The 277,500-nt window shown below is 40.5% G+C and overlaps 11 protein-coding genes and 4 pseudogenes across 17 annotated transcripts in view; 6 read left to right on the top strand and 9 right to left on the bottom strand.

Moving 5' to 3' along the window:
• Window positions 1-21,448, top strand: part of epb41l2 (erythrocyte membrane protein band 4.1 like 2) — a 41,740-nt gene extending 20,292 nt beyond the window's left edge. The window contains 12 exon segments of the mRNA XM_053231701.1: window positions 2,631-2,705; window positions 2,855-2,890; window positions 4,151-4,210; window positions 7,059-7,220; window positions 10,946-11,062; window positions 11,652-11,705; window positions 12,031-12,594; window positions 14,825-14,953; window positions 15,271-15,369; window positions 15,475-15,555; window positions 17,121-17,227; window positions 20,299-21,448. Coding sequence (XP_053087676.1) covers window positions 2,631-2,705; window positions 2,855-2,890; window positions 4,151-4,210; window positions 7,059-7,220; window positions 10,946-11,062; window positions 11,652-11,705; window positions 12,031-12,594; window positions 14,825-14,953; window positions 15,271-15,369; window positions 15,475-15,555; window positions 17,121-17,225 — 1,482 coding nt within the window. The 3' untranslated portion in view covers window positions 17,226-17,227; window positions 20,299-21,448.
• A 50,968-nt stretch (window positions 21,449-72,416) lies between these two features.
• On the bottom strand, window positions 72,417-81,927 carry tmem200a (transmembrane protein 200A). 3 transcript variants are annotated; one of them, XM_026931179.3, is made up of 2 exons: window positions 81,280-81,927; window positions 72,417-74,432 (listed from the first exon to the last, which is right to left on the bottom strand). In XM_026931179.3, the coding sequence occupies exon 2, from the start codon at window positions 74,410-74,412 to the stop codon at window positions 72,907-72,909; it is 1,506 nt and encodes a 501-aa protein (XP_026786980.1). In that variant the 5' UTR covers window positions 74,413-74,432; window positions 81,280-81,927; the 3' UTR covers window positions 72,417-72,906. The 3 variants fall into 3 exon arrangements, with proteins under 3 accessions (XP_026786980.1, XP_053087686.1, XP_034157876.1); XM_053231711.1 differs by having other exon boundaries at window positions 81,008-81,926; XM_034301985.2 differs by lacking the exon at window positions 81,280-81,927 and adding an exon at window positions 74,550-80,594.
• A 15,612-nt stretch (window positions 81,928-97,539) lies between these two features.
• Window positions 97,540-126,449, bottom strand: l3mbtl3 (L3MBTL histone methyl-lysine binding protein 3). 5 transcript variants are annotated; one of them, XM_034301950.2, is made up of 22 exons: window positions 126,373-126,449; window positions 123,854-123,959; window positions 123,525-123,636; window positions 123,241-123,364; window positions 122,346-122,487; window positions 121,842-121,926; window positions 121,328-121,422; window positions 120,676-120,780; window positions 119,929-120,064; window positions 118,760-118,851; window positions 117,232-117,383; window positions 115,010-115,086; window positions 114,650-114,735; window positions 114,391-114,501; window positions 113,807-113,921; window positions 113,480-113,579; window positions 110,511-110,654; window positions 108,245-108,337; window positions 105,057-105,148; window positions 99,712-99,866; window positions 98,798-98,860; window positions 97,540-97,972 (listed from the first exon to the last, which is right to left on the bottom strand). In XM_034301950.2, the coding sequence occupies exons 2-22, from the start codon at window positions 123,938-123,940 to the stop codon at window positions 97,829-97,831; spliced, it is 2,310 nt and encodes a 769-aa protein (XP_034157841.1). In that variant the 5' UTR covers window positions 123,941-123,959; window positions 126,373-126,449; the 3' UTR covers window positions 97,540-97,828. The 5 variants fall into 5 exon arrangements, 3 of the variants coding, with proteins under 3 accessions (XP_034157841.1, XP_034157842.1, XP_034157843.1); XM_034301951.2 differs by having other exon boundaries at window positions 126,096-126,423; XM_034301952.2 differs by lacking the exons at window positions 97,540-97,972; window positions 98,798-98,860 and adding an exon at window positions 103,875-103,981 and having other exon boundaries at window positions 99,741-99,866.
• A 2,123-nt stretch (window positions 126,450-128,572) lies between these two features.
• tmem244 (transmembrane protein 244) lies at window positions 128,573-133,319 on the top strand. The gene is made up of 6 exons (XM_026931319.3): window positions 128,573-128,839; window positions 129,676-129,761; window positions 131,070-131,146; window positions 131,769-131,894; window positions 132,877-132,921; window positions 133,043-133,319. Exons 1-6 carry the CDS (start codon window positions 128,747-128,749, stop codon window positions 133,138-133,140), a joined length of 525 nt encoding a protein of 174 aa, XP_026787120.1. The 5' UTR covers window positions 128,573-128,746; the 3' UTR covers window positions 133,141-133,319.
• A 5,554-nt stretch (window positions 133,320-138,873) lies between these two features.
• Window positions 138,874-140,167, bottom strand: LOC113537095 (tripartite motif-containing protein 16-like; annotated as a pseudogene).
• A 965-nt stretch (window positions 140,168-141,132) lies between these two features.
• On the bottom strand, window positions 141,133-158,747 carry LOC113536917 (tripartite motif-containing protein 16-like; annotated as a pseudogene).
• LOC113536973 (uncharacterized) lies at window positions 142,603-146,529 on the bottom strand. The gene is made up of 2 exons (XM_034302007.2): window positions 145,594-146,529; window positions 142,603-142,765 (listed from the first exon to the last, which is right to left on the bottom strand). The coding sequence occupies exons 1-2, from the start codon at window positions 146,165-146,167 to the stop codon at window positions 142,731-142,733; spliced, it is 609 nt and encodes a 202-aa protein (XP_034157898.2). The 5' UTR covers window positions 146,168-146,529; the 3' UTR covers window positions 142,603-142,730.
• LOC117596562 (uncharacterized) lies at window positions 151,397-153,476 on the top strand. The gene is made up of 2 exons (XM_034302008.2): window positions 151,397-151,929; window positions 152,027-153,476. Exons 1-2 carry the CDS (start codon window positions 151,497-151,499, stop codon window positions 152,224-152,226), a joined length of 633 nt encoding a protein of 210 aa, XP_034157899.1. The 5' UTR covers window positions 151,397-151,496; the 3' UTR covers window positions 152,227-153,476.
• Window positions 158,748-160,864: 2,117 nt separating the features above from the next.
• Window positions 160,865-169,402, bottom strand: LOC117596560 (E3 ubiquitin/ISG15 ligase TRIM25-like; annotated as a pseudogene).
• A 2,497-nt stretch (window positions 169,403-171,899) lies between these two features.
• arhgap18 (Rho GTPase activating protein 18) lies at window positions 171,900-196,606 on the top strand. The gene is made up of 15 exons (XM_034301959.2): window positions 171,900-172,189; window positions 180,073-180,266; window positions 182,243-182,460; window positions 182,760-182,823; window positions 184,359-184,507; window positions 185,784-185,949; window positions 186,186-186,277; window positions 186,699-186,776; window positions 187,788-187,947; window positions 188,547-188,629; window positions 188,758-188,961; window positions 189,081-189,221; window positions 190,175-190,293; window positions 190,485-190,540; window positions 191,885-196,606. Exons 1-15 carry the CDS (start codon window positions 172,065-172,067, stop codon window positions 191,974-191,976), a joined length of 1,941 nt encoding a protein of 646 aa, XP_034157850.2. The 5' UTR covers window positions 171,900-172,064; the 3' UTR covers window positions 191,977-196,606.
• Window positions 196,607-198,721: 2,115 nt separating this feature from the next.
• On the top strand, window positions 198,722-217,839 carry LOC113536849 (uncharacterized). The gene is made up of 16 exons (XM_053231616.1): window positions 198,722-199,447; window positions 202,361-202,456; window positions 202,613-202,846; window positions 202,945-203,116; window positions 203,448-203,504; window positions 204,010-204,102; window positions 204,245-204,308; window positions 205,918-206,081; window positions 206,292-206,384; window positions 206,501-207,036; window positions 210,539-211,210; window positions 212,190-212,285; window positions 212,412-212,645; window positions 215,384-215,555; window positions 215,857-215,919; window positions 216,129-217,839. The coding sequence occupies exons 1-16, from the start codon at window positions 198,857-198,859 to the stop codon at window positions 216,656-216,658; spliced, it is 3,867 nt and encodes a 1,288-aa protein (XP_053087591.1). The 5' UTR covers window positions 198,722-198,856; the 3' UTR covers window positions 216,659-217,839.
• A 428-nt stretch (window positions 217,840-218,267) lies between these two features.
• Window positions 218,268-222,488, bottom strand: LOC113536952 (tripartite motif-containing protein 16-like; annotated as a pseudogene).
• Window positions 222,489-227,921: 5,433 nt separating this feature from the next.
• On the bottom strand, window positions 227,922-233,236 carry LOC113536978 (tripartite motif-containing protein 29). The gene is made up of 8 exons (XM_053231712.1): window positions 232,647-233,236; window positions 232,255-232,350; window positions 231,895-232,128; window positions 231,457-231,616; window positions 231,069-231,125; window positions 230,539-230,631; window positions 230,278-230,341; window positions 227,922-229,993 (listed from the first exon to the last, which is right to left on the bottom strand). The coding sequence occupies exons 1-8, from the start codon at window positions 233,190-233,192 to the stop codon at window positions 229,852-229,854; spliced, it is 1,392 nt and encodes a 463-aa protein (XP_053087687.1). The 5' UTR covers window positions 233,193-233,236; the 3' UTR covers window positions 227,922-229,851.
• Window positions 233,237-242,893: 9,657 nt separating this feature from the next.
• Window positions 242,894-249,421, top strand: LOC117596559 (tripartite motif-containing protein 16). Its single transcript, XM_034301977.2, has 6 exons — window positions 242,894-243,610; window positions 243,906-244,001; window positions 244,132-244,365; window positions 244,757-244,928; window positions 245,262-245,318; window positions 246,012-249,421. The coding sequence occupies exons 1-6, from the start codon at window positions 243,020-243,022 to the stop codon at window positions 246,539-246,541; spliced, it is 1,680 nt and encodes a 559-aa protein (XP_034157868.2). The 5' UTR covers window positions 242,894-243,019; the 3' UTR covers window positions 246,542-249,421.
• Window positions 249,422-249,811: 390 nt separating this feature from the next.
• The window catches only part of lama2 (laminin, alpha 2), a 139,339-nt gene continuing 111,650 nt past the window's right edge, over window positions 249,812-277,500 (bottom strand). Inside the window, 26 exon segments of the mRNA XM_053231698.1 lie at window positions 249,812-250,537; window positions 251,392-251,605; window positions 252,630-252,760; window positions 252,874-253,027; window positions 253,296-253,454; window positions 254,408-254,597; window positions 255,087-255,199; window positions 255,577-255,639; window positions 258,088-258,271; window positions 260,167-260,343; window positions 260,705-260,856; window positions 263,293-263,523; window positions 263,607-263,727; window positions 265,024-265,162; window positions 265,651-265,795; window positions 265,881-266,043; window positions 266,138-266,262; window positions 267,330-267,489; window positions 267,740-267,873; window positions 268,913-269,056; window positions 270,361-270,515; window positions 272,666-272,848; window positions 274,111-274,227; window positions 275,179-275,281; window positions 276,486-276,624; window positions 277,285-277,448. Of these exon segments, the coding sequence (XP_053087673.1) occupies window positions 250,383-250,537; window positions 251,392-251,605; window positions 252,630-252,760; window positions 252,874-253,027; window positions 253,296-253,454; window positions 254,408-254,597; window positions 255,087-255,199; window positions 255,577-255,639; window positions 258,088-258,271; window positions 260,167-260,343; window positions 260,705-260,856; window positions 263,293-263,523; window positions 263,607-263,727; window positions 265,024-265,162; window positions 265,651-265,795; window positions 265,881-266,043; window positions 266,138-266,262; window positions 267,330-267,489; window positions 267,740-267,873; window positions 268,913-269,056; window positions 270,361-270,515; window positions 272,666-272,848; window positions 274,111-274,227; window positions 275,179-275,281; window positions 276,486-276,624; window positions 277,285-277,448 (3,915 nt within the window). The 3' untranslated portion in view covers window positions 249,812-250,382.

Here is a 277,500-nt window from a genome sequence, read left to right as displayed (position 1 = left end):
ATGAATAAAAAATAAGAAAGGAAGAAGGGAAGTTAAACTGAGGAAGAAGGGGAGAGAGAAAGGAAGGAAGAAGGGAAGAGAATGGAAAGAGGACAAGAAAGGAATAAAAAAGAAAGGAAGAAGGGAAGAGAAAGAGAAATGTAGAAAGGAAGAAGGGAAGAGAGAGAATGGAAGGAAGAAGGGAAGAGAAAGAGAAATGTAGAAAGGGAGAAGGGAAGAGAGAAAGGAAGGAAGAAGGGATAAGAATGGAAAGAGGAAAAGAAATGAATAAAAAAATAAGAATGGAAGAAGGGAATAGAAAGAGAACTGTAGAAAGGAAGAAGGGAAAAGACAGGCAAAGAAACAAAGAAGGGGAAAGAAAAGAAGAAGGGGTGAGAAAGGAAGGAAGGAAGAAGGGATGTGAGAGAAGCAACATGAGAAAGGAAGAAGGGAATAGAGACAAAGAAGACCGGAGAAAAAGAAAAAACAAGAAAAGATGGAGGGGGAGAATGAAAGAAAGATAGAAAGGAAGAAGGGAAGTGAAATTTAGAGAGAAAATAGAAAAAGAAAGAGAGATGGGTAGAGAAGAGAAAGAGAGGAAGAAAGAAAAGTGAAAGAAGGAAAGAAACACTCGGCATGAACACTGGAAGTTTGGTGCTCATGTTGCTGGTTGTAGATGTAAACTACACACACACACACACACACACACACACACACACACACACACCCCTGTTCTCCGTCCTTATTCCCTTCCCACCTCCCCAATCCCTTTACAGTCCTCTTCCGCACTGTGACCTTTGACCTCCGACAGTCTGTGTGACTAACGCTGTGTTTCTCTCCTCTCCCTCCTGTAACGTCGTTTCCACTTTTCTTTTCATCATACACACTTTTTCTTTTGATCCTTCTTTGTTCTGTCGTTATTTCTCACCTCGCTCTTATTTTATTTCCCTCACCCCTCGTTCACCCAGTCGCTCTTCATGTTCCCGTTCTTTCCGTCCTCCTCGTCCCTGTCGTCCCTCCCCCCGAGCTTGGACACCATCTCCGAGCTCGATGTCCTGTCCGACGTCTCGGAGGATGAACCCGAGCTTGATCGCGACCCTGTCCCTGACCCTGACCTCGAACCCGACCTTCCCGTTGAACCCGATTCCAACCCTGACGACACTGACCCCGCCCACTGTGCTGAAGAGGGCGTGTCTGCTTTTGCCCCACCCCCTTCCAGTGTTCTCCCCGAGCACCGCCCACGTCCAGGCTCCTCCCTCCTGGCCTTGTTTAAGGGTGCGCACTTGCTGGACGAGGACGGCTCCATCGCCCTGCCGTGTCCTTCCTTCTTCCTCATTTTCGCTGTCTTTCTCTCAGCCTGCCACTCGGTGGCGCTGTCCCTGGCACTCGCGCTGCCTCTCGCAGTGTCGCTGTGCTACCTCGAGCCCAAAGCTCACATCCGCTTCTGGGCTGCCGAGGTCGGCGCGGACGCGGCGTCTCAAGAGGAGACGTGTGACCCGGCCGCCTAAACCGCCCCTCGACCCCTTTCCCGCATTAGCCCACAACCTCATCGCTTCCTCATGCTATGCACTGTGGTAGATTTATAAAAATAGCTCTCATCCCTCCATCTCCTCCTCCTCCTCCTCCTCCTCCTCCTCCTGCTTGTAAATCGATTTTCCCAGCATTCCTGAGAGGGTCTATTTATAGCTGCCAGCCTCGTTGACCCCATTAGCGAGCGTATAACTCGATCTGCTCTCACTGTGGACGCAGAAAGTCTTTTAATAGACTCGTCCTCTGATACGACGTTTATTAAGCTTTACTTTCACTCAGAGATTAAAAACCTGCAGTTCAGCCCCAAGTGAAACCTACACAAGGTCCCCTTTACGCCGAATGACAGTTAGTTAGTTAGTTAGTTAGTTAGCTGGTTAGTTAGTTAGTTAGCTTCATCAGGACGTGCTTGTTGTCTGAACGTTGCTTTCCAAGCAGCGGAGGTCTGTCTCTTCCCAAACCTCTTCCAGTAACGTTCCTAAATTTTTATACACTTCCATCAAATGAAATATCACCTGAAAGATAAAAGCAGCCGTCTTCTATATCACGTCAAACTTCAGTCATTAAGAGGTGGAGCCTAGGGGGCGGAGCTTAAAAAAATAAATAAATAAACGAGTGATTCTCTAAGATGGCCGCCCGCGTTAACTACACGGTGAAGTGTGTTAGTAGTTTTATAACCGTTTTAAATCCCACAGTATCGTACGTTTACCGGGAAAAAGATTTTCGGTAGACGTTTAATACTTGCTACGTAAACACCACCAAACGTCAAATACCTCGGACTGCATACGCTTCGTTTTCATCTCTTAAGCTGCTTGTAACCGCTTTAACGTATAATCTTTAGCGTCTTTGCTATACTTTGTCTATACATTGTCTACATGAGTAGTATTTCTGTGCCGTTAGTCCCAGTAAACAACCTACGCACAGAAAAGTCCGGAAAACAACCACCGCTGTTGCGTTACGTTCCCTTGCCCCGCCCCTTAACACTGATTAGCCAATCCCTGAGCTCGAGTCTTTCTCCTCATGACCTCACGCACCTCATTTTATGGAAATGTCAGGCCTTCCCATCATCCATTTCACCTTTTCTTTTCCTTCTGATTGAATCGTCCATCATTTCCACCAATCAGATTCCGCAGGTGGAAGAAGGGGCGGAGCCTGGGGAGGCCACGGATGCAGAAGTCACTGCCGAACACGTAGCTGAGGTCTGCTGCTCACCTTCCCAGCATGCATCTCTCTCTCTCTCTCTCTCTCTCTCTCTCTCTCTCTCTCTCTGTGTGTTTATAATTTATTCGCAAATCGAAGGTGAAATGAGTGACTAACTCTTCCTTTTTTCCTCCAATCGTGCTCCCAGACTGAAACAGAGCGAGCTGATTCCTCTCAGACCAAGGTTCATTTAATCACCACGCTGATTTAAGATGCTCCTTCAATTCCGTTCGCTTTCTTTTTATCCGTCTGGGCTTCTTGGTTCTTGTTTTTATCATCTTGATGTGATTTATTTATTTTTTTTCCTTCATTTTTTCTTATTTTGGTTTGTGGATGATGTTGATGTTGTGATGGTGTTTGTTCGCCACTTTATTGTGAAATGAAACAGAAACCCGTCCAAACTCTCATTTAGCGAAACCTTCAAGCCCCTGACAACGCGGTTAACGTTAATTACAATTAACTACAAACGTCACGTTTTACGAAAAAAAAACAAACAACAAACTAAGTGTAGATTCAATTAAAAAACATCCTTTATAGCAGTTTGTCATTAAATCTCTCAGTTTTTCTTATAAAACTTTTATTATAATATTACTCATCTTTCTTCTTCTCTTTTTTATTTTTATTTATTCATTTTATTTTTATTTTCTGTTGCGTTACACCCATGTAGAGAGATCTTGGGTGTTAGGAAAGACGCTGTATAAATCAACTCCCTAAAAAGTCTACAAATTCTTCATTAAAACCTGCATGGGCGTGTCCTTAAGTGATTGGCGTTGCCGTTACCCTGGCAACGTAAACGATGTGACAATTGTATGACTTAACTTTTTCTAAGTTGCAAGTTATGATGATGTTTATCGTTTTTAATTTTAGAACAATTATGCATTATTTTTTAACATTTTTTTCTCTATTTTTTTCATGTTATTTATTTAGTGTTTTTATTTATTTAAAAAATCTCTCAATATATATTTATATACTATATATTTATTGACTTATTTTAAAAAGAAAGCCAAATCAAAAATAAGAAACAAAAAAATAAAGCATCTGTTTGTTTGTTTTTTTGTAGTTTTAAAAAAAAAAATTGAAAAAAAAAACAAACTTCATGTTAGTTTGCAAAGCTACTGAAATATTTCCGTAAATAATTTAATTGAGAAGCTTAAGTGTGTTTTAATCTTTAACATTTACAGGATGATTGTTTTTTTAAAGTTGTCATGGGCTTTAACATTGAAACTCTAATCACTCAGTACAGTTGAAACACACACACACACACACACACACACACACACACACGCTGTTCCCGGAGGCGGTTTGGACGGGTTTTTTAACTGCATTTGGGTTTGGACTGTTCACTCACTCACTGTTTCATTTTATTTCTTTTTCTTTCTTTTTTTTTTTCCCCATTTATGCCAACCTTTTTTGTTTTGTCTGGTTTCTGTTTTTGACTCTGCAGAGCAAGCTGAGAGTGCAGGGAGAGAATATTTATGTCAGACATAGCAATCTAATGCTGGAGGTTCGTATCACTGCGATCAGACGGGGGATTAATATTTACCCTAAAATTCATTTCAAATATGACCAAAAATCAGAATCTCGAGTTTGTGCTGTGCTCTCGCTCTTCTGAGCTGCCCTTCACTCTCATTCTGTGTGTGTGTGTGTGTGTGTGTGTGTGTGTGTGTGTGTGTGTGTGTACACTCTTGTGCATGGTGTAATGGATGCATGTGTGTGAAATGTGTGAAGTGTAATGCTTTAATAATTTTGTGTGTTTTTATTTCTTAACCACTAATCCTTTTACTTTCTGCTTTGGGTTGATCGTGTGTGTGCGTGCGTGTGCGTGCGTGTGCGTGCGTGTGCGTGCGTGTGTGTGCGTGTGTGTGTGTGTGTTTATGTACTTAACATTACTGATTACTGATTGAGTTCATCCAGAGTGAAACACACACACTAAATAATCCTCTACACTAAAAAGCTACTATTCTGAGAAACGTAAATATTAATAAAATCATGTCGATGCTATTTGCACAAATGTGCTGAGAGAAAGAAAAACAAAACGGATGGAAAGTTTTCCAAATGAAATCGGAAAAAAAAATTAGGAAAATATGAGTTAAAAGAAAGAAAAAGCGCGTTCAAGAGAGTTTGAATGCAGGAAAGTAATGAAGCATTGAATGCACTGATAACAGGTAAGCATGAAGAAAAAAAAACCCAAAAAGAACAAGAATGAAATTGAAAATTAAAGAAAATGGGAAAGGGTAAAAAAAAAAAAACCCGAGGTAATGAAGAGATAGAGTAAGAAAGTAATAAAAAAATAAAAGGGAAAAAACATTAAGAAATAAATAAAAATGAGGAAGAACAGACTTTTTTAATGTGATTGAAAGAAACGGAGAAAAGATTTAGGGAAAAAGTAAAGAAAAAAGAGCTTAAGAAAGAGTAAGAGAGCAGAAAGTAATGATGTACTTTTTTGTCCTGAAAGGAGGAAAAAACTAACAGAAATGAGTAAAAATGAAGAATGAAAAAGAGGGAAAAAAATTATGAAGTGTGAATGAAGTACAAAAAATATTATAAATTAGAAAAAGTAAGGAAAAGGGGCGATATTTAGACAGAGTAAGAGAGTGGAAAAGTATTGAAGAAAAAGAAAAGGAAAAAATAAAATAAAGTAAAAATTAGAAGAAAGGAAATAGAGAAAACAATTCAATATTTAAGAGGAAAAAATGACAGAAGGAAAATAGAAAAAATAAGGAAAAAAGAACGAGATTAAGAAAGTAAGGATGTAATTAAAAGAAATGTAAAAACGAGAAATAAAAAAGATGACAGGATAGAAAGAAATGACTGGAATGAAAGGAAAAAATAGAACAAAGAGAAAACACTAAATAAAGAAAAATGTAAAATATAAATAAAATCAAAGAAAAAGAAGATGTAAAAAAAAAAAAAAAAAAAAAAAAAAAAAGAAAAAATATCAGGTCACTAGTTGATGTGCACTTCTGAGGGGAAGTCGAGAGAAGAAGTGGATTGGGACACAGCCTTTAACCGTGTAGCTGCTGTGTGTGTTTCACTCTCGAGTGTTTCAGCAACTACGCTGTGGGGGGAAACCTGTAAAGCCTCGGCTCACTGCTGCCCACACACACACACACACACACACACACACACACACACACATGGTGACGGACATCGCCAGGGTTAAAAGGGGTGCGGCTTAAGTTACATTTGATCAGCCAATCATAAAATATTTGTGTTATGACATTACCCCTACATTTATGTTTCACTACTTGATAAAACTTAAGAATTAGTATAAAATATATTCGCTAAGATCGTTACCTAAACAGAGTGGTTTAGCTAACATGATCGTATCGTCGCGTTGTAGTAGCTACGTTACAGTGTAGTAATGTGAGATCAATCATTTTACTGCACAAAAAAATTGTAGTCTGAATTTCGTACGTTAGCTAACGTTAAGTAAACTGTTATTGTGTAACTGAACCCAGTAACCGAGTTAAACTATTTAACTGTCTAATGAAAACTACTAACCAGTTTTTGCTAGCAAAGTAGCTAGTGTTAAAAAAGAAGAAAAAAAGAGGGGAAAGAATGAAAGAATCAAGAAATCGAGATGCAAGAATGAACGATTTGAGAAAGAATCAAGATTTATGAATGAATGAAGAAAGATAACAAAAATGAAAGAATCAAGCAATCAATATTTAAGAATGGAAGAACGAAAGAAAGAAAGTCAAAGAACGAAAGAGAAAATCAGGAAAAAATTAAAGAGAATCAAAAATGGAAGAGTAAAAAAATAAAGAATGAATGAATCAAGATGTCAAGATTCAAGCGTGAATAGAAGAATCAGCGATGGAAGAAAAAATCAAGAATGAAAGACAGAAAGAAAGAATTGAGAAAAGAAATATGAGTGAAAGAAACAAAGGGAATGTGTGAAGAAAGAAAAAAGTTAAAAGAGAAGAGAGCAAAGAAGGTAAAGGAAAAAAAACAGATAAAGGAAAAGTGAAGGACTCAGGAAATGGAAGAAGAAGCAGAAAAGAAGAGGAAAAAAACATAGCTAGCTAATTTTACGTAAGATTAGTGACCAGGTGCAGAAGCATGTCAGCTGATGTTAGGCTACTTATTTATTTATGAAATTAAACTTGGTTTGTAAAGCTAGTCAGTACAGGTGATGATGTAATGACTGGATTGGTTCTGATTGGCTGATTAAAGCTAAGCCCCGCCCCTCATTGGCCCCTGGTCGGATGCCATTAGGCAGAATCTGGCCGTTCCTGATGTTCCAGCAGTGAGGCTTGGCACACACTCTGCTCCATGACTGTGTATTCTCACATTAATGACGTGGATGTTGATTCCCCTTCCCTGTCCACCGGTTGCCGTGGCAATAGGATCTGGATAAGACTCAGGAGGATGTTTTGAGGCATCAGGCTAGCATTAGCGAGCTAAAGCGCAGTTTTATGGAGGCGGCTCCAGAGCCCCGGCCCAGTCAGTGGGAAAAGCGTCTGACGGGCAGCCCCGCCGCCACCAGCCTGCGCCCGCCCGTCCCAGGGGTACGTGTGCTTCTGCGCCGGGATTCACGCCACAGACCCTGCGAGCCGACACGCCTGCATGCAGCGCTCACTCTGCTGTCTCTCTCTTTAAATTTTGGTTTTTCTACATGGCAGCCGGACTTGTTTATCTCTTCTCTCTAGTGCCTCAGATTTTATTTTGTCAGATTTAAAATCATAAAATCAGTGTAAGACCAAAACGCTGGCTTGTGTCTGTAACCCAGAGTCACCCTGAGAGGTTTCTTAAACAATCCCGGCTGCCTCATGACTACTTCCTGTTCTCCCAAAGCCCACTGTCTTCCACTTTTAATCAACGGTGGACGGCTTTGCGACTCTGACATTAGGGGCTTTAAGCATGGACGTCTGCAGGGACTTGCTTCTTCCTGACATGTTTACTTTTTGGAGTACTATGGCATAAATGGATTGGCATAGTAGGCAGAATTTTTTATGATGCTGTCCTGTCAATTCAGGGCGTGAGTTGTCGAAGGCTTTGTCCTGCCACTGTAGCAGCTTAGAGTTACCTGAACACAGGAGTGTTAACACAGATTTATTTCCAAATGCCAAATCCATCCCCCGACAGTCACCCTGCTCCAACACAGTCGTCCCTTCCAGCAGTGTCCATCACAACAGCTGTGCCCCTCAACTGTCATTTTCACACCTTTCATAGTCATTCCCTCCAACAGATGTCCCTCAGTCGCCGTCCCTCCCAACAGTTAATGTCCCGCCGACAGTCGTTCCATCCAACTGTCTTCCCCACAGCAATTATCATTCGTCATCCTCCAACAGTCGTCCCCCAAACCCTGAACTCTCTCCCCCACCACGGTTGTCGTCAGCAGTCATCTATCCACCCAAAAGACCTTGTCAACCTTTCAACGGTCATTGTCCTCCCAACGTCATCCCTCCAGCAATCGTCCGCTCCAGCAATCGCCGTCCCTCCAACATTCAATTCAGTTCAATTCAATTTTATTTGTATAGCGCTTTTAACAGTGTCACAAAGCAGCTTTACAGAAATAAATGGATTCACAAAAATATATTGTAAATATTTGAATTTATCACTGTGAATTTATCCCTGATGAGCGAGTCAGAGGTGACGGTGGCAAGGAAAAACTCCCCGAGATGATATGAGGAAGAAACCTTGAGAGGAACCAGACTCAAAAGGAAACCCATCCTCATCTGGGTGCAACGGATAGTGCAATTATAAATAAATCCCTTCTATTGTGTACTATATGGACAAATAGTGCAATTGTGCAACCAATAAATTCATCACAGTTTTTGCAAGAAGTCCGGCTGGTTAAAATCTATCCACCACCCCCCCCCCAACTGCTGTTCCCTCTGTAGTCACCGTCCCCTCAACAGTTGTTGTTTCTTCAACAATTGTCATCCCTCATCTGTCATATTCCCCAAACAGTCACTGTCACCCCCCAACTGTCATCCCCTCAACAGCCAACTCAACAGCAGCCATCTCCTCAACAGTCGCAGTTCCCTCAACAGTCACCCTCCCAACAGTCGCAGTTCCCTCAAGTCACCCTCCCAACAGTCGCAGTTCCCTCAAGTCACCCTCCCAACAGTCGCAGTTCCCTCAACAGTCATCCTCCCAACAGTCGCGGTCCCCTCAACAGTCACCCTGCCGACAGTCGCGGTCCCCTCAACAGTCACCCTGCCAACAGTCGCAGTTCCCTCAACAGTCACCCTGCCAACAGTTGTCGTTCCTCCAACAGTTTTCATCCTCAAACTGTAGTCTCCTTAACAGTCGTCTCTTTAACAGTCATTGTCCAACAGTGGTCCATGCTTAAAGTCTCTAGTGGTCGCCCAAGTGGATGTTCTTTCATGCTCACTCTGATCTGGGCTCAGCAAAAAGGGCAGTTTTCTCCAAAACTGTGTTCTGCACTTGATGCTCTGCATCTTATTCGCCCCTGATGGGAGAATCATGCAATCTGATTGGTGCTTGGCTTTGGATTTGAATTTCCTGCTGTTTTCTGTGCAAGATTTAAAATAGATGTCTTTCTTTTATTCTGCTTTATTTGCTTGATCTTTCCACTGTTGCTTTTTGTACCACATTGTATTATTATTTACTGCTATCGTGTTTCTTTCTGGGTGATTTTCGGTGCCTGTGTTTGCAATGTCGTACATGTGAAAAGCTTTTTTTTTTTTTTTTCTGGGACAGAGTGGTATCACCCTCTCCATCTTCACTCCATCACTTGGTTGTTTATGTGCGCTACTTTTCACCTGGTTGTTCCGCTCCTTCCTTTCCTCTTCTCTTGAGGGCCACATGACTCTCAGTTGGTTCTCTGGGTTTACGATCAGGTCTCTCGCTGTTCTTCCAGGTTCTATATCCAGCTGCTTTCTATGGGTTTAAAATGAAGCGATTTCCTCTCACAGTCATGACGTCCCAGGGAACCTCCAACTGTTTCTTAATGCACTTGGTCACAATCTCCAAATTCCGACTAACTGGTGATATTTCTCCTCTTTCTATGCAGAGTGGGTGGGGCTAATCTTGGGTAAGCTAGCTTAAGCTTCAGCGAGTGTAATTAGCATATAACGTGCGTGGTTGCTACATGGAGGTTGAGCAGTCTTGACTCATGTCATTGTGTTTGGTTGCTCGTGGGCTGAGAGTCACAGAGGGCTGTCAATCAAGCTACTCGTTAGAATATTAGACCACACCCACCTCAGCATCTTATCACACTTCCTTCTTCATTTAAGGCAATGTTTAATATTTCACACATTGTTCCCTGGGATTTTATTGGCTATGTTGCTACAGTTCTCTGTAGTAGCAAGACGATATAAACAGGCATGTCTTCTAATTTTTTTTCTCTCCACATCAAGAACATTACTGTTTACGAATGCATTATTCAGAATAAACAGATAATGTGTTCTGTACAAACACAGATATGAATAACAGAAAAAAAAAAAATGTTCCTTTTTTTTTTTTGTTCTGGTCAGGGTTGCGGTGGTTTAAATTAAGCTACTAATTTGTTTATATTTTTCAGAAATTTAACCAACTAAATTTGTTAAAATATCTTTTTATCTGGAAATAAAAATAGCCGTGAGCATGGGATTTAAAATGATCCATATCAGAGGGTTTGGATTTAATTTAAAGAAAAAAAAGTCCCAGTTTTGGATGTGTTTTCAGGTTTAAGTACAGGTACAGATATTTGGAGCACTAAACATGTACCAATAGTGGCATTGCGTGACCCTCTACTCCACACGCATGAAGAAATAAAGCTTGTTAATGCTCACATGAAGGGTCCTCATCAAACTCTGTAGCTGTGAATTAGTGCATAAATTTGCCACCGCAACTACATAACTAACCATATGTCGGAAATGACACCCTTTCCTCTGACTAAGTGCGCCATTTTGTGGGGATTTTAGTCATGTGAAATGAAACCCAAAACCCTTAGTTGTTTATAGTGTATAGAGCATCACTTTAGACCCAGCTTGGGTGCTGTATCAGGACAGCATTAGCTCCTCTCTCGCTTCTTCAGGAACGATGTGGATAAAACAGGTTTAATCCCGGAGGTCGAGGCTCAGCTGGACACTCCTTTGAAGAAAACAGTGTTTATTTTTGAACAAACGATGGTTGAAAACATGTTCAAGTTTGACTCACTACTACGAGACAATTTATTGACCCGAATAATTGGGTCTTTCTCTCTCTTTGTCCCTCTTTGTCCCTCTTTTCCTGCCCTCTGCCTGTCCCACTTTCCCTCGTGTTTGTCTGTGTCTGTGTGTAGAGTTTAGAAGAGGAGCTCACTTCTCTGTTTCTGCGTAAAGTGTGTTTCTCTGGCTCCCCCGAGTCCCGCAGTGGCACGGTCTCTCCAGCAGAGGGCGCTGTCGCTGCACGGTCCGAGGTGCTCTCTGCCTTCTGACGCTAAACTTCCTCCTCGCTCATCCCCGTTTTCTCTCATTTTCTATTCTCTCTCTCTCTCTCTCTCTCTCTCTCTCTCTCTATCTGTCTTTCTCGCTCATTATGTGCGATGGCTAACTCTGCTCATTTACATTGTCATTTTTTAGAAGTTTGTGTCCAGATTTGGTTTCGTTTTGCAAAACTGGATGTTTTTAAACCTCATCTTAATTGGCTAACTAATTGGGAGTCGCCAATTAGTTACCTTTTATTCAGAGGCTTTTATTCTCTGACAAAGTGTCTTTGTACTGGAACTGTTTAAATTGAGACTAATTAGTTTTAAAGATAATTAGCTGCACTTATTATTATGTGCTATTAGCATCTTTTTAAATATTTAATACCGATAACCGAGAGACCAGACCGGACAAAACCTTTAAAGAATGTGTTTGAAAATCATCCACATTAATTCTTTTTCTTTTTTTTTTTTTTTTTGCTTGTATGTTTGTGGATACGGTGGTTCTCGTCATCGTAAAAACATGCTGGATGTAACATGCTTTGAGTGACAGTTGCCTATGGTTACCGTTTATGTTCCACAGATAAACCCCGCCCACCTCGAGAGCGCCCTGTCTGACAGCGGTGACATCAGCAAGGTGGTGTCTAAATGCAACTTAACACCAAGCTAACTCTCACCTCACCTCAGACCTAACACACTGCTTCAGCCATCTATCCATCCATCCATCCATCTATCCATCCATCCATCCATATATCTATTCATATATATGTTGATTCATCTGTTTTATGTTCCTGCTTGTTAATTGTTTTTTCAATGTGATTTAGTTCATTGTTTTTGTCCATTCCGTTTTGTTTTGTTTTGTTTATCTGTGTTGGTCATTGTTTCTGTTTTTTCTCTCCATCCCTTGTCTGTCTGTTGTTTCGTTTTTTTTTTTGTTGTTGTTTGTTTGTCATCTGTTATAGAACGAACAGAATTCAGGGCTTAACGGTGAGCCCGAGGTTATAGAAGTCGTGGAGGAGATCATCGTTATCGAAGAGGCCAAAACAGACAAGCCCAAAAGCCCCGCCCCGGAGGCGTCTACTGTGGTAACCGTGGTTACCGAGAAAGCCCCGGAAGCAAAAGAAGAGGAGGTGGAGCCGGAGAAGAGCGGCTCGTCAGAGAGCGAGAGTGAGGAGGAGGCGGAGTATCAAGCTCAGCTTCCCGCCTCCAGAGACTCCACCCATCTTATAAAAGAGGAGCCTGAAGAGGAACAGGAGCAAGAGGCGGAGCTTCAACAGGAAGCCACACCCACAGAGGCAGAGCCACAGCCGGTCAGCGAGTCCGTGAAAGAGGAGGAGCCACCAGCACTGGCAGAAGAGGAAGTATCCGGAGAAGAAGTCTTGGTGACTCCTGATGAAGCACCCAATGGTCACGCTGATGACGCCGAAGCTCCGCCCTCTCCCTGCGCTGTGGCTGAGGAGCAAGAGGAGGAGCCTTGTGTCGTCAACGGTGACGCGTCGCACATGGAAACGGAGCGCGTCCCGCAGGTGATCTGTTGCTCGGAGGTAATTGGCTGAAAACCCATGAAATCGCAAAGATGGCTGACTACGCCATCCTCCTCTTCTCCTTCATCATCCCTTCATCCCTGTCCTGCTGCCTTTCCTCTCCACCGGAGAACACCGCTATCACTTTCTCTGTTGTTTTTACACTCACAAAATGGCCGCCTCATTCGATTCTGGCTATTAGTACGCATGAAAGAAGCAAGAGAATAGCGACACGCCGTGACGCGTCTGTCCAAAATTCACTCTTTACTCATATCTCATTGTTTTGTTTTTGGTTTAAAATTGTTCATCATCTTAATTTTCCATACACACTCAAAACACACTCTCAAACACAGCACACACACACACACACAGCAAGTCGTTTACATACTGTGTGTTGTCACTGTGGTGAAAGGCGCTAGCGGTTCACGAGAACGTTAAGGTGTCCGTCAGAAATGCATTTACGCCAAGGTTCCAGAACCTTCTAAGAAACAGAAGAGTTGAGGAACTTTCCTGAGTGAGAACTTTCCCAGATGTGTTCCTGCACAACCATGTTGTTTGTTTAGCAAACGGTTAAAATTACAGAAAATATGGAGGAGGTAAACGTTGTGTTTTTGTTTAAATTATTTTCTTTGTTTAATCATCGATTTTTGATTAAACACCAGAGTTTTAAATGGCAGGTAAGAGGCAAGCATTGGTCAGGTTGTGAGCAAGCTCCGCCCCCAATTGTACCTGGTTTACAAAAGAGTACTGACTCTGTAGCAAAAGTTCCAGCAAATAAAATTCATGGGATCTTTGGTGGAACCCAATTTAAGTTCCTAAATCCCTAAAAAGGTTCCTGCTGTGAAATTGTACCTGCTGTTGTCAAAGAACGGTGCGGAGATGAACAGAACAAAGACTTTTTTGGGAACCCAGAAACTTTTTTTTTGTTTTTGAAGCTTAGGAACTTTAAGCTTGGGGCGGAGCTTCCTGTACTGAATACTGCTGATTGGTTAAATAAAAAAACCTCATAGAAACAATGACCAGCCATTTGCATTTAGCTAACAAGTGTTCTTACACTTTATTCTGCTTGGAGCGTGAAAAGCTACGTTAATATTAATGTCATTAAAAAAAAACAAAAAACAAAACTTCAACCTCAGTTTCTTCTGATGTCAAGATTCTGGGGAAAAAAGCAAAGTGTAGTTTTCATTCAGGAAAGTTCTTCATTCGTCCTCAAGCCAATAGGAGATGATTTGGGGCGGAGCATCTTCGCTTGAATGAATAAAAAAAAGTTGATCTCCGCCCACACGCACTTCTCTAACAAACCTGTAACGCAATGACGGATGCTGAAATGTCCTCGTACCTTAGTTTGGGCTGTTTTTTCCTTTGCTGTGTGTGTGATTGCGCTTCGTGTTGTTTCCTGCATGTTGTGTTTCTCAGTGTGTGTGTTTGTGTGTATGAGCTCCTGGGGGATGAGTGTGTGCTACCCGTTACCGGTGAAGACGGGTCTGGATGACTCATCCGCCGTCCCACTCATCCTCCAAATGCACACTGCTTTACCTGCAGGGAGGCGCTTCTGTGTGTGTGTGTGTGTGTGTGTGTGTGTGTGTGTGTGTGTGTGTGTGTGAAATTTATCCGCAGAAACCAACCAAACCTGCAGTAAAGCAGCATCACTTTGCAAACTGTACCAAAGATCAGCATGTGATCTGTTTGCTTCCCTTTGTGTGAAGTTTATTTTTGTTCCAGCTTGCTGTGATTGTTTGCATGCACCGATTTGAGTTTGAGTTCATTTACGTGTCTTTGAGATGGAGCTCATTTGAGTTAGAGATCATTTGCGTTTATGTTCATTTAAATAAGTTTTCCATTTGAGTTTGAATTTATTTCATTTGAGTTCAAGATGATTTGAGTGAATTCATTTGAGTTGATTTGAGTTTGAGTTCATTTTAGTTCGAGATTGAGTTTGTTTGAGCTTTTCATTTGAGTTGATTTGAGTTTGAGTTCATTTGGATTGAATTTATTTGAGTTGAGTTTCCTCATTTGAGTTGATTTGAGTTAGTTCCTTTGACTTGATTTGAGTTGCATGATCACACCAAAGACCTCTAGTTTGCAGCTTTGGGCCTTTCTTTCTTTCAGTTTGTTAAAGCATGAGAATCCTCCCGCTGATCTGTAGTGTGTGCGTGTGTGCGCGTGCCGTGAGTGGTGGTGGTGGTGCTGGTGTGTTAGCAAAATGCTAACTTTTCTACCCCTGAACTCGTAGCCCCCGGTGGTGAAAACAGAAATGGTGACCATCTCGGACACGTTCGCGGCTCAGAAGACGGAGATCACCACCAAAGAGGTTCCCATCGTCCACACGGAAACCAAAACCATCACGTACGAAGCTGCACAGGTAACAGCACCTGATGCACGATCTCCACCTGTCCATCACACACTCCGAGTCTGGGTTCAGGCTGCGTCCACTTTCATAATACAGTCACAGAACGAATGAAACTGAGCGTGCGATAAACCCCGCCCCCTTTCTCTTTCCTTTGGTTGGCAAATTGTCATTGTTTCCGCCTCCAGCCTTGTTCTGATTGGCTGCCGGAAGACAGTGAGATAAATAATGTTTAAAAAAATAACAATATGTAGTGTTTTGAGTGTTCAGTTCTCATTTTAGCACGTGTGTGTGTGTGTGTGTGTGTGTGTGTGTGTGTGTGTGATGGGCAGTTGGACGGCTCCGGAGACGGTGAGCCCGGCGTGCTCATGACGGCTCAGACCATCACCTCGGAGTCTCTGTGTACAACTACAACTACACACATCACCAAGGTAACACACACACACACACACACACACACACACACACACGCAATGGAATAAAGAAAATGGCTCCTTCTATTTAACTTATTTAACAAATTTGTTTTTGATTGACAGACACTAAAAGGCGGGCTGTCAGAAACACGGATTGAGAAGCGCATCGTCATTACAGGCGACTCGGACATCGATCACGACCAGGTGAACACACACACAAACACACACACACACACTTTAACACACACACTTTAACACAGCCATGTAACCCAACCCACTACATAAATCACGACCTGTGTTTTCGGAACCGAGGGAGTTGGAAAAGTGGGCGTCATTCATAGGGTTTGTTTCCATGGTTACAGCGACGTCTTTGGGATTGTGACTAGCAGGGTTTTCAGCAGTTAAAATCAGCAGGACACGAAACCCAAAATGGCCTCCGCATTACACACATCTTTATTTCGCTGAGTGACTGATGTCGCCGCTTCATCTACCTATGCGTACCTAGTGTGAGATCCGAAATTATTGGCACCCTCGGTAAAGCGTAATTAGCATAACCTCACAACCTGAAAATACGAGCGAAATCTAGAAAGCTACTTTTGGTGAAAACGCGACGCTTCTCATCACGCTTTAGAGCAGCATCCACACTGTGAAGCATGGTGGTGGTAGCATCATGTGGAGATTTTATTTTTTTTTCCTTTTTTTAAGAGAATTAACCACAAATTAGAATACCAGTAATATCCCTGTCTTATTGTTGTCCCAGCTAAAGTGAGAATTATTTCTCTAGCAGCAGTTGTGTGATTGGCTGATGGAATATATCCGAAGCTCCGCCTCCTTGATGGATTTTTTTTTTTTTTTTCTCCAGCACACTGATCTGTGCACTTATTTTGAGATTTCTTGAGTTCAGTGTTGCTAGAGATGGCATCAGCTTTAGACTATAACACACACACACACACACACACACGCTCAGCGGCGTGTCTGTGTGCTGGTTATAAAGCAGATTGTCGAGATTGTTCTGATTAGCCTCAGCAGTCATGTTCCTCTCTCTCTCTCTCTCTCTCTCTCTCTCTTTCTCTCTCATTAAGGATGTACAGTGAGAGCGTGGGAGAGAAAGAGCACCGTAATAAACACCACTGTTTCCGTAGAAACTGACTCTTACCATTAACACCAGTACAAACCTGTTTCCATCCTGCAGATCCTGAAAGATGTTTTATTAAAATGAAAACCTCTTACCGAAGGACCTCACTAAACAATCACCATCGTAAACGGAGTTTAGATAACAGGCTCCAGTCGGAAAAATAACAACGACGAAAGGCACGTGAGCGAGTTTAACTTCCTCCGTTCCTCAGCTTTGAGATGCGACGTGCATTAATCCACTCGTTCTAATCGCAACAGCTCGTGCACAGAGACTTTCCTTCTCCGCTTTCTCGGTAACATGACAAGCTGCGGTTTTTTTTTTGGTTTTTTTTTTTTGGCTTAAAGAGAGGCTGGTGAGGGAACGATGTAAGGGACATCACGAGCTAAATGTTATCACATCAAACGTAACTATAAACGGATAAAAAGCATGACGTCGTTCTTTAAGAAATTAAAGATTGTAATGTTTGTCAGGTTGTCGTGGTGTAAGAGGAATAAAACACTTGGGGACATCACATCACTTCCTCACTCGCTATATATACTCACTACAGTGTTTATGACGTATATGACATTTTCTGTTATATTCTGCGTGTGTGTGTGTGTGTGTGTGTGTGTGTGTGTGTGTGTGTGTGTATCAGGCCTTAGCCCAGGCCATAAAGGAAGCCAAAGAGCAGCACCCGGACATGTCAGTGACCCGTGTGGTGGTGCACAAGGAGACGGAGCTGGCCGAGGATGATGAGTAAAGGTAGGTGTGTGTGTGTGCGTGTGTGTGTGTGAGAAGGGTTTCCATGGCAACTCGACTTTAACCAGAGCTTCTTTAGTTCAGGTCTCATACAGTGTGTCCTAAACAGTAGTGTTACTCTTACACGTAGCTCGCTAACCTATTGACTGAAGACAAGTTAGCGTGCACGTTACTCGCTAAGCCGAAATTAAACTTGCACTTTGATTTATTACAAACACACACACACACACACACACTATTGTTTTAATGTAAACTGGCTCACTACTCCAACCTGTTGTACACTCGCAGTGCATCATGGGTAATACGCACGTAAGTGTCCATGGATGTAGTAGTATTTAAAAAGAGAGAGAAGTTAGACGAGTTACTGATGTTAGCTTGTGCACTTGTTTTCATGTTTCTGAAAGAATTATTAGCTAATCAGGAGCCATGTTAGCGTGCCGTCCGTCCTCGTATCACTGATTTATCATTAGCGTAGCTCGAGCGTGCGTGTGTGTGTGTGTGTGTGTGTGTGTGTGTGTGTGTGTGTGATCAGCTCACACTGAAACTGAAACTGCATTAATGAGTGTAGAGATTTAATGAGAGGGATTTCTCCTCCATGCTTTTGGCCGTCTCGGAGGCTGCGTGTGTGTGTGTGTGTGTGTGTTGGGGGGTGTGGTATTTTTGGAGATGGTTTTGGAGAGAATAATAAGAGTACAGAGTTTCCACACACACACACACACACACACACACACACACCTCCTCATGCTTACTCATCGCTGAAAGATAAACCAGACCTGTCCCTGAGACACGACCCTGAGCTCACTGTCTTGAGTTTGGCTAGCACTCCATGACACGCGTGCTGTTTTTAGTAAATCTGGGTGTGAATTTATAAATCACTTTGTTTCCCAGCACTGATGTGAAAGGGGGCGTGGTCAGAGTGATGTCATGACGGTCTGATCGCAGCTCTTGGTTTAAAGGGTAAAGTTCACTCGCTGAGCTGATGGAGGTTCGTGATTTGGGGAGTTTTGCTGGTGTTGCTGAAGATGGGGTCAGGACCGACACCTGTCTGATCTCTCTGTCTGTCTGATCTCTCTGTCTGATCTCTGTCTGTCTGATCTCTGTCTGTCTGATCTCTCTGTCTGATCTGTCTGTCTGATCTCTGTCTGATCTCTGTCTGTTATTAGAGAGTAGGAAGAGAAAGATAGACTGGAAGAGAGAAAGCTAGACAGAGACAGAAGCACAAGAAGACAGTGAGAGAGAAACACAGACATAAAGAGAGACAGAAACAGGAATTGGAAAAGATAGACAGAAGGAGAGAGAGAGAGAGAAAAACACAGGCAGAGAGAGAGAGAGAAAGAGACACACACACAGACAAAGAAATATACATCGAGAGAGAAAGAGATAGACAGAGAAATCAGAAAGAAAGAGACTGATAAACACAGAAAGATAGAAAGAAAGACAGTGTGAGTCTGATAGACAGACAGCTACAGAGACAGATGCAGTGAGAGAGAGAGAAAAACAGAGAGAGTGAGAGAGACACAGAGACAAGAGAGAAAAGTCCCATACACTGAGAGAGAGAGAGAGAGAGAGAGAGGAACAGATGAAGAGAGAGATACAGGGGGTGATAGATACAGAGGGAGAGAGAGACAGAAACACAGGTGAACAGAGAGAGAAACAGAAAGATTGACAGATCGAGAGACAGATGGACAGAGAAGAAACAAACAGGCAGAGAGTCCGATAGATAGAGACAGATGAGAGAGAGACAGAAGAAACAAACAGGCAGAGAGAGAGACAGATGGACAAAGAGAGAGAGAGAGAGACAGATGGACAAAGAGAGAGAGAGAGACAGATGGACAAAGAGAGAGAGAGAGACAGATGGACAAAGAGAGAGAGAGAGAGACAGATGGACAAAGAGAGAGAGAGAGACAGATGGACAAAGAGAGAGAGAGAGATGGACAAAGAGAGAGAGAGAGAGAGACAGATGGACAAAGAGAGAGAGAGACAGATGGACAAAGAGAGAGAGAGACAGATGGACAAAGAGAGAGAGAGACAGATGGACAGAGAGAGAGAGAGAGACAGATGGACAAAGAGAGAGAGAGAGACAGATGGACAAAGAGAGAGAGAGAGAGAGACAGATGGACAAAGAGAGAGAGAGAGACAGATGGACAAAGAGAGAGAGAGAGACAGATGGACAAAGAGAGAGAGAGAGAGAGACAGATGGACAAAGAGAGAGAGAGAGACAGATAGACAAAGAGAGAGAGAGAGATGGACAAAGAGAGAGAGACAGAGACAGATGGACAAAGAGAGAGAGAGACAGATGGACAGAGAGAGAGAGAGACAGATGGACAAAGAGAGAGAGAGAGACAGATGGACAAAGAGAGAGTGAGAGACAGATGGACAAAGAGAGAGAGAGAGATGGACAAAGAGAGAGAGAGAGAGACAGATGGACAAAGAGAGAGAGAGACAGATGGACAGAGAGAGAGAGAGAGACAGATGGACAAAGAGAGAGAGAGAGACAGATGGACAAAGAGAGAGAGAGAGAGAGAGACAGATGGACAAAGAGAGAGAGAGAGAGAGACAGATGGACAAAGAGAGAGAGAGAGAGAGACAGATGGACAAAGAGAGAGAGAGAGACAGATGGACAAAGAGAGAGAGAGACAGATGGACAAAGAGAGAGAGAGAGAGATAGACAAAGAGAGAGAGAGAGAGACAGATGGACAAAGAGAGTCCGATAGATAGAGACAGAGACAGATGTGAAAAGGCACAGACGGACAGACAGACAGACAGACAGACAGAAGAGTGTGACAGGTGTTCAGTGAAGTGTAAAGGAGAGCTCTGTCCTCATCGCAGTCGTGCTGGAAAACGCTGTTTCTGATCTCATGATGAGAGAAAAGTGAAAGAGAAGAAAACAGGACGTGTGTTATATAAACATCATCATCACTAATTCATCAGAACATCACTTCTAATAATAAACTCATCTCTGTTTATCTTTTCATTTAGGATCATGAGCACTGTTGGTCCACTGAACACTCTCTCTCTCTCTCTCTCTCTCTCTCTCTCTCTCTCTCTCTCTCTCTCTCTCTCTCTCGTTTCAGAGCTGAAGCCTGCGTTTCATCTTTCATTCCTTTTCGGCCTGAGATCTTTCCCTGCGTTCTCCGAGCGAGTGATCGTGTCTCTCAGAGAGGACGAGAGCGAGGACGACGCCGATACTCCATTTATTATTGTTCAAAAAAAAAAAAACAAACAAAAAAATCCAGAACCACTTCAGCTAACGTTTTTGTAGTGTTTATTACTATTTTTATTTTTAATTTTTTTTCCCCCCTAAAATGTTGTCCAATGTTTATTAAGTCCAGATCGGATTTTTTTTCCTGAATTCAGCATTCCGATGATTTTTACAGAGTTGCTATTGAGAGTCCACTTGGGTGGATAAATCTCTTCTATTCTCTCTCTCTCTCTCTCTCTCTCTTTCTCTACAAAATATATATATATACACACAATTTATGATCCTGAACCTTTTTTAAGTGGGAGGGGTTTAATGTTGTTTAGGAGAAGTGGGCGGGGCTTCAGATGAACCTCAGTCTCATTTAAGGGACCAGTGTGAGTCGGTTTACTTGCACATCAGTGCCAATCTTTCCTCTATGCAGACACACACACACACACACACACACACACACACACACACACACACATTCCACCACAGGGAGGCGCACTTCGTCTACCTCTATTAGCAAAAATAAATAAATAAATAATAATAAAAATTTTAAACCAATACAAAATGACCAAAAAGAGATTTCCTGAAAACTCTGGGCAGCTCAACGTGTTTCACTTTTCCTACACGGATTTTATTCCTCCTAGAAGAAATTTCCCGTCGTGTTTGTACGGATGAAACGGATCGCATCGTCCCCTTTGTTAAACATTTTATTAAACACTTTCTTTCCTTTAGTTCATTTTTCACTACATCAGTTTTACACCAGGATAAAAAAAAACAAACAAACAACTCTCTTTCTCTCTCTCTCTCCCTCTCCCTCTCCCTCTCTCTCTCTCCCTCTCTCTCTCCCTCTCCCTCTCTCTCTCTCTCTCTCTTCCCCCTCCACCCCTGTACATCGAGGCGCTCGTCTTTCCGCCTCTTCGTCGTTTTATCAGCTTGTTTTTATCAGTTTTGTGTTTGTGGCTCCACTCGCTCACCACTTCCTGTGTCCTCTCTTTGTGTAACACTGTTCAAATAAAAGTTTGTTTATTCTCTAATCATCGCCTCCTGACTCGTTTCAACTTGTTCCAGCCTGCAAAGCTCCGAAATCAACATTCAGCATCATCTCTCTTACACCCTCCTCTTCCTCTCCCGCTAAAGCTCAGAAATTGTGCTGTTACGTCGAACGGGTAGTGGAGGTCTCTCCTGAATGTTTTCCTTTTCACGTCACACCCAAACCTTCAAACTTCGTTAAGCTCCAGAAGGTCGTTGCTAAATTTAAGTACAACTTCTGTACACTGAAGAAAAAAAAAAAACTTACATATTCAGGTTTGTCTACATCACTTCCGGCTGAAAACTTCAGGGGCGTGGCTGAGGAGGTGGAGTTTTACAAACGGTTAAATCAGTGACCCCCCACATTTTATCATCATTTCCTTTACTAAGTGAGCAGTAGTGTGACGGAAGCCGAGTCCTTACTAACACACGGATAATTCTGAAAAACGCTTTTCATGTAACTTTTCATGGTATTTCCTAAAAGTTTCCCCTCCGCAAGGAAACGCAAACACGCCAAAAAATGTCACACACTGACCCGTCACTGTTACATCATTTCCACCATTTTTGTTTGGCTACGAGAACATAAAACACACTTTCTTTTCTAAATACCTGCTATAGAAAACTTCATCTTTTTGTTAATGCATGTCATGTCATTCTTTTTATCCGTTTATAGTTACATTTACCGTTCGTGAAACAGGTGCGTTCCTGTTCTCACTTGCGTTATAGCAGCTATAAACAGTCGTTCCTTCATCAGCCTCTTTTTCCTCTCTCTTACACGCAGCTTGTCGTGTTACCGAGAAACCGCAACGAAGCGTAAACTCCTCTGTCCTGAAGACGTCAGAAAGCTTACGGCTTTATCTCTGACACTGGAGACTCCTTCCATAAATGTTTTCTTCACAAGATATCGACGATTACACACTTTTGTTTATCTGTTTATTATTAGCAGAGCATCTGCTGTACAAGTCCTTGTGAATGAGGAGTAACTATAGAAACGATAATGTGGCTAGAATAAGTGCATTAATATAAACATGTGATTTGTGGCCGCAATACTTTATAGAAAATTAATCAACACCTTCTGACCAATCAGAATCCAGAATTCAACAGTATAAACGAGTTCATTACTGAACTGAGTCCTGGGTGTGTCTGTGTAGAATAAACAAACAGATCATGTCTCGCTGATGCTGTGGTTGAACGTGTGTGTGAGAGAGAGAGACTCCCAGAGCTCGTTGTTTTTCTCATTGAGGTCCTCGTGTTGTGTCCTACTTTCCAGAAGCCTCGTTCCTGTGAATCCCCAGCTTCTTTTCCTCAGCTCTCTCTCTCTCTCTCTCTCTCTCTCTCTCTCTCTCTCTCTCTCTCTCTCTCTCTCTCTCTCTCTCTCTGTGTCTGTGTGTGTGTGTGTGTGAGAGAGAGAGAGAGAGAGAGAGAGAGAGAGCTGTCATGTCAGCATCTGTATCGGTGGTGCTGATTGGAGCAGAGTCGATATGCCGTCTCCCGCGGGTCCCGGACCTTAGACAACTCCGCCTCCACTGAGACACAAAGAGAGATGAGTGGAGAACATTACTGAGACAAATGGACTTGTTTTTGTCTCACACACACACACACCTCTGTTCATTTAGTTTCTTAAAGCTCCTTCAGGATCTGGACTTCAGTAAATATTTTACTGCACAGCACTCCACACTGCTACCCTTATTGAAAAATGGCAGAATTCATGAATATACATGAATATGCAAATCAGGAAACGCCCCCAAATCCTCCTGCCATCCCTAATCACCAAATATCGCTAACTTACCAGCTAGCTAGTAAACTTTTAGCCTCAAAGATCAACACAAGTGAGTGTTTGGTATCAGAATTACAATTTACATTGTCATCTTCTCACTGATTCTTTTCAACGTGAACCAAATATATTTCAATGTTACCATGACAACTGCAATTCTGTTCATCACTAGTTAGCTAAATTAACTGACTAGCCATCTTGGTGTACAGGTTCTGTGGAAGAAAGTTTCCAGGTACCACCATGCCATCCTCTAATCGCAAATGTGATTGGTCCAAAATTATGAAGTTTATTTTGTGACATCATAAACTTGTGTAGCCCCGCCCCCTGCGTGAGACATCAGTCTGTCACAGGCCTAGGGGTAATTTTTACGTAGCCACTCTACTACTGATTTTTTTTAATTTATTTTGGGAGGTGTGAAGGAAAACAGAATACCCTGAAGAAACCCACACAGACACGAGCAGAACGTGACAGGAACCCAAGCTCAGGATGGAACCTTCAACAATATGATGGAAAAACCTACTGGAAACCATTAACTGGAGTTTTCTAATGGGATGTAGGGAACCAGAGCAAGACTGGAGCATCACTCATCACTCATTAAGAAGAAAGGTTTCTTGTATAGTTGAGGGTCCTTGGCTTTTTAAATCTTTGTGTGGTCCTAGGAACTAGTTATATTTTTAAGCAGGTTCTTCTTTTAAAAAGGTATTTAAAAAGTTTCTTTAATTAGTTTGAGTCCTTAAGAATCCTTAGTTTCCTCAAAGGGTTCTTGCTTGGTTTCCTTTCTGTAAGGTTCTCCATAGAACCTGTAAGGGTTCCCTAGAGGGACGACCAAAGAACCCTGAAGGTTACACAAACAAACTCTTAAATCCTAATAGTGTGGCCTTCAGACTGGTTTTACTTCTGTTACCTAGCAACTGAGATGGAGGTGTTTTTTTTCTTTCTGTTGGTTTCTTTCTTTCTTTCTCTCTCTCTCTCTGTGTCTGTCATCATTATTAAGTCGGTTGCAGTGAAGGAGGTGTGGCCTGTGTGGTGATGAAATCATTTGTTGCTTTAAATGTGTTGTTGGATCACACACACGAAAGAAACACACCTCTGTTATTGTACGATATTTTACGTTGTATAGTTCTATGTTATTTAATTGCCCATTTATGGTGTGTTACAAGAGGAAAGTCTTTAGTCATTGTTTGATTACAGCCAGTTTTTTTTACTCAGCTGTTTTTCCTATTTTTGATAGACGTGCGTCTCTGTAAGACGAATTTTACGATCACATCCATTAACGCAACAACAGAAGCCATTTTGGATTTCTATTTTGACGGGTATCAAATGTTTTTAATACTCCTCCTACAGGCTTCATCAGATTCAAACCAAATTTGCAAAGATGTACTAAAGTATGAAGGAAATCTTTAACACAAGCTCAGCAAAAAGACACTGCTGGACCCCTGGTGCTTGGGCCCGCCAATCGCTGCTATGTTTTATTACTAATCTCAAGATGATGGACTCTGATTGGTTTGTTCAGAGCCACATGGTCAGGAAAACAAAGGTACATACGTGTGTGTGTGTGTGTGTGTGTGTGTGTGTGTGTGTGTGTGTGTGTGTGTGGTTTGTTTGAGCATGTACACGCACGTAATGAATTTTATATTAACATAATAATATAATATAATTAAGCATTTATTTATTATATATTAGCCTATATTTATTATTAGATAGTACACCATTATTTAATGATTTTTATTTTAAGTATGGTATTTTACTTCCATTTTTTTATTCATTGCTTTAACATAAAACAGTTTAATATAATTAATATTTATATTACATCATTTATTTAATTTATCTGTATAATTTTAATATTTTCATTATTATATTATTCTATTAAATCTCTATTTATTGATTTAATCTGAGTACTAACTGCTAAAGATTATTAATGTGCTGATATAATAACACCATTAAACTATTTATAGTTTACAGTATTTATAGATTTTCTTTTTTAATTTATTATTATTACTGGTTATTAATTCTAAGTAATTAATAATACTATTTAAGAATAATAATAATAACAATAATAATACTTTAGTTTTTATACTGTAATGTTTCACTTAGAATTTATTTTCTTTTTCTTCTAACGCACTTTTTTTTTGTTTTGTTTTGTTTTTTTATTTCCCCTCAGGGTCCTGCGATGGTGATTGAGGCGTATCCACAGTAGACCTTCACAATATGCTGCAGCACACACACACACACACACAAACACACACACATATACACACGTCCAAAATGAATGGCAGATTTGTGTAAATATGGGAGAATTAAACGTGCACCACAAGGCCTTGAAGAAAGAAAGAAAGAAAGAAAGAAAGACAGAAATGAAAGCACTTGTGAACGTTATGGATGTGTAAAGCAGCTGAGGAGAATCCTAACACGCTAAGAACATGGGTTCAGCTGGGTTTATTGTAAACTAGCATGTTCATCATCACTCTTTCTACACTCACTCTGTGTGTTATAACCAGAGAGATCCAGCGTCCACCCTACTGACTCGCCTTTCTCACAGTTCTGTAGATAGTTCCTACTGAAGCTGATCCGTTTCCCTCTTAATGAAAAGGTGTGAGAATGTAATCCAGCTTCACACATTCATCCAGAAACTCATCTGCGCATGAATAATGTTTCCGTTGTGTCTTTGTTTGTAATGATATTGTCAAATAAATCAATCTAACTTACAACCATGTGTATGTTGTCTGTTAGTATCTTGCCTTTAAGATCACTGCTGATAAAAAGAAAGATACTAACAAGGAAACATTTAATAAAATATTAATCATTTTAAATTGTATTTCCAAATGAATAGTGACAGATGTGTGTTTGTCTTATTTCGTCTTAATCCTTTTTAAACATGTTTAAGTTTGTGCGTCTCAAACCTGTATATGTTACTGAGTGTAATATATTGGAAATGAGAGGCTCAGATCTCAGCTGTGGAGCATCACAGGATGAAACTAAGTGCACTGCTGTCTCAGTCTTGACCTCTCTAATACACGGTATGAATTTGGTGAAAATCGGAGAACGCTGAATTTTTCACCCCAAAAAACACAAAGGCTAACCCCTTACCATTTTTTGGGGTGAAAAAATTGACGTTCTCAGATCTTCTCCAAATTCACATTGTGCATTAGGGAGATCAAAACCAACACAGGAGTGCAATTAGTTTCACTCTATCACGCTCCAGATCTGAGATATAGTACACTATAGTATAGCAGAGTGTAGTATAGTACACAGTACTGTATAGTATAGTCTAGAATCTTATAGTAGATGAAATAGTAATAGTATATTGTAGTATATTTTAGTATAGTGAGGTTTAGTAAATTAAATTCGTGTAGTCAATTAAAATTTGTTTCATTTAGTGTAGTAAAATATAGTACAGCACAGTATAGTATGGTATAGCAGTTAAAATAGATATGCTATAGTAGATAAAATAGGCATAGTGTAGTATAGTATAGTATAGTATAGTATAGTATAGTATAGTATAATCTATTAAACAATTCTATACTACACCATACTATAACTATTTTATTTTATTTTTTTCTATTGTACTATACTAGTACAGTGCGCTTCTATGCTACACTATAGTATACTATATCTCAGGTCTGGAGCGTGATCGAGTGAAACTAATTGCACTCCTGTGTTGGTTTTGACCTCCCTAATGCACAATGTGAATTTGGAGAAGATCTGAGAATGTCAATTTTTTCACCCACAAAAATGGTAAGGGGTTAGCCTTTGTGTTTTTTGGGGTGAAAAATTCACCGTTCTCCGATTTTCACCAAATTCATACCGTGCGTTAGGGAGGTCAAGACTGAGACAGCAGTGCACTTAGTTTCATCCTGTGATGCTCCACAGCTGAGATCTGAGCCTTTTATTAGCATTGTATTGCTGCAAAAAAATATACAGGTATGGGTTTGTTTAAAAACTTAAACATTTAAACGCTCAATATCAGTTAAGGGACACATGCAGTGCAGGAGTTTAGATGGAAAATGACTATCGTACCTGCTATATTGTAGTAAAGTATATTATATCTATTCTATCTAGTAGATGATACTATACACTCTCTATTTAACTGCTATACCACTATATAACACTATACTGTGCTGTACTATATTTCACTACACTAAATAATACAAATTTTACTGACTACACTACACAATACAATTACTATTTTATATTATTTATTTATATTGTACTATACCTGTACAGAGCTATTCTATACTACACTGTGTTACACTATAGTATACTATATCTCAGGTCTGGAGCGTGATAGAGTGAAACTAATTGCACTCCTGTGTTGGTCTTGACCTCCCTAATGCACAATGTGAATTTGGTGAAGATCTGAGAACGTACATTTTTTCACCCCAAAAAATGGTAAGCATCACAGGATGAAACTAAGTGCACTGCTGTCTTAGTCTTGACCTCCCTAACGCACGGTATGAATTTGGTGAAAATTCTCTATACTATACTATACTATACTATAGCATGCTATATTTCTATATTTCTATATTTTTATTATTAACTATTTTAATTATATTTTAATAAATTATGTCAATTTTATCAACTATACTAGTTTAATCTATTAAATAATTCTATACTACACCATACTATTACTATTTTATATTTTTTTTTATATTGTACTATACTAGTACAGTGCGCTTCTATGCTACACTATAGTATACTATATCTCAGATCTGGAGCGTGATAGAGTGAAACTAATTGCACTCCTGTGTTGGTTTTGATCTCCCTAATGCACAATGTGAATTTGGAGAAGATCTGAGAATGTCAATTGTTTCACCCACAAAAATGGTAAGGGGTTAGCCTTTGTGTTTTTTGGGGCGAAAAATTCAGCGTTCTCTGATTTTCACCAAATTCACATTGTGTATTAGAGAGGTCAAGACTGAGACAGCAGTGCACTTAGTTTCACTCGATCATGCTCCAAAACTGAGATATAATCTAGGACAGTGTAGTATTGCGTAGCACTGTATAGTACTGGACAGTATAGTATAGTATAGTATAGTATAGTATAGTATAGTGTAGCGTAGCGTAGCGTAGCGTGGTGTAGTAGGAGAAATAGTAATAGTATATTACTACAATAGTATATGGAGAAAAAAAAGATATTTAATCGACCATATCGACCATTTAAATGTATAAATTTGTGTGTCCCTTCCCCGTATTCTGGCTACTAGTTATATTTTTAAGCGTGTTCCTCTTTAAAATGGGTTCTTCAAAAGCTTCTTTAATTAGTTTGAATTCTTAAGAATCCTTAGTTTCCTTAAAGAGTTCTTGCTTGGTTCCCTTTCTGTAAGGGTTCCCTAGAGGGACAAGTCGTTCACTCTGAAGGAGGTGTGGCCTGTAAATATAATTAATGTTTATATTGCATCATTTATATAATTTATAATAATAGTTGCATGGATAATGTTTCCATTGTGTCTTTGTTTGTAATGATATTGTCAAATAAATCAATCTAACTTACAACCATGTGTATGTTGTCTGTTTGTATCTTGCCTTTAAGATCACTGTTGATAAAAAGAAAGAGACTAACAAGTAAACATTTAATAACATATTAATAACATCAAACTGCATTACCAAATTAAAAGTGTCAGATATATTTTTGCCTTATTTCGTCTTAAACCTTTTTAAACATGTTTAAATTTGTGCGTCTCAAACCTGTGTATTTTATTGAGTGTAATATTTTGGAAATGAGAGGCTCAGATCTCAGCTGTGGAGCATCACAGGATGAAACTAAGTGCACTGCTGTCTCAGTCTTGACCTCCCTAACGCACGGTATGAATTTGGTGAAAATCAGAGAACGCTGAATTTTTCACCCCAAAAAACACAAAGGCTAACCCCTTACCATTTTTGTGGGTGAAAAAATTGACGTTCTCAGATCTTCTCCAAATTCACATTGTGCATTAGGGAGGTTAAAACCAACACAGGAGTGCAATTAGTTTCACTCTATCACGCTCCAGACCTGAGATATAGTATACTATAGTGTAGTAGTACACTGTGTTATTATAGTACAATATAAAATAGTAATAGTATTGTGTAGTATAGTATCATTTAGTAGATTAAACTAGAATAGTTGATAAAATTGGTATAGTTAGTAAAATATAATTAAAATAATTAATAATTAATATATAGAACAGCGTGCTATAGTATAGTACAGTATAGTATAGTATAGTATAGTATAAAAGATCAAACACAAAGGCTAAAGCCAATTACCATATTTTGGGGGTGAAGAAATAGTTTTTTATACTATATTATACTATACTATACTATACTCTGCTATACCATGTTGTACTATATTTTACTACACTAAATGATACAAATTTTTTTCGATTATATGAATTTAATCTACTAAACCTCACTATATTAAAATATACTATATACTACAATGTAGTATTACTATTTCATCTACTGTATTATACTAGACTATGCTATACAGTACTACACTATAGTATACTATAACTTAAATTAAATTAAATTTGTGTAGTCAATAAAATTTCATTTAGTGTAGTAAAATATAGTACAGCACAGTATAGTATGGTATAGCAGTTAAAATAGGTATTCTATAGTAGATACAATAGGCATAGTATAGAATAGTATAGTATAGTAACTATAACAGTTTAATCTATTAAACAATTCTATACTACACAATACTATAACTATTTTATATTATTTATTTATATTGTACTATACCAGTACAGTGCGCTTCTATGCTACACTATAGTATACTATATCTCAGGTCTGGAGCGTGATCGAGTGAAACTAATTGCACTCCTGTGTTGGTTTTGACCTCCCTAATGCACAATGTGAATTTGGAGAAGATCTGAGAACGTCAATTTTTTCACCCCAAAAATGGTAAGGGGTTAGCCTTTGTGTTTTTTGGGGCGAAAAATTCACCGTTCTCTGATTTTCACCAAATTCATACCATGCATTAGGGAGGTCAAGACTGAGACAGCAGTGCACTTAGTTTCATCCTGTGATGCTCCAGAGCTGAGATCTGAGTCTCTCATTTCCAATATATTACACTCAGTCCAGGTTTGGGTGTGCTAGAGAATTTTACCTCCTGAAGACAGATAGAAGTTATATTTTACATATTTTCTCTACTACGCTATATGTTACGACCCAGTTAGTGCTGTGTCTGTGTTTTCTTTTTTCTCTTTTAGGTGCGGTTGATGTGACTGGGGCGTGGTGGTTTGTGTGCACCTGAGCCTTGTTGCGGTGGCTGATTTAACCGCACTTCTTCCACTAGTCAGAGCTGCTGCTGCTTAGGCAGTTTGCCATCGCCTCGCTTTAGTTATTGTTTATTTTAACTTTGTGCATTCACACACTTGCTTGTACAATACTTCATGTTTATACGTTTGCATTCGTGACTGACTGAGATCACTGATTACTGACGTTATGATCCTGTTGTCCCCTTTTTCTGTGTAAATAAATGTCTGCTTTAATTTACCCAGTTGTGTCACTTTCAGTTTATGTTGTATCTTAGAGCTCTGTGTAACATATACAATAAACGATGTATTTTAACTACTCTACTATATCATACTATACTGTGCTGCAACATGCTGTAGTATATTTACTAAATGATACCACTTTTATCAACTATAGCCATTTTAATCCACTAAACCTTGCTATATATACCTTACTGTATATACACCAGATATACCATTTATAAATATACTATATACTACAATATACTATTACTATTTCATCTACTATACTATACAGTACTTCGCTATACTACACTATGCTATACTACTAGTTCTGGAGCATGATAGAATGAAACTAAATGCACTCCTGTGCTGGTTTTGACCTCCCCAATGCAATAGTACTATACTATTACTATTTTATATATTTTTTTATATTGTACTATACTAGTACAGTGCGCTTCTATGCTACACTATAGTGTACTATATCTCAGGTCTGGAGCGTGACAGAGTGAAACTAAGTGCACTCCTGTGTTGGTTTTGATCTCCCTAATGCACAATGTGAATTTGGAGAAGATCTGAGAACGTCATTTTTTTCACCCACAAAAATGGTAAGGGGTTAGCCTTTGTGTTTTTTGGGGTGAAAAATTCAGCGTTCTCTGATTTTCACCAAATTCATACCGTGCGTTAGGGAGGTCAAGACTGAGACAGCAGTGCACTTAGTTTCATCCTGTGATGCTCCACAGCTGAGATCTGAGTCTCTCATTTCCAATATATTACACTCAGTAACAGTATACAGGTTTGAGACACACAAACTTAAACATGTTAATGGTCAATTTGAGTGAAAGTACATGTGCAGTGTATGAGATTTGATTGAAACAAACCTAATTTATCTGCTATACTGTACTGTACTGTACTATTCTACACTATAACAATTTTATCTACTGTACTGTGGTATTTGACCTGTTTATATCTCAGCTGTGGAGCATCACAGGATGAAACTAAGTGCACTGCTGTCTCAGTCTTGACCTCCCTAACGCACGGTATGAATTTGGTGAAAATCGGAGAACGCTGAATTTTTCACCCCAAAAAACACAAAGGCTAACCCCTTACCATTTTTGTGGGTGAAAAAATTGATGTTCTCAGATCTTCTCCAAATTCACATTGTGCATTAGGGAGGTCAAGACCAACACAGGAGTGCACTTAGTTTCACTCTATCACGCTCCAGACCTGAGATATAGTACACTATAGTGTAGCATAGAAGCGCACTGTACTAGTATAGTACAATAGAAAAATATATATAAAATAGTTATAGTATTGTGTAGTATAGAATTGTTTAATAGATTAAACTAGTATAGTTGATAAAATTGACATAATTTATTAAAATATAATTAAAATAATTAATAATAAAAATATAGAAATATAGAAATATAGCATGCTATAGTATAGTATAGTAGAGAGTAGTATAAGAGATCAAACACAAAGGCTAAAGCCAATTGCCATATTTTGGGGGGTGAAGAAATTGAAAAAGTTATACTATACTATACTATACTATACTGTACTGTACTATACTATACTATTCTATACCTATTTTATCTACTATAGCATATCTATTTTAACTGCTATACCACAATATACTGTGCTGTACTATATTTTACTACACTAAATGAAATTTTAATTGACTACACGAATTTAATTTACTAAACCTCACTATACTAAAATATACTACAATATACTATCGCTATTTCATCTACTATAAGATTCTAGACTATACTATACAGTACTACACTATACTACACTCTGCTATACTATAGTGTACTATATCTCAGATCTGGAGCGTGATAGAGTGAAACTAATTGCACTCCTGTGTTGGTCTTGATCTCCCTAATGCACAATGTGAATTTGGAGAAGATCTGAGAACGTCAATTTTTTCACCCCAAAAATGGTAAGGGGTTAGCCTTTGTGTTTTTTGGGGCGAAAAATTCAGCGTTCTCTGATCTTCTCCAAATTCACATTGTGCATTAGGGAGGTCAAGACTGAGACAGCAGTGCACTTAGTTTCACTCGATCATGCTCCAAAACTGAGATATAATCTAGGACAGTGTAGTAATGCGTAGCACTGTGTAGTACTGGACAGTATAGTATAGTATAGTATAGTATAGTATAGTATAGTATAGCGTAGCATAGCGTAGCGTAGCATGGTGTAGTAGGAGAAATAGTAATAGTATATTACTACAATAGTATATGGAGAAAAAAAAGATATTTAATCGACCATATTGACCATTTAAATGTATAAATTTGTGTGTCTCTTCCCCGTATTCTGGCTACTAGTTATATTTTTAAGCGTGTTCCTCTTTAAAATGGGTTCTTCAAAAGCTTCTTTAATTAGTTTGAATTCTTAAGAATCCTTAGTTTCCTTAAAGGGTTCTTGCTTGGTTCCCTTTCTGTAAGGGTTCCTAGAGGGACAAGTCGTTCACTCTGAAGGAGGTGTGGCCTGTAAATATAATTAATGTTTATATTGCATCATTTATATAATTTATAATAATAGTTGCATGGATAATGTTTCCATTGTGTCTTTGTTTGTAATGATATTGTCAAATAAATCAATCTAACTTACAACCATGTGTATGTTGTCTGTTAGTATCTTGCCTTTAAGATCACTGCTGATAAAAAGAAAGATACTAACAAGTAAACATTTAATAACATATTAATAACGTCAAACTGCATTACCAAATTAAAAGTGTCAGATATATTTTTGCCTTATTTTGTCTTAAACCTTTTTAAACATGTTTAAGTTTGTGCGTCTCAAACCTGTATGTGTTACTGAGTGTAATATATTGGAAATGAGAGACTCAGATCTCAGCTGTGGAGCATCACAGGATGAAACTAAGTGCACTGCTGTCTCAGTCTTGACCTCCCTAACGCACGGTATGAATTTGGTGAAAATCGGAGAACGCTGAATTTTTCGCCCCAAAAAACACAAAGGCTAACCCCTTACCATTTTTGTGGGTGAAAAAAATGACGTTCTCAGATCTTCTCCAAATTCACATTGTGCATTAGGGAGATCAAAACCAACACAGGAGTGCACTTAGTTTCACTCTATCATGCTCCAGACCTGAGATATAGTACAGTATATCATATAGCATAGCATGGCATAGCACTGTACAAGTATATCTAAATAAATCTAAATAAATAATTTAAAATAGAAATAGTATTGTATAGTTAACATAGCCACTGGGATTGTATAGTATAGTACAGTACAGTATAGCAGATAAATTAGGTTTGTTTCAATCAAATCTCATACACTGCACATGTACTTTCACTGAAATTGACCATTAACATGTTTAAGTTTGTGCGTCTCAAACCTGTATATGTTACTGAGTGTAATATATTGGAAATAAAAGGCCTTTAAATAGATACTGCACTCTGTTTAACTGCTATATCGTACTATACGGTGTAAATTCTCAGATCCTCACTGTATTCACACTGTGCATTAGGGAGGATAAGACAGCATGAGCATTTATAATATAGTACAGTGTAAGTACAATGTAAGCATAGTAGAGTATAACAGAGTATTGCATAGTATAGTGTAGCATAGTAATTATCAAGCCATCAAACACACACACACACACACACACATACACACATACAGGTCATAAAGCAAAATACTAATGTACTTTGTTCTAATGAGGTAAAAGTTTTGGCACCTTGGTGTAGGTTCATGCTCAGGTAACGCATCAGCAGCAGGAGCAGAAGACTCACAGGTATGAAGACACCAACACACAGGAACCAACCAGGAACATGGCTCAGGAACACAGCCAGCAACGACATGACTCTCACACACACTCTCCAACACACACACACAGACACACACACAAACTCACACCAAAATACTCAGTGTGTGTGTGGTGGACTTTGAGCAACCTTTAATGACTCGAGTGGATTTAGTGGATTTGGTTAATCACTCACTCAGTGTGTGTGTGTGTGTGTGTGTGTGTGTGTGTGAGAGAGAGAGAGAGAGAGAGAGAGAGATCAGATTAACAGCTCAAGCAATGCATTTAAGCATTAAAGTAAAGAAAAAAGATCAGCGCTTTCCTGATTAATTCTTTTTATTTTTGAATCTGTGTGTAATTAGTGTTTAGTGGTTAGTGTTGATCAGACTCAGAGTGAAACTGATTTCAGTCCGTGTCTCGGTGTGCTTGTGCATGACAAAATGACAAAAATCATAAAGTTTCACTTTTTCAGTCTAAATAAAAATAAAATCAATTCTTTCTCATATATTATTTGTTTCTTTCTTTCTAATTTCCTTACTTTCTCTCTCACTTTGTATTTTACTTCATTTCACTCTCAGCTTTTGCTTTTTCTCTCACTTTCTTTCTTTCTAAATAAAGTCTGTAAAATAAAAACAACTATTCCTGATTAAGTTAAATGTGAAACTTTTGTTCCAGCTTTTTGCTAAAATTCCACCTTTATACTTTGGTGGGCGGAGCCTAGGGGGCGGAGTTATACGGTGGCTGCCCCTTTAACCTTACAGCATTCAGTGTGTGTGTGTGTGTGTGTGTGTGTGTGTGTACAGGAAGTGTGTTAGGTTCTGAATAGTCTTCCACATCAGATGTCTGCTTTCCCTCAGGAGCTCATTACAGACCCTCGTTTTACTCTCGTCTTTGTGCTCTTGTCTTTTCTCTTCTTCTTGTTTTTAGTGAGCACACACTCGCTTTTGTTGGGATTAGCGCTTTACTCAGACGGGATTAGTTTTCCATGCTGAGGTGTGGAACGGAATTATTCCCGAAGTATCTGTGGGATTGTACTTCATTTTACACACTGTGTGTAAAGATTGTGTTGTATTTTCTCTTCTGTAAAATCAGCAGTCGGAATAACTTCAGGTAATATATATATATTTATACTCCAGGTACTCCAGGTAATGTATATCCTGTGTGAACTGACACGTGAGATTGTCTTATATCCTGTGGGGAAAAGAGCTTTCATGCTTTTTCTTCAATTTAATCACACTCCAGGAAGCGCTCTCTCTTCTCTATCAAAAACAAATCCACATTTAAAACAATAAAACATTAAGACATGAAAAATAAGACATTGTTTAAAACAGCGTGTCAGAGAAACAACTTAATTCAGCTTCAATCTCCAAAATAATAGCTAGAATTACACTCAGGAGCGACAGAGAGAGAGAGAGAGAGAGAGAGAGATGGAAAAGAAAAAAACAAAAATGAGGCAATTGTTATAAAAAGCGAAAAGAAGAAAAAGGAGAGACAGAAAGAGAGGGAGAGGGAAAAGCTTTTCAGTAAGATATGCAGTGTTTCTCAGGATCGAGTACACACAGGACACACAACACAAAACACACACACTTGGTAAGAATGACCTCACAGGGACACGAGAACAGAGAACACGTTTATACACACCTGAGATCGAAGTTCATTAGAAATATTTCTATTTCTGAATATAACTTCTGATCCACAACTGTGGTTTTATTACAGTAAAAGATTACAGTAAAAGCCTCTATACAAAATATCTGTGTTGCTTGTGCACTTTGTTCATGATGTAACAGCGAAGGAAAGGAGACGTTTTTCTGTAAATGTGTGTAACTGCAAAGTACAAACTTGTGTAAGAGTAAATAAGAGAAATGGAGAGGGAAAGGTGCTGGAGCAGCCGTGATGAAACTCACACTGTAGCTGAGGGCTGAGGAGCAGAGAGCCGAGCTGCTGCATCTGATCTACACCAGGAGCAGGAACACTACTTCATCAGGAAGCTCTACACGTTACTCCTAAAATAACCCTGTAATAATTATATCACTTTCAGAATTATTTTACTTCGATTACAGAGACACACTACACGTACAATACTAAACACTTAAAATGATTTATTACATACGGTTACACAACACATTAAATTACAGAAGCTCATGCACAACTTCAGCAACACACCAAAGTGAGCTTTCAAGTTCCATGATTATTATTAGCATTAGTATGAGTATTATTAGCATTAGTATGAGTATTATTAGCATTAGTATGAGTATTATTAGCATTAGTGTGATTATTATTAGCATTAGTATGAGTATTATTAGCATTAGTGTGATTATTATTAGCATTAGTGTGATTATTATTAGCATTAGTATGAGTATTATTAGCATTAGTATGAGTATTATTAACATTATTTTGATTATTATTAGCATTAGTGTGAGTATTATTAGCATTAGTATGAGTATTATTAGCATTAGTGTGATTATTATTAGCATTAGTATGGGTATTATTAGCATTAGTATGAGTATTATTAGCATTAGTATGATTATTATTAGCATTAGTGTGATTATTATTAGCATTAGTGTGAGTATTATTAGCATTAGTATGAGTATTATTAGCATTAGTATGAGTATTATTAGCATTAGTATGATTATTATTAGCATTAGTATGAGTATTATTAGCATTAGTGTGATTATTATTAGCATTAGTATGAGTATTATTAGCATTAGTGTCAGTATTATTAGCATTAGTATGAGTATTATTAGCATTAGTGTGAGTATTATTAGCATTAGTATGAGTATTATTAGCATTAGTGTCAGTATTATTAGCATTAGTATGAGTATTATTAGCATTAGTGTGAGTATTATTAGCATTAGTGTGATTATTATTAGCATTAGTGTGATTATTATTAGCATTAGTATGAGTATTATTAGCATTAGTGTGATTATTATTAGCATTAGTATGAGTATTATTAGCATTAGTGTGATTATTATTAGCATTAGTGTGATTATTATTAGCATTAGTATGAGTATTATTAGCATTAGTATGAGTATTATTAACATTATTTTGATTATTATTAGCATTAGTGTGAGTATTATTAGCATTAGTATGAGTATTATTAGCATTAGTGTGATTATTATTAGCATTAGTATGGGTATTATTAGCATTAGTATGAGTATTATTAGCATTAGTATGATTATTATTAGCATTAGTGTGATTATTATTAGCATTAGTGTGAGTATTATTAGCATTAGTATGAGTATTATTAGCATTAGTATGAGTATTATTAGCATTAGTATGATTATTATTAGCATTAGTATGAGTATTATTAGCATTAGTGTGATTATTATTAGCATTAGTATGAGTATTATTAGCATTAGTGTCAGTATTATTAGCATTAGTATGAGTATTATTAGCATTAGTGTGAGTATTATTAGCATTAGTATGAGTATTATTAGCATTAGTGTCAGTATTATTAGCATTAGTATGAGTATTATTAGCATTAGTGTGAGTATTATTAGCATTAGTGTGATTATTATTAGCATTAGTGTGATTATTATTAGCATTAGTATGAGTATTATTAGCATTAGTGTGATTATTATTAGCATTAGTATGAGTATTATTAGCATTAGTGGCCGAGCAGGACGCTAAGGTTTAGCCCAGCACGTCTGTAGGATGTGTGCTCTCTTCTGCATTTCTTGCGCTGTGTGTTGTCCCAGTAGATCCTGCAGGTCCTTGTCGAATCCTTTCTTGATGGCTCTAAGAGCCCTGATCACCACAGCTCCCCACAACTCTGGTCTTGGCTCCCCACATCCTGCTGAGCTCCATCTCCAGAGCTTTATATTTGCTCAGGTTTTCAGCTTCTTTGAACATGATGATGATGATGATGATGATGATGATGTCATCTGGGATCACTACATCGATCAGCAGGCATTGCTTCACCTTCTTGCAGTCGACTACTAGATTATTATTAATATTATTATTGCTTTAAAACACACACACACACACACACACACACACAGTTATAACTTCTGTCTGATCAGTTGTAGCAGAGATGGAGTGAAAACCTTCAAGACAGGGGAGCTCAGGTCACGGTTTCAGAATTATTTACATAAACCTGTTACACACAATAATGCATTTTTAACATGATTGTTATTGTTTTTGTGATTGTTATTTCTCATGCTCAGGACCCTCTCGCTGTTCCTGCAGCCTCTGGAGGTCTGGCTGCTACTTTTTTTCCATCGTGAAGAACCTCGGTCTCTTCACAGGTGGAGGAAGACGATCATCTACAGCGTGAAAAGGAGAAAGAGGAGGATGATATATCACTCTGCAAGGAAGAACAGGAGATGCAACAACATCTGTCCACCCCTGTGGAACTTCCTGTGTGTCTGCAGGAGCGTGACTATTGCTTAAAGGAGCTTTAACTGATTCAGTAATAAACAGCTGGAAGATGACCTTGTACTTTGCTTTGAGGTTGTTCCACTTTATTCGCAGGCTTCAATGGACGTTCCAGAAAATTCACAAAGTTACTATCCAGAGCGAAACCATTTCAGACCGACGCAAACTCCAAACACCCGTATGTTTTAAATGATTAATGATTAAACAAAGACATCTATTATTTGAATAGTGTCTATTTATTTATTTATTTATTTATTTACACCCCAGAAAAGCAATACTTTGGGGTTGAATCCTTTGGTCCTTTGGTCGTTCTTCTTTTCACTTTTCTTCTGCCGATGACTGGAATCATCTGCAGCAGACCTTAAAGCTTACTTCATTCATTTCGCTTACTTCCTTTAAAAATTTAATTCAGTCAATAGTACAGGATCATTGTACTTGTTTTTAGTTATTTGTTTGTTTTTATGTCACTGTTTATAATTGTGTTATTTGTAATTGTATAATGTCTTTATTGTTGTACCTGCTTTTTATGCTGCCTCTTGGCCAGGTCGTCATTGTAAATGAGAACTGCTTCTCAATTGACTTACCTGGTTAAATAACGGTTATATATATAATACATTCCCTATGTGCATCATTTCCCCTGAATTAAATCTAAATTACATCAACACAAGTTTGTTTTTTTTGCAGAAATTTATGTACTATTTTATTTTTGTGGAAAAATATTTGCATCAGGTCAATTCACCGCATTACGTTTCTCACTGAACGTTAAGTAAGCTGTTTAAAAGTGAAGGATTTGTGTGAAATCAAATTTAACTCTAAATGAACTACTTCCTGTCTCTGCATAAAACATTCCAGCGTTTGATGGTACAGTTGCTTACTTCCACCCGCTGCGCACATCCTCTTCTCTGTGATCACTTCCTCCACCTCCTCCGCTCACTAAGGGCTCTGCTCTCTTCTGCACTCTCTAAACAGCACATTCTCAACAAGATCCCAGGCAAAAAAATAGCATGTTTAAGCCTATAGCTTCGTTATAATGGTTAATAAATCATTTAAAGAAAAACTCTCTTACAAGACAGCAATACAAATCTTTGTTTCAGTGTATGTTCACTGTTAGTGAATGATAACTTAGCTAACAGTATCATATAGGGTTAGAAGGACGCAATCAGCATTCTGTTAATTATACATCGAATGCAATTGCACGCTTTGAACACCAGAGGTGCCAATCAGTGCACTCCATAGCGTTAAAACATACAGAGAGCACGCAGGTCACATGATCACATTCCCCTACAACAGTTCAAACGAGCTGCACCTTCATGCTAACAGATAGACGATACATGATATTCATGGTGTAGTGTTTATGTGTTCGAATAAGAATGCAGCTCGGTAACTAATCCAAAGCCAGAACCATCGGCACCCTGATCGAGTACCTGTTCCCGTCACCCATTACATACACACAAAAACACAATAAAGTGTAGCTTTTGCCTATATGGTGCACCCAGATAAAGTGTGTGTGTGTGTGTGTGTGTGTGAAAAACATTCCTCACTGATGCAGCAGAAAAGCACAAGTGAGAACATGGTGTCAGATTAACTGCTTTTAACTCACAAGATTTTACAGCTCACACAGCTCTGATATCAACTTTATATCTGTGTGCTCTGCTGTCTTACATCACACACACATACACACACACACACACACACACACACACACTCAGCTTCATATCTGTGAATTCTGCTGTCTTACAACACACACACACACGTACACACACACACACGCGCACACAGAATCTAAGCTTTATATCTGTGCATTCTTCTGTCTTACATCACACACAAGCACACGCACACACACACACACACACACGTACACACACACACACACACACACACACACATACTCAGCTTCATATCTGTGCATTCTGCTGTCTTACAACACACACACATACACACATACACACACACACACACACACAGAATCTAAGCTTTATATCTGTGAATTCTGCTGTCTTACAACACACACACACACACACACACACACACATACACACACACACACACACACACACACACACACTCAGCTTCATATCTGTGCATTCTGCTGTCTTACATCACACACACACACACACATACACACACACACATACACACATACACACACACACATACACACACACACACACACACATACACACACACACAGAATCTAAGCTTTATATCTGTGAATTCTGCTGTCGTACAACACACACACACACACACACACACACAATGGATCTCGACTTTATAAGATGACGAACCTGTTTTTTCACTATGACGGACGGACACAGAGGCCACGCCTCCTTCACTATGATTGACACACAGAGGCCACGCCTCCTTCACTATGATTGACACACAGAGGCCACACCTTCTGACAGGTTCTAGGTATTAAGAAGAAAAATAATGAGCAATAATTTGGAGCTTGTACTGCAAAATTATCCCAAAGGTTCCTCATGGTTTCACTGAATAATTAAGGGTTCTTAGCTTCTACAAAAAAGGGTTCCATGTGGAACTTTCTGATAGAAAGTATGGTTCCACTTAGAACAGAGTTCCAAATGAAGAAGAACTTTATTCTTCTACATTTTTAAAAGTGCACACTCCTAGACAAAAAACCAGGTTCTTCAGGGCTTTATGAAATATTCATTAGATAAATAAGGGTTCTCAGCTTTCGGATCCGGATCATAAGCCCGTGTTCTCCCTGATCTCCCTGATCTCCCTGTTCTCCCTGTTCTCCCTGTTCTCCCTGATCTCCCTGTTCTCCCTGATCTCCCTGTTCTCCCTGATCTCCCTGTTCTCCCTGATCTCCCTGATCTCCCTGTTCTCCCTGATCTCCCTGTTCTCCCTGTTCTCCCTGATCTCCCTGTTCTCCCTGATCTCCCTGATCTCCCTGATCTCCCTGTTCTCCCTGATCTCCCTGTTCTCCCTGATCTCCCTGATCTCCCTGTTCTCCCTGATCTCCCTGTTCTCCCTGATCTCCCTGATCTCCCTGTTCTCCCTGATCTCCCTGATCTCCCTGTTCTCCCTGATCTCCCTGTTCTCCCTGTTCTCCCTGATCTCCCTGTTCTCCCTGATCTCCCTGATCTCCCTGTTCTCCCTGATCTCCCTGATCTCCCTGTTCTCCCTGATCTCCCTGATCTCCCTGTTCTCCCTGATCTCCCTGATCTCCCTGTTCTCCCTGTTCTCCCTGATCTCCCTGTTCTCCCTGATCTCCCTGTTCTCCCTGATCTCCCTGTTCTCCCTGATCTCCCTGATCTCCCTGATCTCCCTGTTCTCCCTGATCTCCCTGCGCAGAACCTCGTTCTGATTCTGATCGAAAGCAGCGACTGCACACGTCTCCAGACCCAACATCTCTGCTGAAACGTCTGCCTGTCCCCGCAGTGTGCACTGCCGAGCTCACTCAGACACAACCCAGACAAGACGACTCGTCTGTGTGCGTCAGCTACACACTCACAACACACACGACACACACGTGAATTCTGCCTTGTGTGTGTGTGTGTGTGTGTGTACATTACTCCATATGATGTCTACACTCTGATCACTGAGAACCGAGAGTAAAGTGTGAAGAGACTGAAGTGTGAAGAGAGTGAAGAGAGAAGGGTGAAGATGTGAATAACTTTGAAGACTCTCCCTCTCCTTCTCTCTCTGTCTGTCTTTCTGTCTCCCTTTTCCTCTCTGTGTCTCCCTCTCTCTCCCTGTCTCTTTCTGTCTCCCTCTTTTTCTCTGTCTCTTTCTCTTTCTCTCTCCCTCTCCATCTTTATGTCTCCCTCTCCCTCTCTCTGTCTCCCTCTCTCTCTCTCTGTCTCTCTCTCTCTCTCTCTCTCTCTCTCTCTGTCTCCCTCTTTCTCTGTCTCTTTCTCTCTCCCTCTCTGTCTTTATCTCTCCTTCTCCCTCTCTCTGTACCTTTCTATCTATTGTTCTGTCTCCCCCTCTCTCTCTTTCTCTGTCTATCTTATTCCCTCTTTGTCTCCCTCTCTCTGTCTTTCTGTCTCCTTCATGGGCTATCTTTCTATCTCTTTCTCTCTCCCTCTTTATCTCTGTATTTCTGTCTCCCTCTATGTCTGCCTTTCTTTCTGTGTCACCTTTTCTCCCTCTGTCTCTGGTTCCCTCCCTCTCTTTCTCTCTCTCTCTCTCTCTCTCTCTCTCTCTCTCTGTGTTTCTCCCCCTCTCCCTGAGACAGGTTTAAATGTTCATTTTCTAATTATAATCAACATTTACTGATTCAAAAGAAAGTGCTTTATAGCCTACTGGCCCGAAGGTTATACATGATGAACACACACACGCTGTCTCACCCTTCCTTACACACACACACACACACACACACACACACACACACACACACACCTTCTCTCGCTCTTCTTCCCCATGGAAACTTGTTTTCTCGGCGTTGACATGGCAACAGCTGCCGTGTATGTAAATGTAGTGTATAGAATATGTGTGTGTGTGTGTGTGTGTGTTACTCCTCTCCAGCACTGTAAATAAATATGAATAAAGGTTGCATGATACCTCACAGTTCCACATCATATGACTAATTATGGATTTGAAGAGTGAAATAAAACCCTGTGTGTTGTGTCATTGTAGTAAAATAATCAGTGATGAAGCAGAGTTCCTGTTTCCACCCTGACGTTATTATTTTCCAATAACAGCACATCCGCAAGTGTTTTATTCCTCTCACACCACAGCAATGTACCCATGATTCAATTCTTTGCTTAATAAAAGAACATATCTGTTTGTAGTTTTATCCGTTTGTAGTTACATTAAATGTTACATAAAACAAGTCAGTTCCTGTTCTCACGTACGTTATAGCAGCTATAGACAGTCGTTCCCTCACCAGCCTCACTTTTGTCTCTCTCTTTAAGTTAAGAAGACAAAATAAACACAGCTTGTTACCAAGAAACTGTGAAAAACAAACCAAAAAAGTAAACGCCTCTTTCCTGAAGATGTCAGAAATCTTAAAATTACATTTTTATCTCTGTTACAAAGTGCTGACGCTGGAGACTCCTTCCGTAAACGCGAAATAAACATCTCCTTACTGAAAACTTCACCACATCAGTGGCAATGCCTTGTCACAACAGACTTCTGTTCATAACATCCAACACTATCACATTCACAGCAAAGCAGAAAACACACACACACACACACACACACACACACACACACTGCACTGTTTTGCTCAAAGCTGTGAAGAAATCACATCGATGTTCACTGATCACTGACACAGCAGCCATCAGCAAAGAAAACCAGCTTATTTACTCGTTTAATCTCGAACTCTGGCTCAAGGAAGAGTTTAAACTATCCACAACATTCATCTTTCCTCAACTTCTTCATTAGTTTCAGTTTCTGAAAATGAACATTTTACTGTTAGAACCGACTAAGCAAAGCACCACTAAGTCACGTGATCAAATTCGACACGTCCTATTGGCTACAATCAGAAAAACAGTTGAAAGGGTTGAATGTAAAACAGAAAAGTAAATGTATCTGGCTTTCATTAGTCTACTTCTAAAAGGAGGAAGTGAGCGAGTTACAGCGGTTAAATAGAGTAACTGAACTGTAGGATAGTGCACTTATCCACGCTTGCACACGTCCGGGGAATTACTGACTCCAGCTCTAATTAGAGTCGTGTGCACAGGTGCGAGTTTCCTGCGGCTCTTCCACTTCTGACTTCCTCCCGAGCTTCCTGAAATAAAGAATAAAGAATAAAAATGTAAAAAGTTGTCTGAAATCAGCCTCATTTTAAATAAACAATTGAAAAGCATGTTTTTATTTTTCTTCAGTTATTAGTGAATAGCATTCAGCAGAAAACATTTTTTTTTTCTCTTCCATTTAGAAACTTAGTAAATGTCAGCTGGTCTGGTGACATTTCTGATGAGTTGAGTAAAAAAATACAAAATGACAGGAGTGTAAAAGTTTGCACTCCCCTTTCTGGATGTGATTTAAATATTCTCTAATAACATTTACAGTATGTCCACACAGTTAGAAAAGCAGGTATATGTGCCTTTTTTTTATCCAGAAATAATAGGGGACACAAACTTTCACACTCATCCTGATTGTTATATGATGCTCTAATGGAATTGTGGTTATTTTTCCTGGTATAAACTCCTGTTTCTGATATTTTTAATACAATCTGTTTTTGCTAGCAGGACACAGTGATCTTAAATGATGTTAGTGTGCGAGTTCAGCTTGAGATCTGATTAATGGGATTTCACATACAGTATTTAAAAAAAGACCTGGTGATTAACCAACAAATCAGCAGCAGCAGCAGCAGCAGCAGCAGCAGAGCTCACAGTAGCGTTCATTAACGGCATGAACTCAACACTGGAGTAAAATGCAATTAGGCTAATGAGCTCCTTTACTCACACTCAAAGCGTAAAGCTGATTAAAGTCACTCAAAACTGGGTTTGAAAACCATAAAACTTTTAATATATTAAATAAATAAATAAATTGCATGAAAAATGCCAAGAAGATTAAAGGTAAATGTTAAAGGAAACATGTTTACGTGTGCTGTTCTCCTGGCACAAAGCCTTCATTTGCATACTGGAATGTGATTGGGTCTCACATTTTATGATGTAATAATGTTAATCAGATTTTCCCATGAGATTTATGATGACTTACAAAAACACTAGCAATTTTATCACTTTGATTAATTTCCCCCAAAATGATTATAAAAAAACGTTTTTATAACATTTATTATGATTTGAAACTCATCAGAGAGCAGAGACGAAGAAATGGAGCAGAAAGGGAAAGAAACATGATTCCTGTAGATTAGAGCTCCTGTCAGTGTGAACACGGGTAATTACAGAGCACTTCTCCTGAACGAAATAGAGAGAGAGAGAGAGAGAGAGAGAGAGAGAGAGAGAGTCAGCAAAGGAAAAATAACTCATAGGTGAGATCTTGGGCTTCCTGTGAAAATCTAAAAAAGAATCCAGGTGCTGAAAGCTCAAGATCCCATCTGTGCAGTTACATGTGCACCCGTTATTTTCTCACGCAACTAGCATCTGGTAAGTACTTAAATGACACCAGATTTAAATACTTACCGTTTTGCTCCACCTAGTAATTATCTGTGTAAACGCTCAATCATTTCACCGTGCTTCTCTCTGGGATAACAATTCTGAATTTTTAATTTTAAAACCAAGAACTTAACAGAATAAAAGGTTTTACCATACTGCTCCCAGGTTCATTAGCGCTAGGCTAGCCTTCTCACAGTCCTTATTAAATACTGTCACTTGGCTGTCAGAGGAAGGTTTGCTAATCACTTACCAACCAATTAAACCAATATTTCAAACTCAATTCACTGCTGACACAGCAAACGCTCACACTGAACCCCCTCGAACAGAGGAGCCCGAATCCCAAACATCACTTAACATCCAATTCTCCAGGATGGAACTTGAAGCTAAGCTGAACAGGGGGGTAGATCTCCAGGAATACACACAGGATCTGTCTGAAAGACTAAGAAAGGAAAAGGTCTACCACGCGCAGATCTTTGTAATGTGACGGCACAATGAGACCATCACTTCCCTCCCATAGGAACAGCATGACATTTTCAGAAGAGTGGTATTGCTCTCGTGGTATTTTCCATGACCCAAAGTGCAGCGATGGAGTGTGAGATGATTATTGACTGCCTGGCTTTGTTTCCCCCCCCAGAGCTGCACCAACTCGAATCCACAGGAAAGTCTAAAAACAAATGTATGACTGCACACAACAATATGTGACTCACGTTTTGGTAGAGTCAGAACAGGACCAGGTTCATTTCTGTTTTGGAAAGTTTTTTTTTTTTTAAATTGCAGTATGATGACGTCAGTAAACCTGTATCTGTATTTATCTGAGGAAGAATTCAACTGTCAAGAATCAACAGGAAGCATGACATTCATGCTCCATCTCCTACTCCAACCTCGCCCCTACTTCATCCTTAAATCCATCCTCTAGCCCTTACCTTAGTCCATCATCTAGTCTACCCCTTAGTTCATCCTCTGGTCTATCCTCTGCTATTTAGACCATCCACTACATTATACTTTAGTCCACTCCTTAATCCATCATCTAATCCAGGCTTTATTCTATCCTCTAGTCCCTCCCTTAGTTCATCCCTTAGTCCATCCCTTAGTCTCTCTTCTAGTCTGTCCCCTAGTCAATCCATTAGTCCCTCCTAAAGTCCATTCCCTTGTCCCTAAAAAGGTCCATTCCCTTGTCCCTAATAAAGTCCACTCTCCAGTCCTGTCTCTAGTCCATTCCATAATCCTTCCTAAAGTCCATCCCTTCGTCCCTCCTCCAGTCCATTCCCTAGTCTCTAGTGGTTACTGACTGCAGCTAGTGACATGTCGGTTCTGTATATGTTTGTTAAATTCTTCCTTGCTTTGATTGCACTCTTAAACAGTGTAAGTCACCATATTTACTGACTCACAGTAAAGACTCTTGTTAATATCGAGACCATGGCTGTACAGTGCAGACTTAGGCACACCCTCCATCCCAGAAACCATACAAGGGAAGTCTGGGAGATGATGTAAATAAAGCATTGTAAAGTCTAAAATGAATATCTCTACAACAATACTGCAAAATGTCAGGTCCTTCTGCTGAACATTTATTTAATGAACTACGAAGCACATCTCATTAAAAACATAAAGTGATGTAAGGAATGGATTTCAAGAAATTGCTTCTTGAAATGTCACATGTGAAATGTCAAACCCTGTGTGTCTTTCACCATGAAAGTGTGGTCTAACAATATTGGCCTTTAGGCTCCTTCCTAAGAAAAAAAATAAACATAAAAGCAATTGTTCTTGCGTTTCCTCGTCCCCTCCTGAGCTGCCAGCTCCCAAATGACACACCATCATAAATAATTCATCAGGGAAATATCAGCTGCAATTATTTCATGCATCAAGTAGGGCAACATGGAGGATGTATTAGCTGCTTAATTCTGCATCTATCAACAACACCATGGAAAGAGCAGAAGAACTGTCAGTCAGCAATGAGCTCTCAGTGTGTTTCAACTTCTTAAAAAAAATAATAAAATGATCTCATCTGTGCTTTAGTGCCTACTGAGCCTGTGACCTTGGAGTGAAAATATGGAAGATCTTTGAATGTTTCACTTTCAGAAAACACCAAAAATATCAACATTTTAAAGCTGAAAAAATAAAATATATGTAAAATGTATACTTTAGTACATGTTCAAAGTGTACTACGAGTGCCTTAAATATGTGTATCATAGTATACTGATTTAAGTGTGCTACGTTTCTATACACATTCTACACTTGCCTCAAAGGAAGATAAAAAAAAAATAAGATGAAAAAGTATACTTGAAAAGATAAGATGAAAAAGTAAACTACTAAGTAAAGATACGATAAAATACTATTGCTACACTAGACAAAGTTTTTTATGAGTGTTAGTACTAATACATATAACTATTACTAGTAAAAGTATACCAGGTTTCATAAGAGTATTAGTACTAGTACATTAAGTGCAGTGAGAGTAAGCTAATAGTATGTGTAGTATAGCATACTTAAAGTTTGCTACTTTTAATGTTTAGTACTCAGAAAAATATACCTGCAGATACATTTATTATAGTGAAAATTACACCTGCTACATTATACACTACATAAATACTCATTCTATAAAAGATACGTGTAAAGTGTAAATTAACCATATTACATGTTCTAAGTTTACTCTGAAGATACTTTAAAGATACCTTTAGCACACTAGACTTGTTTTTGTTCTCAGAAATACATTTCATAAGAGTATTATTACTGGTCCATGTACGAGCATAACAATTACTAGTACATATAAGAGTAAACTAATAGAACGTAAATCATAAACATAAGTACGTATAGTATAGTATACTGAAAATCTACTTTAAGCAACTTTATATTCTACGCAAGATCTCATCCTATACTTGGTTCAGACTAAACTGAAATTTATATATATAGGTTTGATAAGTTTAATAGTATTACTAATACATGTAAGAGTACATATAACTATTTCTGGTGCCTATAAGAGTAAACTAACAGTATGCATGTTATACACATATCATAATATACTACTATGCTACTGTAATGTACTCATTCTATATTTAAAGACACTATTGCTATACTAGACAAAGTTATCACTAATAGTATGTATATTATATATATAAGCTACTTTATATACTATGTAAGTACTCATTCTATGCTGTTTGCTACACTGAGATAAACACAAACACTTGTAAGTTAGCATCTTTTGCTTTATTAGCATCTTTGCCTCAGTATTAGCGTATCGATACACTAGACAATGTGTTTGAACTCATTACTAGTTCATATTACAAGTAATATTGCGAGTAATATTATATTACTACTACTAGTAATAGTACACTAAATTTCATAACAGCATTATTACTAGTATATATTAGAGTAAACTAATAATATGTTTAAGTATGTAGCTTATTTCATAGTTTACTGAAAGTATATAGACTACATAAAGTACTAAAATTTGCCACTATATATGTTACGTACTACTGATGTACTCCACCTACTGATTCTATAATTGCTTAAAAAAATACATTTGCAAGTAAAAGCGCACATTTTATGTATTACATATTTTATATATGTTATATAAGATACTTTAAAGATACTCGATACACTAGACAAAGTTTTTAATACTCAGAAATAAGGTTTATAAGAGTATTATTACTGGTACATTACTGTATTAGAGTAGGCTAATAATCTTAAAGATAAAATGTGTCCCATCCCAGTCTTTTTTTCATCAACTTTCAGTGATTATGGCATGCAGCACATAATTCTGTTGATTCCTGATGAACGATAGTTTCATTAAAGTTTAAAAACATGGCAGACAGATCCATCTTTCCAGTATAATATGATGATAAGATAGCAAACTGTGATGAAAGCCCAGGCCAGGATATGAAAATTTAATATCATGCTGAAAGATTGGGCCGTTAGTGTGGTATGAATCTTTAATGTCATATCTGTTCTGTTTACAGGTGAACTCAAATTCTCTGTGCTGTCACTAGCGGGGCTGAAGTTGAAAGGAACGATGCTGCAAAGTGACTCTACAAAATGGCTCTTGGAAGAGCTTTTCCTTTAAAGGTTTTCTATAAGCCATGTGGAGTGCACTGTCCAAGGTAATGAATGCTGCACATGGACGACTGTAACCTCTTACATAACATGACCTCTCTGGATCAATCCCTCATTTTCACGCCTGTCACTCACCCGAGAGAGAAGATGGTCTTGGCAGGCTTGCATCTTCACACTGATGGAATCCATTATGAGTTTAATATATATAGATATATACAAAAAAAATCAGTATCAGTTTAATATGAAAAAAAAAAGTCTGAAAATAGTGCATGGGGCTCCTTCGCGTTGTGATTCGTTAATGCAAATTACACCACAGCGCTGTTAAATTCTGCACTCTGATTGGTCAGAAGCTGTTGATTATTTATATTTTTCTATAACAGCAGCTCTGACAGTATCGCAGGTTTATGTTAATGCGCTCGTTCTAACACGTTATCGTTTCTATAGCAACAGCTCGTTCACAGACACGTGCACGGCGGACGTAAACAGACTGAAAAAACGTGTGTAATCTGTGTGTTTATTTAACATCTATGGAAGGAGTCTCCAGTGTCAGTGCTTTGTAACTTCAAGCTTTCTGTTTAAAGCCTGATTTAGTTTTTTTTTGGGGCTAAAATCCATCTGAACCTCAAACTGAACCTCTCAGTATTTACATTATACTTGTGTGTATAGTTTATGTGTTTATGTGTTACTACATCAGTATTAGAGACACAATCTAATTCATTAAAATGCAGCGTGTCTGAGAGCAAGTGGAAGCCTGGAGCTTGTTAGACACGACTCTAAAGATGATGAAATATTAATGATAATAAAAAAGGACACCGCTGCTTGGTGTGCTTGGGAAGATAAACACCCGTCCTTCAGGATAATTGGAATGTTTTACTTGGCGTTCCCTCTTTAATTTGGAGAGGAGGATGGAGACGGGAAGACGCCGCCATGCTGCAGGCTTGTGCTGGACATCACTCTGTTTTAAATGTGTTTATGTCCTGAAAATGCCACAGTGTCATGGTAATGCTACTAATCCTCTCTCTCTCTCTCTCTCTCGCTCTCTCTCTCTCTCCTTCTGCTACTCTGCTCATCGGCTCCCTGCTGTTTCTGATTTTTTGGTGACGCCGAATGACGCCGTTCTCCGCCAGGTTGCCATGGGTTACGTCGTCTTGTTCCTGTACGGCCAATTACTGTAAGAAAGCCAGGGATTTTTGAGCCTTATTAAAAGCACCTCCAGCTTCTTGGAGTAAATCAATAGTTCCACAAAGTGAGTGTGTAACATGCAACAAATGGATTTCTGGTTGCAACAAGAAATCCTCCAGCTTCTCCACATGTTGTCAATTAAATGGTGGGATGTCCAGTGTGTGATATGTATTTTATTTTATTTTTTAAATGGTAAAAGAAGGTTCAGTGAATGAGTGAATGTTCGAAGCATCTGCAATGTCACTTGGGCGAATGAGCCCCAAACGTATGACAGAGAAAGATTTCATGAAACAAATTCAGCCACGGTTAGACAAAGAAAAACAATCCCTGGTTAAAATATTAACAAGAACGCTAACGAGCTGCTTGGGATTCAAAAGACTGGGATTCAAATCTGACTCACTGAAAATTCCCATCATCATTCAATCATTCCATATTTCTGATGTGACATAAACGCATCATAAGTCCACCCACATCACACACACACTGTTTCCTGATGTGTGTGTGTGTGTGTGAGACATCTCTGAAGATCTGGGTGTGGTTTGAGGAACTGGAGATATTTATGGAGAAATTATGGGTGTGGAATTTTAAAATGTTAAAATTGTTACGAAAATGTTTTTTTTTTTATTTATTTCTTTACAGTTAAACAGCATTGCGATCAATACAATCCAACACACTGGCTAATCGAAATCTTCTGAAAAACACTGATTAGCTTCAGGAAGGAAGATCTCCAGGACTTCCAGGAGCAGGACTACCATCGTCTCGCTAACGTTGTGCTGTTTCTAGCTGTTCAGGGTGTACATACGCTCGGCAGCGTTGATGCCTTAACCTTTGCCTTATTAGGAGGTGAATGAAGGCTATAATTACCGTGTGTTATGAGAACGCGACGTGGGAAAGCGTTTAAAGCGAAGTGAAGAAGCGATGACGAGGTCGTGGCCTGGTTATGAGCACAACACATCACACTGGCAGCGTTTGTGTTTATTCTGTGAGACGCCATTAGGGGTTGGTTATGATGCGTGTGTGTGGATGGTGGGTCTGGATGATGAGAAAGCACACACACACACACACACACACACACACACAGAGACGGTGTGTGTGTGTGCACATAGTTTGTGAGTGAGCAGTGGGACAGCTCATCTGTCAGTAACACCCTGGTAAATTTAATCCCCCTGAAATTCCAACAGAGCGCAGCGTGGCCTAAAAAGGAGCGCGTTGTTCAGAGGCATGAAGACAAAACCCACACATCTTCCAGCAGTCTGGATCAAATCATTCGCTTTTACATCCTAATGAGCTTTTGTTTGTTTTTTTCCCATCCTACAATAATGTGTGACTGATACCAGCAGCTCTAATGGACTTTTAAAGTCTTTTTCAGAAGTTTCATACAGTTTGTTGTATTTTCATGTAGTTTGTTGTTTTCTCTCTCTCTCTCTCTTTTTATTCATGTTCTTTCCCTCTTTCTGTATGTCATGCTGTGAATTAGCTTTGATTACCTTCATCACTTTGAGGAAGCCACAGCTATATCATCGTCAGGAAATCACAGTGTGTACATAATGTGTGCTCATTTACTAACGCGCTATTTTTCAAATTACTAATATTTTGTCCACTTTTTTAAAATTATTTAAGCTTCCACTTCCAATTTCATTTTAAAAGACTTGGGTTGAGCATTTTTAACAATCTCCTATTTCTTTCTCTTCTCTCCTGTTAAACAACTTCCTGCAAAAAGAGCAAAGCCGGTTAGGATTTCATAAAAACTTAAACTGATGAATTTGCAGAACAAACGGAAACCCAGACGCAAATATTAACATATAGTAAAAAAATAGCTAGGTAATTATCTTTCTCTCTCTCTCTCTCTCTTCTCTCTCTCTCTCTCTCTCTATCTATCTAGTGAAAATACTTTATTGTAATTGTAACTGTAATTCATTATGGTACCTAAGTATTTTTGGAAGTTTTATTGAAATTAAATACTTCAAGATAGATAGATAGATAGAGTGAGAGAGGGAGAGATTTCATAATGTTTTTGTTAGGCATATGCTAGCTAGCTAATTTCTTTCTTCATATCTTTATCTATCTAGCTATTTTGCTAGCTAGCTACCTATCACGTTGCCCACTTAGCTAGCGAAACGGATAGAATGATTTGGTAAAGTTTTTGTGATGAATATGCTAGCTCTGTGCTATGTCTTTCTCTGTCTCTATATACCTTTATCCAGCTACCTCGTTATATTAGCAGAAGATGAAACACCCTTCTTATAGATCAATTATGTGCGTGTACTTGTCTTTTAGAAGAGAGTGATGAAGTGATAAAGAGATAAAGTGAGAGAGAGAGAAGGAGAGGGAGAGGATTATTAGCACTTGATCATTAAGCCGCTGTGGACAGAAGCAGGACACTAAACCCGTCTCATTTATTCAACCCACGTATCTCCGACCCGATCTCACGCAAACTTCCTCTGAGTTTAAACAAGCGCAGATGGATTTGGCGAGAGTGTTCGCAGTGTTTATGAGAAGATCCCACATGAACGGCTCACTCCGCTGTTATCCACTACTGCAGAAGTCTAAATGTTTTGGCAGCTCGGAGTTCAGCGCTGATGGAAACGGCAGAACCCGATCAACCCGTGCTTGGTTTGTGTGTGAGGTGTGAAGCGTATCTACAGTCTACCTGAATCTTTCCTGAGCCATTTGCCAAAACTCTGATAACGCATACACATTTGTGTTGTTTCTGTTCTACACTGTGCATTCTACATTGTCCATAGAAGACTTAAAACGCAGAGCTAAAGTGAAATCCAAATTGGTGTTTCACAGCTTTTTGTATTTGTATTTTTTTATTTTCATTTGAAAGTTTATCAGTTTTGGGAAAACGTTGATGACCTATCCTGATGGCAAACTCAGGGACAGCTACAAAATGTGCTAGCGGCCATGCCGGTAAACCAAACATGCTAACGGATAGAAAAAATATATCGTTATTATCTCAAGAGTGTTCTTGCGAGCCTGTTTTCTGCACTGGCTGATTTCCGGATCACGCTGATTGATGACGTAAGCACGTATCGTAATCATTTTCTTTAATCGCAGGTCTCTCGTTAGAGGATCTTCATCGTATAGTCCGACACGGAGACACGCACTATCACGCAGTCTGTTACAGAGTTCGCTGAGATCTTCTTGGGATCATTTCATAGAGTATTAATCTCAAAAGAATAATCTTAAAACTGGCTGTAAGGAAAGTATACGTGTGCAGAGCACTGTATATATTCAGCTGTATTCCTTCTTAACAATGCAATCAGCTATGTAAACAAATGCATGGTTTAAGCTATAGACATAACTTTAATTACAACTGGAGTAAAATCCAACATGTCTCTCTTACTCATTACAACCACTACGAATCTTTCATGATGTCTGGGTAAAACCGGAGCACAGCCAGGTCTGAAACCTGTTCCACCAGTCAGAATAGTTGATTTCTGCAGCTTTAATAAATATTAATAACAGAACTTTCCTTTAGTGGTACAGATTTCTTCCTGTGTGCGTGTGGAATGCATAATCCCCTGCGCTGAGCTTGAAACGCTTTCTCAAACGACTTTTTTATGTAAATGTCAGTTCAGTTCTCTGTGCAATAAGTGATTCAAAGAGAGTGAAAATGCTAAGGCTCTTCTTAATAAATTTTGCATAACCCTCTCAGCATTTCCAGGGTAAGACGCTCACGCTGCACACGCTGGAGTGTTGAGTCATTTTCACAGAATATTAAACTTAATATGTCTGAATCGCAAAAACAGGGCAGACTGCATCATAATACCGCTTTCAGAAAATTCAGCTCACATACAAACCACGTCGTTTTTTTCATTTGAAATCTGTTCAGAAAACTATTAAACTGCATCATTTTGATATAATATCTTTCCTCACAAATGTTCCATATGCAAATTAGCAATGTCTCATTTATCAACCGGACACGAATGAGTTTATTCGTAAATCGTTTGCAGGAGCTTTTACACAATGCGGTGGTCATGAAAATGAAGCTAATTCGGAAAGATGTTGGTATCCTACGTTTCACTCCTGAGTCTGTGTAAATTTTACATATAAGGAGACTCACTAAAGTCAGCCTCGACCTACTGGCTTTAAATCGTTTACTTGTTGATTTTATATACGGATTACATCTGTCATGTTTAAATAGTTTCTTTATTTCAATCACACACCAATTTAAGGAACATTTTATCATTCCATATAAATAACTAATAAACAAATACAAACATTAAGATGATTATGCCTAGCCGTTCAATTAGGAAAAAAGTAATGGCGCCCTGTAAGAGAAGGAGAAGTTAGTGAGTGTCTATAGTAGCTGATGCTCTGCATTGGCTGAGCTGCATTACTGGAAGATATAACACACGCCTCGCTTAGGAGGCGCTCTTTCACCATTTACTCATCATCTTGTTGTTTTCAGCTCTCTGAGATTTTACCTTTTGAGGAATTTCGTGTCCATGGCTTAATGTAAATGTGCCATGAACACGTTTAGTAATTTAGTTTGATTTATTGAAAACATTGACACACAATTTCAGCACATGATTGATAACCAGACGCTAGTTAGCAAGCTACCTAGCCAAATAGCTAAAAAGCTTTGTTGTTAACTACCTAGATATTAGCATCGATCTGACAGGAATTCCCATGTATGATCCGCTCTTCATACTCGAGGCCAAATTTGGACATCTTATTTTGGAAACTTCAGCTTTCTCATTTAGGGATAAATTTAAATCTGTATGCGGATTACTGTAAAGCTGCTTTGTGACAACATTCATTGTTAAAAGTGCCATATAAATAAAACTGATTGAATTGAGTTGAATTAATTTGCTACTATAAGAAGTTTTTATACACTCCTGTAATTTGCATGTGCTTCATTTGCATATTGGAAGATGATAGGCTCTTGTATTGTATGATGTAATAACACCTGCCTGCCATGCGTTAAATATATTTTCAATCAATTACAAATCAATTCCTTTAAAAAAACCCACACATACATTTTATAAAGTTTTATGTGGTTTGAAATGTAAGAATATAATTACAGTTGAGGTCAAAAGTTTGCATCCCCCTTTCAGAATCTGCAAAATTTTTATTATTTTACCAAAATAAGAGGATCATACAAAATGCATGTTATTGTTTATTTAGTGCTGACCTGAATAAGATATTTCACATAAAAGATGTTTACATAAAGTCCACAAGAGAAAATAATAGTTGAATTTATAAAAATGACCCTGTTCAAAAGTTTACATCCCCTTGATGCTTAATACTGTGTTGTTACCTGAATGATCCACAGCTGTGTTTTTTTGTTTACTGATAGTTGTTCCTGAGTCCCTTGTTTGTCCTGAACAGTTAAACTGCCTGCTGTTCTTCAGAAAAATCCTTCAGGTCCCACAAATTCTTTGGTTTTCCAGCATTTTTTGTGTATTTGAACCCTTTCCAACAATGACTTGATCCATCTTTTCACACTGAGGACAACTGAGGGACTCATATGCAACTATTACAGAAGGTTCAAACGCTCACTGATGCTCCAGAAGGAAAAACCATGCATTAAGAGCCGGGGGGTGAAAACTTTTTGAATTTGAAGATCAGGGTAAATTTAACTTATTTTGTCTTCTGGGAAACATGTAACTATCTTCTGTAGCCTCTGAAGGGCAGTACTTAACGAAAAAATACGATATTTAGGCAAAATAAGAAAATTGTACACATCTCCATTCTGTTCAAAGGTTTTCACCCCCCGTGTATCTTTTATGTGAAATATCTTATTCAGGTCAGCACTAAATAAACAATAACATGCATTTTGTATGATCCTCTTATTTTGGTAAAATAATGAACATTTTGCAGATTCTGAAAGGGGGATGTAAACTTTTGATCTCAACTGTACATCTATGTTTTTTCTTGCAAATATTCTTTTGCTGTGTAGTCCACAGGTCGTGAGCCGTTAGCTGACATCTCTCAGCAATTGTGCGTGTCTTAAATTGGCCGTTTGGAGCTTTTCAGCTTGAAGAATAATGGCTGGCCCACCGCTGAGCTCTTTGCCAGTCTCAGATCCACTCGAGAGAAATAAATGATGGTGATCAAAAGAACAAGCAGGGAACGGAGCACTTACGTCACTCTCCTTCTTCACAAGAAAAATGCATGGCTTGACAAATTTTTCACTTCTCTTCCCGTACCATTGTCTACAGCTCCCCACCGGCACATCAGCCTGAGAGGAGATTGGTTTATGAAAAGGGAACTATTATGAGGTTAAAATGATTGGTTCCTGAACAATTTGTACCTTCTCCTCTCACTCTAACCTGTACAAAGCATCACATGCATAATGAAAAACCATTTATACTCTGAAGCACATCATAGCAAGAATGACTCAGCTTAATTCTAGGTACCTGGATTGTTATTATGTGCTATAAAGTGGTAAAAAGTTCTGGAGCTGGTTGTTCCGCAAAATAAGAAACAAACAGCTCTAATTGGTTCTCCTACCTGCTGCTGGGGTTCTCCGCTGTCTGGTGATGATTGGCTAAAGCATCAGCTAAAGGTGATATGCAGAAAGAACCAGCCATGGTGACCAGTGGAGACCAGATGAGTGGGGTTATTTCTGTCCATGTAGAAGATGTAGGGAGAAACCGTTCTCTTGGAGGTGTTGAGATTCTACAACCACGTTTAGGACCACAGCTGTAAGTGGACACAGTACACAGAACTACAAACATTTTTGGAGCATTTTTTAGAGCAATCACTGAAGATAGATGTTGTTCCACTAGAGGCATCAATGTTCTAGACGAAGTTTCAAAACAGTTACCAGGCATTGATATGCTCGAATCATTTTTAGGCCTAAAACTGTGGTTACTGTTCTTCTGGAGAGATTGATGTTCTAGAAGCAGTTTTAGGACTACACCTGAGGAAACATTGATGTTCTAGAGCTACTTTTAGGACTACACCTGTAGTTACTGTTCCTCTGGAGGCATTGATGTTCTAGAGCTGCCTTTAGGACTACACCTGTAGTTACTGTTCTTCTGGAAACATTGATGTTCTTGAAGCAGTTTTAGGACCACAGCTGTAGTTACTCTTTCTCTGGAGACATTGATGTTCTAGAAGCAGTTTTAGGACCACAGCTGTAGTTACTCTTTCTCTGGAGACATTGATGTTCTTGAAGCAGTTTTTGGACTACAGCTGTAGTTACTGTTCCTATGGAGACATTGATGTTCTAGCGCTACTTTTAGGACTACAGCTGTAGTTACTGTTCCTATGGAGACATTGATGTTCTAGCGCTACTTTTAGGAAAACACCTGTAGTTACCATTCTTCTGGAAACATTGATGTTCTTGAAGCAGTTTTAGGACTACAGCTGTAGTTACTGTTCCCCTGGAAACATTGTTGTTCTAGAGCTACTTTTAGGACTATGAATATAATTACTGTTTTTATGGAGGTATCAACATTCTAGAAACAATTTAAGACTATGACTCTAGGCAGACACTGTTCCACTGGACTGGTTACAACACTGTGGTTCAGGACAATAACTGGATGTGTTCTAGACACTGGCAGCCTAGAACTGATTTCAGAATGCACGTAGATAATGTTGTCTTGGATGCTTCTTTCAATACAATGCTTCTAACTACTGTTCCTCTGGAGCTGATGACATTCTAGAACCATTTTTATGACAATGGCCAATACCATTTCTCAGCAGACATCATATAGCATCAAATTCAGGGCAAGGAGTGTTCATATGGTTCCTCTCACCAGCCTCACCATTTTAGGACCAGTTTTAGTACTATAGTGGACTATACAGTAATTAGTGGTAGTGGTATAGACATTGTAGAACCGCTTTTAGAACAATAACATCAGGTAGATGCTGTTACTCTTGAGGCAACGACGTTCTATAAACCTTTTTATGACCATGGCTGTTAAATCGGTGTCTTTGTAGAGATCAAAATAGAACCATTTTCGAGACAACACCTCATATTATGGTTCCTCCAAAATCGTGACCATCCTCTGAATGCTGTAGGGAGGTTTCATTGGAGGTACTGATATTACAGACTCATTTTCAGATGCCTCTAGATGTGGTTACTCTGGAGATGGCGGCATTCAGGAACAGTTTTCAGATATTAAAATATTTCTGTGAAACCTGAGCTGCCTTAGAACATGCGATATATCACACTTGGCTAATTCTAATGGCATGCTCGGTTCCATGCCGCCTGCCAACACACAGCTCTTTCAGATTGGCAGGAGCTGCCCGGGATTCTGAAATTCCGGCTGAGCCGAGGCTAATGAGCCTAGCACAGCGGAGGTCTAGGCGACAGTAATGACAAGTTCAGCAGGAAGTGCTTCATTAGTGAGGGAAGTGGTGTCACAGGGGTGTTCACAGCAATGCCGAGTGTGTCTGCTGATCTGTAGTTCTAATAACATTAATGTTGAGCGGGGATTAGACAGCAGAGCCTGGCAGGGGATTAGACTCGGACCTAACGACAGAACTGGATTGGACTCAAACTGTAGATCTGAGAGCAGTATGTGTTTATTGGAACATGTTTCAGAAAGAGAGTTAGGACTGTGTTACTGATCACTGATACGCAGGTGTTGCAGAGTAAATACTTTTTTTTTTTTTTGGTAACTTTTTCCATTTGCTTCAGTTCTCTGAACTCATCTCCATTCTAGAACCACATTTAGGACTATGGCTGTAAAGAGGTTTTGCCTGGAAACATCTAGAACCACATTCTAGAACCATATTACAGCTGTAAATAGTGTTTCACTTAAGGCATCACCATTCTAGAACCCTGAATCCACAACCACTTTCTAGAACCACTTTTCAGATTATGACTGTAAATACAGTTTCCTTGGAAGCATCACAATTCTAGATCCCCATTCGAGAACCACACTCCAGACTGGAAACCATAGGCATCCCCATTCTAGAACCACACTCCAGACTGGAAACCATAGGCATCCCCATTCTAGAACCACACTCCAGACTGGAAACCATAGGCATCCCCATTCGAGAACCACACTCCAGACTGTAAATACTGTTTCCAGAGGCACCACCATTCTAGAACCTAGCACTTACAACCGGTTTCTAGAACCCCTTTCCAGACTATGACTGTTCCACACTTCGGACTAATCCTGGTGGTGTCATCATTCGAGAACCACAATCCAAACTACGACTGTAAAGAGTGTCTCCGTGGAGGCATCACTATGCCATAACCACATTCCAGACTCTAAACACTGTTTCCAAAGGCATCACCAAACACCTAGAACCTACAACCACAGAACCAGGTACGATGATGTGATCTTTGGCTCTGGACTGAGGATGGGGTTAATGGGTGGAGGAGACATTTCTGGATAAGGTCTTTGTCCCCATTGCAATTATCTTGGTGCTTGCTAGCTTGCTAATATTTGTAATCTGTTACCGTTTAAACCTACAAGAACGGAAAGGACGTGATGTTTGCTGAAATAGTTTTTTTCCTAGTGACGCCTTCTAAATGAAATGGTTACATTTTTCACCTTATTAATACACATGGTGGCTCGGAGCTGAAGTCGGCTTTACGCTGTAAAACAATCCTGAAACAATCGCATGCTGTAAATGAATTGTTTGTGAATTGAGATCCGCAGTCTTACAACGCATAATGTTTCGTTCACCGCTAGTGCTTTTGCGAGAGTTCTATAAGTAGTCATGTTTACATGGACACTTTTTGTTTCAATCGGAATGAAATCAATCAGATTGATTAATCCGATCGCAGTGTTTACAAGAATGCTGAATAAAGTAATCGGGTTGATATGCGTGTTTACATGACAGAATCGGATTTGATCTTCTGACATTGCTTCTTTTTTTCGTTTTAAAAAGCAGACTTAACATTTGCCTATTTCAGCTGCTAATTAGAAGACGACGAGCGCGTGATGTTTTGTGCGGTACTGCGTGTATTTATCAAGCAATTAAAATGCCCCTTCCCGAGCCCAGAACAAGGCGTCTGTGGATGAGGGTCCGAAGCAAGGACCGGCGGGACGACGTCGTCTTGCACCACTTCACAGACGAGGAGCATCATACGTCATTACGTGATTTGTACGTCATTGCACATGCGCAGAACCATCTGGTTTCATTTTCAATCTGATGAAGTGTTTACACGTCCTCTCCATTGGATTAGAAAAGGTTTAAACCACCCCTTACGATCCGAATGAAATTTTAATTGGTCAATTCATTCCGATTGACGTGTTGATTATTAGTGTCCATGTAAACGCAGCTAGTGTGAGAATTTAAAATCTCAGTGTGTCAGCGCTGTTACGATGCTCGTCTAAAATCCACCAATAGGAGGACGGCAGACTCACGGAACAGCTACAAACATGTTAGAGGCGATAGCGATAAAAATAAATAAAAAAATGCTCATGGACAAAAATAAATAAAAAATGACCTTAAGCTCACTTTGAAGGACGTTTCTCTCCACAAGTTGATTTCTGGATTTTCTTTAATCACAGGTCTATCGTTAGAGGATCTTCATCATATAATCTGACATGGAGAACACATGCTATAACACGTTATAGAATTCGGACGAAAGTTTTGTGAGATCTCGTACGAGGAATAATCCTCTCACGCAGAGTAAAACCAGATTAAGGTGTAGACTGCGGTGATTTCTTTTTAATAACCTTGCTACTGCGATTGCTAGTGCGATATTTAGGTTAATGTAACTGTTCTCAACCTACAAACTCCTTGTGTTTGCACTGATTGTGTGTATTTTTAGAGATGTCGCTGGTTTTGGGGTAGAAACTTGTCACGTGGACGTGTCACGGTAGAAACGTGTCAGAGGATCACGTTATTAAATTCTTGCCCAAGGCCCCACAGAGCCACAGGCTGGTTCTGAGCAGTGTGATTTATCTTTTAGGACTGGAGCTGTTGTTAGCTGCTTGTTGGCTTCCAGTCACGTCTAAATGAGCTGTCACACTCTGCTTTAATGGCGTCCTGAGTGAGGCAACGATGAACAGGTTTCTGTGTGTGTGTGTGTGTGCGTGTGTGTGTGCGCGAGCGTGTGTGTGTGATTCAAAAATCACCAGTTATAAATGAACACCCACAGAAACCATTTCTACAGGTCTCGATGAACATAGTGCATTAATTTACTTTGCTGATGGTGTGCGTGTGTGTGTGTGTGTGTGTGTGTGTGTCACACATCCCAATAAGGACACGAGGAAAGCTTTTACTGTCACTTCTCAATAAACATGTGGGCTTTTTGTGCCTGGCAGAGCATGATGAGATCCTTCCTGTTGACTAAACTGCAGTTATTATGAGCATCAGTCTTAATGATATGACACACACACACACACACACACAGCTTCACTTGATGAATATGATATGGAGAAAACATCAGTGGGATGTCATTTTGTCATTCTGTAATATGAAATAAGACGGCAGCGTTTTGCCTGTTAACACAATCATTCTTCTGTTCTTCCTCCAAGGAGATCATGAATTTAACCTGACGACAAAGTTAAACCAACGCACTGACACTGGAGACTCCTTCTATAAATGTGAAATAAATGCCTCCTCACAGAAAACGCCACCATAGTTTTTTTCCTTGTTAACTAACAAATCTGTTTATATGGAGACAAAAACAACCTTTATCCGTGTTTGTATCAGCTCACGCAATCTGTTCATTTTAAATAATATCTTCGTCCTCACTTACGTCCCTCGTCAGAATGCATGAGTTTGTTGCGTTGTCACGTTAAATCAATGATAACTGAGAGCGACCTGAATGTTCTGACGAATTCCTATTGACCTCTAGTCAAACGGCAGCTAATTTCCCAAGAGGCTTTGTGTCTGTCAGCTTTGCTCTGGACTACTTTATCAGCGAGAGGCTGATTGAGCAGCTCAGAGTCTCTGTTTTTTGTTCTTATGCACTTTAAGAAAGTTGGGAATATTTTATTGCTGTTTTTGGTCCAATTCCATCTTCTTAATTGTTTATACTCTGACACTCTGACGCTTATTCGAGACGTAGCAACTCCGAAGGTGCTTTTAAGCCCCGCCCACTTCACCATCACGCCATGTCATACGGATATCCCTGAAAAGCTTGTTTCTTGATATACTGTATATGTCAATTTAAGTGGTATTATGATACACACATCAATTTCCTCTATACTTTATGAACCACACTTCATGTGGAAATGCATTAAAGCACGTTGTATTTTTAAAACTGTTTTCCTTTTTTCTATATTCAGAAAACAAAATCTTTAAAAAGGTTTGTAGACGATCTGCATTCATGGATTTTTATGGAAATTTAACAAAAAATTTGTTGGAAATTCATTTCTCTGTTATTGTTTAATTAAAAGCATATTTTCCCAAAAATCTAAATTCCCAAAATGTTGATTATTGTTGGACTTTCATTAGATTTTATTTGGAAAAATAGCATTAAATATATTTTTCATTCCTCTTAATTAACTAATAAAATAAATGATTTCCCAACAACCTTTTCTGTAATAACAATATTAAAGGATTAGATTTTCTTTTTGTTGTTTTATTAAGCATGCAAACTGAATTAGACAAGATGCCACTTGCATAATAAAAATACATTTTTTTGGAAAAAGTTCCAATACAAAAAAATAATTAAATAATTGTAAGAATATCAGCAATCAGCTGGAGAAGATTAATTGGGATATTTATCTTTTATAAACAGTTCATCCATAGTGTCTCACCTGAAAGTTCATCAAACGAACCATCAAACTGATCAGATCTTACATGCTGTTTCTGAAATTTCTCTTCTTTGCGACAGACTCTCTCTCTCTCTCTCTCTCTCTCTCTCTCGCTCTCTCTCTCTCTCTCTCTCTCTCTCTCTGTGATCTCACTAAAAGCAAAAAAAGCAGATATTTTTAGCTGGAACACGCAGAAGCCGCCGTTGTGAATTGATCCTGTTCCGACACCCAGCAGCTCTTCTGATGAACTCGACTTGTGCTGACATCTCGTCAAAGCCTAAAGTGCTCCACACTGGGAATTTTACACACACACACACACACACACACACACACACACACACACACACACACAAGTCAGTGAAAGATGAAGTGTTAGCTGGTGGTCAGTCACTTCAACACCTGAAAGAAGCTTTTCCAGCAGTTTCGCAAAGAGCAATCCCAATAACATCTGATCCAGGAACATCGTAGCCTTCAGGTCCAGTCCAAACATATACTAGGGTCCAAGAACCGTACTTTCCGATCTGTTTCAAAAATAAGCTTAATACCTTCCTTTTACTCAGGCCTTTGGCTAGCTAACTCTATATATCATGTAATATGCTGAATGCTGGGTAAAGAACCCAACAGAGGTCACATGGTAATGGTGGGATTTTAACTCATAAGCTTCTGATCAGTAATTCAGAGGACAGCCACCTTGCATCGTCCTTTAGTCCTTTATCCAGAGGAATAAAACTGCAGAGGGAACATTATTAGGATTTATAATTAGCCCCTCAGGAGCACTATCGTACCTTTGAGGGTCATTAATTACACCTTTGGGAACAGCTCAGTAAAAAACAAGGGTTTTCTTACTGACACAGAGAGAATAGGAATGCTAACTCTGTACTCAGAGAGATTAAACATGACATAAAAATAAAAAAAATAATCAAACTGATGTACTGTTCCACCCCAACGTTCATTATTTTCACGTTGCAAAGTGTGTTGTTCCTGTGACACCACAGCAATTTGCTAACAATTACAGTTTTCTTTACTTATTAAAGAACATCGTCATAACTTTCATCCATTTATAGTTACATTTATTGCTGTAGAACATCCATGTTTGAGTTACGGTATAGCAGAGCAGCTATAAACAGTCATTTCCTCACTTTCTCTTAAAGATAATAGTTTAAAAAACGCAGCTTGTCGTGTTACTGAGAAACCGTGATGCGTAAACTCCTCCATCCTGAAGGTGTCGGAAAACTTAAAGCTACAGCTTTACCTCTGACACTGGAGACTCCTTCCATAAACGATAAATAAACATCTCCTTACAGAAAACTTCACCATATCAACGATCACACATTTTTAATCCGTTTGTTATTAGCGTCTGACGTACACGTCCCTGTGAATGAGCCGTTACCATAGAAACAATAACGTAGTAGAACGAGCGCATTAACATAAAGCCGTGTTTTGCAGCTGCACTACTTTTATAGAAAATTAATCAACACCTTCTGACCAATCAAAATCCAGACTTATAAGTGACAATCAACACTGTGTGTTAACTATTTTATAAAAAATAATGATGTGATGCCAGTTTAAAAATAAGATGCAGTATTCTTAAATAATAACTCTTTTCATACATTCAGCGTTTGTATTTACATTATGAGTGACACGTTATGACATTAAGTTCTGAATACTGAGTTTCAGGAAAACTTGCAGTTGAAGGATGTATGTAGGAAACTCGATTGCTAACACTGATTTTTTTTGTAACACAAATTCATTATTAAATTAAGACACATTGAGCACCTTTAAATAAGGTTGAAAGTTGAACTTAGAGTAAAGGATACTTGGATAATTTGAGGGAAAGTGTTTTTTTTTTTATTTTAGAAATTGTGCTCATTTCTCAATTAAAAAAGGAACTATTTGAAAGCCTTTAATGTGGCAGAAGTTGAAGCTAGTCAATGTATCTAAAAGACCTTGATTAGCCGAGGTCAGTATTAAAACTGCGCTGTAGCGTGGATCTGCACGAGCACGTTTAGACGCCCTTGATGCATTGCATAGACTGAAGTAATTAAAGCAAGACCATCAAAGTCCAGGTCCCTGGAGATCCGTGTGCCATGACAGCGGACTAAACTCTTTGGCTAATTATCAACCTCGTCATGAGCTGAACTGGTTCTGTAAAAGTGAGGAAAGCCCTTTGGGGCTGGGGTTCGAGTTTCATATGAGGAAATTAACAGATATGAATTTCCACTTAGTCACAATGAGAGACGGCGGAAATAGAAAAGAGTCAAATGAGGCGATTAATTGTTTTGTCGCTTCTGCAAACTGAAAGCCTTATTTATAGAGTCATTTCTCTGTTAGCCGTTCTAGCAGTAATGGAGCTCGTTCATGCTTCAGACATGTGCGCTATACTGTACACATTAGTTATGTAATGCAACGCCTGCATAAAGCTCAAAATATTCATATCTGTAATGAGATTAAAGCAGAAGTGGGCGTGGTCTAAACTGGAAGGGATTTTTATGTGAATGTGCCTGAAAAGAAAAACAGGGCTGATGGGAACAAGAAGTCATTTTTCATTCATAAATTTTATTTTTAACTCCTGAAATTCTGCAGTTCCTCAACCTCAGCTACATCATCCAAGTTTCAAAACAACTGATTTTTTCCCCAAATCGAAAGAACAGCGCTAGAAAATAGCTGATAACTAAAGCTGCCTGATAATTATTATTTATAAGCTTTACTTTAGGTTTTGCGTTTGTTGCAGTCCAGAAAGATGTTCACTGAACACGCTATCAGAATCTACTACGAAGCCGAGACGCAGTGCTGCTGCTGGTCAAAGCGGAGTGCTGTTTCGCTCCAGCTACAGGAGACATAAATAAATACCATCTTTGTTCTGTGAGTATGCAGTACGATCGTATGAAAGTGAAAATCTTCTGCCTTCTTTGTTTCGTCCTGTAGGATTTCGGCCCTGACGCACACCTCTACTCTCAACCAGACGCACTGTGAACGAATTTTAAAGCAAAAACAAACAAACAAACTGCATTTTAAACACAGCAACTTACACAACTTATGTTTATATTTCACATAAATCTCTTAAAATATAAAAAAAAACTACAACATCTACAGTCGCAGCTCACCATATCTGTACTTTACCTTGAAATATAATCATTAAAACACTTTAAAAAAATGTTTTTGTGCCTTAAAGTGTGAATCGTAAATTATAAATTATGAAATACTTTCAATTCTGTTACCTGAACACACTCACCCCTATGAAATACTTGGAACATTCCACAAGTCACATGTTCAACAACCTGAATGTTTTTTTTGAAGATCCTGAGAAGAAGAAAGTCACTTTGAAAGTACAACCAGGATTCCCAAATTACTGATTAGAAGTAAATTGTTAATTAAAATATAAATATTTGAGTAACCCATTAGAATGTCTTTCATGCAGAGAAACCTTGTATAAATTAAACCCCTGAGATGTGAAACTTGAAATTTGTTAAGATGATTAAGAAATGTGTTAAGTTATTTTGAATGATTAAATTATATGCTTTTTTAGATTTTAGATGAGCGCTAAAAGGCACAGCAATCATGGACTCACCCTTTGGAAGGGCGGTGTAGTGGCTCTCTGTGCAAAAACATCATCATTTAATCACACTAACACCATTAGCATGCTTCTGCGAAACAAAATAACAAAAATGATGATAATTAACACACCTCCCACCACCCACAGACCCCTGACTCCAGTCACCTCACTGCTTTAAAAAGCTCTCTGAATGAGGACGCTAGTTTTACACTTGCACATAAACAGGCTCAAGTGGTCACCTGAATAATGGAGCTAATATTCCAGAAACAGAGAGTTTTTTTTGATTACCGAAAAATTCACTTCGGAGCAGAATACGCTTCTGCGTCATTAAATCATTAAACTCCTGTAGCTCCTTTTTCTACGCCAATTTTCATATTACGCAAAGTTCCTGCATAATAGTAGTGAAAAGTGATAAATGATTACAGTGATTCATTTTGCATATTTTTTTCTCCACAAGATTACATGAAGTTGAGACGTGAGATTTTATCAAACAAATTTATCAAAAACGTTGTAGAATCTACTTTTTCCATGCGCGGTGCCCATTTACAAATTTATTCGTAAATTGTTTTTACGCAGAAACATTTACACTAGAAATGCATGATCAGAAATCCAATCAATTAATTGTGTAAGTTTGATAAAAGGAGACGCACTAATGTGAACCTCGACTGATCGGCTTCAAATCGTATAATCAGCGATGAGTTCAAAACAAGATTTGATGGAGCTTTGTGGAGCTTTGTGGAGCTTTGTGGAGCTTTGTGAAGCTTTGTGAGGCTTTGTGGAGCTTTGTGGAGCTTTGTGGGCGTGGCTAAATGTAAATGTACCATGAATGCACTTGGTAATTAATCACTGACTGTCCTTCATCAACATACACACATGAGGACTAAGAACATGAGAAACTTTTTTTGGTAGATTGAAACTAAGACTGAGAGACATCAGGCTCAACAGGATGATAAAAAAAAGGACAAATCAATTAAAAAAAACAAAAGACAGATTTATATATGTATATTTATTTCATTTTAAATATTAAAGGCTGCAGAATAGATTTTTTGGCACAGTTTGAAGTAACGTGAAATCGCTGATTAGATTATCCAGCGTTCTGAAAAGACCTTGCGTTTAGAAACGTGTTGTTTTGGCAAGTTTGAGTGGAATATTTCCAGAATGCTTATTTATTTACCACAAGCCCATGTCTTTCATTGCTGGACACAAACTGAGAGGTCACAAGCAGCTTAAAAGGTGTAAAGATAAAAAGGTCACTCAATAAGATCAGGAGCAGCTCCACACTGGCCCTAATGCTGGATGAGATCATGAAGATGTATTTATTAGAACGTAGAGAACTTTATGCAGAATTATCCTAAGCTCATGTGAGTGGTGCATTAAAAGATTTCTGTCATGGCCAGGAAGAGACATTATTAAAGCCACTCAGTATCCGGGTCGATAAAATGACATTAAAAATAGAGGCAGTGGTTAGAGGCAGGAATCAGGGAGAGATATCAGGAAGGCAGGGTGCTGACGCACTTCAGGGTTTGTCCTTGACTTGTTCCTGCATGGCGTCTCTAATGATGTCCTTCAGAGCGGGCGTCCTGCAGAGCACTGTCTTTGACGTCAGGTAGGTGAGTGGCAGGAGTCCTGCTGTTGCCATGGTGAGCTTCTGGTGCTCCGATGGTGAAATGAACGAGCGATGGTGAAATAAAACCACAAGCATCCAGATCACTTCACAGAACACCGAAAAGGAATGACATGAGGAGGATAAAACGTATAAAAGAAGATTTACATAAAGTTAAAAATGAGTAATCGTAGAAAGTAAAAGTAAAAACATAGTTACATGGTGCTAAAATAATTATTTCAGTTGAGCCTGATGGTCAGGTTTCCACAAACTTTTGGCCATATTGGACTTTTGTATTACAGCAAAAATACTGAACAGAAAAACTTGTTCGTTTGTCCCATTGTATCGTTTATTAGATCTAGCACCTCATGAAAGCAAGTATACATGGAGATAAGAAGAATAACCCACTTGGGGACATGCAGTAATAGGAAAACAATCATCTTCAGGGTGGGAGCAGTAACTACACTTCTACACACCACCGTAGTGTTGATTATTTTCCCACAACAGCACCACACACAGTGTTTTATTCCTTACACGTTACAGCATGACTTCACGAACATCTTAACGTTGTTACTCTGTGATTTGTTACTGGTTTTCTGCTAACCGGCGTCTCAAGTATCTTTGCGAAGGGATGACTTTCTTTGGAGAAGAAAATCTATGGATGCTCAGGGGTTATTTCTTAAAGGCTCTGACTTGGAACCCTGTTCTAGGGTTCTACATAGAACCTTGCACAGTTGGCTGAAGCATTAAAGCCAGGGCTTCACGTGTGTTAAGCCAGCACTTTTCTGAGAAGCTGAGCAGTCTGCAGATGAAATGAAGCATTACAGTGAGTTTCTTCAGAGCTTTGAAGGCAGTTCAGGGTGGTCCTGAACATCTCAGGAACCAAAATCCAGGATCATGGACAAGAACATGGACAAGATTCAGAACTCTGTAAAAAGAGAAACCTCAAAAACAATTACATTTGAAAGAATTGAAATTAAAAAACTGTTTATTTTCTCAAAATGAGATTATCCTATAATCGTATTAGGGAGATTTGTTAACTTTTTAATTAGGTTTTGAGATCAGTAAAGCTCTATAACAGCGATTAGAGTCAGTATTCAAGAATTCTCTTCACAAACAGGAAATAAATTCTCTCCTGAAGCACAGTCTTGGTATATTTATAGGTTGTTATTGTTCTAATTATGAATCATGATGCATTAATCAGGTGCATTTCGCTGCTGCGGATGGAATCTTATTAACCTTTTAAACTCTGTGTGATTTATAAGGTGGGATGTAATACGTAGCGCATTTGCAGCACTGCACTAACACGTTCCATATTCATCGTAATATTTGTTAGTACTTCCTTTATTGACCATAAAACTCAGGAACTGTGCATCACAGTGACTCTCTCGACTGAGAGATTAGATATGCTGGGTATAATAACTCATGCGTCTTGTAGAGCAGATACGAGTGAGATATTCTGCAGGGTTTTTTTTATATTATTATTATTATTATTTTGCGCAGCAGCTGAGGATGAACCTTGTCACCCAAAGCAATTTACAGATGCTGACTGAAGAGTCTGTCTTATTCCAGCGACTTGGGGCTGGAGCTGGACTCTTCAGTTCACACCCTGACCACTGAAGTGCCAGGGTTTTAATATCAGCACGAGAGGGACGAGGGCTCCTTTTTAGAGCAGCTGGAGTTATTTAAAATGCACTTAGCCTTTCATTACAGAACTGATTTGTTTTGGAACTTTAGGAATGTCGACTGGAGCGTTATATAAACCAAACGCCATCCTTTTTTATTCATACAGATCATGTATAATTCTTTCTAATAAGGAGATGAGACTTTTGAATGTTCAGGCTCTTTTTTCTGTTCTGTTGCTGTACTGTGCATTCCTTTATTCCCGTAGACGCCATGACGAGGTTTGTGGACTGTTTTCGGATTGGCTGTTCATCTGCAAATGGTGAAAGTGTCTCGTTGGGAGAGGAGTTTGGCAGCGATCGTGTTGGTCCTCCCAGAGCAGCCGATGATGATAAACACGGGAAAGCTGTTCACTTTCTTGCCAAGAGGCAGAAAGTTTTCTCAGCTGTGTCACAGAACTCGAGAGACGGAGAGACGGAGAGAGGGAGGAGGGAGGATTGTGTTCGCCTTTACTCACTTATAAGGGAATGATTTACTAAACAACTTAAAACGAATAAACTACTCTGATTGACTGGTGTTTTGACATCTAGGTTAAGACTAATTGCCCAATAAACATTCCCTAGTAACCCAGAAAGTAAAGCAAATCATGAACAAACGTAGTAGCTAATTCAACCTGTGCTTTGTTACTAACGGATGAAGAACCGCTTTACCACGTTATACACTATTCACTTTTACCCAAGGGTCAGGATTAGCACATTATTCCTGTTAATAGCTAGCGCTGAACTTCCAGTAGTTAGCATAGAAATCAATCAATCGGCAAACAAGAAAATCATTTCCATACACGTTGAAGGCAGCAGTGTATAAATCACACGTAAATTTTAAGGATTTAGATACATAGTAAGAACAGCCTCCTCAAAAATCTTAATGTAGTCTTACATATTTAAAAATCAAGAGAAAATCTAACCATTTATATAACTTCTATGTGAAATAGGTACGAGATAACCTACTTGTTATGTCCCATTATGCAAGCTGGTTAAGATGGCCTGTGCAGGTTGTGTGTAAGGAATAAAACACTTGGTGTTGTACTGTTATAGAAAAATAATCAACAAAGGGATGGTGTGATGATGCAGAGTTACTGCTACCACCCTGTAGTACCCAAGGGTTTTATTCCTTTTACACCACAGCAATTTGCTGATAGATTTTTTTATGTATTAAACAACAACATACAATAAACAACAAACAACAGCAATACTTTTTATCCATTTATACTGACATTTCATGTTGCGAAAAGTCCGTGGAACAAGTCAATAAAAAAAGTTAGTGTATTTTACCGGAAAACCTCAAAGATGTCGGAAAACTTAAAGTTCCAGCTTTACCTCTGACTGTTACGAAGCGCTGACACTGGAGACTCCTTCCATACATGTTAAACAAACATCTCCTTACTGAAAACCTTCACCATGCCAAAGACTACAAGTGTTTTTAATCCATTATTATTGGAGCTTCCACTGTACAAGTCTCTGTGAATGAGTGGTTACTATAGAAACGATAACGTATTAGAACGAGTGCGTTAATATAAAGCTGTGATTTGCAGCTGCACTACTGTCAGAGCTGCTGTTATAGAAAATTAATCAACACCTTCTGACCAATCACAATCCAAAACTCATCAGCAGTGTGGTATATACATATATATATACGTATGTATGTGGTATACATGTATATATAAATACACACATCATACTGAGACCTTCAAGATCTTCTGATTAGCTTTGCTGAAGCTGTATGTGTGGTGAAGAACATGAGTTTTTGACTCCATGAATTTTTCTGATTTTTCTGGCAAGACCACCAAGGAGGATATGACATTTGCTAGAATTCTCCAGGCAAGATTTGAAGCGCTTTTATGTTGGCGTCGACTGTAAAACATATAAAACACTGTGTTGTGTGAAAAGTTTACTTTTATTCTGAGAAACAGATAAATAATACATTGAAGACTCTTGTTCAAAAATAGCCATGTGTGTTTTTTGTTGTTGTTTTTGAACAATAAATTATTTAAAACCTCATAGCAAAATAATTGTCCATCTCTGGTACAACAATGCACACACTCTCTACACACAACTAACAACAGGTCCTGTATCAACGTTTATCAAGTACAGAAACGTACTAAAATGCATTTAACAAATTTAACAAATGACACAGCTATTACATCACGGTCTATTTACAGTGGTTCACCTGTGAGTTCTTGTTTCCGGGGTTAAAAATCCACACGCTTTGTTTTAGAAATGCTCTGTCTATCAGAATATCCACCTGAGCTTGCAGTCCATGGGACTTGTGTTTCTGAAATTCACAACCACTTCAACAATGGCAAAACAACAAAAAGTCTTTACATATATATTGCAGAGGGATGAGGATGTGTGCACGAGGTGTCCCTTAAAATCTGGTCTCAGACGTCCCTCTTTTCAGAGTGCTGCTCATAAACTCATCATGCTCAAAACTCAGATTGTTGTGTGACCTTGAGATCATGAGTAGTTTCTCTTTTTTGGTGTAATCCCGCTTAACAGCCACTGGGGGCACCAGCAGCCTGTCCATCGGGTCTTCTTTGTTCTCCAGTTTGGTGTAGCCTTTGCTGTTGCTGCGATCCAGCCTGGGCCAGCTGGGGTGCTTGCGCTGCTCCGGTTGTACGGTCAGCATGGTGGGACCTCGTTCCAGGTCCAGAGACTTGGAGTGAGCCGACAGCATGTGGAGAGAATTGTTAGAGCCAAAGTCTTTCCGGTCTGCTCCAGGAGACAGGAATCGGCTACTGGTGGATCCAGGGGACAGGGAGGACGGTGAAGCAGATGCTGATGCATACGCAGGGGATTCTGTAACTGTAGAGTTACTCCGGAGCAACGTTGTACTGGGAGGCTTGAAGGCTTTCGAGATATCTGGAATAGGTACGGTTAAGGAATCCATGGATGAAGGTCTTGATCTGTCTCGTAGCTGCTCAGAGTCCTCAGTTATGTTGTCAATGTCAGGCTCGTCGATCACGCAGTTGTTGAGTTTGATGACAGGAAGCGTGAAGGCGCTAATGGAGGATGATACAATGGAGCGCGTCTGGCACTTCTTCAGATCATTACGCTTGTCTTCCCAGTGACGCATCCCTTCTGGTTGGAACCCGAATATCGATCCGGAATGTTCCCTATATCCAGGCGACAACAAGCTCGAGCCTACTTCGCTCATTAGACCTTCCTCATCTTCAGCTGAGCTCGTGCGGCGGGACAGTCGTACATCACCGCCCAGTCCGGAGAATGTCAGCAGTGTGTTAGCGGCTAGCCGCGAGGTGTACTGACTGTCCTGACCAAAAGAGCGGATCTCGTGGTCAACATAGGGACCTGTGTAGGCCCCGTTCATACACTTCTGCTCTTGTAATCTCAGGCTGTGGATGTCTATGACAGTTGAGTACATGTCCCTCATATGGATGACCTTTGTTTCTCGGTCCCTGTTCTCGTGTAAGATAGCGTTTGCGCAGATGAAGATAAATATCCCAATGCCCATCGTAAATGGTCCGAGCATCTTCATTTTCTCTGAGTGCAAGTGCTGCTCAAAGAACTGCGCCACCTTTCCCACCTGCTCCTGCGCCGCTGCCGCCTGCGTGTCGTTCCCCGAGTGTTTGCTCTCGGGTGTCCTCTGGTGGTCCTTGTGAGGCCAGTACCCCATTACAGCCATGGCAATACCAACCATCAAAATCAGGACTCCAAGGACTAGAAAGAAACCAGAGGCGGAATACAGGCGGATTTTTCCACGCACCACGACGATATCCGTGCGGGGTTTTCTTTTCAGACGTTTCTTCTCAGGAGGAGGGACAGGGGACTGGATGGGCAGGTGATGCTGGGAGCGGGCAGAGTCCTGCCTCTTCAGGGCTGCAAGGCCCGTGATCACGCCCCCAGTCGCAATCATCGCTACGACAACACACAGGCCTGGAAAAACAAACAAAGAGCATATATTGAGATGAGTGAGATGCTGTATCCTTGCTCACAGGCACCTCTTTGTCTTTGTTTAGACAGTACTAGTGTAGGCGTAACGGATGCATTAACCTTTAGGAAAAGGGTTTAGCAGATAGACTCAACCACCTCCATCTTGGCAGGAATTATGCCAGCTGTGCTGCGAATTAAACCCTCTGATTAAACCAAGACAAAAAACTACATTCATGAAAAATCGTGCATGTTTTTGTTGTGGTTTCTGCCACAGAAAAAGGCACGGTGTTACTGCTTAATTAGACATTGCATTAAAGCAGCAGGAAACAGCAGAAATACACACATTTATAATGCAGGCCATTATTTCCGTAGCTCTCTTTCTCTTCTATAAATACTAGATCATGATTCTACAAATATAGCAACCAGTCATGAACAGGAAATGACAAGCCTGGCGATGTGAATGAAACAGCTGAGCACACAAAGACCAATGAATCAGGATGGTATCTCCAAATATACCGAATATATCATTAACTTAATATTGTCGCATTTTACTGACTTCCCAGTCGAGAAAATATCCCATCATGCTACTCGTATGTACAGATGTACAGATGTGGGAGGAGTGAGAGGAATACTGTTGAATTAAATATAAATATTTTCGCATCAATTTGATCTCAGGCTTAGCTTCAACACCAATTCCCAACCTTCCTTCATCTTTGGAGACCACCATTTTACTGAATTTATTTTCAAGACTGGAAGACTAGGGTATAAAACATACAGGTTTTATTAAAAGTCCCAACCTGATATAACAACAGCATAAGACATATGCTAAAAACAACCTTATCTGACGTTATAATAATGACGTTGTGATAAATTGTCACAATACACAACAGTCAGATGCTCTGATTAGAAGCAACTGATTAGGCATCAAGTATCGTGATATGATATTTTTGCCATATTGCCCACTCCTTATCCTCAATAGGCCTTGGCTCCACTCTTTTTGAGTCATGAGATCTTTGACCACTGTACAATAACAGTCAAATCCAGCAAGTCTCCACTATTTTCCACAAACTCTGCCAAGTAACACGTCACATATGCCTCGAATGCCAATGTCAACACCATGATCATTTCCCTTGTAGTGACAGTAAACATCTCCGACACAACTGACCGTACGGTGCATATTACTGCAGCCCAGTGTGTACAGAGCCCATCACGAACTGACCGAGCCTCTTATGTAATCATCCGGTGTGCTGAAAGCTCAGCCTTGTTGTCTGAATTGGCAGTGACAGCGCTCATAAAAACCCTCAGGGTCATGAAAAATATACAAACAGCATCGCTTTTCCATCTCCATCTCCATCCCACACAACTACACCGTCACTCAAATAACTGCTGCCAATATTTTCCGCCGTAACGCTGATCCCTGTGGCTGTCTCAGTTCAACCTGCGAAATTCGAACCCTACGTTCCCACTAGCGAGCGACAAAGCGAGAGGCGACTGTTCATTTTCTACGTACATGCACGGCGCAGAGCCAAGTTTCCAGTGACAGCGACATTTGAAATGAGATTTCCTCCAGTCTATGCAAAAGAGGTATGATGCGACAACGGTATAAAACAACAAACAGAAATGATTGGCTCAAATGATTCCTTGGACCGAACCTATGGCGCGTGTGGGCCGACGTTTCTTCAGTTCCCCACTCACAACTTTAGTTCCTACCTGCAATTAGTTCCTGCAAAAATAATGCAAATACAAAAAACCCTTATGAGTGTGGTCTCACCTTAACCCATCATTTCTCACACAACCTCTCATTAAACGTGTATAAAGACATCATGAAGAAGCTTGGGAGGAGATGGTCGGTGCCTCTGGCGAGTGTGCGTGGCTAGTAGCGTTAGCTCGCTTTGCTAATCTAATCTGAGAACGAAGCTAGAACAAAGCCAAGCACGTAACAGCATGGAAATCAAACAACTATTTAATTTGTGTAATGATTTAATTATGAAGTTGGATATAGCTGCTAGTGTTTAGCACGGGAACTAGAGACAACTGACAAATCACAGACAGCAGACAAATTCCAAGCGACTTGTCACTTGCTAGTGTGAAGGAAGGGTTAGAGCGCAGCCATATTTGTCCTTGGAGGAAGTCAGAATGAACTCTTCGACAGTGTTGTTACGTTTGTTGGAGAATTTCTACACTCCACTCTTTCCGCCTCTTTCCTTTCCTCCGGAGTAAAATGAGCAGTCCACTGATTTATCGGAAGGGTCCTCACTTACACGACGCTGGGGAAAAGAGATTCGTCCGTGTCTATGAATCCATACGTCCTAACAGTCGTCACACTGTTGATTGAACTTTTTTTTATTCCTTCTTTATTTATTCTGCATCATCTATCCCTCCTCGCCTTGCTTCATCTCTTTCTCTGTCGCTTTCTCACCCCCTACACTCATCTCCTGGACTGAGAAAGGTTTTTTAGTGGAGTGTGTTCTGCTGTCTGTATCGATTCTCTAATTCGTTAGCAGGAAAATTAGCGGGGGATCCGGGAACGACTTTGACGGAATGCTTATGCGTTGCCTAGGCAACAAGAGCCAGCCTGGGGAAGTTTTTTTTTTTTTTTTTTTTTGCGAACGGGAGCGTGGGTGCGCGACGTGATTGTAAGTGTAGCACAAGCTCGAGAGGAAAAAAAACCCAGGATGATGTCCTTTTGTGCACTACAGACTGTTTGGTTTCAGACTCTGAAACGCTGTCGTGTGATTATTCACCGAGACAACAATGCCAGCGCGCCATGCCAGACATCATAACACAGGTTTACTTTATAGTCAGAAGTTGGCATGGTAAAATGTTTTTCTCATTTGACTACATAAGCTAATCTAATGCAGGACCAGCTGGGTTTCATTAACCGATTTAGCAGCAAGAAAGAAGCCCAGACTTCAGGAATTATGCTTTAAAAAGAATTTCTGATGACGCAAACATCGAGCCTTCTTAGCACTTAGTATAATTTCAATATGCAGATGACTTCATGCTGACTTGGCAAGTTGCATGTCTTTAATATCCCCGAGCAGTGTGTGTGTGTGCGTGTGTGAGAGACACACAGAGAGAGAGCAGAATCTGTGATCCTGGCATGTTGACAGGCGTTCTTTCCCGAGGCGGACCGCTTAATGCTTTAGCGCACTTCTGCTTACGGACTTCGTGCGCAGAAAATCTACTTTGAAGGGTGACTGAGCAGTGGGAAGAACATTTACACACACACACACACACACACACACACACACACACACACAGCGAAGGGCATGGATGGACCATACACACTGCTCATGTGAACCAATAAAGTGGAATTAGTAATAAGTAATAATTATAAAAATAATAACTCTGAATTGGTTGAAAAGGGGGCGGGGTTTCTGGTTTTTTGGGCGTCTCTCACCAGACGGACAGCGTGTCGGTGGATTCAACACCAACAAATGGATCTCAGAACTCAGCACAACTTCCACCCACACGCCAGAGATCACAAGCTGGCTCGCTCCTGTTCTCCATCTCACACACACACACACACACACACACACGCGCATTCAGACTGGGAAAGAGAGTGGGTGCTTCCACGCTTTTGATGTTGACTTCATGAAAAACTCATCACACAGCAGCAGCAGCAGGGTGGAGATTAAGAGCGAGAGAGAGAGAGAGAGAGAGAGAGAGAGAGAAATGGGAACACGCCGTCTCTCTCTCTCTCTCCAGGTTCTGCGTAAAGCTTTTCTGGATTATTGCTCATGGTTTCAGGAGTTTAACGTTTAGCTCTTGGGAACTCTGAACTGCAGGACTTAAACTGTTGGCTAATAATGAAAAGTAAATATTACTGTTTTGTGAGAAGTATTCAGATACTTGTTTGGAAAAAAATGGCAAATACTTCGAGCTGCATTAGGTTAGATTAGTCCTTTTTTTTAACATTAGGTCTCTAACAGTTAGGAGGATTCGACGTCTGAATGATTCCCGCCCATGTTCACGAAGCCCCGCCCCAGGATCCCAGGTGGCCTGTATAGTGTCTGTAAAATGACTGACAGGAAACACAATCCAAACACAAACACAAATGGGGTTTCTCAGCGAGTTTTGCTAAGGCCACGGCGTAACCCATTGTTTTTGTAATCATGTTTTACATATCCTCCAGGTTTGTACAAGACAGGAATAAAAAACCTATTGCACCTTTAAAGCCTGTAACACTGTTCAGCAGCAGCAGTTTAATTATTTATCCAAAGCACATTAAAGTTAAACTTCACTGAAACGCATTAAATATGTTCATAGTGAAAGTTTGTGATGTGTTTAATAATTCTGGCACTAATTTGTTGGTGTTGTATTTTTGTTACTCCTGTGAGACGTTAGCGGGTGTGTCTCACCGGCGGACATTTTGTTATTGTTATTGTTATTATTATTGTTAGTGGAGCTCCAATGGAGTTTAACATGAGAAAAAATCTGCAGTTAGCTCCTATGAACAAAATGAGCAAGAGCTTCTTTTCTCGAAACTCAATGTCCTGTTACACTCAACATTGTGTTAATGAGAAATGCAGCGCAGACGTAGCGGAGACGATGCAGCTACACAACACTGAGCTACGGCAGAAACTCGGCTCAGCTAGTTAGCGGTTTACGACATGTTGAGTGTGATGGCGTAAACACTGACCGCAGGTCGTTTTTAATGTTTAGTGTAAATTCTCCCAGGAACGAGCGATTTCCGAATTCAGACGAGACGAACGGCTCAAAGGGGAACCTAATTATTTTATAATTCTGCAATAACATGAAAAATGTGGTTTAAATCAAGACCACGAACTCAAATTCCTTTAAACTATAACTCAACTTCTACAAAGAAATGATTATATAATGCACGGAATACAAAGCTAACAATAAAATAGCTTTACTGCATCGCGTTACTTTGGTAATCTCTTCCACCTGAGCATCTCATTTAGCAAACAGACTTCAGCGTAAACTTCAGTACTTCAAAACTCTCTGTTTAAAGGCAACAGCAGGGCAGAAATGAAGATGGAGAGGATGGAATGGCCATTTGTACGTTTGTTACGTAAAACATAACAGGTGTGCACTAAACCTGCAAGATACGGATAAATCTTACTGCAAGCTACAAAAAATGTGAAATAGTTACAGATTGGTTTGCATTATTTTGACAAATCAACACAATCCTGTGGTTCAGACTCACTGATCTAAGAATCTATATAGAGTTCCTAATGCTGAAGATCGAGTCAGGACGGAACAAACGTTTAACCCAGCGCATGACAAGATCAAGACGTGTGACCTGAAGACCGATGTTGCGTTCTACAGCACGGGGATTAGCGGAAGTAAAGGAACTGGTTATATGATGGAGAAAAAGCGATCAGTGCCCGCACGGTTAGACGGAGCTGATTACGCTTTCCACGTTAATCATGCTAGACTTTACAATAACTCAGTGCTTCAGCTGGAGGATGATCTGCTCTGACTGGTGTGTCAGTCTCAGAGCTTCAGATTATTCCAGATTAGTTCCAGTTGGAGGATCCGAGAGCGCCAAAAACACACGTCATGCAGCGTCACTAATGATGAAGCTACCTCAATGGCCATCATAGTGCTTTAACAGGAAAAATCAACCGCGCAGAATGAACAAATTACACGATAAACGACGGCAGAGACGTTTTACTGAGTGATTAAACGCTTCCACGGCAGCAGCGCTGCTCCTCGTACAGCTATCCATCAGGACTACACTGAGAGCCTCTGAACAAGCTGCATCGTTTCTGTGGTGACGCTGAGGAGCGTGTAACTTCAACAGCTCTGAACGATTCGGAGGGTTTCGTGAATCCCAGAGTTGGTGGATTTTTAACGAGAGGAAAGCTGAGACTGAGCTCTGAGATCTGAGATCTTCATTTCTCACCAGCTCCCGAGCTTCACCACGATCATCTCCTCCAATCTCGGCAATCTCTTCAGCATTGCTCATCGAGTGGCAGATTTTAAAAAGTGTCTGACTTCAGATCTTTAGGACGAGAGGAAGATCTTTAGGAGGGGTTTTCCATCACTGACCTTCCAGGCGTCCACTTTCTTCATGAAACGCAAGACAAAAGCGACTTTATAATAAAGAGTACTTTATTAATTTTGAGGAAACTGATCAAATCCGCAGCAGGACACCAGACCACTGACTGAATACCGAATTTTCATTTTCAGTTAATAAACAAAAGTTTACTAACTCCTGGGAGACTGAGGGGAAACCTGCACATCTGATCTTTACGCGAATGTCGTCAGTACATTAAGTGTGTCAGGCTTATAAGCATTTAATATTTTTAAATTCTGAATTTAAAAAATCTTATATCGGCTAATATTCTAATACATTTTTCCATAATGCAGCTCAGATGTTACTGTTTTGTTTTTATTCTTTTTTTTCTCTAATTTTTGGTGAATAAATCATCATCGAGCCACTGACTGAATGTAAGATTGTTTTCTTTTTTACTTTCTTTAACATTTGCATTAATTATAAATGCTGAATAACAACAAATAAAATTTCTGATTATAATATTTACATTATTTTGAACCATAATGCAGCTCGAGTGTTATTTTCTTGTTTCAGAAAAACAAAAACTCACTGGTAGGTGACAATATCCTCAGGTTTGAAGGTCATGAGGATGAAGTTCCTGCTGTACACTCTTAGAAAATAAAGGTTCCTCAGAGGTTCTTTGGAGGGCTGGAGGTTGTAGCTTTGTTTACGGGGTGTGTGTGAGAGGCTTCTCTCTAGGCTTCTCTCCTGGACCTCCAAGCCGAAGAACCCTTTTCTGTGAGCTGAATTTATGAACTCGACCTCTTTTTTTTTTAAGAGTGTACTTCAGAAAGTTTGATGGTGATGATGTCAGGAGCTCACCTTCTCTGCGCTTGATTAGTGTTATTATTATTTATTATGATTTAGGCATCATGCAAGCGCGCGTTTCCTCCTTCTTCATCCTAATTCACATCAGTGTGCACGTGAAGGAAAAGGCTTCCCAGAGAACAAGTCGTGGATCCCGGCGCGCGCGTCTGCCCTCTCTCTCTCTCTCTCTTTCTTTCTCTCCCTCTCTCTGTCTCTCTCTCTGTCTTTCCAAAATCGCATCTCCAAAGCGCGCGCGGCGCAAAAACGTGAGACACTCGCATGGCACGCGCTTCAGGGATTTCCTCCGGACGCGTGCATCCTCTTTCTTAACACGCATCACGTGTCCACTCTGTCCTTCTGTCCTTCTGTCCTCCTCCGGGTCGCGTGAAGCTTCTCCACAAGTTCATCCGTCCATCCGTAAACTAACGCGCGCGCAGCAACAACAACAACAACAACAACAACAACTAAACCCGAATCAGATCTTTTCCTGCTCCGACTCGTCTAACGCGCACGAGCTCATCTCCACTCTTTCCTACTTTCTGTATTTTTGACGTCATCACCGCGATAAGAGTTCCGTTTCAGCGTTGTCTTGGAGACTGCCACGTTAGATGATGCGCGAGCCGTTTCTAAACGAGGAAGAGGAGGAGGAAGAGGAGGAGGAGGAGGAGAAAGAAGAGGAGGAGGAGGAGGAGGAGGAGGAAGGAAGGAAGGAGGGGGCGCGCGCGTGCAAGGTTGCCAGATTGGCTTGTTCCAGACCAAATCAATGTTTGTTTGTTTTTTTTTTGTTTGTTTGTTTTTTTTCACCTTTATGAGAAGTATAAGCTCATCCCACAGAGCTGGATTCTGATTGGTCAGAAGATGTTGATTAGCTTTCTATAAAGTAGTGCAGCTGCAAATCACAGCTACTAATACAGCATCGCATCCGTATCGTATCGTTCAGCTCAGCGTATAGGTTTATGCAACATTTAGGGAAGGAGTCTCCAGTGTCAGCGCTTTGTTGCAGTCGGAGGTGAAAAAGGTGTAACTTCGGGGAAAGAGGAGTTTCCACTTGTCCACAGGAGCAGCGACGCAAAGCTGCAGCTGTTCAACAAATATTAATCTTCACAAAGTCTTCCTTCACGACTCCATACATTTTAAACTCTGCTGAAATGCTAATTTCCTCTTCTTTTACAGATGTAAACCACTGTTCTGCTGATTTACTCGTCTTTCCAGATGTTGCATAATCGTCCACAGAGTTATTACTGCACCAAGTGGCCAAGCAGGAACACGGCACCAAGCGCTAGAGCCACAGGGGCAGGAGTCACGCTGCCCCCTGCTCACCTTCAGAGGAGGAGGCAGTTAATCCCAGGGTTGCCAGATTGGGTTATTTGGGTTAAAAATACTCCAGGACCACCGAGACCTTGCTTTATAGCAAAGAATCTGCATTAAATCTCTATAAGTGCAGACTGTGTGTATGATGTACAGGACCATTTCTATTGTACGATACAGTACAGTATATTACAAAGATTAGGAAAGGGAAAAGGGGGTTATGAAGTGGATGATATCTGTACATCAGAAATGCATGTGCACCACAGTCACCTCACAAACAAGGGCTGAGAAGAAGAAGAAAACAAACGTGGCTCCATTTTCCAGTGCTCACATTGTTCAGGACTTTTGTGTGGTTTTTGAGGTGTAGGTGTAGCTGGGCTGAAACCTGGCAACCCTGGTTAATGATATGAGCTGCTGTGTGTGTGCCTCGACGGGAAACACACCTGCTGTATCACATACACAAACATACGTCTGAAACCGCTCACAATGAGCTGCTAGACTGTGTGCTGAACGACTGCATGTCGCCTCTCCACTGCAGTACATTGTGTAGTTACGCTATAAATGCACTAGAGAGTAGCCTGTAGCATAAATAACGTGGGATAGCATCTCAACTTTGCCTTGTTCGAGGCTACGCCATTACTCATGTCCTGCAACACCTAAATCTGTGATCACGAGCCTCTGTTGCATAACAATCTGCGTTTTTTTTTTCTTATTAACCTCAAGAGAGAGAGAGAGAGAGAGAGAATAAAGAGAGGCAGGTGAGAGAACGACTGTTTATAGCTGCTATAAGCTAAAGTCAGGCTTGTTACAGCAGCGAAGTTCCACAATATTAAATGTAATATTAAATATTAACGTAAGTCATGTTTTCAGTGTATAAAAACGGTCCGTAACCCATAAGTTTTCGATGCGCATCATTAAAACTGAATTGAAATGGAAAAGAAAAACTTGCCAAAAAAGATGCAAAAAAAAAAATCCCCCAAAATATCTCCACTGTTTGACGTGACGTCACGTTTCGTGTTGCGATGTGAAATAAGAAAACCATTCCGACAATTCTGATTTGTACGCTGTGTTTACGAGTTAATTCACCAAACGATAGCTTATTATTGAGCTATTTATCACACAGCGTATTATTCAGGAGTTATTCTGAATTACTCAGTAACTACAGTGAGACTGGGATAGGAAGGTAAGGTGAGGTGAAGAGAATATTTGGATATTTTTGCGTTTCATTTTCGGCTGAACTTTTCCTGCGAGTTGCGTTAGGAACGTCGGAGCAGAAGGACAACTCTAGTCCAGGTCTCATCAGGAACATCCTTTTTTTTTTTTTTTTTTTTTTTTTGCATGCTCTGGAATCTACGTTAGCTCCGACACACAGTTTAGTTTGGTTTTAATGAGGAGAGTTTCTGAGTAGCTGAAACAGGAAGGAGGGGGAGGGGGTTTCCACCGTGCAAATGCAAAGCAGCTGTGAATCGCCCTTCTATCAACACGAGGGTGAAACCTCCTTATCTAAGAGATTACAGATGTCTGGAGCTCACTTTCCTGTGTTTAGGCATCGCATAGTGGCCTTCAAAGAGCACAAAAATGCATGCAAACAAATAGACTGTAGCATAAGAACACACACACACAGACACACACACACACATTTCCTCTCAGGGCATGGAGGAAAATATTTATAAAATTATAAGACGTATGATACACAACCCTCTCATTTTCAATCCCACTGAAGGATTGAGCTAAACAGAAAGACTCGAAATTACAATCATCTGTTTTCCTGCTCGAGGACAGTTAGCTGCCTCCTCAGTGTGTGTGTGTGTGTGTGTGTGTGTGTGTGTGTGTGTGTGGGTGGGTGTGTGTGTGTGTGTGTGGTTGCCATTTCTCCTCAGAGAAAACAATTTCTTTCCATTTTTTCCCCTAACTAAACACTAGTTGCTTTTTATGGCACAAAAAAAACCCTGAGCCCAAACTGGGATGTCTTTATTTAGTTTATTAAATAAATTTCCAAAATAATTATGCTGTTGTTTTCATGATCTCAAGAGCTCATAGCTCAGCTTCTTTCTGGGGGTTTCCGCTCCTTTGCTGTCCTCATTAATACGCAAGTGTGCTATGATTGTTTTTCGTTTTCAAAAAAGGATAAAGCAACAGATATGAAGCTAAAGCTATGGAAGGAGTCTCCAGTGTCAGTACTTTAAAAAAACAGATTAAAATGCATGTGATCATTACGTAATTGTTGATTTGGTGAAGGTTTCTTTTTATTCGTTGATACGGTTAACGTTTCTGAGAGGAGTCTCCAGCGTCAGCGCTTTGTAACAGTCACAGAGGTAAAGCTGGAACAATCGTTAGTTTCCTACATCATCACACCTCAGTGTGTTTTACTCCTTAACTGATCATTGGTGCTGTGATCATTGGGTTTGTAACATTAATCATCGCAATACAGGAGAAATGTAGCTAGCTAGCTGATTCAACGTCCAACTTTATCCGCTCCACAGCTCCCAGACTGACTCTAGCTTTACTTCATTAAGGTTCGTTAACAGATGTTATCTGGCCCGTGGAGTTTCCATTAGAATGTACGATCGCAGGCTCTCCAGCCAACACCTCGCAATTCTTCCTTTCACCTGAAGGTGGCAGCAGACTGTGTTAACACTTAACATTCAAGATTCAAGATTCAAAGAACTTTATTAATCCCAGGGGGAAATTGCTTTGCCATGTTACAATTGCTACAAATGAAAGAGCCTTTTTCTCTCTGACTCCACCTGCAAATGAATTTACTGAATGATTTATATAGTCATGGCTACCGACAAAAACAGGGAGAAGGGGCGGATTCCAAAGAGCTAGAAACCACTAAGCCTGGAAAACCTTTTGTGAATTCTTGAAGGAGTCGTTAACGAAAGTGGATATATATATATGTATGTATATATAAACTGATTTTTTTGTTTTGTTTTTCCACCATGTTTGCGTTTCTGAGCAGGGAAGATAAGGCGTGTATTTATAAGTATTTATAAGACTGACCTATGGTTTTTTCAGTTAATTTTATTTCTCAGGAGTACGACACACTTGCTTTAAACAGACTGACTTTTACACATTTATTTGTAAATCTCATCACAAATCAACGCTTTCAATCACACTCAGCTTTCTTAAACTCGCTCGCTGGCCTCTGGAGCTGCTCCTCGTCCCAGAAAATACCACACTACAAGCTAGCTACAAACTACAAACCTGCAGTTTAGCCCTGGCCCATGGCGTGAAGGAAAAGGTTCAGAGAACGTGCTAAAAGCTTTTGTCTGCGGTTGTGGTGTGCGGTGTGTGCGGTTGTGGTGTGAGGTGTGTGCGGTTGTGGTGTGCGGTGTGTGTGGTTGTGGTTGTGGTGTGCGGTGTGTGTGGTTGTGGTGTGCGGTGTGTGTGGTTGTGGTTGTGGTGTGTGTGGTTGTGGTGTGCGGTGGTTGTGGTGTGCGGTGTGTGCGGTTGTGGTGTGCGGTGTGTGTGGTTGTGGTGTGCGGTATGTGTGGTTGTGGTGTGCGGTGAGTGTGGTTGTGGTGTGCGGTATGTGCGGTTGTGGTGTGCGGTGTGTGCGGTTGTGGTGTGCGGTGCGTGTGGTTGTGGTGTGCGGTGGTTGTGGTGTGTGGTGTGTGTGGTTGTGGTGTGCGGTGTGTGCGGTTCTGGTGTGCGGTGGTTGTGGTGTGCGGTGCGTGCGGTTGTGGTGTGTGGTGTGTGTGGTTGTGGTGTGCGGTGTGTGCGGTTGTGGTGTGCGGTGTGTGCGGTTGTGGTGTGCGGTGTGTGCGGTTGTGGTGTGCGGTGCGCGTGGTTGTGGTGTGCGGTGGTTGTGGTGTGCGGTGCGTGCGGTTGTGGTGTGCGGTGTGTGCGGTTGTGGTGTGCGGTGTGTGCGGTTGTGGTGTGCGGTGCGTGCGGTTGTGGTGTGCGGTGGTTGTGGTGTGCGGTGCGTGCGGTTGTGGTGTGCGGTGTGTGCGGTTGTGGTGTGCGGTTGTGGTGTGCGGTTGTGGTGTGCGGTGCGTGCGGTTGTGGTGTGCGGTGCGTGCGGTTGTGGTGTGCGGTGTCTGCGGTTGTGGTGTGCGGTGCGTGCGGTTGTGGTGTGCGGTGCGTGCGGTTGTGGTGTGCGGTGGTTGTGGTGTGCGGTGCGTGCGGTTGTGGTGTGCGGTGTGTGCGGTTGTGGTGTGCGGTTGTGGTGTGCGGTTGTGGTGTGCGGTGCGTGCGGTTGTGGTGTGCGGTGCGTGCGGTTGTGGTGTGCGGTGTCTGCGGTTGTGGTGTGCGGTGCGTGCGGTTGTGGTGTGCGGTGCGTGCGGTTGTGGTGTGCGGTGTCTGCGGTTGTGGTGTGCGGTTGTGGTGTGCGGTGCGTGCGGTTGTGGTGTGCGGTATGTGCGGTTGTGGTGTGCGGTGCGTGCGGTTGTGGTGTGCGGTGTGTGCGGTTGTGGTGTGCGGTGTGTGCGGTTGTGGTGTGCGGTGCGTGCGGTTGTGGTGTGCGGTGTGTGTGGTTGTGGTGTGCGGTGTGTGTGGTGTGCGGTGCGTGCGGTTGTGGTGTGCGGTGTGTGTGGTTGTGGTGTGCGGTTGTGGTGTGCGGTGTGTGCGGTTGTGGTGTGCGGTGTGTGACTCGCAGGAGAAAAGCAGCTTTACTGTGAACGGCGCCTGGGGAAGTGCGGATTAAACCCCGCAGCTCTGTAACTGAGACGCTGAATAATCCCGGATTACTAAACCTGCCGTTTATTAGCAAGACTTTCACAGTCATGCTGATGCTGTCGTGTGTCTGCATTTTATAAATCAAACTTTATAAAGTAAACAGTGCTCTAAAAGCTGGTTCAGCTCTCTCTCTTCACCAGGTCACACTTCCGAGATTTACTGCAAAAACACAAACTTCCAATTATTCCACGTACTCGTTACAAATCTCGAAGATTCGTAAGAATGAACAACACGGTGGCGTGATGAAGCAGAGTTACTACAACAGCACGTCCCCATGTGTTTTATTCCTCTTATACCCCAGCCAACAATTACAGTGTTTTTAGGTATTAACCAATGACACTTTTTGTCTGTTTATAGTTACATTTAATGTCGTGGAAAATCAGCAAAACAAGCTCATTATAGAAGCTATAAACAGTCGTTCCCTCATCAGGCTCGATTTTTCTCTCTGCTGAAGTTAATAAGACAAAAAAAAAAAAAACACAGCTTGTCAAGTTACTGAGAAATCGCAAAAAGTGTAAACTCCTCTGTCGTAAACATGCTGGAAAACTTAAAGTTCCAGCTTCACCTCTGACTGTTGCAAAGCGCTGACACTGGAGACTCCTTCCATAAGCGTTCATACAGAAAACTGCACCCTTTTTCATTGTTAAATAACAGTTTATGTTCTTTTTCTATAACATTTTTAGCCACCATGCATGTGCACATCACTGCTCATTTAACCATGACACACACCCACAATTAACCATATAAGGTATCAATGCCTTTTTTTTCCTAATCAGAATTCCATAACTTTTCCAAGATTTCCCTGATGGCATCCAAACAAATTGGTATTAATATGATTGAAAGTCTTAAATATCTGTAATTAATAAATAGAGCTAAAATGGAACATTTATTTCAGAGGCATTGTGAGTGCATTTTGTGGCCATATTGTTGTTCTGAGCTCCGCCTCCTGACCTACATACACGTGACCCTGTGCTAGAAAAGCGATTAGTTGAGGTAGTAGTATCACATATGATCATATTCAGTGCTCATGTCTCCTGGTGGTGTTTTTTTTTACTTCTTCGCCTTTCTGCACTCTTTTTCCGTATCTTCTCTTTTCACTATCCACGAATCGTTTCTCAGCAGCCCGTCGCCCCGGAGTTACAGTCTCCACTTCAAAAAATTTGGGACACTTTTCCCCTGAAACGTGTCAAGCTCCAGCTGGACGGCCTCCATGGAAACTTGGCGGTTTGCAATCACTAAGTCAGACTTTCCACTGTGATAGAACTTGCAACAGAGTTTAATTTCTTTGCGTTCCTCAGGAGTCATAGTGATGCAAGTGCTGGAGCTGGAGGCTGAACCTCCAACAAAAAAAAAGCATAAGGCTTTACAGGGTCAAATCCCAGCACTGATCTCTGGCAAGCGGTCAGAACCTGAGGCTTAGACACGGTGAGGGTTGTTGTTATGTCTTTTTTTTTTTTTAAATCATCGATCGTCAGTGCTTGGAAGTGTTGATCTTTCTGCGAACAGCGTGTTCTCTGTGTGTGACGCATCAGACAAAGCGATTTGGGTTGGAATTGGTTTGGAGAGCTGCTTTCCCATGTAGGGAACTAAATCCTCACACACGTTTAACACACACCCACCCAAATACACACTCAAGTCACATATCTAGTGTGAGTGTTTATGTCTGATAGCACGGCTCTGAGAATCACAGGCACACATTTCAGCTTAAAGCAACAGTTTGGCCAAAAAATGAGTACATGATGCAGTCGCTTAGCCAGAAATGAATATCAGTGTGTGTGTGTGTGTGTGTGTGTTTTTGGGTGGGGGAGAGGGGGGTTGGATGGAAGGGCGAAGGCGGGATGAGGAAATATGCTAAATAAAACCACTGTGTGACCTGCGTGATTAAACTGATAAGTGTGACGTGTGACAGAAGTTTTTTATTTGATAATTCGAGGCACCTAAGCTTTAATAACTTTAACAGGCGTAAGGAAATAAAAAATAAAACACCTCGCAGCAAGCTGGCTAGTACTTTTAAAATAGACATGTGAAAAATGCATGATTCTGATTGGCTAATCCTGTTTCTCACTATAGCAACTGGGAGCCAATAATATGTAACATGATGGCAAAGTTCGCTTCTTCAGTTGCATTGGCCTAAAGTACATTAGAAGTGATTTGTATACAATTTAAACGACTATTTTATCTACTTTTATAATTACTGATTTGTTCTTTCACACAGCAAATGGTGTTACTGGTTTAGACACGCAGTCTGTGTGATGCTGAACCGGAGTCTAAAAGCTTAGCTCCAAAGCCGTTAGTACGAACCTCAGTGTCGTAATTTCTCCGTTTGCTTATACGAACAGCATCTGCTCTTATGTGTTTTGCTATTTGTTCTAGTCCTGTCTCTGTCCTGTAATTGGTTTGTTAGCTTATTGTGTTCGCCTGTTCTGTGTTAGGCTTTTTTTTTTACTTTATCTAGGTATAGCTGAGAAGTTTTATTGTGCATCATTGTGTAAGCGAGGCTTGCTTCGCCAGTTTTGTTGTACTTCCTGGTTTTGACGTTGTTCTGCGTTCGGACCTTTGCCATGGACCCTGATCAAGATTATTGGATTCACCTGGATAAAGGTTTTACGCACTTGTGTCCTGCCTCTCACTGCACGCTACATTCAGACACCAAACATGGCAGATCGATTTGGGGTAAAAGGAAAATTATTGCTTTAATCTTGACATTTTTAATATTTTTTTTTTTTTAGTGAAAACACTGAATTTATTGTAAAATGTAATTCTTTTCTCAAACTGCTTTATGGACTGGTTTATCGTTTTCAGATTTAGGCTTTGATGGGAAGCTCTAAATGCAACACAGCATTCAGATTCATTTCATTTGAGCCCCTCAAACTAACAGATGAAAGTGTTACAGTTTATACAGTCATCAGGTGTTTTTCAGCTCTTCTTCTGACACTTCGATTCATTTCCCTCGCTGCCACATTCTCTGGACATGTGCTTGGTGCAAAATGAATTCTTTTTCATAAGTGGACAATTTCATAAAACACACACACACACACACGTGTACTAACCTGTTCTCATTTTCAGTTGTGCATGGAAAGGTCAATAGCAGACACACACTCTTCGAATGGTGGGATTCAGAATGCGAAGTCTCCATGGCGACGGCTGCTCTGGTTGCCGTGGCACATGCACCATCCTAACACGAGCTCTTCAAGGCACTGGCCTATTTATCCTTCTAAATTATCCAAGACATTTTACCTGCTAAAGACGCAATCAATAGTGAACAATATTGCGATGGTTGTAAACGATGATGCTTTGCGGACGTTTCTTTTTCTTCTTTTTCCTCAGAGAAGCTCTAAACTCCGTTTAGATGAAATATTCAGTGGAGCGAGCATGTTCCTAATCCTGCACTCGAGTCAGGGCTTTGAGATTAAACTTTAATGATGCCTTTAAAACCCCAAGATGCTTAAACTAACTGGAGCTCCATCCTTAAATTCAGAAACCACACAATTAAACTATATTACTGTTAAACACTTTTTTTTTTAAAGAGAGAGAGCGAGAGCGAGAGAAAGAGAAGCTAAATCAGCATTCCAGTACAAGCAGAATGTCTGCTTTAAGGCTTTAAAACCATTAAAATATTACCATAATATTAGCATATAGATAAACGCATTTATTTCTAAACTTCTGAACTGCACTTTTACTTATACTGAATAATAAACTGCTTAATGTTCCATAGAAATACACAGATGAGGCTCAATCCTGCTTTCTCACAACAAAACTGAAATGAAATTAATGAGAAATACACAAGGGGAAAAAAGGTATCACTACAAGTGACAAAAAAAAAAAAAAAAAAAAAAAAGAAACGCAAAAGAAAAAGTTGACTGTTTCTGTGTGGAATATACCACACAATATACTGCTGAATTATTAATCCAGAAGAAAAATGGATAATCACTGATAAAGGTTTCTTTCTAAGGAGACATTTATTTAACATTTATGGAAGGAGTCTCCAGTGTCAGTGCTTTGTAACAAAAGTATGATGTGTCATTCTTTAATATTAAAGAAATATATTAACTGTTAGTAAATTGCTGTGGTGTAAGAGGAATAAAACACTTCGAGATGTGCTGTTACAGAAGTAATCAGCGTCAGGGTGGTGACAGTAACTCCGCTTCATCACACACACACACACGCACGCACACGCGCACACACACACGCGCACACACACGCACGCGCGCACACACACACACACACACCTCGTCACTCAGGCTACGTCCACACTGACCCAGATAAATTTGAAAACCCATCTTTTTCTCTAGGTTTTGGTGTTCTGTTTACACTCAGACCGCGTTTTTGTCCAGCGAAAATGGAGTTTTTTGAAAATGTGGGAAGTTTTAGTGTGGACTGAGAAAACGGCGATATTCAAAAACAATGACGGATTTTTAGTCATGTGACACAGTCATGTGACCTATTCAATTCAACTCAAACAAACAAGATGGCGGATGATGCCGTACTGCAGTTGTTGTGCCTGCTGTCCAGTTGTTAAAGACTGATGTCACTTTGTACAGCCTTCAGATTGCAGGTTGTGCTTTTCCTCGACATCGCCGCATCAAATCAAAGAGACGGAAAGTAAATAAACGCTGACGGAAATGACGCAGGCCGAAGCTTCTTACGTTTTTACACGTGCTCAGTATAGGGAGGGGAGAGTTTTCAGACGTTTCAGTGTGGACGAGCGATTTTTGGAAAATGTTTGAAAACGCCAGTGTAGATGGAAAGCATTTTAAAATGAAAATGCAGTTTTCAGATCTCTCAGGATTAATGTGGACGTAACCTCAGTATTTTACTCTTACAGACTGACACACAGTTTTTATTACTTACTTATTATACAGGAATACCTGACGCATCATCATTGTAATATTTATTTGTTAACATTTCTCTTATTTATAGAATTGTTGATGATCAAATCTCAGCATGAGAAACAGCAATAACACTCAAGGCAATTATACAAGGCAAGAGGAATCTATACTAGTGTCATTTCCATAAATAACCACCTTTCAGTCAAAATGTCACACTGATTAGCTCATTTCCATCAGCTTGTCACTGCAAATACACTTTCATTTCCCCGAGTACAGATAGAGTGATTCAGAGGGTTTTTTATAGGGACGATTTGGAGATCATTTTCATCCTCTTCCATAACCTTTTTATCACTGAAACATCCTGCAGTTCCTGGCCTTTTAAAACTGAAGCGTTTGAGAGAAGCTCGCGTTCCAGTGGTTTGTTTACGGAAACAGATCAGGAATTTCAGTCAGAGAGACCGTGTGCATCCACTGTGACGATGAAGCAGAAAACATGGAAGATTAAATCAGATTTAAGTAAATTACTGCCATGTGCCTTCGCTAATGCATCATGAGCGCTGCAGTGAACATTTAAAAAAATAAGGCATTATGTACTTTAGTTCAACATGAAAAACGGAGCTCAGGTTGTGATTGTAGCTTTGCATGTCTGTAATGTTTTTACCACGGCTACATTTGGCTCAAAATTAAGTCACGTTCCATAATTAAGAGTTAAAGGAAATCAAGAAGCTTGTTACTGAATCTTCTGCCACAGCACGGATGAGCACTCAGATCTAATCGGATTAAAAAGATGTAATCTCTGATATGGTGAAGTTTTCTGGAAGGAGATGTTTATCTGGCCCTCAGTGTGTGGTGAACACTTTTACTGTTTCACTTACTTCTTCCTTTAGCATTAACATTATTAGATTTTGTACATTCAGTATTTCTGATACTTCCTCCATGCAGGCGCTGCTCTGTAAATCATGCTAAAGACTCAGTCTTAAAATTGGACAAATATAAATTAGACTTTTAATAAGAAAGCAAAATTCTCTAATGGTACAGTAACTTGTGATTTCTTGACATTGACTAAGTCATAACCTTTAAAGGATAATTAATATTATGGGTTATATGTCAGGTGGAAAAACTGAAGGACTGAAATCCTGCTCATCAGGACTTGGGTTTTTCCCATCAATCTGTGTGTATTTGTCATTGTGTTCATCTGGGACACTCTGGATCTGTGATGGATCTTCACTCAGGGTTATCGAAGAGTGCACAAGGTTACAAAACTTTTTCTTTAAAGAACATCTGAAAACATCTAAAAAAAACCTGCTCTTCAAAATAATGGAAGCGTAACCCTCACAGGAGGGTTTTTAGCTGTCATGCTTTCTCCAACGCGACTTATGAGTCATGCTAAGACACGCTGGGTAATAACCCGAAGGGCTTGAGAAATAGGTGGAACTGGCTGGATTTAGCTGCACCATTAGGTTCTTTTAGAAAATGAAAAGGATTTGGAGCATCGCTCTTCACCTTAAAGCTACTTGAACCATCACAGTTCACAGAACAAAGGCTTCAACCCTTAGCTGAAGAGTTCACCATGTGGAGAAAGAACTTGACTTAAGCAGTGTTTTGTGTTTTACTACAGGGAGTAGAAGAATCCTGCTTTAAATGAAGTCTTTAATGAGCCAGCTAATTATTCTGAGCTGTAATAGTGGACATTAGTGCAGGGCTGGATGCTGGCTTCGTTGAGTATGGCTCCTTGATGAGCCGGTGATGTCCTGATTGGATCCAATCCTGCTGCGGGGATCCTGGAGGGAAAAGGTTGCTGGCGCACATGGGCAGGTTATATAAACTCGTCTGCATCACTGAACCTTACTTCGACTCTAAGCTGTCCAAAAGCATTTGATTTTTTTTTTATCCATGATGTAAAGTTCAATGTCATAGAGTCAAATTCAAAAGTTTGCATTCCCTATATGTTTGGGGTGAAAAGATACATTCATCGTCCACTTTATGTGAAGTGACTCGTGGCCAAGTACTCGGAATTTGTGCTCTGCATTTAATCCATCCAAGTAGCGAACACACACACACCGTGAACACACACCCGGAGCAGTGGGCAGTGCCGGGGAGCAGTTGGGGGTTCGGTGCCTTGCTCAAGGGTCTCACCTCATTCGTGGTATTGAGAGTGGGAGAGAGCGCTGGTCATTCACTCCCCCCACCTACAATCCCTGCCGGACCTAAGACTCGAACCCACGACCTTCAGGTTCACCTTCAGGTTGCAAGTCCGACTCTCTATCCATTAGGCCACGACTGCCCCCTGGGCAGGAACTTATCAGGAACACATGCACATTCATGCAGTTATCTAATCAGCCAATCATGTGGCAGCAGCACAATGCAAAAAATTATGCAGATACATTTCAAGAGCTTCAGTTGATGCTTGCATCAAACATCAGAATGAAGAAAAAGTGTGATCTCTGTGACTTTAACTGTGGCATGGTTGTTAGTACCAGATGAGCTGGTGTGAGTGTTTCAGAAACTGCTGATCTCCTGGGATTTTCACACACAACAGTCTCTAGAGTTCACACAGAATGATGTGAAAAACAAAAACACATTACATGAGCAACACTTCTGTTGGTGGAAACACCTTGTTGATAAGAGAGGTCAGAGGAAAATGGCCAGATTGGTTCCAGCTGCCAGAAAGGATAAAGTACAACCGTGGTGAGCAGAAAAGCATCTCAGCATGCACAAAACATCAAACCTTCAGGAGGATGATCAGCTTCAACAGCAGAAGACCACATCAAGTTCCACTCCTGTCAGCCAAGAACAGGAATCTGAGGCTATCATGGGCACAGACTCGCCCACACTCTCAAAGATTAAAAAATAAATCACCTGATCTTTTTCCAGTCTTTAGCTGTCCAGCTGTCCAAAAAATCATGATGCCCTGAGTTTCCAAACTTAGTTTTAAGAAGACAGCGTAAGACACAGATCAGAAACGTCAAGAAGTATGTTAAAATCTTAACATACACCATTTTTGTAATTGTGATAATGAAGAAAAATACATGAAATGTAACACGCTTAATCTCCTGCTGGCATAAGAGCATAGATTTTGTCGTAAATGGATGCAATGTTTTGCACTCGGATATAGAGTGAAAAATAAACATGTTCTTTTCAACCTTCCATAATAGATGTAAACGGATGCTTGCTAACATTGCTAAAATTCACATGGATGAAGTTGGTGTGAGCCTGTTGGGTCGTGTTGTCGTGTCAAATAAGCTGCACTAGGGTTCTTTTATCACTGTTTTTTATTTTAGACTTTTCAAACTGCTACATCTGACATCAGAAATGAAAAAGCAGAGGGTGTGTTATCGTTGACCTTTTTGCCATTGCATGTATTCATCTGCAGCTGAATTAGAGCGAGTGAAGCGTGGCTTCTGCACCAGTCATCCACCGTAATGATCTCATTTACACACACTGCATACACACGACCTTCTCAGAGTGAACTCATGCTGCAGGGCCACAGTGCTGCACGGGTTAGCTCTTCAGCTCCCAGCAGATGGGTCCTGACTTACATCCCCGTCTCTCGTAACGACGCCCGTTTCACCGTAGTTACTCAATGATTCATAGCAGTGACGGAATAAAATGCTTTAAGATGAATAACTGAATAAGAAGTTGGGATTCGGAGTTGAAGTGTTACTGGAGAGTTATTTCTACCTGAACGCTCAAACACTGAGCAGTCGATGCAGATCTGCGGCCCATGCAGCAATCATGCACCACACAGAGAAAATCCCTCACAGAGAATAAATAAGTAAACAATGATAGAGAACAGAAATGAGAATCACAGCACTCAGCCTACATCCCTGTGAAAAGCGGGAGTTAAAAATAGCACACGTCTCGGGGGCGAATCAAACACAACTTATCTTTAATAATGTTTCTGTGCAGTCTGGGGTTTCTGGGCTGGACAACACAGAGATACGCTACACACGATACACACACAAATATGGCTGCCAAAGAAAAATGCCTCTGCCACTCTATTACAGTCCTGAGCCACTTTTCTCTCCATTTCAGCCTTTTTTATAGAGGCGTATAATAACAGGCGACATGGCTTAGAGACAAACTAGACATTCATCTCTAAATATGGAGTCTGGCACTTCCTTTAAGACTGACAAAGTGGTTTAAAGATTAAATTTAACTGTGAGAGAACAATATTGGAACTACACTGCCCCCACACACACATACACACACACACACACACACACACCAACTGAGTCTCTCAGCTAGGAGGGACACTAAAGGCATGACTCACTTGAAGTGTGGTTGGGTTGCAGGGACAGATGAGGGGAGATAAAGGAAAAAATCCATCCCTGCCCTCTTCCTCTTCCTCTGTCTGTCCGTCCAGCACTGTAATTACTGTACTGAAGTTTGTTTTTTGTCTTATTAACTTCAAGAGAGAGAAAAAAAAGAGGCTGGTGAGGGAACGACTGTTTATAGCTGCTAAGTGATAAGAGGTTTCATGGACTTTTCACAATATTAAATGCAACTATAAATGGATAAAAACTACAAAGTGTCCTTCTTTAATAAATAAAAACTGCAAGAATGGTGATCATTGCTGATGTATTAGAGGAATAAAATAATAAGTTTTGCAGTGGTAACAGTAACTCCGCTTCATCACACCACACTGTCCAGGACGTCGCAGAGCTAAAAACAATCAATCGCAGGATGAAAGTCCATCACTTTCGTCCTCAACTCAGTTTGCTAGGAGGCGTGGTAAAGCAGAGTCGTACATTAAAAGTGTGTAAAATGATAATAAAGTTCACATTTTATCTGAATTCATTTTGCTAGTTTAAGAAACTGTACATATCATACTACTGAGCCAAATGTATGAAACGCTAAACTGTACGCTGTACACGTCACTATTATTAGCTCCAATGAGACAGGGAGCTCTAGTGCAAAACTAAAGAAGGACACTACATTTGAGGTAGCATCCGTTCTCCTTGATCTTTCTTTTAAAGCTAATTATCCAACAAACAGGTTTTTCTGAATGTTAAGGTTCTACGAAATTCAGAGAGCATTCAGTTTTTCTTGCTGTTCTGAGAAGGTTTTTATTTAACGCTTGTAGACTTTCCTACGCTTTCCTCCATTTATTTCTGCAGCAGTTTAATAAAAGCTTTAGTTGTTGAATGTTAATATTAACATTCAAATAATATTGTAAAGTAAACTGTTATTTCACAGGTTTTTAGAAGCTTGCAGGAACATTATTTTTTGAAACATTACCGCCTGAACTTAGCGAACGCTTTAATAATGTTCTGTCAGTTGGGGAGGGCTGTGTCCTAAATAACAATGATAAATCATCATTTAGATCAGAAGATCTGTACTGAATCCTGAAGAATGTGTGCAGTTCCAGAAAAGTGACTGAAAGGAATCTGGAAATGATCTATATAGTTTGCAAGAGCTAATTATGTCTACTTGAAGAACAACAAAAAAAAAGCAATGATTTTGTACGGTTTTTCAGTGCATGTAGCTTGCATTACATAACACCCACATCAGGGGAAAAAGGCTGGTGTGCTTTGTAGTGCTTCATCAAAACAATCTTCATCTTCATCATAAACACCATTAGATTTGTGCTTCTGGTATCGTTTGTCAAATTACGTACACATCACTCAAGTGATATTCTCGACTCGTAATCACATTGTTCCATCACACTTTCGGACGCGGAATTCTCGCCTTATCTCTGTGCAAAACTCACAAACCAGCTTTTACTGTCCCGAGGTCAGTGGAGGTCAGAGTTCGTTGCAGGCGGACTCCTCAGCAGTCTTGAACATCAGGATGGAGTTGAAGATCTTGAGAGCCGGGCCAAGCTTTATGCTCAGGATCTTCACCAGGTCGGTCTGGGTGAGCAGCAGGAACGCCTCGCCGTCAATTTGCTGGAAGGAACCGACATATTCACAGTCACATGTCTGTGGAGGTTGGGAATCAGCCAAGTCAAGTACGTCTTGGTGAGTGCAATTCAGAAATACGTTCAATCATGAAGACGTTTCAGTGATCATCTGCAAGGCTTTAGACGTCTCAATGAATGACGACAATAACTCAATTCAAAATACATCAGAAACTGATCCTCTGAAGAAACTGAAGATCCTCCTGAGGCTTCCTGGAACCGGTTCATTAAATATCATATTCTGGTGAATTTCAAACATAATATACACAGCAAGGAACCCAGAGATTTATAAACCTTTAAAGACTAGAACATTCAAGAACCAAAGGGTTCGTCACTTCCTAAAGGGGTTCTACCTGAAAACCTCTTGGAAAGGGGAACCTACTGTTTTACAGTTCTACATAGAATATCTGAAAGTTAGTTGTATAGTTATGGGCTCTTGGCTTCTAAAAGGGGTTCTACTTGGAGATCTCTTTACAAGGGGAAACCCTCTGCTGTAGAGTTCCACCTAGAACCCTGAAAGGTACTTCAGATAGTTAAGAGTTCTTAGTGTCCGTAAGGGGTTCTACTCGGAATCCTCTCTGAAAGGGGAAACCTACTGTTTTACAGTTCTACATAGAATATCACATAGAACCTTTTGGACAGTTACAGGTTCTTGGCTTCCAAAAGAATGTCTACATGGATAACTCTATGAAAGACCTTTGTAGTGGAGTTATTTGGCAGGCTGTTATTTGTTCGAGTATTTGAGATTGAAATGGAGCTCACGCTGCTTCAAACACATAATAATTGTAGTTCTGGGTGAAGTGTAAATCGTTACCTCCTCCCTGAACGTGTGTACTTGCTCCTTACATCCCGGGAGGCCCTGGATGAACTCAGTCACCTGTGGGGTGAAAAAAGTCACAAGCGACTGCAGGTGATTAACGACAGAACATTCAGTTGCACTCTCTTTCTCAAAAGATATTTGACAGGAAACAAAATGCTGTGCAGATGCTGATATCAACACTGCAGTGACCGGCAACATATGATGTGTCGCTCAACCATGTTTATGGACACCTGATGGTTATTAAAGGTTCTGTTTAGGGTCATTAGAATCAAGGACCATAACACAGGAAAACGTCCAGCACCATACTGAGCTCGAGAAAAAGTCACAAATTAGACAATCACCCAAAGGCAACTGTCAGTGAGAAAACTTCAAATTCCCAAATATGGAAGACATCAGCTCAATGCCCTGTTCAGTGACAGAACCACGGACAGGTTCTTGGCTTCCTACAGGGGTTTTACCTAAAGCCCTCTACGAAAGAGAAGCCTCCTGCTGCAGAGTTCCTCATATAACCTTCTTCTCTGAATAGTTAAAAGCTCTCAGTTTTTCAAAGGGGTTCTACTGGAAATGTCTCTGAAAGGAGAAAACCTCTGTTATGGAGTTCCACAGAGGATCCTCCAAGGTTAATCGAATAGTTAAAGGTTCTTGGCTTCCTAAAATGGTTGTGCTTAAAACTCTCTATGAAAGAGAAGCCCTCTATTGTAGAGTTCCACACAGAATCCTCAAGGGTTCTCTGGGTACTTAAAGGTTCTTAGTTTCCCAAAGGGGTTCTACTAGGAAATCTCTCTAAAAGGAGAAACCCTTTCATGTAGAGTTTTACCAAATAACCTTCAAACCTACACACAACGATTTCACAATATCTTAGATAATTAAGTATAAAAGGTAAGGTAAAGCGTAAGGTACAATCTGACCTGCTCCACACTCCAGGTGGCCACTCTGCTGGCCGTGATGCCTGCCACTGATGGAAGGAGTTTACTGTGTTGGTCCCAGCAGTGAGGCATGCTGGGAGAAGGGGTGGAGCATGGCATAAATACAGACTGATGCAGGGCCTGCTGCAGAGTCAGCTCTAAAAAAAAAAAGAGAGAGAGAGAGAGAGAGAGAGAGAGAGAGAGAGAGGGGATTGGATTTTAATTAAATGCAAATTTGCGCTAAGGGAAATTAAAACTTTATTATAAATCGGATAGTTTCAGTTCTAAAATCTGATTGGCTGAGCCTTATTTGAAGCTGTAAAATCCTCAGTATACTCACACATGAGCACATCACAATTCTGAGTCCTGTATTAATGCCCCAGGTTTTAAACCAATAAACCAGTACACACAAATTTTCCCCAGAATGAACTAATCGCTCTGAATAGTTTCCTGTTAACAAGCTACATTGTGTGGCAGAAGACGTGTTAATTACAAATATTATTCATAAAAAATTCAATTATTTATTTGTCTTAGTTTAGGGTTATCGAGAGAGATCAGTGTTTATAGGTGGTGCTTTCACAGTTGGGGAGGCGTCTACCTTCAAAAGACTGACAGAATATATTAAGAATCTTGCATATGACTTTGTTTACAGCTCATAAAAATTAATTCTGAGTTGATTTCTCTTTTTAGTAAATCTTCTAAATCCAACCAGGCAGGTAATTGAAATGAGATTCTGTAGAGCGCTTGAAGCTTGAGGCCCATCAGGTCTCTGTATTTCATTAAAATCATTAAGTCTTCATCATGTCTTTAATTAGCGACAGCAGCGACGACCCCGTCCACTGAGGACAAGCTGACAGTCCTGCTCATCGCGCCTCATCTCAGCCCTTCCCTCTTTCAGTTCGATATTTTAACTACCGTTTTTCTCGCCACAGGATACTCACTCCGTCTGTGATCTCGGAGACTCGCTAATTAATTCAGTGTTTTAAAAATGTGTTAATGAGAACATTGAGGCGCGTGTTCCTTTAACGTAGAAGGTGTTTGATGATATCACAGGAAGGGGTATAGATTTGTAGAAAAGTCGGATAATATTGAGAGGAACACTAGAGAAGCCATTTCTCAGAAGCTCGAGACCTGATTTAGAGACGCTTTACAGGGTTTCGTGTCGAGCCTGTCGCATCACGGGTCTGAGCGCCAAAGCTGTCAATCTCTATTACTGGATTTATGAAAGTACTTCTGTCATGTCACTTGTGCTGTGCTCGACTGTATAGAAGATAAAGTGGTTGATTAACCTGACCTCAGTGACGGCTCGGTCAGTTCAAACAGCAAGCCGGGCTTGAAAAGCCCTCTGTACTACAGCTCAGACCACAGGCACTGGAGCAACACCAAAAGTTAACCTTACGCTGGTCTCAATTCCACAGTGAAAGCACAATCACCTCACACACACACACACAGCGTTATTAAAAAATCTCCCAGATTTAGCAAATAGAATAATCAACAAAGGGGTGGTATGATGAAGTTACAGTTACCTCCCTACTAGCAACAGTGTTTTATTCAGCTCATACCACAGCAGTTTGCCAGCCATTACAATCTTCATTTATTTAGGAACAACACATCATACTTTTTATCCGTTTATAGTAACATTTAATGTCATGGAATGTCCACAAAATGAGTTAGTTCCAGCTACAAACAGTTAAAGACGTATATAGGTCTGAAAACTTACAGTTCCAGCTTTACCTCTGACTGTTACAAAGCGCTGACACTGGAGACTCCTTCCATAAATGTTAAACGAACGACTTCTCACAAAAAACTTCATCATATCAACAGTTACACACGCTTTTTGATCTGTTTATGCAGAGTGTCTGCATTACAAGTCCTCATGAATGAGCTGTTACTATAGAAATGATAACGTATTAGAATGAGTGCATTAATATAAACCTGTGATTTGCAGATTTTTTCCTAAAAGCGGTCTGTGCTTGAGCTTTTGCATTGATGATGCCTAACATGTTAAGAATATCCACACTTATTAATATTAAACAGTAATCACAAGCATGTCTGGAGGCATATGTGCACAAATACACACTCAGAGAGGAAGAATGCAGGGTGTGCTTCCATTAAAGCATCAGTCTGAAGAAACTTTGATGAATCTGAGTTACTGGTACAGTGTGTTTTGGAGAACGCTCGTCTTTTCATGCCTCGGATTCAGTCTGGGCTTCTTTAGAGTCACTGCTGTGTGATCGATCAGAGAAGCGTTCAATACAAACAGAATGTATACTCACTGTGTAAGCGTGAGAGTGTGTGAGGGTGTGTGTGTGTGTGTGTGTGTGTGTGTGGTTTGTGCAGTGAAGATATATAATGTAAATGCAAATTCTTCAGCTGTACTTCTACGAGATCCCTTAAAGGTTCTACGTAGAAAACTACACCTGAGTATCCTCCTATCAGAACCTGTTTTACAAGCTAAGAACCCTTAATTATGCAAAAAATCCTTAATGAACCCTTGAGGAACCCCATTTTTTTTATAAAAGCGTATGTGGTAACTGGGAAAGTGTGTGTTACCATCTCCAAATTATTTATGATTACATTCTTCTAGAACCTGTCAGGTGTTTAACATTTAGAGCTTGGTATATGGTACACTTTTAAGGGAAAAAATCTGAGTTCTTTAAGGGACTTAAATCAGAAGATACTGACCTTTCACTGAGCTGAAAGACACAGTTTACCAAGAGCAATTAAAAATGATAGTCAAAATAACTTAAAAATTAAAAATTATAATTAGAGAAAAAAGAAATTTGCAATCAACAACAAACCTTCATCCACATATAATCACTATGGAATGCATGCAGCTTATACATTTTAGCTTAATTTTAAAAAATGCAATTAATATTAGGCTATTTAATCTTTGGTGCTTGGATCCCTAGATGAGGAAACGTACAATAACTTTACGGATAATACTCCTATAGTGCTTGGACCCCTAAACAAGGCAATATACAGTAACTATACAGATAATACACCTAGTGCTTGGACCCCTAAATAAGGAAACATACAAGTACTATAGCAATAATACTCCTTTAGTGCTTGGACCCCTAAACGAGGCAACTTCCAATAACTATACAGATAATACACCTAGTGCTTGGACCCCTAAATTAGGAAACTTACAATAAGTATAGAGATAGTACTCCTGTAGTGCTTCAAGCCTAAAATGAGGAAACATTCAATAACTATATGGACAATACACCTTTTGTGCTTGGACCCCTAAATGAGGGAACATATGCACACTCAGTATAGGGATAATACTCCTTTAGCGCCTGGTGTTATTGTTGTTATGCTTGATACTAATTACACATATATGTGTTTATTTAAGATCTGAATTCATCATGGCTGTTAAGAATATTCAACACACACCTCATTTGAATCTCATTTCCTTTCCCTACTTTGCATGCGACTTCATTTACACCCTTATTTTTTGTAAATCATCCGCAACACATTCACTAACAACACACGCAATTTAGCAGGAGGCAACTCTTTTACTTTAATATGAAACACTCCAGCTAAAGCAGACTTTGTGTTTTATTAGGAATATATGAGTATGTGGAGTCCTAAACGAGCTGACGTGCAGTGTAGACAATGCTGCAATAGTTTCACACTCCGTCATTTTAATGTCTCGTTAAGAATGTTTGCTTGTTCCAGGAGACTGAGTTTCTGACTCTTAGCTTACTGTACTGTCCACTTCCCTTTAACCAGACTGTCCAGGGAAACGCAGGGAAAGTTTCCTTTCAAATTAAGCACTAGGGCAGCTGTAGCGCCCGCTCTGTTGCTGGAATTTAATGAGCTACGGCCTCATGGTTTGACTGTGATCTTCAGTCTCATTAACAGCTGGAGTCTTAACCTCAGAGGACAAGGAGAAACACCGCTACAAAGACATAAAGGACAGAATATGAAAAGAAACACGTCATGGGAGAAATACAAAAGCATAGAGAATAGCATGCCTGTTAGTACGGCATTTCAGCAGTGTGTGCGTGTGTGTGTGTGCATGAAAGCAGCGAGGTTCAAACAGAGAAATGAGATTTTTCTGATACTGAGATTTCTCTGAAGCAGAAAAACTCTCATTAACTTCACAACCTCACTTCAGTTTGGTTCACTAGCAGCAGAAACTGATAAAAAAAATTACCAACCAAGAGAATGCCTCAGGCATCCAGGACCAAAATTCCAAGAGAACATCATTTTCCTGCATATTTCCATCTTTCTCTGGCGATCAGCACGACACGTGACAGCATGTTATCTTGTGTGAAAAAACGAATAGTTAGTGCTTTCCTCCTAGTGCGATTAGCAGCTTTACAGCATCACAGCTTCTTCCCCCAAGCCATCAGACTCCTCAATAATCAGAGACGGGACTGACAACACACACACACACACACACACACACACACACACACACCCACTCATACACAACTGAACACCATCCCTCTCCCTCTGCAATTTTTGCACATCTCTGTATTCACTACCTGCATTTGTGCTGCTACAGTATTTATAAATTATTGTATATAATTTTTTGTCATTACTTTACTCTCTGCCTGGCTGCTACCCCAATAACTGCTATGTCCATATATAGTATAAGCTTATCTGCTGAATACTGTGTCACAGTATGTCATGTTTACATTCACAGCATTTTATTATATTGTTATTCTTTTGCACTACTGTTATATCTGACACTTTCATCACACTAGAAGTGTGTACTAGTCGTCACTGCACTGTCTCTTACTGCGCCTACGGTCCTGATTTAGTAGTTATTGTACATCTTGTGCTGTTTACACACATCTGCATGTGCACTTTATGTACTAATGTATAGTCTCATGTAGCTGTGTGTTGTTTGATGTAGCACCATGGTCCTGGAGGAGCGTTGTTTCGTTTCACTGTGTACTGTACTAGCTGTACGACGGCTGAAATGACAATAACTCGACTCACAAGCAGCTGGATGTGTCTTAGAGGCAGCGAGTGTTAGCGTCACACTCCTGAACTGTTAAGAAGACTGGGGTTTGGCAGTGACTGAATTGGTAGAAAAAAGTGTGTATAATATTATATTTTGTGAAGTTTTCTGTAAGGAGATGTTTATGGAAGGAGTCTCCAGTGTCAGTGCTTTGTAACAGTCAGAGACAGAGATAAAGCTATAACTTCAAAAAAAAAAAAAAAAAAGAAAGAAAAAGTTGACATCTTCAGGACACAGGAGTTTACACGTTCTGTTTTCTTGGACAAGCTGCATTTTTTGTCTTATTAACATCAAGTCAGAGATGGTGACATCATCGTCATCATCATCATCATCATCGTTAGGATTAAGTGTAAATCTGTTCATTTGTTACCTTTTGACTCTGTGACAGACGACTCCTCGCTCTCCGCTTCCTCTTCCTGTGGCGGCTCCTCCACTTTTTTCACCTTACACGGCCGCCCGACCCTGAGACGGGACACAGTGACTTCATCAGTGACATCACTGACAGACACAGCATAGTGAAGCTGCGAGTGCCAAAACAATCACATCAGAACCTTCACTTATCAAACTGTGTGTACGTACAGTAGAGACACGGTGTAAACTCTATATACTAACATTTTGAACAGAAAACGTAGCTTTATTTATTTCTTGTACAACCGTTGGCTTAGATTTGTGTTTATATTCACACGATTTATGATCTAGAGTCACGCTAATCTGAATGATGCATGAAATCCATTGCTGATTTTCTAGTACATGTAGTGTTAAATAAAATACAAACAATACAATAAATACAAATAATAAGATAATATGATAAGATGCTTTTATTTTGCACTTCACAAAAAAGCCATCAACAAGAAAGTAAGAAATCACACAGCCTGAGCTGCACGCTCGACTCTCTGACAGCCATATCGCATGCTGCACATCTGTTCTTTCCAGCTGTGATTAACGGTAAAGCCTCAGTTTTTCTCTGTAAAACGATTCCCGCGTGCGGTTGATACGTTTCTTCTATTCCGCTGTGCAATAAAATGCCAGCGCCGTGACGAACACTAATCCTCATCTGAAAGTAAATATTCTTGAAGCGTTTATGGCAGTTTTAGTAGGAACAAGTGAAAAGTGTAGGATAAAGACAAACCGAAAGCCCCTCAGAGACTCGGAGAGAGGAGCTAATCCACCACAGGACAGAGTGTTTCATCTAAAATAAAATGAGATCGTATCTGTGAAGAGTTCGTGCTTTTGGTTAAATGAACGCTCAGAGGAGGAAACATGTGTACTCTGGATTTACAACATTTCAGAGGAACATGTTCTGCTTTTACCTCAAATGTGCTCGTTAATCAGTAATCCAGAATATACGAAATATGAGAATCAAATATGAACTCTACTATCCTCCCAATAGTCAATGTACAACTCCGTGTTCAGACTTCAGGCCACGCCTCCTATCTGAGCGACACCTACGGGGCAGATTCAGAGTTGGCAACTTAAATAGCTAAAGTTCCGTCAGTATTTATGTGGGGAAAGTTCCTCGTATTCAGAGACGGGTTACACAGCTGCTTAACTCCCCATTCAGATTATTAAAATCATTTGTGTGTAGTTCACGCCTCCGAAGTTACCAAATGACGGGTTTTTCAACATCGTCTAGACCACAAGCACTTGTTTTTAAAAAAATCAAGGATAAAAAAATTTGTAAAAATTTCTTTGCCGTCAAATATATAATACATTATGACATAAGATAAGTAAGAGACAATTTAAAAATGAATAATAAAAGACTAACACGAGTATGATGATATATGGATAAGAAGATGGCGAGTGTTGAAATAAATCTAACAGGAGTCTATAATATATACTGCTGCATGAACAGTTAGTTGTAATTATCACATTAATCACTGCAAATTGATTTCATTTAACAATACGGCTTCCACAATCATTCCTCAGCAGTGCATAAAATAGCACTTGATCCAGCACATCCTACTGTTTTGTATTTTATTTTGTTATATTGTTTGTTGAGTGTGTTTACAGGCAGAACATGTGTGTCAACGTGGCACAGTGCGGTTGAATCAGCCTTTCAGTAACACTGGACTTGATGCTGCTGCTTGTCCCGAGAAATAAACACTTAATTTCAAGGTCAGAATCGAGCTTCTGAATAAAGTCTGTATGTGGGTCTCAAGTTTGAATAAAGATGTGCACAGTTTCAGTAATAAGGCCTCATTCCGCACGTTTAACTCAACTCTAAATACGACCCCACGAGCTATGACTGTTTTGACTTTACTTCCTTTTGTTCATGTTTATAGATAATTGTGTGACAGAAATCACTGTATGTTTGAGACATGGAACAAACTCACAAAGCTGACTGAGGTGAGCGTGTGATGCTTTAGACACGCAGATTGTGTGATGCTAAACTGGTGGCAATATGCTACCTGGTTAATTATTAGCTACATTAGTCTAGTAGCTCAAAATGCCAAACTAACGGAGGAAACTTCACTGAATATGCCTCGGGTTCCGTCGGCATTGTGTACACGTCCTCTGAAAGCGTTTAAAGTATGTTACATTGAGGAGGAAGCTATTACGCATGGACAAAAAGAGAAAAAAGAAAACAACCTTGAGCTTATCGACCATTTCAAGGAACACATTGTGAAATGAAAAATAATTTCTTGTTGTATTGAAAAAAAATCAATGTGAGTAATTGCACAAATCATGCTGGGTCTGTTTTTCCTCCCCCACTGTCAGACTGCGAATCCTCCCAATCATCCCGCCAGCCAGATACGATGAGGCGTTATCAGGAAAGCTGTGAGTCACACACACCAGCAGGCATTACGAACCCGAGCTGTGATTCACAGAGTTCTGCGAGGTCTACTGGACGCCAACTGGAATTACAAACCAATCTGTGACAAAGAGCTCAGGAGATGCCTGAGGCATCATAATTATAATCCAATCTCTGTTTCACGGGTATCAGACACATCTGAGCAGCACACGGTGTTGTATACCAGCGTGTGTATATAAGCGGTTATCATCTGCAGGAATATCTCGCATTCCTGCACATTGCTGCCACAAAGCGTTGATTAGTTTTCTCTAACAGCAGCTCTGACACTAGTGCAGCTGCAAATCACAGCTTTATATTAGTAAAGCTCGTTCTAATACCTTATTGTTTCTATAGTAACAGCTCATTCACAGGGACGCTCAACATGGCAAAGTTTCTCAACATGGCAAAGTTTCTGTGTTTAACAGTTTGTGATGGTTTTCATCACAGTGTAACTGGTTTGGGTTTCTGTAGAAAAAAAATAAAAAAGGACAAGAAGAAATAATATTTTTTTAAAAACACAAAGAAATAAAAAAAACCTTGAACAGGACAAGTAAATTTGTGTATAGTATTTTAATAGGTGGATATAAAATAAATGAAAAGAAATAAATGCATAAAAAAACAACACTACACAGTTACCTCAAGGCCACTCCTGAATCAGGCATTATTAATCACTGATTAAAATATTCCCGAGAGGAATTATTAAGCGACAGATGGCTGAATGTCAATGTGTGTGAATGTTAATTAAACAGCTTAAAGCTGGCCTTTACCTTCGTTTGGACTCCGTACCGACCGGCTTCTGATGCGGCGTTTCCATGGCAATGGTTGCCGTGTTGGCCTTGTCCAGGTGACAGACAGGTTTACTGAGAAAACGAAGAAAGTATGTGATAGATCAATGTGTGACTTCTGACTCCTTCTGTTCATCCATCATTGGAAAGAGGCAGAAGGACGAACACACACACACGCACACGTGCACCCACACACACGTGCACACACACACACACACACACGCGAGGCTGGAAACATGTGGCACTGTAATACAGCAGATCAATCAGGTGCGAGTTCTGCCATTCAAACATCTGTTTCTCACAAAGCTGTGACACTGGTACTTTCCAACAGGAGGCGTGGCCTGTGTATCTGTCAAAACTATTAAAGGAGGCGTGGCCTGTGTATCTGTCAAGACTATTAAAGGAGGCGTGGCCTGTGTATCTGTCAAAACTATTAAAGGTGGCGTGGCCTGTGTACCTCTCAAGACTATTAAAGGAGGCGTGGCCTGTGTATCTGTCAAAACTATTAAAGGTGGCGTGGCCTGTGTATCTGACAAGACTATTAAAGGAGGCGTGGCCTGTGTATCTGTCAAGACTATTAAAGGAGGCGTGGCCTGTGTATCTGTCAAAACTATTAAAGGAGGCGTGGCCTGTGTACCTCTCAAGACTATTAAAGGAGGCGTGGCCTGTGTATCTGTCAAAACTATTAAAGGAGGCGTGGCCTGTGTATCTGTCAAAACTATTAAAGGTGGCGTGGCCTGTGTACCTCTCAAGACTATTAAAGGAGGCGTGGCCTGTGTATCTGTCAAAACTATTAAAGGTGGCGTGGCCTGTGTATCTGACAAGACTATTAAAGGAGGCGTGGCCTGTGTATCTGTCAAGACTATTAAAGGAGGCGTGGCCTGTGTATCTGTCAAAACTATTAAAGAAGGTGTGGCCTGTGTACCTCTCAAGACTATTATAGGAGGCGTGACCTATGTACATGTTAAGACTATTAAAGTAGGCGTGGCCTGCGTATCTGTCATTGCCAAAGAACAAAGCATGGCGTATGTACCGGTCAGTCCAAGTGAAGGAGGTTTGGCCTCTCTACCGGTCAATTCTAATACAGGAGGCGTGGCCTCTGTGTCTGTCAGTCACAAAGAAGGAGGCGTGGTCTATATTACTGTCAGACCTACTGAATGAGCCACTCCGGGGTGGTCTCTGTATCCATCAGTCTTAGGAAGAAGGTGTGGCATCTGTATCTGTCAGGCCCAGCGAAGGAAGAAGAGGTATTTAGAGAACATTTTTCACTGGCTGTTATTATTTGTACCAGTTCTGCAGGTGCTACTGCTCATGCATTAGAGAAGAAAATAATACTGTTGAGGTTGAAAGCTGATGAGTAAAGCTGCCAGACAAACAGCAAATTGGCTTCTCTCAGTGTCTGTGAACTGGGAATGTGAGAATGACACAGTTTTGTCATGTGGTGCCAATTTTCTCAGAAAAAAAAAGAAAGGACATCTTGGACTTGCTTCCTATATGCTTGGAGTTGTTTACTCTACACAATGTTGACATAAAAATGTCTTTGGCAGGGGTCCAGGAACGAATCAGCATGTTCCAATAACTCGCTGGTTTCATTGGTCAGGATTTCATCAGAAAGCTTTTTCACTCAGCTGCAGTGGATAAACCCAATGTCTTTTTCCTCATACAGGCTGACTTGAGATCTTAATCCCAGTGTGGTTTTCATCTGCCAGTTATTATTTAAACACTGAAACTGCACATTACCATCACAAATAAAGAGAAGTAATAAAGGGTGATGGAAACAGATGGTTTTCTTCTACACTCTTTGACAGAAGGTTCCTCTGTGGTTCTTTGGACTGTTAGAGGGTTGTTACATTTCCAAAGTGGTTCTACTTGGAAGTCTTTTTGAAAGAAAAACCCTCTGTTGTAGGATTGTATATACAAGAGACAAAACATAGAATGTTTTAGAGTTTGAAATGAAGCCTCATTTTCTAATAACACAGCACCCAGAAGCAGTCGTACGTTTATCCCAGGAAGCATTTGAAAGGTCTTTGCAGAACCCTGCAATATAAGCTAATACCCTTAACCATGCAAAGAACCCCTGATGCAATGCAAAAGAAAGAATTAATATTCTGCACAGCCAGCCACAAGTCTACATACTGCACCAAGAAGCACAGCCAATCAGATCGCACCATTACAAATTCATCAGGACATTCTACATTTTTCAGGCTTTAATGAGCTACTTTAAGCCTAGAGGAGGTGAAACACTCACTCGTGACTGTGTGCAGGCGTATCAGGGCTGGGTTCCGCCCGCCGTAGTCGGCCCACGCCAGAACCCGGCATCTCCCCATTCAGCCGGTCCGGCAAAACCGAGTCCTTCTTCATGTTGACCTCAGAGTATGGACAGCCCATTGCACTGGAAACACACACACACACACACACACACACACACCAGTTTAATCAGCCAGCACTGTTATGTAGTTATTTCTGCATTTAAAGCTAAAATTGTGGGTTTTTTCAGTAATAATAGTGACTGTAATTGTCAGTTTCCTGTTCAGAAGTAAGAAAGTTCTAGAGGAGATTTCAAATCCATCACTTTCCACAGATTGCATCAGATTGCTGTTACTTGTTATCTACAGTAGCCATGTTGCTTCAGTGGATAACTGAAAAAAAGGAAACATCAAACACCAAGTGTGTCCTGGGCGATCGAGTATATTTAGGGTGAGGGGCAAATTGTTTACATTTCATTTTTTGCCAAACAAGTCCTTTAAGGTACAGCAGGAAGCAGGAAGCTAGACTACTACAGTCCCTTGCTAGCCAGCTGAACTTCTTAAACCACTCCAGATGATTCAAAATGTGCCGCTCTGACTGGCTTTTAATGGAATGAGCCCCTCTTCATCTCAATCCACCAGATCCTCACATCAGGCTCAACCCCATTTAGCCTACAGAGTAAATACCAGAACTTCACCAAGCTACAGGGAATCATTTTATCATCCGAGACTGAACAACAAATCCAGCCTCTTTTCACTGGTGCTTCTGCAATAATGAAATAAATGTTTGTTCTTCAGATTCCTTTAAAACCTCCAAGAATTACCTGCAGGCTCTTCTAAGAGCAGATGGACAGAATGCAGAAAACCCTCAGCACTCTCCCTCTGAGCTCTAACGCATCTATATATCTGCCTCAGTGTGTGCTCTTTTGCGACACTGGTACTCAGGGGGGCCATAAGGTGAGGAAAGCCTTGAGTGACTCCAGAGCTGGACAGCAGCTCCAGCATGTAACACAGCAGCGTCTGTTAAAGTAGTGCAGCTTTAAGCTTTAAGCTTTTCTCAGAGAGCCCAGAATTCACTCTAATCAATAAAAAGGTGTTACCTTTCCAGTCATGTTACTTACTCAGATCTTCATAAACGAGTTGGACCTTCTCAAATTTTAATCGAACATCTCTGCTATAATCATTACTAGCACATAACTACTTCTGTATCAACCTTTGTATCATCTGTGCCATGGGGATAAACATGTAGCATCATCATCTCACAGCTCCAGGGTCCCTGGTTCTCACGTCACTGTCTTCTGCAATTTCCCTCGGGATCTATCTATCTATCTATCTATCTATCTATCTATCTATCTATCTTATGTTCACATGTTCTTCCTGTATCCGTGTGACTGGACTGGCATCTCCTTCAGGGTGTGTTCCCACCTCACTCCCAGTGTTCCCGGGATAGACTCCTGATCCATCGCAACCCTGACCAGGATAAAGCATTTACTGAAGTTGAATGAAAGAATAAACTTTGTATTTTGTATTTAACAAAGCCCATCAAATCAATAAAGCAAAATGAATGATTCCAGGCAAGAAGTCAGTGCTAAAAGGAATGAGAAATACATCATCACAAACTATTCTGCATTTTACATGCGGCATCGTTCTTCCCAGCAGTGAAAAGCCAACAACGTTAAATTGTGTTTGCCTTCATATAAAGCCCACAGACAGCCTGATATTAAACTCTTCCTGATATCTGACTCATTTTAGGCTCCAATCCTCCCATTGTGATGAGAACTCGAGTTTGGATTAGGAGTTTACAACCCAGAGCTGGGATTGGACCAGCAGCACGGAGGAGGATTGGGTTTGACGATCCCCATGTGGCTGAAATGAAAGACAGGCCTATTTTTATTTACTTATTATTTATACTAAGGGAGGGTATCTCCTCAGCCGAGTGGATTAGCATCCAAATAGCATCCAGTGGGGATCAAGCACTGTCACTCGAGAAGAAAAGGGGATTGAGGAACAGACAGATAGAGCACATCACACACACAACAGAACACACACTCTTCGTTTCTAATCTTTCAAAAAATAATCTTCTCTGGTTGCTGCAGTCCTTCTCATGTTTCCATCCACACAAAGCCAATCTCTGATACAGTGTGTTTGAAAACAAAGAAGATGACAGACAGAAAATACAAAGATATCTGTCTGTCAGCCTGACTCTCTCTCTCTCTCTCTCTCTCTCTCTCTCTCTCTCTGTGGCCTTCCTGTTCACTACAGACACTGTTCTTCAGATTCTCTCTCAGAGGAGTGGATGAATAGGTGGTTGGATGGACAGATCGATGAATGAATGAATCAGTGCAGACAGAACATAATAGCAGATGGAGAGAAAATGGATTAATAGCCTTATGTATGTTTGGATTGGAGGACAGATGGATAGACAAATTGATGGATGGAGAAAAGGATGGGTGTATGGAAGGAAAGATAATGGATTGATAGATCTAGATAGACTGGTGTATTTTTGCAGATGTCTTATTGGATAGCTGGATGAACAGATAGACAGATAGATTGATGACTGGAGGGAGAAATGGATGGGTGTATGGAAGGAAGAATAATTGAATGGATAAAGAAATTGAAAAAAATGGATGGGTGAACAGATGGATGTATGGATGGGTGAATGAACAAAAGAATGGATGGGTTGACAAACAGGTGAAGGAATGGATGGCTGGATGGATGGCTGGATGGATAAATGGAAGGATGGACAGATGGATAAATAAAGAATTAAACACTATATGAAGGATAAATTGATAGGTTTAGATAAACGGCTATGTCTTTTCAAATTTCCTCTTGGACGGATGGATCAACAAATGGATAGTTGAATGGATGGATGGATGGATGGACCTGATCCCAAGCAAGTGAGTTAAATGAGGTGTTCTCTCTCTCTCTCTCTGTCTCTCTCTCACACACACACACACACACACACACACACCTGTGGTGTCCAGAGTAACGAGCTCCTTTGATGTGCCCGACTCCTCTGCAGCCGGGTGTAGGACATCCACCTTGCTCAGATTCACTCGTATCCTCCAGACCTACAGCGAGCGACAGAGAGCAAACATGACACAACACACACACACACACACACACACACACCCTGCTTCATTCTCTTTCTCTGACCCATGCATCTTTCCCTCATTTATTCTGTGCACTCTGGATACCGCAGTAATGGGAAGTGAGAGAGCACGTTCTCCCCGTATCCGTCTGAGTTTCCTCTGCGTTCTCCAGTTTCATTCCCACCTCCAAAAACTACCTCACTCACTGATTGGCGGCTGTAGGGCGTGTCCCGTTTTGGTGCACCACCCTGCAGGATGGATGTTCGGGCTGTCTGCCTCCAGCCAGTAATCATACTCATCCGTCCAGCCATCGAAATGGATCTGAGAGAAACAGACACATTAGAGGTCATCTGGGGGTCAGAGGTCAGACTGGCATTGCTTATTACGTATTATTTCCCAGGTCTGAGTTACTCGACTACTGGGATTCAGATGAGTAGAATCAGGATTTTCATGCTTCCTGTCCTGTAAAACCTTGTTAGAACTTCTGAAGTAAAGTGGGCGGGGCAAATGTGTGGCAAAAATTCACCCTTACCAATCACAAGGCAGATACTGCTTGTCCCACCCACAGAGTAAAGGTTACTGCTGTGTAGGAAAACCCTCTGAGATGCTTCCTTTAGTAGTTTCAGTTTTATGGGCTCAAATATCGATCATTTCTTCTGGAATATGAATCCTCATAGCGTTTACTGTGGTGAGAGATTTCTGCTATGATTCCACCTTCTAATAACTTAGGGGTGGTGCTTGGATCATGAGTGGGCGGGGTTATATCATGTCTGTGTATGTCACTGCATACCTTCACCCTGTGCTCGTCTCGATCCACCACTGTAGCCACTCTCACCATCACAGGGTTCCTCACGTCCACCGCCTCCAGCTTCATGTTCACCTGGAAACTGTGGTGAGGCTTCTGCAGAGAGACACGGAGACAAAACACTGCGGACAGAGACACCGAGCTCCGTGTGTGTGTGTGTGTGTGTGTGAGGAGATCTCAAACAGCCTGAAACTGTGCAGACATTCACACACACACACACACACACACACACTTGTTCCCTCACCGCTTTGAAGGACCTGGCAGGTGCAGGTAATGAGCTCGTCTCCTCCAGATACCTCTCCCAGGAGAAGTTCTCAGCATCGGAGTAACCTGGGGAGCGCACGATCGAATCAGAAATGGAGCAAGCAATCTCGTTTTTACAGAATTCTGGGAAACGTGTCAGGGAGAAGAACTTGTTTATAGATTAATCAAACATGATGGGAACGCCGAGGCTCCTCCAGACTTCTGCTGAACATCAGAAAAACATCAAAAACAGAAGATAAATCATACCAATAAACAATCTTCATAAAGTCAAACTAGCTACTGCATCCTTTCTTTCGGCCTTTCTCTCTTTCTTAATCCATCCCCATTTTCTTTCCTTTACCTGGAGGCGTGGTCAGGGTTCTGCCGTTCTCCTGACACCAGCCAACTGGATGGATATACGGACTCGTCACATCACACCTACAGATAAAAGTATAATACAGAGATAAAAGTTTACTTTACAATATAAAACTAAACACAGAGAGAGATAGTGCTGTAGAACTAAAAGAGAGAGATAAACACAGAGAGACAGAGAGAGAAAGAGAGAGATAGATGTAGAACTAAAAGAGAGAGATAAACACAGAGAGACAGAGAGAGAAAGAGAGAGACAGATGTAGAACTAAAAGAGAGAGATAAACACAGAGAGACAGAGAGAGAAAGAGAGAGACAGATGTAGAACTAAAAGAGAGAGACAGAGAGAGAAAGAGAGAGAGATGTAGAACTAAAAGAGAGACAGAGAGAGAAAGAGAGAGAGAGATGTAGAACTAAAAGAGAGAGACAGAGAGAGAAAGAGAGAGAGATGTAGAACTAAAAGAGAGAGACAGAGAGAGAAAGAGAGAGGCAGATGTAGAACTAAAAGAGAGAGACAGAGAGAGAAAGAGAGAGGCAGATGTAGAACTAAAAGAGAGACAGAGAGAGAGAAAGAGAGAGACAGTTGTAGAACTAAAAGAGAAAGACAGAACAAGAGAGAGAGGAAGAAAGAGAGAGAACAAGACAGAAAGAAACATGTAGAAGTTAAAGAAACAGACAGAGAAAGAGACAGAGAGAGAGACAGAAAGAGAGACAGATGCACAACTGAGAGAATGAGACAGACAGAGAGAGAAGTCAGAGAGACAGAGAGAGGAAGAAAGAGAGAGAACAAGACAGAGGAACATATGTAGAAGTTAAACAAAAAGAGACAAAGAGAGAGACAAAGAGAGAGACAGATAGAGAGACAGATGTATAAATGAAAGAGAGAAAAACAGAAAGAGACATACGTAGGAGTTAAAGAAAGAGAGACAGAAAGAAATAGGCAGAGAGAGAGAGAGAGAAACAAAAAGAGAGACAGACATACATAAAAGAGAGAAAAACAGAGAGAGACAAATGTACAGCTAAGAGAACGAGTCAGAAAGCGAGATAGACAGATGTAGAATTAAAGGAAAGAGAAGAACAGAGAGAGAAATAAATACCACAGGGGAAAGAGGGAATAAAGAGGGAGAGAGGGAGAGAGAGAGAGAGAGAGAGAGAGAGAGAGAGAGTTCTCGTAGTTGTGAAATCCTGTCATGATGAAAGAGTGAGCAGTGGAACAGAAGCACAATCACACAATAACATCAACACAGTAAACATGCAGAAATGCTGAAACGCTGGTTAATAAAACTGATCACTCTATTTTCCTCCTTACTGCTATTATTTTATCAAGCTTTTTTAAATAGTGTGTAAATGTGTGTAAATGTGTGTAAATGTGTATGTCTGTAATGTTACCAATGCTTTGGCAATATAAAGCCTTTTACCATGCCAATAAAGCCTCTCCAACCTGAATCTGACAGAGAGAGAGACAGAGAGAGAGAGAGAGAGAGAGAGATACAGAGAGAGAGAGAGAGACAGAGAGAGAGACAGAGAGAGAGAGAGAGAGAGAGAGACAGAGAGAGACAGAGAGAGAGAGAGACAGAGAGAGACAGAGAGAGAGAGAGAGAGAGAGAGAGAGAGAGAGAGAGAGAGAGACTCTCCATCTTAAATGATAAAGAAACTGTGCGCCTGTGCAGTTATTGTGTTATTATTATGATCTGTGCTGTTTTTTTGTGAGACTGTATAATGACAGTGATGTCGATAAAGCACCAGAAATCAAACTAAATGAATAAATGACAAGGAAAGAGAGAGAGAGAGAGAGAGAGAGAGAGAGAGAGAGAGAGAGAGAAATAAATACACAGCAGAGAAAGAGACAGACAGACAGACGGAGAGATCCATTACTGATGTGTGTGTATAATTTAGCAGCACACATCTGTGACGAGTTTAAGTGTGTGTGGGTGGATCCTCTAGCACCATCTACAGTCCAAATAAAGCCACCCCACACACACACACACACACACACACACACACACACACACACACACACACACACACACACACACACACAGCTGAAGTGTGTCAGTGAAACACTGCCCTCTAGTGGTAGAACATCTGAATTACTCCTCCTATACACTGCCCTGCTGTACTGTACCTACAGACCTGTGTTCGTTACTCCTACACACACACGCTAACCTCACAGGTTAAAATAAACGTGCGAGTGTAAAACACGTTTCTTCTCACCAGTAGTCGTAGCTCTCGTCCCAGCTGTCGAAGTGCACGAGCAGACGGCTGTCCACCATGTCCTTAACGGTGGAGACGCAGACGAGTGACGGGTTCTTCTTATCCACCGCCTCCAGCTTCATCCCCACCCTGAAGCCTAAAGGTGTGACTGTCTGAAGAGCAAACACACACACACACACACACACGGCACAACATGAACAAGGCAGAAATAAAACATTGTGTGTGTGTGTGTGTGTGTGTGTGTGTGTGTGAGTTACAGTGAAATACTCAGAGGCAGCGTGGTGTGATGAAGCGGAGTTACTGCTACCACCCTGACACTGATTATTTTCCTACAGCAGCGCATCTCGCAGTGTTTTATTCCTCTTACACCACAGCAATTTTCCAACTTACAGAATAACACGTCATACTTTTTATCCATTTATACTTTCATTTAATGCTGTGGAACATCTGTGAACAAGTTACATTATAGCAGCTATAAACAGTCTTTTCCTCATCATCCTTTCTTTATTCTCTCAAAAAACTGAAATAGAGCGGTGAAAATGCTGTTCTGTTTATTTCAGGAGATGTGAGCAGTAGCAAATACGTGGAAGCAAAAAACACAGAAACGTAACTTTAGTGCGTCACTCACCTCATCTACGCCACAGTGCTAACACTCGCTTTGCTTCATGTCGCTGGAAATTCCAGCTTTTATTTATTTATTTATTTATTTATTTTTTATTGTGGGTAGTTAGCACTTTAATAAGCAACACAAACAGTAAAGAAGAACTTTTACGGGAGCACCGAGCCGCTGAGTCCACGCACACCGCCATCTCCTACCTTGTTTTTTTTTTTATTAATTCAATTCAGTTTATTTCTAGAGCACATCTAAAACAGCTGAAGTTGACCAACGTGCTGAACAGCTGAGAGGAATCGAGATTAAAAAGACACATCAACATTACAGCACAAGACAAAACAAAAGCACAATAAAAGCTAATAAAATATACAAAGTATAATTCCCTTTAATAAAATTCGATATAGTTCGATACAGTCATGTGCCAGGGAGTAAAGATGGGTCTTAAAGCAAGGGTTAAATTCATCACTAGCTGAAGAAGATCTTACTCTAAAAGGTAGTGTGTTCTACAGGTTAGAGACAGCTACTGAGAACACACACTCACCCTTGTGTTTTAATCAGGAATGTGGGAAGCGGTAGTGAGAAGTGTGTAATCGTGAAAGACAGCAGGGTCACAGGTAGAAAGGTTGAAGATGAACAGGGACGCCTCCGCCGCCAACAAGTCTAAACCTTTTCATTACTAACATGTATGCCTCAAATACCCTTAAAATAATTCTTCAAACAATATGCTATTGAAGAAAAATGCTTTCAGATGTTTGACCTTGCTGTGACCTTGACCCTGTTTGCATCAATTCCAAACATCAGATCATCTGCTGGTTATAATGATAACTCCATATAAATCCTACAAACATTCAACCACTCGCTCTTGTGATATCGAAAATCCTACAGAGAGTCAGTGTGAGAAACAAATCCACTCACCGTGTTGTGGTTGTGGAACAGAGACTTGGGGGCTGCCTGCAGTTTATTCGTCTTTAGATACGAACACCAGCTGAACGCTTCACTCTTCATCCCTGCAAACACAGTAAAAATATTTACAGCCTGCAGAGCGCACGATCCTGGAGGAGGAGCTCCTCTTAAAACATCACACATTTCCTAAACCTGTCATTTATACTTATATTTAAATGTATTCCATATGAGTGGAAACATGATCTGGCAGCTTTGTGCACGTAAAATAACTTCTGTTTAATTTAAAATCATCAGTAATTATTATTAATAAAGACACATTAATAAGTGTCCTTATTCACACGACAGTGTCCTTAGTGTGTAGTTGTCCTGCATTGTGTTGTCCTGTGTGGTTAGTGTGTTGTGTAGTTTATCAGGGCTTTTTCTCACTGAAAGCGGTCACTTACGGCCCCCCCCGACCACCAGGGGGCGCCATGACTTTTAACAAAGATATGCAGAAAAGCAGACGTTACTACCACCTGGTGAAAAGACGCATGCATCAGGCTGTCTCAGGGGGAAGTACCTGAGGTGTGAAAGGAATAGAAACTGCAATTTACTTAACTAAATGAGGTAATTCATGTAAATAACGTCCGGAGATCAGAAAGAAGCAGCAATCATGAAGCGTTTAGGATCTAGCTGAGTTGGAAAAACTCAAAAAAGGAAAAAAGCAGAACAGGAGAAACGGACAAAAGAACAGAAGAAAATAATGCGAATTAATTGGATTATCTTGCTTCTGCTTGTTGATGTAACTGAACTGAAAAAGTAGCTAGCTAGTGTCTGGAGTGAGAAATGTTAGGCGTTAAGTTGCTAGCTCGTTACTGTGAGCTATGACAACAGCAGCCTGTTGATTTTAAAGATAATCACCACTCCGTTGCTCGAAACGTGAATCAGAATACAGCAGCTCACATGATCACAACCAGTGAAGAAATGATTTTGGAGTTCAAACCTTTCACCACGCGAACTAGCCTAATGCTCTAGAGGTCAAGTTCAGGTGCTACTTACGAATTATTTTTGGATTCTGATTAAGTTCCTGGCTAGGCTTCAGAAACGGCCCTGGTGTTTATTATACTGTGATTCCCATAGACTCGGTGTGTAGTTGTGTGTTCACTGATACTGTCCTGTGTGCTTGTGGTATTGTATCGTACCTTTAGGTGGATGCAGCTTGTGTCCTGTTTTCTCACACCAGCCCACGGGGTGAATATCAGGAGAGTTGCAGTTTACCCAGAAGTCATAGCAGTCTGAGTAATTATCAAAGTGCAGTCGCATTCTGTATCCGGAAACCTGCGTAAAACACAACACAATGTTCATAAGTAAGGAATCCAGCACTCGGGGTTTAGTTCCGATGGTGATTATTTTCCAATAAAAACATGTCCAAAAGCACTTTATTCCTCTTATACCACAGCCATTTATTAAAGAGTGGCATGTCATACTTTTTATCCATTTATAGTTATACTTAATGTTGTGGAACGTCCATGAAAGGAGTTACTTCCTGTTCTCACTCACAATATAGCAGCAATAAACGGTCTTTCCCTCACCAGCCTCTCTTTTCTCTCTCTCTTACACACAGCTTGCCATGTTACCGAGAAACCTGTAAAGTGTAAACTCCTCTGTCCTGAAGAAGTCAAGTTACAGCTTGATCTCTGACGGTTACAGACTGCTGACACTGGAGACTCCTTCCAGAAATGTTAAATAAGACGTGGTGGTCAAATCAGCCACAAACACAGAAAGCAGATTTTGATAATATTGAAACCTTATAGAAATAAATTATATATTTATTTAGGCCCAAATACATTCAGTATTTAATCCTGAAATGATAGTGACAGGATACTCTTGAAGTAAAGTGTTTGTGGCTGTCTGTAATCAGACACGTGTTAATGACGTCAGGTGGTTACCTCGGCGACGGAGAGGACGCAGTACATGGAGGGGTGTAGGGGGTCGATGCCCTCCAGCCTCATACCCACTCTGAACCCGCTCTTACTCTGAGGGAAGGACTGGTGCTGCAACACACACACACACACACACAGCATATAAACATACATTATATACATATAAATGCATTCATTCATATATACAGCCAGCTCCAGAATTATTGGCACCCTTGGTAAATACGAGAAAAGAAGGTTATCGAAGATGTCTTAGAGCTTAATGTCACACTGGAGATCTGCGAGAAATCTAAACTTTAACTTTCAGTTCTTGATTTTAGGTGTGTTTAAAATAGATATGTGTGGTAGATGATTAAACTCAGCAACCAGCAGCGCTTAAAAACCTTTTTCCACTTTCCTGCAAAATCGCAACGATGTAAAGATATCAAGACAGCATTGTTCAAAAACAAAGTAATATGGTTGGTAATTTTTTTTCAGGGGAGCAGAAAGAAAAACACTATTTATTACATGCAGAAAACATTATATATTACAGTGCAATCGATGCAGTAGCTTTGCAGTTATCTTTAGTTCACAGAAAGCAAAACAACAACCCATTCCATATCCACCCCTTCAGCAGTGGATGAGCTCCGCAGCAGCTGCTGTGCGAGTCCTGCTCTCTCACCTCCTTAAATAGTTTGCTGGGAGCTGCAATGGCTTTCTCCTGCTCCAGGTACGAAGCCCAGCTCCAGGATTTCTTCTTCCCTCCGTATGAAACCACTAGCAAAGAAAAAGCAAAACACTTGGATTAAACCGTATTATTCATTCGTGCATGGCTTATAACATCACTAAAGTCAAGTAAAAGACAGCTGGCTGTGCTCGGAGGAGCTAAAGGCAGAAAGATTATGTTATGCAGAACCTTATGTTTTCTAGTGTTAAATAAGAAATTGTTAGAAGCTGTGGTTTAAAAAAATTACACAACAGACTAAGATACTGAACCGATGAAACTCTCGCGTCATTTGCATATTGAACCCTGATTGGCTCTTAAATTTTATGATGCAATAACAGTTTATTAAAAGCATAAAACAAAGTTGTCACACATTGAACAGACTGCACTCTGAAATTAATTCACTCACGATGATTTAATCACAAGACACATGTTTTATAAAGTTTATGGTGTTAAATATGTGAGGACTTACGCTGTCTGAGTAGAGCTGCGTCTCCCCTGCGCTTTCTGCGACCCCGTGGACCTCCTCGAGTCGGCCGCCGGCCCTCTTTCTCTTCCTGTTTTACACACACACACACACAAACACACACACACACAAATCTATTCATAAATAAGACTTAAAAAATCCAGCTGGCTGGTTAACAAAATTTCTGAAAATATTCAGCATATATGAATGTTAATGAGTTCCTTCTTCCTACTTGCAAATGTCCATATATAGACTTAAAGAACCGCCCACAATCCCATGTACGATCTGTTTGTCAGTCCCAGTGAAGGAGGTGTGGCCTCCGTACCTGTCACTCTCAGTAAAGGAGGTGTGGCCTCCATACCTGTCAGTGTCAGAGAAGGGGGCGTGGCCTATGTACCTGTCAGTCTCAGTAATGGAGGTGTGGCCTCCTTGCCTACCTCACGATTAATTAATTTGCATTAAAAAAGAGACAGAAGAAATACTGAAGGAAAGGGGAAAAAGAGAACTGACGTAGTCTTCATCGTCGTCCTCCACCACCTCCGTCACTTCTTCCACCTCTTCCTCCGCTCTCTTGGCTGGGTGTGGTCTCTTCCTGCTGACCCGAGTGACCTCACCGTTCATTCGGGAATCTTCTTTCCCAGTCTTACTCTTTCTGCAGGGAGAGGGAGAGGAAGGAGTGATGCCTCACTGGCTTAAACTAGTCTGAAAGATTTCATGAATAAATATGGAATATTGAAATTATAAAACATTTAATTAATGTTGTTATTGCTAGTTAAGGGAATGTCAGCAAATGTTTGAGGAAGGTAGAATTTTTTGATGACGTTTTAGAGTGTTTTTGGACAAGTGGATGTTGGAGTTGGGTCACGTTAAGCCAGTTGTTGGGAAATGTTTGGTAAAGATTTAGTGGAACCTCAGAGAATGTTGGCTGAAGGTTCAGTGGAGACTCTTACAGTTTGTTGAATTTTTGGGAAATACTTGGTAAAGTTTGGTGAAGGGCTGAGAATTCTTTGAGGAGGATTGGTGGAGGTTCTGTTGTAGTTTGTTGGGAGTTCTGAGAATGTTTGGTGAAATTTTTTGGGAAGTGTTTGGTAAAGGTTTGGATAATGTTTAGAATGGGAATGTTGGTGAGAGAATGTTTGGTGAATGATGAAAGAATGGAGATTGGGAAATGAGTGCAGCAGCTGGAGAATGTGCATCCAACGTTAATGTTAGGTTTAAAGAATGTTAGGTGAAGGTTTGATGAAAGTTCTGAGAATGTTTAGTGAAGGCTTGGGTGGTGTTCTGAAAACATTTGGTGAAGGTTTGGTTGGAGTTCTGAAAATGTTCAGGGAGTGTTTGGTGGAGGTTTAGTGAAATGTTTAGCAACGGTTTGTATCATATTTAATGTATCTCATGGGTCACTCACTCCTTCTGCTCTAGGTGGAGGCAGCCGTTGGTGCAGTGACGTCCATCAGGCAGGAAGTGGGGAGCTGAGTCCTTCCTGTTACTGCAGACATTCACACGACCACAGTGCATCTCAACTGACAGAGCTGTGGACAAAAAAAAAAAAACAGTCAGAAAGTCTGAATGTGTGTGTGTGTACTGTTACATTTATGTATATATAAAATTTAGTGTGCTGCGGTGTTCATGATTGTCTGCATTTTGAAGTACCATATGTGTGAGTGTGTGTGAGTGTATGTGTGTACTTGCCCTCCTGTGCTGTGGGGACACTCCATGTGGTGGTAGCATGAGCCTTCTTAACCCCTTCCTCATCTCCGGCGTCTGTTATAACCTCCAGAACCCCAAATTCGTTTACACGAAACTGAGGAAAAGAACAACAGTATTAAAAGATTCCTCCTTCAAATCCGTTCAACATAAGGATCCTTACAAGACATGTGTCCTAATGCTCCCTTCTGAATAAGACTTTATCTCAGGACCACAAATCCTGCCCAAAAACTCTCTTTACTTTACTATCACTTATCACTTTACTAACATTTACCAACAGGAGAAGCATTGCATCATGGGTCCTGAGCACAGACCTTGAGCTGGCTGCCGGGGAGTGTTCCCACGCCGTCGTTCCACTCCATCGCCCCGTACATGTCAAACTCAGGGGTCGATCCGTCCATGACAGAGAAACACTGAGATCTGAAACAGACACAAACATAGAAACATAAACTGTAAATATCAACATAAACTGTATACATAAATTGTAAGGTGTAAACATAAACCGTAAACATAAACTGTGAATTGTAAACATGTACTGTAGACTGTAAACAAACAGTAAACAGAGATTGTAAACAAACAGTAAACATAAACTGTAAACATAAACTGTGAATTGTAAACATGTACTGTAGATTGTAAACAAACTGTAAACATAAACTGTAAACTGTAAACATAAACTATAAGCATAAACTGTAAACATAAACTGTAGACTGTAAACAAAAACTGTAAACAACCTGTCGACTGTAAACATAAACAGTAAACATAAACTGAAAAAATAAACTGTAGACTGTAAACAAACAGTAAACATAATCTGTAAACTGTGTACTGTAAACATAAACTGTAAACATGAACTGTGAACTGTAAACAGTAAACATATACTGCAAACTGTAAACATAAACTGTAAACATAAACTGTGAACTGTAAACAGTAAACATATACTGTAAACTGTGAACATAAACTATAAACGTAAACTGTAAACAAACTGTAAACATACACATAAACTGTAGGCCACTTAAAGCTACAGTCAGCGACTTGGGAAGCAAATCTACAAACTTTACAGTCAGTTTTTACACGAGACACATAAACAATGATTCTTAAGGAAGGAATTACCACAAGTGACCTTTAGCCAAACTTACACGTTAAAGTGTGTTACACTTTAACCCAGTGTTTCTAACTCCTCCATCTTACGACACAGAAACACACACCAAAAGCTCTTTTTAAAACCGTAAGCTCGAAAAGAATTCGATTATAAACTCAACCACTTTCACTTAGACTTCACATGAAGTCTGCATTATGGCACAGTAATATGTATGAATGAACATGATTGATAGAACTGACAGAAATGAAATGTATATGAATAAAGGTGTAAATTATATTATTAAAAATGTACAAATTATATTCTTTGAAAAATTATATTTAAATAAGGACGTGTATAAATAAATGTGTATCTGCAGTCAAATATACTATAATGAAGAATTAGAAATAATAATAATAATAATAATAATAATAATAATAATAATAATAATAATAATAATAATAATAATTTTAAAAAGTATTATTATTATTATGCCTACAGAGGTCGCTGTTTCTTCCACTTCCAAATTTGAAACTTTTATTCTTCGTTTAAACAATGAAAAAATGAAAAAAGATGAAAGAAATCTCAGATTTATTCATTTCTGAGACAATGCAGTATTCTGAGGTTTATTTACTGAGTGAAATGTTGCATTGCTGTTTGATTTCATTTCCAGAAGAGCACAGCAGCTGGGTGAAGCTGGGAAGTGTTTAATAATCATGCTGCTCGTACACCTGACTGGATCCTGAGGATTTGAGTCAGTTTGAGGAGAATCACAGCTGGAATCACAGCTGGCTGGAATAGAAAAGTGAGCTGTGTGTGGAAGGCAGTTATTAGGTGTGTGAGCTGTACAGGGAAGTCTAATGAAGCTCAGATTTGTGAGGTGTTTTTACAGCTTTTCCTCTTGTATAGATGCATTCTGAATAAAAACAGGAATGTTAAATTCCGATGTTCAATCAATCAATCAATCAATCAATCAATAATCAATCAGTCCTGAGCTGAAGTGTGAAATAAGGCATCTGGGTGTTGATTAATTTCTGAATCATTATTAGAATAATCCACTTCTTTCCCTCTTCAGTAATGAATGCATACAGCCCGTGGGTGCACTTTTCTCTCATTAGAAATCCAGATATATTTCTGAGATATATGTCTCATCTATATTTATAAAGCCAAAAAAAAAAAAAAAAAAAAAAAAAAAAAAAAAAAACCCTCAAAATGGCGGAGCAGGAATTAATTCTGTCTAACTCTCAGGCTGCAAGCTTCCACTGCTCCAACTCTCAGTGCAACTCCAAGCCAGTGGCATCATGCACACACACACACACACACACACACACTCCTCTCTCTCTCTCCTCATTTCCGTGTGTGTCTCTCATGATCAGCTTCATGACACAGAGAATAAAAGCTTTTCCATTATTTCCCCATAAAGAGTGCAACACACAACACACACACTCTCCAACACACACACACTCCAGCACACACACACTCACAATGTTATATCCCAATGCTCTAATATTCATCTCGTCGGCTCGCGCTGCGTTTCCGGTTTAACTGTAATCTAGTTGCATTGAAGCGTTTTATTCACACTGAAGCTCTTCCTGCCTCGCGCGCAGGGCGTTTTGCACTTTTCTAGCCAAGTTGAAGTCGAAATGCGTCGCGATACAAAGCAGATAAAAGTGCAGCACGGCGCACACTAGTGCATCATCCCGCTAAGAAGCCTAACGAGCAGCTCAAACACTTTTATTCTAGTTTTAATTTGTCTCTTACCTAAATTCTCCCACGACTAATGCCCAGTTGCCCAGGCAGCGGACACAGTGCGCATGCGCAGTACGCCACTGCTGGAACTAGTGCTGCTGCCGCTGCTGCTGTACAAGACGCCAATATTCCAAAGTTTGATCCAAAATCAGAAGAAATCTTACACATTTACGCATTTACTAACTCAGTGGCGTCCATAGGGACAACACTGTGTGCTTCACTTATTAAAATAATAATAATAAGAAGAAGAAACAGCAGTTTGAGCTCCACAGAATAAAAATAATATCAGATTGCATTATGAAATAAATTTTATAAAACGGTTCTGAAATCTGATTGGCTGAGCTGTGTAACAGTTATATTGTGTATTAAAGGTGTAAACATGTTACACTGTTAGCTCCAGTCTGACCAAATGCAAATACAACATTATTTATTGCAAATATTATTAATAATAAATGAATTAATGTTAGGCTCACTGTTAGTGGATCACACTGCAGGGTGGAAGAACTGTTTATTGCAAATATCAGTACTTTTCTTTATTATTATTATTATTATTATTATTATTATTATTATTATTATTGCTGTTGTTGTTTTTGTTCTTCGTATTGTAGTTGTTGATATTGTTGCTGTTATTGTTATTATTATTTTTGTTGTTGTTGCTGTTCCTCTTATTATAGTTATTGTTGTTGTTGTTCTTCTTCTTATTATTATTTTTGTTGTTGTTAAAAAAACACTGGTGTATTTTCTCATATTGTTTATTCCACCATTTTGGTAAAGCAATAATCACTCTAGGCTGTGTGTTACAGTAATGTACTCACGCTGACTGAGGTTCGATTCGTGCCTAAGGACACTCTTACCATGATAAAATCACTCTAACACATTATCACTTGGATTATTATTTTATTACAAACTACACCAATATTTTTTTTTAATATTTAATATTAAAAAAAGTTTAATATTTTGGTGACTAAGATGAGTTTGTGACACAAACCTTGTCACAAACAAGGATGCAAATCTTGTGTTCCGAAAAAATAATCATCATCATCATCATCATCATCATCATCTTCGGAGTCAAATATTTCAAAAATCGGATAGAGCACAAATATTAAAGGTGCAATGTGCAGTTTTAGAAAGTGGTCTCTTCTAGCTCTTTTATGTAGACTAGTGATCAGAAGGTGTGATCCACCCTCTTGATTCAGTGAATCCTTTTGGTCATGGATAGCATTGTTTTTTTTTTTTTTAAACAAACTTGGGTGTTACAGCTATTATAAATGACCACACATTTTTATAATACTAGAATCTCGGCTAATTTGCATACTACATACTATAATAGCTGTAACACCCAAGTTTGTTTAAAAAAAAAAAAAACAATGCTATCCATGACCAAAAGGATTCACTGAATCAAGAGGGTGGATCAGTTCAATTCATGCACATTACAGAAACAACGACATGTAAACACATAACGTTAACTTATGTAAAAACTCTCTGATAATCATCTGAAGTCAGTTTTGGATGTATGTGCAATGTAGCTTTGGCTTCCACACTGTAATCTGTAGTGTGTAACTGCGAAGGCCATCATCAGCGACGGAACAAAATGAATCACTCACTGCATGAATGATACTGATTCAATCTCCTTTAGTGATTCGTTCAAAAAGAGGCAGAATCGTTTGCAGATAAAACATATCTAGTAGCATGTTTAGCTTTGAAGGAAGCTCCACATTTGCATTCTGAGATTCAGCAAAATCGCTGATTATAGCTTTAACACATCCTAAGTAGGCATTTCAGTCAAAATGTGGAGGTCTGAATGATCGAGGAGAATTGAACAGGACCAAATATTAAAAAAGAAAAAAAAAATAGAGCTCTTTTTAAAATTGACTTGATTTTAAAAAGAAATGTTCTCTTTTCCTAGTCAAAAAAAGGAGAACAGTTCATCTTGAATGGGCTTAAAGACAGCACAGCGTCAGGATTAACTAAATCCCAGGCTCACTGAAAGGAACAGGAAATGACATCACACATGTGCAGAAACACTGGAATCTCAGTTCTGGCTCTAAAAACAGGCCTGAACAGGGTTATTTTAGTCCTTCTGTGATGTTTATTTCAATAAACACTACAGGTTTCAGTCATGCTAACACCCTGTACAGCGTGTACAGTGCTAACATGACATGTAATCATGCCTGGTTTTGTCCATCTCAGGCCTTCGCTGTGGGTTTAATCCGGCTCAGGTTGAAGCAAACGTATAAGCATGTTGCTAATCCCATTAAAACCTGTCCTCATAGACACACAGAGTTAGCATAGCACTGCATTGCTAGCAGTGGTTGTTTTGTGATGGTGTGTGTGTGTGTTTGTGTGTGTGTATGCTGGATGTTAAAACAGAAAGCGTCTGCTCTTCATGTTGTGGGATTACTGCTGCCGGTGCTGTGCGACGCCTCAGATCAAGCGCCACTGCAAGCTGTCAATCAACACCAAGCTCAGCGACACACGGGTAAAGCTCCTCATCTCGGCTTCAGGAGATCCACAGCAGGATAAAATGGTCTAATAGCACGGCCACAGAGTTTCAGAGTCCAGCATGAGAAAATTCATTCATGGATTATTGTATAAGTTTGGTTAGATGGAGAGTTTGGGTGGATGAGTAAATAAAAAGCAGCACTTATTGATATATTTATTCTTGCAGCACCTTCAGTAATCCACGTAGGGTGTGTGTAGAACATTTAGCAAAACTAGGGCAAAGAAAACAGAAGGCCAAATCAGGAATCACTGACTTCCTGTGACACAAATGCATCGTGTGTAAAGTTGTGATGTCATTTCGTCGATCAGGCGAATCTTTGAGCTGAACGCTTTGAGCTGAATCTCATATACTGTATGTAGAAACCTTTTTTTTAAGCAGTTAAGATTCCAATTATTTTGTTAATTAGATAGTAAAGTAAGGTTTAATGAAATAATTTCAGCCAACAAAAAATAATCACTAGACTTTTAGAAAAAAGAAAAAAACAAAACAAAAATACAGACAGCTGATTGTGAGCCGAAAGAATCGACTCTGAGCTGAGCCAAATGATTTGACTCACTAAAAAGAGTCATGGGATATGTGTCTGGATTTCTTGTCACAATGGCAATGATTTTTTTTATATTCTCTTTATAGAAACGTGTTGAATGAAATGTTTTATTTGTATGTGAAGGAAATGAAAAGCATGTAGCCAGTGGCAGCTGCCAACCCCGAATCATTTACTCATTCTTTGTACTCATTCTCGACACATAAATATCTATAAAAGTCACCGGTTCTCAGCACGATGCTGTATTAATTTGTGCTGTTTCATTTGCCAGGTCGTTCTTCAGAACTTGTTAATGTGTGTGGTGTGTTTCTACTCGCTTTACTACATCAGCGTTAGTGTGTGCATCGGCATCCTGAAGTAAGTCTTATACACTGTGTGTGGTTGTGTGTGTGTGTGTGTGTGTGGCTTTGGCTTCCTGTAGCATGAGCTCAATCCCTCGTGGCTTCTCAAAGGTAAAAGATTTCATGTTACACACTTCAGCTGTGGTAAAGCACGTGTTTGTTAAAGACACAAGTTTGGTGTCTTATTTAGTTTTGCACTGGAGCTGAAACCAGGGTTGCCAAAGTCACGGTTTTTACACGAATGTAGGCTAGTTTTGGAACATGTGTGTGGGTGAGGCCTGCAGGTGACTTATTTCAGGGGTCACAAAGGCAAACAAAGGGAAAGTGTAAGTGCACATAGTGTATAGTATGATGTACACAACCATTTTAATTGTGAGCTATATTGAGAAAACTGGAAGAGGGAAAGGGGGATTGGGTTATGGAGTGGGTAATGGATAATGTCTGTACGTCAGAAATGCGTGCGCACCACAGTGAACATGTTTCCGACACAAAGGCTGAGTAAAAGAAGAAAAAAGCATCTACCTTTTCCAATACCTGAGCTTTTTTGGGCTTCAGTTCAATTTGTACTGTTTTTGACTTAACTTAGATTGGACATTGAAACCTGCCAACCTTTTGAGCCATGCTAATGTCGCTAATTGGTAATGGAAATCTTTCTCACCCAAACTTTTTCTGCAAATTTGTTCCGCTTGCACTTCTCCAGTGACGTCACTTCCTGTCATCTATAAACAAAAACTAAACTTCAGTAGAACATTAGTTATATTGGCGGCCATCTTGGAGAACCAGAAACTTTTTCCTACTATAGCACTATTTGATGATGCAGATGATAAAGCTGATTTTTTTCTTTAACATAATCTTCTAATAAAGAAGAGACTGTAGAGCTTGATGGCGTCATTTAAAGCAAATACTGCTTAAGGTTTTCGGTGCCATAGACTTCCATTTTCCACATGAGCTACGTAGTTCCAGTGCAACTTCATCGGGCTGAGCAGCTACACGGAGCAAAGGAGATGTTGCATAAATTAGATTTTTTTTCACTGATCCTTAAAATTAAAGTTCATGTTATCTGACCATTTTTAACTTTCATTAATTCTTAGCCATGGTGCAGATAAGCTCCAAATACAGGCTACCATGGTTGTTTTAGCAACATTATTTATTGAAAAATGAGCTACATGGTCTTGTTAAAGTGCGATTTGGGTAGATAAGATAAGGTTGTATATAAGATTGTTCATTCGTCACCACATTTGCATTTCTGTTTCTTTTTTTAACACAGTCGATGTTAAAATGTCAGTGTCAGTGTGTATTTGTGTGTATTTGTGTGTTGTATCAGGGTAGACGAGGTGGACGGCTTATTAGCACCTTTCAACTACAAAATCCAGCCTTCATGGAACAGCCCGAAATATTTAGGTAAGATTAATTCAAGCCTTTAAAAAAAAAAAAATCAGATATTGTGTCATCGTATTGTGATGAATACTGAATACATAATCAGCTCCTAATTTACACAGAATTGTGCAATGTTTATTATTATTTTTTTAATGATTTATATAAAAAGTTATGTAAAGTTGGTTTAAATTTTTCTTCAATTCACTTATGCCATTATTCAAAGTTGTTGTTTTTTTATTATTATTTGGCCAAAACCTTTAGGAAATGTCTCTTTTCGCTTCGATTATGTAAATATTTGAACAGTAGTATAGTATTTGAATATAATATTTGAACTGAAGCTCCACCTGCGAGTGCTGATCTAGGATCAGATCCTGCCATTTAATGCTAATAAATAAAATTTGATGAGAAAATTCCAAACTGTCCCTAGATGAGAAGATGGTTTTTTTTAAACGCATGAACCGTGAGATGCATTCACTCTTTTACACAAGCGAGATTTACAGACTAAAAGTCAGGACTGTGTATGAAAAGGTGCAGGATTTGTATGGCATAAACACAAAGGCTCTGGCTTTCGCTATTTCTATAGCTGAGGATTTTGTGAAATTCTGCTTTCATGGCTTTTGTGACTGTGCATCTGTTTCTCGTGCAGTGAGCGTGATCTCGACGGAGGTGACGTACATCGTGGGAGGACTCGTGTTCGCCTGGATCGTGGAGGAGTGTGTGTGGGACTACGCCATCACCGTCACACTCCTCCACATCGGCCTCACGGTCGCTGGTACAGAACGCTCTGTAGCCAGAGACCCCTTTAAACTGTCAGATAACCTCCACACACCCCCTCCAAACGTAATGCAACTGCTAAAATCCCATCATCCTGACATTTTCTCAACTGAAATATGCTTCTGTTTCTCAACCAGAAGTGAAGTTCTGACACTTTAGAGTCTCACAAATGTGAAAAGGGAGACGATCGCGTTTAAAGATTTCAGTCCTATTCCACTGAAAGACGCCACGCCAACCTCTACGTTTATCTGAGGAACTTTTTATTTTATTTAAAAAATTTCAAACGTGAATTATCAATATCCAAAAAAAGGTTTAATTTTCATCGTTATCTATATCATTTCATACCACAGTGCTGCTGAATTCTGCATTCTGATTGGTCAGAAGGGGTTGATTCATTTTCTATAGCAGCAGCTCTGAACGCAGTGCAGCTGCAAATCACAGGGATTTTTTTTTTTTTTTTGTCTTATTAACATCTCGCGAGAGAATAAAAGAGAGGCTGGTGAGGAAACGACCGTTTATGGCTGCTATAACTTAGGTGAAGTGTTTGTTTCACTGACGTACCACAACATTAAATGCAACTTTAAACAGATAAAAATATCATTCATTAATAAATTAATAATTGTAATCATTGGTAAATTGCTATTAAGTAATTACTGTATAGACCTGGTGATATTTAAGAAATAAAACACTTGGGGTGTGCTGTTCTAGGAAAATAATCAACACCATGGTGGTGTGATGAAGCAGAGTTACTGTTACCATCTCGAAGTGGATTATTTTAGATAAAATAAATAAATAAAATATATAAATATAAGCCAGGCCTATGTAACAGTTATCAATTCTTGGACTCACATTAATATCTATATTTCAGTCCTCATCTAAAGATCATTAAGGTTATAATAGGAGTTGTGGAGATTCACGGCTACGACACATTTGATATATGAGGATGTAAATAAGTGTTTGTGTTTCCGGTTGTGTTTCAGTCATGGCTGATTTCCCTTCCACAGAACACTGGTGGATCGCTCTCGGTGAGTAAACAGCACTCATTTCACGTTCCTCACTCCAGAGGTTCACTTTTAATCGATTAAAAAGACAAAATTAAAACTGAATTTAGCGTCTAAACCACACTCAAACCCGGTTTCTTTCCAGGTTCAGGTTTAGTGATGATGATCTTCGGCGGTCAGCTTTTGGCGTATCATCTTTTCCGGAATAATTTTGTGCATCCTGAGGATCTTCAAAACTTCTGATCCACTTTCCTTCACACTTAGGATCGTGTACTTTTTTATTTTTAAATTTTGTAACTGTTTTTTTCTCTCTTTCTTTTTTTCAACATTGTAAAAGCGTTTTGTCTGTGCGCATTTTCGGTTTCAAGATGCGTTTGTGTCAGGAGCGAATAAATGTAAATGCACCAGTAAATCAAAGCTGCATCTGTTATTTGTGTATGATGGATAATCACAAAGGTCACGACACCGTCACAGCCGCAGCAGAAAGAGCTGAGAAACAGGTGGGAATGAGAAAAAGCTTTCCAGAATGAATTCTTCCTGATTTTACTGCTTATCTACAATCTGCTGCTTTGGTCAGATTCAATTCAGTTTAATTTTAGTTCAATTCAGTTTAATTTTAGTTCAATTCAGTTTTATTTGTATAGAGCTTTTAACAATGGACGTTGTCACAAAGCAGCTTTACAGAAATAGAGAAATCCAGGATATAAATTTTAAAAGTAAGAATTTATTCCTAATGAGCGAGCCAGAGGTGATGGTGGTGAGGAAAAACTTCCCGAGACAATATGAGGAAGAAACCTTGAGAGGAACCAGACTCAAAAATGAACACATCCTCATCTGGGTGCACTGGATAGTGCGATTATAAATAAATCTCTTCTATAACTGTGTACTACATGGACAAATAGTGCAATTGTGTACCCGGGAAAGTTCATTATACTTTACGCATGAAGTCTATTTTGTTGAAGTTATCAGCTGTTCACTGATGGAGACTTGAGTGCAAAACTGTTCGTAGGAATTGCAGTCCTAAAGCTCTCATAGCAACGCTGCAAAACTAATGAAGTCCAAAGCCATCTTCATGGTTTCTAAGCGGAACCATCCACAGTAATCTCACGTATCTGTAGGCTGTGAGTGGGGGTCGTCCTCAGCAGCAGTGAAACTCAACGTGTAGTGAATAAGTGTTAAAGTTACAAAATTGCACTCTCAGAACAACTGAATTTTATATATATATTTGTATACAAGCTTTCACACCAAAATCCCTACACTGAAAATAAAATACATATAAAAATATATAAACAAACAAGCAAATTAATTAATTAATTAATTAATTATATACCGTATTAAATAGAAATACAATAAAAACAATCCTAACAAAAAATACAATCAAGTCTCTTCATATGTAAACATTCTGCGCTCCTTTAGCATGACCTGATAGCGATCCTGAGTGACACGTTAGTGCCGTTTATAGATCTAGTGTTAACACTTCATACACACTTTAATACAATTAATGGACTTTAATACACAAGTATTTTGGACTGAAATACGTGTAAATTACTCTTTTAGTGTGTTGAAAAATAAACTCATTGCAGTGTACGTCTCTAATGTACTAAAACGGTTTAAGTGCTTTTCTATGGATTGTCTTTTTACATAACAAAATAATACACTTGAGCCGACTTCAGTATGTTAAAAAGCACTTTTATTGGAGTGTCCTTCCTCACAGCACACTTCAGTATCATTTAAGAGGAAGAGGATGTGCAGTTCAGAAGTCCAGCTGTAGAAGACGCTATTTCATACACAATACAGTGCAAGTTGAAGTTCACAGTGTGCTTTATTGGCGTGAAATGAGTATAAAAGTTATATAGACAAAAACAATAATAACAAATAAAGAAATAGAAAAACAATAATGAATAAAATAAACATTAAATGTGAATAGACATTAATGAAATTAACAGACGCCTTACAGAAAGATATGCAGTATTGAATTAGTTTATATAAATTACTATATAAAATATTATAACAGATCGTGTCAGGATTGGATTAGATTAGATTCGAGGTGATTTGTGTTTGTCGTATGATGAGGAGGGAATATGAGCGTAGCTGCCAGCCGCGCACTTCCTTCACGTTCCTCCTGAAACCCAGCTCAGTGAGAGCTGAAACAAACAGGAAGGAAATTCTGAGTCTGAATCAGTGTGGTGGAAAATGAACTCTTTATTCTCTTACTGTCAATTAAAAATAAAAAGCATAGTGTAAGCTATAAGCATTTCTTTTTCTGTGTAGACAGAGTACAATTCTAACACTTATCACATGACAGCACAACAATGGTTGATGATAAATATCCCTTTAACTTCATGTTCTTCTTTTTAAACTGTTTCCCTACATATTCATGGTCAATAATTGACCTTTTTTTAAACTACAGAGTCAACAGTATTGAGTTTTTTTCTTCTTTTTCTCTTCTCTCTTTTTTTTTTAACTACTGTGAATACAATTGGAACTCTGTGTTGCAAATGTCCCTCACTGACTATGTCTCATACTGTCACAAAAACAACTTTCTGACGTTATAAAATATAATAACAGATCTCTTTCTATTTTACCCCACCGATTTATATTTATTATTCAAGCAAGCTACAGGAAAACAGGATTTAGGACTAATACAGTGCAATAATTATTAATGCAATAATTTATAGCTATACGTTTATTCTGGAAATCTGAAGAGTCTTGAAGTTTCTTGGAGTTCATTAGGAACAACATGGCTGCACTCCTCACGATGAAACACCACAGATACTCTATTCTGCATCACAGAACTTCACAAATGAATAACAATCATACCAGTGAACCCCACAGCCAGCGTATAGAGGCTGAGTGAATGTGGTGTGGACTCTGGAGGAGCTTCATCGTGTCAGAGCTTCATCATGTCACTCCTATTCTGGAGGATGATGGAACTCCGAGCTCAGTGGCAATGTTTTTATGATAGAAAGAGAGAGATGAAGAAGAACATGCCAGACTCCAGGACTGATTGTTGCGTCCAAACAGACACTCATCACCCCGTCCTTTCCTGTTGATGTCTTTATATGAGACTGAGATGTCCACACCTCCATCATGTCTCCACTCCACCTCCCAGTAACAGCGTCCACACACACTCTCCTTACACAACACCTGAAGTAAGGAGTCAAATCTCTCTGGATGATCAGAGTACTGCTGCTGTCTCTCACTGAGGGTTACTGCTCTGTTCTTCTCAGATAGTCTGAGGTTGCGATGTGCCGTGTTGGGATCCAGAGTCAGATAACAGAAATCTGAAAGAAAAGAAAAAAATAAACTGAACAATGTGAACTTGGGTTTAATTCACAGAATATATTTATGGGAGGTGTGTGATTGTGCAGATATCTCAGATATCTCACAATACAAACATATTGTGTGTGTGTGTGTGTGTGTGTTTTAGACGTACATTTCAGAAAATCTTCTGTTCTGTGGCTCTGGTAGTGAAATGATCTGAACTGCTGCAGCTGTGGAGAGAAAAATGGAAATGAAGATTAAAAAGCATCATCAGGTTGTGTAACGGCTTTGCGTTTTCTCTCGGTGCAGAAATCACACTCCACATCTCCAGGTCCAGCGTAACAGTGAGCAGGAGAAGCAGCTTGGAGTTCAGTCTTCTTCAGTTTCTCCACCACTTCAGCCAGCATGGTGTTTCTGCGTAGAACAGGCCTTGGAGTGAAAGTGTCTCTGCACTGAGGACAGCTGTAGACACCCTTCTGATCCTCCTGATCCCAGCAGCCATTAATACACACCTTACAGAAACTGTGACCACAGGGGATAGCCACCGGATCCTTCAGGAGATCCAGACACACTGGACAGCTGAACTGGTCCTGATCTACTGAAATACTGGCCTTGGCCATTTTCCTGAACTCACACACACACTGAGAGAGAGAGAGAGAGAGAGAGAGAGAGAGAGAGAGGTACTTAGAGCTCAACTGTTTTCTTGGAAAAAACTTTCACTTCTGTGTTTATAGTGTGAAAGAGAGAGTGGGTGGAGCTTTAAAGTGTGAGGAGGTGCAGCCTTTAAAGAGGGATGGTGTACCTAATCTCCATGACTATTAATGATAGAATGTGAGGTAATGTGATTAGTTAGTACACCTTTTTGTTTAGAGCACATTAGAGAGCAGATTAACCCTGTTTTCAGCAGTTGTTTGTGTAAGAACAGTTGTATAGATTAGCAGCTCCTTTGAGGTCTGTGTGAATATTTTAAAAATACATGAACTAAGCCTTGTTCTGAAGAATTTTTAATGTATAACAGACATTGGGCCTCTCCAGTGAGGTCACACCGCTGATGCCGACCATAACCTCATTCTTCACAGACATGTTCTCATTCTCTCCAATCCACCTCGACCTCTACTCCTTCTTTATAAAGAAAAACCCCTCTGGTACCCCTCGAGTACTGTGGAGGGTTGTAGAGGTCTTTGTTGAGAAGATTGATAGCACACAGAAAAGCAGCTTTGCGACTGACAAACAGGTGCATATGGTTTGGTAGCACTGGCCTTGTCATTGCTTTTGAAACAGGTTGTTGCTCAGATGGGTAACGTCATTAGCAATCTTCTGGCCACATGTCCTTGGTCTGACAGTGAACACGTCATTGATGGGGTGGATGATCTTCTCAGCAGTACTGATTATCCATTGTCATACTTTTTTGGACTGAGAAGAGGAGTAGGAGAACAACATGGTAATGTCAATCTGTGATGGTGCTCTGTAGAACCATTAGTGGTTATGATACATTGTACCTACATCAGGAAGAACATCCTTGGTTGTGCCTTCTTGACTAGACATGTGACCCCCTCCCCTGACTTTGATCATGCTGGTGGTCGGAGTTTTTCTCCTTCTCAGGGTTTTGGGACGTTACCCTGGATGTCTGTTTAAACGTCTAATCTTCCATCCACTCAGTGTCTAGTGCAGCGTCTGAATTCTAGAGCAAGGTGTGTTAGATTAGAACTGAAAAGTAAGAAGTGGAACCCAAACTATGCAGAATGACAGCGTTACACTAACACGAAACACCTGATCATAATTATCAAGCATCTCCGACTAGAAATACTGATGTATTCTTGCAAAATGTAACCAGCACTTGACTTTAAACCCTGCTTTGGAGCAGAGTCTGTCCAACCTTCTGAGATATACGAAGGTGCAAAACCATTAAACCAGCAAGAGAGTCTTATCATCTCGCGCTCGGGTCAGTGGTGTGGGAGTTGAGTGCTTAGTAGGAGAGCCACGGGGAAGGCGAAGCTGCTCTGGACGTAGCAGGAAGTGAGCAGGTAGGCTGGGGGAACTGTGGACCTGGTGCACAAAGAAAAACACAGAGGAGAGTGGTAAGGTCAAGCACAAAAGAAACGCTGGAAATAGAGGCAGAAAATAAACACGGGTAGGCCTTCTGATTTACTGTACTGAAGCCGGAGCGATCCGGAGATGAGTGGCTGAAGAAGCAGGGTTTATATATACTGCAGGCTGATGAATTGATGAGAAGCAGATGCATTCACTGAAGCAATCAGGAAGAGGTGTGAACAGCAGCGCTAAGCCCAGACACACACACACACACACACACACACACATACACACAGAAACAAGAGAAAACACTGGAGACACGAGGAAGGGGGAGACACAGGGAAACAAACGGGAAACAGAGAAATACAGAAAATCCAGCCTCGGCCATGGCATATTGTGTTTCAGAGATCTTTATGAAAGAATACAGACTTAATATAATTCATAATTTCAATACCACAATAGGCAAAATTATTGTATCATGTGAGCGGATCATGTTCAGCTTTACTGATGGTCAGTTACATCAATAAGTCAAGCGTTTATTTATACTGCATATTTTATTTAAAAATATAATTATTGCCAGCTGACATACATCAGCAAAATTACAGACAAGTTTTCTAAAGTTATTCTCACTCATGTGCATGAAGGATCACATTTAAAAAGCTCTCAGATCCAGTAGCAGTGCGTCCTTTTTGTCTGCAGAACCTCTTCTTCACCAGCAGATGTCACCTGTGCGCACCACTAAAGCTTTTTACTTGATACTGTCTACCTGTACACTTTCAGCTCCATACAGCATACTTTTCACCAACTTTTCCTTTTCATTATTTTCTTTATTAATCTTTATTTTTTAAAATTGTGTACAACAGTGTAAATGATAATCCTAGACTGCGTCTGATCCCAGTGTTTTGCTATATAGTGCTTTAATGAAATAATGTTAAAGTTTTTTCACATTTGAGGATCAATGAAAAAAAATGGCCATGAATTTTTAATTGACCTGTTACTGTCTATAAAACACCACAGACCTATCACACAGCCTCACATTCCTCTATACACCCCAAACCCAGCGTACAGAGGCTGAGTGAATGTGGTGTGGACTCTGTGGAGGAGCTTCATCGTGTCAGAGACGCTGTAGAAGGACAGAGTTCCTGCACTGTGATCCACATACACTCCTATTCTGGAGGATGATGGAACTCTGAGATCAGTCTTAATGTTGTTGTGACAGAAACAGAGAGAAGAAGAAGAACATCGCAGACTCCAGGACTGATTGTTGCGTCCAGACAGACACTCATCACCCTTTCCTTTCCTGCTGATGTCTTTATATGAGACTGATATGAACACGCCTCCATCACCGCTCCACTCCACCTCCCAGTAACAGCGTCCACACACACTCTCCTTACACAACACCTGAAGCTAGTAATCAAATCTCTCTGGATGATCAGAGTACTGCTGCTCTCTCTCACTGTATCTCACCGCTCTGTTCTTCTCAGACAGAATGAGGTTACAATGTGCCATGTTGGGATCCAGAGTCAGAAATTTTTCAAATAAAATGTACACATTTTGGCTTTAATTCACATAATATATTTATGTGAAGAGTGAAACAGTTGTCTGTGTTGGTACACCTATTTTAAAGGCAAAGTAAAATCAGTCAGTTATCAAGGAAGACAGGATATTTGTGTGTGTGTGTGTGTGTGTGTGTGTTTTAGATGTACATTTTAGAAACTGGTCTCTGCTCTTTGGCTCTGAGGGTGAAATCATCTGAACATCATCTACTATGGAGACAGAAAATGGTCCAATGATAAAACTCATTTATGTAAATCATTGTTCATGTGTAGATAAAAAATATGTTTAGATCACGTGTCAGACTTCTGTCCTGAGTGCAGAGTTTCTCAGCTCTAACACAAGCTCACATCAGCACTTCACCATCAAGACTCAAATCAGGCAAGTGTTTTGCAGAGCTTCGGTGCTCAGGATCGAAGACTGACACCTCGACATCACTCTGTCACTGAACGAGTAAAGACGTCCATCACTGTGTTTCTCCAGCAGGAACAGCTCCTCTTACCTTGTGGAGGGATTTTACTGAATTCCTCCTCACAGAATTCCTCAAGTCTCTTCTTCAGATCTGAGAGAGAATTCCTCACTCCATCAAATGAGAGATGTTGATGGACAATTCATTCATATTCATGAGATTATAAATTATCAGTGGGTGAATGTTAACAAGAGCTGAAGAGTTCAAGTTCACTCATGTTTGCTGGATTGTTTAAGTTGTAAAATGGGCGCTGGCTGAAAGTTCACCTTCTGGTCTGATGATTAATGCAGGATAAGGACACATTTATTGAACACATGGTGTGAACACATCATCTTCAGTTTTAATAAGCAATTTCAAAAAGATTAAACTATTGAAATCACAATTTACACAATTTATTCTGGAAGAAATCTAGTTCTTACCTGTTTCTCAGTTGGTTCTGCTGAAACAGTTACAGTGTCATGGCCTTTATATTTATCCATAACACACAGTGAACAAATACATCTTCGGTCAGTATAATAATCGAACTTCAGCACTTTTTCAACAACATCATAAATACATTTTTCTCAGGTGTGCAGGACAGAGCACAAATATGAGGCAAAGAAATGCGACAGAGGTTTTCATTGGATTATTTTTCAGATAAGGAAGCAGAAGTAGCATGAAGGTAGATATACCTATGAGTGTAAGCTCAACAGGAATCTAATGATCTTTACTGTTTTTTTATACATGATATAAATCACCTGCATCACAGTACTAATGTTATTCTGTCATTTGTAATATTTCAGTATGGTTATACCAGAATACCAAATCTTATGTAAGTGACTTTCAAAAAAATCCAGGAAGCAACACGTCATGATCCTACACATGGATCCTCACTGGAATCGTGAGGGTTTTAAGATTTTGATCAAATTCACAACACATTCTTAAGAGCTCATCAGAGTTTATTAAATGTTTAACAAAGCACGATTACAGAAGTACAAAGAATCATTATTACAGTCATAAAAATCTTTTTTTAGTCATAAAGGTCATTTTTTTAAAGATAAATTGTAATATGAACTAGAAGCAAACTCTGAGTAATCTTGCTGAAATCTGTAAAAAGATTTATAAGATCACTTGTGATACTTTGAATTTCCAAACAGCAGTGTCCCTTTTTATATGCATTTTTAAAAAATATATATTTCTATACAACACTAAACGATTATCTAAAACTGAGTCTAAACCCAGTGTTTAATGTTGAAGTTTTTCACAGTTAAGGATCAATAACGAAATGTGCATCAATTTATCTATTTGTTGCTGACCATAAAACATCACGGCCTAGTTACTTTGGATCACACAGCCTCACAGTTGGTGCTGATTTAGACCACCAATCCTTGTAGAACCCAATTCCAGCGTACAGAGGCTGAGTGAATGTGATGTGGACTCTGTGGAGGAGCTTCATCGTGTCAGAGATGCTGTAGAAGGACAGAGTTCCTGCACTGTGATCCACATACACTCCTATTCTGGAGGATGATGGAACACTGAGCTCAGTCACAATGCTGTTGTGCCAGAAAGAGAGAGAAGAAGAAGAAACGTACTCCAGACTCCAGGACTGACTGCTACGTGAAAGCATACACTCATTACCCGGTCCTTTCCTGCTGATCCCCTTATATGAGACTGATATGGCTACACCTCCATCACTTTCCCACTCCACCTCCCAGTAACAGCGTCCACACACACTCTCCTTACACAACACCTGAGGCCAGTAATCAAATCTATCTGGATGATCAGAGTACTGCTGGTCTATCTTAGTATATCTCACCACTCTGTTCTTCTCAGACGGAATGAGGTTACAGTGTGCCGTGTTGGGATCCAGAGTCAGACAACGGAAATCTGCAATAAAATTTAAAAAATGTTTGAAAAATTATGAATATGTTTGATTTATTCACAGAATATATTGTGAATATATGTGAAGAGTGAACAGATATTTTAAAGGGAATGAAACATCAGTTACAGAGGAAGAATACAGACACCATTTTTGATGTCTTACGTGTGTGTGTGTGTGTGTGTGTGTGTGTGAAACGTACATTTCAGAAACTCGTCTCTGCTCTGTAGAACCCCTAAAATCAGACATTAATGTAAATCATCACTTGTGTGTAGATCAGAAATGTGTTTAGGTCACGTGTCTGACTTCAGTCTTGAAGCACCAGAGTGCAGAGTTTCTCAGCTCTAACACAAACTCATTCACATCAGCACTTCATCATCAAGATTCAAATCAGGTGAGTGTTAAAAACTCTAAACTATGCAGAGCTTTGGTGCTCAGGAACGAAGACTCACACCTCGACATCACTCTGTCACTGAACGAGTAAAGACGTCCATCACTGTGTTTCTCCATCAGGAACAGCTCCTCTTACCTTGTGGAGAGATTTTACTGAATTCCTCCTCACAGAATTCCTCAAATTTCTTCAGGCCTGAGAGAGAATTCCTCACTCCATCAAATGAGAGATGTTGATGGATGCTGGATGTGCGAAAATCTGGTCTTTCAAATTGGGGAGACCGACGTCCAGAAGCTAAAGCCTACAGAAAACAATTAAACATAAAACAAATGTAAGCAGCATGCTCAAAGTACTGCTACAATTACAGTTACTACATAACACTTATTCCATCACTATATTACCCAGCATGCATTAGACAGATACATCATACTGTATATTCTTTGTAAAACCCTGCTCGCGAGTCACCAGTCTTTAGTGGTTTAGTTTTAGATATAGGCATTAGCAGCATTTACATCATGATTTCAAGTCTATGAACAGATGCAGGTCAAATATCACAATAAATACACCATACAAACTACATCAGAGCTACCTGATCGCAAAACAACAAACTGAACTTACTGACCTACCAACATCTTACCAATTATTCTAAACAATTCCAAATATTATCTCAGAATTAATATGATTATATTAATATGATCTCAGAATACCATCAGACCAAATTAGGCCAAAGACGCTGTTGCAGCGACAAAGGAACGTTACTCAGGAATCCAGCAGACTCCAGGTGATTGCATATGTCTGTTTTATTTTTGTGCATGTTCAGATGAAGTGTTCCAGTTATAACCTGGATATTGTTTCTCCATGCCTTTTTAAAGGCATTTTTATTAGTTCCAGTGTGACATCTATAATTAACAGCTCATTAGAGAATGGAGAATGTTAATTGTTAAAGCAGTTATAAACATGCAGTTCTACATCCTTTGTTTAAAACACTTCTTTGGATCCTGTAATATATAATAATTATAGGTCAATCTCCAAATTGCCTTTTATTTCCAAGATTCTGGAGAGAGTTTTCTATTCACAGCTCTACTCCTATTTAAATACATTTAACATTTTAGATACATTTCAGTCTGGCTTTAGACCCTTGCACAGCACAGAATCTGCTAAAGGTCACCAATGATATTTTTCTCTCCATGGATTCTGGCTCACATGTTGTCTTACTTTTTTTTTTTTTTTAGATCTCGGTGCCTCATTCGACACAATATTCTTCTCACTCGTCTTGAGTGTACGGTTGGCATCCAGGGTACGGCCCTTTAGTGATTTGCCTCCTGTCTATTTTTCTTCTGCGGTGGTTCAGTTATCATGTGGTGTCCCTCAAGGGTCTATTTTAGGACCCTAACTATTTTCCTCGTATATGCTTCCTCTGAGCTTCATTTTTCAGAAGTATAGCATACCTTATCATTGCTATGCTGACGATTCTCAATTTTATTTCCCAGTGAGCTTCGACAAGAAGTGGTCATTTGATAATGTTCTAAATTGCTTCGAAGATATAAAATATTGGCTGGCAAACAAGTTTTTACAATTAAACAAAAGCCAAAATGAAGTTCTGATTTTAGGTTCCTCCATGTCCTCTTTACCTGGCCTGGTTGCCAAGTTAGGTCCTCTTTCGTCGAATGTACAAGATCATGTAAGGAGTCTTGGAGCGATTTTAGATTCATCATTTCAACAAGCAAATCAGTGCTGTTGTCAAGAGTAGCTTTTTATGTCGCAAAAGTTAAACATTTTCTTTCCAGTAAAGACCTGGAAATTGTGATTCACTCTCTAATCTCATCACAGTTAGACTATTGTAACTCATTGTACATTGGTCTCCCTCAAATTGCGTTATCTTGCCTACAGCTGGTCCAAAATGCAGCCGCTCGGCTTTTAATAGGGTCAAGAAAGAGGGATCACATTTCCTCTTTATCAGCATCTCTACATGGCTTCCCATGAAACCCAGGGCCGATTTTAGAATTCTGCTTTATGTTTACAAGCCATTTTCTGGTCTCGTTCCCCAAAATATCAGTGATCTTCTTCCTCACTCCTCCACTAGAGCACGCAGGTCTTCTGCTCAACTTCTTTTGAGAGTTCTTTGTTGTCTCTATAGGCAAAGGCAGTAATCCGTAAACGTGAACAGGGTCATACACAAAAGGCAAAAACACAATGGCAGAGAGAAAAGGCTTGGTAATGTCCTGAAAACAATACTTCGCGTCCTAGTGTGGTGAACGCGCTGCTTAAATGTCTGTAAAACCCTGGAAGTGTTCCTTGTGGGTGGCATCAAAACTCGGGCGAGGGCTCCCTCTGGCGGGCAGGTGCCGGTGGTGACGCTACACTATGTGAGGTCAGCCACTTTTAAATCTTCTTTGAAAGCATATTTTTAATCCCTTAACTTTTGAATAGGTCCTTTAATAGGTTGAAATGGGTAAATACTTGATGTTGTATTTAAAGGTATCTATTTATTATTATTATTATTATTATTATTATTATTATACTTTTATACACAACTGTCATTTTTTATTTGTTTGATCGTTTTGTAAAGAACTCTGGGTCAACTTCTGTTGGTTTTAAATGTGCTCTATAAATAAAGGCTGACTTGACATGACTTTGATCCGCTGAAACCTGGCTGCTTTTCATCTTCTCTAAACGTCTGAAGCCTCATCAGGCTTATGAACAAATTAACATACACACATACGCTCACCGAGAGAGAGAGTGAGAGAGAGAACAGCTTGTTTATATGCACTCACAACTAGGCCACTTTAATTTAGTTAGTGTGTTATTAGGGTGAGTGGGATATCCTTATTGACTGCGAAAGCTTGATCTGTCAGTCAATAAGAGTATCTCACCAAGAATGACCGCTCAGGGCTTGAAGCTCCCACTAATTGAACTTTTGGGTGATTTAATATGGTGATTTTGTCAAGTCAGAAAGAGAGGCATACTTCTATACTTGAAGGAGAAAACATTTCTGCAAGAGATCTGTGCTGTAGATGAACTTTGAAGTCACAAACTCCACCAGCGATGAGCAGTGACTAGAGACTAGCACCGAGTTCTTGCACCATTCCGTGTTGATGTAAACACACAAGCCGCCGCCGCGAGCCTTACCGCACAGAGCTGTGTTTCTGTCAGGGGGAAACGAGGCTTGTCCGTCTAGCTGAATGGCGGCGTCCGGAACTCTGTCGCTGAGCCACGTCTCCGTGAAAACAAAGACGCAGCAGTCTCTAAACTCACGCCGCGTAGTTTGCTGGAGTCGGGTGTAATCCAATTTATTGTCCAGGGAGCAGACATTGGAGAGCAGGATGGACGGGAGAGCTGGCCGGCTAGGGTTTGTTTTTAGCCTAGCACGAACCCCCGCCCTCTTTCCGCGCTTCTGCTTTCTCATGCACCGCTTGCGACGTCCCCTCCCCCGGCCACCGGCATCAGGCGACGCCGAGGGCTGGAGGCCTGGTCCCCGCAGCAAGCTGATATCGCGTAGCTTCTCCAGCAGATCATCATGCAGAACAGCTGTAGTGTTGTTTCTGAAACTTGTCAGTGTCTGGCGGTGGTACACCGGTAGCTCCGATTTCCATGTACCGATAAAAGTCGGGCTAAAGACAAAAATAGCACCATTTTGTATCCGGAGTGGCTGCTGCGTGCTACTGCCGCGCCGCCATCTTGGATTCAACCTCTCTAATCTCATCACAGTTAGTTACATCACTAATCTATTGTAACTCATTGTACATTTTTAAGTCTTCTTTGAAAGCGTATTTTTATATGTGGTTATATGTTTGCCTTCTGTTTTGTTTTCTGTTCTGAGTTCTCTCTCTCTCTCGCTCCTGTACTCACAGGCCTCACCCTGTCACAGTTGGGTGTTGGCTACACAAACACTTATGGACCGGTCTGACCAGATTATGACTAGACCGACTGAGGACAAACTTTAACAGTCTCTCAACACTCAAAAATATAATAAGCAAAATTAAAAAATAAAGTTTAAATACTATAACTGACCAAAGCAGCTGATTCTAGATAGGAAATATAACCGAGATGAGTCCATTTTAAACTGGTTTCTAATTCTCACCTGTTTCTCAGCTCTTTCTGCTGCGGCTGTGACGGTGTCGTGGCCTTTGTGATTATCCATCATACACAAATAACAGATGCAGGTTTGATCAGTACGACAGTAGATCTCGGGCACTTCATCGTGTTGAGAGCAGATTTTCTCTTGTAGTTCTGCTGAGGCCTCGATTACCGTGTGTTTTTTCAAAGCAGGAAGTTCGAGATGAGGTTTGAGATGAATTTCACAAAGAGCAGCCGCACACATCAGACAGGACTTGACGGCTTTGTGTTTTCTCCCGGTGCAGAAATCACACTCCACATCTCCAGGTCCAGCGTAACAGTGAGCAGGAGAAGCAGCTTGGACTTCAGTCTTCTTCAGTTTCTCCACCACTTCAGCCAGCATGGTGTTTCTGCGTAGAACAGGCCTTGGAGTGAAAGTGTCTCTGCACTGAGGACAGCTGTAGACACCCCTGAACTCACACACTGAGAGGGCCAACTGCACTCAGAGATGAGTGTATGTGTGGTTCCTGTTTCAGCGTTGGAGAAAAAAAACAAAGAGGCAGAGAGAGAGAGAGAGAGAGAGAGAAGCAACAGCCTAAAGATATATTTTTAATAATTCACCAAAATCTTATGTTTTATTAAAACATGATAGAAAGTATTTTAACAAATATTTTAAAAATGTTTTCCATGCCCTTAAATTTTACATACCTTTCTGATAACGTCCTTTAATTAATATTTAAGTTCAGTGGTTCTCAAAATGGGGCCTTCCCAGATAGCAACAAAATCTGGGCGAGATCTGGCTTACTTTAGGCCCTTCTGGTTTAATTCTGGCACAGTTTTTTTTCACAGTCTTGTGTGAAACAGCATTAGGCTGAGCTCTGGCATGAGTTTTGGCCAACCAAAAGAAATAAAAAGCAAATGGCTTTTTTGGCTGAGTCTTGGCTGGAGTTTGGTCCACCAGAAAAAGAAAATAGTCTGCTGCAAACCTGGGGGGTTTTGGTTGGGTTTTGGTTAGCCAAAGAGTAAAGAAACAGCTTTACAGCCAAAGAAATCTTGTGAAGTGGTTCATTTGTATGTCATACATCAATAAAAAGTTAATTTTGTCAAAAACAATTTAAATAATGAAAATGTCCTTGATGTAGTTAAAATTATTGAATATTTGTTCCAGGGCAGAAACTTTTATCAAAAGCTATTTTAAAATGAGGGATAAAACTAATGAATTCTAAGGAGGTAATAATATGTGTTTTTGTAAAGAAAAGAAGTCTTGATGGCTCTGTTGACAAGATTAGCTTGATGGGCACTTAAGCAAACAAGGTGTCAATGTGCAGAATAAAAACAAAACAATGAAATGTTTTAGAATGAAGGAAGGTTCAGTCTGCAGCATCATTCCTAAGACAAAAGACTGAATCAAGGTTGTAACCACACCTTGAACAATGTCTTGTGATTACAGCCCTGGACTGAATGTTTAAGAGTTTATACCTGAATGGTTGTGAGTGAATTTTAAATGTCTTTTTCATGTTGTTTTAACAGCACCAACTTCATATAACCAAATACTGAGACACTGTCTGACAATCTGCTTCTTTATAATTTGATATCAATCCGAGAATAAAGATCTACAACTAAAAAAGTTACAAAGACAAACCTTCATGGATCTGTTACAGTAGTAAACGTTTTTGTGGGATGGTAAAAAGTAAAAATAAAATAAATTAATAAATTTATAATAAAATATACTATAAAATATAGCACCATGTCTTCGGCCTACAACAAAAAATAGACGTGTTCAGACCGATCGGCATGTGACATCATAGTACATAGTATCACTGTTTGTTTGTTTTTTTTAAAAGAAATCTCAACTTTTAGTTGGTCTCAACTTTTAGGGTTTAGTCTTTCTCAGCAGTGCACTACTCAATCAGCTTGTTGTTCATTCGAAGCTTTTCTGTGGTTGGTTTTTATTTGCTTTATGCTAGAAGTGCTGCAGTTATTCACAGTCCTCATTTTCAGTGCATAATGGAAAACTTGTGGGCGAAGCGAAGTGAGCAAAAAAACATGTGCAAAAGGGCGGCTAGGCGTGTCGATAGGATGTTTGAATCTTTGGAGAAAGAAATTAATTCTCAGCCTGAAAAGAGACCAAGCACTGGCACCGATGCATGTTCTAGTGTTGCCAGTTTGGAGACTGTTGTTTATGAATGTGAGGAGGAGGTTACTAGTGAAGATTCTAATGATAGCGACTTTGAAAGTGTTTCATGTAATGATTTGGCAAGCTCTTTGTCAGGCTGGCCGGTTGAGTTTGGTGTTTCTTTAGTTGCTCTTACAGCACTTCTGTCAAGTGTGTTCAGTCGGGTGTTTACACTAACCATCGCATGACGTTCCCTGAGATTCATGCATCTCTAAGGACTGACGAGTCTTTTAAGCAAGCTGTAGAAGAAGATCACCACTTAGGACATTCACCTCTATCTGAAACCAGTATAGGGATGGTTAGTTGCTTTCCTCATGATTACATGCATTTGGTGTGTCTTGGTGTTGTTTGAAGACTTTTGGATTTGTGAATGACCAGTACTGGACCTTTACAATGTCGTCTTTCTGGACATCAGGTTAAAGCCATCTCTGAAAGATTAAGTCATTTAAAAGTTTTTGTCCTAGTTGAATTTGCCAGAAAACCAAGGAGTTTGGAAGAAAGACTAAGCAACAGAATTTAGACAGTTTCTTCTGTATACTGGGCCAGTTGTTCTTAAAGGTTTTCTGGCTGAGCAAGTGTATAATAATTTCATGCTTTTGTCTGCTGCAGTCTGCATTTTAGCACATCCATCATTCTGTTTAACAATGAATTACTTTGCCAGCACTCTGCTTGTCCCATTTGTTTTCAACATTTCAGTAAGTTGTATGGCCCAGATTTTGTGGTGTACAATATACATGGATTGATTCACCTTAGTGATGATGTGAGACTAATATCAGGGTCTCCTTTTGAAATTACTTGCAGAAATTGAAAAAAATGATCAGGAAACCACACAGCCCTTTAACTCAAGTAATTTGAAGGCTGTCTGAAATGGAAGCTGTACATGCAAACAGCAGTACTGAAGTTCAGGGATTGAAATCACAGGCAAAATTCATGCACACAGATGGGCCAGTACCACGGTTGTTTGATGGAACTGTTGAGCAGTTCAGAGAGTTAATTAGGGATGGTGTGGTCATTAAAACTTCAAAAGGTGATAATTGTATTGAGGTTAATTGTTATGGGGCTAGGCGATAAGCTGTTCAATAAATGTAGCGCAGGCCCTGCTTGCCCGAGAGGACAATATATATGGTTTGAGAGGAGCCAAGTGCGGAGACGGATCAACAGACTCCGGCTAAAATGCAGCTGTCTAAGGCGGGATACGAACCGGAGAGGTTACGAACCGCAAGCAGTGATGTTACCCACTGAGCTGATTTTATTGAATGGAATGTATGAGTGTTGCAGTGCTTGTGATACTGGATCGGGAAGCTCAAACCTAACGGCTGAACTCAAAGCGCCGCAGCGCGGCGGAAAAACACAACTTAAATCTGGCCCTCCTTCTGGCCGAACTTAAAGGCACCAAATGAGACAAAATCTCTAACTTAAGATGGCTGAATCTCTATCTGGGAGTGAGGACTCTCAGTCTGTCCTCCTCGTTAGTTTTGTGCCACTTCCTCTTTAATCCTGAGCTCCCTTTTCTTTCTTTCCCTCAATAAATCTCTCCCTTTCCTTTTCTTTCTAAACATAAATATTTTTTAATTTTATTTCTCTTCTTCACTTCTTTTTCTTTTTACATGTCAAAATCACCAATCAGAGTAGCGTGGCGCTGCTCTGTTACCTGGCACAGATCTATGTCCGCACGCAGAGTGAGACAATCAGAGGGCTTATATAGAGGCGCGGCCAGGTGCTGCACGTTTACGCTGATTACATTGTTCAGATCGCCGCGCTATAAAATGCCGCGTTACATTAATAATGTTGTTGTTCTGGTACAAAACATTATTTTGTTTAAAGGGAGCGAGTTTGTTGTTTATAAAGAGTACACCAAGAAAGAAACTTGACTACCCAGTAGTTTCTCAGGAATTAGGAATTTTTGTTGTTTCAGACCTGTCAATGGAGCTAAAATGTGCAAGGCTTAGACAAAATATACACAAGTATGTGAGGTTGCCCCTTGAGGGACATGGCAGGTTTGCTGTTTTTCCCCTTCTACATTTAAAATGAAGTTTTTTTATTTGCTTTTTTTTTATTATTATTTTGCTTTTTTCTTTTTCCAGAATTTGTTCTACTTTGTTCTACGCTGGGACACAAGTTTGTTTGTTAGTTCTACACTCTACACAAGTATGACTCACCTAAGACTCATTCGTTTTCTGTGTTTGTCTTTATATTACCTTTATCTGTTATTAAATGTTTGTCTATGTTTGTTTGAAATGTTTATCTATTTGATTTGCTTTCAGAAAATATGTACCACATTGTGAGCTTTCTTGATACCCAAGAAGTGGAGGTTGTGCCTGCAGTCTGGGTAAAGAATGATATTTGTTTATGGCCTCCATATAAGGGTGAAGGAATTCAGAGGGCAACCAAGTGTTTGGAGCAACCAAAGGAGTCTTGGTCTGCTTATAAAGTTAAAATTATGTATACTGCAGGTATGTATATATACTTTTTGTATACAATACATTCACTTCAAAGGGTTAAATGGCAAACAACTTCTGATTTGTTTTGATTTTTCAATTCTGTCTTTGATAGAAAACTATAGTGAAGCGTCTAAAAGGTCCTTGAATGATTGGGCAAAGCAATATTCATGTCACTGATCATACACTTCTTACTGCTTAAACTGAATTTGTCCCTGAATATTATCTTCACATGGACATGCCATTTTTGCTTCATCAAACTTGGTGATCATTAAATTTTTTGCCTTCTCTAAAGACGAAACCAGCGCCTACTGGATCGTTATGACACTGATGATGAGGCTATTGCACCCCAAAAAGACAATATGCCACAAGCCCCTCAAATACAACCACCACCTAAAAGGATATGGTCATCATCTACTGAGCTACAACTAAGTCCTCAAGGACAAAGACAACCTCAACCCTCCGTATGGCCTCAGAAATCCTCGTGTCTGACACAGATCCCAGAAACTCCAGGACCATCATTGTTGGACATGAGCCCTTCATCTGAATGGCAAGAGAGAACTCTTGGGTCTTCATTACGCCAAGCGATTGACATGCCTGAACAGACGCCTACTCTGCCTTTTCACCTTACTCCCCAACAGTTTTCTGCCAGAACATCACAGCACATCACAGGACATCATAGTGGCACAACTTTACAGTCTCCTGATCAGGCAGTGGAATCACTGTGGCATCATGACTCCTCGACGCCCAGACTCCAGACAAAGCGCCTCCCAAGCAACGATCCATTCCAGAGATGTAAGATTTTTTTTGATTTCATAATCACTGTTAGTGTAAGCCTGATGTCATTCGAGGGATGGTGTGGTAACCTTACAATTTCTCTGTTATGTTTCAGCACTTCTTCATGACATCTTAACAAAACTTGAAATTGTTATGGAGCAGCAAAGAAACATTGTAAGAATGGTTCAGGATCTCAAAGAAAACAATGTCAGGGAGATCACTGAGGCTAACGACTTAACTACAAAATGTTTTCCAATTGAAGATTTAAGATCATTAACTTCCCTGGAAAGTGATCTTCAATCCAAAACGATTTAATGTTGAAGTTTTTCACAGTTAAGGATCAATAACGAAATGTGCATCAATTTATCTATTTGTTGCTGACCATAAAACATCACAGTCTAGTTACTTTGGATCACACAGCCTCACAGTTGGTCCTGATTTAGACCACCAACCCTTGTAGAACCCAATTCCAGCGTACAGAGGCTAAGTGAATGTGGTGTGGACTCTGTGGAGGAGTTTCATCATGTCAGAGACGCTGTAGAAGGACAGAGTTCCTGCACTGTGATCCACATACACTCCTATTCTGGAGGAAGCTGGAACACTGAGCTTAGTCTCAATGCTGTTGTGCCAGAAAGAGAGAGAGGAAGAAAAGTACTCCAAATTCCAAGATGGCGGCGCGGCAGTAGCACGCAGCGGCCACTCCGGATACAAAATGGTGCTTTTTTCGTCCTTAGGCCGACTTTTTAACGGCACATGGACATCGGAGCTACCGGTGTTCGTGTTTACCACCGCCAGACACTCATAAACCTCAAACACTACAACACAGCCTCTCTGCAAGATGATCTGTTGGAGAAGCTACGCGATCTCGGCTTGCTGCGGGGACCAGGCCTCCAGCCCTCGGCGTCGCCCGATGCCGGTGGCCGGGGGAGGGGACGTCGCAAGCGGTGCGCGAGAAAGCAGAAGCGCGGCAAGAGGGCGGGGGTTCGTGCTAGGCTAAAAACAAACCCTAGCCGGCCAGCTCTCCCGTCCATCCTGCTCTCCAATGTCTGCTCCCTGGATAATAAACTGGACTACATCCGACTCCAGCAAGCTACGCGGCGTGAGTTTAGAGACTGCTGCGTCTTTGTTTTCACAGAGACGTGGCTCAACGACAGAGTTCCGGACGCCGCCATTCAGCTAGACGGGCTAGCCTCGTTTCGTGCCGACAGAAACACAGCTCTGTGCGGTAAGGCTCGCGGCGGCGGCTTGTGTGTTTACATCAACACGGAATGGTGCAAGAACTCGGTGCTAGTCTCTAGTTACTGCTCATCACTGGTGGAGTTTATGACTGTTAGATGTAGACCTTTTTATTTACCACGGGAATTCACTACTGTTTTCATAATCGGTGTGTACATTCCCCCCAGTGCTAACGCTAATGCTAAAGAGGCGCTCTGTGAACTGTATGGGGCTATTAGCGAGCTGCAGAACTCAAACCCTGACGGACTGTTTATTGTTGCCGGAGATTTCAACCATGCAAATCTCAAGTCAGTGCTCCCTAAATTCCATCAGCATGTGGACTTTGCAACGAGAGGGAAAAATGTGCTGGACCTTGTTTACACAAACATCCCCGGCGCGTACCGGGCGGAGCCCCGCCCCCACCTCGGATACTCAGACCACATCTCTGTTATGCTAATCCCAGCATACAGACCGCTAGTCAGACGCTCCAAACCGGTTCTGAAGCAGGTGAAAACCTGGCCAGCAGGAGCCATCTCTGCTCTTCAGGACTGCTTTGAACACACTGACTGGCACATGTTCAGGGAAGCGGCAACTGACGGCGACTTCACTGACTTGGAGGAATACGCGACATCAGTGACCAGCTATATTAGCAAGTGCATTGATGACGTCACCGCCTCCAAGACCATCACCTCACGCTCCAACCAGAAGCCGTGGATGACTGCAGAGGTGCGTGCACTACTGAGGACTCGAGACTCCGCCTTCAGAGCAGGCGATAAGGTGGCCCTAAGAACAGCAAGGGCCAAACTGTCCCGGGCCATCAGAGAGGCGAAGCGCGCACACGCCCAGAGAATCCACGACCACTTCAAGACCAGCAGAGATACCCGGCGCATGTGGCAGGGCATCCAGAACATCACCAACTACAGGTCATCACCATCTGCCTGTGACAGGGATGCCTCCCTCCCAGATGCGCTGAACGACTTCTACGCTCGGTTCGAGGCACAGAACAGCGTGATGGCGAGGAAGACCACCCCTTCTCCCAATGACCAGGTGCTGTGTCTAACCACGGCTGACGTGAGGAAGACTCTACACAGAGTCAACCCACGGAAGGCTGCTGGACCAGACAACATCCCTGGCAGGGTGCTCAGGGGATGTGCAGACCAGTTGGCAGATGTTTTCACGGACATCTTCAACACCTCTCTGTGCAGCACCGTTGTTCCGACCTGCTTCAAGGCCACCACCATCGTCCCCGTGCCAAAGAAGTCTTCAGTGTCCTGCCTCAATGACTACCGTCCCGTTGCACTTACACCCATCATCATGAAGTGCTTCGAGAAGCTCGTCATGAGGCACGTCAAGACCCTGCTGCCCCCCTCACTGGACCCCTTGCAATTCGCTTACCGCCCCAACCGCTCAACAGATGACGCCATCACCACCACCCTCCATCTGGCCCTCACCCACCTGGACAATAAAGACACTTATGTTAGAATGCTGTTCATAGACTTCAGTTCAGCATTCAACACAATCATTCCTCAGCACTTGATCGGAAAGCTGAACCTGCTGGGCCTGAACACCTCCCTCTGCAACTGGATCCTGGACTTCCTGACTGGGAGACCTCAGTCAGTCCGGATCGGGAACAGCATCTCCAACACCACCACACTGAGCACTGGGGCCCCACAGGGCTGTGTGCTCAGTCCATTGCTGTTCACTCTGCTGACTCACGACTGTGTAGCAATGCACAGCTCAAATCACATCATCAAGTTCGCCGATGACACGACCGTGGTGGGTCTCATCAGCAAGAACAACGAGTCAGCATACAGAGAGGAGGTGCAGCGGCTAACGGACTGGTGCAAAGCCAACAACCTGTCTCTGAATGTGGACAAAACTAAAGAGATGGTTGTTGACTTCAGAAGAGCACAGAGAGACCACTCTCCGCTGAACATCGACGGCTCCTCCGTGGAGATCGTCAAGAGCACGAAGTTTCTTGGTGTTCACCTGGCGGAGAACCTCACCTGGTCGCTCAACACCAGCTCCATAACAAAGAAAGCCCAGCAGCGCCTGTACTTTCTGCGAAGGCTGAGGAAAGAACATCTTCCACCCTCCATCCTCACCACGTTCTACAGAGGGACTATCGAGAGCATCCTGAGCAGCTGCATCACTGCCTGGTTTGGGAATTGCACCGTTTCGGATCGCAAGACCCTGCAGCGGATAGTGAAGACAGCTGAGAAGATCATCGGGATCTCTCTTCCCTCCATCACAGACATTTACACCTCTCGCTGCATCCGCAAAGCCACCAGCATTGTGGATGATCCCACACACCCCTCACACACACTCTTCACACTCCTGCCGTCTGGTAAACGGTACCGAAGCATTCGGGCCCTCACAACCAGACTGTGCAACAGTTTCTTCCCTCATGCCATCAGACTCCTAAATACCTAGAACTGGACTGAAGGAACACACACACACACACACATACATATACACACACACACACACATATATATACACACACAACTGAACTGGTCCAAAGGAACTCACGCATACATACATACATACATATATATACACACAACAGAACATCCTCTATGCACATGCACTGCACATGTTTTGCACATGTTTTGCACATGTTTTATTATTGCTGCTACTAATATGTTTACACTGTTTACACTACCTCAGCTGTAATATTTGCACTACTGTCACCTTATCACTTTCAACAGGACTGTGTACTGGTCGGCGTCGTAGTTATGTAGTACTGTCTGTTCTGTCTTGTGCTGTCTGCACATGTTTGCACTTGTGCACTTTACGTTTAATTTATGTAATTTATGTAGTCCCCGTAGTTCTATGTTGTTCTGTGTTGTCTTATGTAGCACCTTGGTCCTGGAGAAACGTTGTTTCGTTTCACTGTGTACTTGTATATGGCTGAAATGACAATAAACTCCACTTGACTTGACTTGACTTGACTTGAAACTCCAGGACTGACTGCTAAGTGCAAAAGCACCCCCATTACCATTTCCTTTCCTGCTGATCCCCTTATATGAGACTGATATGGCTACACCTCTATCACTTTCCCACTCCACCTCCCAGTAACAGCGTCCACACACACTCTCCTTACACAACACATGAGGCCAGTAATCAAATCTATCTGGATGATCAGAGTACTGCTGGTCTCTCTTAGTATATCTCACCACTCTGTTCTTCTCAGACAGAATGAGGTTACAGTGTGCCGTGTTGGGATCCAGAGTCAGATAACAGAAATCTGAAATAAAATTTTTTAAATGTTTGAAAAATTATGAATATGTTTGATTTATTCACAGAATATATTGTGAATATATGTGAAGAGTGAACAGATATTTTAAAGAGAATGAAACATCAGTTACAGACGAAGAATACAGACACGATTTTTGATGTCTTACGTGTGTGTGTGTGTGTGTGTGTGTGTGTGTGTGTGTGAAACGTACATTTCAGAAACTCGTCTCTGCTCTGTAGGTCTGAGAGTAAAATCTGAACGTCCTCAACTGTGGAGAGAGAAAAATAAAACAGTCAGATGGTAAAACCCCTAAAATCAGACATTAATGTAAATCATCACTTGTGTGTAGATCAGAAATGTGTTTAGGTCACGTGTCTGACTTCAGTCTTGAAGCACCAGAGTGCAGAGTTTCTCAGCTCTAACACAAACTCATTCACATCAGCACTTCATCATCAAGACTCAAACCAGGTGAGTGTTAAAAACTCTAAACTGTGCAGAGCTTTGGTGCTCAGGAACGAAGACTGACACCTCAACATCACTCTGTTACTGAACGAGTAAAGACATCCATCATTGTGTTTCTCCATCAGGAACAGCTCCTCTTACCTTGTGGAGGGATTTTACTGAATTTCTCCTCACAGAATTCCTCGAGTCTCTTCTTCAGGTCTGAGAGAGAATTCCTGACTCCATCAAATGAGAGATGTTGATGGACAGTGATGCTGGATGAGTCGTCATGTTCAGAAGAGACACAGAGAGACTGGAAACTCTACAGAGAGAAAAAACAGAATGTAGAAGGAGAGAGAGGGAGGAACGAATGATCTCAGAGCAAATTAGACCAAAGACACACTTGTGATGTCAGACAGGGACATTTACTATTGCTTTAATGAAAGGTGTTTTAGAGAGTGTTTGAGGAACAGCTGGCTCTGTAGATCAGACAGTGAGTGTTACCTGGAGGAAATGGATGTGATCGTGTGTGTGAAAGCTCCTCCAGCTCAGTGACTCTCCTCTGAAGATCAGCAATCTCCTGCTCCAGTTGCTCCAGGAGTCGTTCAGCTCGACTCAGTTCAGCCTTCTCCTGAGCTCTGATCAGCTCCGTCACCTCCGAGCGCTTTTTCTCCATGGAGCTGATCAGCTCAGTAAAGATCCTCTCACTGTCCTCCACTGCTATCTGTGCACTGAGCTGTTAGGAGACACACACAAGATTTAAAGCTCATCTATCATTCGCTGTCTTACTGGGACTCTAAAAGACCTGTTGTCCATGTTGTGTGTGTTTCTAGGAGCAGCTCTGTCTCTGCTCACTGCTCACCTTTATAGTGTTCACAGCCTGTTTCAGCTCCTGCACCTTCTTCTGCTTCTCCTGGATTCTCTGCTGGGATTTCATCTGCTCCTCCTTTAACTCACTCTGAGGACAAATCGTTAATATCCATGAGATTATAAATTATGAGTGGGTAAATGTTAATGGTAGCTAAAGAGTTAAAGTTCACTCAGGTTTTCTCTCTTGTTTGGACTTATTTAAGTTGTAAAATGGGCGTTGGCTGAGTAAACATTCACTCGTCTGATAATTAACATGTGACCTCAAAATATTATGTTTAAAAAAGCAATTTCACTCTTGAATCACAATTTAAATCTTGTAACTGACCAAACCTGCTAAATCTAAATGAGAAATATAATTAGGATGAGTTCTCACCTGTTTCTCAGCTCTTCCTGCTGTAACTGATACAGCGTCGTGGCCTTTATGTTTATCCAACATGCACAAAGAGCAAATACATATCTGATCAGTACGACAGTAGATCTTCAGCACTTCATCATGTTCCGAGCAGATCTTCTCTTGCAGATTTAATGAGACCTCGATTAATGTGTGTTTCTTTAAACCAGGAATTTCAAAATGAGGTTTCAGATGACTTTCACAAAATGAAGCCAGACACATCAGACAGGACTTGACGGCTTTGTTTTTTCTCCCGGTGCAGAAATCACACTCCACGTCTCCAGGTCCAGCGTAACAGTGAGCAGGAGAAGCAGCTTGGACTTTAGTCTTCTTCAGTTTCTCCACCACTTCAGCCAGCATGTTGTTTCTGTGTAGAACAGGCCTTGGAGTGAAAGTGTGTCTGCACTGAGGACAGCTGTAGACGCCCTTCTCATCCTCCTGATCCCAGCAGCCATTAATACACACCTTACAGAAACTGTGACCACAGGGGAGAGTCACTGGATCCTTCAGGAGATCCAGACACACTGGACAGATGAACTGGTCCTGATCTACTGAAATACTGGCTTCTGCCATTTTCCTGAACTCACACACTGAGAGAGCAAACAGCACTCAGAGATCAGTTTCGTTTTCACTGAAATCTTTAGGAGTGGTTCCTGTTTCAGCATTGGAGAAAAAAAAACAAAGGAGCAGAGAGAGAGAGACAGAGGCACTCGGTGATCAGCTGTGCTTTCTCTTCCTATGTTACTGGCACAACAGGGAGTGTGTGTGTGTGTGTGTGTGTGTGTGTGTGTGTGTGTGTGAGTGAGAAAGAGAGAGAGAGAGAGAGGGAGGAGAAAGGACAAGAAGAGAAATAAGGAGGAGAAGCACAAGGACCATGTGTGAGGATTTATACCTGATCTATGAGGTTGGTGTTTTCCTGCATGAGATGAGATGATATATAGTTATATAATCTCATCTGTGCTGTGCATAATGATGAAACTTGATTACGGGACCAGTCGTATTGGAGGCTACTTGCATATAGCAGTTAGATTAAAATTGTTATGTTTTTAGCAAAAAATTTTTTTAAAAATAATCATCATAACATCTTAAAAACAAGTTAACTGGAATTTATGTTAAAGTTCAAAAGTTCAATCTGGGATAAGGCACTAAGAATATACAACCACTAAGAATTTATACCTGTTGTCTAACAATATCTACATGCCTTAATCCTTTGTAAAAATAAATAAATAAATAAATAAAATTATATATTTTTACACACACAGATGCACAAATCCACATGATTGTTCTCCCTGCAGTCCTCACTTGCACTGTGTCACACAAAAACAGTCCAGAGTGCATCTTCTACCTGTCCAGTCTTTCACACAAGAATCATTAGAACCATGAGTGTATCACAATGTTTATTAAATTCCTCATAACTAACCCGTCCTGTCCTGCTGTGTCCTGGAACAAACCTTTCATACTGAAACTACTCTGGCGTTTATTTTTCACATTAATGTGACTAATAAGCAAGTCATATTGTGTTGCTGAAATCTTTATGAAACAATACAGACTTACAGTGTGAAGGTTTTCTCTTGATTCTGAATTAAAACAGTCCAATAAAATGTTGTTACTAATTTGGCTGAATAACTATGTCATAAAATCATTATTTTAATACACGAATAGATAATCGTAATTATTTTAGCCGTTCTTGTACAGCTTTACCAATCACCAATTGCACCAATACATACTGTAAGTCAATGGTTTATTGAAAAAATAAGACAAACCTCATCAATATTACTGACAAGTTTCTAACGTCATTCTCACTCATGTATGGTGCATCACATTTAAAAGATCTCAGATCCAAGGAGAGTGCTGCTCCACTGCATGCAGGACATCGTCTTCACCAGCAGATGTTGCTCGTGTGCACCGTGAATAAAGCTTTAAATATCGAAGTTTTATTGACTACAATGCTTCAACAAATCTTTCCCTCAGTCTTCTCGTGTCAGTGTCTAGTTGTGAGAATGTAAAAGAAACCAAGTTTACTCATATTCACTGACTGATGCTCTGGAAAGTATCTTAAGTAATGATATATTAGTAATATTTCAATATGGTGATATCAGAATACACACTATACCTAAAAGCATAAGACACTGGAAATGTCTTGTAAAGAAAACAATGGATGATACGATTGTAATATTAAAAAAAATGAAAAATTCTGCTTTTGTCAAGTTCAGTGTAATGTGATCTTGTATATGATAAACTTACCTTTCCATATAGAGTGACATCTAATTGAATTTTTCTTCACAGCAGGAATCTAGGAAGCAGTGTCACGATCTTACACATCCTTCTCACAGACTCATTAGAATCCGGAGTGTATTGAGATTTTGATCACCTTTATTAGAGTTTATAAAATGTTTGCCAAAGTATTATTACCACATTACAAAGAATGATTATTACCTTTGTGTGTGTGTGTGTGTGTGTGTGTGTGTGTTTTGGTTGTACTTTTCAGAAGTACTTTGGTGCTCAGGAATGAAGACTGACAACCTTGAATCACTCTGTCACCGAGCAAATAAAGATTTCCAACATAGTCTTTCTCCAGCAGGAGAAATTACTAAATTACAAAGTATCGTTATTTTAGTCATAAAGCTTGAATGAATACAGAATTTCTAGAAATTATCATGTTTTATAATAATTTTTTCAAACCATTATATTTGGATAAACCTCTCCATAATTAGTAATCTTACTGAAATTATTAGATATATTTATTAAGACCTTTTATATAAGATCATTTGTGATACTTTCAACTCAAACAATTTTTACCTGTTACTGACCATAAAACACCAGATACATGTTATTTTGGATCAACCAACCCAAAACCCAGCGTACAGAGGCTGAGTGAATGTGGTGTGGACTCTGTGGAGGAGCTTCATCGTGTCAGAGACGCTGTAGAAGGACAGAGTTCCTGCACTGTGATCCACATACACTCCTATTCTGGAGGATGATGGAACTCTGAGATCAGCCTTAATGTTGTTGTGAAAGAAACTGAGAGAAGAAGAAGAAGAAGAAGAACACTCCAGACTCCAGGACTGATTGTTGTGTCCAAACAGACACTCATCACCCCGTCCTTTCCTGCTGATATCTTTATATGAGACTGATATGGACACAACACCTAACATACTGCTCCACTCCACCTCCCAGTAACAGCGTCCACACACACTCTCCTTACACAACACCTGAATCCAGTAATCAAATCTATCTGGATGATCAGAGTACTGCTGCTCTCTCTCACTGTATCTCACCGCTCTGTTCTTCTCAGACAGAATGATTTTACGATGTGCCGTGTTGGGATCCAGAGTCAGATACCAGAAATCTGAAATAAAATTTTTAAAATCTTGAATGTTTGTTTTATTCACAGAATATATTGTGAATATATAGTGAACAGATATTTTAAAGGGGATGAAACATCAGTTACAGAGAAGGAAATTACTTAAATTATATAAAAAACACACACACAAATTTTGATGTCTTACATGTGTGTGTGTGTGTGTGTGTGTGTGTGTGTGTGAGACGTACATTTCAGAAACTCGTCTCTGCTCTGTGGCTCTGAGGGTAAAATCTGAACATCTTCAAGACATTAATGTAAATCACTTGTGTGTAGATCAGAAATGTGTTTAGGTCACGTGTCCGACTTCAGTCTTGAAGCACCAGAGTGCAGAGTTTCTCAGCTCTAACACAAACTCATTCACATCAGCAGTTCATCATCAAGACTCAAATCAGGTGAGTGTTAAAAACTCTAAACTGTGCAGAGCTTTGGTGCTCAGGAACGAAGACTGACACCTTGACATCACTCAACATCACTCTGTCACTGAACGAGTAAAGACGTCCATCACTGTGTTTCTCCATCAGGAACAGCTCCTCTTACCTTGTGGAGGGATTTTACTGAATTCCTCCTCACAGAATTCCTAGAGTCTCTTCTTCAGGTCTGAGAGAGAATTCCTGACTCCATCAAATGAGAGATGTTGATGGACAGTGATGCTGGATGAGTTGTCATCTCCAGAAGAGACACAGAGAGACTGGAAACTCTACAGAGAGAAAAACAGAATGTAGAAGGAGAAAGAGAGAGGAACGAATGATCTCAGAGCAAATTAGACCAAAGACACACTTGTGATGTCAGACAGGGACATTTACTATTGCTTTAATGAGAGGTGTTTTAGAGAGTGTGTGAGGAACAGCTCTCTCTGTAGATCAGACAGTGAGTGTTACCTGGAGGAAATGGATGTGATCATGTGTCTGTGAAAGCTGCTTCAGCTCAGTGACTCTCCTCTGAAGATCAGCAATCTCCTGCTCCAGTTGCTCCAGGAGTTGTTCAGCTCGACTCAGTTCAGCTCAGTAAAGATCCTCTCACTGTCCTCCACTGCTGTCTGTGCACTGAGCTGTTAGGAGACACAGAGACACAAGATTTAAAGCTCCTCTATCATTCCCTGTTATGGGGCTAGGCGATAAGATGTTCAATCTTGTGCCCTGCTTGCCCGAGAGGACAATATATATAGTATGAGAGGAGCCAAGTGCAGAGACGGATCAAAAGACTCTGCCTAAAATGCAGCTACCTAAAGCGGGACACGAACCAGAGAGGTTGTAAACCCCAAGTTGTGACATTACCCACTGAGCTAATTTTACTGAACAGGATTTGTGAGTGTTGCAGTGCTTGTGAAACTGGATCGGGAAGCTGAGCTCCAATGGCTGAACTCAAAGTGCCGCAGCGCGGCGGAAAAACACAACTCAAAACTGGCCCTCCTTCTGGCCGAACTTAAAGGCACCAAATGAGACAAAATCTCTAACTTAAGATGGCTGAATCTTTATATGGGAGTGAGGACTCTCTGTCTGTCCTCCTCTTTAGTTTTGTGCCTACTTCCTCTTTAATCCTGAGCTCCCTTTTCTTTCTTTCCCTCAATAATTTCTCTCCCTTTCCTTTTCTTTCTAAACATAAATATTTTATTTTATTTCTTTTCTTCTTTTCTTTTTTTACATATCAAAATCACCGATCAGAGTAGCGTGGCGCTGCTCTGTTACCTGGCACAGATCTATGTCCGCACGCGGAGTGACGCAATCAGAGGGCTTATAAAGAGGCGCGGCCAGGTGCTGCACGTTTACGCTGATTACCTTCTTGAGATCAGGTGTCCGCGGATCTGGCTGAGAAGGCACCTGCCGCGTTACATTACCCCCCCTCTAGGAACGGCTCCTGACATTCCCATACCATGCCTGGTTCCTGCGGAATTCCCTGATGAGCGCCGGGTCCAGGATGTGCCAAGCTGGGACCCAGGAGCGTTCCTCTGGACTGTAACCTTTCCAGTCCACCAAGTACTGAGTGCCCCCCCGATGGCGGCGTGAGTCCAGGAAACGCCTCACAGTAAAGGCCGGGTCCCCATCAATAATACGAGGAGGAGGTGGGGATGGGTGGGTGGAAGTCACCAGGGGGCTGCACAGGAATGGTTTTAGACATGAGACATGGAAGGTAGGGTTGATTCTCATAGTGCGAGGGAGTGCTAGGCGGTATGCCACCGGATTGATTCTCCTAAGGATCTTAAAAGGCCCAATATACCGTGGGGCCAATTTCTTGGACTCTAGCCGCAATGGAAGGTCTTTGGTCACCAGCCACACCCACTGTCCTGGATGAAAGGTTGGGCCCAGACGCCTTTTCCGATTGGCAGCAAGGGTACTTCTCTGGGCAGCAGCTTGCAGGGATAATTTGGCTTTCTGCCAGATTCAGCGGCACCGGCGCACCATGTGTTCTGCTGCGGGAACCACCACCTCCTGTTCCTGCTCTGCAAACAAGGGTGGTGGATAGCCAAACTGGCACTCAAACGGCGACATACCTAGTGAGGAGTGCCAGAGAGTGTTGTGGGCATACTCCACCCACATGAGGTGCTCCGCCCAGGATGAAGGATTGGAGGAGGCCAGGCACCAGAGGGAGCATTCCAAATCCTGGTTGACTCTCTCGGTTTGGCCATTGGACTCAGGATGGAAACCTGAGGATAAACTAACTGTAGCCCCCAAGAGACGGCAGAAGGCTTTCCAGAATCGGCTGGTAAACGGTCGGAGACCAAGTCAGTCGGAAAGCCATGGACCCGGACCACGTGTTGCAGTAGGAGCTTGGCCGTCTCCTTGGCTGAAGGGACTCTGGGTAAGGGAATGAATTTACAGGCCTTTGAGAACCGATCCACGATGACCAGTATAACTGCCATCCCCTGGGACAATGGCAGACCTGTAACGAAGTCCAGTGAAAGGTGGGACCATGGGCGAGAGGGTATGGGGAGGGGATGAAGCAAACCAGATGGGCGAGTATGTGGCTCCTTGTTCTGCGCACAGACCTGACAGGCAGCCACATAGACCCGGACGTCCTTTTCCATATTGGGCCACCAGAAGCGTCGGCGCAAAAACTCCAGGGTTCTGGTGACCCCAGGGTGCCCTGCAAATGGAGATGTATGACCCCAAGACAGGGCCTGAGGCCGTATGGTCAATGGTACATACAGTTTTCCTGGGGGACCTCCACCCGGGTCCGGCTCCTCACAGAGCGCCGTGCGGATGGCTTCCTCCAGGCCCCAGCGCAAGGGAGCCACTATTCGGGGAGGGGAAATTATAGGCTCATGGCTGGGTTCCCGTGAGGGTATAACCCATTGCCTAGAGAGTGCATCCGGTTTAAGATTTTTGGACCCTGGCCTTTAAGACAAGACAAAGTTAAAACGTGTAAGAACAAGGACCACCTGGCTTGCCGAGGGTTCAGACGCTTGGCCTCCTGAATGTAGGCCAGATTTTTGTGGTCCGTCCAAATAAGGAACTGGTGCTTGGCACCCTCCAGCCAGTGCCTCCACTCCTACAATGCCAGTTTTACAGCCAGGAGTTCATGGTTCCCAACGTCATAATTCCTCTCTGACAGGGTTAGACGGTGGGAGAAGTATGCGCACGGATGTAATTTCTGGTCTGGCCCTGAACGCTGGGAGAGGATGGCACCCACTCCTATATCTGAGGCATCGACTTCCACTATGAACTGAGCCTCAGGATCAGGCATGTGCAGCACAGGGGCTGTCATCAATTTCCTTTTCAGGGTTTCAAAGGCTTGCTGTGCCTCTCTAGTCCACTTGAACCCAGCCTGGGTCTTCTTGGTCAGCGCGCTAAGGGGGGAAGCCAGGGTGCTAAAGTCCCGAATAAAGCGTAGAAAAAAGTTTGTGAACCCCAGGAAGCGTTGTACCAGCCGGAGTGAGGTGGGTTGTGGCCACTGTGTGACTGCCTTTACCTTGTCTGGGTCCATACTAAGTCTCCCTTGGGACACAACAAAGCCCAAGAAGGAGATAGTAGTTACATGAAACTGGGACTTCTCTAGCTTGACATATAGATGGTTCTGGAGGAGGAGCTGAAGGATCCGGCGTACATGAACCACGTGTTCCTCCCGCTACTAAAAATCAAAATGTCGTCTAGATAGACGAAGGCGTAATGGTTCAGGGCCTCCCGGAGGGCCTCATTAATGAACCGCTGGGGGCGTTCATCAGGCCAAAGGGCATCACCAAATACTCATAGTGCCCAGACAGCGTGATGAACGCGGTCTTCCACTCATCCCCTGCCCTGATGCGGATCAGATTGTAGGCGCTTTGTAGATCCAGTTTTGAGAAAATTTTCGCTTTCTGCAGGTGCTCAAATGCAGAATTCATCAAAGGCAGTGGGTACCTATCCTTCCGCGTCACGGCATTAAGGCCGCAGTAATCAATGCAAGGCCGCAGATCCCCTTCTTTTTTCTTGACAAAAAAGAACCCCGCCCCCACAGGGGAGGTGGATGGGTGGATAAACCCCAAGGAAAGGGCTTCTTTAATATAGTCCTCCATGGCTTGGTGTTTTGGGGGTGACAAGGAGAATAACCTGCCCCTAGGTGGAGCAGCCCCTGGGAGTAGGTTGATCGCACAATCAAAGGACCTATGGGGCGGCAGTGTCTGGGCCTTTTGTTTGGAGAAGTCCTCCTGGAGGTCCCAATAATCTTGGGGCACATGGGATAAATCGACTGGTTCCACAGTAGTTGGAGGTAGAGTGTGTGTTCCTTTGAGGCAGCTCTGGGAACACCTAGAGCCCCAAACAGAAATGGACCTGGTAGACCAGTCAATGCGGGGGTTATGTGCTTGAGGCCAAGGGAACCCGAGCACTAGGAGCAACTCAGGTACCCGAGTCACATAGAAGGTCAGTCGTTCTGTGTGGTGGCCTAACTGTAGAGTGACCAGTGACGTTTGGGTGGTTATGGGTCCCGAGCCTAATGGCCGCCCATCAAGTGCGATGAGGGGTATGGGATGGGGAAGTGGGTCTACTGGGAGCCCTAGTCTCTTGACTAGAGTCTCATCCATGAAATTGCCAGCCGCCCCTGAGTCAACGAAGGCCTGCAGACTGGTTTCTTTGCCTTCTCCCCAATCAATGACGACAGGAATGAAGAGGCCAGACGGGTGAGGAACAGTGTCTGGGGCCATCACAGGTCCCTCTTCCTGGGATGGCCCTAGCCTTTTGGCATCAGGGGGGGACAACGTGAACGCCAGTGACCCATCTGCCCACAATACAAACACCTATTCTCACTTCTACGAGCTTCCCTCTCGTGAGGGAAATTGCATTGCATGCCCAATTGCATAGGCCCTACCGAAGAGTCGTCAGACTCGGGCCCACGGGAGAGGCCTATGGAAGCCTGTCTGTACTTGTTAGCCAGCATGTTCCCTGTGGCTGAACGGTGTTCCCTGCGTCATTCACGCAGGCGGTTATCGATTCTGATTGACAAATCATATAATGCTTCTAGATCATCAGGAGGGTCATGAGTAGTCAGTTCATCCTTTAACTCCTCAGAGAGGCCTTGCACATATACAGCTAGGAGAGCTTGGGTATTCCAACCTGAGCTCGCCGCGAGAGTCCTGAACTCCACGGCATAATCAGCCACTGAGCGGCTACCTTGACGGAGCCGCAGAAGGGATGATGTCATGCCTCCCCCCGTGAGTGGATGGTCAAAGGTGCTCCTTAGTGCTGACACAAATGAATCCAGAGTGGGGTGGTCAGCTAATCTATTCTGCCACACTGCTGTGGCCCATGCTAGTGCTCTTCCAGTTAAGAGAGAAATCATAAAGGCGATCTTCGCCCTTTCAGATGGGAACTGGGAGGGCTGCATTTCGAACACCAGTGAGCACTGCATTATAAAACATACATTTCCCTGCATCTCCAGCATAGGGCTGGGGAGCGGGCAACCTTGTCTCAGCAGGGGTAGAGGGAGACTGAGTCATGGGCTGGGGTTGGGAGGTCGACCCACGGGTTGATTCTTGATCTGTATCCACTGGGGAAGTGGGTTGGGGCTGCAACATGGACTGAATCTGTGCAACCAGCTCAGACACACCCCGAATTTCTGAAAAGTGCCGCCAGAGCTTGCTCATGCTTCCCCAGAGCAGTGGCCTGACCGGCCACAATCTCCGCTATCCGTCCTAAATCCGCTGGTTCCGGTGTTGGTGCGGACATACTGTTATGGGGCTAGGCGATAAGATGTTCAAAAAGTGTCGCGCAGGCCCTGCTTGCCCGAGAGGACAATATATATAGTATGAGAGGAGCCAAGTGCAGAGACAAATCAAAAGACTCCGCCTAAAATGCGGCTACCTAAAACGGGACACGAACCGGAAAGGTTGTGAACCCCAAGCTGTAACGTTACCTACTGAGCTAATTTTATTGAACAGGATGTGTGAGTGTTGCAGTGCTTGTGAAACTGGATCGGGAAGCTGAGCTCCAACGGCTGAACTCAAAGTGCCGCAGCGCGGCGGAAAAACACAACTCAAAACTGGCCCTCCTTCTGGCCGAACTTAAAGGCACCAAATGAGACAAAATCTCTAACTTAAGATGGCTGAATCTTTATCTGGGAGTGAGGACTCTCTGTCTGTCCTCCTCTTTAGTTTTGTGCTTACTTCCTCTTTAATCCTGAGCTCCCTTTTCTTTCTTTCCCTCAATAATTTCTCTCCCTTTCCTTTTCTTTCTAAACATAAATATTTTATTTTATTTCTTTTCTTCTTTTCTTTTTTTACATATCAAAATCACCGATCAGAGTAGCGTGGCGCTGCTCTGTTACCTGGCACAGATCTATGTCCGCACGCGGAGTGACGCAATCAGAGGGCTTATAAAGAGGCGCGGCCAGGTGCTGCACGTTTACGCTGATTACCTTGTTGAGATCGCCGCGCTATAAAAGCCCGTGCAGGTGTCCGCGGATCTGGCTGAGAAGGCACCTGCCGCGTTACATTCCCTCTCTTACTGGGACTATAAATGACTCGGTGTCCATGTTGTGTGTGTTTCTAGGAGCAGCTCTGTCTCTGCTCACTGCTCACCTTTATAGTGTTCACAGCCTGTTTCAGCTCCTGCACCTTCTTCTGCTTCTCCTGGATTCTCTGCTGGGATTTCATCTGCTTCTCCTTTAACTCTCTCTGAGGACAAATCAATTATATCCATGAGATTATAAATTATGAGTGGGTAAATGTTAATGGTAGCTAAAGAGTTAAAGTTCTCTGTTTTGTGTGGACTAGTTTGCGTTGTAAAATGGGTGTTGGCTGATCAAAAGTTCACTCATCTGATCTGATTATGATTAACACTAGGTGAGGATACCTGTACTTAACATGCATGTAAACACATAATATTAAACTTTAATAAGCCATTTCACTATCGAATCATAATTTAAATCCTATAACTAAGTCATAGAAATATAATTAGGATGAGTTCTCACCACTTTCTCAGCTCTTCCTGCTGCAACTGATACAGTGTCGTGGCCTTTATGTTTATCCAACATGCACAAAGAGCAAATACATATCTGATCAGTATGGCAGTAGATCTTCAGCACTTCATCATGTTCAGAGCAGATCTTCTCTTGTGGTTCTGCTGAGGCTTCAATTAATGTGTGTTTTTTTAAACCAGGAATTTCAAGATGAGGTTTAAGATGAATTTCACAAAGAGAAGCCACACACATTGGACAGAACTTGACGGCTTTGTTTTTTCTCCCGGTGCAGAAATCACACTCCACATCTCCAGGTCCAGTGTAACAGTGAGCAGGAGAAGCAGCTTGGACTTTAGTCTTCTTCAGTTTCTCCACCACTTCAGCCAGCATGTTGTTTCTGTGTAGAACAGGCCTTGGAGTGAAAGTGTGTCTGCGCTGAGGACAGCTGTAGACACCCTTCTCATCCTCCTGATCCCAGCAGCCATTAATACACACCTTACAGAAACTGTGACCACAGGGGAGAGTCACCGGATCCTTCAGGAGATCCAGACACTGGACATTTGAACTTGTCCTGATCTACTGAAATACTGGCTTCAGCCATTTTCCCGAACTCACAGAGAGAGCGAGAGAGAGAGAGAGAGAGAGAGAGAGAGAGAGAGAGAGAGAGAGAGAAGCCTTTGTATACATAGCTGCAAACGTTAAAAATTTCTTATTGATACTAAAGATCTATCACTTACTAAGCTTTAAGTAATAGTGTATTTATGAAATGTATATCTTTAACAAGCTTTAAGTAATCTTTAACCACAAGCTTAAGTAATCTTTAACTACAAGCTTAAGTAATCTTTAACCACAAGCTTAAGTAATCTTTAACCACAAGCTTAAGTAATCTTTAACCACAAGCTTAAGTAATCTTTAACCACAAGCTTTAAGTAATCTTTAACTACAAGCTTTAAGTAATAGTGTATTTATGAAATGTATATCTTTAACAAGCTTTAAGTAATCTTTAACTAAAAGCTTTAATAAACAGTGTATTTATGAAATGTATATCTTTAACAAGCTTTAAGTAATCTTTAACTACAAGCTTTAAGTAATAGTGTAGTTATGAAACGTATATCTTTAACTACAAGATATCATAATCATATCTCATCATGTCCATTATTCAGCTGAGTCCTGCTGTGTCCTGGAACAAGACCTTCGTCTCTAAACTGCTCCAGTGTTGCTGGAATGAAGATCTCGAACACCTCCAAGCTGCTTTAGACACCATCATCATCACCTCCACACGGTTTCCATCAATACCTGCTGCTGTTCCACACAATCACCAGAAGAGGGAGGAAAAGACTTACAAATATTAGTGCTGAGGGAAACATAGTGAGACACTTTTACACACTTTACACGGAAAATGAGAGATACTTTTAGACGTTGGAAAATATGACAGGAAATAACTTGGATAATCTAAAATTGCATGTGGCACCTTTGAGTTGATGCTATGATTCACTTTCAAGTAGTGACCTTGTGGAAAAACAGGAAAGAAACTCATAAGAGGTCTGATAAACTGCACCAGAATGTCTCATGACACAGTCCAGTGCTGTCAGCTATTTTCAGTGGAAAGCAGCTTAATTCATGCTGATAACTTTGTGACATTTTCGACTAACTTGCATATTTTCTGAACTGTCATGATCATTTGCATGTCAAAACAAGATTTTCCGAAAGCCAGTGTGGAAGAATAGAATAGAACAGAACAGAGTTTAATAATAGATAAGAACTTATTTCTTAGAGAAAGAAGTCGTCTTTGGTCACGGCACCACAAACTAACTCTTTATGTATTGACAAGGAAAGGGTTAAGAATGGATTAACTCTTTATTATTCTAAATATCACCAAGAATAGATTTTAAAACAAAGACCAAGGAATTGCGCAGGTGACATATAATGTTGATGAGTGATTGGTCACTGGGTGCAAATGTAACCAATATTGCCAACGTAGTGACTTTATCACTAGATCCTTGTGACTTTGTAGACTCCTGTATCTTTTTGAGCAGAAGTTAGCAGTTGTCCGGCTCTCCAGCTCACATCACACAGCTGCTGGTTACACAAGTTGAAATAAGAAACAGTTGGCCTATAAATAATGTCAGCTTGGGCCTAATGTTCAAGAATTAAAAAAAAAAAAGCTCTATAACTGCAATAAATAACTAAAATATTACTGTGCACATTTAAGCAATAAACCTGGATTCATTCATTCATTCATTTTTCATACTGTTTATCCTACACAAGGGAGCCTGGAGCCTATCCCAGGGAGCTCAGGGGACACAGCGGAGGACACCCTGGACAGAGTGCCAACCCATTGCAGGGCACAATCACACACACACACACACACACACACACACACACACACACACACACACACACATTACAGACAGTTTGGAAATGCCAGTCTGGTGGAGGAAACCGAAGTACTCCAGAGGCTGGATTATGTTCATCACATAAACCTGGTGGTCCATGGAATTTATTTTACAATTAAACGGGCTCCTTGCTGGAAACATTTTGAGAACCATGTTCTATGGAGCATTGAAGTTTTAGCTGTTTTTGGACAATGCAATTAGCACTTCTTTAATTTTGGAAGTAAATGCAGCAGTTGTGCTTTTGGATGAAGTTGGGATGAAATTTGGATTTGTGCATCAGTCTGCACCGTAGATTTACTCACAAAGTTCACTGGAAGTCCTTGATGTGACACAATGGACTGCTGCAAATTTGATATTTACAGTATTTGCCAGAGCAACTTACAGTTATCTCATTTATATAATGAATCAGTTGAGGGTTAAGGGCCTTGCTCAAGGGCCCAGCAGTGGCAGCTTGGCAGTGCGGGGATTTGAACTCATGACTTTCCAATCAGAAGTCCAACATCTGAACCACTGAGGTCCCACTTCCTGATTTGCCTGAAGTGAAAAAGTGAAGTGAAGTAAAAGCTGGACACAGTAAATGGTCGTTAATGGAGCTTATTCAATATTTCTGCAGCTGGGAATCGAAGCCTGAGAAACTCGATTCACTTGGACGGGTAGTTCAAAGGAGTCGGTTCAGTGAAGTGAATCGTCCCGCCCTTGCTGACGGAGGGAGAGGAGACTTTGTTCCTCCTGCTCTGAGGAGGCGGAGTTTCTTTCCTCGGTTGCTCCCGTTGTTAGGGAAGAGTGTAGTCGTTAGGGAAGAGTGTCTTCTCGGTGTTTGTGGCTTTTTGTTGTTTAATTGTAAGCGTTAATAATGCGGGGCGCAGCATGAATCGGAGCCAGGACGCGCGGGGAGTCGTTCTGACCGGCTACATCAGCAACAGCGAGGCTTTCTCTCCTCCCTGTGCGCCTGCTGCGAGCTCCGGGGACGAGCCTGAAGCCCCGGGTCCGAGGTGAGCTCCTCTGGAATGAACCTTATTTATGGGAGGACAGGAGTAAAGGACAAAGTCCGACTCATCTGCAGCTCTTTCTGTAAATGTGACAGAGCTCTGGGTGTGGGCGGAGACAGGATTAATTTATACATGAACAAATTAAGGACAGTGAATATTGGTGCATTCAATATTGGTGATTTTAGTAGCTATAACTGTACCATTCCTTGTCCTTGTACCTTTAAAGGTGCATATACTTACTCACTCACTCACTCACTCTATCCTGGGAACAATGGAGGTGGATCCAGGGTCTGTCCCGGGAACACTGGGCATGAGGCGGAAATACACCCCGGGACACCACTTCATCACACACTCACACTAGTTCATACCCAGGGGCAGATTAGTGCTGACAATCCACCTACAGGCATGTGTTTGGGAGGTTGGAGGAAACCGGAAAACCCTGAGCAAATCCACACGGACACAGGGAGTGCATGCGTAATTCCGCAATAATCCAGACAGTAATCCGAGCTCAGGATTGACCCAGGGACCCTGGTGTACCATTAAAGTGTTACACTAAAATGTAATTACATGTTAATACATACTAAAGGTACAAATGTATCACTTCAGCGACAAGGAAAAGTGTATCAGTCCATCGTTGGAAAGGGACCAATGCAGGACCTTGTGTGAGTGTGTATGTGTGTGTGTGTGTGTGTGTGTGTGTGATGATGGTACAAGTGTTTGAGGTACAGCTGTGTTGTTGTTGTTGTTGTTGTTGTTGTTGTGGTTTAAACCACACCTCAGTGTCACTGCTGGCTTGAGAAACAATACACCAACAGAATAAGTCCAGCCAGTGGCAGTCCTGTGTTCAGACACTGGCACTGAACAAACTGATGAAGGGTTGAGGATGATTAACACATGGGAAAAAATAGCTGTAGAACACCTACTAAGTGTATTAAAGTAAAGCTTGGCCTGATTCCACTGGGGCCGAGCGGCAGATGGACTGCAGTCAGTAACTGTACACCTACACTCTCAGAAATACAGGCACTAACCTGGACTTTTCCATGTTGCTGGGGTGGTACCATCATGGACATGTTTTGTAGCTTTATTGTGTATCTGTTACTGAGAACTGTGAAAGAAGTGTAGCTTTAAATATAATTTAAATGTACATAATTAGATCGAAAGATGTCGCTTAGTTTGGCTCCTCTATTTCTGAGAGTATATAATGACCTCGAGCATTTATTATCTTTCATTTTAAACCAGCTCGGGTTCACGTATCCGTGTAAGGAGTAAAACAGTTCAGGATGTTCGTGTTGTTATAAGAAAATAATCCACAACAGGGTGGTGTGAAGGATTAGTTTCCAATACAGCACGTTCCCAAGTGTTTTATTCCTCTTATGCCACAGCAATTTGCTAACGCTGATTATAATGTGTTATTCATTAATGAATTAAACTTTTTATCCGTTTATATTTACATTTAAATGTTTTATCTGCAAAAAAAGGTTAGTTCCTGTTCTTAACTTGTGTTATAGCAGCTATAAACAGTTGTTCTTTCACTCTTTTCTGTTTCTCAAAGTGAATAAGACAAAAAAAAAAACAAGGAGTTCCAAGAAACTCCTCTGACCTTAACTTAAAGTTACAGCTTTAGCTCTGACTGTTACAAAGCGCTGACACTGGAGACTCCTTCCATAAATGTTCTTCTTGCAGAAAACCTCCTATCCATTATACCTAAAGATTATAGTTATTCTGTACATTATACATTAAGTGAGATGGGCTTTTTAATCCGTTTGTTATTAGTTTGTGATTATGTGGATCATCTGCTGTACAAGTCCCTGTGAATGAGCTGTTACTATAGAAACGATAACATATCAGAACGAGCGCATTAATGTAAACCTGCACTACTGTCAGAGCTGCTGTTCTAGAAAATTAATCAGCACCTTCTGAGCAATCAGAGTCCAGAACTGTACGGCGCTGTGGTATAAATGGCAGTAATACAGCATGCATGGTATTTTTATCATGGAGATGTCAAAATGTTGTCACTTTCACACGTTCCGAGTGGGAGCAGGCTGCCAGCTATCGTCTGAGCAGCGTTTGAGCTCTTCAGCTTAAAGTCTGTCCCATTTGGAAAGCAGCATAGAGACAGCTGTCTTCTGAGGTCCTTCACTCTGGACACATTTTAAATGAAAATACAATCTCCTGACTAAAGAATCTCAGCTAAACATGGAGGAGGAATAACAGTCAGTGACCATTTCATGATTTAAGGCCTGTCGCGTCGGTATGAATGCTAATACGTTGATGAGTTGCACTCTGCAGTGCCGGAGTTATTTATACACACCCGTTGTTTTTCATCAGTGACGGGACACAATGCAGCCTTTCTCCTCTCAGAGAGCAGGGCGAAACACTAGCGCAGATTGCCGGCGGCCTTTTGAAATCGGATGCTCTTGTTTTTGTGCGTCTTCCTCCTGGAGCAGCAGCTGCGTGAGCGACCTGATGTACTGTACGCTGCCGGGCAGAGCATGACGTCGTCCAGGGGCTGATTTAGAGGGAAACCCAGCTGAGGTTCTGTTTGTTCAGAGTGTGACAGTGTTTGGTGATTTCCCAGCTGATGAGCTAATGAGCTGAATCAGGTGCCAGTGCAGGACAGATATACAGTAGTGTACAAAAGTCTTAGGCACGTGCAAAGAAATGCTGTAGAGCAAAGATGCGTTCAAAAATAATGAAATTAAATGTTTCTACATTAAAAAAATACTATAAAGAGCAGTAAACTGTAATAAATGAAACAAAGTCAGTATTTAATGTGACGATCCTTCGCTTTAAAATAAATAAAGCAGTATCTGAGGTGCAGTGTGTGCAGTTTTATAAGGAAATGAGCTGGAAGTGTTACTGAGCATCTTGCAGAAGCAGCCACAGTTCTTCTGGAGACTTTGACTGTCGACTCGCTTCTTATTTCTGCAGCGAAACCCAGCAGCCTTCATTATGTTTTTATCTGAAAAGTGTCTCTTATGGAATCTGCTGCTTTCTTTACTGACATACAAACATTTTTCTGTAACATTTCACTTTGTGCTGAAAAACTAATGTTTGGAATCTAAAATGTTTTTGTACTGAATCAATAATGTAGAAGTCAGAAAATAAACATCTATAACAAAGTTTGTACTTAAAAATTGGGGTGCCTAGACTTTTGCACAGTACTGTACATATATATATATATATATATATATATATATATATATATATATATATATATATATATATATACATACATATGTTTATAGACACATAGACAGATGAATGAAGGGACAGACTTAAAACCCTACTGATTAGATATTTATTTATTAATAATTAGTTTCACGTTGTATAATAGTAACTATTTTTGATGTAAAATATTACAGTTAAATCATTTAAAAAAGGTGTAAAAGGAAGAAAACTGTCGCTCGGTGCCTCTGACTGACTTCCATCCTGCTCCCGAGGGTTTGGGCTCAGCTGGGAGTGCTATAATACAAAATTAAAGAGAATACGCTTCATTTAGCACACATGCTGTTCCTGCCATTTAGTCTATACTGCAACAGTCGCTGTGTGTGTGTGTGTGTGTGTGTGTGTGCGTTAAGGCTGTTTAGATACAATTGCTTATTAATATCACACACTTCATCTGTTTAATGTTTTACATTCTTTCTCAATGTATTAATCAGTAGTTATTACTATGATTACTATGATAAATAATGGTGTAGTAAATGGAGTTACACCACAGCGCTGTCGAATCCTGCTCTCTGATTGGTCAGAAGGTGTTGATTAACGTTCTATAACAGCAGCTCTGACAGTAGTGCGGGTTTATATTAATGCGCTTGTTTGATACGTTATTGTTTCTATAGCAACAGCTCATTCACAGGGACTTTTTTTTAAATGTTTACTGTAATGGGATGTTTATTTAACATTTATGGAAGGAGTCTCCAGTATCACGGTACGTTTTCCGACAATGCATTTTTTTTTCTTATTACCTTCCAGACAGGGAAAAAAGAGAAGCTGATTGACGGAAGGACTGTTTAAAGCTGCTGTAACTATAAATGGATAAAAAGTATGATGTGTCTAATTTTTAGTAAGTAATAATTGAGAAATTATTGTGGTGGAAGAGGAATAAACCACTCAGGGACGTGCTGTTGTAGGAAGATAATCAACTTCAGGCTGGTAACAGTGACTCTGCCGCATGACACCAGCCTGGTGTGTTCTACTCCGTGAGTGTTCTACTTTAGGTGTAATAAGGTGTAATAAACCCGTCGTTATAAACGTAGGTGTAGCGCTGTTGGATTTATAAATAGTGCTATTATAAAACAGGATCGCAATAAATAAAAAGTGGCACAATAAATGAAAATTACAGGACCATTTCTGAAAGGATTTATGATTTATTGTTTGGTTCGTGGTTCTGCAAAAATGTAATTAATTGCTTGTTAACACGTTTATTGTGTTTGTCTGAATCGATCATTGCTGTCACTTTACTTCAAAAAAAAAAAAAAAAAAGCAGAGATGCCAGATCTGATCTGATCCAGTGCCGCTCCAGCGTCTCACCTCGTCTTTGTAATGTGATCTGGATTGCTTGCTGCTGTGAGAATTCCCCTCCACGATTAATAATGATATATTTACCCAGTACCAATCTCATTATCACGTTATCAGGTTGGACATGGTTAATTATAAATGTTGGCTTTATAAAAGGTGATGTCATTGCGATGATGATTGGACGACAAGATAATCAACATGCACGTGGCAGAAAAGCCTCACTATCCTCACTGACTGAAGTGCTTCTCTCAAGAGGAGGCGGTCAGGGTGCCAGAACTTTTGCTCTTTGGAATAAAATCTGCCACATTCAGAACACAGCTCGTATTTTAGAGAGATCTGCCAGTGTATCAGAGCGTAAATCAGCACACTGAGGTTGTTTTGGATGGAAAACGGTTAAGTGTGATGAAATTCTTTCCGATGTAAACAGACGCATACTCAGCATTGAGCGTGCCCAAACACGTAAAACTCTGTCTGCACACACACACACACACACACACACACACACACACACACACACTGGGACAGTCGATAGATGCTCTGAGACACCATTAAACTGCTCCTGCGTCACGCTCATGTTCTGCTGCTGTTTATCTGCTCCATGCAGCTAGCTTCACAACAGCGTGGCAGTCTGATTTTTCTTCTTCTTCTCCTTCTTCTTCTTCTCCTTCTTGCCACCGTTGCTTTTGTTTTGCTGCTTTGTTGGGATGCTTATTGTGAAAAAGTGCTCTCTCAGGACATGCAGACATTGTGTCTCACAGACATTGTGTCTGAGGTTTGCATCTTTCAGAATTTAGGGAAGCACATAACCACCAGTTTAGCGTGATGCAGTAAACGTGTGTGTAAATCATCCCTCTGTCGCCTTCGTGGAGTCATTCAGTGTCTCATGACCATAAACACACACGAAAGGACCGAGTCACAGAGAGAAAAACAGTCACAGTTTCATCTTTATTTACATATTTACAGACTTTCTATCAAAAATTTTGAATAATAAAGCCGTGGTAGCGAGGAGTCGGGAAATAAATGCTAAAGGAATGTTTATGGATCAAAGAACTCACTTTTATTACCGTAAACATCACCAAGAGGTTTCAAATTAGAACAAAGAAGTATGCATGAGGACAAACAATGGTGATCAGTGATTGGTTGCTGTGGATAAATGGTGATCAGTGATTGGTTGCTGTGGATAAATGGTGATCAGTGATTGGTTGTTGGGAATAAAGAATAAATGGTGATCAGTGATTGGTTGTTGGGAATAAAGAATAAATGGTGATCAGTGAGCAGTTGCTGGGAATAAATAGTGATCGGTGATTGGTTGTTGAGAATAAATGGTGATCAGTGATTGGTTGTTGGGAATAAAGAATAAATAGTGATCGGTGATTGGTTGCTGTGGATAAATAGTGATCATGGTGATACTGTTGCCTATTTCTGAATGTAACACCGGGGTTTGAATATTGCATTGTATTGCACACACACACACACACACACACAGACACACACGCACACACACCCACACACACACACACTACATGCGCTGTTGTTGGGCATTTTGTTTAAGAGCAGCACAAACAGCAGGAGACTGTGAGTAGAGGAAAGAGAGCGAACATTCCATTCTCACTCTCCAGATGAATGATGTGTGTGTGTGTGTGTGTGTGTGTGTGTGTTGTCAGAAATGTCGTGTGTGTTACTGATACCCTGCAGGTCTGCCGTGAGGACAACACAGACTCATTTTACACAGAGAGACCTCATGATCACCCTCATTGCTCTCTTCCTGAGTGTGTGTGTGTGTCATAGTGCACCTGAACACACACCTACCTACACACACACACACACACACACACACACACACACACACACACACACTTCCTAGCTCTCATACAACTGCAGGATTAAAGAAGTCAGAACAATGCAGGGGAAACAAAAGAAGCTGAAGCTTTTACGTCAGATGGAAGTGACTCACGTGGCTTGTTTTTGTTGCTGTTAATCAAATTAATAATAATAATAATAATAATAATAATAAAAGATATCACTTCGTAGTCAAAACACTGATTAATCAATACATGCTGATGCTCCTCACCTCGAAGTGCTCATGCTGTCTCTATTTCAGCAGCGTTTTAGCTCACCACAAGAGTTCCACAACATTCCCAGTTAAAGAAAAAGCTAACATTATTAAAATATTTGTGTTATTGTTCTTACAAATATAAAATTTTGGACCAATGGTGTAGTATCAGTTATAAAAGTTACATAAAAACGTCCTCAGTAGATCCAGAAAAGCTGACAGATTTAACATTCTGGGAAAATATTCTTCTGCTAACCTAAAAGTATTCGCGAAGAAAAGCGCTACGTGTCACACACAGCTCGGTTTTATGTTAGCTGTCTAAATGTAAGCACTGAAGCGACTTCTGGCAGTCTATAAATTACAAAACTGTTTAACGTGTAACAGGCTGAGCTGATATTTGCGCTTGTAAACAAATTCCACGGTTTTTGACAGCCATGTTTTTTTTTTTTTTTTTTTTGTTTTTGCTATTTTCTGCTAAAATTTAGTGGCTTTCCTAATTTTTCCTTATGAAGCCTTTGACGATATTTCGAAGTTTACATGGTATCAGCTGTTGGTTTGGTTCTTATTTATTTTGTAATACTTCTACCATCATAATAATGGCCAAGATAACAATATATCATACTGTTGTATGCTGTATAATCAGTTAAGGTCACGTGATAAATACTGACCAACCCTAGGAGCGGTTAAATATATCGTTTGTTAATAAATCAGCGCGATTCACCAGTTTTGTCTGATTTTTAACCGCTGTGTGTGAAATGTAAACTAGTGATTCAAGAGCTACCTGCAAGAAAGCGGTTTGAGACATGCTTCAGAGGCTGCAGCACAGTGTTGCCATGACAACGACACATGCTAACGTTCATTAACTCTACAAGTCTGTTAGGTTTGATGGGATAAGGATTGTGTTGTTTCTACAGCTGTCAGGAATAATATCTCACAAATAACCTCTAATCGCCATTTTCATCCAGATTGACACACAGGATTATGGGATATGGGACACAGGATTATGGGATATGTGGGTATATGTAAGAAAATGAAGTTTTTATTTACAATTTTAATACTGCGTTCAAAAATGGGCCATGTGAAGGATTTCAGAAACCAGCGTTATGTGGAAACATTCGTTTCAGACACGTCTTGAATCCTTCCTGCCTTTTTATTGTTTTTCTTTCTGTTTTGGACACGTTTTTGTCTCGACTGGGGCACGTTTTCATTACTCCTTCTGTTTCATTCTCACAATTCATTTAAATTTATTCGTGACAGCTTTACTGCCATGCTCCTGTCCTCACTGTCCTCACGTCTCTCCGTCCTCCCGCAGTCGAAAGCCGCCTCACTATAATGTGCAGCGGACGCGAGCGGCGACTGCGGACGCCAAACCGCCGTACCAGCGCTGCAGCTCTCAGGACTCGCTGGACGAGTTGGCCATGGACGACTACTGGAAGGAGATGGAGATCATCCAGCACAGCGGAGACGCCGAGCCTCAGGACGAGGTGCAGCTCAAAGTAGCCGACGGTGAGAGCGCATTCAGTTTTCACCATTCAGATGTAACAATATTTGCACAAAAATCAACATTCGAACGTTTAAGATGCTTTAAAAAAAAGACGATTTTAAAATAACTGCCTCACATGTTTTACTTAGAATTTTTCTAATATATAAAAGAGCTGGACGGTGATCTGCTACCTATCTAGCTATCTAGCATGTAACGTGAAAGCGTAACTCTGCTAACACCTGACAGTGAGCAGAAGGATGCTAATTGTTTCACAGACATTCCATAACATTACGTGTAACTATAAATGGATAAAAAGTATGACTCCATTATTTAATACATTAATAAAAAAATCATAATCGTTGGTGAATGGCTGTGGAGTAAGAGGAATAAAACACTTGTAAAATAATCAACTTGGTTACATCATGTGTTATTCCGTATATATTTGGGTACATTAATAAATAATAGTTATACGCTAATTCATTCGAATAGTTTTGCTACTTGTGGCGTGGAGTAGCGTAGTGCATCACATCACAAGCGTACTGAACGTCATTTTGATAATCAGATTTTAGCGATTTTTGTTGATTAGTTGTTGCAGCACTTGTGTTTTTCCTCTCTGTGTGTGGACAAAACTTTATTTTCATTTAGTTAAGTATGACGACCTGACCTTACTGTGGAATTGTTTTTGTATAAGACTAAAAATAATAGTCATAAAGAACAGGAAATGGCCATAAATGAGCCTCACAGGAGGGGAAATGCGAAGTAAACACACATTGTGCATCTCGACAGGAAGTGGAGGCTGTGACTTCCTTACAGCAGGAAAAGGGAGATGGATCTGTTATTCTCCATTTTAACACCTGCGCCGTGATTAAATGAAAAAATGTGTTGCGTGTGGAATCGTTGATTTCACTTTTGATAATATAGTTGTGTGTAAAGTTGAGAATAATCGAATGTCGAATTCACACTGACGCAGTGTAGGTAAAGGTGCGTTAATCAAGAATAGTCGGGATTAGCGCTCTAGTGGTGGAGTAGGTGAAGTACAATAACACTGGAAAGATTTTTTTTACTTGAATCCGCCCATTTCCTCCACCCATTCCCTGTCATGTCCACAAAGCCACACCCTGAGAATATACTCTGGCCAGCGAGTCCAATTAGAAGAGTGGTGGTGTTAGCATTAGGCCATTCACCTGCTCAGGACCTGAGTTAACCCTATAAACACCTCCTGCTTCTCTTTATAATAATCTAACGAGGTGAAGGTGGTTCATCCCAAAGCTTTACACAGATTTGCGTTCACACACACCTTTCCCCCTTCACCTGTAATAAATTACTCCATGTTATGCAAAACCGAAAGACTTCCACTGTTTATTCTAGTTTTGCTGTGTTGGTTAATGTTTTTTTTTTGCTCAGAGTGAAAGTGAGGAGCAGTGCTGGGCGCTCAGCAGATTCTGACACTCAGAAGAGACTGAAATGGTGTTGGGGGGCGTGTCTTTAAAAAAGATTGACAGGTGGTCCGGGTAAACACAGACAAGCATTCTAGCCCAGACTGCATTTTTCAAGCTATTGCACCTTTAAATCCTGTTTTATTTTTAGTTTAACAGCTAATTTGATTTAAACTTTTTTGATGAAAATATATTTTTTAGGATGGTGCTAAACTGGTATTTATTTTAGGCCTGAAAGTTTAACACAAAACATAAGAACAATTAAGCTTTTTAATGATTAAAAACGATTAGCTGAGCTGCTGCTTTAAGTGGTGTTAAGATGAAGTAAAGGAAAGCGGTGCGACGTGTTTAACCAGCTGCTCAGAGCTGAATCAGGTGTTTCACAGCACAAACAAACATGAATTGTCCCAGTTTGTGGTAAAGCAACAGCAGCTTTTTAAAAATCAACTTTCATGCTAAAAGTTCCCAAATTGTAGAAGTCAGGCCTAGTTAATGTTTAACACTGTTTGAGAAACAGCCTGTTTTCTATCCATGACTGTTTACCTTGTTTCCTGTTGTGTCAGAGGGCGAGCAGGAAGAGGCGTGGCTGACGGAGGCGGGTCTTGCGACGCTGTTCGACGAGTCAGCGCCGGACGATGACGACGACGGCAAGGTCCTACTGTCCACCCTCACGCGCACGCAAGCCGCTGCCGTGCACAAGCGCCTGGAGACGCTGCGCAAGCGCAACAAACCCCACACCGTCCCCGACGTCAGGGACATCTTCAAACCCACGGACACTAAGGTCAGAGTGCAGAAGGTCAAAGGTCATCATCCTGACATGTTCGTGGATAATTACATAATTACAGGCTGCAACAGATGTAAGACACATTAGGAAAAAAAAAGACAAAAAAGACATGTTAAATGGCAAAGTAAGTCATGTTTATAGTAAAAGTCACAATAACAAGCTCATTAACCAATATTTAATAACTAAAAATCTCTAAAGATATGAATTAAATGCTAATAATCAGCTGATCTCAGGTCAGTGTGTGTAAAGAAACTTCTTGTCATTTCATTTTGCCTTTTTTTTTTTTTTTTTGTTAGGATGATGAGTCCAAGTCTGGAGGAGGAAGTGAAAACACAAAAAAGGAAGAAGAAACATCATCTGGTACGTTCGTGAGTCTCAACAGTTAATACTGACCTTTTTACATCCCACACACACACACACACACACACACACACACACACACTCAGCTCAGTTATAACAATATAAATATAAATGTGTACATTAAACAGACGTGCGCTAATAATCTACAATCAGCGACATAATCAAGGAACGTATTGAAAATTATACATAGAATTAACATCATGTACCCAAAATCAGACAAAAAAAAATCAGCCCAGGACAGGAATAAAAAAGAAATTAAATAAATAAAAGCTTGAGAATTGAGTCATACTGCATTATAACACCTGTTATATTAATTAGCTAAGTAGCTATCAAAATATCGATAAAACTGCACTTAACAAATGTTATATCTTTGAAATACTACTGTGCTAATTAGCTGAACAGCTTACTAGCTAGCGAAATAAAGTAAAAAAATGACCAATCAAAGTGCATGTAGCAAGTATTATATCTTGGATATATATTAGCGTGCCCATTAGCTAATTAGCTTACTAGCTAGTATCAAAGATAGCTATTAGAATTAATAGAATGTGACAAATTCATAAAAGAAATACAGGACAAAACAGGAATAAAATTAAAAACCTGGGAAAAATATTGTGCAGTATAGTAAGTAGCTAGCGAAATAAAGTAAAAAAAGATCCTCAAAATGCAAATAGTAAATGTTATATCTTTGCAATATTAGCATGCTAATTCTCTAACTAGCCTGCTAGCTTGTGAAATATGTAAAGCAACAAAGTTGCATCAATTCTCATGTTTCCAACCAACAGGTGAGAAAACGCTACATGATTTGATAGATGAAAAATATTTTTATACTTTTCCTCTCTGTCCATCTTTCCCTTCCTCAATCGCTCTCCCTTCTTTTCTCTTTTATTAGCGCTACATTGCTAACACAGTTTAACCAATTACAAACTAGCTAATTAGCTTAAAACTTAGGGAGCCACTTCTTCACACGAACAACCGTCCTTTCTTTCTTGCCGTCTTTCTCTTTTTTTCCATTTTATTAATATCTTTCCTTACCATACTTTCATTCTTAATTTCTTTTTACCTTCTCTCTCTCTCTCTCTCTCTCTCATTCTCTCCTTATCCCTCTCCTTTTCACCCTTTTCTCTTTCGCTCATTTACCTCTATCTCTCTTTATTTCCTACTCTTTCTTCCTCTCCTTCCCAATCATTCCTTCTTTTCTCCCTCAATCTTCTTTTTTCTTTCTCTCACAGTTTCTTTCCTCATTTTATTTCCTTCTCTCCTTTTTTTCTCTCATTCGTTTCTCTCCCTTGTTTCTTTTTCTCCTTTACTAGCTACTTTGCTAATACAGTTTAAATACAGTTAGCGGTTACCTATTTAAAAAAAAATGGGGAAGCTAGCATTTTGCTAATTGAGATAGTTAACGCTAGTTAACCTAGCTAGCTTAAAGCTTTGCTAGCGATGCTGAAACTGTTACAATCAAATGTATCTTGGCTAAACAGGATTAGGATTGTGATTGAGATCGCCTGTTTTTCTGATCTTGCGGTGCGTTCTCACAGGTTTGGGCGTGGCCGTAGGAAACGGCGAGGGCGTGGCCGACACAGAGACGGACATCAACCAAGAGGTGTCATTCTCTGAGCAGGCTCTGACCTACAAGGAGGGGTCAAAGGTCACGCCACCTGTTGACGAGGCTGACGACAGGCTACCTGTGAGTGAGGCGTGTCAAACATTAACACCTGTACTGATTTATCGTGTATATATGTGTGTGTGTGTGTGTGTGTGTGTGTGTGTGTGTGTGTGTGTGTATACCAGAGCAAAGTTTACAGTGTGCGCACACACAGCGACTCGCTCTGATTGGTCGTTACATGATAAAGGAATGTGTGCGTTTTGCTGTGGAGATCTTTGCCCTTGTAGAATAAGGTTATTAAATAAACACTTTATGAGTGTGTTGGTTAAACACAGGAGCAGCAGCAGTGTTTCAGTGTGTGTGTGTGTGTGTGTGTGTGTGTGTGTGACGTTATTGTAGAGAAGTGACGGTGGAGTTCAGCATCTGAGAGAGTTTATAAGAGCCTCACATGACGATTAGCATCATGAACATTTCACAGAGGAGCGCAATGAGAAAGTAGCTGCGTCAGGATTTACTGTATAATACACTGTTAATGTGGAATGATTTCTGCTGACACCTGCTGGTCAACCTGCGCAACTACACCACATAAAGCCATCAACCTCTGCCCTCTGAACACTATTTATTATTCTCTCTCTCTCTCTCTCTCTCTTTTACACACTCTTCCTCCCTCTCTCTGTTTTATGTTGTGTTAAATTGTCTCTCTGTTGTGCTTTAATTCATATGAGGAGTTTTAAGTTTAAAAAGTACTGAATTATCCTTACACTTTTTCCCTTTCAGTTCTTTCATTCTTAATTTTTAATCTTTTCATCTTTCCCTCCCTACTTCTCTCCTTTTCGCCCTGGTCTTTCTCATTCTGTCTATCCTCCATGTGTAATTCTATGTCTACTTTATCTCCTTCTCTTTCACTCTCTCTCCTTCACTCTTGTTCCTTATTGGCTTTTATCTCTCTTTCTCCCTCGTCCTTTCATCCTTTCTCTTTCCATCTCTTTCTCACACAACCTCTTTTTCTTTCTTTCTTTCTTTCTTTCTTTCCTACCCCCTCACTCTTTCCCACCTTCTTTGTCTATCCCTTTTCTTACTTTTTTCTCTCTCTCAAACATTTCTCTCTGTCCTTCCTCTTTTGCTGTCCCTTGTTTCTTTTTCTCCTTCTTTTCTTTACATTTCTCCTTTTGTCATCCTATTTTCTCTCTCAATGTCTCTTTGCTCCTCCTCTTCCTCTTTTTGTCACTCTTTCTCCATCTTTCTTGTGTTCTCTCTGTTCTGACCCATCTCTTTTTTCACCCCCTCTATCACATTATCTGTCTCTCCGCTTCTTTTTTTCTCTTCCCAATCTCTCTCTCTCTCTTTCTCTCTGTAGGATTTCAGGGTAGCGAGAGATAAGACAGGAATGACTAAAGTGGGCAATCTCTCCCCGGCCGACATGAAGAAAGTTCACCGGCTCGTCCTGATCGAGGTGAGCGCTCTGTTCGACACGGCCGGCATCGACCTCAAGATCCACAAACCTCTCAAGATAAAGGTCAAAGGTCAGTCCTGGGCAGAAAACCTTTATTTAATCGCTTGCCTAGTTTTTGCCACATAGCCTTGAAGGGGAAAATTTTTCCGACGATTAAATCTGTGCTGTTTAGTAAAGCAAAGTGATTTCATGCACTGTTCATTTTAAATATGAAGTAATATAGGAGTGTGTAGATATTATTGGTTTTATTGGGCTTAATAAACATTCTCTCCTTCCAGTGTAATCTTTATGGCGGTGTTTTTGCAGAGTCGGGATTATTCGGGGTTCCTCTGACAACGCTGCTAGAGCAGGACCAGAAGACGGCGCCTGGTACCCGCGTGCCAGTCATACTGCAGCGGGTACGTCCATAAAAAATGAAAAAATGAGTGCTAGCCGCAAAAGCATTCACACGCTCACCTTCATGCACATATAGAATTTAAGTATGTGTAGACATTACATTTCTTTACCATGACAATGATCTAACATACGGTATTTTCAGAAATGTTCCTAGTGCATCGTGAGCTCATCTGGAGTATTACGTTATTTCATAACTGTGTATAATAAGGGACTTTAAAAGACAGCTGATCTACTCAGGGTGAACAGAATGTAGGGCTATTGAAGACTTCTGAGACATTCAAGAAAACTTTCAAAAATGTGTGTTGAATATTATAATATAATTTCTATCTACTTATTGGCATAACACAAAGGGGTGGTGCTTATTGAACCTTGCCTTCTTTTTAAGTAGGGAAATAAAATTATTATATATTTTTTTTGTTATAGTTAATTTCCCACATAGAAGATGAGGGGCTGGACACTGAGGGGATTCTGCGGGTCCCTGGAGCAGCCACCAGAGTGAAGGTGAGAGAGAAATAAGAAATGATATCTAATACTTTCTTATTCAATAGACATTACATACATGGATAGATGTATTGTATTATTTTGAGTATGAACAGTAAAGGGCGTAAGTGAATGTGGATTATTTTGAGTGTGAACAGTAAAGGGCGTAAGTTAAAGTGAATTATTTTGAGTGCGAACAGTAAAGGGAGTAAGTGAATGTGGATTATTTTGAGTGTGAACAGTAAAGGGCGTAAGTTAAAGTGAATTATTTTGAGTATGAACAGTAAAGGGAGTAAGTGAATGTGGATTATTTTGAGTATGAACAGTAAAGGGAGTAAGTGAATGTGGATTATTTTGAGTGTGAACAGTAAAGAGTGTTAAGTGAATGTGGATTATTTTGAATGCGAACAGTAAAAGGCGTAAGCGATGTGAATTATTTTGAATGTGAATAATAGAGTATAAGTGAATGTGTGTTATTTTGAGTGTGTAAAGGGTGTAAATGAATCTGGATTATTTTGAATGTGAACTGTAAAAGGTGTAAGTGAATTAAGAATTATTTAAATTATTATGTTAAATGTAAATAGTAAAGAATCTAAAGTGGATGTTATTTATTTTAAAATGATATTAGTGAGTATGGATTAGTGTAAAAAGTGAACAGTCAATGTGTATTTATTTTTTATTTTGAGTGTGAACTGTAAAGAACGCAAGTGACCTAACAAAGTTATATCTCTTTCTGATTTATGAACTTTCTAGAGCAGCCTCAGCATTAGTTTATTCATGTGATTAATTGGATGTATTTAATTATTATTTGCGTTGATACTGTTTTCATGTTTGATGTATGTAATCATGGTAATCATTTTAAAAAGACAAAAGCCTCAGCCTGAGTGTGTTGATGAAGTGTGAAGTGTTTTGCGATCTGTGCATGTGAACACAGTCGATCTGTGAAATGCAAATGATGTAAGGAGAGACGTAGGTGTGGTTGATTTGTTTATCACACATGCTAATGCCAGTTGTGTGTGTGTGTTTTTGCAGGCTGTGTGTCAGGAGCTGGAACTGAAGTTCTACGATGGCTTGTTTCCCTGGGAGTCTCTGAAGCAGCACGACGCGGTGAGCGTGCTCAAGCTCTTCATCAGAGAGCTTCCTCATCCTCTCCTGACCGTGGAGTACTTCAGTGCTTTCTTCTCTGTGCTTAGTGAGTTCACGTTCACAAACACACACTGTGTGTGCACAGTCATCCGTTCGTCTTGTTCAAAGAGTTATTTAAAAATCCACAAATCCTTGTCTTGCTGTTTAGAAAATCCTTGTAAAAGACAGCTAGGATGAAAATAAAAACTAGAATCTATCTGAAAAAATTCAGTTTTATTTTCCGTGTGTAATCTGCCAACTAGTTAGCAATATTTAATGATCTAATTTAGGTTCTAACTCTACCTGTAAAAAGCGTAGTTGTGTTTTTTAGCTAAGTTGAGAATCATGAGAGTCATACAGTGCACTAGAAACGGAAACTGAATCCCGAATAAGACGCTGCCAAAGTTCATTCAAGGTTAAAATGCTATCCAGTGGGAACAGCCAAAGGTAAACACGTAGCTACAGTATGGTGATAACATCGTAACCTGGGATAAAAGTACAGTGCTGTCAGCTCAGGTTATATGCCCTTATGCGCTATGCTTTATTGCCTCTACTGCTTTTAGCCAGTAAGAACACTGTTCTGGACTTAGTGAAAAAAAAAACGAATCTTTATGTGGATTTTTTTTTACTTGTAAATGTGATATATGAATATGTATATATCTGTAGAATTCCCGACAAAGAAGCAACAGCTGCAGGCTCTCAACCTGCTCGTGCTCCTTCTGCCGGCGTCCAGCAGAGACACGCTCAAGGTCGCTCACTTCACTTACGCTGTTTAGTGTTCACATTCACAAAAATCCACATTGACCTTTCTTACACGTCTCACTGTTCACACACTCACTGCACTGAGTGAAATGAATTTCTGAACCGTAACCCTTAGGCGCTGTTGGAGTTCCTCCAGCTAGTCATCGACCGCAAGGAGCGCAATAAAATGACGCTGAATAACGCTGCCGTGGTGATGGCGCCCAGCCTCTTCATGTTTAAAGGCTTCCGGAGCAAAATCCCTAAGCAGGAGTTTGCCATGGCAGCAGACATGGCTAACATCGTCAGGCTGCTGATACGATACCAGGACCTGCTCTGGACCGTACGCATGAGTTTCTGTACTTATATCCAACACTGCAGATTCAATATCCGGTATATATTTTTATCCATTTAAATGACTTTTAATGCAAGATTTTTGTTTCTGTGCTGTTTCTGGTCCAGATCCCGAAGTTCGTGATGACCCAGGTGCGGAAACAGAACATGGAGCGAAAGATGAACCGAGAAAGGGCGGTGAAAAAACTGCTGAAGAAAATGGCCTATGATCGCGAAAGGAACAGTGAAAAAGTGGAGAAAAACACGGAGGTGAGACAAGAGATGTTTATTTAACATTTATGGAAGGAGTCTCCAGTGTCAGAGCTTTGTTACAGTCAGACATCTTCAGGACAGAGGAGGTTGTCAGTTTCTCGGGAACCTGACCAGCTGTGTTTTTTCTTCTAGCTTGTTTTTGTGGATGTTCCACAACATTATACGTGACTATAAATGGAAAAGAAAAGGTGATGTTCCTTTCTCCAATAAATAAAAAAGAATTTTAATACTTGCCAAACTGTTGAAGTGTGAGAAGGAATAAAATACTTGCGGATAGTGTTTTTATTACTTCATTGAATATGCTGAAAATGTTGCTTTTGCTTTAAATATTTTTCTTTGTTTATTAATTTAACATATTTCAGTCTCAGTGTCAGGGTCAGTCCTGTCATCGAGTATCCTTTCCTGTAGCTTCCTGTGACCTCTAGTGGACATTTAGTGGTAGTGCATGTAATAACAGTTATTTCTGAAAAGAAAGATTACAATCTGTTAAGGGTAGGAGGTTAAAGTAGTTGAAAATTTGAAATTCAATTTCAATATTAGAAATTTGCAATAAATAAAAAAAGTAGTTTGAGCTCTGCTAAAGTTTCCTTTTTGTTTGAAACGTTAGTGAAGCTCTATCTGTGAGTGACAGTATGCTGGAGCTCTCCTTCATGATCGGAAGTTAGCTCAGTGGTGCGGACGGTTAAACAAATGTGTGAGAATCTGTGACTTTGATAATGGCATGTAGGCCTCTACTGAAAACATGCTGACTTTAAATTATTTACTATATTCATTTACAATATTATCATGATATCAGGTTAGGAAAATGACTCCATGTTTAACTCTATTTGTTTTATCAGCCGTCATTTTAACAAAAGATGAATCTCTGCAGCGCCTCATTCAGAAACATTTAATGCTACCTAGGTCTTAATTCCTGAATGACTGTGTGTGTGTGTGTGTGTGTGTGTAAGGTGGATGGTGGCTTCATCAGGGTCCAGGCTCCGCAATTCTCAAAGGTCTCCATGGCGGTGGAGCTGACTGAAGAGCTCCGAGCGTCAGACATTCTCACACGCTTCCTCAGCCAGAAGAGGTGAACACAGACACACACACACACACACACACACACACACATCCCCAAGATGCTCCATGATCCATCATATTAAATACACATGCACTCAGAGTACTGAAGTACAGAAAACAGGAGACAGAGAGTAATAATAAAAAGTTAAAGGGGAGATTTATCTGTAAAATGTGTGTGTGTGTGTGTGTGTCTTGTTTCAGCCCCATGCTGGTGAAGAGAGAGGATCTGTGTCTATATGAGATCGGAGGGAACATCAGTGAGTAATACACACTCACACACTCCATCTGTTTGACACACGTTTACACACACACCACACATCTACATCGTACAAATGTGTCATATTTTGTTTCATCACTGACTCTAGTCCATTTGTTGTGATGCACAATGTATTGGCACCCCTCTACCCCCGTCCGTCATCAGCTAAGCTCCGTGTAAATCCCTACACGTGCATCACTTATCAAGCTTTAACCAGAAAACACTCACAACTTGCTGTTACTTAATGAAATTCTAAACTTACAGCCAAGGCTGAATTTCAGCAAAAACTACACACTGAACCCCAAGTACGGTTATTTTTAATTTAGTTTAAAGTTCTGCTAATCAGGGAAGCTGAATTACAAATTTGTTGTAGTTAGAAAAGAACAATAATGATAATAAAAGCTCAGTATTGAACAGCTTATTGTGATTATCGTGATGAGTTATTTAAAAAGTACAACACATCACTTTGTCTTCTTCATCCGGACAGATGCAGTTGCAGATAATGAGTTTATTTTTACAGGCAGGCTAACAAAGCCAAATTGACGTGCAATATCAAAATTAAAAGAGTCAGGCGATCAGCAAACAGACCCAAATCAAAATAAAAAAAAACTAAATAAAGAAAATAGCATGCGTGTAAAATAAAGCTCAGTAACATCAAGAGCAGACTCTGAGCAATACTTAAGCATCCGCGTGTGTGTGTGTGTTAAATAGTTTGTGTGTGATTGAGTCCAGGTGTGTGCAATCTAGAGCGTGGTAGAGAGTGCGTGTGTTGGGATGTGTAGTCCTGGTCGGCCATGTTTGTATGTGGAAATGCATTCTGGGAACTGTAGTGTGAAGCTGATTCCAGCACTGACATGACACACTTTAACACTTTAAATGAGCGAACTGAAGCTCAGGTCGTATCCCACACTTAAATTTCTCTTTTACTGTTGTAACATTTCCAAAATCAACAATAAAATGTTAATGAAGTGATTTCCGTTTTGAATTTATGCCACACTTGATCAGTAACACTCGCTGTGATGTCATCAGCATCGTGCTTTTATAATAATAAAACTTTATTTTCATGCCAGTAGTTAGATCTTAGCATTAAATATAGACCTACACACTCTTTGTGCAGCAGAGTTTGACCAAACCAGAGGCGTGTCCAAGTTACTGCTATATTAATTATATAGATATGATGTAATTTTTTATTCGTATGCAGAGAAGAGCTCTCGACTGGAAACAGCACTTTTCTCAAAGATGAACTGGTTGTTTATTTTAGAGCAGAGCACAAATCAACCAAACTGGCACCTCTAGTTTATCATGCATCGTGTGTGTGTGTGTGTGTGTGTGTGTGTGTGTGTAGAGGAGCGCTGTCTGGATGAGGAGACGTACATGAAGGCCCTCCTGGAGCTCAACCCCACAGCCGAGTGGGTCATCAAGTCCGTCCAGCGCTAACGCTCACTCCACGACCTGCCAATCAAGCAACTGACCAATCACAGGATGAGCATGAGATTAAAGGGAAAGTTCCACTTCTTCCACTCTCGATCTTTTCCAGTCATCTTCTGCAGGCCGTATGAGAGCGAGTCTGCTTTGCACTTTGAAGCGGTGTGGGCGTAGAACGCCGACTTGGGAATGTGATTTTTTTTTTAAATGAGAAATTTGCGCTTTAATATAAACGTGACGGATCAGCGAACACTTTAATGCAGAAACTCACACGAGTGTGTAGCAGTGAAGTGAAGAAGCGGTCGGGAGAAATGATCAGCGTTACAAATGATCAACATTTCGTTTTTTATGCATGACTGAATACTGTTTTTTTTTTTTTTGCATATGTATAGATCTAAGAAATCATCAGACTGACAGCTTGGCTTTAGCAGTACTGTACTACAGAGGAAAATACAGCCACAACGGTTTATCATGATATCTTTAAAACATCGAATGATAACGATACACATCACATATACACGTTTTTATAGAAAGACATGCTGTGGAGAACACAAAGTGGGCGTTTCTCAATATTGCTGAGGTTTTAATTTTAATTCTTTTCAACTGCAATAGAAAAGTTGAAATTTGTTCTAATACACACCAGGGCTGGGACGATATATTGAAGTATCATAAATACAATTTACATTATTGCTACGACGTCATAAAAATCATCATCATCAAATTCCCTATTTAAAAAAAAATCATTCTTAGTAGAGAAATGAACAATAGTGATATTAAAAGCGCATGATCCACATACGTTATCAGTTTCAGTGTATGATATTAGCATGATTAGTACGATAGTGCGGCAGTGTATCGCCATGACGAAATCATTAAATAGTTAAACTGTTAACGTTAGTCGGTTTGAGAATGAGAGAAAGTGGTGTTTCTATGTTGTGATAAACCACTGAAGTCCACTTTAAAGACATTCTCACGTTCTGATTGGTCAGAAGGTGTTGATTCATTTTCTATAACAGCAAGTCTGACAGTTGCGCAAGTTTATATTAATGCGCTCGTTCAAATGTGTAATCGTTTCTATAGCAACAGCTCATTCACAGGGAATTGTACAGTGGGTTTTCTGTAAGTAGATGTTTATGTACCATTTATGGAAGGAGTCTCCAGTGTCAGCGCTTTGTAACAGAGGTGAAGCTGTAGGTTTTCTGAAGTTTTTCTTCAGGACAGAGGAGTTTACGCTTCTTTGCAGTTTCTCGGTAACATGCGTAACAAGCTGCATTTTTTTTTTTTTGTTATTAACTTCAAGAGTGAGAAAAAAGCAAGGCTGGTGAGAGAACGAGTGTTTATAGCTGCTATAACGTAAGTGAGAAAAGGAACTAAGTTGTTTTGCAGACATTAAATGTAACTCTAAAGGGATAAAACGTATGACGTTGTTCTTTAAGAAATTGGGAAAGTGCTATGGTGGGAGAGGAATGAAATACTTCGAGACATGCTGTTATAGGAAAAGAATGAGCTTTTGGGTGATGACAGTAACTTTTATTCCTAACGGGATGCGACGTGTCGGGAGATAGAGCAGGAGATAGAACAAAACTGCAGTGTGGGTTGGGAGCCGCTGCACTGCTGTACAGAACATAAACACGCCGTGTATAGAGCTGATAAAGCAGAATCACTTAGCCTGTTAGCTGTCAGCTAGCAAAAGAAACACTCTGTAAAATAGATCATGAAACAACACGTTGCACATTTAGCACATTTTTTCCACGATATAATTTAACACTTGCTTATGAAGCTAATGTAATTGTAATATTGCGTCTTTTCAATATAAACATGGCTGCTTTTTTTCTCTGTGGTGTCCACATAACAGCTCAATTCTGTGAAAAAAATCCCTTCTTCATCATTCAGTTACACAAACTGAATGATGTCCACTCTGTTCTGGGGTATAAACAATTTGGGACACGGCAGAAAACTGCACGCTAGCTAGCCAGCTAGCCAGCTAGCAAACAACTACACAGCTTAGCGTAGACTGGTCTGAAAACGTTCAGATCTGATGTAATCAATTAAAAATTCAGTTATAAATTTTTACATAAGTACTGAATGCTAATAATTGACTCCTTTAATATTTGAGCAATATTTCATATTAAGCAAAGCTCAACAAGCCCACATCATTTTTTTCTCTTCTTGTTAAATTTAAATTTGTCGTTGCAAACTTCAGTAATTTTAGGGCTGTATTTATCAGACTGCGTCGTCCTTCGGAGGAAGCAGGATCAAAACCAGCTTTTACGTGATTGGCTGTTCAGATCTCCTGCTCTCCAGTGCCATGAAGAGGTTTACACTGCAGAAGGTTAGAAAGATAAATCTAAAGCAACACTGTAAGCTTGGGCTTGTTTTCATGTTTGAGGGGTTAAAAATGTGGGTGAACATGATGTAGTGTGCCATGAAGCCCTACTGAGCAGTCACCCGAGCGTGTTCGCACATTAATGACGAACCGTAATGTCTTCACACCAGTGACTGCAGGCACATTTTAGTGAGAAACTGGAGAAAGAGCGGCTAGTTCCCCAACATCGTTCAATCATACAATGAATTCGATTACGTTAGTGTAGTTATTAATATTACAGATTCGATTACGTTAGTGTAGTTATTAATATTACATGTTAAAAATCAGCATGGTGATAGCAAGTTATTCTTTTAGCTTCTCTTTAACCTTGCATATCGCAGAAATAACTTTTTTTTTTTCCTTCCACGTCTATAATAATGGCTGCGTTTTTCACACTTCTAAATAAAACCCTCTGATTCCAAAAACACATCTGTTCATCACTAACAAAGATGGCAGACGAAAACTGATCTATATTCCATACTGCAGCACGTCTAAATCTCTCTTATAAATGTACAGGATTGAAAGAAACGATCCACACTCATCTCATTCTGCAGGTGGACTGAAAGTAGAGTAGAAAAGGGATTAATGCTGCTTAGAACTCGGACAAACCCGACTTCTGGCGAATGAGGCTACGGCCACATTAATCCGAATAAATTTGAAAACGCATCTTTTTCTCTACGTTTTGGCCTTCAGTCCTCACTGAGACAGCGTTTTTGTCCAGCGACAACAGAGCATTTCAAAAACACTCTCCCAAGTGGATACATTCGAAAACGCTGTTTTCACACTGTTGTAGTGTGGACTGAGAAAACAGAGATATTCAAAACCGTATTTTTAGTCATGTGATGCAGTCATGTGACCCATTCAACTCAAAACAAACAAGATGGCGGATGATGTTGTACTGCAGTTGTTGCGCCTGCTATCCAGTTTAATAGTGTTGTTAAAGATTAATGTCACTTTGTACAAGCTTCAGATTGCATTTTTTCAAAGGAGACAGAATATAATAAATAAATATGTAAATAAATATGTAGGGATGTGAGCGTTTTCAGACATTTCAGTGTGAATGAGCAATTTTTGGAAAAAGTTTGAAAACGCCAGTGTAGATGGAAAGCGTTTTAAAAACGAAAATGCAGTTTTCAAATCTATTCGGATTAATGTGGACGTAACCTCAGAATTCCCAGTCAGGAACTAAATCCACCTAGCCTGAGTTCTCTCACATAAACACACTCTATATATCACATTCTACCTGAAAGCACTTGATTTTACTTGATATGTAGTTTCTGATTTGTGAAAAAGTGTTTAACAAGTTTGTAATTTTAGACTTGTAATGTAATTCCTTTAATTTCAATCCCAATTTTACTAACATGAAAGGACCATTGCCACAGATGTTGTGACAGATAACTTTTCTTCACTAATCACACAGAAATAATTCACATAGACCTTCTTTATCTGTTTAGCAAATTCAGAGACTAGCCAAACAAATGTGACCCTCCTCGGGACGTCCGTGTTTCTCTGAGCAGAAGCACTAGAAGGTCTTTAGACCAGAATTTGAACAACTGGAATTTCAACATCATTTGAAGTTTAATAAGCTCATTTGATGATTCGAAATTTTTTTTATTATGTGTTCATTAATTCAAAACATGCACAAGAACTAATTTATTAGTGTTTCTAAGTAACAGAAATCAAGCCCCATGATTTATCACTTGCTAGCGTGAATGCAGGATCAGAAGTGAGCTGTGTATAATATAATATCCTCGACAGTTGCTAATAAACTCATAATATAACGTAATAATATACATTTATTCATTTTTCCGATGCTTTTAACTACTAACGCATACTCAGATAGAATCCAATCCCTTTGCTTAAAGGGTCTAATGACGGCTCTCTGGACTGAACTACCGCTGTCCCAACGTAACGAAGAGCGCCTGTGGCTCTCAGTGGGAACTAAAACACTCTTTGACACCTAAGACACTGGGAGAACCTCCCAAAATAAAACCATTCAGGTTCCAATCTGCAGTTCTGTAGTGGTACTTCTACATGAAGGAACACATCGGCAGGTCTGCACGCGTATAAAGTCCTGGAATTTGTCTGTGGAAATTTGATATTTTGCGTTTTTATTGTTAAATGATGTAAAGTTGACATTTCAAATGAATCAGGTGATTTTTTTTTTTTTTTACTATTGTTGTGACTGTTTTATACTGTGAATATGATCAAAAGTGACTGCTGATGTTCATAAATAACCACTAAACAATGTTTTGTAAATAAATGTAATTGCACATTTCACACTGTGTGTTGTATTTTCACTGGGTATGAATGAAGTGTGTATCGACTTTTAGGATGCTATATTAGGACGCTACACATATTAGTCCATTTGTCGAGCCTGAATCAGAATGAAATTGATTCTTTTGCTATGTAGTTTATTTGTTTTCACACCACACACAATTAAATGAACCAAAAGGCAAAAAAAAAAAATGTTTAAGGGACACATAGGGCTGAAAACTACCTCATAAAACTCATCAATATGTCAAAAAGGTAAACAAATCTTTACCAAATGTGTGTATACATCACAGAAATTACCCCAGCGTGAAAGGACATGGGGCAGCACTAAGTAAATGTTTAGATAATTATATCATTAACACGTCTCTAAACCTGATGCTGCTAAACAAAATCCAATGTGAAAGAGCACATGGTCACAATTTTACATTTTCTTTTCCTTCATTAAAGTATAAGTGTATAAGTAAGTATAAGTAAAGTGTGACTAAACGGTCCAAAAGGATTATTCAGACAAAGGATTAGGAGGAAAAAGAACTTTCACAATTAATGTTTTTTTCCAGGGATGAATGTAAAAAAAAAAAAAAAAAAGCCCTTAGAGGCCAATTTGCATGGCTTACTAATGCGTCCCTAGAGGAGCCTAGCATTCGAGTTTCTTGACTTTAGGTCAGTGTTATCCCTATCAAATGCCTGCTGAAATCTGATTGGCTGGTGGCAGTCATGTTTAAGTAATCAGGTCATCATCAAAATTACAGATTAGCACAGAAATGCACTGTACAAAATTTCAGCTCCGTAGGACTAATGGTTCCTGAGGAAACGATATTTGATCGTAGCTCTTGTTCTGTATATATTTGCTGTTTGAGTAAATTGGCCTCTGTCTCTTGAGGGTTGATTGCTAAGGGTTGTGATCGCTATATTGTTTAAAGGTGTCAATATTTTTGATAGTTTTTGAGTTTTCCACATTTGGAGGAGTATTCAGAGCATGCAATTTTCAAAAAAATCCACATTAAATCCAAAATGACCTACTTCCTGTTGGGCGGAGCTAATGCCTGTCATTCTGAAAGTTGTCCGGCTTGATGAGAACAATACATGTACCGAGTTTGGTGACTGTGGGTGAAACTGACCCCACCACTTTAGTCAAAAGGGGGCGCTACAGATCCCCCCTTCACGCCCATGTCTTAGGTTTTGCCTACACCTAACAGCTGACAACTCTGACGTGTGCCAGCTTTCATGAAATTTTAAGCCTGTTAAGAGCCTCAAAACAGTCAAAAAGAGTATAAATGTTCGCTGCCTTACCATGGCAACACTATTTAAGATATCAAGAATCCTTTCGCAATTTTACATCAGCCTCCACATTACTCTGACCAAATTTGAGGCGATTCGGGTAAATATAAGAAGACTATTTAAAAGCCTGTTTTAAGTCACACACTTCCTGCTGCCAGTTGGTGGCGCTATGACCGTGAGTCAAAATAGTCAATTCCGTATGCTTAGCCCCCGTGACCAAACATACAGCTCAAATTTGTTCTATATCAAACAATGCACTTTGAAGATATCAGACACTTCCCTTTTTTTGCCATAAATTTATTCCCTCGCCATGGCGAAACTGTTCGTTATATCAAAATCCCTTCGCAATTTAGCATCCTCAATGTCTTGGCATAATGTTGATCAGGTTTGGTGACAATCACATGAATCCCCTAGGAGAAGTATTTAAAAGTTCACAGTATGCACTTTTCACAGAATCCAATGGCCGACTTCCTGTTGGGCGGAGCTAATGATTGTCAGTGCGAAAGTTGTTCAGGTCGATGAGAACAATGTGAGTTTCGTACATATACGTACAAGTATGTTCAATATATGCACCAAGTTTATATATCATGTAAAAAATATAAAAATAAAAAGCAATATTTTCATGGATATACATCAAGGCCCCATTTTGAGAACCACTGAACTTAAATACTCTTTAAAGGACATTATCAGAAAGGTATATAGAATTTTAGGGCATGGAAAACATTTTAAAAATATTTGTTAAAATGCTTTCTATCATGTTTTAATAAAACATAAAATTTGGTGAATTATTAAAGGTATATCTTTAGGCTGTTGCTCCTCTCTCTGTCTCTCTCTGTCTCTCTCTCTCTCTCTCTCTCTCTCTCCGCCCCTTTGTTTTTTTTCTCCAATGATGAAACAGGAACCACGCATACAGATTTCAGAGAAAACGAAACTGATCTCTGTGTGCTGTTCGCTCTCTCAGTGTGTGAGTGCAGGAAAATGGCTGAGGCCAGTATTTCAGTAGATCAGGACCAGTTCAGCTGTCCAGTGTGTCTGGATCTCCTGAAGGATCCGGTGACTCTCCCCTGTGGTCACAGTTTCTGTAAGGAGTGTATTAATGGCTGCTGGGATCAGGAGGATCAGAAGGGCGTCTACAGCTGTCCTCAGTGCAGACACACTTTCACTCCAAGGCCTGTTCTACACAGAAACAACATGCTGACTGAAGTGGTGGAGAAACTGAAGAAGACTGAACTCCAAGCTGCTTCTCCTGCTCACTGTTACGCTGGACCTGGAGATGTGGAGTGTGATTTCTGCACCGGGAGAAAAAACAAAGCCGTCAAGTCCTGTCTGATGTGTTTGACTTCATTTTGTGAAACTCATCTGAAACCTCATCTGGAAATTTCTGGTTTAAAGAAACACACATTAATTGAAGCCTCAGCAGAACTACAAGAGAAGATCTGCTCTGAACATAACAAGCTGATTGAGATCTACTGTCGTACTGATCAAACCTGCATCTGTTATTTGTGTATGATGGATAATCACAAAGGACACGACACCGTCACAGCCACAGCAGAAAGAGCTGAGAAACAGGTGAGAATTAGAAACCAGTTTAGACTGAACTCATCCTAATTATATTTCCTATCTAGAATCAGCTGCTTTGGTCAGTATTTAAACTTTAATTTTTAATTTTACTTATTATATTTTTGAGTGTTCTGGTTAAAAGACTGTTTGTCCTCAATTATGTTAGCCAAAATCCTTTCAGACTGGTCCATAAGTGTTTGTGCAGCCAACACCCATCTGTGACAGGGTGAGGTATATGAGTTCAGTTAGAGAGAGAGAGAGAGTGAGAGAGAGAGACAGAGAGACTTTACGTGTTTTTAATGCATCAGTTTCACACATGTACATGTTTTAAAACACCCTCAGACCTCCCCTCCCGCCCAAAATAAGTCCAAAACCCCTTCAGTATTATTTTGATTTCACTTTAGAAATCCATAAGAAAGTCCATAGTCCAGTTTAAAGAGTCTTCCGTGCCGCTGATGTCCATTGTCTGAGTGCGAATCTTCTCCATGGTGAGAGCACTCTTAAATATTCATTTCTTGTGGCATGTTGTGCTGATCTAACAAATTTTCCCTTATTGAGGAAGTAGCTGGAAAGTGGTACATTCCTTTTCTTTTTATTAGTTCTAAAAAGGGGTTAATCTGTGCTGTGGTGTACAGATCCTCAGGCTGTTTGTCCAATCTCTCCATCCTCCATATGTGTGAGCTGATCTCCTCCTGTAGCGCCTGTGCTGCACTCTGATCCTTCATTCTCCTGCATCATAACATTCACTGATTCACTGCAGTTTTTGATTTTGTTGATGGTTTAGCAATGTTCCTCTTCTCCTTTCTTTCAGTTCTCAGCTTTACTGTAGTGTCCTGTGCCTCGTCAGTGTTACTCAGTGCCTGTGGGTTCTTGTGCTGCTGTTGTACAGGGTCAGAATCATCCTCAGTGCAGACATTAGGGATGGGGTCGCTGCTAGCACTACGCTAGCGCCTGTAGTGGCATCGGGTTTAACGCTAATGCTATCTTTGGTGTCAGCGGTATTAATTTCAGTGTCAGCATTGGCACGGGTATTAGTGTTATAACTTGGTACAGTGTTTGTTTCAGTGTTGCTGTTGTGTTCATCACTGACCTCTTTCAACTCTGACCCCGGTGTGTCGCTGCTCTGAGAGTCATTTACTCCCGTCTCTGGCTCTCCATTGTTCTCCTGCTGGCTGTCCCCGCGCTGCTACTGCTGTAACCCAGCCGAGTCACTCCCTGAGCTACCTGGCTGCACAGCTCCGTGCAGACAGCACTTTACCAGACAGTCCTAAACAAGAGATGGGTGCAGTTAATTGAGGAGAGTGAAGACTGGAGCTGATCTCCACCTCCCAGTCCTCTGGACTTCAGGCGTTCTCCGGCAGGCATCCAAGTCATCACACTATCATCCAGCCATTTTACAGCTTAACGGGCAATTTTTTGGCCCCACCTCCCACCCATGCCCAAAAACACAAAGTCATCTTAAGTACCACATCTAGAGGTCATCCATAGTTCGGTAGCTAGCTAACCTTGTATCAGCTGGCCAACTGGAAGAAGAGCACAGAGAATCCTTCAGTTCCAGTTGACATTCATAAAACCAAATTCCATTTTTACAGGCTATCAGATATTCACAGGCTAAACACATTGCAGACATGCTCTCTCTCTGTCTGAAGCATTACAGATGTCATTTTTGCCTTCTCTCTGTAGTATCATAAATGTCCTTTCTCTGTCTCTCTCTCTCTCTCTCTGAAGGATCACACATGCTTTTTTTCTCTGAAGCAAGGCAGACACTCTCTCTCCCAATGATCACAGATGCAACCACTCGGTCTCCCTCATGGTCAACAGCCTTTCTCTTCCATGCTAGCTAGTATCACAGCCTCTTTTTCTAAATGGCAACATCATTATCCTTCTCTATTCACTCCAACCCAATCTCACTCATTCATCCCAAACTACTCCCTCAACTATCCCAGCCCTAACCCTTCCCCTAATCATCCCAACCCGTCCCTCTTTACTTATCCTAATCCACTGCCCCTATTAAGACTCTCCCTCAAACTCACACAACTGCTGGTCCACCTGCTCTGCTCCCTCTGTGCTACTTGCTTATACACATCCCACAAAAGAAAAATACACACTCCTGGTATAAGAACCCTCAAGTCTACAGACTCAGGATCCCGTGCAGGCCCTACTACTACTAGTACTAGAAACCAACCAGGAGCATTAATCTCCTGAAATATCCTCATCAAGCAACCACTCAGCATGAGTAACACCCTCCTCTCCACCCATACTCATACTGGCAGTTAAAACTATATTGATCCCAGCCACAAATAGAATATTATCCTTACTCAGTTATCCTGACTAATCCTGACAATTATCCTTACTAATATTATCCACTCAGCCCTAATTGTTAAGACAGTTTCCAGTGGTAGGCAGAGCAGTTTCCTCCCAAGGCTTCCTCCTCATAGTTTCATCCAAAGGAGTTTTACTTTGCCTCTGTTGCCTCAGGCTTGCTCACTGTGGTTTAAATCACTTTCACCTCTAGGACCAGAGGTGCTCTGCATGTCCTCTCCCCCTTCTCCTCAATGACTTCATTGACCACTTTTGCTACTCACATCTTCAGATGCCATCTACAGCAATGATCTCCTGCAGAAATGTTCAATATGTGGGTCATCCTCGCTGACCTTTCGGGGCTTGAATGGTCAGGCAGAGATACTTTAACTGACAATCAAGCTTTCACAGTCAACAAGGATATCCCACTCACCCTAATACCACACTAACTCAAGTCTCAGCCTTCAATCATCTACTCTCCTTCTGGCTGTGATTACGTTCAAGAAGATTATTAATTGGATCACTTCATGCCTTATCCAATGAATTTCATATCTCACATCCAGATTACAACTACATGACACAATCAATTCTAACTTAAGTATATCTTTGATTTGTCCTCAGAGTGAGTTAAAGGAGGAGCAGATGAAATCCCAGGAGAGAATCCAGGAGAAGCAGAAGAAGGTGCAGGAGCTGAAACAGGCTGTGAACACTATAAAGGTGAGCAGTGAGCAGAGACAGAGCTGCTCCTAGAAACACACACAACATGGACAACGAGTAGTTTACAGTCCCAGTAAGAGAGGGAATGATAGAGGAGCTTTAAATCTTGTGTGTGTGTGTGTGTGTGTGTGTGTTTGTGTGTGTGTCTCCTAACAGCTGAGTGCACAGACAGCAGTGGAGGACAGTGAGAGGATCTTTACTGAGCTGATCAGCTCCATGGAGAAAAAGCGCTCGGAGGTGACGGAGCTGATCAGAGCTCAGGAGAAGGCTGAACTGAGTCGAGCTGAACGACTCCTGGAGCAACTGGAGCAGGAGATTGCTGATCTTCAGAGGAGAGTCACTGAGCTGGAGCAGCTTTCACACACACTTGATGACATCCATTTCCTCCAGGTAACACTCACTGTCTGATCTACAAACAAGAGGCTAATTGTCTAACTTTGTTTATGTGTGCTGTTTACCATTGTTTTAATTTAAAATTCCTTTTGTAGGCTTTAGCTTCTGGACGTCAGTCTCCCACACACGATAGACCAGATTTTCACGCATCCGGCATCGCTTTCCATCAACATCTCTCATTTGATGGAGTGAGGAATTCTCTTTCAGACCTGAAGAAGAGACTTGAGGAATTCTGTGAGGAGGAATTCAGTAAAATCCCTCCACAAGGTAAGAGGAGCTGTTCCTGATGGAGAAACACAGTGATGGATGTCTTTACTCGTTCAGTGACAGAGTGATGTCGAGGTGTCAGTCTTCGTTCCTGAGCACCAAAGCTCTGCACAGTTTAGAGTTTTTAACACACCTGATTTAAGTCTTGATGATGAACTGCTGATGTGAATGAGTTTGTGTTAGAGCTGAGAAACTCTGCACTCTGGTGCTTCAAGACTGAAGTCAGACACGTGACCTAAACACATTTCTGATCTACACACAAGTGATGATTTACATTAATGTCTGATTTTAGGGGTTTTACCATTGGACCATTTTATTTCTGTCTCTACAGTTGAGGACGTTCAGATTTTACCCTCAGAGCCAAAAAGAAAAGGAGATTTTCTGAAATGTATGTATAAATCACCTAAAGCTGAACCTTTTCTCCCTCTGTGATTGATTTTATTTACCCTTTAACCCTTTCTCACAGTACACTGGCGTTCCACTACACCAGCAGAATGGAAATCATCTTCTTCGACATTTTCAATCAGTATTAACAAATGAATTCATTTATCACCACAAGTCTGTTATAAGATTAATAAGAACACTGTTGGGTTTCTGTGTGTAGAGTATCTTAACTCTATGTTTAGCTGCAGGTGAGCAGTGCGATGGGAAAGGGGAAGGAGGAAAGATTTTTTGACACCGTAAAAAACTGCCACAATAAAATTATAATATTTAAATATAATGTAATAATATAGGCTAGGTGAAAAAGAGAAATACTTATGAAAAACTACAAATTCTTAAAACCCTGAGTGTCTGCTTTTACTCCACTACTGTGTGTTGTGTGTGTATGTTAAACACACCTCAAATAAACACCTGTGTGAGATTTATAATGATTAACTTTCTCTCCGTCTCAGGTGAGTTTAATATTTGGGCCATAACCCCAGAAGAGAGAGAAGAGCATGATAAACAGTTTGATTTATTTACTCACACACTGGGATACGTGTCAGGTAAGTGTACACCCCCTAAACGTTAATTGTCACTAGATGTTAGATGACTAAAAGTAGAAGATAAAGATCTTAAAAACTGCAGTGTGAATTTTTAAAATATGCAAACCCTAGACCTGTGTGTGTGTGTGTGTCAACTGTGTAGGAGTTCAAGTGCGCAAGTTTTTTCTGCAGTCTGGACTTCCTGTTTCAATACTGGCTAAGATCTGGTAAGAACACACACACACACACACACAAACACAAATACATTTCACTAAATCTAGCAGAAATTTTTTTCTAGCCTTAGAACACAGCTGGAGTTTTGTCTTATGTACACTTCCTGGTTTCTCGATAACAGGACAAGCTGCGTTTTTTTTTTTTTTTTTTTACTAACTTCAAAAGAGAGAAAAAAAGAGAGGCTGGTGAGGGAACGACTGTTTATAGCTGGTACCAGTAAATAATAACAGGAACCAACTTGTTTTGTTGACGTTCCATAACATTAGATTTAACTCTAAACTGATAAAAAGTGTGATGTGTCGTTCTTTAATTAATGTAAAATTGATATCGATGGTAAATAGCTGTGGTGTAACAGGAATAAAACACTGCGGGACGTGCTGTTATAGGAAAATAATCAGATTTGGGTGGTATGATGCAGCTACATATGGAGTGTACAAGTATTAATTTGAATTATACTGAGACTAATTACAGATTATTAATTGTAGTAATGAAGTACAGGGACTTAAGTCTGTAAAATGTTTTTAGAAATAGGAAAGCTGTGGCAGCACGCTTTTTTAAATATTAAAAATAAATAAATTGTGTGCGGCTGATCCACAATATTCCCGCATTGCACACACACTTCCTGTCTCCCTGCATTATTTAGTATTTGCATTATTTATTTAGGCTGTTTATCCAGAATATGGACGGACAGTGATTAATGCCTGGGGACATTTTCTCACCTCGCACACGGTGTGTTCAGGACACTCGGTCGAGTGTCGAAGCTCTCGGGTTCAGTCTGCACCACGCGACTGGCAATAAACTGATTAGCTGAAGCAGTGATGTCACTTCCTGTTTCAAACTTCACAATTTGGGTAGAAGTCATGTAGTTGTCTGCAGAAGGAAAGGAAAGATTTGTCTATATATCAAGAGGACGATAGTTAAAACACAAGTAACTTGTAAAAAAATGTAGTTAATTTTTGTAAATAAATGAACTTCCTCTGTACCACTGCTCAGTGTCGAACAGATTTAAACACAAATTTAATAAATAATGCATCAATGAATAAGTTTTAACATTAAACATAAAGAGACTTACCAGTTATCTCTAATCTTTTGAAGACATGACGTGTACAGTTGTGTAATTAATCCACAGATTGAAAGACTGAATAACTCTGATGTGATAAATTTCACACACACACACACACACACACACACACGTTTATTACGAAGTCTACATTAAATGTAAGTATGTGACTAGGTTGATTGTGTATTTGAGACACAGGAGACAGTGAGTGTTTGAGTTTGAGTGTGTGTATGTGCTGGGTAGAGGATTTGTATTGTAATCACTTCCTGTCTGTGGTATACTGTCTGAAATAAATTTGCTGTCTTCAAACGGGATGTAGAATTACTCCCACAGGAAGTAGAATTATAGCCTTAGATGTGTGTTAAATCAGGACTATTATATAATTCATGTAACCTATATGTCTCTCTCTCTCTCTCTTTGTCCCTCTCTCTGTCCATCCCTGTCTGTCTCTCTGTCTCTGCCTCTATCCCTCTCTCTCCATCTTGTCTCTCACTCTCTGTCCCTGTTCTCTCTCTCTCTCTCTCTCTCTCTCTCTCTCTCAGGGAGTTGGCTGACATGGGGGAGGATGGAAAGATGGATCGTTTGGAGTTCTCCATTGCCATGAAGCTGATTAAGCTGCAGCTCCAGCGTCATCCCCTCCCTACGTCTCTGCCAATCATCATGAAGCAGACCCCGGTCCCTGTTATGAAATCTTCGGAATGCTTCGGTAAACTGTCTGCTAGGAGCGTCCATGTGCGTTAGGACTCACTTAAATGATTCAGCTCTTTTGAACAGCTTGTATTACCTGAGTTTTGATTCATTTGATTCAGAGTTTGATTCAGTGCTGTGTAAAGACAGGTGAAGAGAGGAAGGGTGTGTTTATTATCAAAGACGTGGATGTGAGATGTTTGAAATGTCAAATGTTTACAACTTTTAGGGTCCCATAAACACAATGCTGACATCACAAATAAATTCAATGCTGAACACGGGAACCCCAAAACAGGCAGAAATTCCATTTTTTTGGCCTCTGGTAAAATGATTTGAAATATCTGTACACACACAGACAGCTGTCACAGTCTTCACATAAATATATCCTGTGAATTAAATGTGTTCATATTTTTCACTTTGTTTTCTCTTTTATTTCAGATTTCCGTTATCTGACTCTGGATCCCAACACGGCACACCGTAACCTCAGACTGTCTGAGAAGAACAGAGCGGTGAGATACAGTGAGAGAGAGCAGCAGTACTCTGATCATCCAGAGAGATTTGACTCCTGGCCTCAGGTGTTGTGTAAGGAGAGTGTGTGTGGACGCTGTTACTGGGAGGTGGAGTGGAGCAGTATGTTAGGTGTTGTGTCCATATCAGTCTCATATAAAGACATCAGCAGGAAAGGAAAGGGTGATGAGTGCAGGTTTGGACGTAACAATCAGTCCTGGAGTCTGGAGTGTTCTTCTTCTTCTTCTTCTCTCTCTTTCTGGCACAACAACATTAACACTAAGCTCAGAGGTCCATCATCCTCCAGAATAGGAGTGTATGTGGATCACAGTGCAGGAACTCTGTCCTTCTACAGCGTCTCTGACACGATGAAGCTCCTCCACAGAGTCCACACCACATTCACTCAGCCTCTGTACGCTGGGATTGGAGTTGGTTTATTTTCAAAAGCAAGATTGTGCGATTCAGAATAACATGTCTGTGGTATTTTATGGTGAGTAACAGGTCGATAAAAAAAAAAAATCATGCACATTTCCTCATTGATCTTCAATGGGCTACTTGCACTCAGGGCTGTGTTTTGAAATTTAAGTTTACGTTTTGAAATTGTGCGGTTCTTGTGTCTCCAGCAGCCCTGGTTACATTCATCAGTACTGTTTTTCTTTCGTAACACGATCAGAATGAATGGCCGCTGTACTGAAGAAGTATAATGAGCACTGCTGTGTCCCTCTCTGCACAGCAGCTTCAAAATGTAAGAGCTTTAAACTTCCACAGCTTCCCAGCTCAGACTGATCTTCGGAGATGATGGTTAGCAAACCTACGCTGCAACCATTTCACCATTTCTACCCATATGAAAGTCTGTAGCAGACATTTCACACAAATTAGCTGGCTGAACCAAAACCACAGAAGGTCAGAGAAGACCGGCAAAAAAGTGCAACGTCATTGCACCATTAATAAAATGGCTACATGCAGCCAAATGAGGCAAAATTAATTCAACACCATGGACCAGTGTGTGGGACACAAAGGCACGGGATTTAAGAAACATCTTGACACCTAACAAGAAACATGCTGAAATATTATTATTATTATATTATTATTATTATTATTATTAAACATATTGATATGAACATACTGATGAAGGTCACAAGAGACCAACGTAAACTATGGCAATAACAAGTGTAATGAATTAACTGGAAATGCAGGAAGCCTGATGAATACAATGAGGAAGTGTTTGTACAAGTAGCTCATTAAAAAAAACACTTATATTACACATTGATTTTAGACTGTAGGATCATCACTTACACTGCTGTACTTAATGAAACATCTAGATTAGAACAAGTTTTCTTTAATAACTGCTGTAACTAAATCAAATTCTTGGGATATCACAAAAGCTATTACATATGAAATTATTCTGTTTTAAGCCTCTTAAAGATCAAATAATGTACTTTATTTCGTTAATGATTTCTAAATGAATATCTTCACTTGTGTGGAAACCCTGTGCAACTCAGAGATTCATGTCATATTGTTAGTAATATTGTTTCTCTAAGCATTGTGGAAATAAATAACAAAATAAAACACAACTTTATTAGTAATAAATATCAGTCTTGTGAGATCGAGAGATTAAAAAATGTTCATTATTACTGTTTTGTTTTATTTCTTATTAAATTCAACCACCAGTGTGGTGATAAACACCAGAGAGGGACACTCAGTGGTTGTAGGGTCAAAGTATTAAATAATTAAAGATGAAATAAACTTAATAAACATTTAATAAGGAGATGGACTAATAAAAAAATGAAAGTACCACTGTAACATTTATCTATGGCATTAGTCATGGTACTAGTCAGTGTGCAGCAATATTCACACTAGCATAGGTAAAATATTTTTAAACAGTAATGATACACACAGTAATGAAGTGAAAGTGTGGAGTTTTAACTCATCAAAATTATACTGCAATTATATAAAAAAAACTAATTTTCTGTACTGAAATTATAAGCAACATTCTCACATTTGCAAATTGGTAACAATTTCCATAACTTGGATGAAAAGTTGTGGGTTGGGGATGGAGTTAGCGGTGGTGCTAGACTTCAATCATCAGAAATCGAATAATATCCAACCACATCGCGCTCATCTGGTGTAATTTACACACATCTGTAATTAATTATGGTACCTTTGATTTATGAATTCAGACTAATATTCAGTCCTTGCAAAAATGACTGGTTGGTGGTCATCCATACACATTAAAATTTAATTAGATGTTGTAAATATGGTTAATAAATAAAGTAAAAACCCAGATAAATAAGATTGATTAATTAGGTTTATGGTGAAAAAGAAAAAACTTATTTTCAAGAATCTTCAAGATGTGTAAGGAGCTCTTTTTAAAGGTATAAATGAAAATGGAAAAGGAATAAAAAGATGGAGTTGATTTGGAGCTTAATGGTGCTTGTACTCTGAGATTGTCTATAGCTAAGGAACACTACTGCTACCAATTTACTCATCATACACATTCATGTAGAACAGAAGTGAAATAAATGAATATAATGCAGGGGTCAGTTCATGGAAATATCTTTAAATCACATTATTTATAGTAAAAACACACTGTTCACAATACTTATGTTTCACAGAGACTGTAAAATGCAGCCCTGTAAAGCTACTACACCCCATCATATAAACACCACGCTAGTCAAACAGCTAGCCAATTAGCATCTAAAATCTCAACACCAAAAAAGCTTTAAACTTCACTAAAGTATCAAATACACATAAACATTCGACACTACCATGATTGTAACAGCACACACTCACCAACAGGTGCCAGGATTTACACAAACTCACCTGAAAAATACATTCAACCTTTTCAGGTGAAACTGTTTACATGTTTCTCTTTTATTTCCATAAATCTTACAGGATAAGACTCTTACTGGTTTATAATGCTCTTATGGATTTGTACCTGTATAAAGTATATCTCAGAAAGCCTGACAGACTCTGTTCCAAATCAAGTTTTAGGATCATCAAGTGTTGATTTATTTATTTTTTTGTTTTTTTTCCAAGAACGAAGACGTAAAAACACTGGAGAAGCAGCTTTCTGACCCTATACACCAAATATGTGAAACACACACCCACTTACCGATCATCATTTGGCAGCCACTTACCATTAAAAGTCTAAAAATGCAGCTAAAACATTATTTAATTAGTTAAGCATAATTAATAGTAATGTTTACTTTTATTGGTATTATAATAAGTTTCTGTTCTTTTGATGTTTTATTGTAATGAAGCAATAGACCTGACCTTGGATCAGTATTTCTAGTCTGAGATGCTTGTGATTTATGAGTTTTTCCGATCAGGTGTGTCATGTTAATGGAATGCTGTCCATCTTCATACTATTAATTTAACATTTAACACACCTTGCTCTGGAATTCAGATTCTCCACTAAACACTGAAAAACTGATGAGGTGTATTAAATGAGAGTGAGGATTGAACTTCTTTTAGGAGTTCCCAAATTTTACAATGACAGCCAAAGTAATGTCCCAAAACTCCACACCTAGCAGAGGGAAGAATGATTAGCCATTGTCTACAGAACTGTGCCAATGAATGCCGCAGTTTCAGACAGAGGTTGTACACTTGTACAGCTAAAGCTGATTCAGTACAAGAAGAGCTTTTATTTATAGAAAGTGAGTGGATGTAAAGGTGGAATGGAGTGAATGAGGAAGTGTCTATGAAATTGGGAATAGTCAGAATCAGTGCCAGGACATGACTGGAAAAGCCCTACATTAAAATCCTTTTATTTAAGGACAAGGTTTAATGTATATGATTAAACATATATGTAACTTTAACTATATGTATTTCTTTATTTATACTGAACCATAACTTGAAGAAGCTGATAACATATAACACATTATATTACTCATAGTCATGGAGGTTAGCAAAACAGCCTCACACTTTATAGCTCCACCCACTCTCTCTGTCACAATATAAATACAGAAGCTGAAAGTTCATTCAGTGAAAACTAAACTGGTTTCTGCATACTTCTCGCTCTCTTTCTCAGTGTGTGAGTGCAGGAAAATGGCTGAGGCCAGTATTTCAGTAGATCAGGACCAGTTCAAATGTCCAGTGTGTCTGGATCTCCTGAAGGATCCAGTGACTATCCCCTGTGGTCACAGTTTCTGTAAGGTGTGTATTAATGGCTGCTGGGATCAGGAGGATCAGAAGGGCGTCTACAGCTGTCCTCAGTGCAGAGACACTTTCACTCCAAGGCCTGTTCTACGCAGAAACAACATGCTGACTGAAGTGATGGAGAAACTGAAGAAGACTGAACTCCAAGCTGCTTCTCCTGCTCACTGTTACGCTGGACCTGGAGATGTGGAGTGTGATTTCTGCACCGAGAGAAAACGCAAAGCCGTCAAGTCCTGTCTGATGTGTGTGGCTTCCTTTTGTGAAACTCATCTGAAACCGCACTATCTGTCTCCTGTTTTTCAGAAACACACATTAACTGAAGCCTCAGCAAAACTACAAGAGAAGATCTGCTCTCAACATGACAAACTGAAGGAGATCTACTGTCGTTCTGATCAAACCTGCATCTGTTATTTGTGTATGATGGATAACCACAAAGGACACGACACCGTCACAGCTGCAGCAGAACGAGCTGAGAAACTGGTGCGAACTAAAAGTTATAAATTAAAATTAAATCATACTAATTTTATTTCTTAATATTTTAATGTGTGTCTCAATCAGAAGGATATTGTAAAAGCTTCCTAAAAGTTTATGGTATGGTTAAGAGTGTTAAAATTGGTCATCAGTCAGTGTTACCTGTAATCTGATCAGACCGGTTAGTGAACATTTGAGCGAGTCTTCACACTGCACGCATGATCATCACACTAAAAATTCTGTGTGCTACATACACTTCGTTTTAATACAAACTGATTGCTTTGTCTTTTATTATAAATGCTTGCTGTAGAGGACATAGTCATGCAAGTCATGCTTGAGCATTAGTCAGCCACATGACCATAACATGTATATAGGCTCTACCTGTACTAGAAACACAATAGCTTACCTAAAACCCTAGAAACATCCTTTAAATGGCATCTACATTTAAATGTTCTGTGTTTAAAGAATCTGGCTAAACTGTATTAAACAATAAATACAAAGGACACTGGATTCTACCGTGGTTGCCATTCCAGTATATTAAAGATGTGCACAATAACTAAAGAAAATCACAATCACAGCTCTGTAAAATGAAATGAACTATAAAGGTGCTATAGTTAATTTTTTTAAATTTCTTACTTGTACAAACAAACTGGAAGATATGTAGAAATTACTTTTAAAAAGAAAATGGATTAAGCCGAAGCGTTGGCCAAAGTGTATTAAGTCACTGAGGAAGCCCATTTGAAAAACTGCCTTCCAGTCCAAATGCTTGTTTGTGTTTGGATATGCTTTTTGTCAGTGAATTTACAAACACTCTAATGGGCCACCAAAGACCTTCAGGGTGGAGCTGCATGAACATGGGCAGGAATCATAAAAGAATATTAAAAAATCTTAAAAAAGACAAATCTGACTTAATGCACCTTTAACTGCCATACATATGCACCTACCAAGCTCATAATTTATAAACTCAGGAATATTAATTTGTCCTCAGAGTGAGCTAAAGGTGGAGCAGATGAAATCCCAGCAGAGAGTCTTGGAGAGGCAGAAGAAGGTGCAGGAGCTGAAACAGGCTGTGAACACTATAAAGGTGAGCAGTGAGCAGAGACAGAGCTGCTCCTAGAAACACACACAACATGGACAACGAGTCATTTACAGTCCCAGTAAGAGAGGGAATGATAGAGGAGCTTTAAATCTTGTGTGTGTCTCCTAACAGCTGAGTGCACAGACAGCAGTGGAGGACAGTGAGAGGATCTTTACTGAGCTGATCAGCTCCATGGAGAAAAAGCGCTCGGAGGTGACGGAGCTGATCAGAGCTCAGGAGAAGGCTGAACTGAGTCGAGCTGAACGACTCCTGGAGCAACTGGAGCAGGAGATTGCTGATCTTCAGAGGAGAGTCACTGAGCTGGAGGAGCTTTCACACACACACGATCACATCCATTTCCTTCAGGTAACACTCACTGTCTGATCTACACACACGCACACACACACACACACACACACACACACACACACACGATCACATCCATTTCCTTCAGGTAACATTCACTGTCTGATCTACAGAGCAAGCTGTTCTTCACACACTCTTTAAAATGCCACTCATTAAGACAACAATAAATGTCACAAGTCTGTCTGATCTGAGTATCTATGTCAGAATCATCTGGATTATTGTGATAGTTGACTTGCATCTCCTAATAGACTTGCATTGTCTTATGATCCTTTCCAATATGGCATAGCACAGTAGCGTGACACGGCAGACCTGCCAAGATCGAGTTGCAGTAAACAAAAAGGTCTGAACAAACACCTGAGTGGCAACTGTCCATAGAAACGGCCTAGTCTTACTAATGTTGTAAAGGAGAAATCTAAATCACCTGGTCCAGTTAGCAATGTGAGGCAAGAAGTCCAGAACTACCAGAAAGTTGTGTGCAGTGACAGATGGTGAGATCTGAGAGATATCCATGGAGATCACAAGATCTTGGCATGGGAATGCATCTCTGGGGAAGTACAGCAGCTGAGTTTTAGATACAGCAATGGGGATTTAGATTCAACTCATGAGCTGCCATCCATGATAAGATGTCCGCCAGACATGCTGAGATCTGTGATGAGGGTCTGAGGAAGGAAAGAAGAAGATGAGTTGAGTGTCATCAGCATAGCAGTGGTCTAAAAACCCAAGTGAGAATATGACCTCACCAAGAACATAAGTATAGAAGGAGAACATAAGAGGACCCAGCACTGTTCCTTGTGTCACACCAGTGTAGAGTCTGTGGCCATGTTCACAACTGGTATTAACATGCATCTTGGGTAATTGGATCACTAGTATACAGCACTAAGTACAGGTGTGAATGGGCTCAAATGCATCTCAAAGACACATTGTGAGCCGATCACTCAAACCACATTCAGACATGGACCACATCACACTTGTAGTGAGAACATGAATGCATGTCGATGCGTCCCAGAGAGCAATGAAGGATTGACTGACTGCATCATTGCCCTAACCAGAAGATACATAAATCATTGCAAGACTGTTTGGAAATCTCACTGAACTGTTGAGTTTTCCACCACTAGACTAATGGATAAAGATGATGCTATAACAGCAGAGAAGAAAGCAGCTGCCTTTCATAGTCTCATTCGTCATCTCATCTCTTATTCATTTACAAGATGTTGCAGATGTGACTCCTCGCCACGTCAGCTGATATAACCACTCCAGGTAAGAAGCAAACCATTGCCATGCTGTGTCACAAATTCCAGGACTCATGAGGATGGACAGGATAGTCTTGTGACAGAAGAGTCTGAAGCTGCCTGCACCTGCTCACCTACAAAGCCAAAAAACGGGCTAGTACTCACATACCTCCAGGCACTTTTCACACCACACTCTCTTCAAAACTCTAGTACTGCTCATGTGGACCCACCATCTCTCAAGGTGCAACAAAGTCATGCATCAAGATTCTTCTCTGTCCTGGCACCCAGGTGGTGGAATGAACTTCCCCTAGGCTGTCTGAACAGCTGAGTCACTGGCTGTCTTCAAACATAGACAAAAAGTCTGCCTCTTTGAAAAAAATCCCTTGTCTTGATAGTTTTCTTTTCATGCTGTACTAACCTCCCCAACAGGGTTACAGCTAGATGGTATTGCTAATCTCTGACCTAGTGAACTAACATAAGGATATGTTTTTGACAGAGACTACAAAGCACTTGTGCAGAAATTGCTCTCATTAAGGGGTCTAACTAAGTGCAAATCTCACATTCCAACACATTCCAAAGGTGGATTCTACTGGATTCTGATCTGGTGACTGGGGAGGCCACTGAAGTACACTGAACTCATTGTCATGTTCATAGAACCAATTTGAAATGACTTGAAATGGCTAGCTGGCACATTTATGTTGCTGGAAGTAATCATTATAAGTTGAGTAAATTGTGGCCATAAAGGAATGATGTGGTAAGCAACCACACTCAGAGAGGCTGTGGCATTCTAAGGGTGCTCGATTGTATTCAGTTCTCAAACTGTGCTTGATCGTATTAAGGGGCCCAATGTGTGCCAAAAAAAAAACACTTCCCACATCATTACACCAACAGCAGCAGGTGTTGACACAAGGCAGGTTGGCTCCATGGATTCATGCTGTTAATGCCATTTTCTGACCCATACAGCAGAAATTTGGACTCATCCGGCAATGTTTTTTCCAGTCATCAACTGTCCAGATGTGTCTTCAGCTGTTGTGGACAGAAGCTTCAGTGTGTTGTGTGTTCTGAGATCCTTTTCTGCTCACCATGGTTGTAAAGAGTGGATTTTTATCTGAGTTATTTGTTACACAACCTTCCAGTTGGTTCGATCCAGTCTGGCTATCCTCCTCTGACCTCTCTCATCAACAACTTGCTTCTGCCCACAGAACTGGATGTTTTTTGTTTTTTTGCACTATTCTGTGCAAAATCTAAAGATTGTTGTGGTTTGAAAGGTCACAGAGATCACATTTTTCCCCGTTCTGATGTTTGATGTAAAAATTAACTGAAGCTTTTGATGGGTATCTGCATGATTTTTGCATTGTGATTCTGCCACATGATTGGCTGATTTGATAATGAAAGCTGTGGTAGAGAGTTTCCTATTCACCTGCCCAGTGAGTGTAGAATAACTGTAATTTTTCGAGTACTTTGTTTATGCATGCTGTTCATCTTTAAGTATAAATTGCATTTTTCTAGACTTTAGCATCTGGACGTCAGTCTTCCCAACATGACAGACCAAATTTTCACACATCTAACATCACTGTCAATCAACATCTCTCATTTGATGGAGTGAGGAATTCTCTCTCAGACCTGAAAAGTAGAGTCATGGAATTCTGCGAGAAGGAATTCAACAAAATCCCTCCACAAGGTAAGAGCAGCTGTTCCTGCTGGAGAAACACAACACTGGTCGTCTTTACTCACTCAGCAACAGCCATATATCTTTATACCCTATCAATAAAAAACGTGATCTGTATTACATTAGCATGATTACTAGCTCAGATGATTATTTATTCCTGATTTATTTTTGAAGCCAATTTGTATAACTGACAAAAATACTTTAACTGAAATACTGATTTTAAATGAATTAACTAACTATATCACCTTAAACTGTTTCCAACTTTTAGACAACATTAATGTACTTTTGTCTGTTTTTCCATTTCTCTCCACAGCTGTAGCAGTTCAGCAGATGATTTCACCATCAGAGCCAGAAAACAGAGAAGATTTTCTGAAATGTACATCTGAACACACACACACTTGCACACACACACACACACACTGTGGAAGACACGTAAAATCTGAGCCATTTCTCCCTCAGTGACTGATGTCTCTTTCCCTTTAAAATATCTGTACACACACAGACAGCTGTCTCACTCTTCATAAACAGATTCTGTGAATTAAACCCAACATATTGTTCATTTTGTTTTTCTCTTTTTAATTTTAGATTTCTGTAATCTGACTCTGGATCCAAACACAGCTTATCGTAACCTCAGACTGTCTGAGAAGAACAGAGTGGTGAGATACAGTGAGAGAGAGCAGCAGTACTCTGATCATCCAGAGAGATTTGAATGCTTCGCTCAGGTGTTGTGTAAGGAGAGTGTGTGTGGACGCTGTTACTGGGAGGTGGAGTGGAGCGGTGATGGAGGCGTGTTCATATCAGTCTCATATAAAGGAATCGGCAGGAAAGGACGGGGTGATGAGTCTCTGTTTGGACGCAACAATCAGTCCTGGAGTCTGTTTTGTTCTTCTTCTTCTCTCTCTTTTTATCACAACAACATTAAGACTGAGCTCCGAGTTCCATCATCCTCCAGAATAGGAGTGTATGTGGATCACAGTGCAGGAACTCTGTCCTTCTACAGCGTCTCTGATACGATGAGGCCCTTCCACAGAGTCCACACCACATTCACTCAGCCTCTGTACGCTGGTTTCTGGGTTGGTATTTCATCAGTTGTGAGATTGTGTGATCCAAAATAATAACTTTATGGTGTTTAATGGTCAGGAACAGGTTGATAAAAATATTTCTTCGCTGATACTCAACTGTGGCGAAATTTTAATGTTAAATCATTAAAACACAACATTAAAACAAATATGTTGTTTTTATTGTTCTGGAGGCAGCAAAATCTTAGCGCAATCCCGCAGCATGGCTGTCAGGCCTACACCCCTTTCTCTTAATGTGGAAATAAAGTCCATCTCTACAACAAGCAATTATTACATTTATGATGGCGATGGCGAAGACACCAGCGCGCATTCAACACCCGTCCCATTCACAAGGCACGAGATTTTCCCGTGATAAAATTACATCGTGAGAAAACAGCTTTCTGTTATATCGAGATCATGAGAAAGCACCTTTTGTTATGTGGAGCTCAAGAGAAAACAAATTAATGAGACTTATAAGACTTAAGTCGTGATCATGAGAAACCAAGAAAGAAAAAATAATAATGCACGGGTTCTTAGGACTTCTGTAAGCATCGGGTTTTATTGTTAAAGATAATGCAGTTCATAGATATGAATGAACTGAATCTTGTATTATGTTTGTTACTTTTATTTCAGTTCTGTTCTACACGAGTGTGAATGTGTATGAGGAGAAAATCTGTAGCAGAAATCCACAAACTTTTATTGCTTACATTTTCATTTATACTATTACAATGTGCTCTTTACAAATCTTAAAGATCATAACACAATAGTTTTGTCCTTTTCCCTGGATATCAATTCAGTTATTCATGTTGCAGTGCATGTTAACTATCTGTGCATTAACTATATTTAAAACGTCCAGTCGAATCCATTTCAATATATATGGATAACAGCCAACCATTTTTGCACAAGGACTGGATATTGCACAGAAAACAATAATTCATGCTACAATGCTTTTAAATTAAGGGAAGAATTTCCACTTTAAGTTAAATATGTTACCTTTATATATTGGTATATTGTCCATGTTACTAAATTAAATTTCTAAATGTACAGAATTCTATTCAGTGAGTTTAATATAAACCTGCCGTTATTTACCTCTTTACTATTTGTTGAACTTAAATATTTTACTTAAGTAAAAAAAAAAAAAACAGAATGTAGTGAATGCAGTAAGATTTTGTTACTGAAGATTTATTTTTTAATAAACATAACGTTATGCATGCAATATGACTTTAAGAGTTTTATTATTAGACTTTTATTAGAGTTTTATTTATTAAGTCCTATGAAAGGGGAAAATAGAAAGAAAATAGTGAATTATTAATAAAATGGCCATTGTTTACAGTTCAGAAGAAGGTTGAAAACATGTAAAGAAGAAGCTACATGTACATTTTTTAAAGATATTATTGGTAAAATGTTCATTTGTTGTTCATTTGTGAAAAATCTACTGCGAAGGCAACAGTGCTGCGAGAATCACTTATTCACAATCTCCCTTTTCTACAGCAGCAGCTCTGACAGTAGTGCAGCTACAGATAACACGTATATATTTATACACTCCTTCTAATAAGTTACATTTCTATAGTAACAGCTTATTTATAAGTACTCATGCAGCAGACACTCCACATAATCTAAGACTAATAATAAACCGATCAAAAAGTGTAATTAACAAAGAAAAACATGCCATCAATAAATGTTTCTGTGGTAGTATTTTATTAGACAATCTCAAAATTATTAAGCGTATATCACTTTTATTTAATTTTTTACTATATAATTATTTGATATTTTGACATTACAAGCAAATAAAACAAAACAGTAATAATGAACATTTTAATGGCCACACAAGCTTTTTTTTATATAATAGACGACGCATTTAAACTCTCTCTTGTATTTACTGAATCAGGTATCAAAGGAATCGAATCTCTGAATGAGTCGATTCAGTAAAATGACTCACTAGCTGTGTGGATTAGCAGAGCGGCTTTAACGGATTAATACTACCGCGAAATAAATCTCATTTCTCCACACAGCGACTGAAATTAACTAATAACACTATTAAAGTGTCCATATGTCCTGAATACCTCTAAAATCCTAACTGTTAGTAGTTTATTTTGGTTAGTTTCCTTCAAGCATCTAGTCAAAACAACAAAATGTCTGTTACTCGTCTCCGGCGTGTCACACTAAAAGCAGTCCGGACTGCAACACGTCCCTGTTAAGTGCAATTACAGCAATGTGGAAGACTTTTATTGGCGTAATGAATGTATGATTATTTCATGAATTAATATCTAACTGATCTCTCTTGATCCTAAATGACGGATATGGATTTACTACTAAAACCTACAAACAGGATGTGTGTTATTTTGCAATTTGTGTCCGCAATGCTTATTGAAATAATTTATTACTACTAAATAACACAAGTTACATAAATTACTACTAATAACACACATCTCTGTTTACACAGGTTTTCCACAAATATAAAGACATTTATTTATTTAGAAGTCATAAAAGAAATAACGTGCATTAATCTGAGCTTCAGGAGACTTTTCAAAGAATCATGAGAATTACAAAGAATGATTATTAGAGTCTAAAAACATTAATTTTCTTAATTCTTTAAAGTTTTGTCACAGTTGAGGACGTACACATCAACTTTTAATTGAAACTATCTAGGCTTGTTTGATAATGAGTTTTTCCTGCTCGTGATTTTCCATTTTTAAAAAAATCATGATAAAAGATTTAATTGCGCAGAACCGATAGCCTAAAAAGACAGGAAAATTGAGAAGTGAGCATTTCCACCATCTCAGGTTTAAGTAAAGTAGTGGAGGTATAATACTATACCATGGGCATTAATATGGATCACATAACCTCACAGTTGTTCCCGATTTATACAAAACAGACGTAGGCGTGTATAACCTGAACCCAGCGTACAGAGGCTGAGTGAATGTGGTGTGGACTCTGTGGAGGAGCTTCATCGTGTCAGAGACGCTGTAGAAGGACAGAGTTCCTGCACTGTGATCCACATACACTCCTATTCTGGAGGAAGCTGGAACACTGAGCTTAGTCTTAATGTTGTTGTGCCAGAAAGAGAGAGAAGAAGAAGAAGAAGAACACCGCAGAATCCAGGACTGATTGTTGCGTCCAAACTTGCACTCATCACCCTTTCCTTTCCTTCTGATTCCTTTATATGAGACTGATATGAACACACCTCCATCACCGCTCCACTCCACCTCCCAGTAACAGCGTCCACACACACTCTCCTTACACAACACCTGTTCCCAGGAGGCAAATCTCTCTGGATGATCAGAGTACTGCTGCTCTCTGTCACTGTATCTCACCGCTCTGTTGTTCTGAGACAGAATGAGGTTACAGTGTGCCGTGTTGGGATCCAGAGTCAGATAACAGAAATCTGAAATAAAAGAAAAAAACAAAGTGAAAAATATGAACATGTTTAAGTCACAGTATATATTTCTGTGAAGACTGTGATAGCTGTCTGTGTGTGTACAGATATTTCAAGAGGCCAGAAAAATAAAAAATAAAATCAATCACAGAGGGAGAAAAGGTTCAGCTTTAGGTGATTTATACATACATTTCAGATAATCTTCTCTTCTTTTTGGCTCTGAGGGTAAAATCTGAACGTCCTCAACTGTAGAGACAGAAATAAAATGGTCCAATGGTAAAACCCCTAAAATCAGACATTAATGTAAATCATCACTTGTGTGTAGATCAGAAATGTGTTTAGGTCATGTGTCTGACTTCAGTCTTGAAGCACCAGAGTGCAGAGTTTCTCAGCTCTAACACAAACTCATTCACATCAGCACTTCATCATCAAGACTCAAACCAGGTGAGTGTTAAAAACTCTAAACTGTGCAGAGCTTTGGTGCTCAGGAACGAAGACTGACACCTCGACATCACTCTGTCACTGAACGAGTAAAGACATCCATCATTGTGTTTCTCCATCAGGAACAGCTCCTCTTACCTTGTGGAGGGATTTTACTCAATTTCTCCTTACAGAATTCCTCAAGTCTCTTTTTGAGATCTGAGAGAGAATTCCTCACTCCATCAAATGAGAGATGTTGATGGACAGTGATGCTGGATGTGTGAAAATTTGGTCTGTCAAGTTGGGGAGACCGACGTCCAGAAGCTAAAGCCTACAGAAAACAATTTAAACATAAAACAAATGTAAACAGCATTCATAAGGAATATTAGACATTTAGCCTCTAATTAGACTTACTACATCACAACACGGACTGTAACTTATTCCATCACTACATTACCCAACATGCAGCAGGCTTATGAAAAAATGCACACGCACACACACACACACAGCTCACCGAGACAGAGCGAGAGAGAGAGTGAGAGAATGAGAGAGCAGCTTGTTAATATACACTCACAATTAGGCCACATTAAATTGCTCCTTGCCCACACTTCCATCAAACTCCCACTAAATCACACCCTCACCTGCCACACTCATGACATCAAGGGACATTTACTATTGCTTTAATGAGAGGTGTTTTAGAGAGTGTGTGAGGAACAGCTGGCTCTGTAGATCAGACAGTGAGTGTTACCTGGAGGAAATGGATGTGATCGTGTGTGTGTGAAAGCTGCTCCAGCTCAGTGACTCTCCTCTGAAGATCAGCAATCTCCTGCTCCAGTTGCTCCAGGAGTCGTTCAGCTCGACTCAGTTCAGCCTTCTCCTGAGCTCTGATCAGCTTTGTCACCTCCGAGTGCTTTTTCTCCATGGAGCTGATCAGCTCAGTAAAGATAATCTCACTGTCCTCCACTGCTATCTGTGCACTGAGCTGTTAGGAGACACACACAAGATTTAAAGCTCATCTATCATTCCCCCTCTTACTGGGACTATAAATGACTCGGTGTCCATGTTGTGTGTGTTTCTAGGAGCAGCTCTGTCTCTGTTCACTGCTCACCTTTATAGTGTTCACAGCCTGTTTCAGCTCCTGCACCTTCTTCTGCTTCTCCTGGATTCTCTGCTGGGATTTCATCTGCTCCTCCTTTAACTCACTCTGAGGACAAATCAATTATATCCATGAGATTATAAATTATGAGTGGGTAAATGTTAATGGCAGCTAAAGAGTTAAAGTTCTCTGTTTTGTGTGGACTAGTTTGCGTTGTAAAATGGGTGTTGGCTGATCAAAAGTTCACTCATCTGATCTGATTATGATTAACCCTAGATGAGGATACCTGTACTTAACATGCATGTAAACACATAATATTAAACTTTAATAAGCCATTTCACTATCGAATCATAATTTAAATCCTATAACTAAGTCATAGAAATATAATTAGGAAGAGTTCTCACCTGTTTCTCAGCTCTTCCTGCTGTAACTGATACAGTGTCGTGGTCTTTATGTTTATCCAACATGCACAAAGATCAAATACATATTTGATCAGTACGGCAGTATATCTTCAGCACTTCATCATGTTCAGAGCAGATCTTCTCTTGTAGTTCTGCTGAGGCTTCAATTAATGTGTGCTTTTTCAAACCAGGAATTTCAAGATGAGGTTTGAGATGAATTTCACAAAATGAAGCCAGACACACCAGACAGGACTTGACGGCTTTGTTTTTTCTCTCGGTGCAGAAATGACACTCCACATCTCCAGGTCCAGTGTAACAGTGAGCAGGAGAAGCAGCTTGGACTTCAGTCTTCTCCACCACTTCAGCCAGTGGAGTGAAAGTGTCTCTGCACTGAGGACAGCTGTAGACGCCCTTCTGATTCCAGCAGCCATTAATACACACCTTATAGAAACCATGACCACAGGGGAAAGCCACTGGATCCTTCAGGAGATCCAGACACATTGGACAGATGAACTGGTCCTGATCTACTGAAATACTGGCTTCAGCCATTTTCCCGAACTCACACACTGAGAGAGAGAGACAGAGAGTGTGTCATGTGAAGTTTCATTTGCAATAAATGAACTTTCGACTTCTGTGTTTATTACACTATAACAGAGAGAGTGAGATTAGGTGGAGTTTTATAGAGAGATAGTTCCATCTATAAAGGAGGATGGTGCAGCTACATAAAAGAGTGAGATGTGTAGGGATTCAGCATTTAACTTTCATGACTATTGGTGATGTAATGTGATTAATTAGTAAATTAATTAGTTAATGGAAGAGGATGAGTGTTTGCACATTTTCCTATGGATCACATTATAAAAAAGCACATTAGATCCTTCTTCATCAGTTGTGTTTAGGTGAGAACACCTTTATGCTAGCAGCTCCTTCAAATCCTGTGTGAATAGAAAATAATCACATACTGTATATCTCTGTTTGTTTAGCAAACATGCACTAAACCTTGTCCTGGAGTAAAAGCAATTTAATTGTATAACTGTAACATTGTAACAGTGACACTCACCTCATTCTTCACAGACACTTCTCCATCTCTCTATTCTACCTCAACTTCCACTCACTTTGTATAAACAAAAACCCTTCTGGTACTAAATCAGCTTTGTGTGTATGAGTGTTGTGTTCATGCTAGACCTCGGGTGGCTACTGCGAAACATAATGCACAATTTGTATACATAATGTAGACAGAGGCTAGACCAGGGGCATAATGTGGCCTGGGTTGAAGAAAGATTCCATGAAGCGAGGAGCCAGTTTCCTGCAGGCCATCTTGAGAACCAAAAGCGTTGGTGGACGAGTGCTTGGGTATGGGCGATACCAGGTGGGAGAATATCCTGGAGCTGTGGCACCACTGCAGAACCTCTGAACGCATGGAATCAGGGACGAAGAGCTTGCTCTCCATACAGTTCTCGGGTGCAGGTTCATTGATGGCGGCCTGCTGCACCTTCCTCTTGATGTCTAAGCGAAGAGCTCTCACCAGGACCAAGGACAGGAGGATGCGTTCTTTGGGGGGTTCCTCTTCCGCTGGTGAGAACTGACGCGAAACGGCATCGGGCTTGCCGTTCTTAGAACCAGGGTGATAAGACAACAAGAAGTTGAAGCGTCTGAAGAAGAGTGCCCAAAGGGCCTGCCTGGGGTTTAATCTCTTGGCTGTTTGGAGGTACTCGTGGTTCTTGTGGTCAGTCCAGACTATGAATGTCTGCTCAGCGCCTTCCAGCCAGTGTCATCACTCCTCCAAGGCTAACTTTCATCCTTCACATTCACCCTCTGAGTAATTCCGCTCTGCTGGGCTGAGTCGGCAGGAGAAGGCGGCGCAGGGATGTAGGCGATTGTCCTTAGGGGACCTCTGAGACAAGACAGTCCCCACGCTGTGGTCAGAGGCATCGACCTCCAAGACGAATTGGAGCATCGAGTCAGGCAGGGTTAGGATAGGGGCTGTTGTGAAGAGGTCCTTAAGTCTGAGGAAGGCTTGCTCCGCCTCTGGAGACCAGGTGAACATACAGAGGGATGAGGTGAGCTGGTGAAGGGGTGTGGCCACTGTACTGTACCCCCTGATGAACTTCCAGTAGAAGTTTGCGAAGCCCAAAAACTGCTGGAGCTGTTTCCGGGTCTCAGGGCATGGCCACTCCTTGACTGCTTTTATGCAGTCAGGATCCATCTATACGCTACCGGCCGAGAGTATGAACTCCAAGAAGGTGGTGGTGGTGACATGGAATTCACACTTCTCAGCTTTCACGTACAGGTGGTTCTGTAGGAGGCACTGGAGGATGGACTGGATGTGTCCCTGGTGTTCCTCCAGGGAGCGGGAGAAGATCAAGATGTCATCCAAGTAGACTAAGATGAAGGAATTGAGAATGTTTCTGAGGACGTCATTGACGAGTGCCTGGAACACCGCGGGGGCGTTAATCAAACCAAACGCCATCACCAGGTACTCATAGTAGGGGTGTTGAACGCTGCCTTCCATTCATCCCCTTCGTGGATGTGGACCAGGTGATAGGCGTTCCTCAGGTCTAGCTTGGTGAAGATGATGGCTCCCTGGAGTAGCTCGAAAGCAGAAGACATCAACGGCAACAGGTACCGGTTCTGGACGGTGAAAGCATTGAGTCCTCGGTAGTTGATGCAGGAGCGGAGAAACTTGTCCTTTTTTCCACAAAGAAAAAACCTGCTCCAGTGGGGGAAGACAATGGGCGGGTAATGCCTGCGGCAGGAGACTCCTGAATGTACGTGGCCATCACCTCCCTCTCGGGTCCAGTGAGATGGTACAGGCGTCCACGTGGGGGCATGGTTCTGGGTAGTAGGTCGATGGCGCAGTCATAGGGCCGATGCGGGGGCACTTGAACACTTTGAGGTTGTGGTAAACCAGCGGCATGGAACTTAGGTCAGGGGGTGGTTCCTCCTTCACTGGGACCCTGACAGGGAAGGTTGTACTGAGACAACTCGTGTGGCAGTACATTCCCCAGTCCAGGATTCTGCCGCTCGTCCAGTCCCCGTGGGGATTGTGCCTGCTCAACCATGTGGCCACCCAAGGATGTGAGGCACATAAGGTTTCCGGACAAGTTGTTGAGCCAGTTGAAGGTTAAGGGCTGAGCTGGCTCATGCAGCGAACCAGGTCCTGGGTGACTCTGGTTAAGTCCTTAAGGCAACATTCATGGGTGGCTGTGATGTTGGATAGCGAGCTCAACAGCACTTGCAAACTCTGAGCTTTCACTGGGTCCATGCCTGGCCAGATGGTACTGTCAGAAAGTCGGAGTCGGACTCAAATGCAGAACGTGGACAGAGATTCAACTTTAAGAGTCTTTAATGAGCACAACAATTTACACACAACCAAAGGCGGCAGAGTTGATGCAAAGGACGAAGCAACAGGCAGATAAACAATAGAAGGTTCACAGCGTTTACTCACAAACAGGGAACTCAATATCCACATGAACGGTGTGAAACAGAAATCCAAGTCTTAACTGAAATACCGAAGACAGGCAGGGTCAAAACCAGAGAGGGATAGCTACTCAGGCACACGAGGTAAACTGAGGAGACTATCTGGCAATGAGCACATGCTGGTCAAGGCCTTATATAGTGCTGGAGATACAAAATGGCCACCACAGGAAGTGCTCCTCCCAAAATGGCCGCCGACCCAGAAGTCAACACCCGGTAGCAGTAGTGTTGTAAATTCCTTAGCTATAGACAATCTCAGAGTACAAAGCACCATTAAGCTCCAAATCAACTCCATCTTTTTATTCCTTTTCCTTTTCCATTTTCATTTATACCTTTAAAAAGAGCTCCTTACACATCTTGAAGATTCTTAAAGATAAGTTTTTTTCTTTTTCACCATAAACCTAATCAATCAATCTTATTTATCTGGGTTTATACTTTATTTATTAACCATATTTACAACATCTAATTAAATTTTAATGTGTATGGATGACCACCAACCAGTCATTTTTGCAAGGACTGAATATTAGTCTGAATTCATAAATCAAAGGTACCATAATTAATTACAGATGTGTGTAAATTACACCAGATGAGCGCGATGTGGTTGGATATTATTCGATTTCTGATGATTGAAGTCTAGCACCACCGCTAACTCCATCCCCAACCCACAACTTTTCATCCAAGTTATGGAAATTGTTACCAATTTGCAAGTGTGAGAATGTTGCTTATAATTTCAGTACAGAAAATTAGTTTTTTTTTATATAATTGCAGTATAATTTTGATGAGTTAAAACTCCACACCTTCACTTCATTACTGTGTGTATCATTACTGTTTAAAAATATTTTACCTATGCTAGTGTGAATATTGCTGCACATTGACTAGTACCATGACTAATGCCATAGATAAATGTTACAGTGGTACTTTCATTATTTTATTAGACCATCTCCTTATTAAATGTTTATTAAGTTTATTTCATCTTTAATGATTTAAGACTTTGACCCTGCAACCACTGAGTGTCCCTCACTGGTGGTTGAATTTAATAAGAAATAAAACAAAACAGTAATAATGAACATTTTTTAATCTCTCGATCTCACAAGACTGATATTTATTACTAATAAAGTTGTGTTTTATTTTGTTATTTATTTCCACAATGCTTAGAGAAACAATATTACTAACAATATGACATGAATCTCTGAGTTGCACAGGGTTTCCACACAAGTGAAAATATTCATTTAGAAATCATTAACGAAATAAAGTACATTATTTGATCTTTAAGAGGCTTAAAACAGAATAATTTCATATGTAATATCTTTTGTGATATCCCAAGAATTTGATTTAGTTACAGCAGTATTAAAGAAAACTTGTTCTAATCTAGATGTTTCATTAAGTACAGCAGTGTAAGTGATGATCCTACAGTCTAAAATCAATGTGTAATATAAGTGTTTTTTTTTAATGAGCTACTTGTACAAACACTTCCTCATTGTATTCATCAGGCTTCCTGCATTTCCAGTTAATTCATTACACTTGTTATTGCCATAGTTTACGTTGGTCTCTTGTGACCTTCATCAGTATGTTCATATCAATATGTTTAATAATAATAATAATAATAATAATAATAATATTTCAGCATGTTTCTTGTTAGGTGTCAAGATGTTTCTTAAATCCCATGCCTTTGTGTCCCACACACTGGTCCATGGTGTTGAATTAATTTTGCCTCATTTGGCTGCATGTAGCCATTTTATTAATGGAGCAATGACACTGCACTTATTTGCCGGTCTTCTCTGACGTTCTGTGGTTTTGGTTCAGCCAGCTAATTTGTGTGAAATGTCTGCTACAGACTTTCATATGGGTAGAAATGGTGAAATGGTTGCAGCGTAGGTTTGCTAACCATCATCTCCGAAGATCAGTCTGAGCTGGGAAGCTGTGGAAGTTTAAAGCTCTTACATTTTGAAGCTGCTGTGCAGAGAGGGACACAGCAGTGCTCATTATACTTCTTCAGTACAGCGGCCATTCATTCTGATCGTGTTACGAAAGAAAAACAGTACTGATGAATGTAACCAGGGCTGCTGGAGACACAAGAACCGCACAATTTCAAAACGTAAATGTGTCATAGCCCTGAGTGCAAGTAGCCCATTGAAGATCAATGAGGAAATGTGCATGATTTTTTTTTATCGACCTGTTAGTCACCGTAAAATATCACAGACGTTATTCTGAATCGCACAATCTTGCTTTTGAAAATAAACCAACTTCAATCCCAGCGTACAGAGGCTGAGTGAATGTGGTGTGGACTCTGTGGAGGAGCTTCATTGTATCAGAGACGCTGTAGAAGGACAGAGTTCCTGCACTGTGATCCACATACACTCCTATTCTGGAGGATGATGGACCTCTGAGCTTAGTGTTAATGTTGTTGTGCCAGAAAATGAGAGAAGAAGAACACTCCAGACTCCAGGACTGATTGTTACATGCAAACCTGCACTCATCACCCTTTCCTTTCCTGCTGATTCCTTTATATGAGACTGATATGGACACACCAATTCAATTCAATTCATTTTTATTTGTATAGCGCTTTTTACAAAGGTCATTGTCTCAAAGCAGCTTTACACAAACAAAAGTAAAGTGAAGTGTGTGTGTGTGCCGTCTCTGATGAGCAAGCAGGGCGACGGTGGCAAGGAAAAACTCCCTGAGATGGTGATAGGAAGAAACCTTGAGAGGAACCAGGCTCAACAGAGAACCCATCCTCATATGGGTTTACACTGTAGTGTGCGTGTGTGTGAGCACAATGTGTGTTGGTGTAGTCCATGGAAAACAGCTGAAGCGTTTTCGTGGCAGTATGAAGCATTGCCGGTGGACAGGTCCAGAGTGAAGGGGGGGAGGTCTGGATCACCGGCAGCTCAGGAGTGTAGCTCGGCAGAAGGAGAAGGAAAGTGGTTAGGTACACTCACAGTCACCGTGTGGAGATAAAACTCAACATCCACGAGTCCCCCAGATCTACTCCTTTGATAAAAACACTAGTCGCTAAATGCTAGGTTAAATAAATAAGTCTTCAACCTCGACTTAAACACTGAGACCGTGTCTGCTTCACGTACATTAACTGGGAGACTATTCCATAATTTTGGGGCTTGGTAAGAGAAAGCTCTGCCCCCTGCCGTGGTTTTGGCAACGCGTGGTACTGATAGACAGCCTGCATCCTTAGAGCGAAGTAGGCGCGGCGGAACGTAAGGTACTAACATATCGCTTAAATACTGCGGAGCGAGACCGTTTAATGCTTTATAGGTTAGGAGTAATATTTTAAAATCGATGCGGAATCTTACTGGGAGCCAGTGTAATGTAGATAAGACTGGCGTGATATGCTCATACTTCCTAGTCCTAGTCAGGACCCTCGCTGCTGCGTTCTGAACTATCTGAAGCTTATTTATGCATCTAGATGAGCATCCAGATAGTAAAGCATTACAGTAATCTAATCTGGACGTGATAAATGCATGGACTAGTTTTTCAGCATCACTTAGCGAAAGTATATTTCTAATCTTAGCAATATTTCTGAGGTGGAAAAATGCTAACCTGCTTACATTATCTACATGCGCCTCAAATGAGAGATTAGAGTCTATAATCACACCGAGATCTTTTACTGTTAGACTACTTGAAACAGAGAGACCATCTAAAGTAACAGTGTGATCTCTAAACTTACTTCTAGCGGCTTGTGGTCCCAGTACCAGAACCTCTGTTTTTTCTGGGTTTAGCAGGAGAAAGTTGCTTAGCATCCAGTCTCTTATGTCTATCGCACATGCCTCAACTTTCTTTAACTGGCTATTCTCATCTGGCCTAGCTGAGACGTATAACTGTGTGTCATCAGCATAACAATGGAAGCTAATATTATGTTTATGGATTATGTTACCTAAAGGGAGCATGTATAACGTGAAAAGCAGTGGGCCTAAGACTGAACCCTGCGGAACGCCATATTCTACACACCAGCACCTCTCCTCTCCACCTCCCAGTAACAGCGTCCACACACACTCTCCTTACACAGCACCTGAGGCCAGGAGTCAAATCTCTCTGGATGATCAGAGTACTGCTCCTCACTCATACTGTATCTCACCGCTCTGTTGTTCTCAGACAGAATGAGGTTATGATGTGCCGTGTTGGGATCAATAAACTTAAAAATATGAACACATTTAATTCACAGGATATATTTATGTGAAGACTGTGACAGCTGTCTGTGTATACAGATATTTCAAATCTTTTTACCAGAGGCCAAAAAAATTGAATTTCTCTGTTTTGGGGCTGCCCGTGTTCAGCATTGAATTTATTTGTGATGTCAGCATTGTGTTTATGGGACCCTAAAAGTTTTAATCATATGACATTTCAAACATCTCACATCCACGTCTTTGATAATAAACACACCCTTCCTCTCTTCACCTGTCTTTACACAGCACTGAATCAAATGAATCAAAACTCAGGTAATACAAGCTGTTCAAAAGAGCTGAATCATTTAAGGGACCGGGGTCTGCTTCATGATGATTGGCAGAGACGTAGGGAGGGGATGACCCTGGAGCTTCAGGGTAATCAGCTTCATGGCAATGGAGAACTCCAAACGATCCATCTTTCCATCCTTCCCCATGTCAGCCAACTCCCTGAGAGAGAGAGAGAGAGAGAGAGGGACAGGGACAGAGAGTGAGAGACGAGATGGGGCATTGGCTTGCTCTGATTGGCTGAGAGACTCTCTTCAAAAGAAGAAACTGAATACACTATGTAATTCATTCATTCATTTTCTCGATAAACCATATGACATTTATAATAATAATAATAATAAATAATAATAATAATAATAATGATATAAGTTTCAAATCTATTTATAAAAAAAAATATCTGCTAGATTTAGTCAAATGTATTTGTGTGTGTGTGTGTGTGTTCTTACCAGATCTTAGCCAGTACTGAAGCAGAAAGTCCAGACTGCAGAAAGAACTTGCGCACTTGAACTCCTACACAGAGAACACACACACACACACACGCTAGTATTTAGGACTAGGGTTTGCATATTTTACAAATTCACACTGCAGTTTTTAAGACCTTTATCTTCTACTTTTAGTCATCTAACATCTAGTGACAATTAACGTTTATTCAAACACACACATGCTACATTTTTTTATTTTGGGGGAAGGAGAGGGTGTACATTTACCTGACACGTTTCCCAGTGTGTGAGTAAATAAATCAAACTGTTTATCATGCTCTTCTCTCTCTTCTGGGGTTATGGACCAAATATTAAACTCACCTGAGACGGAGAGAAAGTTAATCATTATAAATCTCACACAGGTGTTCATTTGAGGTGTGTTTAACATATACACACACACAATACACAGTAGTGGAGTAAAAGCAGACACTCAGGGCTTTAAGAATTTGCAGTTTTTAATGAGTATTTCTTTTTTTTACCTACTAGGTTTAAATATTATAATTTTATTGTGGCAGTTTTTTACGGTGTTTTTCTATCAAAAAGCTTTCCCCTTTCCCATCGCACTGCTCACCTGCAGCTAAACATAGAGTTAAGATACTCTACACACAGAAACCCAACAGTGTTCTTATTAATCTTATAACAGACTTGTGGTGATAAATTAATTCATTTGTTTATACTGGGGGGTTAAAAGGGCTAAAGGGTAAATAAAATCAATCACAGAGGGAGAAAAGGTTCAGCTTTTGGTGATTTATACATACATTTCAGATAATCTTCTCTTCTTTTTGGCTCTGAGGGTAAAATCTGAACGTCCTCAACTGTAGAGACAGAAATAAAATGGTCCAATGGTAAAACCCCTAAAATCAGACATTAATGTAAATCATCACTTGTGTGTAGATCAGAAATGTGTTTAGGTCATGTGTCTGACTTCAGTCTTGAAGCACCAGAGTGCAGAGTTTCTCAGCTCTAACAAACTCATTCACATCAGCAGTTCATCATCAAGACTCAAATCAGGTGAGTGTTAAAAACTCTAAACTGTGCAGAGCTTTGGTGCTCAGGAACGAAGACTGACAGCTCGACATCACTCTGTCACTGAACGAGTAAAGACATCCATCACTGTGTTTCTCCATCAGGAACAGCTCCTCTTACCTTGTGGAGGGATTTTACTGAATTTCTCCTCACAGAATTCCTCAAATTTCTTCTTCAGGCCTGAGAGAGAATTCCTCACTCCATTAAATGAGAGATGTTGATGGACAGTGATGCTGGATGAGTCGTCACGTTCAGAAGAGACACAGAGAGACTGGAAACTCTACAGAGAGAAAAAACCAGAATGGAGTCTGAATGATCTCAGACCAAATTAGATGAAAGACACACTTGTGATGTCAGACAGGGACATTTACTGTTGCTTTAATGAGAGGTGTTTTAGAGAGTGTGTGAGGAACAGCTGGCTGTGTAGATCAGACAGTGAGTGTTACCTGGAGGAAATGGATGTGATCATGTGTGTATTTGTAGATCAGACAGTGAGTGTTACCTGGAGGAAATGGATGTGATCATGTGTGTATTTGTAGATCAGACAGTGAGTGTTACCTGGAGGAAATGGATGTGATCGTGTGTGTGTGAAAGCTCCTCCAGCTCAGTGACTCTCTTCTGAAGATCAGCAATCTCCTGCTCCAGTTGCTCCAGGAGTCGTTCAGCTCGACTCAATTGAGCCTTCTCCTGAGCTCTGATCAGCTCCGTCACCTCCGAGCGCTTTTTCTCCATGTAGCTGATCAGCTCAGTAAAGATAATCTCACTGTCCTCCACTGCTATCTGTGCACTGAGCTGTTAGGAGACACACACAAGATTTAAAGCTCATCTATCATTCCCCCTCTTACTGGGACTCTAAAAGACCTGTTGTCCATGTTGTGTGTGTTTCTAGGAGCAGCTCTGTCTCTGTTCACTGCTCACCTTTAAAGTGTTCACAGCCTGTTTCAGCTCCTGCACCTTCTTCTGCTTCTCTTGGATTCTCTGCTGGGATTTCATCTGCTTCTCCTTTAACTCTCTCTGAGGACAAATCAATTATATCCATAAGATTATAAATTATGAGTGGGTAAATGTTAATGGTAGCTAAAGAGTTAAAGTTCTCTGTTTTGTGTGGACTAGTTTGCGTTGTAAAATGGGTGTTGGCTGATCAAAAGTTCACTCATCTGATCTGATTATGATTAACACTAGGTGAGGATACCTGTACTTAACATGCATGTAAACACATAATATTAAACTTTAATAAGCCATTTCACTATTGAATCATAATTTAAATCCTATAACTAAGTCATAGAAATATAATTAGGATGAGTTCTCACCACTTTCTCAGCTCTTCCTGCTGCAACTGATACAGTGTCGTGGCCTTTATGTTTATCCAACATGCACAAAGAGCAAATACATATCTGATCAGTACGGCAGTAGATCTTCAGCACTTCATCATGTTCAGAGCAGATCTTCTCTTGTAGTTCTGCTGAGGCTTCAATTAATGTGTGCTTTTTCAAACCAGGAATTTCAAGATGAGGTTTAAGATGAATTTCACAAAATGAAGCCAAACACACCAGACAGGACTTGACGGCTTTGTTTTTTCTCTCGGTGCAGAAATCACACTCCACATCTCCAGGTCCAGCGTAACAGTGAGCAGGAGAAGCAGCTTGGACTTCAGTCTTCTCCACCACTTCAGCCAGTGGAGTGAAAGTGTCTCTGCACTGAGGACAGCTGTAGACGCCCTTCTGATTCCAGCAGCCATTAATACACACCTTATAGAAACCATGACCACAGGGGAAAGCCACTGGATCCTTCAGGAGATCCAGACACATTGGACAGATGAACTGGTCCTGATCTACTGAAATACTGGCTTCAGCCATTTTCCCGAACTCACTGAGAGAGAGAGAGACAGAGAGTGTGTCATGTGAAGTTTCATTTGCAATAAATGAACTTTTGACTTCTGTGTTTATTACACTATAACAGAGAGCACGAGATTAGGTGGAGTTTTATAGAGAGATAGTGCGGGCTATAAAGGAGGATGGCACAGCTATATAAAAGAGTGAGATGTGTAGGGATTCAGCATTTAACTTTCATGACTATTGGTGATGTAATGTGATTAATTAGTAAATTAATTAGTTAATGGAAGAGGATGAGTGTTTGCACATTTTCCTATGGATCACATTATAAAAAAGCACATTAGATCCTTCTTCATCAGTTGTGTTTAGGTGAGAACAGCTTTATACTAGCAGCTTCTTCAAATCCTGTGTGAATAGAAAATAATCACATACTGTATATCTGTGTTTGTTTAGCAAACATGCACTAAACCTTGTCCTGGAGTAAAGGCAACTTAATTGTATAACTGTAACATTGTGACAGTGACACTCACCTCATTCTTGACAGACACTTCTCCATCTTGCCATTCCACCTCAACCTCCACTCACTTTGTATAAACAAAAACCCTTCTGGTACTAAATCAGCTTTGTGTGTATGAGTGTTGTGTTCATGCTAGACCTCGGGTGGCTACTGTGGCACATAATGCACATTTTGTACACATAATGTAGCCAGAGGCTAGACCAGGGGCATAACCTGGTCTGGGTTGATGAAAGTTTCCACGAAGCGAGGAGCCAGTTTCCTGCAGGCCATCTTGAGAACCAAAAGTGTTGGTGGACGAATATCCTGGAGCTGTGGCACCACTGCAGAACCTTTGAATGCATGGAATCAGGGATGAAGAGCTTGCTCTCCAGACAGTTCTCGGGCGCAGGTTCTTTGACGGCGGCCTGCTGCACCTTCCTCTTGATGTCTAAGCGAAGAGCTCTCACCAGGACCAAGGACGGGAGGATACGTTCTTTGGGGGGTTCCTCTTCCGCTGGTGAGAACTGACACGAAAGGGCATCGGGCTTGCCGTTCTTAGAACCAGGGCGATATGACAACAAGAAGTTGAAGCGTCCGAAGAAGAGTGCCTGGCTGGGGTTCAATCTCTTGGCTGTTCTGAGTTACTCATGGTTCTTGTGGTCGGTCCAGACTATGAATGTCTGCTCAGCGCCTTCCAGCCAGTGTCGCCACTCCTCCAAGGCTAACTTTTGTCCTTCACATTCGCCCTATGAGTAGTTCTGCTCTGCTGGGCTGAGTCGGAGGGAGAAGAAGGCGGAGGGATGTAGGCGGTTGTCCTTAGGGGACCTCTGAGACGAGACAGCCCCCACGCCGAGGTCAGAGGCATCGACCTCCACAACGAATTGGAGCGTCGGGTCAGGCAGGGTTAGGATAGGGGCTGTTGTGAAGAGGTCCTTAAGTCTGAGGAAGGCTTGCTCTGCCTCTGGAGACCAGGTGAATGTACAGAGGGATGAGGTGAGCTGGTGAAGGGGTGTGGCCACTGTACTGTACCCCCTGATGAACTTCCGGTAGAAGTTTGCGAAGCCCAAAAACTGCTGGAGCTGTTTCCGGGTCTCAGGGCATGGCCACTCCTTGACTGCTTTTATGCAGTCAGGATCCATCTGTACGCTAGCGGCCGAGAGTATGAACTCCAAGAAGGTGGTGGTGGTGGTGGTGGTGACATGGAATTCACACTTCTCAGCTTTCACGTACAGGTGGTTCTGTAGGAGGCACTGGAGGATGGAGTGGATGTGTCCCTGGTGTTCCTCCAGGGAGCGGGAGAAGATCAAGATGTCATCCAAGTAGACTAAGATGAAGGAATTGAGAATGTCTCTGAGGACGTCATTGACGAGTGCCTGGAACACCGCGGGGGCGTTAATCAAACCAAACGCCATCACCAGGTACTCATAGTGGCCGCTAGGGGTGTTGAACACTGCCTTCCATTCATCCCCTTCACGGATGTGGACCAGGTGAGAGGCGTTCCTCAGGTCTAGCTTGGTGAAGATGATGGCTCCCTGGAGTAGCTCGAAAGCAGAAGACATCAATGGCAACAGGTAGCGGTTCTTGACGGTGATAGCGTTGAGCCCTCGGTAGTTGATGCATGGGCGGAGATACTTGTCCTTTTTTCCACAAAGAAAAAACCCGCTCCAGTGGGGGAAGAAGAGGTGGATCATGCCTGCGGCAAGAGACTCCTGAATGTACGTGGCCATCGCCTCCCTCTCGGGTCCGGTGAGATGGTACAGGTGTCCACGTGGGGGCATAGTTCTGGGTAGGAGGTCAATGGCGCAGTCATAGGGCCGATGCGGGGGCACTTGCTGAACACTTTGAGGTTGTGGTAAACCAGCGGCATGGAACTTAGGTCAGGGGGTGGTTCCTCCTTCACTGGGACCCTGGCAGGGAAGGTTGTACTGAGACAACTAGTGTGGCAGTACATTCCCCAGTCCAGAATTCTGCCGCTCGTCCAGTCCCCGTGGGGATTGTGCCTGCTCAACCATTTGAATCCAAAGATGATCGGTGCGTGTGAGGATGGGATAATGAAGAAGGAGAGCCACTCCTGGTGACGTTCAGCAATGGTTACCAGCAAGGGTTTAGTCCTGCGATGGGCTCGAATTTCAAGATGAAGTTTAATATGAATTTCACAAAGAGAAGCCACACACATCAGACAGGACTTGACGGCTTTGTATTTTCTCCCGGTGCAGAAATCACACTCCACATCTCCAGGTTCAGCGTCACAGTGAGCAGGAGAAGCAGCTTGGACTTCAGTCTTCTTCTTCAGTTTCTCCACCACTTCAGCCAGCATGTTGTTTCTGTGTAGAACAGACCTTGGAGTGAAAGTGTGTCTGCACTGAGGACAGCTGTAGACGCCCTTCTGATCCTCCTGATCCCAGTGATCCCATTACAAGTGATCTCTGGATGAAGTTGCATTTCTTCAGGTTAAGTGTGAGTCCAGCTTTATGGAGACATGTGAAGACTTGGTGGAGGTGTTGGAGATGTTCTGACATGGTGTTGGAATACACGACAATGTCATCAATATATACCATCCAAAATTTACCCTTCACTTCTCGGAGAACATGTTCCATTAGCCTTTGAAAAGGGGCAGCTGCATTTTTCAGGCCGAAGGGAAGACAAAGAAATTCATATAGCCCTGTGGATGTTACAAAAGCTGTCTTCTGACTGCTGTCAGACTCCATCTCCAGCTGCCAATAACCACTTTTTAGGTCCAGAGTACTGAAGACAGCGGCACCTTGTAGTGACTCCAGGATATCCTGTATCTGGGGCATGGGGTAGGCATCTAGGTGGGTCTTGGCATTCAGTCCACAGTAATCAATACAAAGTCTAGATCCTCCATCCTTCTTTTGAACTACCACCACCGGAGAAGCCCAAGGAGATGTAGATGGTCGAATGATCCCTTTGTCTAGTAGATCCTGTATTTGTGCTTCAATGAACTGTTGTTTTTCCATAGAGACCTTGTATGCACGTCGCCTTACTGGTACTTCATCAGTGGTAATGATGCAGTGTTTAACAAGGTTGGTACGACCAATTTCCTGGGTACAAACAGTAGGCCAGTTTAACATCAGACTCTCCAGCTCTTTTTTTGTCTGTAGCTCTGTGTCTGCTGCCAATGTAAGTTGATGTATGTATTGACAGGTTTCATCACTGAAGGCAGGTGATGAAATGGCAAGGTAAAAATGCATGGTGGAGCGGGAGTCATGATGAAGAAAGGGGAAAGTTTTTACTTTCATAGCTCCTTCTGCAGTGGGCAGACTGTATGAGCTTTGTGAAAGTCTAGAACCATTCCAGTCTTTAACAGAAAATCAATTCCTAGTATGATTGGTACTGTCAGGTCAGCCTCCTGCATTTTGAAGAGTGTCAGCTCCACTGATTGTCCCTGCACTTCACACTTCCACTTCACCTTACCAATAGCAGTCTGCCTTTGTCCATTGGCCAGTAGAAAGGATTGTCCTTCACTGGGTTGGTACTGCTCTTGGTGACACAACTGTTTCCAAAAGGACTCCTGGAGCAGCGAGAAAGTGCTACCCGTGTCAACCATGGCGACAACATACCTGTCCTGTAAAATAATGGGCAGGGTGATATTTTTATAGTCATGTTGCACAGAATTTTGAAAGGATTGCACTACTCGACTGCTTGCATGTGGTGGTTTGCGCTCAGGTTCTTGAACTGTGGAGACTTTCTTCCTCTGTTCTTCCATAGTAGCCTGACTCCAATATCTTTTGGATTAGGTCATCATAGGTTCCCTCCATGTGGTGAATGGCTCAGATGCAAAGTCTACACCGGGCACAGGCTCATCCCCATCCAGAGCAGCTTGACTGTCCCTACTGTGCGACATAGATACTGGTTAGGTAACAAATATACAGGCTTCTGGTCCCTGTTCGGGCACCACTATGTAACCGTTCCCCCTCTCTTTCAAAGAAGGGGCCGCTACAAAATATTTTGAGGAAGGGGACCACCAACCACTCTTAATATATGTACCTTAAATAATATTGAATCAAGATAGAAGCTTTAAGGAAATATACTGTTTGCATGAAATCCAAATAACCACACTGATGGGGTTTACAAAATTATTATTGGAAAGTAGAAAATGGCATGAACAATAAGAGCAAATGAAAAAAAAACAAACAAACAAAATAAATCAGCAGGCTCAAAAACTTGTATAAATGGGCCCAGTTGGCATCAAAGCAAACAACATAGCAAAAGGTGTGAATTACGGATGAAAAGTAAACCTGCACATTGTCCAATGTGAGACACAAATGTCTTTTGATGAATGACTATTGTGCTTATCGTTGATGATGATGATGTTGTCAAAGATGAAGATGATGATGAAGATACAAAGGTCAATGAGAATCCAATGGTTGTCCAAACGAATCACCATCCACCATGTGCTTCCAGGCAAACATTTTTGACTTGAGCATATAATCCCAAGCGTATAATCCCAAACGTTTCTCAATCTGGACTCTTCAGCATTGCAGGTAGCATGAGAAAAAGGCCATGCTTCCTCCTAACTAAACAATACTCTCTCTCTACTACTACACCTGTAGTTAAGTTAGAGGAAGAGAGCAGCTTAGAGCCCCTAGAGGGCTGTAGTAGAACTGCAACCTACTATAAATCCCTGGTAACAGCACTATGGGCTGTTACAGCTGATTGGCATTTCCAAATTGTCCGTAGTGTGTGTGAGATTGTGCCAATGCGATGGTTTGATACCCTGTCCAGGGTGTCTCCTGCCTGTGCCCTGAGTCCCTTGGGATGGGCTCCATGGGTGTTACCTGGACTGTTAATCATCTGGGGCTGAGCCCAGATTCTTCTCCATCAAAAAAAAAACTTTTAAAAACATACTTCTAAATAGACTGTTTCCATGCATTTTTTTCTTGCATGTGAGTGCTAATTGCTTAAAAATGTGAAAATTGGAGAAGAAAGAAAGGGTTTGCATTTGATTTACCATATAATCTGCATATGAATTATCCATTTACATTATATTTACATTTATGGCATTTGGCAGACACCCTTATCCAGAGCGACTTACAAAAGTGCTCTGAAGTCTATCAAAAATAAATTCTGATATTGGCTCACTAGGAATACCATCAGTCCAAAACTCTGTTGGGGAGGTAATAGACAAGCGTTCAGACAATACTTTTTTTTTGTTTTTTGTAACTGCTAACTTAAATACTTTAGGAAGAGGTAAAGCATTAGACGTCGTTTGAAGACTGCCTGTGACTCAGCTGTTTGGACATCTAGGGGAAGTTCATTCCACCACCTTGGTGCCAGAACAGAGAAGAGTCTCGATGCATGCCTTCCTTGTACCCTGAGAGATGGAGGGACCAGTCGAGCAGTGCTAGAGGATCGGAGGGAGCGTGGTGCCGTGTGAGGTGTGATAAGTGCTTTGAGATAAGTGGGTGCTGGTCTGTTTTTGGCTTTGTAGGCAAGCATCAGTGTTTTAAATCTGATGCGGGCAGCTACAGGAAGCCAGTGGAGGGAGCGTAGCAATGGGGTGGTGTGGGAAAATTTAGGAAGGTTGAAAACCAATCATGCAGCTGCATTTTGGATCAGTTGCAGAGGAAGAATGGCGCTCAGAGGCAGACCTGCTAGGAGTGAGTTGCAAACATGAAAACCCATGTGAGGATATGACCGCACCAAGAAATCGAGTATAGAGGGAGAACAGGAGAGGACCATGTACTGAGCCTTGTGGGACACCAGTGGAGAGTCTGCAGGGAGCAGATGTGGATCCCCTCCATGTCACCTGATATGACCGACCTTCCAGATAGGAAGCAAACCATTGCCATGCTGCACCACAAATTCCTAGGCTCGTGATGGTGGACAACAGAACCTTGTGGTTCACTGTGTCAAACGCTGCTGAAAGGTCAAGGAGGATGAGGACTGAAGACAGTTTGGCAGCATGTAGCTTCTCAGTGATGGCCAAAAGGGCAGTCTCTGTGGAGTGTGCCGGTTTGAAGCCAGACTGATTGGGATCTTGGAGGTTGTTCTGTGAGAGATAGCAAGACAGCTGATTGTAGACGGTTCGTTCAAGGGTTTTAGAAAGAAAAGAGAGAAGTGATACCGGTCGGTAGTTGCTGATGTCAGAGGGATCTAGAGTGGGTTTCTTCAGGATGGGAATAACCCTTGCTCTTTTGAATGAGGTTGGTACATGACCAGATGTTATTGAGCCATTGATGATAGTGGTGATGAAGGGGAGGAGGTCTTGAGAGTTGGTCTGGAGCATTGTGGAACGGATTGGATCCAATGGGCAGGTGGTAGGATTGCAGGATAAGATGATTTGCAGGATCTTTTCTGTTGTTAGTTTAGAAAACTGTGCCAGTGAATGAGAAGGAGAATCCTCAGTGTGTAGTGTAGGAGTAGGGGTAGATGTGAATGTCTGGCAGATTTTTTCAATCTTTTCATCATAAAAAGTGGCAAAGTCTTCAGCAGTCAGGGAGGATGGAGAAGGAGTAGCCGGTGGGTTGAGTAGTGAAGAAAAGATGTTGTGGAGCTTGCGAGGATCTTGTGCAGAGGATTCTAGCTTATCTTTGTAGAAGGCAGTCTTAGCAGAAGTCACTTCAGATGAAAATTTGGAAAGGAGAGCACGGTAAGAGACAAGATTTGTGTCGAGTTGTGATTTCTTCCACTTTCTCTCTGCTGTTCTTAATTCTCTCCAATTACTGCGTAACACATCCAATAGCCAAGAAGCAGGGCAGGAAATCTTCCTGGGTTTAGATGATAGAGGGCAGAGGAGGTCCATGGATGAGGAAAGTGAGGAGAGGAAAGTGTCAGTGGCTAGCACCAATGTTAGGGAGGAAAAGGAGTCAGGGACAGGAAGGGATGATGGTGCAGGAAGCTAAGGAGGAAGGGGAGATAGAGTAGAGGTTTTTACGAGTGGGAGAGAAGTATTGATGACTGGTGGTTTTAGGCAGGATAGGGAGGGTGATGGTGAAGGATACCAAGAGATGATCAGAGATGTGGAGTGGGGTAGCACTGATGTCTGTAGTAGGAAAGGGGCAGCTGAAGACAAGGTCCAGGGTGTTTCCTCCTTTATGTGTAGGAGGACAGCTGTTGAATGTTAAGGAGAAGGAATGCAGAAGAGAGAGAAGGCAAGAGGACTGGAGCTTGTCAGCAGGGAGGTTGAAGTCTCCGAGGACAGTAAGAGGGGTGCTGTCAGTAGGGAAAAGACTGAGGAGCATATCCATTTCTTCAAGGAAGGCCCCTAGGCCAGGACCAGGAGGGCGGTAAATGACAACGATGAGAAGGTTGATTGGAGAGGTAACTGTAACTACATGGAATCAAAGGATGAGATGCTGAGATGAGACAGGGAGAGTGGTGTGAAGCACCATCTCCGAGACAACAGCAAACCTGTACCACCACCCCTATCAGCTTCTCGTGGAGTGTGCGAGAAAGCATAAGCAGAGGATAAGGCAGCCAGTGTAGCTGAGTTCTGTGGAGAGATCCAGGTCTCGGTTAGTGCCAAAAAGTCAAGAGAGTAATGGGAAGCTAAAGCTGAGATGAAATCAGCTTTCTTTACAGCAGACTGGCAGTTCCAGAGCCCACCTACCACCACTGTCTGAGTCACTCAAATGTCTCAAACCAGCAACATATCAGATAAAATACCAGCCAGATAAAATCTAAAACTTTTTGGCTATCTAACATGAGACTAGGTTAGTTTGGTGTCACTAGCCAAGGGGAGGCACGACTAAGCTAGCACTGAATGGACTTAGCTGGCTACAGTGCCACGCAAATTACATTATCTGTGATTATGCTCTGGTATCATGTTCACGTAAATCATACAGACATTTACACACCTTGTTTTCCTGCCTCAGGATGAGAGTTTCATCCCCTTTACTGGTAAAACATCGGCGTATATCCATTTGTCACCTCACACTGACTGTGTGAACTAGCGTTTGGCAGAACTGAGACCTTTCAGCTAATAAGCATGAGTATGTCCACGTATGTTCCTGTAGACCTTGTCTGATTGGTCGTGTCTCTGTTCAGTGAAAATAAAATACAACACACAAATTACAACACTGCTGTCTTCTTTTACTGACGTTCAGTTGCGTAGCGAAAAACCGCTCCAAGTGTAGAATTATTCAGGGCTGAAGAAAAAATCTTTCTTCAACCCAGGCCAGGTTATGCCCCTGGTCTAGCCTCTGGCTACATTATGTGTACAAATTGTGCATTATGTGTCGCAGTAGCCACCTAAGGTGTAGCATGAACACAACACTCATACACACAAAGCTGATTTAGTAGCAGAAGGGTTTTTGTTTATACAAAGTGAGTGGAGGTTGAGGTGGAATGGAGAGATGTGGAAGTGTCTGTGAAGAATGAGGTGAGTGTCACTGTTACAATGTTACAGTTATACAATTAAATTGCTTTTACTCCAGGACAAGGTTTAGTGCATGTTTGCTAAACAAACACAGATATACAGTATGTGATTATTTTCTATTCACACAGGATTTGAAGAAGCTGCTAGTATAAAGCTGTTCTCACCTAAACACAACTGATGAATCAGAATCAGAATCAGAATTAGCTTTATTCGCCAAGTATGCACGCAGACACACAAGGAATTTGTTGTGGTTTTCTTTAAGGTGCTCTTGGTACATACATACATATCTTACATGAGAACAAAAAAACATTTAAATAGTAAGACTTAACAATAAAAAAAAAAAAAATAAAAAAATAATAATGTGTATGAATCTGGAACAGAAGATTTATGTACAGATTTGTGCATTATTTACTCTATATACAGCTGTATAAATAAAGAGATATGCATATGTATTTACATAATACTTGAGAAAGAGGTAGTAATTAGAGATGGAGGATGAATTACAGAAATGAATTATAGAATAAAAAAACACAGGTAATGATTCCTGTGTTAGCTGTTTAAGCTGGAGATGGCATGGGGGAAAAAACTGTTTTTATGCCTAGATGTTCTAGTGCACAGAGATCTGTAACGTCTGCCTGAAGGGAGGAGTGCAAACAGGTTGTGGCCGGGGTGAGAGAGGTCTAATGAAGAAGGATCTAATGTGCTTTTTTATAATGTGATCCATAGGAAAATGTGCAAACACTCATCTTCCATTAACTAATTAATTTACTAATTAATCACATTACATCACCAATAGTCATGAAAGTTAAATGCTGAATCCCTACACATCTCACTCTTTTATGTAGCTGCACCATCCTCCTTTATAGCCCGCACTATCTCTCTATAAAGCTCCACCTACTCTCACTCTCTCTGTTATAGTGTAATAAACACAGAAGTCGAAAGTTCATTTATTGCAAATCAAACTTCACATGACACACTCTCTGTCTTTCTCTCTCTGTGTGTGAGTTCGGGAAAATGGCTGAAGCCAGTATTTCAGTAGATCAGGACCAGTTCATCTGTCCAGTGTGTCTGGATCTCCTGAAGGATCCGGTGACTCTCCCCTGTGGTCACAGTTTCTGTAAGGTGTGTATTAATGGCTGCTGGGATCAGGAGGATCAGAAGGGTGTCTACAGCTGTCCTCAGTGCAGAGACACTTTCACTCCAAGGCCTGTTCTACGCAGAAACACCATGCTGGCTGAAGTGATTGAAAAACTGAAGAAGACTAAAGTCCAAGCTGCTTCTCCTGCTCACTGTTACACTGGACCTGGAGATGTGGAGTGTGATTTCTGCACTGGGAGAAAATACAAAGCCGTCAAGTTCTGTCCAATGTGTGTGGCTTCTCTTTGTGAAATTCATCTCAAATCTCATCTTGAAATTTCTGCTTTCAAAAAACACACATTAATTGAAGTCTCAACAAAACCACAAGAGAAGATCTGCTCTGAACATGATGAAGTGCTGAAGATATACTGCCGTACTGATCAGATATGTATTTGCTCTTTGTGCATGTTGGATAAACATAAAGGCCACAACACTGTATCAGTTACAGCAAGAAGAGCTGAGAAACAGGTGAGAACTCTTCCTAATTATATTTCTATGACTTAGTTATAGGATTTAAATTATGATTCGATAGTGAAATGGCTTTTAAAGTTTAATATTATGTGTTTACATGCATGTTAAGTACAGGTATCCTCATCTAGGGTTAATCATAATCAGATCAGATGAGTGAACTTTTGATCAGCCAACACCCATTTTACAACGCAAACTAGTCCACACAAAACAGAGAACTTTAACTCTTTAGCTACCATTAACATTTACCCACTCATAATTTATAATCTCATGGATATAATTGATTTGTCCTCAGAGTGAGTTAAAGGAGAAGCAGATGAAATCCCAGCAGAGAATCCAGGAGAAGCAGAAGAAGGTGCAGGAGCTGAAACAGGCTGTGAACACTATAAAGGTGAGCAGTGAGCAGAGACAGAGCTGCTCCTAGAAACACACACAACATGGACAACGAGTAGTTTACAGTCCCAGTAAGAGAGGGAATGATAGAGGAGCTTTAAATCTTGTGTCTCTGTGTCTCCTAACAGCTGAGTGCACAGACAGCAGTGGAGGACAGTGAGAGGATCTTTACTGAGCTGATCAGCTCCATGGAGAAAAAGCGCTCGGAGGTGACGGAGCTGATCAGAGCTCAGGAGAAGGCTGAACTGAGTCGAGCTGAACGACTCCTGGAGCAACTGGAGCAGGAGATTGCTGATCTTCAGAGGAGAGTCACTGAGCTGGAGCAGCTTTCACACACACATGATGACATTCATTTCCTCCAGGTAACACTCACTGTCTGATCTACAGAGCCAGTTGTTCCTCACACACTCTCTAAAACACCTCTCATTATAGTAACAGTAAATGTCCCTTGATGTCACAAGTGTGGCAGGTGGGGGTGTGATTTAGTGGGAGTTTGATGGAAGTGTGGGCAAGGAGCAATTTAATGTGGCCTAATTGTAAGTGTATATTAACAAGCTGTTCTCCCTCTCTCTCTCTTGCTCTCTCACTCAGCTGTGTGTGTGTGTGTGTGCGTGTGCATTTTTTCATAAGCCTGCTGCATGTCGGGTAATGTAGTGATGGAATAAATGAGTAGTCAGTGTTGTTAGAGGCTAAATGTCTAATATTGCTTATGCGTGCTGTTTAGATTTGTTTTATGTTTAATTGTTTTCGTAGGCTTTAGCTTCTGGACGTCGGTCTCCCCAACTTGAAAGACCAGATTTTCGCACATCCAGCATCACTGTCCATCAACATCTCTCATTTGATGGAGTGAGGAATTCTCTCTCAGACCTGAAGAAGAGACTCGAGGAATTCTGTGAGGAGAAATTCAGTAAAATCCCTCCACAAGGTAAGAGGAGCTGTTCCTGATGGAGAAACACAATGATGGATGTCTTTACTCGTTCAGTGACAGAGTGATGTCGAGGTGTCAGTCTTCGTTCCTGAGCACCAAAGCTCTGCACAGTTTAGAGTTTTTAACACTCACCTGATTTGAATCTTGATGATGAAGTGCTGATGTGAATGAGTTTGTGTTAGAGCTGAGAAACTCTGCACTCTGGTGTTTCAAGACTGAAGTCAGACACGTGACCTAAACACATTTCTGATCTACACACAAGTGATGATTTACATTAATGTCTGATTTTAGGGGTTTTACCATTGGACTATTTTATTTCTGTCTCTACAGTTGAGGACGTTCAGAATTTACCCTCAGAGCCAAAAAGAAGAGAAGATTTTCTGAAATGTATGTATAAATCACCTAAAGCTGAACCTTTTCTCCCTCTGTGATTGATTTTATTTACCCTTTAACCCTTTCTCACAGTACACTGGCATTCCACTACACCAGCAGAATGGAAATTATCTTATCGGACATTTTCAATCAGCAAATGAACTATTTTATCACAAATCTATTATAAGATTAATAAGAACACTGTTGGGTTTCTGTATGTAGAGTATTGTGACTCTGTGTTTAGCTGCAGGTGAGCAGTGCAATGGGAAAGGGGAGGGGTGTGAGCCCCCTAATGGGCAAACAATTCACTCCTCACCACAATAACACTGGTACAGAGATAAAACGGACAACACAACTACAGCTTTTTTGATAGAAAGACACCGTAAAAAACTGCCACAATAAAATTATAACATTTTTTACCTAGTAGGCTAGGTAAAAAAAAAGAAATATTTACGAAAAACTGTATATTCTTAAAACCCTGAGTGTCTACTTTCATATGAGCCATTAACCAGTACTGTGGAGTGTGACATCACAAATAAATTCACTGCTAAACACAGGAAACCCCAAAACAGTTGCAAATGATATTTTTTTTGGCCTGTGGTAAAAAGATTTGAAAGACTGTTACACAGCTGTCACAATCTTCATAGAAATATATCCTGTGACTTAAACATGTTCATATTTTTCAATTTGTTTTTTCTTTTATTTCAGATTTCTGTTATCTGACTCTGGATCCCAACACGGTACATCATAACCTCATTCTGTCCGAGAACAACAGAGCGGTGAGATACAGTATGAGTGAGCAGCAGTACTCTTATCATCCAGATAGATTTGACTCCTGGCCTCAGGTGCTGTGTAAGGAGAGTGTGTGTGGACGCTGTTACTGGGAGGTGGAGTGGAGCTGTGATGGAGGCGTGTACATATCAGCCTCATACAAAGGAATCAGAAGGAAAGGAAAGGGTAATGAGTGCAGGTTTGGACGTAACAATCAGTCCTGGAGTCTGGAGTGTTGTTCTTCTTCTTCTCTCATTTTCTGGCACAACAACATTAAGGCTGATCTCAGAGTTCCATCATCCTCCAGAATAGGAGTGTATGTGGATCACAGTGCAGGAACTCTGTCCTTCTACAGCGTCTCTGACACGATGGAGCTCCTCCACAGAGTCCATGCCACATTCACTCAGCCTCTGTACGCTGGGTTTGGGGTTCACAGAGTAATTGTGACGTTATGTGATCCAAAATAATTTGTTATGATGTACAAGTTTATTCTTTAGGATAAACCCCTTGAGATGAACCATCTCGTTTTCAAGGGGTCCTAACATACAATACAAACAAAAATAAATATTTACATTTACATTACATTTATGGCATTTGGCAGATGCCCTTATCCAGAGCGACTTACAAAAGTGCTCTGAAGTCTATCAAAAATACATTCTGATATTGGCTCGCTAGGTCACAAACTAGGAATACCATCAGTCCAAAACAGAGAAGAGTCTCAATGCAGGTCTTCCTTGTACCCTGAGAGATGGTGGGACCAGTCGAGCAGTGCTAGAGGATCGGAGGGAGCGTGGTGCCATGCGAGGTGTGATAAGTGCTTTGAGATAAATTGGTGCTGGTCCGTTTTTGTCTTTGTAGGCAAGCATCAGTGTTTTAAATCTGATGCAGGCAGCTACAGGAAGCCAGTGGAGGGAGCGCAGCAATGGGGTGGTGTGAGAAAATTTAAGAAGGTTGAAAACCAATCGTGCAGCTGCATTCTGGATCAGATGCAGAGGATGAATGGCGCTCAGAGGCAGACCTGCCAGGAGTGAGGTGCAGTAGTCCAGTCTTGAAATGACAAGGGACTGAACAAGCACCTGTGTGGCCTGTGAGGAAAGAAATGGACGAATTCTTCTGATGTTATAAAGGAGAAATCGACATGAGCGCATCAGATTAGCAATGTGAGAGGAGAAGGACAGTTGATTGTCCATGGTTATCCCAAGGTTGCGTGCGGTAACCGAAGACGAGATCAGAGAATTGTCTAGGGAGATTGCAAGATCCTGAGATGGGGATGAATCACCTGGGATGAACAGCAGTTCAGTTTAGCTGGGATTAAGTTTCAGCTGATGAGCTGTCATCCATGATGAGATGTCTGCCAGACATGCTGATATCTGAGCAGAAACAGGAGTGTCTGAGGGAGGGAAGGAGAGGATGAGTTGAGTGTCATCTGCATAGCAGTGGTATGAAAACCCATGTGAGGATATGACCGCACCAGGAGCTCGAGTATAGAGGGAGAACAGGAGTGGACCTGTAAATCTGAAATAAAAATGAAAAAACAGTAAAGTAATAAGAAAAACAAAACAACAATCAGCACACAGACGTCAAAAGAATAAGTACATTGGTGAACACAACCAGTAAATGTCCACAGCAAGGCCGTGAACAAATAAACAAATGTTTGCCCAGCAATGATATGATATTATATTTATATATTATAATTGTTGTTAGTTATTTTACTAATAACTAAAGGCTTAAATATTAATATCTAAGTAATTTTGAGACTGATGATGAAGCTCCTCCACAGAGTCCACACCACATTCACTCAGCCTCTGTACGCTGGGTTCAGGTTATACACGCCTACGTCTGTTTTGTATAAATCGGGAACAACTGTGAGGTTATGTGATCCATATTAATGCCCATGGTATATTATTATACCTCCACTACTTTACTTAAACCTGAGATGGTGGAAATGCTCACTTCTCACTTTCCTGTCTTTTTAGGATATCAGTTCTGGACAATTAAATCTTTTATCATGATTTTTTTAAAAATGGAAAATCACGAGCAGGAAAAACTCATTATCGAACAAGCCTAGATAGTTTCAATTAAAAATTCATGCGTACGTCCTCACTGATCCTCAACTGTGACAAAACTTTAAAGAATTAAGGTAATTAACGTATACAAGTTGATCACAAATTATCTTATTCAAATCTTCTACTGATTTCAGCATGATTATTCCTAAACGAAAAGTTTCTCCTTTTAGTGCATATTATTCATTTCTTTATTGACTCTAATAATGATTCTTTGTAATTCTCATGATTCTTTGAAAAGTCTCCTGAAGCTCAGATTAATGCATGTTATTTCTTTTATGACTTCTAAATAAATAAATGTCTTTATATCTGTGGAAAACCTGTGTAAACAGAGACTTGTGTTATTAGTAGTAATTTATGTAACTTGTGTTATTAGTAGTAATATTATTTCTCTAAGCATTGTGGATACAAATTGCAAAATAACACACATCCTGTTTGTAGGTTTTAGTAGTAAATCCATTTCCGTCATTTAGGATTAAGAAAGATCAGTTAGATATTAATTCATGAAATAATCATACATTCATTACGCCAATAAAAGTCTTCCACATTGCTGTAATTGCACTTAACAGGGACGTGTTGCAGTCCGGACTGCTTTTAGTGTGACACGCCGGAGACGACTGACAGACATTTTGTTATGTTTTGACTAGATGCTTGAAGGAAACTAACCAAAATAAACTACTAACAGTTAGGATTTTAGAGGTATTCAGGACATATGGACACTTTAATAGTGTTATTAGTTAATTTCAGTCGCTGTGTGGAGAAATGAGATTTATTTCGCGGTAGTATTAATCCGTTAAAGCTGCTCTGCTAATCCACACAGCTAGTGAGTCATTTTACTGAATCGATTCATTCAGGGATTCGATTCCTTTGATACCTGATTCAGTAAATACAAGAGAGAGTTTAAATGCGTCGTCTATTATATAAAAAAGTCTGTGTGACCATTAAAAACGTTCATTATTACTGTTTTGTTTTATTTCTTATTAAATACAACCATCATTGTGACATTGTAATGTGAAAATGTCAAATAATTATATAGTAAATAAATAAATCAATCAATAAAAGTGATATACACTTAATAATTTTGAGTTTGTGTAATAAAATACTACCACAGAAACATTTACTGATGGTATGGGGCTAGTCACTGTGCACCACTAATGACACTAAAATATTTTATAAAGGTCAAATTTAACTCTTTAACTCAAATTTACTTAATTTAAAGTGCAGGATTTTTTAAAACTTGAAGTTAAAATGATATTTTTTAAGTAAAAGTGAATGATAATCTCTAATGGGATTAGAAAGTCAGACATTCTGTCCAACACCATCTCACGTTTGCGGATTTGTAACGAGTCACACGACTCGATTTATAATGAAAAGTTAACGAGGGTCAGGTGTAGGGGCGGAGTTATGGTGATTTAGGGGTGGGGCTAATGTTTATGTTTCTTTAGTACTTCATTAATTAGAAATCAAACAAAATCTGACTGTTGCTTTCATTTTTGATGGATTTTTTTTTAAAAAACCCAGTTTAATTATATTTAAGAAATTGTCGGATATAAATATAGCTGATAAATGATGTTAAAATACACAGATATATGAAGAAGCGAACTGATATCCGAGGAAAAGAAAAAAAAAAACTATTTGTGTCAGGATCTTAAAAGGTATAAATGAAATGAGAAGTAAAAGCACAAACAGTCATTTTTATTTATAGTCAGGTAAAATACAAATCCCCTGAAATGATGCTTAAGTATAGTAACAAAGTTGTGTCTATAGCTACACAAACCTCGTCCAAAATGACTGCTAATAATAATAATAATCAGCGAAAGCCGGATTTATCACTGGACTGCGTTTATCTTTAGCTATTTATTAGCAATTTATGAGCCATGTGTTAATTTAAAAATCAATGCAACATGGAGGCCAAGTGTGGTATTACACAACAGGAAAAAAAAAACAAAAAACATTTTTTAAGGATGTATCCAGAATAATGGAGAATACTTCTACCTGTTTGTGTTTTCTTAGGCAGCTGAGATTCAGTGGAGTGGAGATAGAAAAAGGGGAAAGCTTAACAACAACAAAAAAATAATAATAATAATAATAAAAGAAAAATCGTATGTTGTGTATTTGGCTGATTTGGTTTGGGTTCATCTTCTTCTACTGCGTAAAAGACGTGTTTGGAGTTTCTTCAGAGCTGAATCACTTTCTGATGACAAGTGGTTAGATGAGAGAAGTGTGTGTGTGTGTGTGTGTGTGTTTAGGCAGCAGGACAGGTGAGAGGCTGGACCCCTTTGATCTCCAGCGCTTTGTTGAGCTGAACCTCCAGAACTTTTCCTGCTTTAATGAGCTTTATGTTCCTCATGCAGCCTTTAAAGGGAGTGTTGATGGTCAGACCAAACTGCTTCAGGCCCTCTGTAACACACACACACACACACACACACACACAAAAGGGAGATAAATACAAAATTACAATATGCTTCACCTTTTGTTTGCTCATAAACCCACTAACAGGCTCTACAGAGTATTTGTGTCTTTAACGTGAGAAAAAGCACTCGTCTGTTTTTGCGTGTTTTTATCTTAATGAATATGTAATTTGGGGGTGTTTCGATACACGATTGTGAAATAGTGGGCGGAGTCAATGCAAATCGATTGATTTATCACCAGCCTGAAAGTCACATCAGAAATAAAGATTGTGTGTTTTGTGTAAATCAGTACGAATGAAGGGCAGGTATTAAATTTTGCGGAAACTCGTGATTACTGTCACAGATGCCTGCTGGTTCCCATAGCGACAAGCTCCATGTGGTTCGTTGTTCTGATTTGTTATCTGATTGTGTCCACCTGCTTCGTGTTCGTTCTTTACTAGGTTTGTGTCTCAGTATTTTTAGTATTTTAGAGTTTTAGCATCTTTTATAGCTCCTTAAGTCAAAGCCGTGTTTGCCTTTAGTTCTCGTTGCGACTCTCGCTTCAGTGTCTCAAAATAATTCGGTAAGTTTTTCATAGTTATGATTTATTATAATGGCAGTAAATTTGGTTTTGTATTAGATATTCGCTGCAGGATCAGAATCTCGAGTTTGCGAAAAAGTTTACGTCACCGCCTTTAATCTGCGTACGTAATTTACATCAGCAATTTACATCAGTAATCCACTGCGACTTCCTCGTGCACTAATTCTGTCATTCCGTATAATAAAATCAAAGCTTTTCCACACCCGATCTGCAGAACTCAATTTTAACATTCTATCACCATAGCAACGGTTTGATTGACGCACCAGGGTATCCGCCCACGTAGACAGGGTCGTTGGTGTCAGCGGAGGCGGAGCTAGCATCTGGACTGGCTGCTTCCGATTTTTTGCCGTCCACGATCAGCTCGAGACGGTGCTTCAGTTTGTGGGCGGTGATGGAATGCCACTGTCCATCACAAAGCTCCGCCCCCTGGGAGACGGCCGTGACACGCCCCACTCCGTTATCAGCGTGGAAGGAGAGCTGGAGAGAAAAACAGAGAGAGTAAGAAAGAAAGAACACAATTAACTCTTACTCTTAAATCTGGTCTTTTTCCCATCCTTACCCCACTCTCCCTTCTTCTTTTTTCCATCCTTTCATTTTTCATCCCTTCCTCTCGTTTCCTTCATTTCTATTAGCTTCTTTAACTACACCTCTTTCACACTTTTCTTTCCCTATTCCCTCTTTCCTGTCACCCCCTCCCACTTCTCTCCCATCCCTCTTTCTTTAACATCTTTTATTCCCTCTTTCCTCTCATTCTTCTCTCAATCCCCCCCTCTCTTCCATCCCTCTTTCATTGACACTTTCTATTCCTTCTCCTCCACCTCCCAATCTCTCTCTCTCTCTCTCTCTCTCTCTCTCTGTCTGTATAACACTCTTCCTCTCTTCTTCTATATCTCATTCCTTCTGTCTTGCCTTCCTTCTTTAACCCCATCTTTCACACTTTTCTTCCATCCCTCCTTCAACACCCTCTATTCCTTCATCTTTCTTTCCATCTCTCTTTCTCTCTCTCTCGCTGTCTGTATAACACTCTTTCTCTCTTCTTCTATATCTCATTCTTTCTTTCTTTCCTTCCTTCTTTAACTCCATCTATCACACTTTTCTTCCATCCCTCCTTCAACACCCTCTATTCCTTCATCTTTCTTTCCATCTCTCTTTCTCTCTTTCTCGCTGTCTGTATAACGCTCTTCCTCTCTTCTTCTATATCTCATTCCTTCTTTCTTTCCTTTTTTCTTTAACCCCATCTATCACACTTTTCTTCCATCCCTCCTTCAGCACCTGCTATTCCTTCATCTTTCTTTCCGTCTCTCTCTCTCTCTCTCTCTCTCTCGCTGTCTGTATAACACTCTTCCTCTCTTCTTCTATATCTCATTCCTTCTTTCTTTCCTTTTTTCTTTAACCCCATCTTTCACACTTTTCTTCCATCCCTCCTTCAACACCCTCTATTCCTTCATCTTTCTTTCCATCTCTCTCTCTCTCTCTCTCTCTCTCTCTCTCTCTCTCTCACCCTGCCGTTGACGAGTTCGATGCCGAGTCCGTCCATTGTCTGGCCGCTGATTCCGAGCAGAACTCCGGTGCTGCTGCTGGTGCGGAACTCCAGCTCCACCGTCACGTCGTTCCCGACTCTGTAGGTGCTCACTGTAAAACGTTATTGTGGTTTGAGACGCAGCCGTGGCTTTATACGGTCGTGTACTATTCTTTCACACTCTTTTTTAGTGCAGTGTGTGATTTGGAACACAGCCCGTGCTAACCTGCTTTAGCGTATCCTGTGCCACTGAAGTACGAGCCGCTCTGCGTTTTGCTGAAACACGAGCCGACGCGGTAGCTGGAGCTCGGATTCTCCAGATCCTGCGGGCCGTTCGTCATCCGGAAGTTTCTGATGCAGCCGTTAATGCTGTACACCACCTACACACACACACACACACACACAGAGCAATGCAAGAACGTTAGTAATTAATTCGGTTATTTATAGTTAATTGTTACGATGTTTTGATGCACACAGTAATAGAGTGTAGTGTTCTGTATTCATAAAATAGCTACAGAAATGAATTTTAGCAAAAATCTTTTATGCAGTTAATTGATATTTATTGAAAATGAGCCAAACACGTTTACTTGTGTGCGTGTGTGTATGTATGTGTGTGTGTGTGTGTGTGTGTGTGTGTGTGTGCAGTACCGGTCCTATGCGCTTGGTGGTGTAGTTCAGAGGAAGACCCCCCACGTACAGCTTCCCCACCACGTCCAGGATGTCGGCTTTCTTCGGGCTCACGGTGTGTTTGATGTAACGGCCGTCTACCGTCAGGATGCCTCTCTGTTTATCCCTACGCACTTTAATCTACACACACACACACACACACACAATAAATGTCCAAATGCAGTTAATCAGCTACGACATGTTCAGTGTGTGAAGTTTGCTTCTTTAGCTAACAAACAATGGAAGCTTACAGCCAACAGTTTAGCATGAGCACTGTAAGGTTAGTGTGTTTTTATATAATTTCTTACTTAGAATATTTATTATAATTAAAAGCAGTAAATTAGAAAATTTTACATATACACACATAAATACAGTGCAAAAGTCTTGGCACCTTATTTTCTTTTAGTACAAACTTTGTTATAGATTTTTATTTATGACTTCTACATCATCGATACATTATTCATTAACATTCGTTTTTCAGCACAGAATGAAACGTTACAGAAAAATGTTTGTATGTCAGTAAAGAAAGCAGCAGATTCCATAAGAGACACTTTTCAGATAAAAACATAATGAAGGCTGCTGGGTTTCGCTGCAGAAATAAGAAGCGAGTCGACAGTCAAAGTCTCCAGAAGAACTGTGGCTGCTTCTGCAAGATGCTCAGTAACACTTCCAGCTCATTTCCTTATAAAACTGCACACACTGCACCTCAGATACTGTTTATTTATTTAAAGCGAAGGATCGTCACATTAAATACTGACTTTGTTTCATTTATTACTGTTTACTGCTCTTTACAGTATTTTTTTTAATGTAGAAACATTTAATTTCATTATCTTCGAAGGCGTCTTTGCTCTACAGCATTTCTTTCCATGTGCCTAAGACTTTTCCACAGTACTGTCTTTACTTTATTCTATATATATTTATATTATGTTATAGGTAATTTTTGAGTTCAAAATCTCTGAGTACTTTTTTATATCCAAAAGTTTTAAAAAAAGTTCCTGTTACATAAAATTAATTGGAGCAACTGCAAGTAGTAAAAGACCCAAAAATTAAGAATAATGAGAGTTAAGGTTAAAAATTTTATTGTAAAACTGAACCTTGTGCCAGTGTCCGTCACTGATGATGCGTGGGACGCTGACAGACGTGTTCCCGCTGCCGAGGTCGTAGCTCAGGTGAGCCATCCCCTCCTTCACCTGCACCGTGGCAAAGTCAGCGTGGTTTATTCTGGCCATGTAAAACACCAACCCCGAATCGGCCTCCGTCCTCAGCTCAAACTCGATGATCAGGCTTAAACACACACACACGAACAGATTTACGAATAAACATCTGACCGTATTACTACATGTTACCATGGTGATATGGCTTGCAGGTTATTAGGATCACCAAGAACTTGTTGTAGACATCCTAAATTTTTTGTATATTGAATTATAATTTTAATGTTAAGCAACTGGGGAAAAAAAAGCACTACACCTTTACACCCTGCAAGAAATCCATATTCGAGCAATATGCAAATTAGAAGACATTTGCATACCGGAATATGTTTCGCTCTTAGAATTTATAATGCGATTTTTTTTGGACCATGCTAAATCCAGGACTTCATCAACAACGTTCTCAGCTTCCTAAAAGCGTTCTACTTGGGATGCTTTCTGAAAAGGAAACGCTTTGTTGTTGAAGAAGTAGAACCCTTAAAGGTTCCCCGTGATGAACAAACCAAACCATTAGGATGTTAGATTTAACTTTTCATGATGATGATGATGATGATGATGATGTGTTCACCTGTTCTTCACCTTCCTGTCATCAAAATCGAACGCCATGTGGCTGTTCCTCGAGAGACCAAACTGCTTCGCTAAATCCAGCACCTCAGGCTCCGCCTCCGCCGCACAGGACACCTGTGTGATTGGACGAACAGGACGTCATTGAAGTTATAAACTGTACGTTAGATAGATTAGTGTGTAATATAGAACTGTTGGTGTGAAAAGATCTGAACACTTGTGTGTATCTGTCACACACACATGGATTACAGGTGCTGTGCTGCAGTTTGCCTGTAGATGGCGTAAGAGTACACAACATGAACACTGAGGTCAGGGTTCTGCTGTTCATCACTGCTGCAGTTTTCATTAAAGGGACTGATTTACATCTATTATAATTTTTTTTATTATTAAAAATTTGGGAAACTTAAACAGTTCTGGTTAAAATATTTGGTTGTAAATATCTCTGTCAGAATTTGGATGCATGTGGATAAGTATGTGTGTTAGAATAGCAGTACCGCTGTTTGATGGGCATCAACAGGCAGGGCAGGAACGGTGATGACATCAGCAGGAGGCGTGGCCTAGGAGCAGCAGGGCGAAAGGGTAATGCACCATCATGCAGCAATTTGCTATACGGTCAGGTTCAAAGGTCATAGTATAGGGGTGCTCATACTTCTATGCACATACACTCTGAATTTGGAGTTTGAGAAATTATTTTGAGAGATTTGTTTTTATTTAAAATAATATTATGCAATCAATTTTCATTCAGAGAAATCGCAAAAAGTAATATAAACAGCAGCGGGGGCGTGGTCGAGCGTCAGAGCTGGACGGAGAGGAGGCGGGTCGAACCGGCAGGTAACGCGTGATGATTCTCACCTGTGTCTTATTACCGCCAGTCTACTTATTTGTTTCCCTTTGTGCGTTCAGTAACTGCCGTAACCAGAGAGAGAGCGAGATATAGCTGGCGGAGCTTGCGAGACACGCCCACACGCTATAAAGTGTAAACTTGACGGAGTGAAAGTCCGGGACGGACCCATTACGGTTAAGTCGTTTAGAGTTTTTGTAAACGTGAGCAAAAATAGTCTCGCTTGTCTCCCGAATCTTCCTCCACACACACACACACACACACACACACACTGACCTATTAAGAAGATCGACCAGCGGTTGTCTTGCGATCGACGGGTGGATCGCGATCGACGGAATCAGCACCTCTGCCTTAGTCCATTCATTTACATTTCATCAGTTATTATTGAGTTTTATTACGTTATCTTTCCTCTTGCCTTCAGCCAATAAAAAACACTCGCTCCTAAAGAGTAGCTATTTTGAGCAAAAATAGTCACCGACATACCAAGGACCCAAGCACAGAATCTCAAACTAGAAGCGGAAAAGTATACTAGCCACGTGGACTCGTATAAACGATGGCTGGAAGTAGCTCAGTGACATAAAGTAGCAAGTACATCACTGTTAGCCTTTCCTTTCACTTCTTTAGCTTGTTGTAAAGCTTAGCGTTAAAAAGTTCAACAACTCTAGCTAAGCTAGCTACTTAAAACAGCACTGTGGCAGTTAACCTGTTAGCCAGTTATCTCACAAGCTAATGCTACCTCCCTAGCAGTGAGATATCTGATATTAAACAGCTAATCTGAATAAATATGCAGCTAGCACACCTAGCCAGCAATATTGTGCTGTATTTGCTAGCAAGCTCCATAATTAGCCCTAACTCCTAACCCCTAACTCCTAACTCCTAGCTTTGATTGACAGATCAAATAACTTAAGCTCAAAACAGATCCTACAATTTTTAGATGTTGTTTATAAATTTATATTGTAATAAATATTAACTAAATGTCCTTTATAACTGATGAAATAAAAATGAGCTCCTGGTCATGCACTCAAACTTTTGGACATGACTGCATAGCATGAAATAAAGCAAGAGATGCTAGGATGCTAATAAAGGAAGCTAACTCAGCAAGAAAATGCTTATAGCAAATACAGCGAACTTAGCAAATTATTATTATTATTTAAAATTATCAGTAGACAAGAGGTCTAACGTAACAAGTGTATCATAGCAAGCTAATGTTTGCACAGAAATTTTTGCTAGCTAACTTTCCTAGCTAATGATTCATCAACTTACATTAGATACTAAACTAATCTGGCTAGCTAACATTTGCAAATAAAATAAACTAGCAAATGATTTTTCAGTTATTGCTAGACAAGAATCTAACACAGCCAGTTAAAAACATCTGCTAGCTACTTAACTAATTATGTTTTATTGATATAACAAACTAACTTAGCAAGTTAATGTTTGCTAGCTAATTTAGCTAATGATTTTTTAGACAGATGATGTTTGCAGCAAAAATTGGCTAATTTATCTACTACATAAATTAGCTAATTACTTTTTAATGCTAGACATGAGGTCTAATATAACAAGCTAATGTAGCAAAAGACATTTTGCTAGCTAACTTTCCTACCTAATTATTCATCAAGTTACAATAAATAATATCGGAATTTGCCAAGCTAAAGAAGCTTGCTTAATCTAGCTGAGAAATTTTGAATTTTGAAACATTTTACAGCACAGACAGAAAAAAACAATATGTAAAACACGTATAATGATCTCAGAGTGGGCGTGGCTTTCGCGAACAGGGAGTTGCTCGTGGGAAATGCTCTTTAAGGTGATAAACCTGCTAAATGAGGCAGCAAGAGAAGCACAATCAGCATTAGTGTTAGCGCTGTTAGCGTCAGGTCGAGAGGAGGAGAAGGTGAAGAGGTAGCGTAGCTTAGCTTTTACTCTCTTTCTCCCTCCATCCATCTCACTCCACTTCTGTCTCACTATCCGTCTCGATATATAACTCCTGTCGTCACCCCATCTTTGAGGCTAATGGCCTGGAAAAGTGCTCCATTTTTATAGCCGTCCACACACACACACACACACACACACACACACACTTCTACTCTCAGCAGCTGTTCTCCAACCCACTGGCCAGCACCACTTTTTTTTTTTTTTTTTTACCCACAACGCCTCAGTCAGGACGTACAGTGGAAGGTGGAGGCGGAGGTTTCACTGTATCAGTGGGTAATTTGGGTGGGGTCACTTCCTCTTCCTCTTCCTCTTCTTCCTCCTCTTCTTCTGGAGCTGGAGGTGGAGGGGGCGGGGCTACATCAGGACACCGCCCAATTTCTGCATTCTCGAAGGCCACCGGTTGTGAGAAGTCCATGGGGCTGCATTTGATTGACAGATTTGCAGAATTTAGACACAAAATATTAACAACTTTATTTCTCCTAATAAAAAAAATCCCAGTAGATATGAATATGCATGAGTATGCAAATAGGAAACGCCCCCCTGTCCGCCACACATCTCAAATCGCTAGCCTGTTAACTGCTAGTAAGCTAGCTAGCACGTATCAACATGAGGAGTCTCAATTTATATCATTTTCTTACTGATTTATTTAACAAAATATAACATTCCCATGACACCCACTATAAGTTCATAGCTAACTTACTTTAGCTAACGCAGCTAGCTAGCTATCTGATTAGCTAGCACACAGGTTTGGTTGAAAGTTTCCATGTATCATGTTGTCCTTCTCAGACATGATTGTTTCAAGCTGTCGATCATATTTCGTGACATCACAAATCGACACAAAGCTCATATGTAGCTTTGTCCCCGAATCAGTTTAATATGTGAAGTCTCTTAAATGTAGCGCTGTGATAACGAATCTATATGATATAATGTAATCACAGTCACGATGTGAGAAGACATTTCAAACAACACAATTTTGTGTTTCTGGGCCATTTTAATGCTAAGAATTTTAAGTAGATTATCATTCAAATGAGCTACATTATCTATAACACAGACCTGAAGGTCAGATGAGTTTAGCGTCCCTGTGTCCTCCGTCAGGATTTAGCTCAGATCTGTGTAGAGCTCTAACTACACATGCTTACTGCTAATTGACTAAATAGCTAGCAGATAATTAGCTAGCAACAAAAAAGGAGGCAATAACTTTTTACCTATCGACTAGCTAATCACATATGCAATTAACAAAATTGCTAGCTAATCACATATGCTAATTAACCAATTAGCTAGCAGCTAATTGCTAATTAGCTAATAGCTGACAATAGCTTGTTACTTGTTAGCATAAACTTGTTAACAAGAACTAGCAGATAATTAGAAGATAATTCTCTTGAAAGTGGGTTGAAATGTGAATGAGTTTTTTGTGGTTAAATCTATCATATCATATCAAGGGCCGGATTTGGGGTTGAATTTTGCTACACAGTGCGCACACACACACACACACACACACACACACACACCGGAGCGACTAGTGAATAATGGCCACGGTTATGAGCAAGGACACACTCGTTTAACGCTCTGCCACTGAGGTCAAGGGCTTTCTGACAGAGATTCATACTCGTCATTAGCGAAAGAAAAACTCGGCGATTCATTTATATGACTGCACCTCAAAACAGCGCCACAGGCCAAACGAGAGTATCATTTTAAACCATGAAACACACACACACACACACACACACACACACAAACGCAGCATTGCACCTTCCTCTGTGTGTACAGCAGTAATGGCTAACGCAGCTCATCGGATTTACAGCATGTTATTATCGACCCTGATACACAGCTCAATTAGTTTATTACAGCAGTAAAAATGTTTTCAGGGCTTTTTATCCATCGGCTGATGTGATGCTGGGTGTCCAGTAGGGGGAGCACACGGTCTGATTTAAAGAAAAAAATCTTTAAAAATCCCACATAATAGTAAACAAAAATGAATTTCTTGACATTTGTTTCTTTATTTCTCTACTGGAGTTATACAGCTAATGAATAGCTAAGTATTGAAAGCATATGGCCACCCGTTTGGCTCTGTGGAGTTGTTCGGTGTCTCAGACTTGCTGATGTGGTTTTTTTTTCACAGTGTATGATACACTGTTATCTATAAACATGAACAGGGAGGGAGTGTGGCCTAAAGTTTTACCTGAAAAAGAGCCTTTAAGAATGAAAAGGCTGAGTTAAAGATGACATGTTTGTTATTAAAAATCCTCACTGATGGAAGGAATAAATATGTGTGTAGGTATATGTAGGTGTGTGTGTGTGTGTGTGTGTGACGTACATCGTGTTGATCAGAAGGTTCCAGATGCAGCCCTCAAACGGCAGGCCGGGTCTCTGCAGGCCACCTGCCATGTCAGCCGGGACTCCGCCCACAAACAGCCTCTGGATAACGATTGGCTGATCATTGGGTAATGCCTGCTCCAGTCGCTCCTCTTCGTCCACCTGCACTGAGAATGAGCTAACACACACACACACACACATGCACATTGTCAATGTCCAATCATTACTGTTAAAAAGAAGAACGAAAGAAGTGAGACAGGAAAGAGAAAAGCTGTGAAAGCGAGAACGAAAGATGGTGCAAATGGCAAGAATAACAATAAACAAGAAGAAAGCAAGAAAGAAAGAAAGCAAGAAAGAAAGAAAGAAGGAAAGCTAAAGCCTGAAAAGAGAGAGAGAGAGAGAGAGAAAGCAACCAACAAGTTGTTAGAAAGGGAGCTGTAGAGAGAAAGAAGGTAAAAAAGGGATAGTAACAAGTAGAGAAGGAGTCAGAAATAGAAAGAGAGAAAGATGACTACAACATGACTAGATGATTCTCTCACCCTCCTGAGTGCCGGCGGATGCGCAGTGAGTGCTCAAGTCCGTCATGTAAAATCCCTCCATCAGGTTTTCTGATGGTGCGGCGAGGGTTCCTACTGCCGCTGAACACCAGCACCTCCAGAGCTCCCTTATTCAACTGCACTGACACATACGGCTACAGACAGACAGAGGGACAGGTTAAAAACTGGGACTTATTCTACTTCAGAAATTAACTTCTTGAAATTACAGAATCAGTCACACAGACAGCTAGAAGACAGACAGCCAGAGAACCAATCAGATAGTCAGACAGACAGATAGCTAATCAAACAGTCATATAGACAGCCAAATAGTCAAACAGACAACCAGCCAGACAGAAAGACAGCCAGACAGAGTCAGCCAAAGAGTTGGATAGACAACCAGCTAGAATCAGCTATCTGCCCAGTCAGGCTACGGTCAGCCAGCGGTCAGCAAAGTGCAGCTGACAGTGCTAGACAGACCTACACAGAGATACCCTCTACACAGACAGACATATGGTCTGGATCGCTAACTAGACAGCCAATAAGACAGTCCACCAGAACTATATCACACATTGTTGTAATGAGGAAGCTTAGAGCCTCTAGGACTAGGTCTACAACAGCCTCTGCACAAAAGGGTGGAATTGTGTCTAGAACAGCTAGAGTTGGAGGAACTTTACAGCAAATGGTTCACCCTTGCCCCTGGCTGAACAGGATCCATCACCACATCCGCAGGCCGCGTGGGAGTCACCATTCTGCAGAAGCCTTTCTGAAGACCCGATGTCAAGCCTTAGACACTGAGAAACAGAAAATGGTACAGAATACAACATCCTCTGGTCCAGCACCATAGTGATGGTGCTAAAGCCAGACAAGACTCTACGATCTCCAGAGGATCAGTGAGGTGTCAGATTTTGATACTTAGCCCATTCCCCTGATGGATAAACTCCTAATGCTTGCCAATGATCAAAACGCTACAAGCACTCATGCTAGAGTTCTGTCCCAATACAACAGGCTCTGGGAGTAATGGGCTTTGCATTTTGGGCTCGATAGGGGCCCTGTAGGTTTACAGCACTTACTGGACAACCTCAAGCAGGGATAGGTAAATGAAGGGCTGATAGGGTCTTCCCTTCTTGACATTGGGAAAAGAGGAAAAACAACAAATGTGACCCCCTAAGCAAGGCAACGGCAGCACCCGAAACACACAATCTTTATGAACTGCCCAACACTGTTCCTCCATCCACATCCATGCACATAAATAAAGCACTCTTTTCTGGTTTAACTTGATTGTGTGTCTCATGGTCATGTCCTGCCTGTGTTAGCATCAGTATTTTGCTTTTTATGACCTTCCATAACTTAACCATAACATTCACCACAACTAATCTAAAGATCTAATCTGACGTAACCTGAAGAGGAACAAACACCATCGTGGACTGACCTGGCTGACCATAAAAGCTCTTATAAGAGTAGAGTGTGTGTCTTCCAACAGGATTGAGCGCAAACTCACAAACACACACACACACACAAACTCCTTGAGTAGATACAGAATTACAGCAGGGTATGCACAAGCATGGTTTCATTCTCGAAAGCCCTCGTGGTGGGAACAAGCGAGGAAGGAAAAAAGGGGAGAAAATAAAAAAGGGAAGCGGGATACAACCCCCGGCCGCGTCCACTTCATTTAGGGCCCATAATGATTTTCAAAAAGGGGACGCTCTTGGACGCTGTCCCGCGAGGAGCTGGTGCAAATTGGACCCCATCCATCAATGAGGCGGAGAATAAATCTATTTTTACGAGCAAGGGACGCACGGAGGCAGCGAAGGAGGGTGTTAGGGAGGGAGGGAGGAAGAGCAGGTTAAAGCTACGACCTGCACCACATAATTGATGTGATGCCCTCGAGATAGAGCGAGAGAAACAGAGAGAGAGAAAGAGACAGAGAGAGAGACAGAGAGCGAGAGAGAGATAAAGAAAGAGTGAGAGAGGCATTAGAGAAAGAGACGTAGGCTGTCATATTTTAATTAAACCGATCCTTGTGCCGCTGGTCTTGAGAGAGAGTGTGTTTTGTTTTATATCGGCCAGAAGCAATTACACACACACACACACACACACACACACAGGTGAGTCATCAATCTCCTTTATAGCATGTGAGACACACCGCTAACCCTCTGGCTTCATCACTGTTATGGTGAACCGAGGACCGCTGCACTCATCTTCCTCCTCTCCCTCGCTCCATCCCTCTTTTTCTCTTTCTCTCCACCAATCTTTCTATCAATTTCTCTCAATCCTTGTTTGATTCTGTATTCTTGTCTGTATACCTGTCTCTCTCTTTTTCTGTCTTTCTAACAAGATCTTTTTTTCCTCCTGCTCTCCATTGCTCTGCCAGTCATCTTCTCCAATCTCTCTGATTCTCTTTTTCTGTCTTTTCAGTTTTGGTCTGTTTGGATGCCTTGCTCTCACTTTCCATTCTTCTCTCACGCTTTCTCTTCCTCTTACTCTTGGCATCTATTTGTCTGTTTCTCCTCTTCCTCTACATATCAGTCCAATTTTCTGTGTGTATATTTTTCTAACTGGCTTTATTGCTTTGACCCCAGGGACTCCCTCACCTCTCCGGTCTGCCTGCGTTTGCGGCCTGGGTTCTGGAAACGGTTCTGGTTCTGGATGTTCTGTGTGCTCTGAGTCAGGTGGGTCAGGGTGGACACTCCGCCTCGGCCGTACAGGATGATGCCGTTTTCATTCTTGGTGCTGAAGGACAGCGTAATCTCCGAGCTGACATCAAACACCATCGGACTCAACTCCACAAAGCCGGGCCTGGAGAAACTGACTGTGTGGACGTTCTGCAGCATGGGAGAGACTATGGGTTAGAGAAACAAAAGCAGAAATACAGAGAGTTTTAAGAGAAAGAGAAGAAGAGGGAGACCTCTATGCTGCAGCCCTTGGTTAGTCCGGTGTAGTCTGAGCTGCTTAGGAGGTTGTACGGCGTTCGGGAAACTTCAATGTCCTTCATACACCCGGCGTATCTCCTCAGGGTCACCTCAGGCCTGACACGTCACACACCGAGATACAGAGCTGTCAGAGTAATCCAAATCCAGTTCTCTCACAGACGCCTCCTGCTTTCTTCCTTTTTACCTTCCTATCTACCTTCATTACTTCCTGTTCCCCTTTTTTATCCAGCTCCAACTGTGTCCAGGTTAGTTCACTTTTCAGTGGGCTCGGTCCTAGACATTTCCAGGAAGTTCTTACATCTTAACTTCATAACATAACATAATAACAGATGGTCTCTCTAAACCTCCATACAGATCAATGAGATTATACACAGTTACATCATACATATTACATACATGTTAAAATTAAGCCAAATAAAAGCAGTGAAAGTTGATAGTGTGTGAATATCAGAGATTGAAAAGTGTGACTTAGAGCCATACTGAATATGCCTTAGGAGCAGGAGAAATTTCAGTGATAAGCAAGAGTGTGTAAAAGTTGTGACGTACACCATCACATGGTAGCAAGTCATTAGACTAGCATTGTATTTGTTATAACATGGAATCTAGCACATGCATTAAAGCAAATTTTAAACATGGAAGATCTTTACCTGGATTTGCTATTAAAAAAAAAACAATAAATAAATGTTAGAATGCTCAACACCTTATCATTTCAGCTTCAATTCCCAAACATGATGCTGAGTAGATAGTGCTCTAGTTTAATTATCCATTTATTAACATATTATGATTAGCATAACAAACTTTCCTAGTTTCTGCTTTCTTAGTGGTTCAGACTGCTGTTTTTTTCCCTGTTAGCAACAACAGAGCCATACTAACTAAATAAAACATGCACCTAGGTGTCATTTGGTTTGGCAATGGACATAAAGTCGTCTTTAAAATTCAGTCTGAGCAAACTGAACATACATTGCGTAATTTATTTAGCTTTTCAGACCACTTTAGTTAAAAACTATTGGTGTAACTGGCTCCTAGTTCTCCAAAAATATCAAAGTGTTTTCTTGTCCTTAGTTGCCAAGAACCTTTAGGTGGTGATCTTGATTAAGGTTTTGCCCTGATGTCTGTTAGTGATCTGAACACCACTGTAGGATCTAATCTGTTCATAAACATTCTTAAACAGACTCTGAACTATCATCCAGTTGCCTCAAGCTTCCACTGGTCCCACACCAACACTGAACATTTACTTCATGTGGCTGAGACAGAATAGAGCTGAAGAGTTGAGTTAAGGATCTCGCTCACCGAGCCACATGTGGCTTCTTGGTGGTGCTGGGATTTGAAATTACGACCTTCTGATGCCTTGAGCACTGAACTACCGCTGCCCTGTTAGTTAAAGGTGTTTACCTGTAGTTCCCGATGGTGGGTAAACCACCAAAGTAGATCCTCTCATCCTCCTTCAGGTTGAGACCTGTCGCTCCTCCCTGAGAGTCTATGTAAAGTTTCTCCTCCTCGTTGCTGTCCATGTCCAGGACGATCACAGTGCCTGAGAGATGAGGGTTACATGCTGAACCTTACGCAAATAAAGTGTGTCCATTTTCTTCACAACTTTTACAAGCAACAGCATTCTTCCCACAAAGAAAAAAGACAGGTGAGTATGTGTGAGACCTGGTCTGTGGTGAGCTAAGGGGTTAGAGGCTTTGCTCAAACGCCAAATAGTGGCTCTCTGCCAGTTATGGGATTTGAACTCTAAACCTCCTGGACACTAAGAAACTGAACCTACCCTGCACACCCCAAGATCATAAAAAGGTTTGTTGCCATGTCATGGTTTTATATACTGAGAATATTTTAGTTAAATTTTCACAATATTGCAGGAACATTATTTTTTGTAAGGGTACAGAGAAAAGTAACCTTCAGAGAATCAGTCAGATATGTTAAGGAATGTTCTAGCTGGACGAGGTTCAACTTCGCATCAACAGAAGAAAACCACTGAATGGCTTTTGGAACAAGTTCAGCCCTAATGGTAATGATTACCTTCTTTTTTGGAGCGAGTCATGGTGAGAGATTTCCATCGTCCATCATTGTGTCGTTTCTGGCTGAGGGCGGAGCCAGTACCAGAACCAAGATCATAGCTGACCTTCACACGACCCTCACTCAGCTCGATACTCATAAAGTCCTTCTGCTCAGATAGAGACAAAGAGACAGAGTTTGGGATAGCTGTCTGTGTGTGTGTGTGTGTGTGTGTGTGTGTGTGACTAGGTTACCATGTCCTTGGTGGCAAGATACATCATCACAGCGCTGGTGGAGAAAGTGCGGAACTTAAACGTCACTGTGGAACTGTTGGGGTTCCATCTGATTGGACGACTGACAGCAGCGTAACCCTCGCCATCAAACTGAACCACAGCTTCAGAGTCAGCAGGCTGAGGACTACACACACACACACACACACACACACACACCTCAGTTTCTATAAATTTAACAGTGTTTAAAACCGTAGCCATGAGTGTGTAGGTGTGTATACCTGACCACGCATCCTTTACAGTCTCCATCTCTCTCTCTGTAGTTCCACAATCCGATCGGTTTACTGTCCAAGTACGTCTCTCCCATACAGCCGGAGAACGTGATGGTCTTCACCGCGTCTGCTTTCTGCCGTTTTACACACACACACGCGCGCACACACACACACACACACACACACACACACACACATGAATCTGAACTTCCCTTTCCATCCACTTCCCTTCCTTTTCCTTTTCTCTCCCTCCCCGTTCCTGTCCTTCCTTTCTCTCCTTCCCGTTCGTCCCTTTCCTTCCTTTCATTCTCTTACCTTCTCCCCCATTTCAGTCCTTACTTCCATTTTCCTTTTCCTGTCCTTTCCCATCGTTTCCTTCCTTTCCCAGCCCCTCCCTTACTTCTCTTCCCTTCCTTTTCTTATTTTACTTTCCTGTCAATTCTCTTCCCTTTCCCTCTCCTTCTGGCCCTTTACTTCTCTTCCTTCCTCTGCCACTTCCATTCCTTCTGCTCCTTACCTCCATTTCTCTTCTTATCCGATCCTACTCCTTCCCTTTTATTCCCTCCCTTTACATTCTTCCCTTCCTGTTTCTTCCCTTCCTGTTTCTTCACTTCCTGTTCCTTCTTGAAACTTTCTTGATTCTCTTCTCTTCCTTTCTTTTCTGCACTAATCCACTTCTCTCCTGTTCTATCCCTTTCTTCCATCACCTCCCTTCTCTTCCTTCTCTTTCCTACTATTCCATTTCTATCCCTTCATCTTTTCCCTTCCTTTCCTTTTTTTCCCAGTTCCTCCCTCACATCCCTTTCCTTCCCTTACACTTCTGCCAAATCCCACTTCTTACATTAACCTTCTCTTCCCTCACTTTCCAATTTTCCTTTTCCTTTCTGTTTTTTAAAATTTGCTTTCAATTCCTTTCTCTTGCATTCCTCCCTTTTCAGTCCCTTAATTTCATCATTTCTCCTCCCTTTCATTCCCTTTACTTTCTTCTCTTCATTCATTACATTTCCTTTCCTTCCCTTTCCACCTCTCTCCCTTCCTTTGCTTCCTGTACTTTCCATTCTGATCGCCTCATGTCCTATCCGGTCTCGTCCTGTCTGTTCCCATCACTTCCCTCACATTCACTTCTTTCCACTTCTTCATTCCAATCCTTCCTGGCTTTTCTCTGAAGCGTGTGTGAAGTGTGAAGTGTGTTTGTGTGTACCTTTACACTGCCCAACATTCCTCCCACGAACAGGTAAGCGTTCTGATCCACATCCAGCACCGTGTAGCTCTCCGGTGACTTGGCACTCTGCAAGGTGGGTACGATGCCCGCTTTGGGGCCCTCGAGGGGCCGAACGGAAACACTGCCATTCAGACCCACACTGAAACACACACACACAGATCAGAACACACCTTTTCTGAACTATGCCTGTGATCCTATTCAGGTTTCCTCCTTTCTTTCTTTCTTTCTTTCTTTCTTATTCATTACTTTAACCATCCACTGTTGAAACCTTTTATAATATATTTTTAAACTGTAATCTGTCTTTTATCCCTTCATCACTTTAGGATTGTAGAATGTCTAGCTTAAAAACTGCTGTTATAACGTGTGTGTGTGTGTGTGTGTGTGTGTACCGCGAGGCTTCGATTCTGTGCCAGTTTCCATCGTTAATGGTGAGGTCGGGATACTCCACTCGGCCGACCCCTGACCCCACGTCCCACAGGAAGTTCACCTTGCCCTTCCTCATCTCGATTGCCAGGAAATCCACCTACACACACAAACACACACATGTGTAAACTCTGAGCCAGTGGCAATGCAAGACAAGTGTGTGTGTGTGTGTGTGTGTGTGTATGTGTGTGTGTGTGTTTGAGACGTCTCAGGGGAAATCAGCGTGAAACAGCCTCAGTTTAAACTCCCGGCTAATTGCTGCTGCTGCCTCACTGCCCTGATCACACACCTTCTCGTGGGATGTGTGTGTGTGTCTGTGTGTGTGTGTATGTGTGTGTGTGTGTGTGGAATGTATTAGGTCCAAAGAAGCAGTAATAAGCTTTTATTGTTTCCCTCTTAGCCGCAGGTAATGGCTGCTTATCTGTGGATTTGAAGTAATAAACACGATGTGCATTTTAATGTTTCCTCATTAAAGCAGTCGTGAGGAAACACGCACTCCTCCTGCACATGTTCTAGTGATAATAAGGTTTCTCCGTTTCCAATTTAGAGAGCGAGAGAGAGCGAGAGAGCGAGAGAGAGAGAGAGAGAGAGAGTTGAGTGTATATAAATGAATATATTTCATTGTTATTAATCATTACTGAACATGAATTTTTACTGCTTTGGACAGAATCTACAAGGCTGAAGCTTTCTTTCTTTCTTTCTTTCTTTCTTCCTTTCTTCCTTTCTTTCGTTCTTGTAGTGGTTTGAGGTGTGTGAGATCAGAGTGTGTGTTGTAGCGGTCATGAACATATAATTTGAAACCAATAAAAATAATTTATGTTAGTTATCTAACTAGCTAACTATCTTTCTAGTAGATTAGGTGTCTAAAAGTTTACCACTCTGTCATCCTCAAGTAATTTATAAATAAGATGGGATTGGTTCAAAACTGTTGATGTCACAACAGAGCTCATTCGTGGCCCCGCCCCCAAAATAAGTCTGTTTCAATATAAAGATGTGACTTTTGCACCATGCTAACAGATGTGACTCAAACATACACAAACAGAATCAATGTAAAAGAGGAAATAACCATGAAAGCATGTTGTGTTGTTTTCAGGTGTGTGTTTGACGCGTGAAGCTGATCCATGCGCTTCGTTACTCACGAATTTGGCCGAGCCGAGGTAGAAGAGGAGGTTATCTGCGGCGAGCGTCTTCACGTTCAGGATGATGGTGTTGTAGCGGCCTTTCTTAATATCCGGCCTGTAGGTGCGGATACAGTCTCCCCCGGACGACACGGACACTTTGATCTGGAGGTCAAAGGTCAGGAAGTTGTTAAACTACTCCATATAATACTGAAGATGTTTGTTTACGCAGCAGCGCAAAATCTGATTCATTTCTTAAATGAAATTTTTACACTGGTTGCTATAGTAACGATTCAGTCGGGTGTACGCTGAGTAGAGCAGGACACAAGAAAGGGAATTTAACATGCAGCTGTTTATCTTAAAGTTTAACATTTTATTTAAGATGTTTAAGACAAGATGTTAGCGAACGTTTAAATACAAAACAAACATTTCGCTACGATCCGTAACATTAAACTCTGGTGCTTTCTTAAGCAAAGAAAATACTTTCATAAACTTTATGCTATTTTTTAGGTGAAAATCATGCTGTTATTCACATAAAAAAACATAAAATGGAAATAATCGAAGTTGAATTTCAAATGGCTTCCTATGTTCACTATATACGCTTACTACATAGGCTATAACATAACAGTGTAGTAAACTCCATGTAGTCCACTATATGACTCTTGGGATGCCATTTGAGATCCAGCCGCATCCAGCAATGTGGTGAAAAGTTTAGGAAAGTTTCAATAAACATAACATTAAGCGAATAAATAAATAAACAAATAAATAAAAATTGGGTCAAACAGTCCCAAAATTAATTTTAATTAATTTAACAGTTCAAATTGCGTCTAGTCTATTTTAATTTAAAAAGTACTTCATCTAGCTGAAAGTGACAAAACAATAAAAAAAAAAAAAAATGGTGGATTTGTGGTTCATTTCAGTAGAGTGGATCTTGAATGAGTGTTTTTGTACCAGAACTATAAGAACACACTTATGCAAACAAGCACGGAAAAAATAAAATTTGAGAATAATTCAGAAGGGAGACAACAATAAAAGCAGTAGATACATTGCATTTACAATGAAATGCTTCTTGCTGTTTTTGTTTTGTTAATTATTATACTGCTGGCTCTCTGCAGCACGAACAGCTGCTTTAGGTTAGCTAGCTAGAGAAGGAGGTTTCAGCCTGCGCTTCGCCCCCAAGTGGTCTGTGCTGGTACTGCAGTGACAAGATCGTTTTCTTTTACTGTAATGAATCTGTAAATGCAATTTTATAAACCAAATTTCAACATCAGATTGATGTTTTCCATCCAAATGCTTTTAAATTTTTTGTATTAAATGCCCGTGCATTGTAAAAAAAAAAAAGTGTTTCCTGCCTGTTGTCTGAGGTGTAAAAGTGGATAAAGAGAAGATGTGATAGAGGGATGGAAATGAATAGTTCAGAATAAATGTGTGTGTGTGTGTGTGTGCATGTGTGTGTGTTCAGGACTCACAGAGTTGGCCTGTTTGCGAGCCTGATTAATGAGCTCTTTAATCTGAGAGATGTTTTTCCGCAGGTTGTCCTGCAGCTCTCGAATCGGCTTCAGCTTCTCCAACAGACGCTCGGCTTCATCCTCCAGATCCTTCACTTTAGCACCGGCTGCGTGGACTATACACACACACACACACACACACGGGCAGGTAGATACAAACAGCGCGGTGTTACCAAACATTTAAAACGATAGGAATTATTTTTTTAAACAGCAGAGAATAAAGTGAGGACAGAGAGAGTGAAAAGGAAAAATGATACTGCAGTATGTTTTAAACGGCTTTCTCAGCAGGAGCTGTTATGGAAAAGAACAGGATGACAGAAATACGACTAACCCTGCGTTCAGACATTTACCACGCCCTCGTCGACTTTTAAATCACAACAAATAAAACACTTTACACCACTTTTTACACTTACAGTGCAAAAGATTACACTTTTGGAAATAAAAACATCCCAAATTCATCCGTTATATCTAACATTTTTATGCCAAAAAATTATCACAAGTAAACAAAACTGATTTCTAGACATGTTTAGTCATTTTAAAAATGCTAATTTTATGGTTTCAGGGACAGATACGGTATTTTCACTTTTTAATATAAAATGCATAGTGTAAAGAGATAAACATCTGCTAATAAAATAGTGTAATTTCACGTCATATTAAAATCAGTAGTTTACAGGTTAAATAAATGAGCAATGTAATAATCTCACCCTGAAAATGAGATACTTTTTGCCATAATTAAGAATTTTTTTTATTTGCTATAATATAGCAAAAAAGTTTTAGTAAATGACATCTTATGTCTAATATCTACACAGATACATTTATAGAATATTTCACTTTATGGAAAAATAACATTATTTAATATTATAAAAGGTTTTTATTGTAAGGCAATTTGGTTAGGAAACAAAATAGTTTGCTATCAGAATGAAATCATTTTTCTTATATTTTTATAAAACTAATATTACGTATTTAAAAAAAATATTTTTTATTGTCAACTAATTTGGATATTTTCAGAAATAAACACATGAAAGAAATAAAACAATCATTTTATTGAAAAATTTAGGATTACATGATAAATTTACTTAAAATAAGTAAATATGTAATCATTTTATAAACTTACACTCAGAAAAAAATAACAAATTTACCTACAATTAGTTTTTTTTTATTTTATATTTTTATAGAAAAGTTATAGAAAGAATTTTATAAGATTGTTTAAACTGTTTTAGGTATATTTTATAACTTTTAAGTTATTAAATAAAGTTAACTTACTGCACTAGCGAACCATGCTGGTCCTTTCAAGAAAAAAAAAAGTTCTTCTATTCAGCGTTATTCAGATTCAGTATTCAGGAGTCTGTATCTAAGTTCAATTTTATGACAACTGGTTAATGATATTTAGTTTCATTGGATACTGTATAATTTTCACAGTGTAAAAACAGGTGCATCCAACATTTTTTAGCTGGTTTGAAGATAATTCTGTGAAACGGCGTCACACTGCAATGCCTTCTGGGAAAGTTTGGATCGGCAGCCATGCTGAGTTGATGCCTTCGACCTAGAGCTGATAATTTAAGCTCTTAGCTCTTGATCAGGTTTAGACGAAGGATCCAATAAAGTAGCGAGGGAAGTCGACAAGAACGTGTTAAAAACAGCACTAGAAAGCAGGGTAAGTGTGTATTCATGATCAGCATAGTTTTAGCTAAAGCGCACGTTAGGCTAGCGGAGTTTTGTGACTGTTTTAGCTTTAATGGGGAAAAATAAAAAACTAAAGATAGGAAAGAGCAGCTCAGTCAGCTGGAGCGATGTGCATGCGTCAGCGTGGATGATGGTGGAGGGTGAAACATGCTGAAGCTGTAGAAGTAGGTATAGAAACTGGAATACATACTTATCGCTGTTGATGTTTGTAATATAAAACGTGGGAAGAGAAAAAGGATAAAAAATATGATTGTAAGACACATTGAGACACTTGTAATCACACAAGATTTAAAGAAGACAGAACAGCAATCAAGGGAAGTTCTACAGTACGTCATAAAACATCTGAATTATTTTAAAATGAAATCTGAAGCAGCTTGATAGAGATACTGAACAAAAGGTGATACTTGAGTTAATTTATTTCATTTCAAAACACTGGTCCAGTCAACACACTGTTCTGATTAGAAAATATTACTGGTTCCTTTAAATGATGGACCAGTTTCTGATTGGATAAAATATCTGGTAAATTTACAAGGTACAAGAATTTTAGCTAATCTTAAGATAATGGCTAAAAAAAAGCACATACTGTTTTTCTCAGGGTCTTGGATGAGGTTGTTGGCTTTGTTGATGTCATCCTTCAGTTTGCTGTAGTTGCGATTCAGGCCCATCAAATTCTGGTTCATGTCTTTGAGCCGATCCAGAACCTCACGTGCTGTGTCGTTCGCTTTGCCTGCTTTCTGCTTTGTGGCCTGGAGCTTAGCCGCCGTGTCTGAGGCGAAACAAAAAAGGGATTTTACAAGAATTTTACAGTAAGATTTACTAAAACAATAAGAACATGAAAAATAAACATCTTAATAGATTGTAGAAAAATCTTAGAGAAAGAAAGTAAGAAAGTTTTTCAAACTTCAGTGATGCTTAGGATATTTTAAAATTCCAAACACATCTACTGTAAACTTTACAGTGAAAATGTAAAACTGAATGGAGTTGGAGTCAGATGTAAAGTAATGAATTAGCAATGTTAGCAGCCTGTTGGCTTCAATCAAGATTTTACAGTAAACTTTACAGTGAATTAAGGATACACGAAGAATATTACAAATTAAGAATGTCAACTTTACAGTAAAATTTACAGTGAAGACCTAAAAAATTGAAGGGACTGGAGTCCTATAGATCTCACTGTAAACATTATTGATATACAGTGTTTACACTGTACAGTCTGCTATACAGTTTCTCTGGATATTCTTAATTCAATGTAAAATTTTACAGTCAAATCTTTATGGAAGTCTCGAAGCTGCTAACTTTGCTAATCTTTACTGTAAATCTGATTCCATAAATTTTTACTGTACAATTTACTGTTGCTTGGAAGTTACTAAGTTCACCATATCCTTTTTTTTTACATAAAAAGTTCCAGTAATATAATTTCCCTAAGTAAACTTTACAGTAAAAAAAAAAAAAAAGATTACAGTGAAAATTAAAAGCTTTACAGTGAATATAGGGCCTGCGTCCTACAGATTTCACTGTAAACTTTACAGTAAAAAATGATTAAAGTGAGTTATATTCAGACTTACATGAATATTTTACACTAAATTTTACATTGAAATAAGAATATCCAGAGACATGTACTAAACTTTACAGTGAAAAACTTATAATAATGTTGTGAGCTAATAAGCTCCAAGATTTACAGTAAACTTTACAGTTGGGAACTAAAAATATGGGAAGATTAATCATCTTTAAAATGTTTACTGGAAACTTTATGCTAGATTAGACTTTTAGAATCAACCAAAGAGTAAACAGTTAAGAATGTTGGGGGATTTAGAGTCAAATCGATTTATGATAAAATAGCAATATTAGCACCATTAAAGGTTCTACAGTAAACTTTATAGTAATATATATATATATATATATATATATATATATATAGGGTTTATACTGTGCTTGTCAGCATATACTGTAACAGCACAGTGTATATACACCAGGTATTCTCAGGTGTACACACACACACTCACACACACTCACACACACTCACACACACACCGTTGGGGATGGCTCGGAGCATTGCCAAGTTTTCGTTCAGGCCCTTCAGCAGGTCTTTGTTCTTGGCATCAGCGCCTTTGAGCCGTAGCTGCAGAACTCCCAAACTATCTCCATTCTCTAAAGGGAAAAAAACAGTAAAAAAAAAGAAACAACCTTAAGTTTTCTTTGCTTGAGCCAGACAGGTGAAGGTGGATTGACAGTTAGTGAGGACATGGAAAGACTATTTTAACTTCTCGGGTGAAAACAAACAACAAACAAACAAAAAAAACCCACAGGAAGTCTAGAAGAAGAAACCTAGTACCAAAGTCTAGTCCGTAACTCATTGCGATAATCAAGTGACAGTAAATGAGGCAACTTTTAACTACAAATTCTCAGTTTTTTAAACTGTAAAAAAATTAAGCAAGAAAAGTGCAATACAGTCAAATATTTCCTCATTTGGTACAAGCTAACATAGACGATTGTTACAAAATTTTGAGGACGTTTTGATTAGCCAGCTAGCCATAAGCTACTGTTGTAAATTTAGAAATAGGTTGCATAATTGTTGAGTGATTGCTTATGGTACACGTAACAGTTAACTAGGTAAGCTATATTAGCTAGCTAGCAATAACTTTGTGTCATAAATATAGTCTCAAAGTTATAGTCTCCTATAGTCTCAAAGTTAGCATTGAGATGAGTCAAGACTCATAAAGCTAAAAAGTTCTAGGTCTGAAGTATGTTTTAAAGTCTTATAGTTCTACAGGTAACTTCACAATTTTGAATTGTTGGTTTTAAGAAACAGCTAGAAACACTGCGACAAAAGATTTGTGCTCAGAAAAAAAGGAAAGGATGAACAAATGCAGGACGACTATTTAAAAGAAAAACATAGAAATGTGCTTTCAATGCACATTCCCGCCTCACAAGCTAATTCCACTGATAATGCTATTACTTAACTTACCTAGCTAGCTAAAGTTGCCACAAGTGATTATTACTAGCTAGCTAGCCAGAGACTCCTGATAAAAGAAATAATCAGAAATATTTTCCATATGATTCCATGTTTTGTGTAACAGAAACTTTTTTTTTTTTTTTTACCCTTCACGACGTTCTCTAGGTTCTTCGCCTCGTTCCACAGACGGTGGCTTTTCTGCACCGAGCCCTTAGCCTCATCTTTCAGAGCGCCCTTCGGTCCCGTGGCCTTTACAGAGGGAAAACAGAGCTCATTGCATCCTCACACACACACACACAAATATGTGCTGCATAAATAGACTGAGGTAATTTAATTTTTACACAGAATGACGGTCTGTGAATAAAAACCTGCTCGGCTGCTTCACATTAACATTCAGCTTGTTTAGCATATTCATTTTGTTTTGGTGCAATTGCAGTTTCATTCTCCCCCCACACCCCACACACACACACACACACACACACACACACACAAACACACACACACACACCCCACACACACACTCATTCCTCCTTTTGAATATTGCGTTTGGAGAGTTGCTCGGTTTCGGATTTTTATGAGCCGCAGAATGGAGGAGGAAAAGAGAAGGAGAATAAATTTCATCTCTTTCTAAAACAGCGTGTGCATTACTGCTTCATTACATACTGAAGCATTTCTCCTTCTCCTCCATTTGCCTTCCTTCTCTTAGTGTGTGTGTGTGTGTGTGTGTGTGTGTATACTGTATATATCTTTGTAGGTAAATGTCAACTGCAGGAACCTTTCCAGGAACTTTCTGCCAAATAAACCAGGACTGATTTCAGTTCCTGCTGCATACATTTTGTACTTTTCTATGGAGCAGGAACTACTGGAGGCGGAGCCTGATGTACTGAATGCTGATTGGTTGAATATGTATTTCACAAAATAGCTAACCCTCCTACCGAGTAATCAAAAACCCATGTTTAGCTAACAAGCAATTGTGTGTGTGTGTGTGTGAGGATATCTTTGTAGGTAAATGTGTCAGAATTTGAAATTTTTTTTCATGGAATCTTTACAGGAACCATTTCAGGAACTTTTAAATCAAGGAACCAGATTCCTGCTGGTACTTGTATGTAGACCAGGAACTACTGGAGGCGGAGCCTACTATACAGAACTGTGATTGGTTGAAAATGATGAACGCTCCGAATGAGCAATTTAAAAACCCATGTTTAGCTAAAAAAACAATTAATACACAAGGGACAAAAAAATGAAGAGCACCAGAAACCGTATAGTTACAGCTTCAAGACCCGTTTTTCAGTTACTAAGTACCAGGAACTGTTCTTTATTTAAAACTAGTCCAGTACCATGTTGATGGAAAATGAAGCAGAACCTCCAGCTCTGTTGGTGGAACTGTATGGAGTACTGACACTGATACTGTGTGTGCCTTTGTGTGTGTGTGTGTGTGTGTGTGTGTGTGTACCAGCTGCACAGCCTCTGTAGCTGTAGCTTTCGCTTGCTTGGCTGCTTTATCCGCCTCTTCAATGTAGTTCTTGATGTTGCTGTAGGCGTTGAACGCGGCCGTGGCATTGAAGGAGAGGTTCTTGGCCTCGGCCAGGATGCTACACACACACACACACACACACACACACTCTCTACATCACTACACACTTTTCGCCACACTGTACCATATGTGTACTTGAAATTGAACTGAATCATATTCAGTAGAAAGTAATAAAATTCACACACACACACACACACACACTTTCAATTTTTTTGCGATATACTGCATTCTATCTCTCTCTCTCTCTCTCTCTCTCTCTCTCTCTCACTCACTCACTCACACACACACACACACAAACACATATACATACACTTTCTATATCATACACACTTTTTGTCACACAGTATATTAACTTTCAAATTACAGTGAATCAACTTAAATCAGACTGAATCAAATTAAATCACTTGGAATTGAGTCATATTCAATGGAAATGAATCAAATTCACATACACTGTGAAGTTCTCTGAGATATATTGCTCACTCACACACACACACAAACACACACACACACACACACTCTACATTACTACACACTTTTCGTCACTGGCATTCGAATTACGGTGAATCAACTTAAATTGGTTTGAATCAAATTGAATCCCTTTGAATTGAACTGAAACATATTCAATGGACATGAATAAAATTCACACATTGTGAAGTCCTCTCTCTCTCTCTCTCTCTCTCTCACACACACACACACACACACACACACACACACACACCTGTCCAGTATGGCGGCGGAGTCGTTGAGCTGTGCGGCGTGGGTCTCGGCTCTGAGCAGTAGCTCTGGCAGCGTGTCGTCCTCCATGACTCGAGCCAACTTGGACACTTTGTAGTCGAGCTGATCGTGCAGGGGCCCGAGCTCACGGTCCATCTCCTCCAACTCCTACAGATACACAGTAAATATTAAATATTATAAAAAATTAGAAAACACATTC

Source organism: Pangasianodon hypophthalmus, chromosome 30, assembly GCF_027358585.1.
Source record: "Pangasianodon hypophthalmus isolate fPanHyp1 chromosome 30, fPanHyp1.pri, whole genome shotgun sequence".
NCBI classification, from domain to species: Eukaryota; Metazoa; Chordata; class Actinopteri; order Siluriformes; family Pangasiidae; genus Pangasianodon; species Pangasianodon hypophthalmus.
The sequence above is the reverse complement of the archived record's forward strand: the minus strand, read 5'-3'. Positions and strand labels throughout refer to the sequence as shown.

Coding starts and splice junctions, on each gene's coding strand:
- tmem200a (XM_026931179.3), bottom strand. CDS start 74,412: ATGATTGCGACTGGGGGCGTGATCACGGGCCTTGCAGCCCTGAAGAGG.
- l3mbtl3 (XM_034301950.2), bottom strand. CDS start 123,940: ATGGACGGATCGACCCCTGAGTTTGACATGTACGGGGCGATGGAGTGG. Junction 120,781..121,327: donor CCAGCAAACTATTTAAGGAG/GTGAGAGAGCAG, acceptor TGTGTGTTGCAG/CACCAGTCCTTCCCTCAGAG. Junction 113,922..114,390: donor GAGACGAGCACAGGGTGAAG/GTATGCAGTGAC, acceptor TGTTTCTCTCAG/ATCCATTTCGATGGCTGGAC.
- tmem244 (XM_026931319.3), top strand. CDS start 128,747: ATGTTGTGGGATTACTGCTGCCGGTGCTGTGCGACGCCTCAGATCAAG. Junction 129,762..131,069: donor GTGTGCATCGGCATCCTGAA/GTAAGTCTTATA, acceptor GTGTTGTATCAG/GGTAGACGAGGTGGACGGCT. Junction 132,922..133,042: donor ACACTGGTGGATCGCTCTCG/GTGAGTAAACAG, acceptor GTTTCTTTCCAG/GTTCAGGTTTAGTGATGATG.
- LOC113536973 (XM_034302007.2), bottom strand. CDS start 146,167: ATGAGATTAGAGAGGTTGAATCCAAGATGGCGGCGCGGCAGTAGCACG. Junction 142,766..145,593: donor CAGAAACACAGCTCTGTGCG/GTAAGGCTCGCG, acceptor TGTTTTCTGTAG/GCTTTAGCTTCTGGACGTCG.
- LOC117596562 (XM_034302008.2), top strand. CDS start 151,497: ATGCCACAAGCCCCTCAAATACAACCACCACCTAAAAGGATATGGTCA. Junction 151,930..152,026: donor CAACGATCCATTCCAGAGAT/GTAAGATTTTTT, acceptor GTTATGTTTCAG/CACTTCTTCATGACATCTTA.
- arhgap18 (XM_034301959.2), top strand. CDS start 172,065: ATGAATCGGAGCCAGGACGCGCGGGGAGTCGTTCTGACCGGCTACATC. Junction 182,461..182,759: donor TCAAACCCACGGACACTAAG/GTCAGAGTGCAG, acceptor TTTTTTTGTTAG/GATGATGAGTCCAAGTCTGG. Junction 187,948..188,546: donor TGCTTTCTTCTCTGTGCTTA/GTGAGTTCACGT, acceptor ATATATCTGTAG/AATTCCCGACAAAGAAGCAA.
- LOC113536849 (XM_053231616.1), top strand. CDS start 198,857: ATGGCTGAGGCCAGTATTTCAGTAGATCAGGACCAGTTCAGCTGTCCA. Junction 211,211..212,189: donor CAGAACGAGCTGAGAAACTG/GTGCGAACTAAA, acceptor ATTTGTCCTCAG/AGTGAGCTAAAGGTGGAGCA. Junction 212,646..215,383: donor ATCACATCCATTTCCTTCAG/GTAACACTCACT, acceptor GCATTTTTCTAG/ACTTTAGCATCTGGACGTCA.
- LOC113536978 (XM_053231712.1), bottom strand. CDS start 233,192: ATGGCTGAAGCCAGTATTTCAGTAGATCAGGACCAGTTCATCTGTCCA. Junction 231,126..231,456: donor CAGTAAAATCCCTCCACAAG/GTAAGAGGAGCT, acceptor CTGTCTCTACAG/TTGAGGACGTTCAGATTTTA. Junction 229,994..230,277: donor TCAGTACTGGCTAAGATCTG/GTAAGAACACAC, acceptor TCTCTCTCTCAG/GGAGTTGGCTGACATGGGGA.
- LOC117596559 (XM_034301977.2), top strand. CDS start 243,020: ATGGCTGAAGCCAGTATTTCAGTAGATCAGGACCAGTTCATCTGTCCA. Junction 244,002..244,131: donor AGGCTGTGAACACTATAAAG/GTGAGCAGTGAG, acceptor GTCTCCTAACAG/CTGAGTGCACAGACAGCAGT. Junction 244,366..244,756: donor ATGACATTCATTTCCTCCAG/GTAACACTCACT, acceptor TTGTTTTCGTAG/GCTTTAGCTTCTGGACGTCG.